Below are 288,358 nucleotides of genomic sequence, written 5' to 3'. Positions count from 1 at the left end.
CCCAGAGTGGACAAAAGCTCCAAATCAGTCAGTTCCTGGACACTGGCTGGGGGCAGTTCCCTAAATACGGGCAACTCATTGAGGAAGGGGCTGAGCAAGGCAAAGGAGGCAGATAAGGCCTCTGGGTCCTGGGCTCCCAAATGAGCTCTCTCTGGCCACTTCTTCATTTGGGGGGAACTCAGCAAAAGCATGTGGAGCAGAAACAATAAGAGACTGAGAAAGCACTGTTAGCACACAGGAGGAAACCAGACCTCTGGCTTTTCTTTCTTCGTTTATTGTTTTGGAGCATTTGAGAAGCAGAGCCAGATCCAGGAGTTCAAGGCTAGCCTTAGAATATAGGGAATTGCAAGCAAGTCTGGGCTACACAAAACATTGTTTAGAGAGACAGACCGATGGATAGATACATAGACAGGCAGACAGACAGATGATAGACAGATAGATGATAGATAGATAGATAGATAGATAGATAGATAGATAGATGACAGATGATAGATAGATAAGTAGAAGATAGAAGATGGATGATAGCTAGCTAGCTAGATATGTACAGATAGAAGATAGATAGATGGTAGCTAGAGAGATAGAAGATAGATAGATAGATAGATAGATAGATAGATGATAGACAAACAGATGATAGATAGATAGATAGAAGATAGACAGATGATAGATAGATAGATGATAGATAGATAGATAGATAGATAGATAGATAGATAGAAGATAGATGATAGATAGATGATAGACAAACAGATGATAGATAGATAGATAGATAGATAGAAGATAGACAGATGATAGATAGATGATAGATAGATAGATAGATAGATAGATAGATAGATAGATAGAAGATAGATGATAGATAGATAGATGATAGATAGATAGATAGATAGATAGATAGATAGAAGATAGACAGATGATAGATAGATGATAGATGGATAGATACATAGATAGATAGATAGATAGATAGATAGATAGATAGATAGATAGATAGATAGATAGATAGAGATAAGTAGTCAGTCATCCTTTTGATAAGCCAGGAAGGAAGCTGGATCCTGAATTGCAGGGGGAGTAGGAAAGGCCTGGCCTTGCCTTCCATGGGTTCCCAGATAAACAAAGTGACAAGTGTGGTCTGGTGACAGAGTTTTAAATTCTCAGAGCCTTATAGTAAGTGGTAAATGTGGCAGGTGACGTCCTCCCAGCAGAGGATGCAAAACATGGATGGAAATATACACTGGGGTCTCAGTGTCCTCATCAGTAAATTTCAGGGTCTGTGTGGCCAGATCTGCAGTCTCGAAGCCATGACAGTCCTGATGTATGACTGGTGGGTTGATAAAGGAACACGTTGTGGACATGGTGGCCCTGCTCCACAGTCACAGCGTGGCCTGGGACATTCGTCTGCAAGTCCATTGCATCAGCAACAGGAAGGACTGGCTTTTCCCAGAACCAGGGCTGGGGTGGGATGGGGGAAGTTGGGAATGGGGCAAGACAGGAAGACCTGCCAGTTTCCTGGGTCGGCTCTGGGTCAGGTCTTCATACCGAACCTGTAGCAGCCATACGGTTCTCTGAGCAACAGAGACTCCTATCGCAGCCGGCATAAATGGAAAGAGCCCAGGCCTCTTGGTGTGACTGAGGCCTCTGGGTAAGAGTCCGTCACCTCATCAATGAGCAGTTCTTAGACTCTTGATGTCTCCATATCCAGATTTTCTTTCAGTTTGAAATTTTTCTCCTGTCAGCCCAGTTTCCAGATAGGAGACTGAGGCCTACAGAGGTGTCATGTGTGGAGGTAGAGGTCCCTTTAAGGACTTCTTGGGTGGTTGGCAGCACTTGATCCTTCTTAGAGGATACACCACAGAAGCTGAGTGCATCCGCTGTCTTCATGACGGTAACACCCGTTTGGAGTCAGGCTAGGTAGGGCCTGTGAAGCTGCCAGGGTTGGTGTTCTAAAACCTCGGATGCTGCTGGTCTGCAGCCCACACTAGTGACGCTAGCTTATCACCTCATTTTATTTTCTCCCTAATGTACATCACAACGTGGACAGTGGGATAGTGCAGCCAGATTTCATGTGTTCATCATGACCTCTTCCCCGCCCCTACCCCATGCCAGATCTCAACTGCCTAGCATGCTCTTAGGACACAATGCCGACACACAGGAGGCTCTCTGTGCATGAACTTCTCTTGGGCTGAGAGCTAAGGGACTGAAAGCAGAAACAGGACAAACCGTGGACACAGGGCCCCTGGCCTTGGGATGTGTAAGTGGAGGTCAAACTCAGGGCTTTGTACCATGCTAGGCAACCCCTCTGCTACAGCCTCAGCTTGGCTGCTTCAGACCCTGGACCTCACCAGTCAGAACTGAAGCAAAACTGTCAAGGAAAATAGCACAGGAGATGGGGGTGTACGGTTCAGTGGTGGGGTGCATGTCCTTACAAGGCTCTGAGTTTGGCTCAGCCCTGACGTAGGGGAGGATAGAAGATGGGGGGAGAGAGGGAGGGTGGGAACAAGGGGGAAGGAGAGATTCCTAGCAGCCTGTCAGAGACACCTCAGGCCCCTAGACACTAAGTGACATATGTACATATAGATAGTGTTTTTAAACTGGAAAGGCTGTCCCTACCTTGGTTTGTAGCCACCTGGGCTGGGGGCCAGCTGAGGTTACTTGGGGCCTGGCAGCCTGGGTACCACTTGCTCATCTTACCCTTGGATCACATTCACATGATGTTCTGGCCAGGCCCTTGACCCCAGTTCCTCTGGGGCCAATTCAATTTGTCCAGCCTGGGGCATTCTGGGTGAGGTTATTCCAAAAGATGTGTCAGCCACCCTCAGTTTCTTCATAGAGTTGTAGTGATGGAAAGACTAGAGAAAGTGTGTGTGTGTGTGTGTGTGTGTGTGTGTGTGTGTTAGTGTGTGTATATGTGAGAGTATGTGCGTATGTGTGAGTGTGTTAGCGTGTGTGTATATGTGTTAGTGTGTGTATGTGTATGTTAGTGTGTGTGTGTATGTGTGTGTCAGTGTGTGTGTGTGTTAGTGTGTGTGTATATATGTGAGTATGTGTATACATGCGTATCAGTGTGTAGGTATGTGAGTGTGTTAGTGTGTGTATGAGTGTGTGTATGTGTGTATGTGTATCAGTGTGTGTATGTGTATGCATGTGTGTAAGTGTGTATGTGTGTGTTAGTGTGTATGTGTGTGTTAGTGTGTGTGTGTATGCATGTGTGTAAGTGTGTATGTGTGTGTTAGTGTGTATGTATATGTGTGTTAGTGTGTGTGCGTGTGTGTGTGTGTGTGTGTGTGTGTGTGTAGGGCCCCATCATTACCATGTAGTACTTGTCCTAGCTGAAGAGCTGTCTCTTCAGCCCATGACTGGTGACGTTAACTGAAGCTTGAGGACTAGAGCAGCGTCTGACACTTCCCTCCTCTCTGAGGTTTTCTTGCCATTTGACCCAGATATGGCATTTGTAAGAGCAGAAAAAATAGGGGCTGGGGATTTAGCTCAGTGGTAGAGCGCTTACCTAGGGAAGCGCAAGGCCCTGGGTTCGGTCCCCAGCTCAAAAAAAAGAACCAAAAAAAAAAAAAAAAAAAAAAGAGCAGAAAAAAATAAACCTGTGCCTCTAAAAAAGCTCCGTTTCCCTCTCCTGTCTCTCTTCTTTCTCTGATACTAGAGTTTTTCTGAGTCCAAACTTAGGACTCGTATCTGTTTGTCTGTGCCTGTGTGCGTACGTGTGTGTGTGTGTGTGTGTGTGTGTGTGCGCATGCATACAAAGGTCAAAGGTCAGCCTCTCATGTCATTCCTCAGGAGTCATCCCCTCCCCCTGTTTGAGATAGAGACTCTCTCTCTGAGACCTGGGGATCATTGATTAACTAAGCTGGCCAACTGGACAGCTCCAGGGACCCTCCTGTCTCTGGGTTCTCAGTGCTAGGATCACAAGCTGAGACCACCACACCCAGCTTTTATGTGGACTCTGGGGAACAAACACAGGTCCACATGCAGCATGTAGCAACACCGTTACCAATGAGCTATCCCCCCAGCTGAATCCACCTTCCGATGTGACATAAATGCTGGTCCCAGTCTATCAGGGTTCTCTGTCTGCCATGGAGACCTGGAGGGCGTCCTGGTCAGGAGTCTGCTGGCTGGGACCTGTCCGTGCAAACACCTCTCAGTTCAAACACCTATGGCTCCCATATGGTCGGCACACTGGGCAGTGTGCTCACCTTTAATCCTACCACTCAGGAGGCAGAGGCAAGTAGATCTCTGCGTTCAAGACCAGCCTGGTCTCCAGAGCAATTACAGGACAGCCAGAGCTATACTCGGTTCAAAAACCCAAACCAAACAAAAACTCCAACAACAGCAACAGCAACAACAACAACAGCAATAACAACAGCAACAACAACAACAACAGCAACAACAACAACAACAGCAACAACAACAACAACAGCAACAACAACAACAACAGCAACAACAACAACAACAACAACAACAACAACAAGCCTGTAAGCCAGGAGGGCCAGGTACTTGAGGAGCCCCAGCCCTTGGATCTAAGGTGCAGAGGCCTTAACAAAAGGTAGCCCTCGGGGTTGGGGATTTAGCTCAGTGGTAGAGCGCTTGCCTAGGAAGCACAAGGCCCTGGGTTCGGTCCCCAGCTCCGAAAAAAAGAAGCAAAAAAACAAAACAAAAAAAAAAAACAAAAGGTAGCCCTCGAGTTTTCTAACTGCAGCAGAAGAGGCCCAGGAAGGGCCTGGCCACTGGGTCAGAGGCAGCTGTTGCAGGGCTCCAGGGGCCCGTCTGGCTCTTTTCCATGCCACACTGGAGTCAGCTCTCCCAGCCCTGACCGCAAGGGAACACTTTGTTTGCCAGTTCTCACTTGGTGGCCCTGGGCTTGGGCACGAAGGCACAGAGTAAGGCCCTGAGGGGCCCGAGTGTGGGCTCAAAGGGAGTTACACAACCAGGGCCGGAGAGGACTCCTTTGGAGATTTCCAAACCTTGCCGTTTGTGAGTGGCACCCGTGTCCTGCCGCATGGCCTTCGACTGGACACACAGCTCAGCAGGAACACTGGAAGAATTCCTCTCCAGAAGATGTAAAAGTCATGATATAGGCTAGAAGTGAATCAACAGAACATTTATTTAAAGGGGCACTTTCTGCTCTCACAGAGGACCTGGGCTCTGTTATCCGCACCCCACATGGTGTCTTGACATCTGTAAATTCCCTTTCCCGTTCCCGACCTCTGCAGGCACCAGGCACACAACAGGTGGAGCACAGACATATACAAAGGCAAAACACTCACACATATAAATAAAATATTTAAAAACCAATCAACCAGAAACCTCGTTTACTTAATTCTATTTGTTTATTGTGACAAGATCAAATACAGAGCCCCCTACATGCTGTGAATCCCACCACTGAGCTACATCTTCCAACCCCTTAATTGATTTTGGTTTTGGTTTTCTCTGAGACAAGATTTTTCCTTTGTAACCTAGGCTGGCCTGGAACTCATTATGAAGGCCAGACGGGCCTCCAATGATGGTAATCCCACTGCCTCAGCCTCCTGAGGGTGTTGGCATCACGGGTGAGCCCTCACAGCGAGGAGATTCTTTAATTTAACATATCAATTTTGAAGAGTCGATTTTGAATGTTCTTTTCCAAATCAATCTAGGGAACCATCTGATGCCAGGTCTTTGCTGGCTGCTACAGGTTATCCTGGGCTAATGTGTCCTGCCAACTGTTCTGTTCACAGACCGTGCTTGATGGAAAAGTACTCCCATAAAGAGAACTGCTGGGACTTGAACATGACAATGCCCATTGTGACTGGACTTCTGGCCCTGGCTTTGAGACGCTTTGTCCTGGACAGAGCTGTTCCAGTTCAGGTTACTGTTCCTCTGTTCATTTCACAGCTAGGTACCCAGGCCGAAGGAGTGAGCTGTGTGGGTTAGGAGGCAAGGAAGCAGGCAGCAAAAGGGTAACTTGACTTCAGGTAACCTAAAAGAGCTATTGATTGCCTGCAGTCAAGTGTACTGGGTGCCAAGGGGACACAGCTTCCTTCTAACTGGTTGAGCAAGCTGCTAAAGAAAGAGTTGGCCGCCCACTGAGGCAGTCATGCAGACCTGAAGTGACAAGCAGAAGCCTGGCAGGTTTGTCCCTGGGTAGATGGATCGCCTGATACGGACACTGGCGACCAAACGCTGGGATTGGCTCAAAACAAGGCCGTGTTGATCCAGAGACTGGGTTTTGGCATCCTGTCAATCTGCTGTCTGCTCAAAAGCCTAGAAATAGTGCGGGGGCAGTCTGCTGGTCTCTGAGGAAGGAAGCAGCCATGCAAGTGCTAACGAAACGCTACCCCAAGAATTGCCTGCTGAAGGTCATGGATCGGTACTCGGCTGTGGTGCGGAACATGGAGCAAGTGGTGATGATCCCCAGCCTTCTGAGGGATGTGGAGCTGAGTGGGTACGGGGGCTCGGTCCAGGACGGAGCCCCCGATCTCTATACCTACTTCACCATGCTCAAGAGCATCTGTGTAGAAGTGGACCACGGGCTGCTGCCGCGGGAGGAATGGCAGGCCAAGGTGGCAGGCAATGAAGGCAGTGAGGCTGAGAACGAGGCTGCTGAAACGGAGGAGGCTGAGGAAGACAGGCTTTCGGAGGAGCTGGACCTGGAAGCCCAGTTCCACCTGCACTTCTCTAGCCTCCATCACATCCTTACCCACCTGACCCGGAAAGCACAGGAGGTGACGCAGAAATACCAGGAAATGACGGGGCAGGTCCTGTAGGTCTTCGACTCTATGGAAGGTAATGGTGGTCGTGCTAGTGGGTTATATTCCGAGAGAGGAGATGAATGGTGGTTTAGCTTAGTAGAAGGAGACCAAGTGAGCTCTCACATGAGGGTATGGGGACTATCACTTGGGAAGGCCCAGAACTGGGTCCGCCTTCCCAGCCTTACCCAGTATTGAGAAGCAATGACTGTGAACTCCTACAGGAAACAAAATTTGCCTCTGAACACATCCCTCCTGAGTGTGTGTGTGCACGAGGAGCATGTTAGTGCATATGTGACTGTACATTTACTACAATGAGTCTATTCTCAAGGGCAACTTTTTAAAAATTTTAATTTTGTGTGTGTGTGTGTGTGTGTGTGTGTGTGTGTGTGTGTTGGGGGCGCATGTATGTGCCATGGCATGCATGCGGAGGTCAGAGGACAGACAACATGTGGGTCTGAGGGGTTGAACTCTGATCATCAGACTTGGCGGCAGGCATCTTCATCCGGCTGGCCCTTTTCTGAAGTTATCGTTAGTGGGCGTGTGTACATGGCCCGTGCTCTGGTGTGCACAGAAGTCAGAGGACCACTCTGTGGAGCCGTTTCTCTCCTTCCACCTCTAACTTGGGTTCCAGGGGTGAAGCTCAGATCACCAGGCCTGGGAAGGTAAACTCCACCTGCTGAGCCATCCTGCCATCCCAGAGTCAGCCACAGCTACTCCTCACCCTCCTTTTTCCATTTTTTGAAGACAGGGTTTCTCTATAAAACCAGGGCTGACCTGGAGACTCGGAGATTCTCCTGCCTCAGGTCCCGGAGTACCAGGATTAAAGGCATGCACCACCATGCTCAGTTTTGAAGTTAACTTCTTTTAAAAAATCTGAGTACCGCTATGGACTGTCCCCAGATTGAGACACAACTCGCTCTAACTCCAGGGCATGCGCCATGCCCAAACCCTAGGGCCTCCGCGGCCATCCAGCTCCTTTGTGTACTAAGTGCCAGCGTGGCCCCAATTGCTGGAAAAGTTTTGTGTGAACACCCAGAGATGAACGTTTTTAGATTTCGATTATTTATGCTTTGGAGAAGAGGGTTCACTAAATGTCCAGGTCGCTCTCAAACTCGGGAGACTCCTGCATGCCTCCCACATTCTGAGGTTGCAGGTGTCACTCTGCCTGACTGCCAAAGATGAGGTTCGCTGCTTTTGTTTTGCAAGTGAAGATCTTTGCCAAGGGAGATATATCTGTGCAGATGTGCACTGTGAATTCTGTGTAGCTGCCTGTGCTGTCTCATAACACAGCGTATGTTAACACATCTATCACATGCTATCACATAGGGGCTATAACACAGTGAGGCCGCTCCCAGTGCTCCTGAAACTCACAGGGATGCTCCTCCCTCCCCCGGTTGCAACCGGACAAACAGCAGCTATTTTGATATTTGAATTATCCCAGTCACATGAGGGAGTGAAATCGTGCCTGTTGGGAATTCCTGAGCCCATGTGTCTGTGCACAGAGGCTGCGGTTATGAAATGAGACTAACAGCAAGCAAGCAGGTCACTGTATAGGGTAGCATGCGGGAGAAGGGCCGGGGCCATGGGTCCCTCCTAGGGGAAACCAGATGGCAGCATCTGCTGGTCTTGACAATGGGCCACCTGCCAGCCCCATTCTATATAATCTGGCATCAGTTATAGACCCCCTTGCATAGGACTGAGAGACTAGAATGTACCTCCAGGGTGCGTGAGATGGCTCAGCTGGTAAAGGCACCTGCCACCAAGTCTGTCGACCTGATATTGATCCCTGGGACTCACACAGGAGAGAGAGAACTGACTTCTGCAAGCTGCCCTCAGTCCTCCACATGTGCACTGCGGGCTGTGCATTGCCTCCCACCCCACCAGTGTAAAAGGGTGTACCTTCATCCACTAGCACGGAAATTAGAGTTAATTGAGTGGCTCATCTGAAGTCACATAGTAAAGGGACAAAAGCCAGGCAAGTACATGGTGTACTCCCAGCTCTCCCAGGCAGAGAGAGGAGAATTGGTAGTTCCGGGCCAGCAAACCTAAGCAAGCAAGCAGCAAGAAGCAAGCCTGGCCCCAGCTTTGAGCTGAGGGTTCTTTCCACCACAGTCATTCTTTACCATATTGGAAAGACTGGGAATCAACACGCTCCCTTCCCTCACAGAGACTAGACAGTCTTTTGCGCCAAGTACTTTCCTCTGTTTTCTCTTCTCCACCTCAAACCTGAACTGTCAACCTCAGCCCTATTTCCCTCTCCCCTTGAGGGTTCCTGGGCTACCTTCCAAACGATCTCCTAGAATTCAACCAGGCTGGGTCAACAGGCTTGGGTCTCAGGGGAGCCGAGCCTCAGTGCCTGCGTTGATCACTAAACACTGAGGAGCTGTGAGGCTGAGGAGGGACCACTGGCTTGAACCTCATTCGTCCCTTCTGAACTGGTTGGTTTCGTGCTCCTTAGAGCAATAAAGCCTGCAGCCTATGGTGGACACAGCAAGTGGGTGGAGCAGATGGGGTAGAAACCATTCTCTGATTACCACATAGCTTTAAAGGCCAGACCAGCCCTTCTTGACCAGAGTGGTCCAGCAGCTCTGACCTTGTTTTTATTCATGGGGGCAGTATGGCATAGCAGGAGCTCGGAAACCTGGACTCTTCCCTTAGCTCTGCTGTTACTCTGCCATCGTAGGCCTCTTGTCCCTCAGCTGCTTAGCATCTGTTAACAAGCTGCAGAGAAGGAAGGACAAAAGCCTCAGCTCTTACACCTTGGATGCAGTGGTTCTCAACCTGGGGGTCAATTGACCCTTTCTCAAGGGTCACCTAAGACCCCTACAAAACACAGATATTTACATTACGATTCATAACAGTAGCAAAACTACAGCTATGAAGTAGCAACAAATAATTTTATGGTTGGGGTCACCACACCATGAAGAGCTTTGTTAAAGGGTGGCATCTTCCGGAAAGTTGAGAACCACTGTTGCCAGTTTTCAAACAATATCGGTTTCCCCCCATCTTACCCTATATATCAGTAGGCATGGGATAGTGGTTGTTTGACATTACAGATGTCAAACTTGGCTTTTTAAATGTTTCCATATTCTACAGATCACTTTACACGAGAGGGAAGACGATGAGGACCCAGCGGTGCATCAGCCCTGAGACCAGGAAGGAAGACCTGGACCCAGGTGGATGCGAAGGCGGCTCCTGTCCCTGGGTGTCCCCCACCTCCCTCTGAGCGCATCTGTGGACTTGGCTGCAGGCTCACCTTTAAGATGTCTGTTGTGATTCCCAACTTCTCTTCCATGTCTTAGCAGTTTGAGGTTCACAGGCAGCAAGGATCAGTAGAAGGCAGAGGTAATAGCAAGCGGCCAGAGTTCACATCCCATCCCTGGGATGTCCTTTAGTGCCTGGGGTCACAGTTACTCGATCATGTATAAAGCGGGGACGCTGTACCTACCTCACAAGGTTACTAAACGGACACGGAATCCAAGGCACCTGTCACGTGCGGACGTCTGAACAGCTGGTGTTTCTCTTACCTTCCTCAGAGAGCATGCTCTGTGTAGCTCTTGCTTTTGACCCCCCACCCCGGGAAAAGGTGAGGTAGTTGAGTGTGTGGGATGAGCTACTCACCCTGTTGGATCTGATGAGGCTGAGCACAAGTGAACTATGAAACTATTATAGTAGCAATTAAAAAACACATGCTGGTCTTTTTTTTTTTTTCTTCTTATTGATTCTTCATGAATTTCGCATCATGGCCTCCAATCCCATTCATCTTCGTCCCTCCATATCTGCCCTCCACCCTTGCAACTTCCTCCACAAAAGAAAACAAACAAATAAACAAAACTTCGCTGTGGAAGCTACGGTGTGTCACACAGTCTACCCTTTTGCCCAAACAGCTTTTCCTGCAGATGTTCACGGCAGTGAGTCATTGGTCTGGTTTGAGGCCTCTGGCTTCTGCTACACTATCGATACTGGGTCTTCCCTGAGACTCCTCTCAGATATCCTGTGCATGCCCTGTGTTGTGGAGATCTTGGAGCTTTAGCTCTTCAGGACCAGCCCTTCACCCACTCCAGCAGTTCAAAGACGAGGAGACCCTGTGGTGGGTCTGGGTAGTAGCTGAGTTGATCAGCTTGACAGCTCTCCCACGATGTCCCCATCGGGGCCAGTTCTCCCACACCTGTGCCACCAGGCCCAGCTCCACTGTGCTGTCCATGCTCCACAGTACTGCAGCTGGCAAGGGGCCGAGATGGCTCTCCTGCCATGGGGGCCGGCTCTCTCACGCTGCCGGCTCTGCACAGCCCTCAGATATCAGTGTGGTCCCGGGTGGCAACCCAGACACGGGACATCCTAATGGCCTTAGTGATAACATGCCCCTGCAGCTGTAGGGCCACAGACCCAGACGTGGGATGGCGTGGGCCAGAACGTCACCACGGCCTCAAGGGGCATCACAGGCTGCTCAGATCAGGCGGTTGTTCCTCACTACCCTTGAGTCTCCAGGTCTGTCTGTCTTCATCGTGCACACATCATGTGTCTCCTTCCCTTCCATCTCTCTACCACTTACTTGTTCATCTCAGTGGTACCCAGGACCTCTAGGTGTCTTCTAGCCACCCCCACAAAGAACTTTCTCTAATATAATTTCTGCAAGTACACGCATGGACTCCGTATACTGTATTCATCCAATTTTTCCTAGAAACAGTTTGCTATATTCATGCTGTCATCCGATTTGAAATTAAGTACCTACCACTTTTATTCACCTCGAAAACCTAATCTGATTGCATCTGAGCCTGTAAAGAAAAATGGGTTTGGATAGCATTTGGACTTGATAACCTGTAAAGGTCCCTGCAGGTAGACAGGTGGATCTCTGTGATCTCCTAGCTTATAATGATGAGGACTGTTTCACCAAACACCCCCTGCCTGCTAGGTGTGGTCTTCTGGGGGTGATGTTTCACAGACTATGGCAGCAGCTGAGACATCTATTCCAGCACAATCCACCCAGGTACATCCACTCTGCTGAATCTTCCCAAACCCCACTCTGTACTGTTACAGAAGAGCTCAGAAATACAAACGTGTTCTCATTAAAAACATCTAAGGGGCTGGGCAGGCTGGTAGTGAGGGTGCTTACCACTGAGTCTGAGGGCTAAGGTTGATCCCTAGAACTCACCTAACCAACCTCCACAAGTTGTCCTCCACTTATATGTCATGGAGTGTGCACACGCCCTACATGTAAAATGAAATAAAAACCTCTGGTGAGCTAAGAGTACATCCTAATCCCAGTGCTTGCACAAACTGAGGCAGCAGACCAAAGACAAGGTCAGCAGGGCTACATGGGAATGGGGTCTCATAAAAACTCAAACCAAATAAGATACTCCTCTAGTAACTCCCAGGACTCATTGGGACCAAGTTGAAATTTCTTTGCATGGCACAAGCCCTTCATAACCTGGCTTGTTTTGTGGCTTCCTTGCCTAGAGTAGAAGCAGGGGAGTGTTGGTGAAGGGTCAGATATGACCTCAGTCTTCCTAAGGCAAAACTGTCACAACTGTTAAGTCTGTGGTTGTAACATTAAAGCAGCCACAAACAACATCAGCGAATAAACACGGTTGCCTTCTAACAAAGCTTATCAACACTGGGCTCCAGAACTGTATAAAATGGGCCCTGTATGGCTATCTTAGTTAGTGTTTCCATTGCTGTAAGGAGACACCATACCAAGGCAACTCTCATAAAGGGCAGTGTTTAATTGTGGCTTGCTAATGCTTCTGAGGGTCAGCCATTAACATCATGGCAGAAAGCATGACAGAGTCCAGGCAGGCACGGCACTGGAGGAGCTGAGAGTTCTAGCTCTACTGAGGCAACAGGAGTCGAACAGGAGAAGACAGTCATCCAAGCCGCTGGGAGGAAGACCTCATTGCCCTGTCTCTCGATGACACTTTCTACAAGGCCACACCTACTAAATGTGCCATTCCCGGGGCCAAACATATGCAAATCACCACCACTGCACACTCAGCCCTGGGAAGGTAGAGACAAGAGGGGCAGAAGTTTAAGGTCATCTTTGACTAGGCACCGAGTTCAAAACCATCCAGGACCAGAGACTGCCTCGTGAAAACAATCCTCCCCATAACGATCAGCAGTAAGGCAGAGCTGCACACACTCGTTCTTCTATTTTATTTTTGCTAAGCATGGAACCAAGGCCTTGTGGCTGCTAGAAAACTATTCTACCAAACTACATCCATAGCCTCTAAATTATTTCAAGTGGAGGGAGGGGACTCGAGAGATGGCTTAGCTCTGAAGAGAGAACCTGGGTTCAGTTCCCAGCACCCACATGGCAGCCTTCGGTGACTCTGGGTGCGAGGGATCCAGCACCCTTTCCTGGCTGATGAAGGCAGTTACTCAGTGTACAGACACATGCAGACAAAACAGCCAAATACATAAAGTGAAAAAATAAATGAGTCTTTAAAAAAAAAAAAATCTTCCAAGTGGGCTTATAAGATGGCGGGGTTGAGGAATTTGCTGCCAAGTCTGGAAACCTGGGTTGATCTCTAGAACCCACATGATAGGAGCACGGATCCCTGCAAGTTATTTTCTGACCTTCACATGCACCAGAATACACAGAATAAATGTAAAATACTTTACATCTTTCAAATGCCTTAAAAATGGGTGAATAAGGGGCCAAGGAGGTGGTTCTGTGGGTAAAGGCAACAAGCCGGAGTACCTGAGTCAGTGAAGGAGAAAACTAACTCCCACAACATGTCCTCTGAGGGCCACATGGCATGGTGCCCGCACACGTACGCACACACACACACACACACACACACACACACACACACACACACACACACACACACACAGATGAAAAGGTATATACTACTATATCTGGCTAAATTGATTTTTTTTTTGTAATGAACAAGTTTTTCTTAAAAAAAACAAAGAAAAAAAACAACAAAAAAACAAAAATTCAAAGAGGGGGAAGAGGAATTGTGTGAGGCAGAGGGGTCAAGGACACCAGGAGAACATGGCTGACAGAAGCAACAACACAGGGCGAGTGTAGGGGCTCACAGAGGCTGAATCAGCAATCACAGAGTATGTAAGGGTCTTGCCAGGTCCTAAGCTTATATATTGTGGTTGTTGCTTATTGTTTTTGGGTAACTCCTAGCAGGGGCAGTGAGGGTGTCTCTGACCCCTTTCCTGCTCCCGGGTTGCCTTGTCCAGCCTTGATGTGAGGGCTTGTGCCTGTCTTATCGTATCTTCTAGTGACTTCTCCAGTCGCTGTCCCTAGGAGGACTCCTCTCTGGGAGTAGACAGGGGCGGGGTGGATCTAGGGGAGAGAGGAGTTTGGGGGTAACTAGGAGGAGTAAGAAAGCTGTGGTCAGGAAGTACTGTATGAGAAAAGAAAAATAAAAATTAAAAAACAAATCCCCCAAGGATTCACAAGTCAGGTTAGTGCTGGCATACGCCTATAATCCTAGCACTTGGGAGGCTGACATAGAATTGCTGGTTTGAGGCCAGCCTAAGCTACACAGCAAAATTCTGCCTCAAGATAGGTACGGTAGTATACACCTGAAACCTCCAAACTCAGAAGATGGAGGCCTGAGGATCAGGAGTTCAAGACCACCTAGGTTACAGGAGACCTAGTCCAATGAACTAATTAATCGATCAACCAAATAATCAATTTTGTTTTCTGTCTTTTTGAAGCTGGGCCTCACTATGTAGCCTTGGCTGACCTGGAACTTTCTATGAAAACTCATTGAGATCTACCTGCCTGTGCCTTCCCAGTGCTAGGACTAAAGGTGTGTGCTACCACACCCAGCTAAATACATAAAAAATAAAAATTAAAGGAGCCTTGTTTGAGAGATGGCTCAGTGGTTAGAAGCACTTGCTGCTCTTCCAGAGGACCGGAGGTACAACCACTGTCATGTGATCCAATGTCCTCTTCTGGCGTGCAGGCATACATGAACATGGAGCACTGTCATGTGATCCGATGTCCTCTTCTGGCGTGTAGGCATACATGAACATGGAGCACTTATGTACATAGAATAAAGTTGAGAAAGAGCACATACTGTGGGTCTGAACTTCGGCCTCGCCGCTGGGCTGCTGGTCACCAAGACACTGCTCAGGGGAAGAGAAACAGTCTAAGACAGGTCCCAGTCCACGATTCTCTTGGTGATAAACCGTGGGGACCGGGATGGAGGCTGTGGGTTCTCAAACTCCTGTGTGCACAGACGTCTGGGGACCTCGAGGGGTTTGGGAGGCCCCCCAGCTCCCCACCGCCACATGCTGTCCTTGACTAAGGAGACTGCCCTTGCTTGTCCAAACTGCTTTCCTCACGCTGGATGAAGATGCACGCAGCTTCCTCAGGGTGGACTGGAGATTCATACCTTTGCAGGAAGGGATGGATGCCCAGGAAGGGAAGCCCACTGGCTAAACTCTCGGGGCCTATCTGGATACCTCATTAGCATGGAGAACTCTAGGCTCTATTCTACGGGACCTGCTGTCATGGTCCTCTTAGTGGGGTCTGTGGTCAAGTGCTCCAGGACAGGCACCTAGGTGGGAGTTAGTTTGAACTCCTGCCACTGTCATTTATGAGTATTACCAGGGTCCTGAACTTGCTACAACCTTACCAGTTCTTCTGTCTGGTGGCAAGGTCCACTGACCCACAGTATCCTGCTCTTACAAGGACAAGAATTCAGTTCCAAGCACACACATTGGGCAGCTCATACCCACCTATAAACTCCAGTTCCAGGCATCTGATACTCTTTTCTGGCTTTCTTGGATACTCAAGTGTACAAATCTTCACAAAGCTTCATACATGCACACACCTGCATGCACACACACACACACACACACACACGTACACACACACACAATTAAACAGAAACAGGAAAGGAAAAGAGGACTCATAATAACTATTTTAATTACAGGTGTTAACATATTAACCTAAACTTCACTGTCACAGAAAGACATCCCATAAAATTCAGAAAATATTCAGGTTGTGGTGAGGAAGAACAAGCCTTTTGAAGACTTCAACGCACTGGATGGAATGGCTCAAGAATTTCAGCATAAGTTTTCTTCTCTGTGAAAGAATCAGAAAATATTCATTTTAAAGTTATACTTTAAAAATTCTATTTCTTGGGCTAAGGGTGTGGCTCAGGAGCAGAATATTGCTGAGTGTCTGAGGCCCTAGGCTTATTCCTCAGCATTCAGAAAACAAATAGATTAGGGTCAGGAGTTAGGAGCACAGGCTGCTCTCCCAGTTCGACTTCTGAGTGTCTGTGACTCCAGTTCTAGGGGACACAACATTCTCCTGGTCTCCTCCAGCTTATGCATGGTAAACATCCACACGCACAGTAACAATGACGATGATGATGTACGTAAATGAATGAGGCTCTATTAAAGAACCAAAGAGCAACACAACTCATCTGACTGAGGGGAACCTGCTGAATGCTGGTCTCCCATAATCCATGCTGGAACTCGGTCCCCAGTGCTATGGTATTAACAAATGGGGCCTTGGAACGTGACTGGATGGTGAGGATGGGGCCATTCTGAATGGATATGTTCTTATAAAAGACATGGATTCAAGAGAGTCGCGTCTACAGAAGATGTTCCAGTCCATACAACCTGCCAGTGCCTGAGCCACAACATTAACCAGGGAGAATGGGACAAAGGGAACAAAGGGGTTTTTTGTTTTTCAATTAACATGAGATACCTTTTTCAGGAAAATCTTCTGGATGTAATTTTATATACCCGAACATGTCATGGTCCCTCACAGCATACAGATAGTTTTGACGTTTTAAATAAAAATATCCAGCAAAGAAAAAGGAAGTAACGTACAGAAGCTGGCGATGCAAACCTGTAATTGTAAAACCCAAGGCAAAATAATCAGTCAAAGTGCACAGAGAAGGACATTTTTATGTTATATCCCAGACGCATTGTTATTCTTACCAGTTATCCCAGACGCATTGTTATTCTTACCAGTGTTCCTTACAAAAAAAAAAAAAAAAAAAAAAGACGAACCCCCTCTCCCCACCAAGGTCCCTCCCCTTCCCCCAGGGTCTCACCTCCCCTCCCTCCCGCCAGGGCCTCACAGAGCCTAGGCTGGAACTTGCACTTGAGTTCTTCCCTCTCCACACCCTTCTCCATCTCAGAACAGCAGTGCTGCTCACTGCAGAGCCTTTCCACACTCAGACCCTGAGTCACAGATTCTTCTCCCCTCCCAGGGAGCTGAACCCTTTTAGGCCAGAGCCACCTGCTCTGATCCAGCTTTCAATTCGTCACCCTGTATCCTTCACCCAAGCTTTCTCTGTGAAATACTATGGTTCCTTGAAAACTAGAATATGCTTTGGTTTTAATCCCAGACGTGGGATATGGGACCACTTGAGATTGTGCACAGCCATTAACTCTGCTGGGAGGAGGGGGTGACTTTTGACAGCTACTGATAGTTTTGATCCTGGGGACTCTGGAGAGGGTCTGGCGCAGCTGCTGCTCCCTCCCGTGCTGCATTTGCTACTGACGGACTGCTGGTTTGCTGGACTGCTGGATATCCTGACAACGAAAACTGGACGTGCCCCAAGGAACTGATGTCCCTAATCAGCAGGAAGTAGCCTATAGAGGGTCATACCCTCTTTCTCCTCTAACTGTTGTTTTCTCTCCTACGGAGTATTGGGGGATTGGAAGGGATTAGGGTAGAATAAGAGTTGGAAGAAGGTAGACATATAAAAACCCAGTAAAATAGCTTAAAAAAAAAAAAAAAGCACCAACACGCTGGTTACTGAGGGCCAGCAACTGCGCCATCAGGCTAAAGCAGTGCCTCTACAGTCCTTTCCCAGTTTGTGGAGTTCAAGGGGAACGCATTTCTTTTATAAATTGTACATAATCTGTTCCTGTCTCTACCATCAGGGCAAGCAACATCTAATTCATCTGGCTATACCAATCAGCATATAACACCTAATGTATATTTATTGAATTAATGAATGCCTTTGGACAAATAAATTTACTATCTCTAAAAAGAGAAAATACGTGATGGGCAGTGGTGGCATATGCCAGAACTTGGGAATCAGAGGCAGGTGGGTCTCTGTGAGTTCAAGGCCAGCCTGGTCTACAGAGCAAGTTACAGGATAGCCAAAGCTGTACAGAGAAACCCTGTCTCAGAAATCAACAAATAAGCGACAACACACCGACACACCGACACACCAACACACCGACACACCGACACACGCCTATCCTCTATCCTCCTCACTCTCTAATACACAGGCCAAGATGGGGAGACTGAAAAAGCAGTAAAAATAAGATATTCTTTTTAAAATATTTAATTGTGTGTGTGTGTGTGTGTGTGTGTGTGTGTGTCTAAGTATGTACTTGTGTACACCACATGTATGCAAAAGCCTGTGTGGGTCCGACCTCCTGTTGGACCTTTAGAACTCAAGCTCCAGGCATTCTGAGCCACAATGTGAATACTGGGAATCAAACCACTGAGCCATCTCCCCATCCCTACAAGAGACTCTTCCGTCTGGAACTGCAGAGCGTCCAGGGTCTTTTGCTTCAAACAGCCAGTGATTCCCCAAACTGGTTCTCGGAGCCCTAGTAAGCCAGTGTTCCACGTCCTCCAGTGTGCCACGGAGCTACACAAGACCCAGACTGTACAGTGGCCCATACTTCTCAGCAGAAGATCTTACTCATGTTTTAGATACTGAGGCCAGCACCCAAACTCTAAAAGCATGGCTTGGCCTTTCTCCAGGTTCCCATTTCCTCAGCTCCCTTTCCCTCTGTCGCTTTCCTGCACAACCACGTTCCCTTTCTTTCCTTTAGTTGATGAATCTAAACATGGAAGCCATTATGCTGCTTACTTACAGTACATTACCAATGCCACGCTAAAAAAATCAACAAACATTTAATTTTTAGACTTTATAACCAACTAACTTGAAGTGGTTATTAGCAAGGGTTTTAAAACACAGATGACAGGGAATGGAGTAAGAAATTCTATTTTCTACAAACTTAAAAAAAAAGACTGGTATAAATTTACTTCACTGCCGAAATACTCCATCACTATCTGTAGAATGCTACATATTCTCCAAGGCTACAGTCCAAACAGCCACCGTTCATTTCCTTTCCCACTTCCTCACATCTCCAAGAAGCACCATGCATGGGTCACATTCATTACTGTACATCCTGGTTTAAATGAGAAATGTCTTCCACTCAAGAATTTGGTCCCCACTGGTGGCACTATTTTGGGAGGCTGTGGGGCTTTCGGAGGTTGGTTCTACCTGTGTCACTGGTTTTGAGGGTCAGAGGTCTTATAACCTGACCAAGTCCTGTCCCATCTATGTTTCCTGACTTGTTCAGATGTGAGCAGAGCCTGGCAGGGTGACTACCACTCTCCTCCTCCTCCCCCTTCTCCTCTTTCTCATTTTTTTTCCCCCCTAGACAAGGTACCATCACGTAGTCCTAGTTATCCTGAAACTCACTATGTAGCCCAGGCTGGCCTCAAACTCATAGAAATGCCTGTCTCTGCCTCCAGAGTACAAGGATTAAAGGTGTGAACCACTAAGCCCAACTGCTACATTTTCTTCCAATTCCCTTAAAACCAACCTTTCCTCTCTTTGGTAGAATCTAACTAATGCAGAAAACTGTTGACTGACTGAAACAAGAACTTTTAAAATAAAATCATTTATGATTTATTATCGGTAAATGTTTGATTTTATATACCTTTTTAAAAGATAACCGGGTGAGCAACTTTAATCCCAACACTTGGGAAGCAGAGGCAGGTGGATTCCTCTGAATTCTATAACAGCCTAGTCTACATATTGAGATTTTTGTCTCAAAAACAAACAAAATACAAACAAACAAACAAAACAACAAAAAACTCCTATACACTGGGGCTTACTTAGAAATGCACTGGCAGAAATATGCTGTGAGCGGAGAAGGTTTAAGAAGACGGAGTTAGACCGACGCAGTATGCGCTCAGTAAACGCTGGAGAGGCAACAGTCTCCAGCACAAGCAGACACAGCATCACACCCAAAGCATATGTTCTTCATTTTCTTTTTGGAGAAAGGGTCTCACTCACTGTCTGGCCTGGAACTCACACTGTGGACCAGGCAAAACAAACGAAAAGAGATCTGCCCGTCTCTGCCTCCCTAGTGCTGGGATTAAAGATGTGCACCACCACGCCTGGCACAAAGCATATGCCCTTCTCCAGCTTCTTCAAGAAAAGCTGAACTGGAAGCAATAAGGTATCACTAAATGACACGCAGTCCACATTGCAGCCAGTGTGTACTTCCTGTGGGACAGTCCTCCTCACATGTGCATGTTTTTCATTCTCCCAAGGTATTCTATCATGACATTTCTATCAAAGCATGCGCCTGCTACTCCAAGATCAGTAACACATCTTTATTTGTATTTCTGGCTGACAGGCTCCTCCAGGTCAGTTCTTCCTAGACTCAGTATGTATACCCCAAGGTCTGTCACAGAGAAAAGCTCAGTCAATGCCTTCTCAGCACCTTTTGTGTTGTGTATAGAGCTCACTGGACTGCCATAACAAACACGCAAAGACCTATTATTCTCGATTGATAAGACGAGGAAACTACTAGGTTGACCACATGACTTGCCAAAGTGACACAGGCAGAAAATAAAACCATGTAGCTCCCAAGAGCAAGCTTAGGCATGATCAGACACAGACACACACATGCACACAAACACGCACACACGGGGGTGGGGGAGGCAGTGAGCGCATGTACTCCAGCCAAGACATATTGGCCTCCCATGGTGTTTGACTATGAGTGGGTGGAGGATTCATGGATGCTAAACTTTGGGTCTAACGCAGATGGTTAGCTGGGATGATTCCTAGTGGCTGAAACCATTTCATTAGCTTTCTTGTAACTGTGGTCCTTAGCTCCAACTGATGGTTTAGACTGCTGACAAACCTGACCCTCACCACTGAACTTCATCAGCTCTCAAAAGTTTTAACATCTTCCCCACCCACAGAATAAACTTCCATCATCTTGTAACCTCTGCAGCCTTATCACCCTGATCCTGCAACTAAGTCATCAAATGCACCCACTTTCAGAAGGCCTTGCAACCCCCTCCCCACCAGACCTACAAAGCTCTTTTAACTTTTGCCTGATATTCAAAGTTAAGTTCACATCTAGTGAGATAGTAAAGGCATTTGCCATCAAGTCTGACTTGGGGAGTTCAATCCCCAGGGCTCACGTGGTGTTGGAGAATTAATTCCCTCAGGTTGTCATCTGCCCTACACATACCCATGCACCGTGAAGAGATATAACAAAGTCAGTTAGTTTGTTTCTATCTGTATCTTTCTGCGTTCTTAGCACAGCTACATTGTCAGCTATAATCAATCTTGACGGGAAGCCAATGACAAACTAGAATATACAGCTTGCTAGTTTATTGATTATTCCAGAACAAGAGCAGTAGTAGCGTCTGGAGTTTGTACACATTAGTCCCCTCCCCAGACCTTATGAATCAAACCAGTATTTTATCAGTATACTATTTCTATGCCCTCCAAGCCTGAGAAGCTCTGAACACACACCAACGCAAACTCTGCCCCTAACTAGTCACATGACCGTGGGCAAGCTGCTTTAACCCTGCTTAGGGTCTGTGCCCTCGTTAGTGACAATAGTTCATGTCTTTTTTTTTTTTTTTAATCCTACTGCTATCATGCTCTTAAGGGTGACAGCTGGGCGAGAAATGGAGCGCACAACCGTTTAGCAAGAAGTACTGCGCGAACTGTGAGGAGCCCCTCTTGAGTCCTTCACGGACTAACTGGGAGGTTTAGAATTCCCAGTTGCGGCGCTCTTGGCTTTCTTTAATGTGGCTCGCGCTGAAAACCCTAGACGGGGTGCACGACCTGGGAAAGCCAGGCGCTCCCAGCTAGGCCCGGGGAAAGCACGGATCCGGGAGGCTGACCTTAGTAGACAACCCTGTAGCTCCTCCTCCGGGCAGGACGGCCTCGCAGCCCTCACCTGCTTTTATCACAGGTCTCATTCGCATCATGTTGTCCATCAGGCCGGTGCAGTAGCCCAGGAAGCCGAAGTAGACAAGCCGCGGGTCGTTCAGCTTGGGCGGGGGCAGTCTCCGGGCCTCATCCGGCAAGAATCTTAAGGGCTCATGGCCCGGCCGTCCGTTCATCATATTGATGCGGGTTCCACGTGAGGTCTGACCTCGACTCCAACTATAAGAAAAACCACGACTACAAAACCCCGCGACCTAGCTACCCTCCTCTTCCGAGCTCCGGGCTGAAGGGCAAAGCGTAGGGCGGTGCAGCACCCAAAAGCTTCCCTGCGCGCGCAGCCTTAGGAACCTCTGCATGTAAGGTTCCGGGCTATTAAGTGGCCGACAACGCCTGCTGAATAGGGCTGATGTTGTAATGAGGGTGTTGGGGGCCAGGTACTAAGCCAGTCCAGGGGTAAAAGAAATAACCCACAGTGGGCAAAGACTATGAAACGTTGCTATTTATTTATTTGTTTATTTAGTTCAGTTGTCGCAAACGAAATTTTCTCACTCACTTGCCCCATCCTCATGACTGTTCAGAAAAGATTATTTTAGCATCCAAAAAACCAACACCTACAGGTGGTCGTGATAGGTAGTTCATTTGTTGAAAACGCATAAAAGCTAGCTTTTTGGGGTTCCGACAGTTCATTTGCAGTTACTCCCTTCACGCCCCACCCCCAATGCCTAAAATTAAGGGAAGGTCAGTAGCAGAATATTCAGAGAAGGCCAGGAGCAGATCCTTTAACCTAATCTTGAGATTCAGTTCTGGTGATAGTTTGCTAAAATAGTTCCCTTTGGCCTTCAGGTCTATGTACATTGCTGTTGGAAGTGTTCCCTAAAGGATTAAGGAATGAAAGAAGGAGTTGATAACGTTCCGTTTAAGCAACTGCCCAGTCTCTCTCTGCTCACCCTACCTAAAATAAAGGACGTTTCCATATTTGGGCAGCTCCCCTTTGAAAGCCCTTCCTGATACTGAAAATGTATATGCATCAAAGACACGAGTGCTAAATACCAGCTCAGAGTCGAGTGTGGAGAGAGTCCTCCATATTTGTAAACTATTTGAGAAAAATCCAGTGAGATACACAGACAAAAACATTGGAGCAGGTGAGCGAACCTCTATTAAAATGTGACTCTATTAAAATGTATGTGACTGTAACCCTAGCAGTTGGCAAGCAGTGTGTCACTCTTGGGTACAGGAGTCCCTGCCTGAAATAGATGAAATGAACAGACAGTACATCAGAGCAATACAGTTACATCAGCATGGGCAGACTGTGGTTGAGAGTAAGAAAGGGAGACTCTGTGGTCTGGGAGTCTACCTAACTCTTACTACAGCCATATAATTAGCAAGTTTAAATGGTTTTCTTTTCCCTGAATCTTTGTTCAATACTGGTTTGAACTGGAAGTTATTTATTCCTTCTTGAGATTTGCTCAGGGTTTTTCATTTGGTCCCACAGAACCTGCTAGTTAATTATCCTGTCTTGGTAGGGAGGAAGGGAGCTTAAAAGAACCAGGGCCAAGCTGGGGAGATAGCTCAGTGGTTAAGAGCACTGGCTATTCTACCAGAGGTCCCAGGTTCAATTTCCAGCACCCACGTGATAGCTCACAACTGTCTGTAACTGTAGTTTCAGGGGATCTGACACTCTCACAGAGACAAAACACCAATGTACATAAAATAATTAAAATAAAAAAAACTGGCCAACCCAGGGCCAGAGTCTCCTCACTACTGCCCCCAACCCCCAAGAGTGAGACCCTTTTCACAGCTCCCCTGCTCACCTCTAACTTCTACGTTTTGTGGCAGGGTCGTTCCATATTTCTGTGTAGCACTAACTGGCCTGAAACTTGCTGTTTAGTCCAGGATAGCTTCAAACTAATAACAGGTGTCCAGCACCCCACCCCACCCTGGTGCTGGGGTTATAGTCCTATACCACTCTGGTTACCTCCATCCCACCGAGAGGACTCTTTTCTGCCAATAAAAATTTGAAAGTTCACACCTTATGGCCCAGTAATTATACATCTTATAGTCTGCCCTATAGACCAATACAACACCACAGGATGTGTTGGCTGACACCTGTAATTCCAACACTTAGGGGTAAGAACACAGAGTACCTGACACCAAGGTCAGTTTTGCCTACAGAGTGATACCCCATTTTCAATAAAATAAAACAAAAGCAAGCCAGGGACAGGGGCGTGGCGTAGGTGACAGGGTGCCTCTTGTGCCCTGAGTCCTGTGCTCCATCCTCAACTCAACAAACACAAAGCGAAACGAACAACAGCAATAGAAATATAACATGGAAAAAACCCTTTCTGCATTAAAAAAAAAATAGTATGGGGTTGGGGATTTAGCTCAGTGGTAGAGCGCTTGCCTAGGAAGCGCAAGGCCCTGGGTTCGGTCCCCAGCTCCAAAAAAAAGAACCAAAAAATAAATAAATAAATAAATAAAAAATAAAAAAAATAGTCTTGAGGTCTGGAGAGCTGGCACGTTGGTCAGTTACGAGTGCTTTCTGACCTCCCAGATGACCGGCACCCACTTCGGTTGGTTAATACCTCCTGTAACTCCAGCTCCAGAGGCTCGTATGCATTCTGTGGCCTCTGTGCCATATACACAAAGGGATGAACATAGACACACAATGAAAATGAAGCCAAACTGGCTCAAACACACTGTGTGGCTGAGGCTGGCTAAGAACTCATGACCTCCTGCCTCTACCTCCCACATCCTGGCCCCACAGGTGTGTGATCACACATCCAGCTTGCACCGTGATTTTGTTGTTGTTGTTGTTGTTGTTTTGCTTTTTGTCACAGTGTTTGTTTTAAAATTATATTTAAGAAGTCCACCAAAAATGTTCTCCAGAAAGAATTCTGAAGAGTTAAGCTGCTAGACAACCACATTTACACTGCCACACGCAGTTCTGCACTGAACACGCCGACTCAGTCTCTCACTTGTGTGGGACTCTGTAGGGGCAGCTCACCCACCCAGCCTCAGGACGCCACCCCCACTCTCCGCTAGGCCTCCATCTGGGACCTAAAACAATTTGTCTTTACAGTATGTCCACGTGTACATGTGCCATGGAACTCCTGTGGGGGACAGAGGACAACTGTAGGGAGTCTGGCTCTCCCTCGACCCCGTGGGTCCTGGAGATCGAGTGAAGGAGGTCAAGTGAGGTGACATGCGCCTTCACCTACTGGACCATCTCACCTGCCTGGTTTTCCTTTTTAAGGAAAAAATTGAAAAGGAATCCACGTAGTGGCACGTGTTTGTACTGTCGGCACTTGAGAGGCGGAAGCAGGATGATTAGGATTAGCATTCTCAAGTTCAAGGTCAACCTGGGCAATGTGAGAGCCTGTCTGAGAACAGTAACAAAAAGAGGCTGGCCCCCTTGAACAACATAGGGAGCTCTTGTGTCAGCACACAAACAAATGAGTGCTGGTCTCATCCCAGGCAAGGATAGCAAGGATAGCTAGTTAGATGGGGAAGAAATAAGAAAACCAGGGCCAACTTAATCTCCTGGTTCTGGCTTATGTCTTCCTGGAGGGAAAAAAAAGTATATTTATCTTTTTCTTACAAACAAGATTAAAAATATTTTGTGTGTGTGTGTGTGTGTGTGTGTGTGTGTGAGAGAGAGAGAGAGAGAGAGAGAGAGAGAGAGTTCATGTGCATGTGTGTAAGTGCCCATGGAGATCAGAAGAGGGCACTGAATCACTGGAGCTGGAATATCCAAGTCCCCTGATGCCGGTGGGAATTGAACTGGGATCTTCAACAAGAACAATATGGCCTCTCCACCACCGAGTCATCTCTGTAGGCTCACAAACAATACTGTTAAAATGCTCGATGAGCCACGCCTCATGTTCACCCTCCGTGTATGTACGAACCCCTTATCAATCAGTGTCTCCCAGCATTCCCCTTCCCTCTGTAAGCCTACACAACATACCAGGTAAGTACGATCAGGGACAGTTTTTGGGTAAGACACATGTACCAGGAGGGCTGGAGATGCGGCTCAGTTGGTAGAGTGCTTGCCTAGCGTGTGTAAATAAGGCCCCGGGTTCAACCTGAGGCTCAGTTGGTAGAGTGCTAGCCTAGCGTGTGTAAATAAGGCCCCGGGTTCAACCTGAAGCGCTGCATGAACTGGGTGTGAAATCTGTACAAACTCAGGCCGAGTTTTCTTTGCGTGCTATTTTTATTATTTTTATTGCTGTTCTTCGAAACAGGGCCTGACTTTGGACTCTGGATCTTCCTGACTCTGATGCTCAAGTGCTCGGACTACAGTTATGTGCCACCACACCCAGCTGTAAATCATGTTAAATTACTTTATTTTCACATTGTGTGTGTGTGTGGTGCAGGGATCATGTGCTTGCGAGTGCACATGCACTGAGGCCAGAAGAGGGCATGAGATCCTGTGGAGCAGGAGTTGTGAGCCATTTGACACGGTGCAGAGAGCTGAACTCAGGTCCTCTGGAAGCACAGTACACACTCGGGAGCCGGGTACCTAGTGTTGCCACCTCTCCCAACCCTGCCCTTTTCCTTCACAGGTTCTGAACTCATGGAGACCCACTTGCCTCTGCCACCATGCCAAGGTCTAATATTTTTTAAATTACATTTTATTTTTGTGTCTAGGGAGTTGGTTATCTCTTTCTACCATGTGGTTCCCAGGGATTGAACTCAAGGCGTGGCAGCAAACACTTTTGCCCAGAGCTATCTTGCTAGCTCCTTTCTAGCTCTTGACTATGCTTAGCTCTGTATTTCAAAACCATCTTAAAATAGCATCTCCATTTATTTAGTAACATTTTTATATTCCTTCTGGTGTTACGGATTAAGTCCAAGATCTTGCCCATGCTAGGTAAGCATACGGTCACTAAACTGTAGGCCACCTATACTTTTTAATGATTTATTTATTTATGTATATACACTGTTGTTGTCTTCAGACACACCAGAAGAGGGCATCGGATCCCATTACAGATGGTTGTGAGACACCATGTACTTGCTGGGAATTGAATTCAGGACGTCTGGAAGAGCAGTCAGTGCTCTTAACTGCTGAGCCATCTCTCCAGCCCACATATAATTTTTAAAATTAGGAATTTGTTATAAAAAAGCAAACAAACCAACATAGGCAGAGAATGATGGTCCATGCCTTGACCCTCAGCATTGAGAGGTGGATACAGATCTGTATAGTAGAGGCCAGCCTGATTACACAGGAAGTCCCAGGGCATCCAGGACTATACAGAAACAGCCCGTATCAGAGACAAAACAAAAACAGAGAGAAGAAAGAACACCCACTCTCTGCAAAGTTTAAAAGAACATCCCTGACACTGAAGCCTAGGGACTGGCCTGTGTTGGTGCCAACCGTGTCTTCCTGGTTTTTGAACCATTTCCAGGGGCTGACTTACACTGAATAGGAAAAAGAATATGAAGCCAAATACTGAAACCAGATCAATTTGTGGTGACCAGCCCCAACCAAGGCATCTATGGTTGGACTCCTGTACCTAAGGCTCAGGGAACTTCCAGAAGGGGGAGATGGGAAGATTGTAAGATCCAGAGGACAAGAGGTCTGTGCCACCAGACAGAGGAACTGGTAAGGCTGAGTAAGCCTAAACCCAGGGAAATCTCAGAATCGAGAATGGTAGGTATTGAGGGGAGCTTCCTGCTAAACCACCTGATCTGGAACGCATAACCATGACACCCTACTGAGAGGATCACAACAACTTAGCATAAAAATATGGAGTTCTCCAAGCTAATACTGTATCTAGATAGCCCCCATGTGTTAAATCAATGAGCTTCCCTTCCTAGGCCTTCCCTCCCACAAAAGGTATTTAATCCCTGGTTCACCCTGAGTTCAGTTTATGCATTCACAGTCAAATAAAGCAGTTTGGACAACCAAGGACCATTTCCTTCATCAAGGACTGCTTTGGGGTTCATAAAGAGCTGAGCCTAAATCTACCTGAGAAGCCTTCTCTCTTCCAGCCTCTGTACTCCCACTCACTTGGAATCAAACAAGACTCTGTCCTGCCCTCTGCTCCGCTATCCCCTTCCTCCCTGGCATGTAGGGAAAGCACAGACCTGCCCTGGCTGGCCTGGGATTCACCATGTAGACCAGGCTGGCCCCAAATTCAGAGATCCTCCTGCTTCTGCCTCCCTGCCAGTGCTGGCAGTGCTGGGACTAAAGGTATGCACCACCATTCCTGTTTTTTGTTGTTGTTGTTTTTTTTTTTAACTACATCTGTTTATTGTGTGTGGGTGTGCAAGCACGTGTGCAGGGGGCGGGGTGTGTGGGGAGGGCGTGTTTCACACTGTACATACAGATGCCAGAGGAAACCTTTCAGGAGTCAGTTCTTGACTTCCACCATGAGTTCTGGGGATAGAACTTAGGTGGCAGGGTCTGTGGCAGACACCGTACCATCATCTTGCTGGCCCTATTTAGTCAGGATTTTACATGGTCCAGGCTGGCCTTTACTGTGTGGCTCAGTGCGTAAGTGCACCCCAGAATGACACAGACTTTGGGCTTTCTTAGCTCTGTAGTGGAAAATGCGTAAGCATAATGTATGTAAGTCACCGTGTCAGCCAATGTTGGCTGAATTTGAATGTGCAGTATATAGTAGGAAAACTGAGGACCTAGATAAAATGTATGAAGTAGTCTCAGGAACAGGAAGAGGATTGGCTCACTGATTAAGAACAATGGCTGCTCCCAGCTTCCAGACCGTGTGGCTTATACCACCTCTAACTCCAGTACTAGAGGATCCAACACTCTCTTCTGGTGTTCTGACACCAGACACGTGCGGTGCACACATATACATGCAAGCACACATACATGATATACAAATCAATCTTAAAAAAAAATAAAGGGAGAACTAAGACCATGTCAGAGTGTTCACAAGAGGAAAGGTTCCATGGTAGTCTTATCTAAGTAGCAGGGCTAGCTGTGAGAAGAAACTATTGTAGATGTTCTGAATGTGGTTTGGAGTCTTGGGGCTTTGCTAAATCATACATTAAATATGTCCTGGCTTGTGGAGTGAACCGCTCTCCTGGAACAAAGTGTACAGAACAGAGACAGTACACCATCTGCCCAGGTGTGTGGCAACAGGAAAATAAATGTGAGAGCTGGTAAGGACCCAAAACACCTTGCTATTTTCTGCAAATATAAAATGACATTTTATTTATATTTCCTTAGGAACAGAATCTAATTATGCATTACATCCTAACAATGGTCAGTACCAGCTACAGAACATTATGCTGCTTTCCATCTCCCGGTTCACCTTAGTGGGCACGGCAGGCTCAATGATCACAGACTATTTTTACAGAGGAAGGTGAGAGCTTTCTCAAATGTGTTTTGTTGCTTAGAGAGGGCAAGCAGCTTCTCACCATGGAAACAATCAGGTTGCTAGGCAGGACAAGGCTAAGTGTGGAAGAATGGTCCTTAAACAGATCTACTAAATAAATAGATCCTGCGACTGGCAACTTTCTTCAAGTTCTGATTAATACCCATGAAGTAATTGCTTGGCCTTTATCCACACACTTCTTTCTTCAAAGCTTCTTTGTCTTGCTGACAAGACAGCCAGTCAACACTGAGACATACAGCCTGATCCAGGCGTACGTGATGCCCACTGCACAGTACACCGAGGTCAGCAGCAAAGGGATGAAGGGGTACTTCAGCTTCCAGGAGGTAAAAGGGAATAGAAACTCACAGCAGACTTCCAGAGGCCCCAGGCCAAGGAGGTACAGAGTTTCCATCCAATTAAAAAGAGGTTTTTCTTTTCTGAAGGAGAGAAGTCTGATTTTAGATGAGTCACACCCTGGTTTAGCAGACATTCCCAGCTAGTATTTCCCACCTCTACTCCCGCAGTGGACGGCCATGCTGACTTCAAAATACTGTGTTTAGAAGAGCCACTGATGCTGTGCACTCCGTTATCTCAACAATTTAACCTGCCACATTTACCTATGCTGCCCAGATAAAATTGTTTTGTACTCAGAAGACAGATGGGGCCGCACTGTGACAATACCGTAAAACATACATGGAATCAGGGATTCTAAAAACATGCTTTATTCTAGTAAAGTACAAGTCATACAGAAGTCAATAACTTACTAACTTCTGAATCTTTCAAGTCAGTGGCCTTATGTACAGTGCTCATGTGTGCACATTACTAACCACTTTCAAAACACAATCCCCCACTGAATCCTCCTGTGTACACAGAAACCTTTACCTTCTGAACCATCGCTCCAGCCCCAACTAAAAATACATTTGAAATCCTGACCATTTAAGAGCAATCGTCTCACAGAAGGGACTAAATATGACCCTAAGTGTGTGTCTACAGTTACCTGAACAGCGTCCTCAGCGAGGAGATACTGTACACGGTGAACAGGGACATGAGCAAGATTTTAATGGGGAGTTCTGTTAAAGACAAAAACACGGATGACGGAAGAGCGCACGGACATTGTGAATACCTCCTCCTCCTCCCTCCTCCCCCTCCTCCCTCCCCTCCTCCTCTTCCTCCCCTCCTCCTCTCCCTCCTCCTCTCTTCCTCCCCTCTTCCCTCCTCCCCTCCTCTTCCTCTTCCTCCTCTCCCCCCCTCCTCCTCTCCCTCCCCCCTTCCTCCCCCTCCTTTCCCCCCCTCACCTCCTCTTCCTCCCCCCCTCCCCTCCTCCTCTTCCTCCCCCCTCCTCTTCCCTTTCCCCCTCCCCTCCCCCTCCCCTCCCCTCCTCCCCTCCCCTCCTCTTCCCCTTTCCCCTCCCTCCTCTTCCTCTCCCTCCCCTCCCTCCTCTTCCTTCCCCTCCCCCCCCCCTCCCCCTCCCCCTCCTCCTCCCCCTCCCCTCCTCCCCCCTCCCCCCTCCCCCTCCCTCTCCTCCTCCCTTCCACCTCCCCCCCCCCCTCCTCCCCCTCCTCTTCCCCTTTCCCCCCTCCTCCTCTTCCTCTCCCCCCCCTCCTCCTCCTCTTCCCTCCCCTTCCCCTCCCCCCTCCCCTCCTCCTCCCCCCTCCTCCTCTTCCTCCCCTCCCCTCCCTCCTCTTCCTCCCCCCTCCCTCCCTTCCCTCCTCCCCCTCCTCCTCCCCTCCCCTCCCCTCCCCCTCCTCCTCCCCCTCCTCCTCCTCCTCACTATGGTGACCAGTGCCTCTAGCTCCTCAGTGCTGGGACTGAAGGTGTGCGCCGTGGTACCTGGCTAACCACTTTTGAGGCGTCTAAATATACTCAGTGCTAGGAGGGAACTGGAGGGATTATTCAGAGAAAGAACAGTTTCTCCTTCAACAAGACTCCCAGTCACTTAGGTTAAAGTGCAGTGGCTTTAGGCCAGGATGGAGAGGGCACGGTGTGCAAATGCAGCTGCTTACCTGGTGCAGTGAAGAGCAGAGGGAAGAGGGAATAGTGTCCGGTTGTCGTCAGAATCAGAAAAATTGTCGCATCTCCTGCTTTTTCCACAGCCAGTAGGCTAAAAATAAAAAGTCTTACAATAAATCCTTAACATAAGTGAAATGTGACTGCAAAGCGCTTAAATAAACACGTCTATTATCAGGCCTGGCTAAAATGAACCCTCATAACCCTTTATAAAATGAACACTGATAATTCTCCTGTGAAGTCAATACTGGTTTTGTTGTAAGTCCAGTTCAAATGAGGAACTAGCCGTGTCTGTTTGGAAGAAGGCTTTGTCCAAGATGATTACTTCATGTGTATGTTTGTCTGTGTGTATGTCTGTTGTCTGTGTGCATGCATGCTTGGTGCCCATGTGGGTCAGAAGGCATCAATCAGTCTCCTGGAACCAGAGTTACCACTGCCAAGTGGGTGACTGGAACTGAACTAGGTCCTCTGGAAGGGCAGCTGGCGAGTGTTCTGATGTGCTGAGCCGCCCCTCGAGGCCCTGGGTGTTGTTGTTGTTGTTGTTTTATTCATTTATTATATATAAGTACACTGCAGCTGTCTTCATACACACCAGAAGAGGGCACTGGTTGGAAGCCACCATTTTGTTGCTGGGAATTGAACTCAGGACGTCTGGAAGAGCAGTCAGCGCTCTTAACCACTGAGCCATCCCTCCAGCCCTGTGACTTCCACTTAAGGCAGCCTCTTGGTGTAAGCTCAGGATGGCCTGAAGTCGTGATCCTCAGCCTCCTCAGTACAGGGGTACAGGCATGTGTCACCACAACAGGTCCAACAGTGTAACTTGGTAAATTACAAGCTCCCTGGGCCCTGGTTTCTGCAGATTCTAAGATGGGAATCCACCAATTTATCCTAATTTCCCCAAAGCATGCAACCAATGTGACATGAATGAAACAACCAAACAGCTCTGGAAAAGTCTACAGTGGACATACGTGGAGCCACTTTGTAATACTCAGTCCTCACTTGGACTAACAACATGGACAGGAAATCCTGGGCTATTTTACTGATGCCAAGGAGCCAGCCTTTCCCAGGGATGCTCCCACCCAACATCCAGACCTACTACAGTATTAATCATCAACATATGGGAACAACCCATGGATCGTCACACATTTCCGAATCCTCACAGATCTAAAGATCAAGTCAACTGGCCGTTGTCTTCATGTATCCCACACCACCGGACAAGTGTGGAACAGCAGTCATTAGACGGCAAGACACTGAAACGCGCCAGCTCTCTGAGCCGTCTGCTTACCTCATTGGGAGAATCGCAAGGAGTATGGCTTTTTCATGGACATGCCACCCAAACATGAAGGAACTTAAGGCACAAAGAACCAGGCATCGGAGAAAGCCTCTGGGCCCTTGGGGTTTAAACCAAAGACAGAAAACAGAGGGCTAGAAACAACAGGCAAAGACAAAACGTCAGTGTTATTAAAGTCAGCGTTACAGGAGCAAGGCACAGGTAAGCACAGGCTGTGAGGTCTTTGAGTACTGCCCTGGAATAATCCGTCACTCTGGACAGGCCCCCAAAGGTAGCTTTAGAAAAGAAAAGCCCATAGGAAAATGTATCTACTTCATTAAAATGAACCTTATCCAAATTAATAAATGGTGACATGTCCTGGGATATAAAATTTAACAGTGTATTATCTGTATAATTAGCTAATAGCCATTCATTCAACTGACTAGGTCAGACTATAAAAGTTCACAGATTTTTGGGTATGGCGCATTAGATAGAGTTTGCCAGTTTCGTGAGCAATGTAATTCAGAATACAGCCTTTGCCCTCTATATACACAGCTTCCAAAGCTGAGGATTTAGGATTTTTTTTTAATATTTTGCTTCTTTCTCTCTCTCTGGTATTGTATGCATGTGTAAGCACAGTTGTCGGGGGAAGGGCATAGGCACACAAAGTGGTCAGAGGAGGATTCTGGGTACTGTGCATTCTGTAATTGACAGGGTCTCTTTCTGAACCTAGAGCCAGGCTGGTGTCCTCCTGTCCCCCATGCTGCTTGGTTAAAGGCACGCATACATGTGTACCCATGCCTGGCAGTGCATCATGTTTTCACTCACTGAACCACAGCCCCAGATCCAAGGCTGAGGTTCTAGTACTTCTAAACGTCATCTGAAACCTGTGACTGAGTAGACCAGCGTCACCCCCTTGCCAGCATACAGCACTGCCAACAGTGAAGCGAGGCCAGGTGTCTTGCCAGGAGCTTGTGATCACTTAGAAACCAAAATTAAAGCGAATGTGTAATATCCACAGGGCTGAGCTGTTTATGTTGACTCCCACCAAAACCATCACAAAACTGAAGTCACCAAGCACTGACAGGTGTGAAGGAGGCTCCAACAGCACTCGACTCACAGCAGCTTTTGTTTTTGAGACAAAGTCTTGCTATGTAGCCGGATTGGCCCCCAAGGAGCAACGTTCCTGCCTCCACCTCCCCCGAGCTTAGGCTCAGGCTCGTGCCATCATACCTGGCTTCACGGCAGATTTTCAGCTGATGAGAGCTTCTGTTTCTCATAATTCATTATTACCATCGAGACAAAATATCCTGTTTTCCAGACACATTTTGATCATTTAGCCAAGGACGAGAAACACAAAACAAAGCCTGGATGTTCTGCCACAAAGATTTTCTTTCTCCCCAGCACGCTCCATGCCTCCTCCTCGGGCTTTTCTTTGCCTCCTGCCAGGATGGACAGATGGCTAAACAGCCACTGGCAAGCCTCTCTCACAGAGGCTTTTCTGTAATCCTCCCTCACTGTGTTCAAAGTTACCCTCAGAACTGCTAGGAAGTACTCCAGTCTGCAGGATTTCAGCCATGGAATTTACCCTGCAGTCGGAAGAGCTTGGAAGCTTAAGCCCAGTCAGCGCCGGGACAGGAGGAGCAGAGGAGCCTCAGCAAATGAGCGCCACACGCCAAGTTCTTACCAATACGGCTGTCAGTGTGCAGATGAGGGTTGCCGCGGGGGACACTGAGGGGAGGACCGTGTGCTGGGACTGCTGGACCAAACCACTTGTCATCGAGGCCCTGGGGATCTGGCTGGGGTCAAGAAGCTTCAGTTCCACACCTAGAGAGTAAGCAGGCATTTTACTTAATCAACAGGACTCCATCTTAAGTCAGATCCTGGAGCAACAAGCTTAAGAAGCTACTAAAACGTACAGCTGCTCACAGCCCAGTGTCCTGGGTTTAAATCTGTGCTGTGTTGCCTCCTATGCTGATGCTTCTTTCTGGTTTCGGATGACAATCTACAGCCATAGACTGACACTAGAGCGGGCTAATGTGCTGCGTACAGGAACCTGGTGGGCAGGCAGCGTGTGAGCAGCCATCTTCCCTAGCACTTAAACAAAGCGAGCGATTTAAAATGCAGACCATGGCGCACCACAACTTCGAACCTTTCATTCCTGCAGCACTCGGTTCATAATCCCACACACAGCCCAGTCTTCACTGACGTTGTCACCTCTATCTCTCCAGCCTCATCTGGGCTAACAAGGCTTAGTCTCCGCGGACTCGGAGTCCTCAGCATAGCACCCTCAAAAGCTGTGTCTCTGCTCACGACTCCCTTTGACTCATTCACTCTGCCAAACTAATTCAGTCACACAAACAGAACTAAACGAGAGGCAGAGCTGCTTTGTGAGTTCTCTGGTGCAGCTTATGTGCTGTTTTCTCTGCCATATTATCTATGTCCCTTAAATACAGAAACGATGAGGTCATTATCCCACACACAGCAGTTCAATCATTACTTGTCAGAGAACCACGTCTGGAAGAATGATGCAAACCCCACCCAAAATGAACTCCAGAGTAAAACCAGGGCAGTCAGGCAGCCTGAGCACCTCCATGGGCCTGTCTGTTGCCACTGAGAGCCAGCAATGTGGAGAAGACAGAGCCTACGGATGTATTTTCTAGTTACTCCTTTCCCCTTCAGTTTTTGGTTCTTACTTTCCTCTTTTTGTTTTTTTTTTTTTTTTGTTTGTTTGTTTTTTTTTTTTTTTTTTTTTTTTTTTTGGTTTTTTTCGAGCTGGGGACCGAACCCAGGGCCTTGCGCTTCCTAGGCAAGCGCCTACCACTGAGCTAAATCCCAACCCCACCTCTTTTTGTTTTGAGACCCATCTCATGTAGCTCAGGCTAGCTTTGAACTCCTGTTGCCTCCACTCAAGTGCTGGAATTACAGCTGCGTACCCTCATACCCTGTTCTCTCCGCTCTTTGAGACAGGATCTATGTAGTCAACCCAGCCAAGAATGACCCTGAATTTCTCATCCTCCAGCCTCTACCTTCTGGGAGCTGGACTGCAGGTGCACCCCATCACAGTGGTTTATGCAATGCTGGCAGTGGAACTAGGATTTGCGCTCCATCAGCTCAGTTAAACCCCAGCCCGATTCTGTCTTAAAACTCTGGGCTATTCCCCTGAGCTTCTGAACCCACTGCTAACTTTCCATGTAAGGCACTGGGAGCAGCAGTCTCCCTACTCAGGCGGGGTAATCAGACCTTGTACTGCACACTAGACTAAGCAGTAACTGCTTTTGAAAAACGCTAATGTTTGAAGTTACTTTGTAAGAATGCCACACTGATGATGAGTGAGGGATGAAACCAAATTATAATTTCTAAAAATAAGTGAGTAAACAAAGAATCAATTTCCTGTAAGTACAGAACAGAAACCGTAAAAGCCACAATGGAGTCAGCACCTACTCTCTTGTTCCCAGGGCTATTTGTCCTAACTTTAGGCCCAAGTGCACAGATGGGGTAACCTGCTCAAAGCCACATGACCAGTTGGTACCACAACTTAATCTGGGTCCCTGTGGCTCCAAAGTCTACTACGGATAACACCTTGTGTGCCTGGTCCCAAGGAGGTCAGAAGGGGGCATCAAATGCCTAGGAACTGGAGTGATAGGTGGTTATGAGAGCTGCTGTGTGGGAAGGAGGTGGAGAACCAAGCCCAGCTCCTCCTCTGTGAGAGCCGTAAGTGCTCTTAACTGTGGGGCCAGTTCCCTGCGACTGTTCCAGACCCTAAAGTTATTTCTATGCTGGAAAGGGTGTATGCACAGAGGGCAGTTTGAGGGAATCTGTTTTCTCCTTCTACTGCATGGATTCTGGAACCAAACTCAGGTTGCCAGTCTTAGCAGAAGGCACTTTTACCTGCTGAGCCATCTTCCTGGCTCAACCTAACATATACATTTAATTCTTGCTTTCATTCACAACAACATGCTCTGCAGGAAACTAAAGTCCAAAAAATCCCAAAGTATTGTGATGAAAGCAATACTAGGGTAGTAATCAATTGACCTGACATGGAACCCAGCCAGCAATTTATGTAGGGGTCAAGGTCAGGAGTCAACAAAGAAGCCGAAAGCCAGCCTGTTGACAACCTGCTTTTGCACAGAACTAAAGCTACTAGGAGGGGTTTTTTGTTGTTGTTTTGTTTTGTTTTTTTTTAAGACAGGGTCATTTTTCTTATTGGTCCAATGCCCAGAGTCATACATTGTTTCCCTCTTCTTGAATACTTAAATTTAAAAGCAGGGTCAATTCTGATAAATAATATTTTATTCAAGGTAGAAACTATCGTTAAGAAGTGTCTGGGGCGGGGGGCTGGGCTAGAGAGGTGGCTTGGAGGTTTGAGAGTTCATCAAGAGAACCTGAGTTTGGCTCACAATCACCTGAAACACCAGGTCTAGGGGGATCCAGCCCTGCTAGCCTCTGTGGGTACCAGCACCCAAGTCCCCACCCCCTCCATAATTAAAAATACTTTAAAAAATGTGTCTAAGATTGAATCTACTCACACAAGGAAAGCACTACAGCCCCAATGCCACGAGGAAGACTTGTGAGGGATGCAGTCCCTTCCTTACTGCACAAGACTCGGTCTCCAGCTCTGCTCACCCTGAGCTGAAGTGCAGGGCTGGAGACCAAATGATGCAGAACACAAATCCAAGGCCCGAACACCGGCAGGCGTTTCCACTTCCTGGTGGGACTGGCCCTTCCAGTACTCACAGTCTAAGTGAAAAAGCTGGGTACCATACCAGTTACACACAGTGCTTTGTCCAGAGCATTGTACAAGGCCCAGAAGTTTGGAGCCCAGTAGGCGTGGCAAAGGCCCCTCTTGAAAGGAAAGAGTCGGGAGAAGACTTGTGGCAGCTGGTTCTGTTAAAAAGGAAAAGTGAAACCGATTAAACAGCCATCGTTTTTTCCCAAATTCTAAAACAGAACAGGAAAACTGCCTGCAACATGTGCATAAAAAGTTCAGCAGCCTAGGATCCCATCTTGGTTTCTCTAACTTTCCGACTGGTCAGAGAGAAGACGCATAGAGATCGGTGAATACTCATTCATGCTAGTAGGAAGTACTGTGGAGTTCACACAGTCCGAGAGAGCACAGGATTGACACAGTCCGAGAGAGCCAGGGTTCACACAGTCCAAGAGAGCCAGGGTTCACACAGTCCGAGAGAGCACAGGGTTCACACAGTCCGAGAGAGCGAAGGGTTCACACAGTCCGAGAGAGCACAGGGTTCACACAGTCCGAGAGAGCACGGGGTTCACACAGTCCGAGAGAGCACAGGGTTCACACAGTCCGAGAGAGCACAGGGTTCACACAGTCCGAGAGAGCACAGGATTCACACAGTCCGAGAGAGCACAGGGTTCACACAGTCCGAGAGAGCACAGGGTTCACACAGTCCAAGAGAGCACAGGGTTCACACAGTCCGAGAGAGCACAGGGTTCACACAGTCCGAGAGAGCACAGGGTTCACACAGTCCGAGAGAGCACAGGGTTCACACAGTCCGAGAGAGCACAGGGTTCACACAGTCCGAGAGAGCACAGGGTGTAGTCCATCTGCACTTGCTGAAGTATATGTAGGGGCAGGGAAGACTATATAAGATGTGGTGTTCCCCTATCGGAATAGGAAGTAAAGATAATTTCGAGATGTGGACCAAGAGAGAAAAAATATTTGGACATTTGTCTCAGGCACTTTGCTGTGTACAAAGGACTGATCTGGGAGGCTAGGAATGTTAGTTAAGTTGGTGCATTTTAGAGGAGTCCACAGTGAGAATTAATTCTCTCATGTAAGCACAGTTCACACTACTTGAGCATGCAGGGAAATGTGTGCAGAGCGCTCTACCTTGGCTTTGGTAGGAAAGGAGAAGCTCACAGTTGCTTCCCACCCTCCCTACTCCATTGCTCTTTTTAAATGACAAAACCATGACCGACATTAATTTTTAAAAAGTAAAAAGCAGAAACAAAATAAGATATCTTACCAAGGCTAGGAAAGGACCTAGCGAAAGAGCAGAAACTAGGAAGACGATCAGTGCCAGGGCAGTAACTCGGACAATGCTGAAGCTGTCCCATCGGACAGAGCCATCTACAGAACAGGAAAACCAGCATTACCAGGAGCATGAAGAGGGACCTCCAACAATACCTGGGGTTCCAACACATAGCCCAAATGCGCCCACAGCTACCATCCTCCCGGCCTCAGCCTCCGTAGTTCTGATCGTTGTGGATGATGGAGGGTTTATAGATCAGGACCTGAGAGGCACCCGTCATGCTTCACAACACTGTAAGTCTCATGGATCTTCTACCACCGCTAAGACTTGCCTGGTTTACTTGCAGTGAAACAGTAAGATCGCAGCAGATAGATACCATAGGCTGGGGCTACATAGAGGTAGATGTGCTTGAAATGGAGGAGGACAGCAAAGAGAAATGCCCCTTCAATATGCCTCTTCTAGGAGATAGAAAGGGAATATATCACTTTAAATTCAAGGTAGATGAAATGCAGTATATGTTATCCTGGAATGGATCCTAGAACACAAGGAAGACATTAGTAGAGAAGCTGACGAAATTCTAATAAACCAATGCTGGCTGTTTAGCCTTGGTGATTAGTTGTTTAAGAAGAGAGCATTAGAGGGAAACAGGCGAGGACTCTCAACTATTCATGTAACATTTCTGTGCAGCTAAAAGTATTTTCAAAAAGAAAAAAAACAAAACAAGACAAAACAAACCAAAGCCACCTATTTTAAAAGTAGAAACTTTAAGACAAAATAAATCAGTAACAAAAAACCCTGGAGTTTTGCTGTGCTATTCAGGTTGGTCTTAAACTCCTGAGTTGAAATAATTTTTCTGTCACAGAGCTTCCTGAGTGCTGAGACTACCATGTTTTGTTTTACCGCATCCAGCTAAAGTTATAACTACTAACATCTAAAAAAATGTTATCAGTGTTTTGCTTGTGCAATGTGAGCAATGACTGCAGGAGACAGAGGAGGGCATCGGATCCTCGGAACTGAAGTTGCAGGTGGCTGTGAGCTGCCATGTGGGTGCTGGGAACTGAAATAAGTCCTCTGGGAGAGCAACCAGTGCTCCTAACTGCTGAGACCTCTCTCCAGCCCAATAACTGTACCTTAAGCCCAGTAACTATACCTTAGGGGATATTCTGTAAAAACAGAATGAAGTGTGGCACCTGGAATCCGCTACTTCACCAGCACAAAGAGCTTCAGTGAGGAATGCATTCTGCCTATTGAAGCAAAGCCAGTGGGGACCGCTGCTCTGCTCACCCTGCAGACCAAGCAATGCAGAATACACATGCAAACACAGACTGGGGCAGGGCTCCCACTTCCTCATGGGACTAGTCCCTGGAGTGCTCACAGTCAAAGTGAAAAGACCGCATGCCGTACCAGACCAGACACAGCTCTGACCACATCACTTTACTGGAAAAGAATCCTACATGTGTATCACTGCAGCAGGTTTTCTCTATTTCTGAGAAATTTAAATTTTTTATAATAACATAGAATTTCAAGTAGGAGCTGGAGAGATGGATCAGTAGCTCAGAGTGTTTCCTGCTGTTGTAAAGGCCCAGGCCTCTGTTCCCAGCACCCACATAATGGTTCACCACTGCCTGTAACTCTAGTACCAGGGGGTCTGACGCCCTCTGATGTCTATAGGCAAATATATACACCTGGTGCACATAAACGCATAGGAATAGCACATATACATAAAACAATAAATAAATCATTACTTCAAGATACATAGTGAGCATCAAGCCTGGTGCTAAGATATGGGCCATGTCACCAGTAACCACAAACTAATAATACATATATTTAAAAAAAACAACTCAGTGGTTAGATCACTTGAGTATGTGTGAGACCCTGCGTTCTATCTCCAGGATGTTCTCACTAGGCTCTTGCCGAGACGAGCCCTGAATTCTCAGGTCCAAAGGATCTACCTACCTCAGTCTTCTAAGCAGCATGGACTCTAGCGTACACTGCCATGTCAGGCTAAGGGGACAGAGGTAAAGGGATACAGATCCCCAGACAAACTTTAATAAAAGCAGTCTGAATTCTACCTATTGCATAGAAACTGGAAAAGAACCAACTATGGCCACGGTAAGCCCTTAGATAGAAACATAGATATTTTGACTTCAAATTCAATATTTCCATCGCATTGTTCTAACTAACCTACAAGCTTCTCAGAGAAGACACCACCATCATTTACACAGCAAACGCTACTGGAGATTCCACCCGATGGAAACAGTGCAGCCAAACAGAACTCTACTCACGCCTACCACACTGTAATGAAACTTTAGTATATAATTTATATCCTGCTATATATTTTATATTTAATATAATAAAATATTTTATATTTAGGATATAATTTTCTCATCTTAAAAGTATCATCCAAAGAGCAGGTAGTTTGTGGAAGTACCAATAAAAATGTCTATGTGATGATATTCTGAACATTGGCTGGAATAAATTATCTTTCGCCCTCTACAATACTGTGTGCATAAGCTGATAACTAGAAGCGGGAATGTACTTAGGTTCCTGTGTTTACCTGAAACAGACGGGCAATGGACAGCAGCAGCAAGCCAGAGAGAAAGCCATTGTACTGGAAATGAATGTCTGGGCGATGTCAAGGAAGACGACCCTAGATTCATAACGAAGTGTGGATGCTTTTTAGCTGTTTCTCAAAATTCAATAATCAGGGACCAAATATTTTAATGACCAGACTCCGGTAAACTTGGAGAGAGCACAGGTTTGGGAGTAGAGTAACCCAGACCAAGCTCCCTTTCAAACATAGCTAGCTCACATGCGATGATTATCACTACACAAAGAATTAGCCTGTTAGTATACACCAGAGTAAGCAGACAGGATGTAGAATACCAAGGATACGGTCCACAATTAACAACCCGAAGTTCCACAGCAATAGCACGGACAGAACAAACTTCGGTTTCTCTGTGAGGTCTTTCCCTGTTCTTTTTCCGTCGATGCATTTACAGCACCTGCAAGGACATCCCAGGAGAGAAAGAAACAACTGTTCTCTTCATCACAACAGCACAGCACTTCTGCACAGAGCCACTCCTGACAAACTGTCCATGGTGTCCACAGTCAAAGCCACATCTTTTCCTCAGGTATGCAGATCAGAAACAAGTGCTCACTTAATAAAACTAACCTCCAAGTAAGGATTTTAAAAATAAGAGGGCACTACTAGTTCAGTCCTTAAGAGTGCAAAATGTGGGCCAAGGGTGTAGCTCAGCTGGCAGAGCTCCGGCCTAGCAACTGAGCGCAGTACTCCAAGCCTGTGCTCCAGCTCTGACCGGTAGGGGTAGGAGGACTGGAAGTTCATCCCACTCAGAGTTAAACACACAGTCTCCAGACCAGTCTTGGCCTGTAACTGCAAAGCTGTAGTCCCTCACTACCTAGTTGCTGATGACAATCGTTATGTGAGGACTGGGGACGGTGAGTCAGTCAGACAGTGCTTGCTGTACAAGCAAGAGGACTTGAGTTCACTCTCTAGGACCAATATTTACAAAACCAAAACCCAGACTAACCAACCAACCAACCAACCAACCAACCAGCCAACCAACCAACCAACCAAAAAAAATCCAGAAAGCTAGCAGCAGTACTTGTAGTCCTAGTATTAGGAGGCAGAGTCAGGTGGATCTCTGGGGACGGTCATCCATTTTGTTCTGTGAGATAGGGTTTCTCCCCGGCCTGAACTTGCCAACTGTTCCGGGCTGGTCACAGCACCACAGATCTACATGTATCTCCCTCCTTCGTAATGGGGTCACAGTGCATGCCACCATGCCTGCAGTTTCACAGGTACTTTGCTTGTTTGTGTATCTGTGGACCGTGTGCATGGCTGGTTCCTGCAGGGCAGAAGAGGGCACTGGAGCCCTTGGATCTGAAGTCAAAGGCAGTTGTGAGCTGCCAAGAGGGTGCTGGGAATAAAACCTGTGTCCCCTGCAAGAACCGCACAGCAGATGTTCTGAACTGCTGAGCCATCTCTCCAGCACAGCGTAAGATAACCTGAGTTTATTGGGATGAAACTCCTTAAGGACAGACTTTGGTGGTGCACAGTGGATATATGTGCATAATGTATACATACCGTGTCCCACAAAATAAGGCATATCACAAAAGCCTCTGGGAGTGGCCAAAAGGAAAGGAAGGCAGGAAGACATGTGGAGTTATTCTGCATGAGAAAATTGGTTGTGGGATTCTATTTGGATTAGTTTCTTCATAATACTCACAGTGTCTTCTCATACTACAACCTCAAAACCCCAACTTCTCCCCATTTCTCCACAAAACCTCTAAGAATGATCCAGTCTTTACTCTCGGGCATTTTAAAGCTCAGCTTGGGTTTTTCCTGCTTTAGGACTTGTTACTATATGAACAGGGTCTGTTCCCTATACATCAGCTGTATACATTTTCTAAGTAACTCCCACAAAAACAAATGTCCATGTAGCATAACTTACTCGTGAACAGCATACACAAAGAGCGCATCTGTCAAGATGACAGAAAACCTCTGGAAAAGCAGTGTCCTTGAGCTGTAATAGTTCAGGTTATGGATATCAAGCATCTCTTGATCAAAGTATTTGGCAATATGTGATAAGGCGTACTCGAACCATGCAAAAAAGGGGGGATAATCCAAGGTCCACTCTGAAGTTGCCTGTGATTTAAAAAAAAAAATCAAAATTAGAACATCCTCTAAGTAAATAAGGTATATTTAAAATTGTTCACTCTCTAGTCTTTAGAAAGCATAACCATATGACATTGCACTTAAGATGCCCTATACACAGCAGTTTCTGTGTAAGGAGAATTAAAACACATAGACATGACGCACACACCTATAGTCCCAGCACTGAGGAGGTTAAGGCAGGAGGATTATGGGTCTTGGACCAGCCTGAGATTCCTTGGCCTTGTATCATAGGCTAGGCACTAATTACAATCTTCCTTCTCTGCACTTGTCACTTAAAAAAAAATAAAATGTGAATTACTTTTTTTTTTTTTGGTTCTTTTTTTCGGAGCTGGGGACCGAACCCAGGGCCTTGCGCTTCCTAGGCAAGTGCTCTACCACTGAGCTAAATCCCCAACCCCGTGAATTACTTTTTTAATGCATACGAGTCTCTCCTGCTTGCATATAGAAGTGCCAAGGTGTGCCTGGTGACCCTGAAGGTCTGAGGAGGGTGTTGGATTCCGCTGGGACTGGAGTTTCAGGTGGTTGTGAACTACTATGCAGGGCCTGGGAATTGAACCCTGTACCTCTGTAAGAACAAGCGCTCTTAACCAGAGCCAACTCTCCAGTCCCTGTTAACTCTTTTCACTGAGAATTCCTTGTCTACAGGTCCAAACGGCTCACTGGGCACTAACTGGCTCTTCATGAGGACTGTGGCCCAAGGCATCTCTGTGACTAAAGAGGAATAAAGAGATGAGAGGCAAGGCTCGCTCTCTGCTCGTTTCACTTTTAAGTTTTTTCCTAAAGTCCTGGAACTGGATTTGGGCAAGCATCACGGCCCTCAGCTTCATGCCCAGTCCAGCCCTCTGCCAGACAACTGCTAGGTCTGGAGAAATCGTAACCCGTTCACACCCCTGCAGGTGTAAAACACAGGAGGTTTAGAGGGCTCCGGTTAAGCCCAGAGGCTCTCTGTCTCTAGGCAACCCATGCCTAGAGCATCCCTCTCCAATTCCAAGTCTCCATGGTAGGATGTAAGTAAAATGACCCTGGACTTAGGAAAAGAAAAACTACAAATTCTATTTTCAGTCTCATTCTCTGAAATTACTGTTTTAACAATATATTAACAGAGTAGCAGCTTTGTAATATACATAGACGTGTTCAGCAGGATATATTCAGAAATGATTTCTTGTTAGGATATGAACAATAAAAAGGTTTAGAAAACTGCAAATAATTCTAAAAACTCTGTCAATTTAGATTTTTACATTTATAGCTTCTAGCTATAATTTAAAATGTCAGAGCTTGGCCTCCCCCGAAAGAGCTGCTTACTTTTTTATTGGAAGTTAAAGACTTTCTGACTTTATTCTACTGACACATTTATGGACTTTAAACACTTACAGACACGGCGGCTGCTGCTCAGAGATGACCATTTTCCCAGAACAAAGTGTCCCCAGTTCCCTTTGCCATCCCCTTTCACACTACCTAGAGCCTCTCTGTACAACACCCCTATTCCAGGGAAACCCCCAGACTGGGCAGCACAGAGGACCTCTGCCCCCAGGGGATTTTATCTGTGGCCATCTTTTTACCTAGATAGCTTGTATTAGCTGGCATTCCCTCCCAGCCATTCCACTAAGAGTGCTGGAGATGAGACTCAAAACATACCCACATTTTTTGGTTTTCAAATACCAAAATAAGCAGTGTGTCTGTATGAAGATTCGAACTAATCCGTATCACGCCATAGGGATTAACGGTCTCTCTGGTGCTTTTCCTAACGGTTGACCATTCCACGCTGAGGGGTGACCGCAGTGGGTGCTCCACACTGCACCAGTGCTTCCAGTCGGTTCGTCTTAATTAGCATCGACCTTGCACAGGGGCTGCTAAACCTGGACATCCCGAAACCACAGCCCACGCTCTGGATACTACCCACATAGCACTTTTCCTAGTTGGTGTCCACACATACAAACTGTGATACCTCACGCTAAAACAGTCATGTAAAGTTCCCGGCATGTCTCTGAAATATTTACAGTCCCCGAGGACAGCTGTCTGTAGGTTTTTTCACTTCACTGACTTGAGAAAATAAGGCTGGATGAGGTTGTAGCTCAGTTTATTAACTGAGTGCTTATTGAGCACGTCTGAGGTCTCGGGGTCCAGATCCTCAGCTACGTGATGAATTCAAGGCCAGCCTGGGCTACCTGAAACCATCTTAAAAACAAAAGGAAGAGGCTGGAGAGAGCTCGGGGTGAGTGCATACTGCTCCTGTAGACAGTCTGAGATACTCATGTTGAACAGCTCACAACTGCCCGTAATTCAGCTCCTGCAGAGCTGACGCCTCTTCTGGTCTCTGTGTGTACTTTCTCACATGCATGATTAAAACAACCCCACAACACTCAGACTGCCACCCTGTTTTAGTTGATCCTGGCAGGTACGCCTATTCATGCAATGCGTGTGGAGGTCAGAGGTTGATGTTTTGTGTCTTCCTTAGTCTCTCTCCACCTTAGTTTTTGAGACAGCATCCCTCTGGGGCTCACCAATTTGGTTAGACTGGTTAACTGGAGAACTTGAGATCTGCCCATCTCTGCCTTCCCGGAAGTAGAATTACAGACCCACACCACTACACCCAGCCTCTTCTTAGGTGGGTGCTGACCACCTAAACTCGGGTCCTACGGATTATGCAACAAGCACTTTACCAACTGAATCATATCCTGAGCCCCGGGAAAATACCAGAATACCACTGTAAACTTCCCTTAAGGGCTGAAGGCTCAGCAGTTAAGAACACTTGCTATGGATCCACATGGTGGCTCATGACCCTCTGTAACTACAGCCCCAAGAGATACGGTGCCCTCCTCTGACCACTGCAGGCATCAGGCATCCAGCCATTGCACATATATACACAGAGGCAAACACTCACACATATAATCTTTTAAAGGAATTCTCCTATCAGGACAGGAGAGGTACACCTTAAGAGCTTCCTACTCTACCAGAAGACACCAGCTCAATTCCTGGAACCCACATGAGGTGGCAAACAACTGTCTGTAACTCCAGTTCCAGAGAGGATCTGGAGCAGTAGGTCTCTGCAGTCACTTGAACTCATGCACACACACCCCTCTACATAGAGCACATAGTTAAAAATACATCTTCTTAAGAAGTCTTTTATTGGGGTGTGTGTGTGTGTGTGTGTGTGTGTGTGTGTGTGTGTGTGTGTATGTGTGTGCCAGAGTTCACATGTGGAGGCAAGAGTTTTCTATTTTTTAAAACATTAATAGTGTGTGTGTCCCTTCCATGTCTTAGATGTGGAGGTTAGAGGACAAACTGCAGAGTGGCTCTCTCCTTCCACTATGAGGCAGGCTGTTAGACTTAGCTACAGAGCCATCTTCCTGGCCGAGAGTGTCCCACTTGTGTGTCAGTTAACAGAGATCCACTTAGGGCTTTGTGCACAGCAGGCAGGTGCTCTACACTGGGCCACACTCCCAGTCCTAAAAATCTCATTAAACAGCCATAATCTAAGGCTGACTCTATACAGCATTTCTTCTGTTCTTGCTTCGTTTCTGAGATAGTGTCTGGCTTTATAGTTCAGGCTGGCCTTGAATCTTGATCTCCCCACCTCAATATCCCCAGTGCTGGGATTACAGGCATGTGCAGCCATGCTGGCTTACTTATAATCTTGTAAGGTAATGGTGAAACTTACCTCATAATACCACTGAGATATTGGGAGGCTGTGAGTGATAGCAAGCCAATTTCGGTGCACTTCAAAATCTGTGGAATGGCTACACAAGGCAATTAAAGGAACAGAATTAGATTTTGAAACAGCTGTATTTCATTACCCTATAACCACATGCATGCACACAAGTACAGTATCCTAAAACATCTCACTTATAGTGTTCTAAAGGCCAGTCCTCCCTCTGAAGATTTTGGAGGATCTAAGTGTTTGTGACTGGGTCTCAGGGATATCCGAGGACTGGTAATAAGCTTCAAACTGGCTCTCAGACCACAGCACGAGAGGGACTTTCTCTTTCTCACAAAAAACTCTTAACAAAATCCACAATCTAGAAAATGCCTTACAAAAGAAGGGCTTTAAATTTTAAGAATTACATTTAAATTACTTTGTGTGTAGGTGGAAATCAGGGGACAATATATGGAGAACTGGTTATCTCATTCTGCTATGTTTGTCCTGGGGATGAAACTCAGGTTGTCAAACTGGCTGGCAGGGCCCCTTAAACCACTGAGCATCTCATGAGAACAAGGGTTGTTTTGATGTAGCCCTGGCTGGTACTGAACTTGCTTCATCAACCAGGCTGGTCTTGAATTTATATCAGTCTTCCTGCCTCTGCTTTCAGAGTGCTGAGACTATAGATATGAACAACCACACCCAGCTTCAAAAGGTTTTGTTTCATGGAGACCATGTTCTAACATTGGTTATACTCCCTGCCTTGGAAACTCTCTTTAATTAGTGTCAATGATATATAGGTGGTTTTGTGCAACAACCTCCACCACCCTGGTAGACAAAATCTGGACACACAATCCGGGCTGGCCTTGCATTCTTTTCTATTTTTTACATTTACTGATTTGTGCAGAGAGGAGGAGCAAGCTGCGGTCTGTGTGTCAAAAGGACAGCTTGAGACTTTGTTCTCTCTCTCCCAATGTAGGTCCTGGGTACCGAACTCAGGTTGTTAGGCTTGCCGACAAGTGCCTTTACCCTGGCTTTCTTGATTTTTTTTTTTTTTGACCTCCACATCTCAAGTGCTGGAATTATTAAGCATGCAACCGGCTTAATTGGTAAAGGCTCCTGTTCACTAAATCAATTATCATTCTACCACCTACTTTCTAAGACTGGAATGCTGTTCATTTAATGATATCCTTTATCACACTTATAATTTATATTATTATACCCACTGTCTACACAAAGCGAGGCAGTGGGTGGCTCCTGTGCTTTTAGTTTTGACCGCACACTTATTTTCTTCACATAAATCTACATATGTTTTCCACAACCCTGTGTGATCTGGCCACTGCTTATGTTAACCAGTGACATTTTTCTTTTTCAGCTCTTCCACTACAATGACAACTTTCTCTTCCTAGAATCCTGGGTTCTTTAATATGGGGTTTGTGTACTCACTCTTTCCTATTCCTTAACAGTCTTTTACATCGGTTATTCTTTTTCATATTGAGGATTTGAACTCAAACATCACCTCCTACAAGAAGAGAATCTCCCTGCCAGTCAGTTACTGGCTCCTTTATAATCCCTGTAATAGTATGCAAGTCTGCCGTTCTCAACTCCACGGAAGACGGAAGACGAGGTCCTGAAATGCTCTGTTGACCAATGCCACCGGGTCTTTTAAGCAGCGGGTCATACTGGCTGAAAGACTAGTGAAGGTGTGTGTCATTCACTTGCAAACGGAGGAGGAGGGCCCTGAAGCTCATAAACCTGAAAGTGATTTGCTCAAAATCAGACAGCGTAAAAGGACTCTTCCTGGCCAGACATGGCTGTATTCTAGCTCTCAGGTGAAGCACCAACCCCCGCGGTAGAAGGTTTAGCAAAGGCGGAGAGGACACATGGCCTTTCTTCCTCATACCCAAAACATCCATGCAAGTCTCGCCCACCCTGCCGACCGCGGGGCTTTCCCGCTCAGTCCCCGGCTCTGCAGGTCCTTACTAGGTGGGGATGAGAAGGCACTTAAGGAGTGTCACCCCAAGAGCCAAAGCCGAGAACCAATGGCCACTACCGGCTGCAAGCCCAAACGCCGCCATTCCTGGAGTCCCGTCACTTCCCGGACGCTGCGCATGCGGATAAGGACTGTAGAGGCGGTGCCCGTGAGCTGTGCGCATGCGCCAGCTGCTCGGGGGCGCTGGCTGGAAAGAGCGCCAGCATTTAAACCCCGCGCCCTGTCTCTGTGGTCTCCCAGACAGAGAGGACTTATCTGCGCCTGCGCCAACTCCTGTGGCGCCCTCCATCCATTCACTTTCGGTTTTGTAAATACATCCATTCAAATAGTAGCTGGTGGTCTGCTTTGGGTCTTGATTTTTGGTTGGTGTGGGAAACCTTCGTGAGAAACTCCCCCAGAGATGTTCAAAGTAGTGAAGGAGACAGTTGTTACATAGATGAAAGTCCTTGAGAATAAGTGCACCAGGGCCCTTTGGAATCGGAAGTTAAATCCAGACAGAGTTGAACAAGATACACAGCTGAAACCATTCTGATTCTACTGTCACTGAGCTAAGCTCTCCATGCAGCACTTGTGCCTTGTGGAAGGGAGGCTAAATTTAGCATTTCTCACGGTTGTTGTTCTAATAGTTCAGTCACAATGTAGTTCTGGCTGGCCTCGAACTCACAAAAATCTTCCTGCCTCTTCCACTGGGGTACTCGGATCAAAGACTAAAAGCATGTATTACTATGCCTCATTACTTCTCTCATTTAATTGAAAATAATCTAGGCAGCTTGTTAAAATTGACATCCTGATTCAGTGGGTAAGTCCGAGTACCAGTACTGCTGGTTCACAAGGGCTTAGGCACCTGTAATGAATGTTCTTGTCTCCTTTATACCATGCGTTTTGGTTAGAGTAAATCCTGGTTAGTCCGTCTATCCTCCCTCTCTTCCCTCCCTCCCTCCCTCCCTCCCTCCTCATTCGGAAGGATAAAAAACGTTTTACCTCAAATCATTAAGACTAAGAGAAAGAATACAAGTTACTTGAGATAGTACCAGGAAAGAACAAGTGCCCAGTAATGGATTAGAGAAACTAAATGCCTTACTGAAAGATATACAGCAAGTTATTAATCTGAATTTATGCCTCATCCATAGCTTTATATACCACCTATATGCATATGATGCTCAATTTTATGCCTCAAACCAAGTCCTCTTCTCTCCTAGTTTCTTATTTGTAACTGTGTCCCCATGGGTGGATTCCTTCCCAGCCTCCTTGCCTCTCCCCTCCCCTCCCCTTCTCCTCTCCCCTCTCCTCCCTTTTCCTTTCCCCCTTCTCTCCCTTCCCTCCTCTCTCCTCCCTATCCCTTCCCTCTCCCCTCTCCTCTCCCCACCCCTCTCCTATTCCCCTTCTCTTTTCTCTTCACCCTCTTCATCTCTTTTACATCTCTCCTGGTGTTGGAGATTGAAATCTCAGGGCTTCACACCTGCTAGTTAAATGTTCTACCAATGAGGGACACTCCCGCATTTATATGCACTTGAAATGATTGTTTATCTTATATACTTTGGGGCAGGAGCAGCCTTAAGTCTGCAACTTCCTTTCCTTGTACCCTAGGGATGTTGTACAGCATCCTTTTGACCCACGGCTCTGGCTCGTGTGCCCGAAGGGCATGGAGGTTTTTGTACAGACAGAACTTGCTCTGAGTCTCCAACCTGACAGCCTTCCAAGTCATTCGATGAATTTGTCATCCACTCTGTGCTGTCTTCAGAATCCACTGAGCACTGTTCCCATGGTAGCCGTGCTCAATGCACTGCCTGTCCTTCACCGTAGGTGGGTGCCCTGCTCGTTCTAGATGACTGAACGCCTAGAAACTTATATCACATGGCCGTGGCAAACCCCCTCATCTTCTTTGAAATTTCTCCTACTCTCAGGAATGTTCAGTCATGGTTTGAAGTCAGTCTTTCCTATTTGCCAGGAACACTCCCATAACCCCTATCTTTCTAATAGGCCCATGTCGATATTCTCTGGAGTCTGAAGATGATAAGGGTTCTGTGGGGGGGAGATAGATAGATAGATAGATAGATAGATAGATAGATAGATAGATAGAGCCATTGAACTATTCTTTCTAGAGAGACGTGAACTGCTTTTGTTCAATCCTCTGATGGAAAATGACACAGCATTTGTCAAATCAGTAGCCACAGTTCAGTGTACTTCAAACTGGCCAGAGGCTAGATTAACTCCACTCAGCATGGTAGCTACGGCTATGGTCACCACCGGGTTAGGTGTCTGGTAGTCCACCTTCGTCTCCTTGAGTCTGGTTTCTGCAATGTCTAGATTTGATGGAGATACAGACTTCCACCCTTAAATTGTGTTTGATGGTGGGCGTCCCCTCTGAAAGGGCATCCCCTCAGTACTGCTTCTGACTTACCCGGGCTTGCCTCGGGCTATGGAGCAGCCAGGTTTCCACTTGACCTGTTCTACAATAGAGGCTCGAACTTCTCAGGTCAGAGAGCCAGTGTGAAGGTTTTGACTCTGCTAAGTGGATCTCTGCCAGTTTTCTTCTGAGACATCACAGGGTGGGTGGAGAACATAAGGAACCATTGTGAAAAGGACTTGGCTCCTGTAGTCCAAATTCACCATCTGAAAGTGGGGATGATAGTCCTTGTCTCTTAGAGGGTGTGGACCATCAAATGATAACTTCAGCACTAACTCTTGGCGTGGAGTGGGTATTGAAAAGCAAAGCACGCCAGCCTGCCTCTCGGCAGACATCCTGGTTCACCTTTGGAGCGGTTTCCTTACTTAAGTCTTGAGGGGTTTCTGCTTCTCAAGGCTGCCCTTCAAGGTACTGCATAATTATTAAAAATGAAGACTTGGGGATGAGGTGGAGATGTCTTGGTTGTTGCTCTGCAGAAGACCAAGGTTTGATTCTCACAACCATCATAACTCCAGTTCCAGAGGACCCAACACCTTCTCTTGACCTCCAAGGGCACCAGGCATGCGCACGTGGACATATATATACACACACAGGCAAACACTCATAAAATAAATAAATCAAAATAATATTGAAAGAAAGAAAACTTGCTGCCTGACTCCGTAGTTTGTGATCTTGGCTCATCTAGTAGTCAGGTGTTGGGAAATGGTTTACTTTCTCCACAGTTCTTTTTTTTTTTTTTTTTTCGGAGCTGGGGACCGAACCCAGGGCCTTGGCACTTGCTAGGCAAGCGCTTTACCACTGAGCTAAATCCCCAACCCCTCACAGTTCTATTCTTTATGAAGTGAGGAAAATTCAGCATGTGCCTCAGTATTGTTTTGTGAACTGTGTTACGAGATGGGAACATCCAGGATCTCCTGGCATATAGTAAACACCATGTCATCATTAGCTATTCTCTCTCTCTCTCTCTCTCTCTCTCTCTCTCTCTCTCTCTCTCTCTCTCTCTCTCTCTCTTTTCTCAATTCTTGCTAGCCTAATGTTTCCTCAGAATCTCCTGCTGTTGCTGGGTTACTTCATTTTCTAACCCTTCTTTTCTCCCCTTCATATCCAAATACAATTCTTACTAGATCTCTCTTTAGTTAGACAGCAACATCTTTGGGAAAGAGTCATATCAATGTTTACCTTGCCAGGAATGGTGACTCATGGATGTAATCCTGGCACTTAGGAGGCTGACTCAGGAGGATTGCCACAAGTTCAAGGCACACCTAGGCTACATAGTGAATTCTAAGCCAGCCTGGACTTCAGAATGAAATTCAGTTTGAAAAAAACAAAATAAAAACCCAAACCAAACAAAAATTGTGTATCTTACCTGTACTCTGTGCACCGTGTTGAATGCTTTCTTTGTAAGAATCAACTCAATCTTGAGTTTCAGAATTTCCTGCCTTCACTTCCCAAGTGTCGGATTTTAAGGCATGTGCCACCATGCCCACTTTATTTGGTGGTAGGAGCTGAATCTGGGTCTTCCAGAATATTAGGCAGTCATGCTATTAACTGAGCTATGTCTCCAGTCTTTTCTTTTTAAATAGGATTTTGTTATGTAGTCCAGGCTGGTCTAGGGAAGGCATACAGCCTTTCTGTCCGAGCCGCCTCCCAAGTACTGACGTTGAAGGTGTGCACCCAGTTAATGTGTTAATTAATATAAAATTTTAAATGTTGGAGAGGTGTGTGAATATATTGTAGAATGATGGTGTGACGCTAAAACATATTTCTTGTAGTCAGAATGTTTAAAATTTGATCTAAGTTTTGAAATATAAAGTATGTTCTTTTGTTACCATGATTTTTTTTTTTAACCTGCTGAGCCATCTGCTTGGTCCTTGGATATTTTTAAAAATATTATTTACTTGTTTCATCTTTGTGTGTGTGTGTGTGTGTGTGTGTGTGTGTGTGTGTGTGTGTGTGTGTGTGTGTGCTGGTGTGTGTGTGTTGGTATGTGTGTATGTGTGTGTGTGTGTGTGTGCTGGTGTGTGTGTGTGTGTGTGCTGGTGTGTGTGTGTGTGTGTGTGTGTGTGTGTGTGTGTGTATTCAGAGAACCACCTCAGGGGTCAGTCCTTGCTTTCTTTTCCTGGGAGTGCTGGGATTACAGCTGTGTAGTACTGCATCTGGTCCTTTCATATGGCTTCCAGAGATCAGAGTTCAGGTTGTCAGGCCTATGCAGCAAGCACATTTACCTGCTAAGCCATTTTCCTGCCCCTCCTCCAACGCCTCCCCCTCCAATGTTCTCCCCCCTCCAACCCCCTCTCCAACCTGCACTTGGCTTTGGATGCTCACAGGCACTAAGATAAATACCTTTTAAGATAAAATAATTAATATTTTGGATGTTTATTTTCTATCTCTGCTAGCTATCTATAAGTCTGTACATCTGTCTATTCATGTGTGTGCTCAGGCATGCCAAGCTCAGAGGCCAACCGGTGAGATTCAGTTCTATTTTTATAGCCTATGGGTTCTGAGGATCAAACTCAGGTTACCAAGTTTGTTGGCAAATTCCCTTAGTGGCTAACCCATTTCACCAACCCAAATACAATTAAGCAGATACATACATGTGAAGACACCACCAAGGAAGACACCCAGTGTTGACCTCTGGCCTCCAAACATGCATGTACACAGACACACACACACACACACACACACACACACACAAGTCCATGTGTGCACACACAAGTAATAAAGCTAATAGAGTGGGCTGGAGAGATGGTTCAGCGATTAAAAGCACTGACTGATCTTCCAGGGGTCCTGAGTTCAATTTCTAGCAACCACATGGTGGTGCATAACCATCTATGATGAGATCTGGTACCCTCTTCTGGCCCGCAGACATACATGCAGGCAGAACGCTGCACATATAGTAAAGAAATCTTTAAAAAAGTGAATAGAGCAAATGTATTTGTGCACATAGCACAATATGCAAGGCTATCTGAAAGATGAATTCCTATCAAGTGCAAGTGTTGCATTAAAGGGTCTGCACATCTGGAAAATAAACAGTACCGTTTGTTTTTCTAAGAGGAGACATTACTTTGCTGCCTGTACATATCGATAGTGTGGGTGCCCGCTTCACCCCACCACCCTGCCACTTTGGATCTAAACCTATTTGTTTTCCTTTGAACTACCAAAAGAACGCACGAAACACCCGCATACAACAGCCATTTTCTTTGGAGTAAGAATACAGATTTGCTTAGGTTTTATCTTTCTGATAGTGGGACTGGATCTTCTGTTCTATCCTGTGGGTTGAACTCAGAGGGCTTGAGGCAGGTGACTGCCCACAGGACTCAACCAGAATAGCTTCAGGTCGCCTGAGTAATTGAGACCCAGGCTGGTGCCCTGCCTCATAATGGAAATGCAAACCGGCCAAGTTCTATAATGGAGCACAGAGCCATCTCCCGGAAACCACAAATTGCTGACTTGCTCCTGCAAAGAATACTCAGAAGCCAGGTCCAGAAATTCTAACGATGCATAAAACCTGGGTTGGGGGAGGACTTGCATTCAGAACAGAAGCCAGTAGCAGCAGCTTTGGTGGTACTTCCTAGGGAACCAGTGAGAATCCATGGCCCGTTGCCTCTCCTGATGATCCCAGGACACTAAAGCTAGAGTGGATCCTACACTGACAGTCCCTGCAGGAAGAAGCCTGGCAGTGTCACTTCCCATAGGTAATACAAGGGTTGCACATAGGTGCAAATCCTGATTCAGTCACTCACAGCTCTCTGGCCTTGGCGTGTGATACATTTTAAAGAATCTATGTCTCAAATATCCCATTTCTTTGCTTCAACTTTCCCAGCCATAGATTGCTTGCTATAACACCTGTCTCAGAAGGTCACTGTAAGAGTCGACTGAATAATTATGTTTGTATATAACTTAGCATCGTGCACGGTTCTTTACAATGGCCTAATGAATTCGTTCTTAGTAATAATAAACCAGAGGGACCCAGGAAGGGATGTAGGGGAAGAAGTGTTTGCAGGAGGGGCTGACTGTCTGAGCTAGGTCTTGAGGAATCAATGGCTTGACACATTGGGGTGAATGAAGTCAACGTAGAAAGGACTCACTTTCTTGGCCCAGACCACAGAGAGCACTGGAGCCTTTGCAGCAGGACAATGCAGAAAAGTCAGGGGTGAGAGTAGGCACTGATCCCACTGTGAGCACGGCCAGTAGGACTTAAATGGTCCTGACAATGGCTTGGCATTTACGGTTAAGCTGAAGTGTGGGACTTGGCATGGCAGCAATTCCTGTGCGATAGAAACATTTCCCTTAACCTGAGTCTCTTTTGAGAAGACCCGAGCCTTACAGTCTTCAGTGTATTCTAAAGAGGGGCCATGTATTGGACTTAGTTCTAGATTTCATACTTTTTGACACCAGAGGAACAAGCTCTGGTCATCTCCCACGAGCCTGGTGGTGTTTATTATTTACTTCTCCTCCATCTCCTTCTCTTTTCCCCTTCCTTCTTCTTAGTTGTCTTCTTCTTCTACTTCCTCCTCCTCTCCTTCCTCCTCCTCCTCTCCTTCCTCCTACTCTTCTTCTCTTCTTTTTCTTCTCTTCTTTCTCTTCTTTTTTCTTCTTTTTCCTCATCCTCCTCCCCTCCTCTTCCTCCTCCTCCTCTTTCTTCTCCTTCTGCACCACCACCATCACCACCACCACCACCATCATCATTGACAAGTCTCACTTTGTAGCTCAGGATAGCCTTGGAGTCGTTGTTGAAGACCAGGATGGCCTCCTCCTGCCTCAGACCTTTGAATGCTAGAATTTTAATGTCTCTGTCTCAAATATACCCTCCCCAGCCTTCTATTGTAACATGAGACAGTCTTCCAGGGTCTACCACTAGCCATTTATTACCATGAAGCTATGGACTGAAAGTCTGTATCCTGGACCAATATTCATGTTAAGACCTTAATCTACTTCCATTCTCCTGGTATTTGAAATAAGCCTTTGGGAGGCAGGTAAGTCATGAGAGTGGAACTTGTGTGATGAGATTAGTGGAATGGTGGTGTTTGCAAACCTAGAAGTGGGGTCTCACTAAATACTACGCATGTGTCAGCCACCTGGATCTTAGACTTCTCAAACTCCAGAACTATGAGAAATAGGTGTGTGTTCCTTGAGTTACTTAATCTATGCTATTTTTATTATATAGCAGCTGGAATTTACTAAGACAGTATTTAGTCTCTCCATAGAGGAAAGTGGAGGTGTAGCCCATAGCCCAGGATGCCATGATGTCAAAACCAGGTCCTTCTTCTGTTGTCGTCCATCATCCTGAGTATGCAGTCTTCATAGTGTGGTCCCTGATGACTGCTCCCACATACACCTGACATTTCAGGTAGCAGAATAAAGGGAGGGATAAAAAGAGAGTCATATTCCTTCATAGAAGAGACATTTCTCCAAAAAGTCTGCTGTCTGTCTGTCTGTCTACCTACTTATCTATGACAAATGTGTGGGGATCAAAGGACAATTTGCTAGAGACAGTTCTCTTCTTCAACCCATGTAGGTACCAGGAATAGAACTCAGGTCATCAGGCTTAGCAGCAAATGTCTTTACCTGCTGAGCCATTTTGAAAGCTCTACACCATTCTTCAGTCATGTGGCCACCGTTTGCTGTAAGAATTCAGAGGAATATGAAAATCACAAATGCACATATGTAAGTTTTGGTTAAAACTTGTGCTAATACTGAAAAAGTTAGGTGGGGATAGGCTGTCGTTTTCCTCAGTTGCTTCTGAGGAGTTGCCCATATTTGGGTAAATAAACACCATTTGCGCACATGCGAGGAACCATTTAAGCTTGCTGGGTCCAGAACAACAAAAGCCGCCAAAGAGGAGAGGTGGGGAATGAGAGATGAAAATACTCAGTATATACATGCCTGAAATTGTCAGAGAATAAAGGTTTAAGAGGCAGGGGAAACAGACTGTGGCAGCAGATTGTGTATTACCCCAAAGGACCGCATATATGAGGCCAGAAGTTAAGGTCCCTTCCTTGTGGGCGAATGAGTCTTCTCTTTGATTCTGTGTGATGATTTTGGAGTGCAAGAGGCAACGTCGGTGTGGAACATATGCCTGAGGGAGGCAAGTGTGAGGCTAGCTGTGTTTCTGGGCCCCTTTCTGGAGTTGAACTCTTGAGTAGGACCTTTGGGTGATGGTGGATGATGTTTCTGACGAATGTGTAGCACAGGGTGTTTATTCCTGGCTACAGAACCTCTGTCTGTGAGGATGGTCTAGCCTGTGCTCTTTCTGGTGGTTTCACCCCATCCTCTTTTTTTTTTTTTTTTTTTTTGAAGAAAGGTTCTCACTGTGTGGAGAGTCTGGTCTTGAACCCTCTATGTAGTCCAAGACAGCCTCGAACTTGCCATCCTCCTGCTCCTGCCTCCTCAGGGATGGGATTACGGGTGCATGCCACCATTGCAGGCTTCATGTGGTTCTGTTTCTTTCCATTCGGCCATTCCTGCCCCCTAGGGGAAGCAGTGTGTGGATGACTGAAGTCTGGGGACAGCTGTGTCATGTTGAATTATGAGGAGCTGAGGGCTCAGCTGCTCACATGTGGGTGTAGGCTCCATGGGAGCAAGCCCTCTTTCTGTTGTTAGGTAATAGCTGCAAGAGGAGGAAGGATGGAAACCTGAATGGATTGGTTCCACCTCATCTTTGCTGTCTTTCCTCACTCAACAATGGCTTAGCAGCCAGTTGGAGGCGATCACTTAGAGAGAGACTATGGCTCCAGTTTAGCGATGTGTGCCTGGTGACTAAGTTGAATTAACATAGCACCCAAGACTCTCCAGAATCTGCAATGCTGTGTGAACATTTATGCATGCGTTTGTGCACGTGCGTGTTGAGTTTTATTGAACTTGGGTCTCTTGTATGCTAAGCACACAGTCTACCACTCAGCAGATGAGGAAATCAGACACAGAAGCAAAATAACTTACAAATCCTAGAGCCAAGTCTAGACGCAGGTGGTCTGTCTAGACCTCCTCCGTCTCTGGCACTGCTCTCCTGAAACTGGTGTAAACTTGGCTTTGCTCTTTCCTTAAACTTCAGTTCAGATACTGCCCTCCAGACCAACCTAGCGCTCCAGCCTGGGAAGGAGGCTGCTCTTCTCTCTGCTTTGCTTCCTTACTGGTTGCTGCCAACTTGGTCTAGGATTTTTCTGAAACTATGTACTAGGCTCATGCCCCAGTCTCCCTAACACTCCTTACAGTGCTTGAATGGGGAAGGGCCTGCTTATATCTGGATGAATTACTGACCTCGTTGCTTCCCCCACACAGAAACAAGTCAGAGAGGCAAAAACAAAGGATCTGTGGGACACAGGCTGTCAGAGGAAGAGCCAAGGCCAGGCCACGGGACTCCTGCCTCCTGCCCCTGCTGTCTTTTCTACCAGCTCACGGTCATGGGACATTTGGGAAAGCCTACGAGCATCTTTGAGCATCTACAGAGTCTCTCCATGTAGCTCTGGCCATGCTGGAACTCACTATGTAGACCAGGCTGGCCTCAAACTCAGAGGGATCCACCTGCCTTTGCTCCCAAGTGCTAGGATTCACACCCAGGTAGAAAATCTTTCAAGTCGAGCAAAAGGCACGACAGAATTTATCAGGCTCTGGAGTATAAATGGGAGCTCCAGGCACAGTTCTCTTGCTGTGTCCTGGGACCTGGGCATGGTTTATAGCACAGACAACGGGAGTGCAAGATTCTTCCTTCCTCTCAGCCTCCTCCTCTCACAGGGCTTCTGGGACAAAGTAATTAGGCTGGTGGCTTAAACAAAGGCAGGCAATTTCCTTACTTTTCCGGAGTCTTGGAGCCCTGAACAAGGTATCAGCAGGGTTGATTTTTTGAAGGCCTCTCTGCTCCACTTGTTGGTGGCCAGCTTCATGGCCCACGTGGTGATAAGACAGCAAATTCAGGAAGCAGGGAACCTAAAGCTCGGGGAACTGCACGGACTCGCAGTGTTTTAGCCCACAGCGCACTTTACTTCGTCTCCGATCACTGCAGGACACAAGTTTATTTTATGTTCTGTCACACAGGAATAGATGCTGACAACTAGACACTTAATTGTAAGTTTTCTCCTGATTTTACTGATACTGGAATTTGATATAAATATATGTATTGATTGATGAGAGATAGTATATCCAGTTTTCTGGCTCTTGGCAGCAAGATCTACTGAAGAAGGAGCAGTGTGGGTATTTGGGTGGGGCCTAGGAATTTTGGCCGATACTCAGTTTCTGCAAAGGAGTAGATGGGGAAGGGTCAGGCTTCCTGTGCACAATCACTGGCAGAACTATCCCAATCTGTGGCTGCTAGGGAAACCCAAACACTGCTTATGACCCACTTGAATTTTGCTGGGTCCTAGTAAGTGAACCTACGGCTTTGTTTCAGAGCTACTCACACACTGACCGAGGGGCTGAAAAGAGAAAGGCTTCCAAGTATGAAGAGAAGCTTTTAGGTACAGCACAGTGGATGAGAGAGAGGAGTAGGCATCAGGGGTCCTGGAGCCTGGCCTCAGTCCCACCCTTCCTGGCTGTAGGCTGGGCAAGCGCTCAGGGATCCCAGTGGAATTTCTGAGTTGAGGACCTCCCACAACTGAGGGCAGGGTTGTGGGATGATTTTATTATGCAGGTGAAGGCAGGTACGAGCTAGAACGAGGCCTGTCATTGGACGACAAGGAAGGATGGGCGGGAGAAAAGTTTGAGGGAAGAGGAGGAGACTGGAACAGGGAGGCAGAGGAAGCCGCGGAGAGAACATGGAGGCTGACCTTAAGATTCCACTCTGTGTATTTACAGGTTGTTATGAATGTTCTTAAGGGATGGGTGTGTACAGGGCTTTGTGTGTTTAGGTGGGCAATTATATCTTATCAATTGGATCAGAGGTCATTGTGTTGTGTATTCTGAGATGTAGCAATTTAAGTTTAAGAGAGAGTGTGGCGTCTAGAGACACTGGGTTGCCATGGAGTTGGGATGTGTGTTTCTGGCATGGTGGCAGCCTGCCTTGGGAACTAGGTGTTTAGAGAGATTGCTGTCAGGCTCAGAGAGAAGCCATCGGCAGTGTGAAATGGGATGAAGCAGAGAGGGTGAGTGGCTTTGCTGACTGAGATGAAGATAGCTACCAGATATCTTGAGGCACTACGGTGCTGGATGTAGTGCCGGATAAAAGACAGCATTTTTTTTTAAATATATATATATATATATATATATATATATAATTTTATAGCGACACAGGGTGCTGAGGTAGAGAGATAGAGACCTCCGCCTTAGGAAAGCTCTGTCCACTGGGGAGAGAAAAACAAAGAGAGCTGACAGGAGGCAGTCACATTCTCTGAGGCTGGCCCGAACTCACCCTCTTCCTGCCTCAGCCTCGGGACTGCAGGCATTTTCACGTCCATTTCTACACACCGTCACTGAGACTGAACAGGGCAGTGCGGCTGGTTCAAGGTGCGTGGCAGCGCTGGGATCCAGACTTTCTCCGTTGGACTTACAGCAGCTCTCTCTTGCCTCGCCATCTTAAGTTGCCTGTCCTAGGTTTGCTTTCAACATAGTTTTTTTTTTTTTTTTATTCTGCACCCAAAATAGCCAACAGATGTCACATTCTGGTAATTTCCTGAAGGTTCCCCCTTTCTGTCATTAGCCGATAAAAAAATGAACCCATCTTGCTCAGCAGAGTTGGTCAGGGAGCTTTGCTTGTCTACTCTGGCTTCCTGTCAAAGAGGCAGGGACGCCATGAGCCACACCTTCACAAAAGCTTCACATATTCCTGGGAGGGCTCCTGGTGTGACCTTCCCCGTGAGTGACGTCACTTTGCCTGGCCACTTATCCCTAGCACACTTAATGCAGTTCACACTGGGAAATATGGTGTAAACCACAGCCTGGAGACGCTCCACCAACTCGGCATCTCGGCCGCACGAGGTGCAAGGCTTACTGAAAACACAAGAGTCCAGTCCTCTGCCAGAGAGCTCCATGAAGCCAAACATGGATTTTTCTGAGCTCCTGGGATGTCTCTATGGGTAGGAAGGAGTTCTTTCCATCAAACTCTGGTGAGAAAAGACTTTTAGCTCATAGATCCGGTATCTGCTATGTTGTATTTTGCTGAGGAAGTTTCCAGGCCCAGGACAGTGAAGGGATTCACTCAAAGTCATTGGGAACAGCAAAAGAAAAACCTGGATCTGAGCCTTGGCACTGGGAATCCTGTTCTGTCCTTGGCCTCACAGTTGAATGGACGTAACCTTGAAGGGGGATTCAGTGTGTCTGATCTATTCCCAGGAGGATTTTTACCCCAACTTGGGCACTTAAATTAAATGTAATCTTAGCTGAAAGCATATTATGTGCAAGAACCGCACTTACAGCGTGACCACGGGCGAGTCATTTCACCTGCCTGTACCCCAGTTTCTTCATCTGTGAAATACAGTGTGCTGCCGGTTCTCTTAGGAGAGTAAAGTGCACTGTAAACAGCAAGGTGGTACGTCCACGGGAGCTCTGCCAGGGTGGCCAGCCTGCCTTTGTGGTCCTTGCTACCTGGAGCCTGCCTCTCTCCCACCAGCCTTCCCAAAGGTGGATATGTGGACTTTATCTACGGTCTCACAGCACATCTCTGGGATCGATATGTTGTTAACAGAGTGTGTGAATGTCATGATTTGGGAGGGGGAACATAATAAACAGAATGCTATAAACAACAAGAAAATCCCCCAGTTTTGGTGCTGAGGATGAAATCTATGGCTTTGTGTGTAGTTGGTGAGTGTCCTGCCTCTGAGACGATCCCTAAATGATACAATTTTTTCTCATAGATTTGGAGGCCATTAAGTCGAAGATTAAGGTATATTAAGTACTTGTTGAGAAACTATGCATTAAATCAGCTTTCCATGAGTATAAAAAGAATCGATATAGGTTCTTATGAAGTAAAGGAAGATTTGATTTTTGTAATCAGGGATGTAGCCTAGTGGTAGAGTGTTTACCTAGTATGCACAAAGCCCCGGGTTCAATCCCCAGCAACTATCAAGTTTCTTAAACTGGATATGATGATCCACGTGTGTAGTCCTAGCATTTAGGACACTAAGGCAGGAGGATTGTCACTTGTTGGAGGCAAGTCTAGGCTTACAGTGAATTAGAGGCCAACTTGGGCTACATAGCAAGCTCTTGTCTCAAAAAAAAAAAAAGGTTTCCTTTTGAGTGGGGCCTGTGGTGAGGGTGATAGATCTGGGAGGAGTACATGTTAGAGCAAGAAGGTACATCTCAAGTCAGGAAGAAAGAAAATATAGACAGGGGAACAGGCAGGCAGGCAGATATAGGGACACAGACCCACAATTCCTTCCAGTGAACTGAGGAACTCCACCACTTACTTCTTAAAGGCTCCTGGGAAGCCTCGGAGGCCTTTGTGGGACGTTTATCATCCGAGGCGGAACTGCTCACTTCTTAGCTGATACACGGCCATCTTTTCACTGTGCTCTTGTGTGGTAGAAAGGGCAAGGGAGTCCTCTCCAGCCTCCCTTAGAAGGTCACCCATTCAATCGTGAGTTCCTACCCATGGCCCGACCACCTTTTCAAAGGTCTGATCTTAGAAAGCTGACTCCTGCCTGTAAAGAGCTTGTTTTAGTTAGGGTACCCATTGCTGCAATGAAATACAATGACCAAAACAATCTGGGGAGAAAAGGCTTGCTTGGCTCATACTTCCAAATTGCTGTTCCTCAACAAAGGAAGTGAGGACAGAAACTCAACTGCTAGGAGACCGAAGGCAGGCGCTGATGTTGAGGCCATGGAGGAGAGCTGCTTACTGACTTGCTTATTCTGGCTTGCTCAGCCTGCTTTTTATGGAGCCCAGGGACAGAATCATTCTCGATGGGCTGGGCTCTCTCTACCAATCACTAAGAAAGGCCACGGTGACCTGTGTTGGTGGAGCATGCTTTAATCTCAGCACTTGGGAGGCAGAGGCAGGCAGATCTCTGAGTTCAAGCTAAGTCTGGTTTGCAAAGTTAGTTCCAGGACAGACGAAACTAAACAGAGAAACCCTGCCTCACCTCCCAAGCCTTCCCGCTCTCCCCCAAATGCTATACAGCCTGATTTTCTGGAGGCATTTTCTCAGTTGAGGCTCCCTCCTGATGACTCTGTGTCAAGTTGACATAAGATGAGTCAGCATAGAGCTAGTGACTGGTTTATTTTGCTTGTGCTACAGTTAAAGTTACAGTGGACTTCTGATCTAAAAAGCAAGACATAGCTCCTTTACCCTAGAAAACAGAGTGGCAGAAGTGGGGACTTCTTACTCTGGACTCCAGAACTCTGTGTGCCTCTCTTCCCTGCTTTTCAGCGATACCACATTGGTGGCTTGAAGTTTTATCACCTGAGCACACTTGTGCCACGGCAACTGGTGAAGGCTACAAACCAGAGCCCTGCCCCAGAGATGTGGCTGTTGATGGTTTAGCATTACCACACTGTGGGGGAACAATGTTGATAACCATTCCCGAGGGACAGGGTGGCTCCGGGGGAGGACTCATCTGATGGAGTTGAGCAAATGGACCTCGTGCAGAGTGCTAGGGATGAGACGATGCTTGCTGGGAAGACAAGGAGGTAGAGGGGCAGCCCAGACGGAAGCGTGAGAGAGCACACCACGTCCCACGTTTCTGGAGGAAACTGTATATGCAGGAGCTTGGAGTTAGCGAAGGGCATCTATTACATAAATTCAGCACAGCACCGGGGCTGGGGAGAGAGTGCACCCTTTGTTCTTTAGCTGGGTTTGCTCCCAGACGATTTCAAATGTGGCTTAACTAGGCCTTTATCCAGCTCCTAGTAAAAGGGAACTTAGACCTTGGCAGGCTGAGGGGGCACCTGGCAGAAGGAAGAGAGTGGTTTGGAATACTCTAGGCTGACAGAGAATTGGAAAATGGTTAACAGAAGCTTAGAAGTACTGTGGGAATTGGGAGCAGGGATGAGGGTCAGATACCCATGGTTCGGATTTGTTACCCATGTGATTGGCTGGCAGCACCCCCTCAAAGCCCATCCAGTCCGACTTTGGGTCAGGTGGGACCTGGGAGCTATGGGTGCTCAGTGTTCCTCAAGCGTTGACTGGGCAATCTTTCTCCTCAGTGTCACCAGACTTCTGCTAGGGCTGTACTTCACTGTCCCAAAGGTTCTAAAGGAGAGTGAGGGTACCCAGCTGTCTGGACAGATGGAGTGGTTAAAGCTAGGATCTTCAGGACCTGGAAACCACCCTTTGATAGGCCTCATTTCCCTGCCAATCACTGCACCAGCCCTGAGGCCCTGGAGACCTAGGCTTCACAGATGGTCATCATGAAGAGACTAGCCACAGCTGACCTTGGCTAATCCACCACTCACACAGCCTGCTGGGAATAATTCATAAAAGAAAGCTGAGATTGGGTGAATTCTAATAAATGCTATTGTTCAGCCCATTTAGTGGCTAATAAAAGATGCTGGGGATGGCTGCACCGAGGTGGAACACTGTGGTGCAAGCCAGAGACGTTCTCTCTGCGATTCTAGAGAACCCTTACTAATACAGGACCCAGCGGCGAAACAGGGTCACGAGGCTTGGTCTCCTTAGACTTAGGGTCATTTGGCGGTCCTGAGGGTGTCAGGCCAGAGGATGGTACCTAAGGAGGCGGCCACTGCTGTCTTCAAGCACAAAGGGCCCCTGCTGGGGGCAGGCTTCATGCAGTGGTCATCCAGGTGCTTTGGCGTTCACACTGGCGCCCTTTCTGACCACATGCTGCATGTGTGGGAACAACGGAGGTCAGGGGCAGAGAGCTGACAAGCCTCCGCAAGGGTGAAGCTAGATTGAGTATGGGGAGCTCCCTCAGGAGCCCAGCCCTGCTCCATGCTCACACCCACTGCAACAGCACCACCCACACTTCTCTGTGCTAGGCAGATGGCTGGACTCACTGTCAGGTGTGAGCCTGGAGAGACTGTGTTGACCTCACTGCTGTCCTCATCATTCCCCCAGGCAGTGGCTATGTGGGAGGGCCAGCCATCCTCACATACCTGCCTACCTTCGGTACATTCCTAGCGTATTCCATCAATGGCTAATCCACGCTCTACCACCGCTCAAGCTCTTCTTCCTCACAGCTTGTCCATGAAGCTGACTTCCATGTTTGTTAGCTGTACTCTGCCTGCTCAGTGGTCCACCATGATTACCTACTGGAACAACATCAGTTGAGCTGTGTTCCAGGACCAGCTGGAATTCCTACCAACTCTTTTAAAATGCCTGGTGCAGGGGTGTTAACCCAAGGAAGAAACAAATCAGAGAGGCTCAGTGACATGGCTCAGGATCTGACAGAAAGCGAGAGTCAGTTCAAACCTGGCTCCGTGTGGTTCAAGACTGAAGACTTCCCCTTTTGGAAGCAGACACAAAGTAACTGTCATTTATTGTTTAGTCTCACATACATCATTTTGTTTGATCCTCACAAAAGTCCTGTGAGGTAGGTAGGGTTATGTATTACTATATGCCCATTTCACAGATGAAGAAATGGAGGTGGCTCAGTGAGGCGAGTGACTTGTATAGTCACAATAGCATGTTAGTGGCTTGACAGGTTCTGTACTTGCCCTAAGGTCAAGCTATTGGGTTAGGAAGCACTAAAAAAAAAAAAAAAAAAAAAAAAAAAAAATGGAGAAAGCAATGTTTTATGGGGAGAAGGGAGGGCAGTGCTGATTTCTGAGGTTTCTTCCTTGACTTACTTGAATATGATCACAGATCTGCTTGTCCTGATTGGGTTCTCTGAAGAACTTTCCAGAGCATCACTGGTACAGCAGCTCAAGACAGCCACATAAAGACTCCCGCGTCCCACATTAGGGAGGGAGAGGCTTTTATTGCCTCAGGACCAAGTTTTGCCTCTAACTTTGTAAACTCCCACTCATCCTTTGCTCTGTCTACCCATGGATGCCGGTTCCAGGTTTCCTTAGCTGTGTCTGGAGCACTTCTCTGGCGGGGACACCATAGACTCTCATAGCTATAGTCACTCCAGGAATGAATCCCAACGTGCAGTTTAGAGGTCCATGAGGTTCCTCACCTGCTGGGGGAGTGGTGGCCTGGAGTTTCTTGTCCTTAATATATCCCAGGAAGGCCCATAGGTAGTTAGGACTGGATAGGTCGACAGGGAGGACTGCTGTCTTTGGAGAAGTGTTGGGGGCTGGGCATTTACGCAAGGGCACTGGGATTACAGAGCACTCCTGTACTGCTTGCTGAACTGTTTCCCCAATCCCTAGATCTCCTCAGTCAGTGATCATCTTCTAGCCAGAAATAATTAGGAGCATGCGGAGTCCTGCTGGTGGGGAAGGCTGGTGAACCGGGGGCCGAGAACAAAGCGAAGCCATGTGAAAGATGTTTGACTTACAGGGATGGAGAGGAGCGGGTTCTGCTAAAGACAAGTTGCAAAGGGGAATTCGTTCTGAGTAATATCTTCAAAGTGTCTAGTCAAAGCTGGGACACTTGTCTGTGTTTTAAGGAAGGTCTAACAACAAGACCTAGCACAGTACAGATTTGGGGTCAATACTGAAAGAACTTTCTAATAGCTAGCAGTGCTCAACCACAGCAGGAACTGCCTTGGGAATAGTGAACATTCTGTCACCCATGGATATGCAAGCCAGCAAAAGTGACCCCTTAGAGAGACTCAAGAAGAGGCACTCACCACCATGTACTGGGGTATCCTAGAGGAAGGGGAAGAACTAAGAAACTACCGGATCATTTTCCAACCCTGAGAGTTCACAGTGTGTTATTGGTTTAAACTGACTGGTGTCAGTGATGCCTGCGATCCATGGGGCAAGGACTACAAGAGTCAAGCAACAGCTGGGTCATGAAGTGTCTTCCATCTTCTTGGCTTCAACACTATCACATCTTTGCAGGGACAACAACCAATGTCTGAAGTCAAGAATCCTTCAGTTCAGCCTCTTCAGGAGGGGCACCCCCTCCTGCCTAAGCCTGGACACTTACTCCCCTAGGCCATGCCATGGCTCAACTTTCTCCCTGAGTGGAACCACAAAGGGTTCTGGGAACATATTGCATTCTAAAATACCTAAATATAGTTGCCTTTGGGCAAAGGTGTCCTGGTGCCTGGGCGTATCCTTCAGAGCAAAGAGCAGGAGTGATGGGGTTTGCTGTACATGTTGTGTCCTAGGAAACGAAAAAGGGCTCTTGTTTCCACCCTACCCGTCAGCCGCCAGGGCTCTCTCTGGAGGTGGTTTAGCAGGGCACTGAGTAGTGGTAGGTGATAACCCATAAGAAAACTGCTACTCTTTGTCCTAGCCAGAGGGTCCTCTGTGGGTTCTTCTCGTATGTTTCAGCTGACTTCTAGCTTGTCACCACAAGCTACCCATCACCAGTTCCCCTGGCAAGAAAAGGTGGTTCTGTTCAGAGGACATGTGGATTCCAGAAGGTGGACTTTGTCACGGGGAATCAGGTCCTGCTGTGCAATTAATGCAGATTAGTATAGTTCACCGCCTCCTGCCACTGGCGAGACACTCTCCTCGGAGCCTCAGCTCACAAGAGCTTCCTTGGGAACTCCTTCCCCAGTGTGACTAGGGTCTTTTTACCTGTACCGTATTAACCGGATGATCTTATTGTTCATAAAGTCCAGAGCATGTGGATGGGAAGAGTCAATGCAGAATCCATCACTCAGGGCGATCTTCAGCACCTCCTCCACAAAGGCCTGGAAGCTGTTGATCTGCTTGTTGGCAGGGACCACCCACAGCCTTTTGAGGTTCTGCTTGGTGTATTCTTCCTCTGGAAGGCCTTCCACGTTGGCCACCCAGTCAAGAGTCAGGTGGTTAGGGTCCTGCAAGTGACTGGTGATGGAGGAGAGATTGCCATTGGAGCGGTAGAAGAGCTTAGAGCCAAGCAGTTTGAGGAAGAGGCAGGATGTGCTGAAGATGTTGGCGTTGAACACCTCCATGCTGGAAGACGACAGGCTGTAGATCTGTGGTGCCTCGCGCACGGTGAAGTGGACTGTTTGTACGTGCTGCTTCAGTGTGATGTTGAGCATGGCGTTCTTCTCTGCCTTGGAGAGTTCTATCTCCTTTTCCTGCAGGGCCTCAATCAGGGGCTGTACCTGGTAGAAGTCAGCTTCCCTGCGGAGCAGACCCATCTCCTGGAAGTCCTCTGGCAGATCCAGGTGAGAGGTCCGCAGGAAGTTGAGGATATAGCGGAACACTTTGCCGTCACGGTCGATGAAGCAGTTACCCTGGCTGTCCCTCTTGGTGGGCATCTTCCCACTGAACATGGCACCCAGCATAGAATCAGGGAAGCTGGTCAGGGTTGCCAGTGAGGTTGTGTAGAGCTTGCCCCCAACATTCAGTGTGATGGGGTCAGACATGGTAGGAGGCTGGGTGCCTGGAAACAGTTCTGGATGGGTAAAATGAGAAATGATTATTACCCAACCATATCTGCATAGTCTCAGTCCTACTCCTAACTATAGATCAAGCCTACATAGAGGGTAAAGTGTAACGATGGCTGGAGAATGGCTGATAACCACCGGGCTATGGAAAGCATGTTAAACTCACAAGGGAAGACACGCACAGCCTGTGTCCTAGTACTCAGAGGAATCTTTGAAAAGCTTCCTTGGTGGTTTCAAATGTTCAGTGGGACCAGAGAGCCACTGGTCCGTGGAAGGAAGGAAAATGTGTCTGGGAAAGAAACTCCTTGACTTTTTTAAATGAATATTAATTTGCATACATAACGCTCCTGTCATCTTTGACAGAGACAATGCCGTTATCCATCCCGATTGCAGATGAGGACAGCTGGGCCAGGACTTATTCCTGGCTTACAGAAGTGGGTGTTTTGGCAGGATTCAAACTCAAGTTCCCAGCTGGAGAATGCTACTCTTTGAAGTACTTAACCAATGCCTTGTGATTGGGCTCAGTGCTCTCATTGCACTCTGGAGAGAATTATTTTTCTCTTTCAAATTACAAATGGTTGTAACTTGAGCCATTTCCATCTATCTACCAGAACTATCACGGATCACTTGGTTTTTGGCCTCCAAATGACAGTCTTCTGGACATACACGCACGCACGCACGCACGCACGCACGCGCCGTCCCACCGTACCCGCCCACTCTGTCGTGAAGACCCTCATCTCATTTGGTTCCTCAGCTTCTGAGGCTGAGCGCACAGCGGTGTTGCTTCCTGCAGGTGTCCCCCGGGTGGAGGTGGCTCAGCAGTTAGAGCATTTATTGCTCTTGCAGAGGGCTGGGCTCAGGTCTCATCAATCTTGTTTGAGCTAACTGCCTGTAACTCCAGTCCCAGAAAAATCTAACGCCCTCTTCTGGCCCCTGGGGGGACTACATGCATGTACTGCACGGACATACATGCAGGCAGAATATTCACACATATGCAATACAAATAAACAAAATATTTTTGAAAGACAGTTAAAAAACCTCCCCTCACTGTCTTACAGCCTCTAGAATCTAGGGCATTAGCCTCCTTTAACTGGAAGCTTTGGATCTAAAATCTTTTTAAGGTTCTGGAGAGCATGAGCTATATACACCCTCTCAGCTTCCACAGGGAAGCTGTAGAATGGGCTCAGCAGCACTACCCTGACAGGAGGTAGGGAAACCAGGAGGAAGAGGCCTCAGTTCTGCCCTACAGAACCCATGCTGGGGTGAGTCAGGGGAGGGCAGACAAGAGACGGTGAAAAGCGTACTGACAAGACAGACTGTGAAATGAGTCCCGCACAGCATCCTGCTAAACACACTTACTGCCCAGATGGGGAGCTGGCTCCATGGAGGTGTGGATGGGACAGCAGCGGCAGAGAACACTTCTCTGTATGTCTCTATTTGAAGAGGGTTTCTCCTGACCCCCTTTCTCTCCAGAGATGGAGCCAGGAGGAACAGAGAAGCTCAGCCGCTGTGTGCCTCTGGGTGGGGGAAATGTTCCCTTTCCTTTCAAGCCCTTCTCAGTCTAATGGGGCGCTGGGATGCTGCAGAAAAGCATTAGCCATCTGGAGTGTCTGAGGAGCAGCCAGCCCACGGCGAAGTTACAAAACTCTTGGCAGAAACGTGGAACAGATGGGCTGTGAGACATTGGGAAGGTTCAACAGAGCTGGGCGGCGAGCAGCCGTGGAAGGGGTGGAGGCCAGCGACTGGAAACAGCAGCTGGGCTGGTGCTTGGGCGTACAGTTGAGGCACACACAGGCAGGACCCAGGAGTGGGTAACCGTTACTCTGGATTAGGTGAACTAACCTAGCATCTCCTTTCTCTTCTTTCCCATTCCCAAACTCTTTTTCTTTTTAAGACAATAACTTGCATATTTTAGGGTTTTTTTTTTTTTTTATCCTTGAGAAATGTCACTCTCTCTCCCAACCCTGACTCTCTAAAACACTGAACTTCAAGCCTAGGCTTTAGGAATCGGTAAAGCTCCACAGGCTCAAGGGCCAGAGGGGCTGGGCTCTATTTCCACACAGTTCTGTGCGCTAAAGACTCCGTGTCTCCTCCAGGTGAGTGCAGAAGTGTCAGGGTGGGAGGGTTGGGAGACATGGGCTTTCCTGGAGATCTGGGGGGGACTAAACACTTCCTCCGCTTGCACAAAGTAGAGGAGTGTGGTTTCAGGACTTCCTGTTTTTTGTCTGGGGAAAGCAACAGTTTTAGATGGTAGAGCAGAGGTAGACTAAGGAGACGGGGGCCCTGACCCAGGGAGCCCTCTATGGAGTCTGCTCCAGACCCACTGTGAACTCTTCTTGACCAGGTCAGAACTACGATGTCTTAAAGCCATTTCTGTAAATGTTGCAGGAACTTAGTTACAGGCCTGCTCCCTAGTCTACACCCCACATCTTCCCTTGGCTCTGTCTTTCTTTTATTCTCCTCCGGTCCTGAAGCACTGATCCCTGTCCAAACCATTTCCACCTTATCCTTTCACTCTAGCCCCAACCGCACCTCTCTCTGCATTCCGGGCTCTGGCACTCACCCCCGCCCACCTGTCCCTACACTTTTCTCTCCATCTTTCCTACTGCCAATGTTTATGTCCTGAACTAGAAGCCAGATTATCTGTTAAGGCTCTGCCCAAATTCCTATGTTAAGAACTCTCTTCTCATTGGGCATGGTGGTCCATACTTTGAATTCTAGCACCCAGGGAGGCAGAGACAGGAAGATCTCTGGGAGTTCAAGGGCAGCCTGGTCTACATAGCAAGTTCCAGGTCAGCTAAGCTTACACAGAGAGGTCCTCTCTAAACAAAAACCTCTCTTCTGAGGGCTTCAATCTTGCTCAGTTTGATGGTTCAATCCTGTGATCTTTGCTAGTTGAGAGCTAAAGCAGGAGAATTCTAAGTTCAAGGCTATGGCAGTCAACTTAGTTAAGTCCTTGTCTTACAATAAAAAAAGGGCCAGGATGTAACTCATTAGAAGAATGCTTTCTTAGCATGCAGAAAACCTCAGTTCAATCCCCAGTACTGGAGAAATGGTCCTCCTGCCCCCACCACGCCTAGCCCTTTCTCTAGTGTTGCAGAACATCTGATGGGCTACAGCTTATTAGACTGTGTAAACGCTGTTAATTTTCAGAAAAGCGGTGCATTTGTCTAGGGAATTACAGGCATTATTCCCAGGGGTCTGAAGCTGTCTAGGCTAAAGATGAAAAGACACACCCAGGGTAAAGAGAGGCCCTGTCTTGGCAGGCAGCCTCCCCTCCCACCCGTGTTCCCACGGATCTATTTTCCCGGTCTATAAGAAGTCATTTCATCTACCGAAGCTCCTGGGATGGCCTATCAGGATCTTCTCAGAGTTTCAGCCCTTGAATAAACCCTGACTTCCTTCTCATCATGTCCTTGTCTCACAAGTATTGGCTTTTGAGAGGTGAACACACTCAATCTTGGAATAGAAACAACAGGACAAGCCGCGGATGTGACGGTATGTGCCTGCAGTCCCAGCAGCTGGGAGTGGAAGACGACCGTTCGACACCAGCTGTTCCATGACAATTTCCTCTGACATAAACAATCCACCTGGGAAGGAAGGGCTAGACTCGAGGGAGGCTCACTTAAGAGGCAGGATGTTAAAACTGAGGGGAACAAAAGGATGTTCTAAGGGGGAGGTGAAACATTCTATCCTGTAGAGAAGCTTGCAAAGCCCCCAAAATAAATAATTCCAAAGCTCTCGGAAGTCCCTGAAACCGACTCTGTTCACTAGGCCTCTTCGAGCATATGTTAACTACGAGGACTGCAGAGCAGTCCTCTCCCACAAGCAAAGCTGTCTGGAGGAGGCTCGAATCACATGGTCACCCGAGATAATTTCCAACCTACCAAGCTGCCGACAGGTTGTGCAGTAGTGGGCTTCAGCTTTTTGTGAGCTGTCACGAAGGGTTTTGGGTAACACAGATGTCTTTGAGTCATTTCTGCTCCTGTGAGTTACTCTAATAAAACTCACAGGTTCACCACATCGTTGGACTACAGTGGTTTCTTATCTGAACTGAGAAACCCAGAAAACTACTAAAATATAAACAAATTGTGCTACAGTTATATAATAGAGTATGACTACACATAATGCAACTTTTACACACACACACACACACACACACACACACACACACACACACACACACTCTCAAACATACAGATACAAAGCACTGCCACAAGTTGAAGAGGCCAGTCTCAGAAGTGTGCATGATTCTACTTGTATAATATTCTGACAAAAACTAGAGATAGAGAGGGATCTGCTAGTGGCCAGGCTGGGGAGAAGGCGTGGGCTATGAGGAGGCACAACAGAATACTTTGGAGTGATGAAAATTCTGCACATCTCCATTTCATGGTGGTCAAAAATTAAATATTATAACTCAAGAATGAGTTTCATTGACTATAAACTACCTCTGTAAACTGAGAATGGGATAGCATATTAATGAGCCATGAAATCAATACAGTAACTGGGCTGTGAGCGGCTGCTTCTCTTGTGGTGAGTTTTTGTTTCAGTTTTATGTGTGAACCCCATAAAATGATACCCCAAAGGGAGACACTCGCCTACTGCGTGCTTTAAATTAAAATCAAAATTATAGAACAGGCTGTGAGTGAAGGGAAGAGAAGACAAAGCCCCACCCTTTGAAGGTGGGAATTGAATCTATCTGCTAAACTGACCATAGGCAGGTTCACAAGAGGGAAAACATGTAAATATACAGTTGTCCCACAGATAGACCCCGGAGAAGAGTCAGATTACTGAGGTCTATACAGTGCCCCAAGTGACAAGTGAGAATATGGGCTGGGGGTTTCCACGAGTTTGCGTCAAGGATACTTACAAGGTGATGCTGGTTATCTCAGGTAATACGAGCCTTCAGAGCTCTCCCCGGAGGAACGGGTGACAGCCTGTGATAAAATCTGTTTGGGCACTGAGTGTGGTGTTCCTTGTCTATTCTGTGATTCAGTTCATCTTCTGGGTTGAGGAGCCAATAGCTAGAGAGCAATTAAGACAATTCTTAGTCTTTCCTCGAGTAAAGGATCTTCAGAGAAAGCCCCTTCCTGGACTTGGAAGGAAAGTTAGGAGCTAGAAGGGCAGGAAGTCAGAGAGGCTTTGATTTTCTTTTTTTTAATTCAAAGCACTCAGAGCACTCTATCACACCCTGGGGAATCTTTCTGAGGCCCTAGCCCTTTCATAACAATGACAGGACTCATGTCTGCTGGTGAATGGCTAGCACACAGTAGGTCCAGAGTTCTAACTGTGGAAAGCTCCAGAAGCTCCTTTGGGTGTCTACCGCTCTCAGCCCGCTTCCTGAAATACTTGTGTTGGAGCATCTTCTGTAGTTCTTACCAACAGCTGTCCACAGCAGCAGTAGCTGCTCCTGGGCAGAGACTGGTCGCCAGAGACACCAGCTATCAGAAGATTGAACTTTCACCCCTCATCTTTCAGTAGGGACCAGGGTGACAGTCACCATGGATAAATACTGTAATCAGCCATGTTTGAATATTGGAATTTTCACAAACACCCAAACAGAACTGTGAGTTGGCAAAACCAGGCACTGGGAGGGTGGGGCAGGCAGAGGGAATGAAGGACGCTGCTGTCTTTTCTCTTGCCCAGTAAGATGCACTTCCTACTCTGGTCTTTTCAGACTTATCCTTCTACAAAGAGCGAAAAATCCACTCAGCAGACTGTCTTCATGCATTCTGCAGGACATTCTTACAAATCAGCTGGCCTGGGTAGGAGGTCCTGGGACCTCTGATTAGCAGGTTAGAAGCACACATGACAACTTACAGTTGTAACTGGACTCTGAGGAAGGAAGAGCAGAGCTCTCTGAGCCTGTAGGGTCTGCACTAACTGTAGGCAGACAATGTCAGAGAATGACTGTGTGTGGGGAAATCCAACATGTTTGGTATTGGTGTAAGAGTAAAGGTAGGGTTTTGGGGGAGGGGTGTTGAATGATAATGAGTCGATAGGCTCATATATTTGCATGCTTAGTCACCAGGGAGCAGAACTGTTTGAAAGGATTAGAAGGATGAGGAGGTGTGGCCTTGCTGGAAGACTGTGTCAGTGGGAGTGGCTTTGACATTTTGAGAGCCCAAGCCCTACCTATCTTTCCCTACCTGTTGTATATAAATTAGGATGTAAAGCTCTCAGCTCCAGGGCCAGTCTGCTATATGATAATAGTGAACTAACCCTCTGAAAATGTAAGCCAGCCCCTAATTAAATGTTTTTTTTTCCAGTTGATAAGATAAAATTGTCCACCTAAACATACAAAGCCCTGTACACATTCATCCCTTAAAAACAATCATAACAACCTGTAAAAGTACAGCATGGAATCTTAACATCAGCTTCCATGGTCTCTCCCGCGGCGGCTTCTCTGCCTCTCCCCATCTCTCCTCTAAATGCTTTTTTGAAATAAATGTTGCAGCCAGGTGGTGGTGGTGTACACCTTTAATCCCAGTACTGGGAAGGTAGAGGCAGGGGATCTCTGAGTTCAAGGCCAGCCTGGTCTACAGAGCAAGTTCTTGGATCTCAGCTAGGGCTACACAAAGAAACCTTGTCTCTAAAAACCTGAATGAATGAATGAATGAATAAATAAATAAATAAATAAATGAGTGTTGACTTGGTCATGGTGTCTGTTCATAGCAATGTAACAGTGAGTAAGATGAAAAAAAAAAAAAAAACAGTGAGTAAGATGGGGCTGGGGGGTGTAACTCAGGGGTAGAGTACTTGCCTGGCATCTAAGGCCCTAGGTTCAGAAAGTGGTTTTAAAGGGTTGAAGTGTATCGCTCATGAGTATCTGCCAAATATATTCAATCCTGGTTTCCATTCCTAGCACTGCAGACAGGCAGACAGACAAAACTGGTGATGAAAGCTATAAGCAACAGAAGGTGTAATAGCCTTAATAAGTCTGAAACCTCCTGAAGCAGCTTGTTCAAATACCACCCTGCACCCTGCTTGGCGGCCCAGCCTGCCACCCGTCCCAGGGCCTCACTTACCATCTGGCAACTCTTTACTCATGTTAATTAATTCCTTTCATTCTGGGTGGTGGTGATCAGCTTAGAATCTCACCTATGTCAGGCAGCATTCTATCACTGAGGTGTATCTCCATCATTCATTCAGATGTGTGTGTGTGTAATAGAATCTACGACTTTGGGATGTCAAGACAGTTTCTCTACTACTATGCTTTGTCCTCAGCCCTACTTTTAATAATGTTATGTGGAAAAGAACAAGGAATGATTGATTCTGTTGTGCTAAATGCTCTCCTTTTCGCAGAGGTCCGGGACACACCACTCTCAAGTATGACTGCATGAAGCCAGGATCCGCCATGTCCCTTTGGCTTATTGACTGTTTGGTTATTTTGAGAAAGTGCAGACACAGGAGTAGCTCTGGAGTGATGCACTCTTACGCAGGGAATTTGCAAGTACAGAGGAAACTCATTAGGACCCAGAAGAGAGCAGCACGGAGATGGCCACGGTCACCTGAGACTTTCACCTGTATGAGAAGCCAACCCATATTAACTACACATTTTCCCCCATCCCCCACTCTGCCATAATTCTCCACCACCCCCAGAAGCCTCAAGCATTTTTTCCTTTCTCTACTCCAGGATGTTGTATAAACTTCAACCACAAATTCTTAGAGTCTCTTTTCTGTGGGACTCCCAAATGTGTACACACTAACCAAAACGGGCTTTCTCCTGTTCATCTGCTCTGTATTAAGTTGAAGCCCATTCTGGGCATCTAATAACCCATTTTTTCTACAATATTATTACCCTCTCCAGCTTGTAGATGAGGAAAATTGAGGCTCAGAGAGGGTAAGAAATGGCTCGAGATCACATATCCAGTCAGTGGGGGAACTGCAATCTGGATCCAATGCTGGATCTCATACCTCAGTTCATTTCTGTCTATCACAAGACCCCAATGTGTAATGAAAGCAAGAGATGCCACATCCTCACGTTCTGTGTGGAACTTTGCCCAATCACATCTGAAGCCAGGGAACAAAAAACCCCAGGATGACAAACAGCTCCTGCACAGTGCAGATCTATGCAATCAAAACCTTTCTACTTCAACAGAAACCCAGGATGTCTACTGAAAAATGCAACACTCAAAAAGCAGGTCCTTAAAGGTCAGATTCAAAAGATGGATGAGGGTGCAAACTGAATCAGGAAATACAAGTTCCCAGCAGCAGCCCTGTGTGTGGATTAACAATTCTCTTATGAAGGTTTTCCAAGAGGCAAGTTCCAGTTTGCCTGTCCAGTCAAAATGCAGTAAAAACCCCCACCCTCTCAGCCTCTCTGAGCAAACCACAGGCATCAAACTAGGAGCTGGTAGTGCCTTGATCCTTAAGATCATTGACAGGACAGTGGGGCCAGGGGGCCCTACCTGGTTCTGTGGGGCAATTTCAGTCTAGGGCCTGAAAGCCATGATTTGCAACATTTAATTAAGACCCTTGAAATAGAAATCTTTGAGATGTTCTGTAAGAACTGTACCCTGTAATCCTCAGTCCTTGCAGCCTCCAGGAGGGTAGTCGTGTGCAGTCAACCTGGTTGTGGGTGTGTTAAATATGGTGGCCCCTTTAAGCTCCATGACAGTATGTCACAGAAAATATTACCTCCACTTTACAAAGGGGAAACTGAGGCTCAGGAGGTTAGACAACTGGCCCAAAGCATCAGCAGGCTGTGTGGCCAGGCCACTCTGCCAGCAGGGTGTGCACTCTGCGGCCTTCGGAAGTGAAGATCTTTCTCCTGTAGGTATTTTCTCCTCAGGCAGCCTCAACTTGACTCCAATCAGATGCCAGGGGTCGGAGAGAGAGTGCTTCCTGAGAGAGTCCATGGCAATGCTGAAAGCCCCTGAGGCATTTCCTGAAGGTTAGCTCATTAACATGCTGCAGCACCAGTGTGAGGGACTGGGGCTGTCATCCTGATTCTAGAATTATAAAACCAAAGCCCAGAACAGTGAAGACAGCTACTGAAGACCACATACTGAGGAGAGGAGGCTCGGCTGGATTTCCAAATGAGGGCTCCTGAGCTACGCCCTGTCCAGTACCATAAGCTATAGTGTTTTATTCAGGACCATAAACAGAATTTGAATCAAGGCTTATAATGCTTCTGAGAGGAAAACAAAAGACATTGATTAATTGATTGATTGATTGATTGTGCTGATGAACTATTAAGTTACTGAGCCCAAACCAAAAGATAGGACTTTCGTTCTAAAACAGCGATAAGGAACGGAGACACAGAACCTTTTGGGTGCTATCAGTGAGGACCAACCGTGGTGGCGACTCTAAGCCTGAGTAGAAAGCTCTCTTCCCTCTGGCTCATCTCTCAGAGAGCCTAGCAATGATCTATGAGCACACCTACATGGGTCTTTATGGAGAAACTAGAACTTCCTGGAAAAATAGATGGTTTCTGGACTTTTTAAGGAAAAGTCCCAGGTGGGCCTGGAACTTCTTTTGCCAGATAATAAAGAACAAAGACTAATAAGTTCACGTTAGACGCATAGGGGAGCTGGCCTCAAGATTTAATATAATTTGAGTATCAAAAATAATAACGATAATAGATTTTGGCACATTGGAAACACTTAATGGGTCCATACTATTACTGCAAACAGAGAGGAGGGGGTGAGGAGGGAACAGGGAGAAAGAAGAAAATGCTATTTTATAAAAAGGAATACCAGGCGGTGGGCAGGCCCTGCTGCTGTCTTAGCTTCTTTTCCTGTCGCTGTGATAAAACATCCTAACCAAGAGAACTCAAGAGAGGAGCTTGCTTCTGTTTGAGGTGCAGCCTATCACAGAAGGGGAGTCGAGGGGTTTGTGGCACACCACATGGTCACACTCATCTACAGTCAAGAAGAAGAGGGCAGTAAGCACTCGGTTCCCTTTCTCCATTTGTATAGTCAGGGAATGGTCCCGGCCACTGTTAAGATGGCCTTGTGGCTGAGCGTTAGTGGCACACGCCTTTGATCCTAGCACTGGGAAGGCACGGAGGCAGCTTCGCTTGAGTTTAAGGCGGGTTGAAGTAGTAAGCTCCAGAGTAGCCCAAGCCACAGAGCTACACAGTGAGGCCCTGCCTTGGAAAAAAATGACACCCAAAAAACAAACAAACAAAGTAGAAACACAGGCCTTGTGGATGGGATGGGAATGTCTTCCACAGGCTCAGGTGTTTGCATATTTAGTCTCCAGTTGGTGTTATTGTTTGGAAGGATTTTGGGAAGTGTGGCCTTGCTGGAGGAAGTCTGTCACTTGGGGCAGGCTTTGAGGCTTTTTTTTTTTTTTTAAAGATTTATTTCTTTATTATATATAAGTACACTGTTGCTGTCTTGGGCATCAGATCTCATTACAGATGGTTGTGAGCCACCATATGGTTGCTGGGAATTGAACTCAGGACCTCTGGAAGAGCAGTCAGTGCTCTTAACCACTGAGCCATCTCTCCAGCCCAGGCTTTGAGGTTTTAATGAAAGTTATGCACCATTCTCACTCCGCTCTCTCCGCTCCCTACTTGCAGTTCAGGATGTGAGCGCTCAGCTCTTCTTACTGCCAAGATGGACTCTTATCCCGCTGGATGAGCGCAAACAAACTCCTTTACAAACTGCCTTGGTCAAGGTGATTTATCACAGCAGGAGAAAGTAGTTATCACGGACCCCCCACGCCAATTAAGATGATCAAGACAATCCCAGAGCATGCCCAGAGCCTGGCTCCCAGGTAATTCTCGGTTCTGTCACATGGACAATTCCCGCTAACACCACAGTGTTATAGGCCTGCTTTTCCAGTACTTGGAGGTAGAGGTAGGGAGGCTAGGAGTTCAGGGACAGCCTGGGCTACTGGAGACCCAGTCTTAACATACTCCTCCACTCAAAACGAACACCAACTAATACAGAAGGAATAGTACAATTAGAAGAATACTGTTTGTAGCCTCCAGTGTTATAATTCAGACAAAGATCATCAATGGATATGGCAGAGAAGGAGCACATAGTCTAGAGCAGTGCTTCTCAACCCTCCCAATGCTGTGACCCTTTCATACAGTTCCTCATGCTGTGGTGACCTCCAGTCATAAAATTATTGCATTGCTACTTCATAATTGTAATTTTGCTACTGCCAGAAATCATGATGCACATGATTTTCCAATGGTGACCTGTGAAGGGGTCATGACCTACAGGTTGAGAACCACTGGACACTAGAGAATGTATCAGACATTTTCCTTGTTACCATGGAGACGTATGCTGTCAAGACATTAACCACTAACCAAATGGCTTCATGAAGGCCCGATATCTGCCTTCTAAGAGGATGGAATCAGAAGTCCACAGAAGCAGAAATAGCTAGGATCTAATCATTAAGGAACTAATCAAATATAAACAGGTAAGATGGCTCTTTTCAGATTAAATGATTCACTCAAAGAAATTTTAGCAGGTATAGTACGTGGATCTTGACTAGATGGGATCATTAAAGGTAACAGCTAAAGGTTTTTGGAGAAGAACAATCTGGAAAAAAAATTAACACCAAGTGCTTATTTGTTAACACCAAAGGAAAGATTACAATTATGTAGGAAAACACCACTCTTGTGAGATGGATATATATTGGAGGACATAGGAAAATTTCTAGATAAGGTCTTACTATGTGCCCCAGGCTGGCCAAGAACCAATCTTTCTGCTTAGTGTGCCAAGTGCTGGGAGCATGGACATGTGCCACTATGCCTGGCTGAGATATTCACGGTCTCTTCTCTCCCTTCCTCCCTCAGCCCGCTCCTCCCATTTCTCTCTCCTTTCTTTTGTGTGACAGGTTCTCATGCTACCCTTCCCAGCCAGTCTGGAGCTCTCAGGCTCAAGTGATCCTCCTGCCTCAGCATCCTGACTGCTTGGACTACAGGGACAAGCTCTCAAGCTTGGCTTGTAGGTTAAAGTGGCTGGGAGATGTGTGTTTGTCTATGTAAAGGCAAATGCCTTTAAGCATGGATAGGTGAACGCAGGCCGTACTTGGAATTTGTTATATGTTTGGCATTGAGAGGCTGAGATAGCCAGCTAGGACCAAAGCTGGAGAAGTGTTTTGAATGGGAAGTCCTTCTAGATTGGAGCTGGCCCAGAGGATCAGCCTGCTCATCTTCCTTTCTGGGATCCAGGATTTGAGATATGGCTGTCTGGGCCTTGTTTCTGATGCTTCCTCCTGAGCCTAGAATCTGCTGCTGTTAAGTGGCAGGACGGAGACTCCTGCTGTGTATATCGAGAGACACTTCTGGAGCCAAGGTGTGTTGAGCACGGGCACGGAGAACTAGTGGGCTTTGGGGTAGAGGACAGTATATGGTCTTTGGCCAGAGTCAGTGTTTGTGGTAGGTTCTCGGAGGGAAGATGATGGTAGCCATGAAAACCATGACAGTTCAAACTGTGATCACTACGCAACATGCTAATTTCTACTCTTTTCCCTCCCCCTCTCCGTTTTTCAAGACTGGGGTTCTCTGTGTAGCCCTGGCTGTCCTGGAATTCACTCTGTAGACCAGGCTGGCCTCAAACTCAGAGATCTGCCTGCTTCTGCTGCCCAAGTGCTGGGATTAAAGGTGTGAGCCATCGCTGCCTTGTGAAATAGACACTCATATACTCATATATATATAAACTCATATACTCATATATACATATTCTCATATATATATACACACTCAAATACTCATATACATATACTCATAGACATTCATATACTCATATATACATAAACTCATATACTCATATATACATATACTCATATATATACATACATACTCATATACTCATATACATATACTCATAGACACTCATATACTCAAAGATACTCATATAGACCAGCAAGACGCCCTTTCCTTCCTCTGAAACTTGACTTTGCCAGGCCTTACATGTGGCAGCCACAGAGTACTTTATGCTCAGTACTAAGCACAATTAACCTAAGTAGGTGCCTGGCCTCCCTTCTAGGGTGGGGAAACCCCTCTCCATCCCCAGAAAAGGGCTGGGCAGGGAGCAGGGACAACTTTTTTTTTTTTTTAACTTTGTTTAATTTTCACCTTCTCATACTGACTTGTTCGCCAACAGGAATATTTTTGCCCCTGCCTTGGAGATAAACACTTTAAAACTTTCCATTTTGAACTAGTTCTGTGAACTTTCAATTTGGAATCAAACGTGTAGGACAATGTCTAATTGGGCTGCCTTGCTGAAAAGGCAAAGGAGGCTTCCACTGTGTAGGGGAAGGGACAGAGCAGCAGGTAAATTTCAAAGATGACAATGTTCACGTGAGTGATGTCTGCTGATCAACTAGCAGCTTCCCAGCCTTACCCAGGGTGATCCCCAGGATGAGGACTTTGGCCCAGAGCCCTGCAGACTTCCCCTTCACCCTTTCACACCCAACAGCTGATTGTCATCTTGTCCTGCCCTATCTCTGAGAGGCTTACAGGCTGCTCCACTCAGTCCACACAGGGGGCACTGGAATTTGTGCCCATCAGGGTGGCACTGGGGTGGGCTGGGTTAGAAGAAGAAACCACCCCGCCTGAGGCATTTCCTTGCTTGCACAGAAAGGCTTTGTTGAAGATGGTCCCTGCACCATCCCTCATCGCAGGCAGGACTTTCCTTAGCCACCCTGGCTCACTCTCCTGCTTCATCCTGTGGTTTTCCTCAGGCACCCACACCTCCTTTCAACTTTCTCTTCTTGTGGTCTTCCCACTCCTCCCACCAGTGGTAATTATAAACAAAGAGCTTTCAAACAGCCCGAGCCTGAAGATACCATGGCAGGGTTGCCTTGTAGCTTGGCATTGGATACGCTAGGGCACAGGTCCTGAAGCGCAACTTTGGATGGGTGGGGCCCCCAGACGGGCAGGAAAAGGCAGGGTCTTTGAAGGCTTCTGGGGCAAGTCACTTATCATGTGTGTTCCTCACCTGGAAACAGATATGGTGAGGCCATTGCAGGATGTAAGTAGAATGAGTATGTGTGTGACGCACTGAACTCCAGGGATGTGCTCTTTATTTCTAGTCATATGGAAGGAATGGTGCTGTGTACATCCACACGCCCTGGGTTCACTAGAGCTGGGAGGGGTCTCTGTCATTCCTGTGGTCCGCCTTGCGCTCCTCCACCTAGCCCAGCACCCACTCCTCAGCTCTGGAACTGATCAGACAAGAGGCCCCCCTCTCACCTAGAGGCCCCGCCCTCTCCTTGCCCACCAAAAGCTCCTCCCACAGAGCGTCTCTTTCTCCAGCTCCGCCTCTCAGATGGTTCGGTCCATCCCCCCCCACCTCGAAACGCGCCCCTCCCCCGCGGCCACGGGAGGGGCTACCCCACTTCACAGATGAGAACAGCGAGGCTGAGACAGATGACCTTTCACGGCAGGACAGCTGCCCCGAGAGACCCGTATGCGTCCGCTGGGTCCTGAACCCCCCCACACCTCCACCCCGGCGCACCGCACCCACCTCCTGCCCTCGCTCGGCAGCCTCCCCTCCAGCCAGCGCAGCTTCGCTAGGGGGTGGGCCGGGCGGGGGCAGGGGAGGGACGTTCCAGGCCGCGCGCTGGCCGCCGGGACTTGTAGTCCACTCCGTTCTCCTCCCTGTGCCTCGCGCCCCGCCCGGACTCCACCTCCCAGGAGGCTACGCGGAGAGCCAGCCCACTACTGGCCCGCCCTTGCCGGCACTCCGGTCAGCTGGCCTTAAAGGGGACGCGGCCCGACTGGGAGCTCTCAGGGTAGCCCCCGCTCTGGCTCCGCCCCGTTTCCCCGCACCTCATCCCTCCCCCAGCTCCGTCCCGCAGCCATGAGTCCGCGCAGCAGAGTTGCACTGCCCAGGTCCATCTAGGGTTGTGCGGAGCGGGGTGGGTGGAGTTGGACATCACTGTAGCAGCAGCATCCCTGCGGTCTGGGACCCCCCGGTAGGGGAGCGGAGGATCCGCCCTGACCTAGCCTGGCCCAGCCTAGTCTAGCCTGGCCCAAGCGCCCCGCCCAGGAGTGGGTTCTAAGGTAAGGCCCTTTGAAGTCTAGGAGGTAAGGGGGTTGTGGGTGTGAGCGCTCGTGTCAGGGAGGGGGGCAGTGTCTGCACCCTGACATTTCAGTGCCCCATACTTCTCTTCAGGACTCTTGAGAGCACGAGATTGGGAGGTGGGAGATTAAGTGCTTCTGGGCCTTGCTGTGTGTGACCTTGGGCTACTAACTGCCCCTCTCTGAGCTTTAACCATCTCCTTCATCAACTGAGAGGTGGTCCAGCTCCCGTCCCCCTCAGTCCTGAGCGCATACACACCTAGTACCATGAAACCTGGTAATCTTTTGCAGAGAACCCCTAGTCTGGGCTGAGCAGGGGTGCTGTGACGGGTGTAAGGAAGGGCACACTGAGATTCCAGAGGCAGTCTGGTCATCTAGGCGTCCTGGGGTCTGATGCTTAAGCCCCTGTCCTCCCTCACAGGAAGTCTGGGGCTGGCAGTGGGGGCTGGGTCAGCAGAGGTTAGTGAGCGGTGGTTCTGTAGGCTAGGGGGAGTGTGGCCAATCCCAGAGGGGGAAACAATGTTCCTGTCATCTTCCTTTTTCCTCTTCAGTAACAGGGCTCTTGCCTGTCACTAGCAAAACCCTCACTCTTTTCTTTCCAGGACCCAGTTTGGGGCCAGTCGAGGCCTCCTAGAGGGAAGGGTGCCATCGTAGGGTTACCTTGGTAAGACACCAAGTTAAACCGCATTCTGCTGCTCAGAGACCCGAGGGAACCCTGGCGGGGGCATGAATGTGAGAGCCCGAGAGAAGAGCAGATGAATCCCTTCCCAGGCTGAGGAGGGGCAGGGACTGGACTCAAGGTTAACCCTGCCTCTGGAAACTACTTTTCTGGTCACATCCTTGATTTTATCTCATTTTGCTACCACATGTCTCTCATCAATATCTAGGCACACCTTCACGGCCACCTCTGCCCCCTGGGCACACCACCATCCTGGGCACGGTACAAAACAGGATTGGACCTACTTCCTACAGAGTCAGACCCTAGCCAGGTTGGAGAGAGAGAGAGCTGGAGCAAGTTAGACTGCAGAGGATGAAGGAGCCAAGGTGCTGTGGGAGCCAGAGCTCAGAGACTCGCTCTGTGGAGGTCTGGGCATTGCAGGATGAGTCAGAATTAGCCGGGAGAGAAGAGGCAAGCCCTTTCCCATACAGAGGACAGCAGGAAAATAACACAACAAAACCCAAGCCCTTCTCGAATTCCCATCTACGTCCAATATCAATGTGCCGTCCCATAGACAGCCCCAGTGGCAAGCTTTCGTAGTATGGGCTTTGTCTGAGGGGGTTAGTGGCCTTGAGGATCTGCGTAGCCAGTTTTCATAAATGATGTTAATCTGATGGTGTCGCTGAGGGAGTTGGGGGAGAGGCTGAGGAGGTGGTGGAGGTCAAGCTCATCCCTGCCCCCGCCCTGGGTGGTGAAACTGTCACCACACAGCTGAAATACCAAGGGTTATCCATGAGGGACAGATGAAGGCTCAGGGCCTTCTGGGAGGGGTGTTCCCTCTCCCCGGTTCCCTGGAGCACACATGCAGAGTATGCCTGGACACCCAGGTTGGCAGGCTGAGGGGACAAGCTTAGGGCTTGGGCAAGGGCCTCAGCCATGCTGGGGAAAGGCCAAGAGGTAAGCGACCAGTCATCTTTCATTTGGGTTTCAGAGGCTGAGAGTTGAAGGAGTCTCTTCCTCCGATCACCAAGGCCACCATGGAGGTGGTGTCCAGCTCAATGCACTGGCCTGGACTGCTGTCCTCTAGGCCTTGTGCCCAGGGGATGGATCACATGAGAGAGTGAGGTTTAGGAGACTACTGTCCTTGTCCAAGCAAGAAGGAAGGAGGAGCTGATGTCGGGTGAGGCTGGAGCCGGGCAGTCGAGAGAAAGAGTTGAACTGAAATTCCCAGGGGCAGCTGTCAGCAGTGTGCTTGCCTACTTCCCCTCACAGCACTGGTGTGTTCCCTCCTTGACAGATGACTGAGTCTTAGGAGTGGCAGGCCCAGAACAGCTCCCATTTTCCTGTGGGAAGGCTGAGATGCTAGGAGGCTTTAGCCCCAGGCGAGCTGGTGGTTTCTGAGCGGAAGCTCTGGACGTGGGCTCTGAGGAGGGAGGAGGTCTGCTCCACTTGGTATGGAGCAGCTGGCTGGATTCAAAGCCCGTGTAGACAAGCCATCCCTGCTGGGTAACCCAGCTTCTCCTGCGGAGGGCTGGTGGCCTACAGCTTCTTCTGGGAGGGAAGAGTGCCGGCTGATTCTGCTGTGCCCTGGAAATATGTCTCCCCTCTTCCCTACTCCTGCCCTCCTTCTCTGGCCTGCGATTGGAGTCAGGTGAAGTAGAAACCTCTGAAGAAGCTCTTTTGCATGAATGCATCCAGGATGTCTCGGAGTGGCTTTACTGGTAACCATAGCGACAGCTGACCTGACTGCTTGCGTAGGCGTTCTGGCAGGTAGCAGGGCTTGTGCAAGAGGGCTGAGACTGAGGCAGGCTGGCTTCTGCGACTGGACCTTCGGGTGGTACTGATGGACTGGGCTTCCAGCTGCCAGGTGCAGCCCCCCTGATGTCCTGTCAGGCACAAAGGCAGGGCCTTGCAGGTGTTTGGTCATTCCGTTTCTGTGCTTTGATCAAAACGCCATTTATCCCCATTTTCAGAACGAGAAAAGCAGCCAGTGCATATGCTTCACCCAAGGTCGCACAGTGCAGGTCTCTGTTTCTACTTTGAGTTCTAAAACTGGTCTTCTAGAACCTTCCCTGGCTCCAGAATTCCATTTGTGCTTGTCCTGTGCCCTGGCCCTCCGCATCATGCCAGAATCTCATTGATTAAGGTTTCTTCTTAGTGGCACGAATGCTGGGCTTCCTTGGCAGCCTGGGTTAAAAGGCATGACCCACCCACTAGTCCACCAGGCAGATGAGGTTGATGACAGCAACTGCTTTGTCCTAGGTCCTGCCTAAGAAAGAGGGCCGAGGCTGACATGGGAGGTGGGGCATTTTACTTCTTGCTAATTCTTTTTGTGGTGCATTCTACACACTAGGTTCTATTCCTGAGCCACACCTCCAGCCTTGAGACTAGTCTTTAAATGTCCACAGGGATCACCTTTCGCGCTGCCTGGTGCTCTCTATAAGCACCTCTGTCTCTACCTCCAGGCTGGCACTTCTTTGAGGACCCAGGACTTGGCTTCCAAGGCAATGGGAGTTGGTGTTCCTCACGTCTTAGAACCATGCTAAATGCTTCTTGTTCCTTTCCTAGCTCATTCAAACCAGTGGAGTTTTATGGAGCTGAGATCTTTTAGGTAACCAGAATGCATCCCAGGTAAACCTCTTTACTCTTTCAGAGTAAAAGTGGAGCATTGTCTACCACCCTCCCGTGGCCACTTGAGGGGATTCTGGGCATTTGACTTTTTTTTTTCTAAGATGAAATAATTATCTACAGAGAATGAAGGAAGCCAGCTCTGCTGGGTCACACCTATAATCACAGCACTAAGGAAGCTGAGAGAGGACACAGAGAGACTCAGGCTCACCTGCGTGGCAGAGTAACCCCCAGGTAAAAACAGACAAACAAACAAACAAACAAACAAACAAACAAATCCAGAAGCCAGACATGGTCATTGATGTCTGTAATTTAGGAGCACTTGAGAGGTGGAAGCAGGAGGATCAGGAGTTCAAGACCAAGCAATCACAGGTATTTAGTGAGTTTTAGGCCAACCCAAGTCACAAGAGACCCTATCTCAAAACAGCAAAATATCAAGCAACTCAAACTTAGAGTTCAAACAACAGCAGAAGGTAAAGAGCAGCTAAGCAGCGTTTTAGAGCTAGGCTGGGGTGTGGCTGAGGCCAGGCTTACAGCTTAGAGTGCTCCTGTAGGCTGCCCGAGGCTGTAGGCTCAATGCTAGCCCTACCAAATAAATGAAGCCCCACAGTGAGGTGCTAAGAGTGCTGTGTCAAAGTCTAAGGCAACCAGGCTACCCTTTGGGGGACCTGGTCTGAGCTGTGGTATAGCCTCCAATCACGCCCAAGATTCTAACACGGGTGCGGGGAATGCCAGCCACTGAGAAGTAGCTTGGTCTCCGTCTCCAGGGAGCTTGTACCACGAGATGGATTTTTTTTTTCTTTTTTTGCGGAGCTGGGGACCAAACCCAGGGCCTTGCGCTTGCTAGGCAAGCGCTCTACCACTGAGCTAAATCCCCAACCCCATGAGATGGATTTTTAAACAACGGGGTTCCTGACGGGAATATTTGCAGTAATGGGAGGTCACAGTCCCATTGTGTCCAGAGGTAGGACACAAAAGTATGCATCTCCATAGAGGCTGATGTGTAGTTGGTTCCAGAACAGCTCAGATTCTGAAACGAATTTTTTGGCCTAGTGTCCAGAAATGTCTGGCTGTCTTCTCCCAGCTGTAAGTGTTGACGTGGGCTCTGTAAATGAAGCATTCCTATATGTTGGGTTTTGCCTAGAGTGGGCTTATGCAGAGAAGCCAAGAAATAGCCCTGCCTTCTCTTAGGTGGGAGCTGGATAAAGAAGTGAGCCAACTGTCCCTGTGAAAACCAGCCTGAGACTTGAGTCAGAATGGGTCAGTGTGGAAGTTTCCAGAGAACAACCCATGTGGAGGGTGCTTATACCACAGGACAGTACCGACCTTACCCAACACATGCTTACCGTGTGCCGGGCCAGGGCAGTGATGACCTCACCCAACATAGACCTACTGTGTGCTGGGCCAGGGCAGTGATGACCTCACACAACATAGACCTACTGTGTGCTGGGCCAGGGCAGTGATGACCTCACCCAACATAGGCCTACTGTGTGCTGGGCCATGTGCTAGGTGCTGGGGAGGCCAATGAACAAAACTCAACTTCAGGTACCATACTTAGTGTGGTGGGGAGGCCGACGTGAGCCAAGTAGCAGTAAGTGCAGTAGAGGAGCCGGGCAGGGTGTTCCAGGTGTGTAACTCGGTCTGCAGCAGATAGGGAGGGGAGGTGAGGCATTCTTTAAGTGCCAACCAAGTGTCCTCATTACTTCTCTGTTGCTGTGATAAGACACCATGACTAGGGCCACTCAGGAAAGCAAGCAGTTCATTTAGGCTCCTGGTTTCAGAGGGTTCGAGTCCATGGTGGGTGAGCAAAGGGATTCTGTCGGGAAGAGCCGAGAGCTCACATTCTGTTCAGCAAGCAGGAGGCAGAGAAGGCTAACTTTTGGAACCTCAAAGCCCACCCCCAATGACACCGTCCCCCAATTCTACCTAACTAGGAGACCACACCTCCTAATACTTCCTCAGTTGTTCTTTCCGTGGGGGCCAAGGATTCAAATGTGAGCCTAAGGAGGCCATTCTCATTCAGACCACAGCCAGCAAGGGGGGCGGGCATGCCTGCAGCAGAGGGAACACAGTGGACTGGGAGCAAGAGCCAAGGCTGGAGAAGAAGGCTGGGCGCTGGGGATGAAGGGCTGTGGAGGGAGGCTGGGAGGGAGCGTCTGTGAAGAGCACTGGGGTGACCCTAGCATTAAGTGATGGCAACTTCGACAGGGGAGAAGTCGGATCCTAGTATTTTCCAGTTGCTGCAGTAAAATACAAAAGTGGCCCAAGGGAGAAAGGGTTTGTTGTGGCTCGGGTCTGAGGTCTAACCCGTCAGCGTGGGACAGTCAAGGCAGCAGAACCTTGAAGCAGTTGATTGCGGCACACACAGGATGAGAACATGAATACCTGTGCTTAGGTCACTTGCTCCTTCTACAGCTGACATCCCCACACATAGAATGGTGGGCGGGCCTTCCCGTTTCACACCAATCAAGAAAATCCCCCACAGATGTCCAGAGACAGAAATCCCTCACTGGTGTGCCCAGAATCGTGTCTCGCAGGTGATTCTAGATCCAATCGAATTGATAATATCATCTGTAGTGGTTGGTTTTGTGTGTCAACTTGACACAAGCTGGAGTTATCACAGAGAAAGGAGCCTCCCTTGAGGAAATGCTGCCATGAGATCCAGTTGTAAGGCATTTTCTCAATTGGCGATCAAAGTAGGAGGGTCCATTGCGAGTGGTGCTACCCCTGGGCTGGTGGTCCTGGGTTCTATAAGAAGGCAAGCTGAGCAAGCCAGGGGAAACAAGTCAGTAAGCAACATCCCTGCATGGCCTCTGCATTAGTTCCTGCCTCCAAGTTCCTGCCCTGTGTGAGTTTCTGTCCTGACTTCCTTCGGTGATGAATAGCAATGTGGAAGTGTAAGCTGAATAAACACTTTCCTCCCCAACTTGCTTCTTGGTCATGATGTTTTATGCAGGAATAGAAACCTAAGACACATCCATCACAAAGCTATGTACATTTGTGTGCAAGTTATACTCCCCACCCCTGCTCCCTCTCTTGTCCTAGGAGTGGGCTCACTTAGGACAGGTGTTTTAGGCTTTTAGGAAAAGAAGTTTGCCTGGGACTGGTAGTGGCAGAGGCTTAGAGAAAGGATCAATCAGGTGAATGGCACAGCATTCACCAAAAGGACTTTGCAAAGTGGCCCGAGTGATCTGATGAAAGGGTACTGGGTGTGACTTACCCAGACTACTTACCGTGGCTCATAGAGCTAGCTCTCACCTATTTCAGAGTGTCTGTGGTCATCAGAGAGGTGAGAAGAAGGCGTCCAGCAGCCAGAGCTGGGCAGGTGCCACTCAGTTCTACATCTTTGTGATAAAGATAATGGTGTTCCATTTTACAGGCAAGAAAACTGAGGCTCTTCTACAGTGTCAGCACCCAGGGATCTGGGCCGGGTTGTGGATCAGAGCGTGGCCCTATTCCCTGCCTCTAGCCGCGTGCGGCCATCATGGACAAGATCCTGGAGGCCGTGGTGACTTCGTCCTACCCTGCGAGTGTGAAGCAAGGGCTGGTGCGGCGCGTGCTGGAGGCTGCACGGCAGCCCTTGGAGCGGGAGCAGTGCCTGGCGCTGCTGGCCCTGGGCGCGCGCCTCTACGTGGGTGGCACGGACGAGCTGCCGCGCCGCGTGGGCTGCCAGCTGCTGCACGTGGCGGGCCGCCACCATCCCGACGTCTTCGCCGAGTTCTTCAGCGCGCGCCGCGTTTTGCGCCTGCTGCAGGGTGGTGCGGGGCCCCCAGGTGCGCGCGCGCTGGCCTGCGTGCAGCTAGGACTGCAGCTGCTGCCCGACGGGCCCGCGGCCGACGAGGTGTTCGCGCTGCTGCGGCGCGAGGTGCTGCGCACCGTGTGCGAGCGCCCGGGCCCCGCCGCCTGCGCGCAGGTCGCCCGGCTGCTGGCGCGCCACCCGCGCTGCGTACCCGACGGCGCGCACCGCCTGCTCTTCTGCCAGCAGCTGGTGCGCTGCCTAGGCCGCTTCCGCTGCCCAGCCGAGGGCGAAGAGGGCGCGGTGGAGTTCCTGGAGCAGGCCCAGCAGGTGAGCGGGCTCCTGGCGCAGCTCTGGCGCGCGCAGCCCGCAGCCATCCTGCCCTGCCTCAAGGAGCTGTTCGCGGTCATCTCCTGCACAGGTGGGTGTGCTGCCCGGGTTGGGGCGGGAACTCGGTGCGCACGCGATAGAGTGCGATGCTCATTTTTAGTGATAAAATGTAACTTGGGTGTTTAATGCGGGTGTCATCCTGTGGTGGGGCTGGAAATGCAGGGGGCATTTCACATGGGCTGGAGGATACTATCAGTCTGGGAGAGCAGAATGGTGGGTGGGGCCTTTGGGTCAGGTAGGCTTGATCTGGGGTGATTAGTACCTGGCAGCGGGCGATTCCTAAACTCGGAATCTATCATTAAAAGAAGATTTATCTTTACTTTATGTATGTGAATATTCTGTCTGTGTGTATGTTTGTGCGCTGTGTGTGTGTGTGTGCTTGGTGCCCACCGAGGTCAGAATAAGGCGAGGATCTTTGAACTGTGGAGGTAAGGACAGTTGTGAGCTACCATGCTGTGATGCTGGGAACAGAACTCTGCCCTCTACAAGAACAGCACGTTTTTATTTTTAACCACTGAGCCATTTCTCCAGCTCCCGAACTCTGAATCTTGATATCCAGTTGCCACATCAGTGTGGATGACTGAGCTGAGATCTGATCCTTTCCTGACGGTAGGACTGTACAGGGCAAAGGAGGGAAGAGCCAAGGCCCACCAGTGTACCAGGGCCTGTCTTCTATACTCTTGCATACGGGTTCGGTATTAAATGCACTTTCTTACATCTCAACCTTTGTGCGGCTGCAGCTGGCAGGACCTTTCCTCCCACGGCCAGCTCCAGCATGCACTCTTCCGAAGGGTTTCTGTTTACATGTGCAGTTGGGCCTTAGTGCTTCCTCTTGGTGTCAGAGTTAGCTAGGGAAGGCTTGTTGAATGGATGTGTTACAGTGGAATCAGACTTTGACGCTGTGAGGGGAGAGGATGTGGCCCCACGGGCTATTTACAGAGGCTAGCCTAGCCTACGTAGTAGTACATGAGAGCTCAATCTAGCCCATTCCAGAGGAGGAGCCACCGTCCAGCGCCTTGGCCAGTGTGGTCCAGCACCTCCCATTGGAGCTCATGGATGGTGTGGTCCGGAACCTTAGCAATGACGACAGCGTGACAGACTCCCAGATGCTGACTGCCATTAGCAGGTGGGTGCCGAGGGTCAGCAGGTGGGGATGCGGGCTGTCCGGGCTATCCGTGGTTTTTGCTGTGAGGTCTACAGCCCCACCCTGCTTGACCTTGGGATGGATATAAGTAACACCAGATCCTGTTGCAGTCATACCGTCCGACTAGGTACTAGCTGTGACCCTAGAAACACGAGCGAATTCTCAGTTTCCTCCTCTATAAAAGTGAACGTGGATGGTAGTATGAGAAAGTAAAACTTAGGGGTAGAGGAGAAGGCTCAGTGGCTGTGAGTGCTTGCCCCTGGGAACCTGAGTTCAGACACCCACCATCTGGCATGGCCGTGTGTACAAGTGACTTTAGTGTTGAGGCTGAGATGGGCAAATCCTTGGAGCTCACTAGGTCAGCTCAAGCTCGGTGGGCAGACCCTTACAAAAGGCATCAGGATGCAGAGTAGTAATGGGGTGGACCATTGCCTGTCCAGTGGACGCCATTCTGCAGGTGTGTGAAGACACGTGCACGGGTACGCGCGCACACGCACGCGCACACACACACACACACACACACACACAGGTGCGTGCACAAAGTGACAGTAGTTTTTGGTGTGATTTATGAGTCTGTGAAAGGTCATAAACAAGAGTTTGGGTGCTTTTTAACTCACTGGGTCTGTGTACATTCCCTCATTTGAATGTTGTCACCTGTGAACCAGCTTCGCCTGCCTGCCTGTGACTCCTGACTATGCCACCCACACTCTTCCCCACAGGCCTTTGCCTGTGCAGACCCCATCTATCTGCATGCCTCCCTCCGCCCTTCTTCCTGTACTCATGCATAGAACACCATCTACATAGGGCCTTCTGGGTTCCTTGTCTTAGTGGGTGAGAGTGTAGGCGGGAGAGTTGTGTCTCCCAAGAGCCAATCTGGCCCCATGCTTCTCACCTGTGTGACTTTATTTCAGTTTTCTCAGCTCTAAAGTGGTCATCACTGGGCCCATCAAAGAAAGTGTTGAGGACTAGGTAAGGGTGAGCCGCTGTGAAGCCTGGGGAGCTTTCATTAGTGCCCTTGTTCTTCCCCACTGCAGCCTGGTTTGTCTGGTAGTCTAAGGAGTGGTGCTGTTCTCCTGAGCACTTATTGCATCTCAGCCCCATGCTCATCCCAAGGCAGCCTGGGGTAGGAGGATCCTGTAGGGTTTAGGTGCTGACCTGTCTTAATGCGATAGTTCTCGGGAGAGGGGCATTGTCTCCATTTGCAGATGAAGTCCAGGCTCAGAGAGAAGTGGTTTGCCCTGGTCCTCAGTGGGGCTTGGTGAAGCCCGAGTTCTCAGTCCTCAGGTGCAGCTCCTTGCCTGGAACCCCCTTTCTCCCCTGTAATGAGGAACAGTGGGTGAGAGGGCTGGAGGATGGCGAGCCATTTCTGCTGGGTGTCTGCGGGGCTCTGCTGTATTTCCAGGAATGCTCCCACAGACCCAGGTGTGCCGGTGTGAGCCTTACTGCTGCCCTTACTCCGGTTCTGGGCCTCCCTTGTCCCTGTGTCACTGTCACTCCCCTCACCAGGATGATCAACTGGGTGTCCTGGCCCCTGGGGAAGAACATTGACAAGTGGATCATTGCCCTGCTGAAGGGCCTGGCTGCCGTTAAGAAGTTCAGCATCTTGATCGAGGTTTCGCTCGCCAAAATTGAGAAGGTTTGTGGCCCTTGTCCGAGCCTGGGCATGTGGCCTTTCCTACTGCTCTCTTCTGGGAGCAGTGCAGGTGTGGGATGCAAGGTACTGGGGTCCCAATCAAGCTCACTGTGTGACAGGGTTAATTCACTGCCCCTCTCTGGGCCTCGGATTCCAGCTCCATTACTCTGACCACTCATTCCACTGCCCACCATTGTTCACCAACCTCTGGCTGCCGGTTCCACGTCTATTGCTCCATCCAGCTCCGACACGCACCCGTGTTCTTGCTCCCATTGTTGGCCAGCCGTTTCCACTCTTTCAGGGTCCACCGTGGTCACACTCGGTCCTGGGTCGCTCAGGTCGGGGGACCCCTGACGTGAACTCCTTTTCAGGTCTTCTCTAAGCTGCTGTACCCCATCGTGCGGGGAGGTGCCCTCTGTGTCCTCAAGTACATGCTGCTGACCTTCCAGCATTCCCACGAGGCTTTCCACCTGGTAAGGGCCCTGCTGCTCTCTCTGGCCGGCGACACCTAGTGCGGTTCTTTGGCTGGGCGCTGGGGAGTTGGGGCTGTTGAAGCAAAACTCTGGATCATAGCACAGGAGGACGTGTGACTCCCATGTGCACACTGTAGAGTGACGGAGCCTGGGTAGGTGACAGCTACAGTTCTTCAGGGTCAGGTGTGTGTCAGGTGTTAGGGCTAGTGACTAATGATAAGAACAGTGCAAATACTCGCCCGGCTCCCAGAGTGGCCTGCCTTCTTCAGATAAATGCAGTGGGGAGACTGTGAGCAAGTCTCTGGCCCCAGATACTGGGTGAGCAATCACTGGCCCCAGATACTGGGTGAGCAATCACTGGTCCCAGATACTGGGTGAGCAAGTCACTGGCCCCATATAGGTGGACAGGGAAGGTTCCAGCCATGTTGGTCTGACCACACCACTGACTCTCTCTTTGTTGTCACCAGCACTTATTGGCCTGGCCTCTAGCTCAGGCTCCTCTGTTGTCCTCAAGGAGGACTCCTCTCCCCGGCTGAAACCCACATGTTGGAGCTTTAATTTTCATAGCCCCTGGGCAAGGCAGTAATTTTGTGTTTTCTAGTTTGTTGCAATGAGAAAAGATCAGAAGCCGAGATGGGGACCAAGAGTCACGGTGGTGACCTTACTCTGGAATGGGGTAAACCCCAAGGATGGTCGGAGGGGAACAGATGAGCTGAGACGTGTATAGAGCCTGCCATATATAAACACAGGCTTCTTCCTTCCCTTCTCATGTTCCTGTAGCCCAACTGTCCATTATGATACAATGCCCCAAGGCAGTGGTTCTCAACCTGTGGCTCTCAGCCCCTTTGCCGGGAATTGTACAACCCATTTACAGAGGTCACCCAAGGCCCTTGTGAGAACACGAGATATTTATATTACGCTTTATATAACAGTAGCACAACTAAAGTCGTGACATAGCAAGGAAAGTAATTTAATGGTTGGGGTTGGTGGTCACCACACCATGAGTAACCCTTGTATTAAAGGGTCTCAGCGTTAGGCATGTACAAGGCCCAGTGTTCTGCCTCCAGCATGACCAGCCCCTCCCTGAGCTATGTAACAGAGGGTAGGTGTTCATGGTGCTGGGCTCACCCAGATGACTGGTATAGCCTGAGCATCTGCTACTAGGTAGAGAAGCCCATGGCTGCTCAGGCCTTCAGGTCTGAAGGCAGGGGGTAAAGCTGGACAACTGGCCTTCCCTTAGCCATGAGGGAGGAATTATTTATCTTGCTTTTCAGATAAAGAAACTGAGGCAGAGAGTCATAGATCATACATCTTGTAAGGAAAATCGCTTGTCGTGTGACTCAGCTCCACCCAGGGGAGGGCCACTGGCTCTGGGTACCTTCAGTCGTCAGAGGCCCCCACTCTCAGCTCCAAGCTTCAGTTAGGTAGCCTGACACTCGAGGTAACCACCTCTTTTCTTGCAGCTTCTCCCTCACATTCCTCCCATGGTGGCCGCTCTGGTTAAGGAGGACTCAAACTCTGGGACCAGCTGCCTGGAGCAGCTGGCAGAGCTGGTGCACTGCATGGTGTTTCGGTTCCCAGGCTTCCCAGACCTGTATGAACCTGTCATGGAAGCCATCAAGGTGAGCGCACAGACTCTTTGGCATAGGTGCCAGTTCGTGTCTTCTTTGAGGTCGTACCATGGCTTGGTAGCAGCCTCCATCGTCTGGAGCTGAGCTGTATCCTGTCTCCTCTCTGGGGCCTTTGTGTGCATCAATTACTGGAGGTCGCCATGCCTCCCCCAGGGTCCTCGTTTCTCCAGTGTGCTCTGGGCCTCTGTAAACCCCTTCCTCCACCTGACCCATAGCACCTGCTTTATTTTATTTGAATTTTCTTTTTTTTTAAATTTTAGTTAGCATATGGGGTAATGGGTCACAGGACCTACTCAATGTTCAATAAGGTGTCTAGGCTCTCAAGGATTGCCTTGAGTGAGCCTTCTTCCCTGCTGTGGTGTCCCCTCACTTCCTTCCCCAGCAGGGCCTCTTGGTGGCTCGTGCAGTACCAGCACTCGGTCACGTGTTGCCACCGCGTGTCCTGAACAGCCCCGAGCAGGAGTGGTGCCGGGCTCATAGGACTAGTTTGGTGTCCTGCTCTCAGCCGAGCTGGATGTGGAGACCCAGGCACAAAGGAAGCCAAGCCGCCTTCCTGGAGGAGCCTTTGGGGTGATAGATCTGCTTACAGGAAGTGTGCTCTAAGGACCACTGACACTGAGGAGGATCCATGTAGGAGTGAGGGTACCTTTCACAGTCTTTAACTGATGTTCACTCCCACAGCACAGCAGATCTGATCCTCCAACATGTCTCTACAAAACCTCTGGGCTTGCATGTTGAGACGTAGCAGACATCTTTTTAAAAAGGATTTACTTTTAAGTGTGTGTGTGTGTATGTGTGTGTGTGTGTGTGTGTGTCTGTGTGTGTGTCTGTCTGTCTGTCTGCACGCATGCATGCATGCATGCACGCATGTACGAAGAGGCTAGAAGAGGGCATCAGGTCCTCTGGAACTGGGTGACAGTGGTTGGGACAGTGGTCCTGCTGGGCATGCAGGAACTGAACTCACTTTTGCAAGAGCAGCCAGTGCTCTTACCTGGTGAGTCATCTCTCCAGTCCCACAGCAGACATCTTTTAAAGTACAGAGTTGATTTTGCAAGATTGAGGAGGAATCTCCAGGGGTCCCCAAAGGAAGAAAACCAAGTTCCCAAATGGTGATGGGGGAGGGTCAGGGGATGATGACTTGGGTGCAGGTTACCAGGAGGATCAGTAACATGGCCAGCCTCAAATACAAAGGGGCTTGAACAAGCCATGAGTAATCGTCACTATGGAGTGGAACTATGAAGCCCCCTGAAAGCCAACAAAAAGGTTTCGGTGTTAATAAAAATGTGTCTTAGAAAAAATATACATGGGGGGCCAAAATAGAACTGGGACATTTTTTCTAGCTTGAAGTAGACTTTAGGAAAAAGGACTTTGTAACCACCAGCTGGTTTGGAGGTTGGCATTCAGACCAGTTGGTTGTGGAATGCTGCTCTCAAGCACAGCGTTGATTTTAAAAGTATCTATAAACTCATAATACCCAAGGGTTGTCTGGGAGACACAGAGCAGGCCATAAAGATAAGCGTGTATTGCAGATGAGTTAATCTAGAAACTTCTGCTGTAAAAGTTCCTTCCCAGGAGAGGTGAGGGCTGTATGTACTCCTCCAAAGGTCCCAGTGACCAACTCAGGCTCCAGAGCTCACTCAGGAAATGTGTCTATGCTAACACAGCACAGGGGATCACCTGCTTCCAGGATGTGGGCATGCCTCCCCCCACTAGGCCTCACATGGGAAGCCTTTACCAAGCAAGGATGAGGGCTTCCCTGTGGCCACATAGGTAGAACCCCTCCCCAGTGTATTGTACAGCAGGTGAGGCGTGGTAAGGAGCTTTCTGGAAAGCCTGGTAGAGTAGAGAACAGGAGTTTGACCTTGACCGTTAGTGTCTGGCGGAGGAGGATACTTCAGAAAGCTGAAAGGGTTTGGTGGTAATATCTCTGTGGTGTGCAGGGGACATCAGAAAGACCCAAATGCAGGCAGAGTCACTCTGCTTTGTCCAGTAGGCTGGTCTTGAACTTGCAGTCTTCCTTCAGCAACTACCTGAGTGGCTGGGATGACAGGCAGATTTTATGTTCATCTGTGAGAGATGACTGACATGTGATAAATGATCCTGAGAAAGGAGCCAGCAGGAACGTTAAGGCAGCGTGGTCAAGGCGTCTTCAGTAGCCTGTGTGTGTGTGTGTGTGTGTGTGTGTGTGTGTGTGTGTGTGTGTGTGTGTGTGTGTGTGTGTGTGTGTGTGTGTGTGTGTGTGTGTGTGTGTGTGTGTGTGTGTGTGTGTGTGTGTGTGTGTGTGTGTGTGTGTGTGTGTGTGTGTGTGTGTGTGTGTGTGTTGGAGTCGGGCTCAAAGCACTAAGCCAGTATGAAACTCTGATGCCTTTGAGTGATGTAGGGTTTGTGGTCAGGAGCTGGAAGGACGCTGTCCTGGTAGTTTTATGTCAACTTGACACAAGCTAAAGCCATCGGACAGGAGGGAACCTTAATTGAGAAAATGTCTTCAGAAGATCTGGCTGTAGGCAAAACTGTAGGATAGTACCTTAATTAGGGACTGGTGTGGGGAGAGCCTAGTCTATTGTGGGTAGTGGCTGGTGTCTCTGGGCAGCCATGGGGAGCAGGCCAGTAGGCAGCCCTCCATGGCCTCTGCATCAGCTCCTGCATCAGCACCTGTATCAGGTTCCTGCCCTGACTTCCTTCAGTGATGGACTATGATGTATGAAGTGTAAGCCAAATATGCCTTTTCCTCCCCAACTTGCTTTGGTGTTTCATCACAGCAATGATAACCCTATCTAGGACAGAAATTGGTACCAGGATTGTGGGGCATTGCTGTGACAGAGTTGTTGTTGTTGTTGTTGTTGTTGTTGTGAGGATTGTGAAACTTTGGGCAAGAAAAGCCATTGAGTGTTGAGAGCTCAACGAACTCCTCTGTGAAGACATGGAAGAAAAGAGCATTGAGGGAAATGTGGACAGTGGAGCTTGGCTTGTGGTATTCCAGAGGGAAGGCTGAGTGAGAAGGGAGGTTTAAGGGAGGTTAGTCAGGGCCATTGCATGTTTGCTGTTTTGAATCAAGATTCTATGAAATTATCAGTGACGAGGAAGAGCCTGAGGTGAAATCTCCTGGAAGTGTTTCCTCAGGGTCAACACAGAGAACTCATGTCCCAGAAGTGTCCAAGGTTGTGCCGTGTGCTGGCAGCTGAGCTTGGTAGTGTAGGAGTCACCCAGCTGGACTTGTGACAGCATAAAGGAGTCATGGAGAGCAGCTGAGGCTTGGCACTGTGAGGCCAGGAGAGGCCATTGGTGAAAGTGCAGCCTCAGGAGCAGCTGAAGAACTGAAGGGGCCATGCAGAGAAGGTGAGGCTGGCACCCGGAAGAGAGCCCAGGAGACACCGTGGGTGAGAGCACAGCTCAGTGGAGTGGAGACCCCAGCATTTTAGACATGTCAGCATCGTAGGGTGACCATCAGGAAAAGCTCAATGGAGTGGAACCATCTGGAGCCCAGAAGACAAACTAAGTGTGAGGCAGAGGGCAGAGCCAGAGAGTTGACCTGAGCCCCTTAGCGAGGACCCAGGCGATCAGGAGTGACCGCAGTAGTGGATGTTGAGTTATTTCAGCTTGGAGCTTGGTTGTGATTTGGTTTGATTGTGGCTGTGAACTGACTCTTTCCTCTTGAGGTAAGAAAAGTACTTAACTTGTTTTTGATTTTATAGGAACCCAGAGCCGAGAGACTTTGGATTTTCAAAAGGAAACTGAAGTTTTAAAGTATCTGAATGTGTAAGGCTGTGGAACCTTTAAGTTTGAAAATATATTTGTGATGTCAATATTAATGTGTAATCTTGGGATGCACAAGGAAGGAAAGGTTGTGGCTTAACAGTGCTGTGTTTGTGTGTCAGGCTGACAAGGGGTCAGTTGTGCTGGGTAGTTTTATGTTTGTCTGACTCAAGTTGGAGTCATCAGACAAGGGGAAGCTTGAGTGAGAAAATGCCTCCAGAAGGTCTGGTTGCAAGCAAGCCTATGGGTGCTTCCTTAGTGACTGTGTGTGGGGACACTCTTGGGCTGGAGGTCCTGGGGTCTAGAGAAAGCAGGTAGAACAAGCCATGAGCAGCAACCTTCCATGGCCTCTGCATCAGCTTTTGCCTCCAGATTCCTGTCCTGTCCTGATTTCTTCAATGATGGACTGCAGTGTGGAAATGTAAGCCAAAGAAACCCTTTTCTTCCCCAAGTTGCTTTTGCTCCTGGTGTTCATCACAGCAATGATAGCCTTACCTAGGAAAGATACGCGAGTTAGAGGAACCGTTGGTAATGTCTTGACATCCACTCTGTAGTGGTGTGCTCTGGTTAAGTGTTTGTCTCTGATGTCATTAAAACAGAGGCCACTTCAGTGTGGCAAAGAAAAGCCAGGGGAAGGCATGCTGAGTCGTGAGCCAGTGACAGAGGACTGGCTACACCTCAGACCATCCCACCACTATCTTGGGACTGGTGCCAGGGGATGTCTGATTTACCTGAAAGCTGGCTCTGTAACCTCAAACTGGGAGGGACAGTGGGGTCAGAACTGACAGCGTAGATGCCAGACCAGTGGAAGGAAAGGGTATCTTCTCTTGGCAGCTGAAGAAGCTGAGGCCCAGGGAGGTCACCAGATGGAGACAGACAGGCCTACTAACCACTCACACATGGTGAGAGTTAGGGCTGGAACTGAAGTATCAATACCATCAAATCTGGCTGCTAGGTAACCGTTGTGGTTCTGCCCAGAACAAACATTTGTCACTTACTGTTTATGTGACTACACAGTTCTTTGCTCTGTCTGAATCCTAGTTTTTCCATCTCTGAGATGGGGATTGTGCTACTTCAGACATGGCACCTGAGAGATCGCATAGAAGGACCACATGTGAGAATGAGACCCTGAGTGAGTTGTAAGCAGTGGCTGTGCAAACGCCTTTTCTGGACTCTTCCGGACTCTTCTGAGTGCTTGGGAGGGAGTGGAGGAATGGGTTCTAGTCCAGGAGGGTTTCCTAGAGGAGGAGTTGGCTTTAGGGCTGACACGGGTATCTGCTATCCCTTCAGGACCTCCACATTCCCAATGAGGACCGAATCAAGCAGCTGCTGGGGCAGGATGCCTGGACCTCACAGAAGAGTGAACTGGCTGGCTTCTATCCCCGGCTCATGGCCAAGTCAGACACGGGCAAGATTGGTTTGATCAACTTGGGCAACACATGCTACGTGAACAGTGTCCTTCAGGCCTTATTCATGGCCTCTGAGTAGGTGCTGTTCTGTACTGCCTCCTCTCTGTTTCATCTTTCTACCTGCCTTCCTGCTTTCCTTAGTGTTTGAGTCTGCTTCTTACTGTGTAGCTTATGCAAGCTTTGAACCTAGTGCTGGTGTTGAGGTCTAGCCCCAGACACCTCTTCTTCAGTTAAGCAAGCACAGTGCCTATCACCTGCGGTTCCTGGTGTGCCTTGTGATTTGCTAGTCACTAGAAGCACTAGTTCTGGTTTTCTTTAAGCTGTAGACATGGGCATTGGTGTCTAAGGTGTGTTAGACTGCTACAGTCCTCACTGCCTGCTGAGGGCTAAACTGTGGTGTGGACAATCCCTTGTGCTTGTGTGGCCATATGATATGCCACAGGTCCTCTGTGCAGCTTGTCTTCTCCATTTAAGCTTGCTGGGGACCTGCCGTGGGAGGCAGAGTGCTGCCATTCTGTGCAGCGGCTCTGGAGGGAGCGCTGTGAAACTGAGAAGGGAGTGTGCTTCAGGGACAGCAGGTCTCTGGAGGACATCCTGACCCCACAGGGTCATGCTCGCCTGTGAGGGCCAATCTCCCTGCAGGGTCCTCTAGTGTCAGGGAGGTCCTCATATGGAACCTGCCTGGATTGAGGCAAGTTTCAGGGTGGCTTGGGGCCAGGGTCCTGAGCAGGGGCTACAGGAATGGGTTGGAGGACTGAGGTTGGGAGTGGATGGCCATTCTCGGATGTTATCACACAATGCATGCCAGTGCCTTGGATGATCGCAGAGACTCTGGCACACCAGTGTCCCCACCTTATAAGGCTGATTTGTTTGAGTCCTGGAGCCATGGGGTGTCAGAACTGGAAGAGATGGCATGGGCCATCTTGCTGTCCCATTTGTTGTCATACAAAGTCCATTACAGAGCTCAGGTCCCCAGCCATACCAGGCCAAGTTGTTGACCATCTGCTCCTCAGTCTCTGGCCTCATCTGAGCAAATGCCGTAGGCTTCCATGTGGCCTGGTATAGAGGAATAGCAGCTCCCCGGGGCCTCAGCTCACCCTGGGCTCCTGTTTCATTTGAAGCTTTCGACACTGTGTGCTGCGCTTGACTGAGAACAACTCCCAGCCCTTGATGACCAAGCTGCAATGGCTCTTTGCCTTCCTGGAGCACAGTCAGGTATGTGCTGGGTGCCCTGGGGCAGGGAGAGCAGGTAGTGCCAGGTCCTGCTCTGAGTCCTTTCATGTACAGGACCTGCCTACGCCTGGCTCGGAGCTCCCGAGCTGTGGAGTGAGCTGCTGAGCCCCAGCATGCTAGCACCACTTCACAGCCAAAGCCTCTGTGTGGGTTGTGCTGCCCCAGCCTCCTTTCCGAGTTCAGTCCCGTGCACTAGTGCACCTTCACCTGCTGATAGTGAGCACCTCGGTTACCCAGACCTCTGATGGAAGTGGACAAGCACTGCTTCTGTCTTTCCAGAACCCAAAGCCTGTGTCCAGGAATGTTGGGGGTCCTCTGTAGAGCCTGAGATGGAAAGGCCTCTACCTGGTGCTTGAAAGGGGAAATAGAATGGGCTGGCACTTGGCAGCACATGGGGGAGGGTAGCATGGACAACTGCCGGCGATGGAAGTGGAGGCAACCTTTGGGAAGGTGTCACGGAAGAGGCTCGGTACCTGGGGACTCATTTTGGCAAGGATGAAGGGTTGTCTTAGGCAGGGAGAGAATAATGAACAAAACCCTGGAGAGACTGAATATGGCCTCAGAGGGCAGAGTGGGCTCTCCAGAGAGTTATCACCTGGGTGATGAAGCCCTGCACATGGGCTGCATGCACTTGTGGGGTTGGGTGTGGGTCAGGGCTAGTTTGGAAGGGAAAGGTTATAGGGTAGGAGGCTGCATGTTTGGAAGAGTCTTAGACTCTCAGCATGCTGCTGCTTGTGTGTGTGTGTGTGTGTGTGTGTGTGTGTGTGTGTGTGTGTGAGAGAGAGAGAGAGAGAGAGAGAGAGAGAGAGAGAGAGAGAGAATTTGATGCTCCTGCCCACACCTTTCACTTGCCTTGTCCTAGAGGCCTCCCATCTCTCCTGAGAACTTCCTCTCTGCATCCTGGACACCCTGGTTCAGCCCTGGCACGCAGCAGGACTGTTCAGAATATCTGAAGTACCTGCTGGATCGGTAAGAAGGGCTGGTGGGTTAGGATGATGTGTGGGTTCTGAGAACATTTTCTGGGATGATAGTTTATCCCTCTGGGCTGGGTTTGATCTTTCTGGAAATAGGAACACTTCCTTGCTCTTCTGAGAGGCAGAGAGGAAGGTGTGTGCCATTGATCTCCAAAGATACTGAACTACATGTGCAGCCTGGGGAGGGGCTGTCGGGGTGAGCGTGTGTATCCACTGCTGCCTGAGCATGTTAATCTTCATGACACAGCTGCAGGCCTATCTTTATGTAGGCATGCACTAGGTGCGTGTGTGAACATATGTTAGCGTGCCCCTTTGTACAGGGATGGGAATTCTCACCAGGCTCTTGTATTTAAGTATGGTGGGCCGTGTGCTGGGGGTGGGCCTGCTGGTAGGCGTGTATACTTGGTCTCCCTGCTTGTTTTAGGCTTCATGAAGAAGAGAAAACTGGGACAAGGATCTGCCAGAAGCTCAAGCAGTCCAGCTTGCCATCCCCACAGGAAGAGCTCCCCAGCTCCAATGCAACATCTGTGGAGAGAATGTTTGGAGGCAAGATTGTGACGCGGATATGCTGTCTCCACTGCCTCAATGTTTCCTCAAGGGAGGAGGCCTTCACAGACCTCTCTTTGGCATTCCCTCCTCCCGAGAGAAGTCGCCACCGCCGCCTTGGCTCTGTGATGCTCCCCACGGGGGATGTTCGAGCCCAGGAGTTGACGCTGACTCCCAGAGCCCCAGGGGCGCAGAGGCAGAGGAAGCACTGCGTCACAGGGGACGCTCCTCGCACTGGGCTGGACATTGAAGGTGTGGACACCATAGGCAATGGCGGACAGAGTGGGCAGGAGAAGGTAGAGAGGGAACAGGCTGGGAAGGAGAAGGAGGTGGCAGAGGACAGGGAAGAGGAAGGACCAAGGGAAGAGGAGAAAGAAGAAGGGGAAGAGAAAGACAAAGAGAAAGAGAAGAAGGAAGATGAAAAGGAGAAGGAAGCCGAGGACGGCAAGGAGAAGGAAGGGGACAGCTTGGGACCAGGGACCCGCAAGGATGCTGCCACTCCACCCAGGGAGCAGGCATGTGGCCCTGAGGGCTCCCGCTCTGTACTGGACTTGGTCAACTACTTCCTGTCTCCTGAGAGGCTGACAGCTGAGAACCGCTACTACTGTGAGTCCTGTGCCTCCCTGCAGGATGCGGAGAAGGTGGTGGAGCTGAGTCAGGGTCCATGCTACCTCATCCTTACACTGCTGCGCTTCTCCTTTGACCTGCGTACCATGCGGCGGCGCAAGATCCTGGACGATGTCACCATCCCCCTTCTGCTGCGCCTGCCCCTGGCTGGGGGTCAGGGCCAGGCCTATGACCTCTGTAGTGTGGTCGTACACTCTGGAGTGTCCTCAGAGAGTGGCCACTATTACTGCTATGCTCGTGAGGGTGCTGCTCGGCCAGCTCCTGTCCTGGGATCCACAGAGAGGCCTGAGCCCGAGAACCAGTGGTACCTGTTTAATGATACCCGGGTGTCGTTCTCATCCTTTGAGTCTGTCAGCAATGTCACCTCCTTTTTCCCTAAGGACACTGCCTATGTGCTCTTCTACCGCCAGAGGCCCCAGGAGGCCCCTGAGGCTGAGCCTGGTTCTCCTAGAGTCCGAGCAGAGCCTACCCTCCACAAGGACCTGATGGAGGCCATTTCCAAAGACAATGTCCTCTACCTGCAGGTGAGTTGTCTGCTGAGGGCTAGCAGACCCTCTGGCACCTGATGCCACTCCTGGTGAGGGGTTGGCTTAGCACAGACACCTACATTCTCCGACATCAGTTATCTGTTCTCCTTGAGTCTGCCTCAATTTTAAATCTATCCATGCACTCATCACTTAGTAGGGTATGTTGATGGCCGGTAAGACACACCTCTTAACCTCAGAGAAAGGGACACTGAGTAATCGTACAATTGATGCTGGCGGCGGGGGGGGGGTGGGGTGGGGGGGAGGGAGAGGGAGAGGAAGGGGAGGGGAGGGGAGAGGGAGAGAATGGGCAGGAGATGCTTTTGGGGCTCCCTGAGGGGCCACCTTCTTCAGTGGCCTTCATGTCCTGATGCCTTCCTTCCTTTGACACTGCCTCAGGCTCCCTTATCAGAGTCAAGAAAGGTATTAAGATATTCAGCCATGGGTGGTTACACTGGGGCTTTGAGGGTCCTGCATCTAGAGATGGTGTTCGTGTAAGAAGTGTGAGGCATGGGGCACCAGGCCTGCTTCTACATTTTTCAGGCTTGGTGAAGTCTGAGAGAGGCTGATCAGGGAAGAACTTGCTCATGGTAGAAGATGGGCCTCATGCTTCAAGAAAGGCAGTGCGTGATCTGGATAGTGGAAGCCAGGAAGCCTGGAGAGGTTTTCTTGAAGTCCTAGGAACTAGTCGGCTGGTCACTATCGAGTATGGAAAAGTCCTTCAAAGGAATTGCGTTATCATTGGGAGGAAAGGGTAGAGTTTGAATCTTAGGCCTGAAGTCACCCCGCTTGCTTCTCCGTGGGGCCAAGCCCTTGGGGTTCCAGAGATGTTGGCAGTGTTGTGCTGGGTAAGTAGGAGACCTGAAAGCTAAGCTGCTGTGTGTCCTCTGTTTCCAGGAACAGGAGAAGGAGGCACGGAGCAGGGCAGCTTATATCTCTACACTCCCTGCCCCTCCACACTGGAGTAGAGGCTTCGATGAAGATAAAGATGAGGATGAAGGCTCGCCAGGGGGTTGCAACCCTGCAGGTGGCAATGGTGACTTCCACAGACTGGTCTTCTAATGGGAACTCCCACTTGTGGGGGTATCATAACCAACCTCAGAGTGGGCCGGGTGGGGCTCAGGGCCCAGGTCGAACACTGCCACCTGGGGTCTTAGAGAGCTGTGGAGGCAAACCCGAGGTGAAGCAGGTCTTTCTGAGGGCAAGGAGGATGAAGAGGGACCATTTGGGATGTCAGTCTGTAGCTTGAAGTACACAGAGAAACTGAAACCCAAAGCTATAGGCATTCATCCTATTAAACTATTAGTCAAGTGTCCTGACTAACTGGGAGCATCGTGAATGAGTCTACTCTGGGCTTTGCCTCCCTGCGGGGCCAACCCTGGAAAGGCCGTCGGCTTAGGAGCCAGGGTGGTGTCAGCTTGGTGTCCTGTGTTCAGTAGCACTTCTTTCTAGTTCCTTCACCCAGCACTTCCTCAATAGGAGAAAAAGCACAGTGGAAGCCAAGCCTTTGGAACAAGAAGGAGGCTGTGTCCCCAATGTCCACCCTCTTGTTTCTTTAAGGGGGGTGTCAGCACCTGCTGTGTGTTTTTGAGGCATGTGAATGGAAGGCAGCATAGCACAGGATCAGAGACAAGAGACTTAGCACATGCCCCTCCCCTACCCCAAGCAAGTGACACCGTGGGAGAGCTCCTGCCCTCCCTAGCCTGCCTCAGTGCCTAAGATGCTGCCATTGCACCCCTGTCTAGTTAAGGTACACAGTCCTTATCTTACTGGAGACATGTCTATCAGAAAGCCATGTCATCTGAGGAAGCTAGCTGGCTTGGCTCCTCTGATGAAGTGTGAGGGCTGGGTAGGTATGAACCGTGTAATGCACCCGACCTCATCGTGCCCTGAGACTACTATAGCCCCTTCTCAGTGAAGAGAAGAAACCTGTGTTCTTAAATAGGAATAAAACTTGCTTCTCTGAAGGCCGTGTAGGATGCTCTTCTTCCAGCCTGAGCTGTGCGTCCACTGCTCTTTGGGCTGTGAGCCTAAGCAGTCTTGATAGTAACTTGAGCCTCTCATTGGTACGGTAAGGATGTGTCCCTGACCTGGGGACCTTAGATGTAGTATGGAGGTGCTTGGTACTAGGTCTTGGAGCTGGCAGCCTCCTGGAGCAGCACAGAGAGAGGAGGAGGAGGAGGAGGAGGTGTGTGTGTGTGTGTGTGTGTGTGTGTGTGTGTGTGTGTGTGGTGTGGCTGGGGATGCTTTGGAGCAGTCTGGTTTGCCAAGTGACTGCAGAGACCCAACTATGATTTTTCAGATTCTAAGGATTCTGTTTTTTTTTTTTTTTTTTTCCCCCTTTGGAGCTGGGGACCGAACCCAGGGCCTTGCGCTTGCTATGCAAGCGCTCCACCACTGAGCTAAATCCCCAACCCCGATTCTAAGGATTCTGAACTGCCTTGAAACAGTACCAGCAATTACCTTCCTTTTTTTTTTTTCCCCTCTGAGAAGAGGGACAGAGCCTGTTATTGCCTAGACAAGGTATGGGCTGGGACAGGCTGGGAGGCAGTTCTCCAGCACTCCAGAGTCAACATCTAGGGCTTTAAAATTTTATTTTTATTGTATGAATGTGTATCTCTGTTAGGTGTATGTACCATGTATGTGTGGGGGCCAGTAGAGGGCATCAGATTCCCTGGAACTGGAGTTACAAGCTGTTATGAGTCACCCAATGTAGGTGCTGGGAACCAAATAGCTGAGCCCTCTCTCTAGTCCCAACATCCAGCTCTTTCAGTTCATAATCTTAAAGCTGAAGAGGGACATGGGTGGCTGTATACTGAGGGAGGGTCTGGGACTGGCCTGTACCCAAGATCATCTTCCTAAGAACAGAAGCATCTGGAAGGTCAAAATGGTAGGGGTAGACGATTCCGTCCAAATGCCAGACTCTGGAGCTGTCAAGGAAACCGATTGTCCTGTCCCTGTTTCAGCTTCTGGAGTGCTGGACTACAGGTCTGCTCCACTGCAGATGCCGATGCTGGTCTGAGTGAAGGAGGTTCATTCCTGCCCCTGGCCTGGAAAAGTGTCCAACTGCAGCCCATCGAGATGAGCAGAATTGGGCACACCAGTTCTGGGGTTATTCATGAAATGACTGTGAAATGAGTTTGTCAGAGAAGGTATCTGTAGGACAGCATCAGTTCTAAGACTGCCCAGGATGGGACAAGAGTAAGTTTCCACACCCGTAAAGACAGTCTCCAGTAGCCTACTCTGGGTTGCATTTCTAAAGGACTTTATTGTCCTGCTTCTACACCATAATAAAAAGGGACCTGCAAGCTCCAGGCCTGTACCATTTGTTACCACTGTGAAACATGACTCACTTGAACATATTTCCCACCCCGCCCCCAGACTTCACAAGATAAATATGTTACAATTTTTTGAAAACAGAATAAATTAATAACTTAAGTGATTAGGCACCAACAATGACTTGAAAAATTAAATGTCAATCTTAAATGGTAACAAGACACGATGTAAGACTAGGCTGCTTCTATTTCATTTTTCTTCCCAACAAATAGTAACAATCCTGAATGAAATGATTCTAAATTTCAAGACACAAAAAACCAACAGATTACACAAGAACACACACCACCAGATACCACAACAGCACAAATTACTAGCAGGCGCCCTTGGCAAGTCTGGTTGTTCCTGCCTTGCTAAGACCCCAAATAAGGGAAGTCCCAGTAAAATGGCCCTCTAAGGTCAGCCTGCTTCCCCACTTTACAGCCAAAGGCCCAGATGGAAAGGAAGAGCTACTTCCTCTCATAGTCTGCAAAGCTCTGTTGCAGGGAGGGGAGGAGCCATGGCTGGGACTATAGCCACTGGCAAATAAAGGGCCCAAAGGCAGACAGGACCTGAACCCTCGTTCCAGTAACTTCAGAAGGGTTGTGCTTCTGTTCTGAGAATGTGGCTTCTTTTCACAGAGTCAATATAGTGAAATCGATAGAGAGGGAGGCAGCTAATGAGCTAATACTCTGTGTGCTCTACCCCAGTAACCCAGACCTTCAAGGGATCACCCAGGTTCTTACAGCCACAGAGTATCAGCTGTGATCATCCCATTTTACAGAACGGCAAGTCTCAAGGAGATGCCACCCCCTTTCTTCACTGTCCTACTAAACTTTAATCTTTGCAGGGTGGAGTGGGAAGAGGCCCTCCAGGATAGGTACTTGTGGGAGCTGTGCTAGCTAAGAGATGATAGGTGTTCTTGGCTCTCAGTCCTTGACAGCTCAGCCACTAGGGGAGGTGAACTTTGACTCATGAGTAAGCCATTTTTTTTTTTCCTAAATGGAATTGGCTTTTCTTATTTGGGGGTTGGAGGAAGGGTGGGTGGGTGGGTACATTAGACATGGCTAGCAATCTGGGAATTGTGAGCCAGAGCTCAGCTTTCCACAGGTTGGACCAGAGCAAGACAGAGGCCTTGAGACTAACTAGAATACTTGAGTCTTGGTAAGTGGCAGCCAGCTCCATTCACATGGCACACTCAACTCAGAAAATGCACTGTGTCTATGGGGTGGCTGCTGAGGCCAATGACACATGGACCTGCTATGAGCTCCAGCAGCACCAATCAAGAGCTTAGCCACATGGGAGGCCCACTGAGGCCTTAAAGGACACCGTGAGGATGGGCAGAGCCAGCCAAGTATCTTGTAACCTTGCTCAATGCAACCATCTCCAGCCCCGTTTCACTCAAGGTGACTGCACACTTCTGAGGCTGGCTTCATACCTTCAAAGACCACCCGTTCCCAAAGCTGAGGCTTCCCTCATCCCTCCTGTCTCCTCCACGACCCACCCCTGCCTACTCTTTCTGCACAAAACTCACTCTGATCTCTCCTTGAGGCTCCCCTCCCCATGGCTCAGTCTCCTTGTTGCTCAGGGCTTGGCAACCATCACTACTGTGAGAAGAGGGACCACTACCGAGGACCTCCTCGACAGGGCACTCGAGAGGAGAGAGGTACAGTGTGCCTTTAGTTGCTGAACAGTCCTGGTTTTTAGAGGACAACAATCTGTTTCTCTAGGGCAAAATGAAATGCTGGTTTGCCCTGTTTTTCCTCTGAAATGCTTGAAAATTTGGTCAACAACTTTTAAGACAAACACATTGAAATCTCCCTGCCCTATCTTAAAAGCCTTAGCGACAACAGCTTCCCATCCCATCTGCCCTGGTGACATCTGAAGCCATTGGAGGAGAGGGTTAGTTCCTACCATCCCTGCAGCTGAGGACAGCAGAGAAGAGAAAAGACCTGGCCTGGCACTAGGTCAGAGGTGCTTCTGTCTGGCACAAGCCATCGCCCAGACCCTTATGTGCTCTCTAGATTTCCTTGGTCAAAGTATGACTCCTCATTCTGCTCCCTGCTGTACTCCTGCGTGTGGCCTTGGGCTCCCCACCAGGCCCTTTGGACACACGTCCTCACTTGCTACATGTCTTGCCTGCTTCCTGGTCCCTAAGTCATCTCTGCACCCTCCTACCTACTAGAAACTTTCTTTCCATGGCAGTGTCCCCGCACTGCCCTGTGCCTAGCACACTCCTGTCCCAGGATCCTCCTGCCCTTCTCCCCCCACATAACCTGCTGCTGTCTTCCTCACTCTGTCTCATCTCTTCATCAGGGCCAGGGAAGAGGACTGTCTGTCCCAGAGTGGCAGAGTCCTCTAGCTCCAAGCTTTGTCACCTCAAAGACTTCTGCTCTTTGCTGTCCTGGTTGCTTATCATTATCAGTTTTCCTTCCTGCTGTCTTTCATACTTTGTCTCTCCCAGTCTATAGCAGAGGTACACCATGGCCTGATACTGGGTACCACCCAACAAGTTATCAGCTACACTCCCATGTCTGGGGCCTAATTTCTTCCTCAAGGCAACTTCCGACTTCCACTATCAACTATTTCTTCTTGTGGCACCTTGCCTTTTCCTTGCCAAAATAGCAGGGATATGAAAGCCCATATGTACTTTGGTCTGCTGGTTCTTGGCTCACTGGGTTATCATCCTCTGCTGGGGATGGAGAAGCAGCCCTGAGGTAGAGGGTAGAGAGCGGTGAGCAGACATGAGGCATGAGCCTAGCTCAGAGCTTCAGCCCTCCCTCCAAGAGTCCAAGCAGCAGACAAATGGGTCCAAAGCAGGAAGCATTTTTGGCAACAGCTCCTAACTAAGGTGGTGGAGGCACAGCTACTTTTGACAGAAGTCATAGGTGGAACCCAAGTGGCAGAGGAAGTGTCTCTACCAGGCCCTTGCCTCTGATGGGAAAGGGTCAGGTCCCTGACGTTGAGTGCTTTGAAGGCTGAAAGTGGTACAGGGGAGAGGAGGTGTAGGAAGAAATGGAGAAGAAGGTGACAGAAGAGGCAGTCTGGGCAGCTGCCTCATGGCTCTTGAACTCGGTGGCCCCCTTCATCACAGCTTGGCACCCTTGGAAGGTTCTGAGGACTGCCGTACATCTGTCCACTCCTGCATGGTGTTCTGCAGGGCCTGCGTCTTCTCTTTATCCACTTGGACATAGTCTACCTTCTCATCCGATGTGACAGATGATGTGGATGGCTGAGGGAACAAAAGAAATGACTGAGTTACCTATATACGGCTATCACTTTGCCTGTGTTGCCTGTGGGTTTCAAAGTGAAGTAGTCTTCTGTTGGAAGCCTGCTGACATCTCACTTTAGCTTTTAGGACAACCTGCCAGTTTTGGGCCCTGCTACTGGCTCAGGCTTTTAATAATGCCTCCACCCATTTTCCTTTGGCCACACTTCCAGGGAAAGGGATGTGTTGAATGACAATAAACAGAGGCCTTACAGAGCCCTTACAATATGCTGAGGGAAAATGTGTTGAGGTAGACTTCACCCTTGCTGTCTGGGCTGAAAGTGGTTCTTGGTGAGGCTTTCCCAGGCCCTGAAATCCCTTCCAAGGGATGCTGTGTCTCCATCAGGACCTGGGTCTCATTCAGACAGTTTCTCTCTGTCTCTGTCTCTCAGAGGAAAGGCAGAGAGGATCTCCATGTCTTATACTGTTGACTGACCCCTTGTAATCATGAATAATGCTGTGAGTATATCCCATGGCAAGGACATGAGTGGACTGATGCTCGGCAACGGTCATATAAAATATCTCTGGAAAGGGGCTGGTGGGATGAATCCCCTTGTCCCCAACCTCTAGGTACCTTGCGGTGAGGGCTTGGGGAGCCCGGCTGGAAGTCCAGGGCTAGGTAATCCACACTGCCAGTACTCTTCTTGGGAGCAGGGCTGTTAGTGCCACTGGGAACAGGGGATGCAGATACTGGGTTTTGCTATGACAAAGAATAAAACTGGGTAAGTTTAACAACCTAAACCACCACCTGGAAAACTACCTGTGGTAGCCAGAGCTCCTCTACTGTGTCCTGCACTAAGCCAATGCACTGTGACTTTTTTCTCATCTAAGTCTTCATAGCAGTCCTGAGAGATGGATCTCTGTTCAAATTACTAGAGGCTAAAAAACTGGGTTCAGAAAGTACAGTGAGTTATCAGTGCTTGCATAGCTGGTTCATGATAGGAGCCAGGGATGTTCTCTGACTACCAACCTGTGCTAATCCCATGTACGTGCCTCCCAACCCCTCGGGAGACTTGGGGCAAGTCTTAGGTAGTGTCTCTCCTAAAGACCCAGCCTCAGTTTGCAGGTCCCTGATAAGCAACATTCTTCCTCACTTCGGGTGTAAAGCTTCCTACCACACCTGGCCACAGCACAAGCAGCTCGTGCCTTCTGGCCTCTCCAGATACCTGAACAGTCACCTTGTTTCTGGGTAACAGGCCTCATTTCTTCAACCATTTTCCATGTGAGAGGTTCTACGGCTCTGTTTTCAGCTTTAAGAGAGCAATTTATGTCTGAAACATGCCCGTGGTCTGACTAAGAAGTGACCGTCCCATTGTAATGATTGATCTGTTCCCTGAGCCTGCAGCTTCGGCAGTTGTACTTTTCAATGACCCCAGGGAGGAACTGTATTATGTGTGCTCCGTGTGTGTTCCTGCTACTGCATCACACTGAATGGCATTATATCTGTGTCTCTCCAACACTGCCTCTCCACGGGCACCCATCATGATGTCACCTGAATTAGAGTAGTGAGACAGGCCACCTGGGGTCTTTAAGACACAGATGTCCTTGGGGGACAAAGCTGTGTATTTCTAATGGCTAATAACTCCTGATGTTTGACATTCTGTGTCTAGGAAGGGTCTGCAGCAGGAGGTTGACTTCTTTGGCCTGAGCTGGGAAGAAGAGATGGGAGGCTGTTGGGTGAATGGTGGAGGACTCACCATAGGGACATAGTTCTCCTCACTGTCTCCTGAGTCTGTGCTGGTGATACTCTGTGTGGAGATAGGACGGCAGTACTGGGAGGAACTGGAGTTAAAGGTGTGGCTGTTGGGCAGAAAACAAGACAGTGAACCCCTGAGAAGCTATGGTTCACACCCCAGACTCTGGCCTCACACCTGAGCTTCAGACTTCCATTATACGATGGATTTAGTACAGGGACATTTTAATCATTTCCCCTTCACAGAGGAGGAAAACAATTCCCAAGAGATCAAGAGACAGATGAACAAAGCGTGGAAGATAATTGGCATGTGATACGGCAACAGACGTGGGAAGGCCTACCCTAAATGTGGAGAGTACCAGCCAGATAGGCTGCAGCTGGATGGAGCAGCCAGGACAGGCGTGCATCCTGTTTTCTGGCTGTCATGCTCACCACACTATAATGTTTCTGCCTTGCCACAGGCCTCAAGTGAGTCAAGTGACCACAGACTGAAATCATGAAGCCAAACACATCTATCCTTGTCTTGAAGTGTTTACGCCATATATATTTTGTAGCAAAGACCAGGAACCGAACAAAGCTCCTATAGCATAATCTTCAAGTCCTGGTGTCCTGGACTCCTAGGCCAGCTATCATGCCACCCGATTCTGACCCCAAGCTTTTCCGTCTACAGACACTCACTTGATCCTGGACCAAGACTTGGTGACAGGTGACTTGAAGGGGAGCTCATCGATGACAGTGTTGTTTCTCAGGTCAAGGGGTGTTGGCTTTGCTAAAGCAGGAACAGAATTCAGGAGTCAGTGATTATGCTACACAGACACAGACTATATGTAACACACCAGCACATTTACAAAGGCCATCAGCTTTATATGGGGGATCTGAGGCTCAGGAAGGACATGCAGGTGACTTGGTTTCAGGACTCCCACAGATATCAAACTGCAGATACTTATGTCCATGTCTCCATCATCACATTCTACAATATGTGTCCTTTCCACCGTCTCTGTAGTAATCAAGACTTTCGGAATCCAAATGGGACTCGTGGGTCTAACAGTAGAGATTCTCCCCAGGTTTGTGACTTCTCATGAAAACAGATTGTATTCACTGTAGAGATGGTCACTGTGACAACTGCTGTTGATTTTGGACAGTGGTATACAAATAACAGTGAAGGAAAGCAAATGGGTACAGGACCCTGTAAGGCTTAAGATCACACAGTCAGAGTCCTGTTGGCCACACCTATGACTTCCATCTCTGTCCAAATTCCCTACTCCTCCCTTTCAATACCTACTGCTCAGCCAAGGCCAGCAGAAGTCCAGTTTGGACTCCAGCACTTTTTCCTGATCTTCACACAGGCCCTGGATCTACTACTGCAGACCTGCAGTGGACTATGTGAAGCATTCTGCATGATTTCCCTATAATCAAATCTGAAGTCTGAATTTACATTATCTGCACAGTCACACACCCCAAAGTCCAGTATCCACCCATTCTCTAAGCAAATGCTGTCCAGAGATGAGGTGGGGGAAAGAGTGGACTTACCTTTTCGGTCAGGTTTGAGGTTTCGGTTGACTGGGGGTGGCTGGATCTCACTTCCTCGGCTGGGGCCTCTGTGAATAGGAAGGGCTGTGGATGGGTATCCAAGTGGATCAAAGTGATGAGGCCCTGGGCTCATGGGTATGTAGACACTCTGGGAATTGTCCCCGGCTCGTTCCATAGCCAGCAGGGTAGAAGAACCTGGGTTCATGGGCACGTAGTTGTCATCAGAGCTGGCACTGTTTGATCGACCCACGGCAGTCTTTCCTGGCTAAAAAAAAAGTAAAAGATCTACCTGTAACTAGTGAAAAGAAGTAAGGTGAGATTGTGTACAAGCTGTCCCAGTTGGTTAGCTACACTTTAAAGATACAAGGGAGACCCTGGGAAGACCAAATAGGGATGCGTAGTGGGAATCAAGGAGAAATGAGCTCTGCAGTCACCTGTTTCACGATCTTTTGGGAGCCTTATCTTTGTGGTAAGACTTAAGTACAAAACTCTGTGGATACTCAAATCCATGTTCTGTGCCTAGAGATATTCAGGTTCCAGGTGCCTGGCTAAGGGAGAAGGCACTTCAGGGTAGGAATAGCTCAAGATTGACCACTGATAAGTCAATCTAGACCCTGACCAGGACTCTGGAAGGTGAGGTTTAATAGCTACATTTCCCTATCCAGCATTCAGTGGGCTTGGGCTCATTCCAGGTACCTAAGTCACACAGTAGCAAGTTGTAGGTAAAGCTGTCACAGACTTATATAGTGGTGTAGCAGTCCTAACTACAGCCACTTCCCAACTCTCATCTTATTGTATAGCAGAGCACATCTACCCACATGGCTTCTTCACTTCTCTTTCAAGTAGGCTTGAACCTAAGCCCTGATCAGCTTGTTTGGAACTTGGACAACTGTGGTCAACCCATTCCAGAGACAGCCTGAGAGCCTCATGTAAGCTGTCATCTGTCACCACTTCTGCTACGTTCCTACTCCACCTAGAGAGCAGGGCTGTTGCCGTAAAGAACCCTCTACTTTGGAGTGCTGCTGCATTGTATTCTAGTCTGCCACAGGACCAGATGAGAGGGTACCATTTTCACTTGTCAAAAAACCCTCCCTAGGACGTTGGACTGGGACAGGTAGGCAGTTCCTGAGGGAAATGCCATAATTCTTTGAGTGATACACTTTTAGTTATATGGGGCGGAGCTTCTTCCCTACCCTGACTGACCAAAGGGGCCCTGATCAAGCCTCACGCTTGAATTAACATTCTCACTCACAGATTCAGCAGACCAGCTGGCACTCTCTCCGCTGCCTCGTGTTGGGTATTCATAGGTCTCACAGGAGGAAGCTGTGATGAAGGAAGGAAGAGGGTTTATTCTCATGCTGATGTCATGTTGACGTTCTGTCGATGACCAGTGTGGCAATTCTCCTAATATTCATGTCTGTTCCAGTGTGGGTACCTGCAGAGGACCTCCTCACTTTAGCCCCGGGTTCTTCTATCTCCCACTCAGTTCACTCTCACCTCTCGGAATACTTAGGTGATGGTATTCATACTAATTACGTATGTTGGTTTTCTTTTTCCAGCAACTGAGCTTTGAAGGGCAGGGATGTGTTGTGTATGTATGTGTTATACAGTTTCAAAGCACAGGGTGACTGCTTGGGTAGCCTGACTGACTGCAGAGTTCTAAACTGGGTGCCGGGCCCCATAGGCCTGAGGCTCATCTTTGCTGCTGTCACAGCAGGGGGGTGAGAAAGCTTTGCAAGCTCTAAAGACTCACTGAACAGAGGGGGCATGCAGAGTTGGAATTCATCTGCGATAAGTGAGGATAGAACTTCGTGGCTTCAAGTCCAAGTTCAGACTTCAACTAGAGAGTTTTCTATGACAGGAAAATATCATAAGATCCCACTTTGTATTACTTTCTTTAACTTTGCTGATCTTCTAAATTTGTTTTTACATTTTTGGTTTTAGTTTTAAATAAATAAAATAATATGATTTGAGTCTCCAAACCCAAACATCAACATCTCCAAGGTAGAGCCTGTTATACTTCTGCCATAGTGGGTGTCATGTTGACAGCTAGGCGGAGGGTCAACTGCTATGGAAATTGTACAGGAGATGCTTCAACTTGTATCACTGAACTGAGTAGCCCTTGAGTTTACCTTGGCCTAGGGGTGACCAAGGGCCAGCAATACACTGAGAATGCCTGGACCACCTCCCTGGCCCTCTGGTCACAGCTACAGATCACACTGACCTCGGTGGAGCCGGCTGTTGTCCATTGCAGGGAGGGTATTGCGCCTGGGGATAGTAGCAGCTACAGATCTGCTATTCTCGCCGATCGGAGGTTTTTGCTGAGGGCTGCCCCATCGAGGTGTTTCTGCTTGACTTGGCTTGGGTGGCCGGGGTGGGGGAGCTATGGCTGAGTCTCCAGAAGTGGCCACTGTCATGGCATTGTGATTCTTGTCCAGTGTGAATGTTCTAGGGATCTGGTAGGCTGAGAGAGGGGTGGTTGGAACATCCAAATTGTCCACAAGGAGGTCTCCAAACTCCCGACACAGGGTGTTGCTGGGCATCTTGAAGGTGTACACATCCTCGTTATCAGTCTCAGACCCTGTGAGGCTGCTCTTGGTGTGGCCATGTGACGCCAGGCTCCTCGGGAGATCATAAGTACTGTCTTTGAATTCTGTGTTGTGTCGGCTTGGCTTGGGAAGGCTATAGAAACCATGGACTTGACTGCTGACTCCATTGATACAGTGTCCATTGCTCTGGGCAAGTTTTTGCACGGCTGTATCACTCTTCTGCCGGGTGCCCTGAGAGAAGCTGGCACTCCTAAAAGAGATAAAGAGAAGAGGACAGTGAGAAGAAGACAGAGGATGTTCAAAGCATGCGGCTCATTGGTATAGGAACACTACCGAGGAGTCAGGCAAGCTCCAGGTCTACCTAGTTCCTACCACGAATTAACTGTGTAATCTTGAGACTTCTACTTTAGGCCTCTCCAAAATAGTAATTAAAATCATCATACTCTGAAGATTCTTTAGGAAGTCAACTCTAGTGTATCTAGCCAGGTGTATGTTCTAGCAGTGTCAACCTTTGTGAACCCCTGAACTTCTGTGGCTGTCCCTAGCAGGGAACAAGGTCACTCCTGGGCCCCAGAGGTACAAGTAACCGGTCATTACTGCTCACTGTTTGAATTACCACCAAATACACATGAGTACAAAAGCTCTGAGACAGTGGCAAGTTGTGGGAGAAAACAGGAAGCTATTCTCTCTAAGTTTTAATTTTTTCTCTTTTAAGTCCGCTCATGGACATTGGTGCTTGCATTTTAAAGAACTAATTTAAACTTCACCTATAGGCTTTATCTTTTACCAGGAATCATGGTTTATTGAGAAAAATCTGGTTCTTTCCTGAAGTTTAAAAATATGTAGGTAAAATGACTTCCATTTGGGAACTACACTAGGATAGGAAATGGTATTGCTTTTATTCATTTTGAATAATGGTAGTGGGAGGTAAGGCAGGCTTTAAAGGAACTAACAGGTAAGAGGACAGTTTACATTCAGTCCTAGCATTGCTACCGACATATCTGTGAACATCAGCATGATGTTCTCCCAGGTGTGAGATCTAGGAAGTGTCAATTACATTCAATGGTCTACCTGGATCAGAGGCTCTCTAAGCCTCTCAGTTCACAAGAGTGGTTGTTAAACTGGGTTTTGCACAAGTACAGTGTTCAATTGGAGAATGAGGTTTGAGTAACAGGGAGCCAGGTCTGCTTTCTATCTCTGATGATCCTTCAGAAGGATTTCATCTGAGAGAAAAAAGAATCAATCCCTTCAGAGGGTCTGTAGACCAGAGGTATCCGTGAAAACCTAGTAAGCTTTTGGAGCTCTTATCAGAATAAGGTGCAGGCTCACACTCACGCCTCCGTGTTTTCCTGGGTAGAGTTTGAACTGAGGATCACTGGTGGATCATCATCTGCCTCCCTTAGCTCCTTCGCTGGAACTTGCTACTTACAGATGTGGCCACCAGGTGGTAGTACAGAACAGTGCCTAGAAGTTTAGACAGAGGGACGAACGAGGTGTGCTGGCTGGTTCCCCTTTACATGGGCCATTGATAGCCCCAATATTCAGTCTCCAAATATTTACCAGCTCTTCACCTAGGTTTTTGTTTTCTCTTCCTTCCCAGTCACTTCCATACACATAACCAAGGCAACAGCTATGGCCCAAGAGAAATGAACATCAGAGCTGAGGCAGGAGAATCAATGGCAGGTATAGAGTGTTCATATTTGTCTTTGGTATGTTTTATTTTATTATTGTTTTTGAATCTCCAAACTTCTGTCAGATGTCCTTATTTGACTTTTTTTCATTCCACAAACACTTGATGATGTCCTCCTCCCCATCACAATGGATATAGAGGTGTTACCTGCTGTGTGCTTAGAAATCACAGGAGGTGCCATTCCTGAAAATCACTATAGTCAAGTATGAGTCTGTCAGTGGCCACATTAACCTTGCCTGGTGGGGTGGTGTTAGAAAGGCTTTTTCACAGACATCCCATCTGAGTGAATCTAGAAAAAAGCCAAAGTCCAGAAAAAAGCAAGACAAAATAAAGGCATTTCAGTCTGGGGCTGAAGATGTTTAAAAGAACTCAGCAACTTTAAATATATACATGCTGCTCAGGCTGGAGGAAGCATGTTGGAAGGTAAGACAGACAGAAAGGCAGATACTGCGTAATCTCACTCATATGGAATCCAAATCACTTATCTCAAAGAAACAGAGTGTAATGGTGGTTACCAGCAGCTGATATTATAATCAAATCACACAATGGTATTTGTTAACTTAAAAGGTTAGGTTGTTGGGGCTTAGCGATGTAAAGGAAGCTGGCGGTCCAGGGCAGGGCAGAGCCTCACTGGTGTGCTGCAGTAAAGTGAGCATGTTCCAGAACGGACTGCGGCCCTTTCTTTTCAATCCATTCTGCTTGACTCTGGACTTGGGAAACCAGAAGTGATGAGTCAGTTACCCATACTGGTTTCTCATGACTTATTCAAGTCTTACCCAATCTACTCCAACTCAGTTCCTTCTCATTTTTCTTCTGGATCAATGAGAATGTTAACGACTGATCTGACACTTTCCCAGACTTTTAGAAAGTTTATTATTTTTAGCCACATAATTTCATATTTCTTCTTTATAAAGAAATATATAATTTCCACATAATTTTATGACTCATATTGTAGTACGATTTTGCCTTTTTTCTCTCTACTAGACTCTAAGTATATTAATGATGGAAGGACCACTTTGATTTTTTTTTTTCTTTTCTTTTTTTCGGAGCTGGGGACCGAACCCAGGGCCTTGCGCTTGCTGGGCAAGCGCTCTACCACTGAGCTAAATCCCCAACCCCACTTTGATTTTTTTTTATTGGATATTTTATGTATTTACATTTTCAAATGTTATCCCCTTCTCCGGTTGCCCCCTCTCTAATGTTCCCTCCCTCTGCTTCTAGGAGGATGCTCCCCTTCTAACCCATCCACCTCAACACCCTAGCATTCCCTTAAACATGGAAAATGAACCTTCACATGACCAAAGGCTTCTCCTCCTATATATATATATATAATGCTATTCTCTGCTACATATGTGGCTGAAGCCATGGGCCCTTCCATGTGTATGTACTCTTTGGTGGTTTAGTCCCTGGAGACTCTGGGGGATCTGGCTCGTTGATATTGTTGTTCTTTCTAAGGGGTTGCAAACCCCTTCAGCTCCTTCAGTCCTTTCTTTAACTCCTCCATTGGGGTCCCATGCTTAGTCCAATGGTTAGCTGCAAGCATCCTCATCTGTATCAGTAAGGCTCTGGCAGAGACTCTCAGGAGACATCCATATCAGGCTCTTATCAGCAAGCACTTCTTGGCATCAGCAATAGTGACTGGGATTGGTGGCTGCATATGATATGGATGCCTAGGTGGGGTAGTCTCTAGATGGCCTTTCCTTCAGTCTCTGCTCCACTCATTGTCACTGTATTTCCTCCCACGAGTATTTTGTTCCCCCTTCTAAAAAGGACTGAAGCATCTGCACTTTGGTCTTCCTTCTCCTTGGGCTTCATGTGGTCTGTGGATTGTATCTTGGGTAATCCGAACTTTTGGGCTAATATCCACTATCAATGAGTACATATGTGTGTTATTTTGTGATTGGGTCACCTCACACAGGACAATATTTTCTAGTTCCATCCATTTGCCCAAGACTTTCATGAAGTCATTGTTTTTAATAGCTGAGTAGTAGTACATTGTGTAGATGTACCACATTTTCTGTATCCATTCCTCTGTTGAAGGACATCTGGGTTCTTTCCAGCTTCTGGCTATTATAAATATGACTGCTATGAACACAGTGGAGAATGTGTCCTTGTCATATGTTGAAGCACCTTTGAGTATATGCTCAGGAGTAGTATAGCTGGGTCCTCAGGAAGCACTATGTCTAATTTTCTGAGGAACTGCCAGACTGATTTCCAGAATGGTTGTACCAGCTTGCAATCCTACCAACAATGGAGGAGTGTTTCTCTTTCTCTACATCCTCACCAGCATCTGCTGTCACCTGAGTTTTTGATCTTAGCCATTCTGTCTAGTGTGAGGTGGAATCTCAGGGTTATTTTGATTTGCATTTCCCTGATGACTAAGGATGCTGAACATTTCTTTAGGTGCTTCTCACCCATTTGATATTCCTCAGCTGAGAATCTTTGTTTAGCTCTGTATCTCATTTTTAAAAAATAGGATTATTTGGTTCTTTGGAGTATAACTTCTAGAGTTCTTTGTATATATTGGAATATTAGTCCTCTATTGAATGTAGGATTGATAAAGATCTTTTCCCAATCTGTTGGTTGCCATCTTTTCCTATTGACAGTGTCCTTTGTCTTACAGAAGCTTGGCAATTTTATGAGGTCCCATTTGTAGATTGTTGATCTTAGTGCATAAGCCATTGGTATTCTGTTCAGGAAAATTTCACCTGTGCCTATGTGTTCAAGGCTCTTCCCTACTTTCTCTTCTATTAGCTGACCGCCAGTTGAACCAGCACCATTTGTTGAAAATGATGTCTTTTTTTCCCTGGATGGTTTTGGCTTCTTTGTCAAAGAAGTGACCATAGATGTGTGGGTTCATTTCCAGGTCTTCAATTCTATTCCATTTATCTACCTGCCTGTCTCTGTACCAATACCATACAGTTTTCATTTTTTAAATCACAATTGCTCTGTAATATAGCTTGAGGTCAGGGATGGTGATTTCCCCCAGAAGTTCTTTTATTGTTGAGAATAGTTTTCACTATCCTGGATTTTTTGTTATTCCAAATGAATTTGCAAATTGCTCTAAGTCTATGAAGAATTGAGTTGGTATTCTGATGGGGATTGCACTGAATCTGTAGATCGCTTTTGGCATTTTTACAATATTAATCCTGCCAATCCATGAGCATGGGAGATTTTTCCATCTTTTGAGATCTTCAATTTCTTTCTTCAGAGACTTGAAGTTCTTGTCATACAGATGTTTCACTTGCTTGGTTAGAGTCACATCAAGGTATTTTATATCATTTGTTACTATTATGAAGGGTGCCTTTCTCAGCCTGTTTATCCTTTGAGTAGAGGAAGGCTACTGATTTGTTTGAGTTAATTTTATATCCAGCCACTTTGCTGAAGTTGTTTATCAGGTTTAGAAGTCCTCTGGTGGAATTTTGGGGGTCACTTAAGTATACTATCATATCATCTGCAAATAGTGATATTTTGACTTCTTCCTTTCCAATTTGCATTGACCTCTTTCCAAATTGCATTGCAATTTCCTTTGACCTCTTTTTTTGTTGTCTAACTGCTCTGGCTAGGACTTCAAGTACTATGTTGAATAGGTAGGGAGAGAGTGGGCAACCTTGTCTAGTCTCTGATTTTAGTGGGATTGTTTCAAGTTTCTCTCCATTTAGTTTGATGTTGACTACTGGTTTGCTTTTACTATGTTTAAGTATGGGCCTGGAATTCCTGATCTTTCCAAGACTTGTATCATGAAGGGGTGTTTAATTTTGTCAAATGCTTTCTCAGCATCTAATGAGATGATCATGTGGCTTTTTCTTTGAGTTTATTTATATAGTGAATTACACTGATGGATTTCCATATATTGAACCATCCCTGCATCCCTGGGATGAAGCCTACTTGATCATGGTAAATGATTGTTTTGATATGTTCTTGGATTTGGCTTTTGAAATTTTTATTATTTCTGTATTGATATTCATAAAGGAAATTGGTCTAAAGTTTTCTTTCTTTGTAGAGTCTTTGTGTGGTTTGGATATAAGTGTAATTGTGGCTTCAAAGAATGAATTGGGTAGTGTTTCTTCTGTTTCTGTTTTGTGGAATAGTTTGGAGAGTATTGGTCTTCTTTGCAGGTCTGATAGATTTCTGTACTAAACCCATCTGGTCCTGGGCTTATTTTGGTTGGGAGACTTTTAATGACTGCTTCTATTTCCTTAGGGGTTATGGGACTGTTTAGATGGGTTATCTGCTCCTGATTTAACTTTGCCACCTGCTATCTGTCTAGGAAATTGTTCATTCCATTCAGATTTTCCAGTTTTGTTGAGTACAGGCTTTTGCAGTAGGATATAATTTTTGAATTTCCTCAGTTTCTCTGTTATGTCTCCCTTTTCATCTTTGATTTTGTTAATTTGTATAGTGTTTCTGTGCTCTCTGGTTAGTCTGGCTAAGGGTTTATCTATCTTGTTGATTTTCTCAAAGAACCAGCTCCTGCTTTTGTTGATTCTTTGTACAGTTCTTTTTGTATCTACTTGGTTGATTTCAGCTCTGAGTTTGATTATTCCCTGCCGAAGACTCCTCTTGAGTGTATTTGCTTCTTTTTGTCCTAGAGCTATCAGGTGAGCTGTTAAGCTGTTAGTGTATGTTCTCTCTAGTTTCTTTTTGGAGGCACTCAGAGCTATGAGTTTTCCTCTTAGGACTGCTTTCATTGTGTCCCATTAAGTTTGGGCATATTGTACCTTCATTTTCTTTAGATGCTAAAAAGTCTTTAATTTCTTTATTTCTTCCTTGACCAAGTTATCATTGAATAGATCATTGCTCAGCTTCCATGTGTCCTTTTTGTTGTTATTGAAGACCAGCCTTAGTCCATGGTGATCTGATAGGATGCATGGGATTATTTCAATCTTCTTGTATCTGTTGAGACCTGTTTTGTGACTGATTATATGGTCAATTTTGGAGAAGGTGAGGTGCTGAGAAGAAGGTATATTCTTTTGTTTTAGGATGAAATGTTCTATAGATGTCTTTTAAATCCATTTATCTCATAACTTCTGTTAGTTTCACTGTTTAGTTTCTATTTCCATGGTTTGTCCACTGATGAAACTGGGGTGTTGAAGTCTCACTATTATTGTGTGTGGTGCAATGTATGCTTTGAGCTTTAATGAAGTTTCTTTTATAAATATGGGTGCCCTTGTATTTGGAGCATACATGTTCAGAATTGAAAGTTCACTTTGCTAGATTTTTCCTTTGGCAAGTATAAAGTGTCCTTTCTTGTCTTTTTTGATAATTTATGGTTGAAAGTCAATTTCATCTACTCAGCTATCAAAAATAATGACTTCATGAAATTCATAGGCAAATGGATGGAACTAGAAAAATTTCAACCTGAATAAGGTAGCTCAATCACAGAAAAACACACATGGTATGCACTCATTGATAAGTATAATTATTAGCCCATATGCTCGAATTGCCCAAGATGCACAGACTACATGAAATTCAAGAAGGATGACCAAAATGTGGATGCTTCACTCCTTCTTTAAAAGGGAAACAAAAATATCCATAAGAGGAGAAAGGGAGGCAAAGTTTAGAGCAGAGACTGAAGGAACGGCCATTCAGAGCCTGCCCCACATGTGGCCCATATATATATACAGCCACCAAAACTAGATAAGATGGATGAAGCTAAGAAGTGCAGGCTGACAGGAACCGGATATAGATCTCTCCTGAGAGACACAGCCAGAACATGTCAAATACAGAGGTGAATGCCAGTATCAAACCACTGAACTGAGAATGGGACCCTCGTTGGAGGAATTAGAGAAAGGACTGAAAGAGCTGAAGGGGCTTGCAACCCCATATGAAGAACAATGCCCACCAACCAGAGCTTCCAGGGACTAAGCCACTACCCAAAGACTATACATGACCTGACCCTTGGCTCCAACTACATAGGTAGCAGTGAATAGCCTTGTTGGGGCACCAGTGTAAGGGGAAGCCCTTGGTCCTGCCAAGATTGGACCTCCAGTGTAGGGGATTGTTTGGCGGGGCAGTAATGAAGGGGGGGGTGGATGGGGAGGGGGAACATATAGAAGGGGAGAGGGAGGGGTTAGGGAGCTGATGGACAGGAAACTGGGAAAGAGAATAACATTTGAAATGTAAGTAAGAAATACCCAATTTCATAAAAATGGAAGAAAAAAAAAAAAAAGAAAGTCAATTTCATTCAATATTAGAAGAGTCACTCCAGCTTGTTTCTCAGGACCATTTGCTTGGAAAATTGTTTTCCAGCCTTTTACTCTGAGGTAGTGTCTGTCTTTGTCACTGAGATGTCTTTCCTGTATGCAGCAAAATGCTGGGTTCTGCTTACATATCCATCTGTTAGTCTATGTCTTTTTATTGGAAAATTGAGTCCATTGATGTTAAGAGATATTAAGGAATATTGATTATTGTTTTCTGTTATTTTTGTTCTTAGAGGTAGAATTATGTTTGTGCGTCTGTCTTCTTTTGGGTTTGTTGAAAGAAGATTACTTTCTTGCTTTTTCTAGGGTGTAGTTTTCCTCCTTGTGTTGGAGTTTTCCATCTATTATCCTTTGTAGAGCTGTCACCTTGCACAAAGCTCAAGTCCAAGTGGATCAAGGATCTCAATGTAAAACTAGATACACTGAATCTAATAGAGGGGAAAGTGGGAAAGAGCCTTGGACTCATTGACACAGGGGAAATTTCTTTCTAAACAGAACTCCAATGGCTCACTCTCTAAGGTCAAGAATTGATAAATGGGATTCCGTGAAACTGGAAATCTTCTGTAGAACAAAGGACATAGTCAATAGGACAAACTGGCAACCTACAGACAGGGAAAAAAGCTTCACTAACCCCACATCCAATAGAGGGCTAATATCCAAAATATATGAAGAACTCCGGAAACTAACCACCCCAAACCAAACAACCCAATCAAAGAATGGGGTATAGAACTAAACAGAGAATTCACAACAGAGGAATCTCAAATGGCTGAGAAACACTTAAAGAAATGTTCAAAGTCCTTTGTGATCAGGGAAATGCAAATTAAAACGACTCCAAGATTCCACCTTACACCGATCAGAATGGCTAAGGTCAAAACCTCAGGTAATAGCACATGTTGGCAAGAATGAGGAGAAAGAGGAATACTCCTCTATTGCTGATGGGATTGTAAACTGGTACAACCACTCTGGAAATCAATCTGGAGGTTCCTCAGTAAATTGGAAATAGATCTACCTGAAGACCCAGCTATACCACTCTTGAGCATATACCCAAAAGATGCCCCACCACACCACATGGATATGTGCTCCACTACGGTCATAGTGGCTTTACTTGTGATAGCCAGAAGCTAGAAACAACCCAGATGTCCCACAATAGAAGAATAGATACAGAAAATGTGGTTCATTTACACAATGGAATACTATTCAGCTATTAAGAATGAGGACATCATGAGTTTTGCAGGCAAATGGATAAAACTAGAAAATATTATCTTGAATGAGGTATCTCAGACCCAAAAGGACATTCATGGTATGTACTCATTGATAAGTGGATATTAGCCAAAAAGTACAGCATACCAGGACAAATCCACAGAATTCAAGAAGTTTACCAAGTTGAAAGGCCCATGTGAGTATGCCTTAATCCCACTTGGGAAGGAGAAGAGAGCAGAGTGCAGAGGGTAGATGGAAGGAGGGAACTGGGTGGGAAAGGGGAGTGGGAGGGCCAGGAGAAAAGAGGAACATGAGCAGGTATTGGGGGGAGGGCAGGAATGAAAGCCGGAGTACCAGCACAATGAATGGACATATACAACCTTGGAGGTGGGAGATGGGGGCACCCTGTAGAATGTACCACAGACTTGAGAGGTGAGAGACTATCAAGACTCAAGTGATGGACCTTGGATGAAATGTCCAACACTGGGGAGAGGGAACTTGTAGAGTCCACCTCCAGTATAAAGACAGAGCATCAAGTGAAGTGATGGGGTTGCCATCCCACAGTCAAGAGCTCTGATCCAGAATTGTTCCTGTCTAAAAGAACTTCAGGGACAAAAATGGAGAAGAGCCTGAGGGAAAAGAGATCCAGTAACTGGCCCAAATTGGGACCCATCTCAAGGGGAGGCTCCAAGGCCTGACACTATTACTGATGCTCTGATGTACTTACAGACAAGAGCCTAGTATGGCTGCCTTCTGAGAGGCCCAACAAGCAGCTGATTGAGACAGAAGTAGATACTTACATCCAACCAATGGTCTGAAGTCAGGGACCCCTGTGGTTGAATTAGGGACAGGCTGGAAGAAGTTGAGGAGGAGGGAGACCCCTTAGGAAGACCAGCAGTCTCAACAATTCTGGACCCCTGAGATCTCTCAGACAATGAGTCACCAACCAGGCAGCACACACCAGCTTGTCTGAGGCCCCCAACACATATACAGCAGAAGACTGCCTGGTCTGGCCTCAATGAGAGAAGACACACCTAGCCCTTTAGAAACTTGAGGCCTCAGGTAATAGAGAGACTGTATTGGTGTGTGTGTGTGTGTGTGTGTGTGTGTGTGTGTGTGTGTGTGTGTGTGTGTGTGTGTGTGTGTGTGTGTGTGTGTGTGTGGGGGGTCTGGGGATGTGAGCACATCTTCTTGGAGATGGCATCGGGGGAAGAATGGGATGAGGAACTGTTGGATGGCAGAATGGGAGGAGGATAATGACTAGACTGTAAAAAAATATTAAAGATAAAAAATGAGATGATCTTTGGGGATAGAGATACAGCTCATCTGGTAGAGTGCTGGCCTCCCACACATGCCCGCACTCTTTGCTTTCTGCTGATGGAGGCTGGAGGATTGGGATTTCAAGTTAGTCCTTGGCTACATAGTAAATTCAAGGCCAGCCTGCAGTGTGTGAGATCTTGCTGATGGGTGGGAGGGTGGGGGGGGTGGAGAAAAGAAGGAAGAAATAGAAGGGGGTATCAATTTATCTTTGTATCTGGAACCCTCTGGCTACAATTTTGAGCCTTTCAACAGAAATGGCTTCCTTCAGTATGTGACTCCCCTCAATGTATCACTTCTAACAGGTTTAATAACCTCTTTGAAACAGAAGATAGATACCGGCAGAATCTGTAGTATTGCCCAAAAGACTAGTGGGCAAAACAAATCTGTAGAAACTAATTTGTGTACAAAGACAAACGAGTTCTATCTTAACAAAACAGTTCAAAACTATTTCTTTGGCAGTAGATGCTGTACTGAACAGTTACTTATTTTATCTCAGTGGAAGACCTTGGTTTTGAAAACTTGCCATTTCAGCAGAAATATTCATTACCTAGTAGCTGAAGGAAGAATAGAAGCCCTTACAATAGTTAAGAGTGATAAATAATGTATAATTTTATTTCTAGGAGATGCCAAACTTACTATAGCTTTATGCCAGAGCACCTACAAATTAAAAAAGGAAAGGGCATAGATACAAAGCTGACATTGCTAAATTTAATAATTTATTTATTATTCTCTTTTCATAGCCCTGACTCAAAAGTAACTTTAAGGATAAGAATAAAGTAATCATGTGGGACAGTAATGTCAAAGTGCTTTTTAAATTGCAGCCATCACCCTTTCTTTTGGAGAAATTAGTATGTCTTTCATACTACTATGTAGCAGACTGTGGCAGGATGAAAAGTCTATCCACACCCTGGCCATACTCTACACATCTCGAGATCAAGCAGAATTGATTTTTTCTCTTGGAGACAGAGTTTTGTTATGCAGATGAAGCTGGTCTTGAACTTTCATCTTTATGCCTTGGTCTTCTAAATCCTGGAATCATAGCTATATATCACAATGCTTGATAGCAATAAGTGCTAGAATGTTGATTGGCTTGATCTTGTACAGGTTTTGTGCAGGCAACCTGAACTGCTATAAGTTCAGAAGTGTAGACAGGGCCTCTTTAAGTAGCCCAGGCTGACCCAGGACTTACCATGTAGATCAGCATGACCTGAAATGTGTAGTGGTCCTCTGGCAAGTGCCGAGATTACAGGTGTACATAATTACACCCAGGCCATTTTCTTCCTCATGGATTTGTTGAAGAAGAAAGTTATTTATTTATTTATTGATTGTTTGGTTTTTCAAGAGTGTTTTCTGTGTAGCCCTGGCTATCCTGGCCTCACTTTGTAGACTAAGCTGGCCTTGAACTCACAGAGATCTGCCTGCCTCCTAAGTGCTGGGATTAAAGGCATGAGATCTAAACTTGGCCAAAAGTTTTAATTTTGACAAAGACTACTTCATTGTTTTTTCCCCTTTGTACTTTTTCTCTTCTGCTTTTTGTATTTAATACAAAAAATCTTTTTCAATGCCAATGTCAGAGATGTTTTCTTATTGAACTTTCAGAGGATAGAAACAGCAGTATCTTTCACACTTAGGACTCTTATAAGTTTGAATTAGTTCTTGAATGGTATTATTGCAGTAAGAATTTATGGTATTTAAAAATTATTTCTATGTTTAGCAGCCATGGGGCTTTCTCTAAAATAGATCACTTTTTTTTTTCTTTTTCTTTTTTTTGGAGCTGGGGACCGAACCCAGGGCCTTGCGCTTGCTAAGCAAGCGCTCTACCACTGAGCTAAATCCTCAACCCCAATAGATCACACTTTTTTTTTTCTTTTTTCTTTTTTTCGGGGCTGGGGACCGAACCCAGGACCTTGCACTTCCTAGGCAAGCACTCTACCACTGAGCCAAATCCCCAACCCCAAGATCACTTTTTAATCCATAAAACAAGTCTTAACAACACAAAAGAATCAAAATGATTTCTTTTGTCTTTTCATATAAAGGGGGAATAAAACTAGAAATCCACAGCAAGAGAAAATACAAAAACTATTAAAAGTCATAAAGATGCAAATGCTGGCGAGGATGCGGAGAAAGAGGAACACTCCTCCATTGTTGGTGGCATTGCAGACTGGTACAACCATTCTGGAAATCAGTCTGGAGGTTCCTCAGAAAATTGGACATTGAACTGCCTGAGGATCCAGCTATACCTCTCCTGGGCATATACCCAAAAGATGCCCCAACATATACAAAAAGACACGTGCTCCACTATGTTCATGAAGCCTTATTTATAATAGCCAGAAGCTGGAAAGAACCCAGATGCCCTTCAACAGAGGAATGGATACAGAAAATGTGGTACATCTACACAATGGAATATTACTCAGCTATCAAAAACAATGACTTTATGAAATTCAGTAGGCAAATGGTTGGAACTGGAAAATATCATCCTGGTGAGTTAACCCAATCACAGAAAACACACATGGTATGCACTCATTGATAAGTGGCTATTAGCCCAAATGCTTGAATTACCCTAGATGCCTAGAACAAATGAAACTGAAGACGGATGATCAAAATGTGAATGCTTCACTCCTTCTTTAAAAGGGGAACAAGAATACCCTTGGCAGGGAAGAGAGAGGCAAAGATTAAAACAGACACAGAAGGAACACCCATTCAGAGTCTGCCCCACATGTGGCCCATACATATACAGCCACCCAATTAGACAAGATGGATGAAGCAAAGAAGTGCAGACCGACAGGAGCCGGATGTAGATCGCTCCTGAGAGACACAGCCAGAATACAGCAAATACAGAGACGAATGCCAGCAGCAAACCACTGAACTGAGAATAGGACCCCCGTTGAAGGAATCAGAGAAAGAACTGGAAGAGCTTGAAGGGGCTCGAGACCCCATATGAACAACAATGCCAAGCAACCAGAGCTTCCAGGGACTAAGCCACTACCTAAAGACTATACATGGACTGACCCTGGACTCTGACCTCATAGGTAGCAATGAATATCCTAGTAAGAGCACCAGTGGAAGGGGAAGCCCTGGGTTCTGCTAAGACTGAACCCCCAGTGAACTAGACTGTTGTGGGGAGGGCGGCAATGGGGAGGGTTGGGAGGGGAACACCCATAAGGAAGGGGAGGGGGGGGGGATGGATGTTGCCGGAAACCGGAAAGGAATAACACTTTCAAATGTATATAAGAAATACTCAAGTTAATAAAAAAAAAAAACTCATAAAAGATTCAATAATATACTTGAAAATGAAGTGAGTTGTTGAAAAAATCAGAGAGGACATTTAGAAGTTTCTAGAATCAAATGAAAATGAAAACATAACTTAACAGAGCCTTAAGGTCACAGCAAAAACATTCTAAGAAGGAAGCCTATAGCTATGAGTGTATCATTAGAGAATCTAAAAAGTCTCAAATAAATAATCTAGCATTGTACCTCAGGGTCCTAAAAATATGAACATTCCACACTCAGAAGCAGTAGACATGAAGAGATAGTAAAAACTGTAGGAATTACCAAATGAACAATATAAAGAATTAATGAAACAAAAGTTGGTTCTTTGAAAACAAAAGATTGACACACTTTAGCCATATCAACCAAAAGAAATAGCAAAGTCCCAATTTAGTAAAATCAGAGGCTTCTTGAAAAGAGATGTTTAAATAAAATACTAACTAATTACCATCACTGATAGTTTGAAAATCTATATTCTAGGAGGCAGAGGCAGGCAAATGGATTCTAAGAGTTTGAAGCCAGTCTAGTCTACATAGTAGTTCCATTCCATCCCAGGCTACAGTATGAGACCCTGTCTCAAAACAACAACAACAACAACAACAACAATAACAACACAAAAGCAAAAAAAGCAAAAGAAAGGAAAATTTATATACTAGGCTAGACATGGATGGTTCATTCATCCCAGCATTTCAGAGGTAGAGGCAGAAGAATTGGAGTTTAAGTTTTGTTTTGGCTACATTGCAAGGTTGAGGTCTGCCTGGTCTACATGAGACACTGATCTCTGAAAAACAAAACAAAATCTATACTCCTAAATTGAGAAAATCTGCAATAAATAAATAAATGTATGACTTACCAAAATAAAATAAAGAGAATATAGATACTTTAAACCAATCTGTAACATGTTATCAGATTGGGGCAGTGGTAAGCAGTCTCCTGACAAAAGTAACACGGTTCCACCGGCTCTTTAGAGAAGACCCAACAACAGTGCTCAGCTATTCTATGAAACTGAAGGGGAAGGAGCGCCACCAAGCTCATTCTAGGAAGCCTGTATTAACCTGATGCTAAAACCATAAAAAACTACTGATTGATTTTTCTGTTTTTTTTTTTTTAATTAACTTGAGTATTTCTTATATACATTTCGAGTGTTATTCCCTTTCCTGGTTTCCGGGCAAACATCCCCCTTATCCCTCCCCTCCCCTTCTTTATGGGTGTTCCCCTCCCCCATCCTCCCCCATTGCCGCCCTCCCACGAACAGTATAGTTCACTGGGGGTTCAGTCTTAGGGACCCAGGGCTTCCCCTTCCACTGGTGCTCTTACTAGGATATTCATTGCTACCTATGAGGTCAGAGTCCAGGGTCAGTCCATGTATAGTCTTTAGGTAGTGGCTTAGTCCCTGGAAGCTCTGGTTGCTTGGCATTGTTGTACATATGGGGTCTCGAGCCCCCTTCAAGCTCTTCCAGTTCTTTCTCTGATTCCTTCAACGGGGGTCCTATTCTCAGTTCAGTGGTTTGCTGCTGGCATTCGCCTCTGTATTTGCTGTATTCTGGCTGTGTCTCTCAGGAGCGATCTACATCCGCTCCTGTCGGTCTGCACTTCTTTGCTTCATCCATCTTGTCAATTGGGTGGCTGTATATGTATGGGCCACATGTGGGCAGACTCTGAATGGGTGTTCCTTCTGTGTCTGTTTTAATCTTTGCCTCTCTCTTCCCTGCCAAGGGTATTCTTGTTCCCCTTTTAAAGAAGGAGTGAAGCATTCACATTTTGATCATCCGTCTTCAGTTTCATTTGTTCTAGGCATCTAGGGTAATTCAAGCATTTGGGCTAATAGCCACTTATCAATGAGTGCATACCATGTGTGTTTTTCTGTGATTGGGTTAGCTCACTCAGGATGATATTTTCAGTTCCAACCATTTGCCTAATTTCATAAAGTCATTGTTTTTGATAGCTGAGTAATATTCCATTGTGTAGATGTACCACATTTTCTGTATCCATTCCTCTGTTGAAGGGCATCTGGGTTCTTTCCAGCTTCTGGCTATTATAAATAAGGGCTTGATGAACATAGTGGAGCACGTGTCTTTTGTATATGTTGGGGCATCTTTTGGGTATATGCCCAGGAGAGGTATAGCTGGATCCTCAGGCAGTTCAATGTCCAATTTTCTGAGGAACCTCCAGACTGATTTCCAGAATGGTTGTACCAGTCTGCAATGCCACCAACAATGGAGGAGTGTTCCTCTTTCTCCGCATCCTTGCCAGCATCTGCTGTCACCTGAGTTTTTGATCTTAGTCATTCTCACTGGTGTGAGGTGAAATCTCAGGGTTGTTTTGATTTGCATTTCCCTTATGACTAAAGATGTTGAACATTTCTTTAGGTGTTTCTCAGCCATTCAGCATTCCTCAGCTGTGAATTCTTTGTTTAGCTCTGAACCCCATTTTTTAATAGGGTTATTTGTTTCCCTGCGGTCTAACTTCTTGAATTCATTGTATATTTTGGATATGAGGCCTCTATCTGTTGTAGGATTGGTAAAGATCTTTTCCCAATCTGTTGGTTGCCGTTTTGTCCTAACCACAATGTCCTTTGCCTTACAGAAGCTTTGCAGTTTTATGAGATCCCATTTGTCGATTCTTGATCTTAGAGCATAAGCCATTGGTGTTTTGTTCAGGAAATTTTTTCCCGTGCCCATGTGTTCCAGATGCTTCCCTAGTTTTTCTTCTATTAGTTTGAGTGTATCTGGTTTGATGTGGAGGTCCTTGATCCACTTGGACTTAAGCTTTGTACAGGGTGATAAGCATGGATCGATCTGCATTCTTCTACATGTTGACCTCCAGTTGAACCAGCACCATTTGCTGAAAATGCTATCTTTTTCCATTGGATGGATTTGGCTCCTTTGTCAAAAAATCAAATTGCCCATAGGTGTGTGGGTTCATTTCTGGGTCTTCAATTCTGTTCCATTGGTCTATCTGTCTGTCTCTGTACCAATACCATGCAGTTTTTATCACTATTGCTCTGTAATACTGCTTGAGTTCAGGGATAGTGATTCCCTGAAGTCCTTACTGATTGATTTTTTTTGATGAGCATGGATGCAAACATTGTCAATAAAGTATTTGCACATCAAATTCAATACCACCTTTAAATGATCATGACCAAGTTGGTTTCATTTCAGGGATGGCTCAACATATTCATATCAATAAATTTCATACAGCACATATAAATCACAAGATAATCTCAACAGATGCAGGAAAGACCTTAGATAAATCACAGCATTCCTTCATGATAAAGCCCCGGAAGGGACCAAGAATAAGATGAACATACCAGGGCTGGAGACATGGCCAGTGGTTAAGAGCACTGACTGCTCTTCCAGAGGACCTGAGTTCAATTCCCAGCAATCACATGGTGGCTCACAACCATCTGTAATGGGATCCGATGCCCTCTTCTGGTGTATCTGAAAACAGCTAGTGTGTACTCAAATAAATAAAAATAATAATAATAAAAAACCATTAAAAACTTTGGTTCTTTAAAAAAAAATGAACATACCAACATAATAAAGATGGTGTCTCTGTTTTCCCTGTCACTATGCCCACCAATATCAGCCAGGAGGCCAGGCCACTGAGCCTGCAGTAGTGGACAAATAGCCCCAGCATGTGCTGTGGGTCACCTACACTGGGGTGGATGTGAACAAGCTGGGCAAAGTGCTAATGCCCACCCAGGTTAAAGAATAGGCCCATCAAGGGGTTGGGGATTTAGCTCAGTGGTAGAGGACTTGCCTAGCAAGCGCAAGGCCCTGGGTTCGGTCCCCAGCTCTGAAAAAAAGAAAAAAAAAAAAAGAATAGGCCCACCAACATTTCATTGAGATGGCCTTGACCCAGAGAAACTATGCTCTGATCCATATAAACCCGATGCTCCCAAATGTAAGAACCCCAAATTCAGAGACTGGCACCATTTCTGGTGGTCAACATAAAAGGGCAAGGCATCAGCAATGGAATGGTACTCTCAGACTACATGGGCTCTGGGCCTCTTCGTGGCACTGGTCTCCACAACTAGGTCTGGCTGGTGTATGAGTAGGACAAGCCACTGAACTATGACAAACTATCTTTAGCAAGAAGGGATAACTGGGGGTGGGCACAGTTACCAGGTGAAGCGGGAAGGCTATGTGCCAAGCTGTACAAGCTGTCTGGGAAGTAGGAGAGCCATGGAGGCCTGTGGCCCTGGGGACCCTCCACAGTATTGCTAAGTTGTGCGAAGCATGCCTGCTATCTCTCCCCCTTTCCCTCATTGGGTGTCCTGAGCTGTGCCAGGATAGAGGTTTAGGGTAACTTTTCCCACTGCCCATCCTTATGATTCCAGATAGTCATATCCTGGTCTATGTTTGATTGAATTCAGGCTCCATCTGGGGGATATTTGGTATTCTAAATGGAGTCATTATATTGTTAATGCAAGAAAAGCAATTCTGAGAAACAAGACATTCTGCTAACACCAGGTCCACAGATAAGAGCGTGAGAGCTAGTGTTGTCTGTTAGTACTTTAGCAAGGAGACTCAGTCCAGAACCATGTGCTGTGACATCTTCTGAGATGTGGTTTTAGGGTCCTGTCCTGAGACAAGCCAAGGCTTCCATCTCTGCTAAGCCCTGACAGTTTGGTTCCATCAGATGGCTGCACAGGTGCTGATGCCCCATGGCTCTCTAAAGAACAAGGCTACTGTGCTGAGGCACGGCCGAGGAGAGATACCCTACTAAGTCTGTGCTTGTCAATGGTGTGAGCAGAAGTCATTGGAGTTGCTAGGTGTGTTAATCCTCTGCTCAACATCAAATTAAAAAAAAAAAGCACGGGCTGGGGATTTAGCTCAGCGTAGAGCGCTTACCTAGGAAGCGCAAGGCCCTGGGTTCGGTCCCCAGCTCCGAAAAAAAAAACCAAAAAAAAAAAAAAAAAAAAAAAAAGCACTAGATTCAGAAAAAAAGATTATATATGGCAAGCCTATACTAAATGTGTACAAAACAAACAAACAAAAAACCCTAAAAGTATCCATTTAAAATTAGGAACAAGTTGGAGAGATGGCTCAGCGGTTAAGAGCACTGACTGTTCTTCCAGAGGTCCTGAGTTCAATTCCCAGCAACCACATGGTGGTTCACAACCATCTGTAATGAGATCTGGTGCCCTCTTCTGGTGTGTCTGAGGACAGCATACTCACATAAAATAAATAAAATTAGGAACAAGGCAGTGTATACACTGTCTCAGTTCTTACTTGGAGTCATTCTTGAAGTTTTAGCTACATCAATAAAACCAGAGAAAGAAGCAAAAGGGGTATAAATGGAAAAGAAATAAGAGTCTCTCTATTTGCAGATGGTAGGATCCTATACCTAAAAGACCCTAATGATTCTACCAGCTGATAGAGCTGGTAAACAATTCAGCAAAAAAGCAGGATATAAAAATCAATGTTCAAAATTCAGTACTTTTCCTATTTTCTAAAATGACCTTTAAGAATGTAGTCAAGGAAAAAAAACATTCATACAACTTAACAAAGAAACAAATAAAACCAGAAATGAATGTAACCAAGGGCACAGCAATAGTGCACAGGTTCCTTTGACCAACCCTACAGCTACTCCTTAAGGGCAGAAAAGCATGAGTGTGAAGAGGAGATATCCACCTTGTCTCCTCATAGTCTCAACCCTCAGAAGGATCGTTTGATTTTTAGTCTAAGTACGGCTTTGAAATCCTCATCATACCTGCTTGAAGTCACTAACCAAAGAGTAAGGGGAGTCCTAAATGAAAGGTGGGATGGGGACTGAAGTCTAGCAGAGAGGCTGGACTGAAGTCTAGCAGAGGCTAGACTGTTGCCTGATTGTTCCAGAAGCAAAGGATTTTTGTAACTGCACTGTCTCTTCTGAAATGTCTGCTTCCCATTGTCTCAACTGCTCAACATTTCTGCAGGGATGGAATCTTCTTTCCTCAGAAACCCACACTACAGTAGTTTTATTTATGTAGATGGTCATGGGGATGCACCACTGACAACTCATATTCCAATGGTGACCTGACCTGTTGCAACTAGAAGCAGGAAAGACAACCTAAAGAAGACTGCAAAACCTGCGCCCTTGCCTTCCCAGCTTTGAACACTACTTCAAAACAACTTATAACACAAGCTACACTGGCAAAAAGATTCTTTCAAGTCATAGATTTACACGAGGATCTCACTGGTTCCCTAGACATTATCTTGAGCTAACTCCTCTTCACAGAAGAGCCATAGAAAATCTAACTTATATGGATAGTAAATCAAATCCTCAAATCAGGTATATGATCTAAACCAACTTCAGGGTCCAGGAATCTAAGAATTTCATTTTATTGAACAGAATATGGAAAGAAATACATTCTAAGGAGAACTGAAATTTAGCTCAGTAAAACAGTTTCTTTCTAAATAAGTAAAGCAGAACAGACACATACACAGCAAGATAAAACAAAAATAAACAAATGTAACCGAGGAAGTAAAAGACCGTTACAATAAAAGCTTTAATGGAGAGTGAAGTTGAAGACAACACCTGAAGACGGGAACACATCACCTACTCATAGATTAGCAGAATTAATGAAACGAAAATGGCTGTATCTACAGATTTAATGCAGTCCCCATCAAAACTGAAATGGAATTCTTCACAAACCTAGAAAAAGCAATTCTAAAATTCATATGGAAACCACACTCACACACCCACACACATACCGAAAGCAATCTAAATTAAGAGTAATCCCCTGCATAATTCTTGAACTTAGAGCAATTGTTTCAGCTTTCTTCAAATCAGCATAATGTTGGCTACGAGTCTGTCATAAGTAGCTTTTACTATACTCATATAAGCCTTCTGTTCTTAATTTATTCAGCCTTTTATCATAAAAGGTTTTTGAATTTTACCCAGTACTCTTCTACTGTGATAACATGATTTTTTTCCTTTCATTTTGCTGATGCTGTGTACTATGTCTATCCATCCTTACATCTGCATCCTTGGAATGAAATCATTTTGATCACAGTGAATGATTCACTTACATATTTGGTATGTGATTGTGTGTATCTATGTGGGCTTGGGCATGGGTATGCCACAGCATGTGTGTGGAGGTCGGAGGATAATTTGCAGGAGTTTTTTCTCTCTTCCTACTATGTGGAGTCCAGGGATTAAGCTTGTCAGGTTTGGCAGTAACTACTTTTACCTGCTGAGCTATATTGCTGTCACTTAAAAAACATGCTTTGGGAGAGGGTGTGGGCCTGTGGTGGCAAATGGTCTTTCTGATGTGCTACTGAACCTGATTTACTCATATTTTGTAGGAAAGTGTTACATTTCATTCAAGTTCATGAAAAAGATTCATCCATGGCTTTATTTCTTTTTCTTTCCTGGTAGAGTTTGGTTTTGGTAACAGGGCAACTAGACTCCTAGAATAAATGTGGAAGAATCCTCAACTGGAGACAAATGAGCATTAATTCTTACTTATAGGTTTCATAAAATTCAGCAGTGAGACCACTTAGTTCTAGGTTTTTCTTCTTGGCAACATTGATTCTCTCTATTTGAATTATATTGATTATAATAGCTTGTATTTCAACTCTAATTTTATTTGTATATTTCCCTTTTTCTCCTTGGTTAGCTTACCTAGGACTGTTAATCTTATGTGGCCTTTCAAAACCTGATTTTTTGCTTCATGATTCCCTGGTTGTTTTTTTTTTTTTTTTTTTTTTCTTTTAGTTTTTGTTACAGGAATGGTGTGAATGGCTCTGTAGACTTTTGTTTTTTAACATTTGTTTTTCAAATGGTGTTGCTGTTTTGGAAAAGTATGGGTCCTAACTAGAGGAAGTAAATTAGCAGGGAGAGAGCAGGCCTTCAATGCTCTAAAATCTACTTCTAGCTCCATCTGCTTCCTGATCTGCTGAGATGTCAGGATAAGGCATCACACACACACACACACACACACACACACACACACACACACACACACACACACACCATGACACACACACACACACGCCACACTGACACTCTCACATCACACACACACACATACCCATGACACACACACACACACATGACACACACACACACATGACACACACACACACACCCATGACACATACACACACACATGACACACTGACACACACACTCACATCACACACACACACACCCATGACACACACATACACATGATACACGGACACACACACACACACTCACATCACACACACATGACACACTGACACACACACTCACATCACTGACACACTGACACACTGACACACACACAAACACCCCTGTAGCTGAGAACAGAGCTGCTCATGCCTTCTGCCATCAGGCCATGAATTATATCCTTACAACTTTCAGACATTTGGGGCTTTGCACTTTATATTTGAGACTTTGTTTATAATATGAGTTGTACTAATAGAGGCATAGTTTGATGTAGTTTGTGCTCTTAGTGGAACTGGAATTCCCAAAATGCTTTTCAAAGTTTCTACATTGCTTCTTTTTTTTTTTTTGGAGCTGGGGACCGAACCCAGGGCCTTGCACTTGCTAGGCAAGTGCTCTACCACTGAGCTAAATCCCCAACCCCTCTACATTGCTTCTAAAACTCACCTTTACTTCTTCTAGTATGCATTAAAAAAACATTGATCAAAACATTTGAAGTCTTATTAGGCTGGCTCTCAGATCTATATTTATTTTCATCTGTTCCCATACACTAAATTTTCTTGACTATGGGTCAACATTTTTACAGCTTCCTTCCAAGTCAAACTACATGGTGAATATTTTGGGTTACATGTTATAGCAACTTCATAGGTAAAGTCAGAGACATTGAATCTCTTTTTGCAGTGTACTATTCTTTTAAATTTCTTCTTCTTGTTATTAATAGTAGACAATGTACAACAGGGTTTTGTTATGTAATATAGACCAACCTGAATCTTCGCTGAAGCACAGGCTGGCCTGACCATCCTGTCTCACCCTCCCTCTCGAATGCTGGTAGTACAGGCACTGTTATCATGCCCAGCTGGTTCAAGTGTTTATTTTCCATATATGATTTGCCATATAACTTCAAAAAGCAGCAATATATTAATTTAAAAATGCACAGTACATGGCAAAAAATTGCAAATGCTATGAGGAAAAAAAAAAGGATACAATACTAATTATGGAAGAAATGGATTCTGGCCAGGAAGACTAACAGGCTTCCAGAGAAGACAAAGGGTGGGACAGGAGTACTGTAGCTGCTAGCACCAGCAGAGATCTTTATGCATTTGTTCTCGAATGCTTTAGCAGATCATGGAAGTGGAAGTCTATGGAAATGTTAATATTTTATAAAGTCTTCTACTTAAAGTGTAATCTGTAGACAAGCTGCACTGGACAGCATTTGGTACTTATCAGAAAGGCAGGCTCTCAGGACCCAGCCTAGGCATACTGAGCCAGAAAGATAATTTCAGTAAGATCCATAGGTATTTCAAAATGCTAGTAGTAGGCACTGAAGTCCTCACTGACTCATCAGTCTGTGATCTCTCATTCTGGGCTCCCGAGCAATCACACTTGCCCTAGAAGAGGACACATTCTCCAGACAACTGAGTGTCTGAGTACTAGGTATTTTCTATTTTATGACCATTAGCGAGCTTCTGCATTAGCTATTCTCATACTGCAGATAAGGGAACTGAAGGTGACTGTGGTTAAATAGGTGGTCTAAGATCTCAAGGAAGCAGCACAGCCTGAATTTGAGCTGAATATGGCTGATTTTTAAACCTGTAACATTCTTTTCAGTATAGCACCCTGTCTATCTCTCACCTGTGATTGAGAGAAGCAAGTGATACTCACATGTCCATCAGTCACTAATTCAGTGGCCCGGGGTACTTCAATCTATCTTTTTATCCTTCATCTTTTTTTTTTTTTTTTTTTTGGTTCTTTTTTTCGGATCTGGGGACCGAACCCAGGGCCTTGCGCTTCCTAGGTAAGCGCTCTACCACTGGACCAAATCCCCAGCCCCTATCCTTCATCTTTTAAGTTGGTAGAGGACAAACTAGTGTTGGGAGCCTCTCTTGTGTGGTGGTAACTCAGAACAGCAGCTGAGTGACGTGGTGTAGAGAAGATTACAGAACTGAGACAATCAGAGTCTAGCCCTAACCCTGCTATATATTAATTGTATGCTCCTGTTTTGTCACAATAAGGTAAAGATATCTCACCCACATTAACTGTCTCTCAGTGTGTTTTACTTGTTCAAGTGACATCATGAAAACATTTCCACATATAAGAAGAATTATATTAATACTTTTGTTTGAATGCATGTGCCTTATTGCTGTTCTTTTATCTGTGAAGAGACACCATGACCAGGGCAACTTTTATAAGAGAAATAATTTAATTGGGGGCTTGCTTGCAGTTTTAGAGCGTTAGTGATCAGCATGGCAGAAAGCAAACAGGCACGGTGCTGAAATAGTAGCTGAGAGCTTTACATCCTAACCCATAGGCAGGAGGGAAAGAGGGAGGGATATCTATATATCTATATATCTATATATCTCCATAGAGAGAGGGGGGAGGGGAGAAGGAAGAGGAGGAGGAAGAGGAGGAAGATGAGGAGGAAGATGAGGAGGAGAGGGGAAGGGAGCATAGGAGGGGACAGAAGAGGACAGGAGACTAGACATAGCCTGGGCTTCTGAAAACTCAGAGCCACCCTCAGGGCCACACCTCCTTTAAGAAGGCTATACATACTCCAGCAAGACCTGATCTTTCCCAAACAGTTCCACCAACTGGGAACCAAACATTTAAACATATGAGCCTGTCATTCAACCACCACTCTGCGTGTGTGTGTGTGTGTGTGTGTGTGTGTGTGTGTGTGTGTGTGTGTGTGTGTGTATGCGCGTGCGTGGTGCACCACAGCACATGTATAGAGGTCAGAGAACAACTCTTGGAAGTTGGTTTTCTCCTGTCACTGTGTGAGATCTGGGGATTGAAATCAAGGCATTAGACCTGTATATAAGTGACTCTACCTACTGAAACACCTTGTTGGTCTTTTGCCTTAGTTTTATAAACTAAGAATTATACATTACTAAAGCAGTTTAGAAACATGATTTGTAATCTGGCTATGGAATCAACTGAAAACTTATTCTGGCAAAACTGTGTGCTCATTTCTTCTAACAATGAGAACAAAGCTAATAAATTTAGGTATAGGTTTTGCACCCAGAATGTTCTCTAGAATGCCCTAAGATAATAGATACAATTTCTACCTTTGTTGTCTAGTCATAGCCACATGACATACAAGAGTAATGGGCACTTGAAATAAGTTGTGATGGTTAATCTTGATTGTCAACTGACTACATCTATAATCACTATGGCAATATATTTCTTTTTTTTTTTTCTTTTTTTCGGAGCTGGGGACTGAACCCAGGGCCTTGCGCTTGCTAGGCAAGCGCTCTACCACTGAGCTAAATCCCCAACCCCGGCAATATATTTCTTATGGTGTCAATGAGGGTATTTCTAGAAAGGTTAAATTGAAGAGAGAAGATCCAATCTGTGTGTAACAGGATCCATTCCATAGGATGGGGTCCTGGAGTGATTTAAAAGGAGAAAGCAGGTGTATTTATGTCTGCATCCTGATTTGTATGCAGTAAAACGAGGTGCCATGAGCTCCTGTCTTTTTTGCTGATACCATATTCCCCTTTAAACTGTGAGGCAGAATAGATCCCTCCTCTGTCAGCTGCTTCTCATTAGGAAGGAGAAAGTAATTAATACACTGACAGAATGTGACTGAATTTAAATTTTCTTTTAGCTACTGTAAGGCTACACAGGCACATTTAAGGGCACATACATTCATGCATACATACACACATATGAATGGTAATTGAGGAACAGCACAACACTAGAGCTGAGATACAAGGAATTTCAACAGTGTTAAGGGTTTCTAGCTGGACTCCTGAAGCCAGCAAGAAAGTGACTGTTATGGTGTAGTTCTGAAACTTTATACCCTAATGCTTCTTAACCCCAAATCAAACAAGTATTTTATAACATGATTGCTGAGTAATGAGATAATAATTTCTCTGGAATTCAATGATGATTTTGTAGCATATCAGATCAAACCAAAAATTATGAAGGTTATATAAACAATAAAATGTTTTGTTATCTTTGTGTTTCTTTGCCTAAAAAAGTAAAATTTTTTACTCCCTTGTCTTTAAAACCGAAATTCAGGGACTAGAAAGTAATAGGTCCCAAGTGATCACTTTCCCACATGGTGGCCATGGCAGTCTCCTACCTTGAGTTTTCTGTCCTTCTGCTTATGCACTGGTGCAAGTAGAGATACTCCTGAGGTGCACTGGTGGACAAGGCAGGCTGCATGTGGCTTGACATAGGGGGCTCGAATGTGAATAAAGTGGGCTGGCTAGAGTGTGAAGGGGCTGAGGACTTCCGTTCTCGGAGCAGGTGCTGACTGGAGCTGAACTCAGCTGGAGAAGAGCGGGGACCGTGACTGGCTGAAGAAAGGTTTCTCAGGGAGTCTGTGAAAAGAAGAAAGGATTCTGTGAGTGAAATAAAGTAGGGAAAATGTCCTTATCCTAAAGACAGTTGTCAGAAGGAGAGAAAGTCTTCCAATAAGACACAGTAATATGGCTGCCACATTTTCTCCTTCTTACATTCATTACCTCTGTCTTCCCAGGGAGGCAGGTTAGGCCTTGTGGCCATCTTGGCTGAATGGGAGATGGGGTACACCTCTGAAAAGCTTAGGAGTGGTCTGAAGGCCAGGTTATCATAACCTAGACCTCATCTGTTCTACCCCAGTGGGTTTGCCTGTCCAATCCCAGAGTGACCTTGCCATTGATAAGACTGGACTCTGGATGGGTGAGCACCATGCTTCCTTCCTGTAGGGGGCTTATGTGGAGGGCAGTTGAAGTCTGGAGTGAATGTCTACTGTTGACATACCCATGGCCTTGTCAAGGACCTCAGTGACTCTGACCCATGAGCCTTCCTCAGGTGAGGCTCAGAGGCATGGCAAAACCTTCCTCTGGTCTAGGTAACAGTGTTTATGAATAAGTGGCCACTGTGTGTGCAAAACTGGCCAGTGTGTGCAAAAACTAGAAACCTTAACTTCCCCCTCCTGGAGGACTACAACCTAAGACTTTCCCCTACACAGACCTCCTACCCAGACTAGTCAACTTCTCCTCCTTGTGTTATACATAACAAACAGGACTAGGGTTCTGGTTTGTAGGTGTTCAACAGAAAGCCCCGTCCAAAACTTTTCTATATGTCTGTATGTTGTTTCTTGTGGCCTGGAACTCGTATGTAGACAAATTAGTCTCTAACTCAGAGATCTGCTTGCCTCTGCCTCCTGAATGCTAAGATTCGAGTTGTGCACCAACATGCTTGGCTGGCTGTCCTTTCTTTATTCTTCTGTCACCCCAGTCAAGGTTTCCAGGACTAAGTCATTTAGGGTATAGCAGGTCCCTGCTGTTATTACCTCCCTCAAAGCTTCTGGCTTTGCTACATGAAACACTGCTTACTAAAGACTCATTGATTAATATCCAGAATGATATCTTCATGCAATAATGACAAAAACACAAATAAAAGCAGAGGAATTCCTTCAGATGAGACTCTTGCAAGTCCTGGTGTTCTTCCATATCTTCAAAGGGCATTTGTTCTCTGTTTCCCACTTTTCTCTTTCTACTAGTCTTTCTTTTTTTCTCTCTCCTTATCTCAAACTCTCCTCTGTTGTATTAGAAAGGAAGTGAGGTATTTAAGGACAGATAAAGCTTTAAAGTACTACACCCCAAGTCCAAAGCATTATTCATTTGGCTGGCTCTCTAAGCTCAGTCCACATTTCCTTAGTCTGACCTATTTCCTGCTTTCTCTCCACACATAAGCAAAGCAGATGGAAGCATCATCAGCCCTTGAACATAGCAGACTTTTGGGGGGTGGGGGTGGGGGTGGGGAGTGATTCTTTGATTCTCCTTATGCTGTTCCTTCATCCTGGATTCCTTCTCTATACTTCTAGCAAGCTCATATGAATACTTCAAGATCCTACGCAAATATTACATTCCTATAAACACCTTGCAGAATGCTTTTTTTCCTTTCTGTGAGCTGACAGGTTTCAGATCATGCCTCGTTAAGGCCTATGGTCATTCTGCTTCCTTGCTCTTGGTTTCTGAGAACTGTGTCAGTGAGGTTATTGCTATACAGTCCTAGCATTTACCTAATAAAGTCCTATATAGGAGGTTCTTAGTCCATGATTACATAAAATAAAACACTTGGTATTTAAAATTCCAACAGTGAAACATATTCTCAAGAAATACAGGTATAAAAATATAGGTTGAGATAATGTGCTAGGTAGGGAAGAATATTTTGGGAGATGATGGATTTCTAGAGCATTCAAATCCTATCAGAAGCGACAAGGTTCTTTAGCTACTCTGTTTTCTGACCTATTTTAGGCTGTCCTGTGCCATGGCCCAAGGCAGGATCAGCAGCTTATTGGTGCTCTACAGTACTAATTACGCTCTAGTCACTCCTAGGACTGAAAAGTCAATGGGCCTCTAGGGAGAAAGTGTTTCATGATAGCTGCATTGATCTCCCAAATGAATTCCAATAACAGGTCTCATAGTGACCTGGATGTTTGTTAACAGAATCAATGCATTTATTATTCCATTAGATTTGCAAAATGAACTCTCTAATGGTGGATGATAGAGGGTTTATACTAGGGACAGAGTAGTCATGGCACCAGGGGAGGAACATAAGCTCTGTCTGAGAAGACACAGGGGAGCTGTAAAAAGAAACCCTTTGGTGAGGTTCTATACCCTCAGTTGACTCAGTTGACTTTCTGGCTTCCTCTTGCTTTGTCTATCTCTTAATTCCTCAGACTCTAGCTACAGACTTTCCCATAACTCCCCTCTGACCCTAAAGCCTTTCTCTGGAGGAATATTGCCTATTATCAAGCTTTTAATGCCACTCAAATGATGACAACTCTCAAACTTCAATCTCTAGCTCAGTCCTTCCAAAGCTTCCTACTGTACATCACCCTCTACCTGCTGGCCGATCAGCTAGTGAAGCTCAGAAACCTAAGCCAAACTCCTTAGTCCAACACTTTCTGTATTGGACTGCTTCAGGGAAGCGCATCAATACCTTTTCTCATCAGTCACAGAGAATGACTCTCCCTGGCTTCTCAACATCCATGACAGTCTGCCATTGCCACACGTACAATGGCTTCCTGTCTCCTTCAGATGACTTACAGAGATGTGTCTCTTTTGAAAACTATCCTCTTGTTTATTTCTTCCACAGTATTTCTTACCAATTCTCTTTGCACTTCAGAGGATTTCCAGAAACTTATCAGTCTCTCCCTCATCATTCGGCTCCTCAGGCATTAGATTACAAACTCAGTGAATGGAGAAAGTCCAACACTTTCATAATAGTTGTGACCTTGTGTCATACCTACTGCATTATACAATTTAATATTTGTATTAAACAAATAAAACAAATAAAAAAGTACTACTTCTTCAGTAACAGTTAATGATTTCTTATTGCTTTCAAAATAAAGGTTCCTTGGTTTGACAATAAACCTTTTTTTATCTTATCCTTTTATCATGACCTTTATTTTGTCTGATCAATCAGTGCTTCCCTCCCATCCTGCAATAAATGACTAATATGGTAGCTAAAAGGTATGATTATCTGTACCTCTGCAGCCTCACCTTAGGCATAGACTGGAGTCAGTTGTGTGACCCAGTATATTTACTCGTAGTGTGATTTTGCCTCTCAGAATCTCAGTGTCTTTGTTCATAACTCAACACAGGGAACTGAAAGACACATATAATCTTTATTACCTTTATTACTTATTTATTTAACTATGTTTGATTTGGGGACTGGATATGTATACCACAGTGCACATGAGGAAAGTAGAGGTACCTACATATAGAAGATCGCTACATAATGATAGCCTACATAATGAGATTTTAAAGAAATCCATCAACAAAATATCTCTGTCTGAATTTATGTGATTATCGCCTGGTGCCTGACTTCTGGGAGTTGTCTCTCTTTCTACTATGTGGATCTGGGGTGGGTGTGAAATCAGGCTGTCAAACTTGGCATCAAGTGCTTTTACCTGCTGAATCTTCTTACAGGCCCGAGACAGACAATCTTGGCAAGCATGGTATAATACAAATCTTACATGTTGCTGGTAATGACATATGATCCGATTGTCTCTGTATCTCTAATACACATAACTATTGCAGCATACTCAAAACATATTTGTTTAACAAGCATACTGAATAAATAAAATGATCTTCACTAACTCTACATCTGACAGAGGGCTAATACTCAAAATATACAAAGAATTCAAGAAGTTAAACATGAGCAAACCGAATAACTCCATTAAAAGTGGAATACAGAGCTAAACAGAGAATGCTCAATAGAGGAATCTGAAATGTCCAACGTCCTTAGTCGTCAGGGAAATACAGATTAAAATGACTCTGAGAGGCCATCTTACACCTATCAGGACGGCTAAGATACAGCCTCAAGGGACAGCACATGCTGGCGAGGATGTGGAGCAAAGCAAATACTCTCCACTGTTGGTGGGGGCGCAAACTTGTACAACCACTCTAGAAACCAACGTGCCAGTTTCTCATAAAATTGGCAATAGTTCTACCCCGAGATTTAGTTTTATCACTCCTGGGCATATACCCAAAAGACACTCCATCATACTACAAGGACACTTGCTCCACTATGTTCATAGCAACTTTATTTGTAATAGCCAGGATCTGGAAACAACCCAAGTGTCTTGCAACTGAAGAATGGATAAAGATAATGTGGTTCATTAACAAAATGAAATACTATTCAGCTATTAAAAACAAGGACAGTGTGAAATCTGTAGGCAAATGGATGGAACTAGAAAAAAAAATCATCCTGAGTGAGGTAACACAGACCTAAAAAGACATGCATGGAAGTACTCACTTGTAAGTGGACATTAGCCATAAAGTACAGGATACCCACGCTACAATCCATAGGCCCAAAGAAGCTAAATAACAAGGAGCGCCAAGGGAGGATACTTGAACCTTACTCAGAAGAGGAAATAAAATAGTCATTAGATATGGGTGGATGGAGGCAACTGTGTGGGAGAGGGGAGGGGGAGGGGAGCAGGGTTTGGGGATCACATGTAAGGAGATCAGGGGGAAAAAGAATGGAAATCAGCAGGCAGGGTGGGGGCATCTCTGGGATGTGCCAGAGTCTGGGGATGGGGGAGGCTCCAGAACGTCTATGGCAATGCCTCTAGCCAAGAACCCTAGAGTAGGAGAGAGAGAGCCTAGAGTGGCCACCTCCTCTAGCCAGGCAGGACTCCCAGTGGAGGGATAAAGACAGCAACCCATCCATAAGACCTTCAACCTAATATGTGTCCTGCCTACAAGATGTGCAGGGACAAGGATGCAGCACAGCCCTAGGGAATGGCCAACCAACGACTGCCCCAAATTGAAACCTATCCCATGGGCAAGAACCAAGCCCTGACAAATATTAATGATACCCTGCTATGCTTGCAGACAGGTGTGGAACAACAATTTATGAAAAAAGACCACAAAGAGGATATGGGAGGATTTGAAGGAGGGAAAGAGAAGAGAGAGATGAGAGAATTATGTTAAAAATCTCAAAAAATAAAAGGCAATTAATGACAAGTGTGCATGTGTGTGAACACACAACAACAACAAGTCCCTAAAAATCCCCCCAATCAATCAATGAATTCCAAGCTTGCTTATTTACAGGGTGGTGATGATGGTAATAGAAAATCAAATTCGGTTTACTGGGTAAGGTTTTCTCATTCTGGACACAGAGGGCACAGTATCCCTGTAGTCCTGTGCCTCATCAAGCACAGCCTGTGCACTATAAGAGGGAGCTCTGGGGGTGCTGCCTTCACTCTCCCTGTCAGCTGCAGGCAGGATATCAGCCAGCTTGGGTTTTGTGCTTTTCTGTTTTACTCACTATAGCTATTTCTGTCAGCTAGCTTGCCTTTGCTAAATGGAGTATGTTTTACATGTATGTAAATGTTGTGCACTGTGTAAAGTTTACCCTTGTGTTATTAAAATGTTGATTTTTCTGCCCCTCAATCTTGTTTCAATCTGGACATGGCATTATAATGCTTATACCAAGAATCTCCTGCTTCAAATTTGTGTAAATCATTCATACCATTTTTTCTTTGCCTTGTCAATAAATGATGATCACCCAATGTTTGGGCAGAAGAGAGAATAGGGTAGAAGCTTCCACAAGCCAGGAAGAAGAGAGAGGGGGGGCAGTTTCAGATCTGAGATGAGAATGAAGAGATGAGCCATGAGGAAAGGGTCTGAGAAGACACCATGAGAAAAAATGTCTGAAGCCCAAAGAGCTAGAAAATTACAATATGTGGTATTTGGGATCATGGCTGGGAGCTAGCCAGATTAATTTAGAGGTCAATATAATTATTTAACTATATAGCTATTGAGGTGCAGCTTGAAATGCACATTGGTTTCTCTGTGTGGTTATTGGGGACTAGCAATAATAAAGAAATACAGCCACCATATTAATCCATTACTTGCATTTATATAAAAATAATTCATTTTATATGTCAAGTCTAGATAGAGCTGATTCCTTGGCTTAGTTATGACTTAAGACCAGCAACACTCCATGTCCCAGACTATAATGAAAAATTTCAAAATTATATCTAAATATTTCATAGAACAAAATCTCCAAGGTATGATATGTGTGTGTGTGTGTGTGTGTGTGTGTGTGTGTGTGTGTATATATATGTAAAAAGACTGTATCAAGTGAACAACTGAGAGATGATTCCTTTTGTAACTCTACCTCTTGCTAGCTATATGTCACTTGCCTTTGTTGGAGCTTACCCACCTCAATTGTGAACAATTACTAGTGCCACATACCGTACTACTGTTAATTATAGTGGTCTTCTGAGAGTGTAGAACTCAAACATATATACCAAAAACCTCACACATAAATGTTTCTAACAGCACTGATCATGAAAGCCATAAAGTAGAAATCACCCAAAGTGGAGCTTGAGAGATGACCAAGTGGTTAAGAGCACTTGCTGCTCTTGAAGAAGATACTAGCACCAGCATGGTAATTCATAACTACCCTTAACTCTAGTTCCAGGAGATAAGCTGTCATGTGGCCTGCAAAGGTACCTGGTACACATACACTGCATATATATACATGTAATTACTCACATAAATACATAAAAATAAGTAAAATTTAAGAAGAAAGAGTCCAAATTGCCCACTAAGTAATGAGTGGCTAAATAAAATGTGACAGTCTACAAACTGGAATATTAGACATACAAATGAACAAAACACTATTTTGATGAACCTCCAAAACAATGTACTATGTAAAGGAAGCCAGTTATAAAAGATAAAGACCATACAGTATAACTTATATAAAATGTGTGGAACAGATAAATCCACAGATGGAGAAGGCAGATCCAGTGAACGTTCGAGACTGAGCATGGTGGTGGGTGACTGCTAATGACTGTGAGGCTGCTATCGGAACAGTGAAATAGATACCTATGTGAATGTATGAGTATACCAAACAACACACTGAACTGTATACCCAAGTGAATCTGATGGTATGTGAATTACATCTCATTAAAGCTTTAAACATACAGTTTGATAATTTCTCAATAAGCTAAATATACCCATCCCATACAAAAAAGGTTAAATTTATATGACCCAATCGTCCCATGTGAAGGTATATGTCCTAAAGAAATGTAAAATTATGTCTATAAAATTAACTTGTACAGAAATGTTCAGGGCCAGTGATAAAGCTTAGTATGTAAAGGTGCCTATTGCCAATCTTGACAACCTGAGTTTCATCCCTAGGATCAAACTTTATCTTCTGAGCAATCAAACTAGCCCAAAATATCTGACACTAGATTTTCATAATGACTGCATAACTTGTACTCTAAATGATTTATAAAAGACCATGAAGGTTTGGTATGGTAACAAATGTCCTGGAATCCCAGGAGTTCAAGGTCAAGTCATAAAGTTTGAGACCAGTCTGGGCTATATAGTGATAGTATTTCTCAAACTTCAGAACAAAAAAATAGAAAAGAAATCAAGGCCACACACACATACAATTCCCTAGTAAAGTATTTAGTGTGGTCAAAAGATTAAGAACAGTATACCAACATATACCTGCCAGGCATAGTAGCTCAGGTCTGTAATCCTGGCTCTTGGGAGACTGAGGCAGGAGAGTAACTGTAAGTTCAAAGCTAGTCTGGCCTTTGTAGTGAGTTCTAGGTTGGCCAAAGATACATAATGAGACCCTGTCTCAAAAAGAAAAAAGAAAAAAAGAGGGGCCAGTCATGGTGGCACACCCCTTTAACCCAGGCTTAATCAAGGAGTTGGAAGGAAAAAGATCACTCACAGTGTTTAACGTTGGCCTGGTCTACACAGCAAGGTCTGCCAGGATTACAGAGTAAAAACCTGCCTCATAAAAAAAAAAAAATAGAAAGCTCACTTGACCTTTACTTTTTCCTTCTTTCTTCAGTGAAACTGAACACTTGGCAAACACGTAGTCCTCACTAAAGTGGTATCTTCATCTCCCCATAATCACAACAGGGCACGATGCCTTCAGAGACCCAAGAGGGCTGGAAAATCCTTTCCAGACAGTGACCTTCATGTCTGAATCGGAGTCAGTGTTCCCAGATCCAAGTCTGGTTCTGCTATCATCTGACTGAGATCACGTTTAGTTCAGAGCTTTAGTTCCTACCTTCAGAGTTGGAGGATAAGACCTGGCCTATACCCCTATCTTATGTCTTCTGTAGCTGTTGTCAGAGTTGAGACCAGAATGTGAAAGCAGACCATGCATGCATGCATATATAGGGTGTGTATATGAAAATAAAATGTTACTAAGATTTGTTTTAATTGCCTGTAATCTTTCAAGAGAAGTAAGTATGATACAAATAAAGGAAAAACATTAGACAATGTATGGCTGGGATGTTTTTGTTTTTGGTATGAGATGAACATGCTGTTGCCATGATGTGTCTTGGGTCATTAGGAACACAGTGATACAGCAAGAAGAAAAGGGAGGTTTCCAGACTCCTGGCCTGGCTTCTATCTCTAAGTCTAGACTAAAGATAATGGCTGCAAATGTCTGAGTCAATTTGTTTTCTTTTAAGCAGGGTTTTACTTTTTCCCTTTTCTTCCTGGCTTCTTTTTAGGGATTTACAAAATCACCCCCTTCCTTTCAGCCACCCCTGGGAAGCTTGCCCAGCATGCAAGTACTCCTCCCACCTCCTTCTAAACTATAGTGTAGGGCAGCTCAGAAGGTTTCAGTAGAGGAGCTCTGCCCAGGTCAATTCAGCCATCAACAAGCTGGCGATAACAGGGTCAGGAAAGGAGAGCTGGCAGGGGTTTCTGGAAAAGATATTGGCCAAATTATGACTAGCTCCCTTATCTGAATACCCTTTTTATCTTCATTCCTCATCTCCAAATTATCCTTACCCCAAAAGTCTCAGTGGGTCTCAGAATCCAGACACAGAGAGACCAAAACCTGGAGCCTAGGCTGGAGCCAAAGCTTGTGTCTTCTAACTCTGAGCTCCATTGCTTAGACATAGAAGAATTAGAGATCACTCTATAGAAAACATTTTAACATATGACTCAGTCCTTCTTATTGTAAGGCCTTGAGATGGCCAAGGAGGATGAGTTGGATGCATGGACAGCAAGACAGTAACTGTCACTGTTCTAGTCAACTGCCTTTCATGCTGCATGGGGGACTAATAAGAACAGTAAGCACATTGGTGACCATAAGTTACAGCTATTATTTCTTAGGCACTTACAAAGTATTTTTAGTTACCTGTGAGGATAGAAGTTTGATTTCCAGTACCACATTGGGCAGCTTACAATCACACATAATTCTAGTTCCAGGGTGATTTGACATCTCTGGCCTCTGTAAACACCTGTAGTCATATACCCATACACTTATATCCAAAGAGCTCAGAGTTAGAAGAAGCAGGCTTTGGGTCCACCCTAAGCTCCAGTTTTGGTCTCCCTATGTCTAGATTCTGAGACCCACTGAGACTTTTTGGGGTGAGGATTATTTGAAGAGAAGGGGTAAAATTAAAAGGGCATTCAGATAAGGTAACTAGTCATTATTTGACCAATTCATGTACAGTCTATACACCTATATACACACATATGTGTGTAGGTATATATTATTATATGTACATATATTATTAAAAATAATAAAACATGAATCTTAGCAAACAAAACATTCAGAAAAGTTGCAATAAAAAATTTAGAGTCATAGATCACACGGCAAACCCCGAAATTGGATTGTTTACTGGAAAAAGATGTTTCTAGTTGTGATGTGGCTCAGCCTAAGCACACACCTTTATTCCTTCTGGCTGGAATAGAGACGTGCCCTTAGTACACACCTTTAATCCCAATCACTGAAGGTGAAGTTAGTTTGTAGAAGGAAGCATTTATGTTTGAAAGTGATGTCTAATTGAGTGGCAGACAAAGTGATGATCAGAGAAAGATTTGACAGAATAGGATATGCCCAACTCTCATGAGAACACAGAAAAGAGGCTATTTGAGAGAGCAGGCTGAGAGAGAGAAGGGAAGGAGGGCAGTTTTATTGGGACAGTTGTACAGAGACAGTTGCACAGAGAGAGGGGGAGGGGAGGGGAGAAGAGTGTGTGCGTTAGATACAGGTGAGGACATAAGAAGCCAGAGGACGAGAAGGAGCCAGAAGATAAGAACATATAGCCGAAGTCAGTATGAGGCCAAGCAGAACAATTCAGGAGAAGCCAAGAGAAAGAAGCCAGATTGAATCAGTCAATTTGGAGAGAAGTCTTGGGCCAGAACCGGTGAGTTGACTAGCCAGCCAGAGATCAGAAAGATCAGAAAGGGTGAATTTATTCAGCAGTAAGTTTCAGGGGATGAATACATTCTAGGCCTAGATTAGACGGTACAAAGGCTAGAAGCTTTCAGAACTAGGTCTAGGTTAGCAGAAGAAGGCAATAAGCCCCTAAAACAACAATTATAGTAAGTGCATGAAAGTTACTTTTACAGTCATATAGCTAGAAAAGCCATAGATGAGATATGAAAAAAGCTCTATTTTAAATCTCATTCTTACTTGCATAGGTGAGTGAGTTTCATGAGACCACAGTAGATGAATAGTATTAGCTTTGTGGGAAGCAGAGTCAAGGAATAGAATGAGAGTCTAGTCCTAGGCCTGCTAATTCATCTACCTGAGCTTTATCTTTCTATTTATAAAAGGAAAGGTTGGATTAGAATAAGGGTTTACATTGACTACAGAAAACTGATCCCAGTGAAGACCCAATATACCACATACTCACGGAGATGTAGGTTATCATTCTCTGATTTCCTTTAGAAATCAAGGGTTGGGACTCACTGAACTCTGCAGTGTAAAGCACCTCCTAGAGTTAAATGAAGGAACACATACTCCCGACCCTTTCTTTGTATCACTAAAACTATAAGCTGACAGTCATCTATGTTCTGACTACCTGTTCACAACAACTACTCACAGCTAACTCCCAAGCCAACAGCGTGTAAATAGAAACAACACTGAAATAGTCTCTCTAGAAACATGGATCCAGGTTCTAAAGTCACGTTAGCACTTTGGTAAAGCCTTTGACGTCGTTGTGTGCCTTATTCCCCTTGATATCATACCAAATGCCAGGGAGAACACTGAGTCTGCAGAGTTCTTTGAAGGATTCAGTGAGAGGAAATATAGGCAAACAGCTCTTTTGATTTTGCAGAGCTTAACATCAAACCCAGTGCCTCATAGATGCTAGTGAGTGCTCTGCCATCCAGCCACACACCCAGTCAATAACCAGCAATTTTTAGTTCTCAATAAACTGGCTTTCTTCTAAGAAGGGAGATAGAAGGTCGAATGAGAGAAAATATGGTTGATGAATTTAAAAAACAGAATGGAACAACAATGCCAAGCAACCAGAGTTTCCAGGGACTAAGCCACTACCCAAAGACTATACATGGACTGACCCTGGGCTCCAACCTCATAGGTAGCAATGAATAGCCTAGTAAGAGCACGAGTGGAAGGGAAGCCCTTGGTCCCTGAAGACTGAACCCCAGTGAACGGATTGTTGGGGGGGGGGTAATGGGGGAGGATGGGGAGGGAACACCCATATAGAAGGGGAAGGAGGGGGCTAGGGGGATGTTGGAAAGGAATAACAATCGAAATGTAAATAAGAAATACTCAAGTTATTAAAGATTAAAAAAAAAGATCAATTCATGCTGTATTATTTGAACTTGCAATAAATAGATGTATTTTCTTGGAAAAATATCTATTGTTATAGTAAAACTTGAGTTTCCTTTCTAAAAAAAAAAAAAGACTGGTATAGAATCTTAAGTGGTCAGTATTCCTAGCATAAAGTTAACTAGAAAACCAGATGGATCGAGAAAAAGATGCAAGTGTGTAGGGCAAGACTGGTTTGAATTCATAATTACAAGCTTTAAATTACTTACAAAGACATAATTCTCTAGTCTTTCAAAAAATATCATAATCAAGAGAAGTAAATTCTAACAACAAGGGCAAACAAATATAAGGGATCCACTGTAGCAAGTGGCAAACAGAAGAACCTCTGGGGCCCACTTCCTCATTTACCACTGCCAATCCTCTCCAAATCTTTCATCTATAATTCAAGAAATGGTGGCCCAGAAAAGGGAGACTACTTGTCTAAGGCTATATATGGAGGTCAGAAATGAACCGTGGCATCAGAATTCTAATCTCTTGGTCCCAGAGAACACGGTATCACTAGGCATGAAGAAGTATGCTTTACAGTATGTGTGTATCCATAAAAGTCATACAATCTGGTCACCACAACACTGGCTGCCTGGAGCTTGTTGTTTTTTCTAAGTTTACATTCCTCATATTTTCATAGTAAGTAAACATATGTTAGATCAAACTTAAAAGCTACTATAAATATTTCTCCAAGTTTAAAACATGTTTTCTAGTGTTTATAATCACCATAAAGCAGAGGAAGCTGAAAGAGGTGGCAGAGACAGGCAGCAACATGAGATCCCAGGAGACCTTTCTGTGACCACAATTCTCCGACTGCCTCTATGAAAGAATCTGAGAAAGAATATCTTAGTGCTCAGGACAGCCAACTTCCAACATCCTGACCTTGGCACAGATGACCCTGAAGTATATATTAGCTGAATTGATTCTGTAAAATGCACAGGAGAAACACAGGGACAGCTGAGAGTGGCTGTAGCTTAGTGCTGTGGCACTTGGTTACATATCCTTGGGGAATTCTCTTTGCCCCAGAGCCCCATTTAGAGACATGAATGTCTTACATCAGGCCTCTAGTAGGAATTAATCATGCTGTTCTTTCCATCTTCCACAGTAATTAGTTTCCCTCTGTGTTTTAGTTGGGAATTCACAAATATGTCTAAAACAAGTCTATGTGCTTCAGAAGTCAGGATCTAGATTCACTTTTCCTCTGACAGTGCTTAGCACAGTGTTCCAGGCATAGCAGAAATCTGGATTTGGATAAGAAGTCAGTCAAGTCAGAAATTTTTCTCCCTACATCAGTAGAATGAATAACCAGTTCCAGGTTCTAAATTCTCTTTGGCTGGAAGAAACTGTTCTCACTTTGTGAAGTTTCATACACAAGTTATGTATGTTTCTGGATTCTGAGAAGGTCTGTATTTAATCAGGAACTGTCCTGCTCATTTGAGAGGGATCAGGTCAACAAGCTTTGTTCTTATCTTACCTGGCATACCTACCTTTCTACTGTTCTTCTGTGTAGGCCTTGGATTGGTTAGGGGGTCCCATTGAAAGGTAGTCCCCTCAAAGAGTTTATCCATATTTTAAATAAAGCTTTTTTTGAGGGGGGGAGCATATAGTGCTGGACACGGAACCCAAGGTCACATATGTTTGTAGCCACTAGAATGAAACACTCTTTCTTGTCATTTTCTGAGTCATGAGCATTTACTGTAGGGACTCTGCTAGAAATCTCAGACCAATTTGAAAGAGTGGATCTTGTCCTTGATTTATGAGCTCATACCGCAGAAGCAAAGAGCTAATTTTTATTCATGGGAATACTTCCATCTTCCCCTAAGGAACTCTGGGAACCCATTAGTATTCCCAGGGAAATTAATCCATCTAGTGGGTACCATAAATTCAGATTTTTAGCGATGCATTTTGAACCTAAAACCTCTCTACAAAAATAAAAAAAAAATAACAATACTTAAAGCTAATCAGCTTTATGAGGGAGTTTTTGCTCTTTCACAGTGACTCTCAATGAGACAGTTGACAACTGGTGTAAACCCATGTCAGGCATAATTATGGGAGCTTACTGAGAATCATTAGCAGTGGAATAATTGAACAATATGTTTAAACTGATCAGTTTGGATGTGAGGCTGGGAGTTCAAGACCTTTAGCTTCCCCTGTGGAACTAGGAGGCAAGTAAAAGCATCTGAAGGAAACACTGGCTTAAGGAGAGACATTGTGATGTTGGGGAAGGAACTTGCGGTTTGGAACCTAAATCCTGGTGTACTTGCTATGAAACCCAATGAGTCTAAAAGCTTTTAGTTTGTAAAGTTTGTAAAGACTACCAAATTTTTCTAGGAAGAAATATCTGTGGTCCCTGCACATAGGTGCTCTAAAATCTCCCTCAGTACCTCACTGCAGGAGGAATCTGGAATGAGGGGATCTTTCTAGACAGGGTGTAAATGCAGTCAACTGGCCTTTTTGTAGGAAGTCAAGGACTGCAGGCACCTAGTGGTAGAACCTAGCTTGCAGTTCAAAGCTCTTCCTCAGCCATGGTGTCTAGATTTGCATGCATAGTAATCTTCTGCGGTCACTGCTCTAATTTCTATTCGCCCCTCAAGTCTATTCTTGATGCTCTAGCATCTTTATTTTATTTTATTTGCAGTAGTGTCCAAAAAAAAAGGAAAGCTACCTTTTAAATATGACTGAGAAGGCAAACACATTAAAATCATATATACTATACGGGCCAACCATGGCTTGTGGAGAGCTAGTTCCATAACACAGCTACACATGAAGCAGGGAGGAGAGTTGAGAAGCATACACTATATAAATCACAAAGGACTGATAAACAGATATACAGTAGAATTAAAAACACAATTATTATCTTCTGATAATCAACAAAAGCCTTTTCTCCTATCCAGACTTAACCAGCTTTCCACTCACTCCTTACTTATCACATTGCCAGGTCTCATTCACCAAAGTATTTATCACTCTCATTACTCTTTGTTTTTCCTTTGTCTCTTTCTACCTGACTAAAAGCTCTTTTAGAGGTTTGAACCTACATGTCCTGTTAATCTCTGATGTCTCAATGTAGCTGCAAAAACAGATCTCTGACCTGGCTTAGTGGCACATGCCTTTAATCCCAGAAGGCAGTTGGAGTTGGAGAATAGTCTGGTATATATCATGAGTCCCAGACTGGCCAGGGCTATACTACGAGACCCTGTCCTTAAAAAACAAAACAAGAAAAGGAACACAAACAACCCCCTCAAGCTAAACAAACCAATCATACCTCCGAGATCTAATATGGGCAGCATAGCTGACTGACAATCTGGGCAGCCGTCTTCTACATCCCTGCATCCCTTCCTCCCTTCATTCACATGGAGGCTGAACTTGTGAACTGTTTTTATCCGTGCCAGAAGTACCAGCACAGGCTTGCTTACATGAAATATGAAACTTCATTAACAGTTGCCTTCGCTTGAAGAACCTGCACTGACTGGCTGAGCCTATCTTATCCCTATGTTGCAGCCTGGTCCTTTTTCTTCCCTTCTCTCCCATACAGGTGTCAGGCCAGCATCCTCTTGGGCTTTACCTGCTTCCTCTTGCTCTCTTCCTGAAGCCCTCACATTAATTCATCCAATAATCTCTCAGAATATCTAACCTTTTCTAAAACTGGGTGGACAAAATAGTGCTTCATGAGCAAATGATCACCTCTTGGTGAACAAATGATTGCTTCTTATCTACCCTTGTCTAGGTTTCCCAGATAGACACTCATCTGTGTTGATAACAATATGGATTCTGGTAGGAGTGAAGACATCTGTCCTGAGTATGAAGAACCTGAAGATACTGTTATGGTCAAATGCAAAAGCTGGCTCAGGGTGAAATCACAGGCAACAAGCATTCTCCGGGATGTCTTGAAAGATTAAAAGTAGATCAGCCCCCACTAAGGAATGGAGACAGTAATAACTTGGCCAGGTCTCTGCCTGTCTGCTAATTCCTCCAGACAGGCACTGTGACACTTGAGTCAAGGCCCTGTATCTAGAATTTAGGAATATGGCTTAATATTTAAAAGCACAGGTTCTAGGGCCAAATAGTTTAGGTGTGAGTTTCAGCTCTTTTGTTTTCTAGTTATGTGAACTAGAGAAAATTATTTAACATTGCTATGCCACTGTTTCCTTATTTATAAAATGGGAGTTTATAATAATAGTAATAAAAATATTTAATTCGAGTATTGTAAGAATTACAATTTGGAAGATGCTTAGGCACTGTCTTTTTATATCGTAAGCTCTAGGAACTGGTTGTTTCACTATTAGTAGTAACTCATTTAAAAGAGATGCTTGTATAGCATGGGAGGGTCCTGGGTTTGATCCTAAGGACTGCTAAAACACAGTAACAGACACCTTGATTTTTGAATACTTTAATAACACAAAAGTATAATGCACTTCAGACCAAGAATGTTAGTAGTCTTTATTTGATAAACTAACTAATTATATGCGACAAAAATTATTTCAAGTTTGAACAAAAGAGAGAGACAAGAGTTATTTAGGGTACTACAGATTTCAAAAGTGGCAGGGTATTCAAAGGGCTGTGGTGAGCCAGGCAGTTGGTGGGCACCTGTAGTCCTAACTCCTTGGAATACTCTCAAGTGTGAGGACTGCTTAAACCCAGAAGTTTGGAGACCAGCCTGAGCAACATAGTAAGACTCTGTCTCAAAAACAAATGGACAAAACAACTACAAAACCAACAAAGAAACCAGAATAAAATAAAATGAACTGCAGTAGCAAAAAAACCCCATGAAGGCTGTATGAAGATAATAGAGAAGGCAGCAGAAATTTATTACCCATACATATAACAGATATTTAATACATTCTTACTGTGTATTTGTAGTATCTGTCCTTGGGGGCTGGAGAGATGACGCAGAGGTTAAGAGCACTGACTGCTTTTCCAGAGGTTCTCAGTTCAATTCCCAGCAACCAAATGGTAGCTTACAACCATCTGATCTGACACTCTTCTGTTGTGTCTGAAGACAGCTACAATGTACTCACAAACATAATATAGATAAATAAATCTTAAAAAAACTTACTATCTATACTCTAGATTTAAGGGGGGTTCTTAGTCTTCATAATAATACTACAAAGATTTTAAAATTTTACTGATGAAGACTGGACCAACCAACATATCATGATTCTACAGTACTGTGTATGAAATTGGCTTTGTAATGGCTGGGGATGTAGCTCAGAGATAAAGTCTTTGGCTAGTATATAACAGTATCACAGGTTATATCCAGAACCATAAGAAATCAATTGGCCTTCTACACTAATGTATGTATGTTTGTACATATGCAGTGCCTTTTATTTTGGGGACAGGGTTCTCCTATGTAGCTCAGGCTGGCCTAAAACTGGGATCCTCTGTGCCACCATGTCTAGTTTATATAAGAATCTTAAAAATGCAAAATGCTGTCACTCTCAGCATTACTTGAATTGTTGACTAAATGTGTTTTCATTTTAGCTTTGCTAGCCAGCAGTATGATCTTGAACAGAATTGTTCCTCTGTCTTGACCTCTGGATGTGCTGTTATTTGAAGAGTTCAGAACTAAGTACTCTCTAAGGACCTTTCAGGATCTCATATTCCAGAAGTCTTTTATCTTATCCTATTTGTTCCCTTTTGTCTTGGCTGGTTGTTGTAAATAATGAGATTTACAGCCATGCAGAATTATGGTCATTGTCTGCATCCAGAAAAGGGTGAGGAGATGGTATACATATTAAATATAATAAGGTTTTTCTTTCTTTTTAAATTAAACTTTTGTAGCATTGTATCAATATTTAGAGTTTCAGTTATTTTGATCTAACTTGTATGAATAAAGTTAGAATTTCTTTTTAAAAATATGTATAGGAATAGTTTGCCTGAAGTTTTGTATATGGATCACATACATGACTGGTACCTGTGGAGGTCCAAAGAGGGAGTCAGATCCCCTGGAACTTGAGTGACAGAGCTTTGAGCTATTGGATATTGGAAATTGAGCCCAGGTCCTCTGGAAGAACACCAGTGTTCTTGATTGCTGAGCCATCTCTCCAGTCCTAAAGTAGAATTTTTTTGATGTTCCTCTCCTATTCCAACAGTGCATTTCTCAGTACAACATTTGGAAATGAGTTAGAATTTTAAAACAAAATAGATTAAAACAACTTTCAAAGTTAAACTGTATCAAAATATCTTATCTCAATTAGTGGTCAGATAGGGTTTGATATTGAAGTTAATTCAGACATATAGTTAAAAAAATTTAAATTTCACATTTGATATAATTAAACAAAACCACCAATGGGCAGACATAATTTGGCACAGGGTTAGCCATTGTTCAATTAATATGTAATCTTGCTAACGAGGAGGAGGAGCCACCAAGAGAGTGCAAGCCAAGTGTGGCCTACAACCCCAGCACTTGAAAGGCTGAGGCAGACCAGCTTCAGGGATATGTGTGTCAAACCCAAAGATAAGGGTTACAGAGGAAGTCTGGCTGAGAGAGCAAAACAGCAGGTACTCCATGGTATAGGCTGACCGAGTAAACAGAACAGAAACTGAGGCCTCCTTAAAACTGTGGCTACAGAGTCCAAGAGGAAGAGGAAACATGTTCAGGGGAAGCAGAAGCAGATTTTCTTCAGAAATTCAGGTGGATAGACCACTGGAAACGCAGACATCTTCCAGTGGGCAGTGAGGCCTTGGGCAATGACTTAATGTCTGAAAAGACTCTGATCTATGAGAAGAACCAAATTAAAACCTGGACAGGTCCACTCTAGGTGAGATTAAAGACTGAAAAAAGGTTAACAGGGAAAGGAAATGAGGCAAAAATCTCAGGATTGACCCTAACTAGAACAGAGGAACAGGGCCAGAGCTCATCCAAGGGGATGGAGGATCCCTCAGAGCATGGATATCATGCTAGAGTGCTGTGTGCATATGCTGAATTTGATGGTGGAGTTCAGAGGTCTGAGGCATGTCTGTAGCAACAGAGTGGAGATCAGGAGATCCTGACAATTAACAGCACCTCTAAGTCACTGTTCCCAAACGCTTCCACTCTACTGTTGTGTTAAACCATAGCTTCTGTTTTTCATCTGTGTACTTTTAGAAATGGTCATTTAAAAATGAGGCTGCCAGTTTTTAATGGTGTTAATGGAGAAAAGTATCATTAGTAGGATTGTCATTTTACATATACAGAGAAGCTCTATTGAATAAAGTGAATTTCTAAAATCTGGTCACAGTTTTATAAAATTAACTCTATTTTCTTCATTTTTTTATTTTGTTGTTGACTGATCAATTTTTTTCCTAACCTAGTATTGGCCTAGAGGCCCATGTTTTGGCATATCTACTACAGCCAGTATTATCACACTGTGTTTGAGCCTCTACAGAAAAGCATGGGAGAAAAGCATTTAGGTCTTCCTCAACTTGTAACTTTAACCCTCTCTCCCCTGCAATATTCAAATTATTCCTATTTTCCCCTTTCAGGTATTGTGTTGCATTTAAGATTTGGTTAAAAAGCCAATGCTTAAAATTACTTCAAGTTTAATGTTGAAGATCTACACATCCAATCAGTAACAAAGTTGAAATTTAAAATTGAGACTTTGACTCCCAATTTAGATCCTGGAGAAATGACCATATCTACAGGCTTTGTAGCATTCAGCATCCTAAGAATAATTGTTTATGACTGGATATTTAATCAGATTTTCAGGGATCCAAGACGACCATTTAATACAAATGCCTCTTACCACTAAACACAAAATTCTAGTTCTACCTATAGTCCAAAATTAAAGTTAGACAGAACTTTGGAATGTACTCTAGTAATTTCAACAAATCATTATTGCCTTCCTTCACAATGGATAATCAGAATCCATCTGTGAATAGCAACAAAAAAGGAGGGGTAGAAGCAGGGAATCTCAAGTCACAGCTGGGAGCTTTCCAAGGCTGAGAATTTAGGACCAGACTGCTCCTACTTCCCAGTCTATGGGTTTTGGCAGGTAACACTAGACTTAATCTATGTTGGCTGGCTAGGGAGGTGAGGAGGAGTGTCTCTTATAAATAGACAGAGCAGGAAGAAGGATCAGGGCTTAGAATGGAGAAAGGGGTCATGTTTTTCCCAGTCACCTTTTCCTCCTCCAGACTCAGGACTTTCCTGAAGGTCAGGGCTGGGGCCCGTTCCAAGACAATGCAGAGAGTTCTAGCAAGATTTATGGGGTTCATTTTCAATTTAAGACCTGTTCTTTGGGTGACTAGACCAAGTTGTAAACAACACAACAACAAAAGATAATAATGACGGAGATCTAATCCTTCAGAACTGCTTATTATGATACTTTTTAAGAAGAGGCACAGAAATTTCAGATCGTCTGGAAACTGGTCTGGATGTTTATTTTCCTCATTGTCTCAGTGGAAAAAAGGGTGGGTGATTCAGACAGCAGCCTCCACCTCTGGGCTGGGACTTAAGTCAGTCTCCACCCTGTTCTTTTCTTTGCTCTTCAACAGCTGGGCTGTAGTCTGGGGAGATTCTGCTTCTTGCCTCCCACACTGGCTCTCAGCTTCCAAGAAGGGTCCCAAGAGAAGCTGGGAGTCTGAGTTCAGAGACTGAACAGAAAAAGGTGGGAGAGGGAACAGGGGAGAGAAGGCCTCTCAGGGATAAGAGAAGGGAAATATTTCTCCCCCCTACCTTGTTCTATCCCAATTTTCCACTCTCCCCTTCCACTTTCAGAATGGTGTGGCAGGGGAGGACAAACAAGGTTATAAGAAGGCTATCTGTGTGGATAGCAGCTCTCCCACCACTCTCTGTGCTGTCTAGAAGGAATAGGGGTCTAGAGAAGGTTGAGCTGTTTGAAGACCCCTCAGTGGCATTCTTCCATAGGATGCTGAATATTTTCCCAAAGCATTCCTATGAGTGTTGTCTGACCTCAGATGGAATCCAAGACTTGAAATATTCTGCTAGAGAGATAGTTGGGAAACTTAAGGATTACTTGAAGTTTAAATATTTATAAAACATTTTGGGGAGCAGTCTCATCAATTTTTTTTAGTAGAGAAAAGGTGGGAGAAGAAAACATCTAGAACTCTGGGAATTTTGTTCCACAGAATTAGGCTAACTACTTCCACAGAACTCCTGCCAAGGAGAAAAGGATGAGGAAAAAGATAATTCCATGGAGAGGACATGGAGGAGGCTTTGGCCTGACTTCAAAATCTTTACCAGGTACAAAATGGGGCTTTGGTGAACTAAACTCCCTGAGCTCCAATTCATTCATAGTGGCTTGCTGGCTAGTTGGAGACAGACCATGTTTGCTAATTTAACTGTCAGAGGCCACTGTTAACTTATAATAGCACTGCACTTACAAGATAATCAGTTCTCAGTGATTTATAAATGTCCTGCTGCTCTTCCTTCTGGCTGGCTATTTTGTGACTTAGAAGGAGCTATGCCAGACTTGTCTGTGAAGAGTTTAGAACAAATGAGAAGGAGCTAGCAGACATAGCCTGAGGATGCACAAAAGCCCTGGAGCACCTCTGCTTTCAGGCCAGCCCACTCAATGCTCCAAAAACTCCCTGTTCTTCCTTGTGCAACAGAAATAATGTCAGTTGCCCTTTGTCACTTCGTTTTTGTTTCAAATGATACTAGAAGGGTTTGATGATAGGAAAGCTCTCTAAAAATGGTAGATATTTAAATCACATCCTGTTTATCTTGTTCTATAGATACAAAGAACATATTTATTTTATCATCATGGTCCTCACTATATGGAAAGCAGCACTTGGCAGCTACTGTTCCTACATTTTCCTGATGTTTCCTGTGTGATCTGCTGTAACCTCCGCAACTACCCTGTGATGCATCATTTCCATTTTCCAGATGATAAAACCATAAGGGTAAAAAGTTACTTATTTGGTGTCAAACTGCAAATAAGCAGAAACCCTGGGTTTCAGCACAGATGACCTGCCAGAGTCCATAGTGGCTCTGTGGGTCCTGGACAGCAACTGAAAAGTGAAGGGGGAGGAGACATAGGAAAGCAGTTCTTAGCTTTCAGGATTCAAAGGGGTGAGAGCTTTCCTAACACTGGCTGATTCCTCAGCACATGAATAATTCATCAAAGCCTTTTCAGCTGAAAGCTGATTCTTTTTGTACATGGTACATCTGGCCGGGGACAGCTGCCTGTGCCTGGCCACCAATGTGAGGACACAGACATGTCTATTGGTAAACACAGCTCAGAGTCGTTATCTGCTTCTTTATGTTAAGTTTCAAAAGTCATTTTGATTCCTAGAGGGAGGGAGAGTCTTGATTTTGTATATAAACGCAGAACAAAAATGGATCCTATATACATGAGATAGAATCTTTTTGGCATTTGTTCTTTTCTTTCTGGAGCATTAGCCTGGGTTTCCTTTTAGAAGTAGCTCTTTGTCAGGAGGCTGATGACTTCTCTAACCTATGTGAATATTCAGACTGTTTCACTCCTGGTGTGGCTTGATCCCTCAGGTTTTACAGTTTGGCTGGAATATGTGAGGAACTGCAGGGTAGCAGTAGAAATAAGAATCTGGAGGTGGCAAAAAAGTTGAAGAGATTAAAAAAAAAAAAAGACTCCATCTGCTATAGAAACTCTTCCAGCTGAAGGTAAAAAAAAACCAGAAGCATTCAATGGATCCCATCATAACCCTTCAGGGGAAAAGAGGCAGATAAAGGGGAAGGAGTATCTGCTTGAATGTGGCTTCCTATATGGAGGAATCTCCACAAAGTCAGGTAACAATCAGGTGGTGCAAGCAGGGAAACCAGTGTGCACAGTCCTGGGGAACATGCAGATGGAGTGCTGCCCAGTGAACCCGTAGAGAAGCAGAAGCACTGCAAGAACAGAGCACAGTCTACCGAGGAGACTACAACTCGGGCTCACTAAACTGTAGAGCAGAGGTCGGAAGCAGACACTCTCTCTCCAGCTACAGCCACACCAGTACAATCTGCTCACTGGACTGCAGGCCCTAGAAGTCATTGGATGAAGAGTATTCTAGACCCCAGACTGCAACAATCTGAGGGGGTAAGGAGGGACCCCATGCAGAGGGGTCTCTTATTCAATGCCAAATAGGGAAAACTGTGTTTACTCTTGCCAGATATTTCTATTCCAGTTCAACTAAGCTGAGCCCATATGAGCCCACAGAGACTGAGCCACCAAACAGAGCATACATGGTATAGACCTATGCCCTTTGCACATATGTAACCATTGTGCATCTAGGTCTTCCTGTGGGACTCCTAACAGCAGGAGCAGGGGCTGCCGTTGACTCTGTTACCTGCCTTTGGATCCCTTTCCTCTAAGTGGGCTGCATTGTCTAGCTACAATAGGAGAAGATGTGCCTCGTCCTACTACTACTTGGTTTGCCAAGGCAGAAGGATATCTGAGGAGAAACAGGACTAGAGGATGAGGCAGGGGGTGAGTTGAGAGGGAGGAACTGGGATGAGAAGAGGGAGAGGAAGCTGCTGTTGGGATGCAAAGTAAATAAATACATTTTTAAAAAGTCAGACAAAGTTGTTGACAAAATAGTCACTTACCTGTTATCATCTAAACACTGCCCATGCTCATCACTTACTAATCAAGCTGGAGTGCTTAATATTTCCATCTGCTTACCATTCCTGCATGTTCGGAGCCCTTAAATAGCCATCCTTCTAGCTATTTGTGTGTGTGTGTGTGTGTGTGTGTGTGTGTGTGTGTGTGTGTGTGTGTGTGTGTGTAATGTTATTATGAGTTAAGGTCACTCCAAAGTGCTATCAAAAACAAACCAAAAATTTATTATTTCCACCTGAGTGTTTCAGATATTTTCTACCTTTTGTCTAACACAGGGACTCTCACTGGCCTAGAACTTTGCCAAGTAGGCCAGAATACCTGGACAACAAGATCCAGTGATCCTATGTCCCCAACTCTTAACTAGGCATTGATGGAATTATAGTCATATGCTCCATCAAACATGACTGTTTTATGTGGGTTCTGGGGAATCTAAACTTGGCTTTTACACTTGTAAAATAATCATTTTACCACCTGAGATATCTTCTAAGCACAGAAATCCATAACATTTTCACACATTAGTAACAAACCAATAATAGACCACTATAATAATCTCATTGAGAAAGAAACTATACAATCTCGCTCATGAACACTATAAATTCAACAAAAACAGCACCACTCACATTTGAGCATTATTACAACCAGGAGGTTCAACTATATCAGGCTAACTCTGTTATACTTTCCCCATTTGCTGTTCACATTTACCAAAAGGAAGTCTTAAGCAGAGGCAGTTTTTGTGACTAGAGGAACCAAGGTCTCTTCAGATCCCTGGGAAAGAGCCTCTCACCCTCTCTTACCTGTGCTCTCCTCGGCCTGATTGAAACCGCAGATCTGGCAGATGCTCTGGACCCACTTGTTCATGTCAGCCTCTGTCTCAGCCACCAGGTAAAACGTGCGCTCGCTGGTCTTGATATCAAACACAAAGCTATCCTGCAGCTCTTTCTTGTTGAAGGTCAGGCCTGCATCCACCTGCTCACAGAAGTTCAGGTTGATGATCCGCAGGGGTTTCTTGGAGTGCTCGTTCTTGTAGTATTCCAGAACATCTGGGTCTCCACTCATCCGGCCACTCCGCAGTATAAACCAGCGTTTCTTCCAGGCCTAAGTCACCAGAGAGGCATCAGGAAGAAGGAGAGAAGGCCATTAGTTACTTTAGCCTTTATCAGGTCCTCACATAACACAGATTGAAGATGGGTATGGCAGGAAGGTAGGGCCTGGAGAGAAAGGCTCCATAGCATGAGGGACCAAGCAGATTGCTCATTGGATAAAGGTGCTTGCCACCAAGCCTAATGATCTGAGATCAATCCCTGAAACCCACAAAGTATGGGAGTTAGCATCATGACATTTCTGCTCCACCAAATAAACATGTAATCAAATAATTAAGATTACCATATAAAAGAAGCCAGTTAGCAGAGGAAGGCAGGGAGCTTCTGGCCATTAACTACAGGTAACAAACAAGAGCATTCCTCAACAAGAACACACACACACACACACACACACACACACACACACACACACACACACACACACACACACACACACACACCATGCCCTTTGAATGAGGGAGGAGAGTGTTACATAAATTTTTTTATAAAGGATCCAAAATGTCAAGTCCAAAGGACTGGAACCTGTGCCAGCTCTAATAAACTGTCTCTATTTCTGTCACTATCCTGTGTCCCTAGACAAGTTCTTTATTTTGGGACACAAGAACCTGGACTTTCTCAGCAAGCACCCCTCGGATTCATGCCTATTAACACAGGGACTGCTGGACCCTTTAGGCACCCATGGCTTACACTTCTCTTTTAGATTTCTCAGTTCAAAAATGGAGGGCAGTTTTTAGAACCTGTTAGTACAGGAGTAGTGCAACTATTTCTTTAGACTAGATACATACTCAAAAAATGTCAGGCTAGAAAGCACTTGCCAAGCCATAAAAATTTCAGCTTATAGGTGTGAACCTGTTAGAGCACTGTGAGTTAAAAACAACAATGTCACACCAAGTTGCAGAAAAATTAATTTCCTAACTTCCTACAGTATGCCTTTCACCAAATCATGATGTCTTTGAAGAAACTGCTGAGAAATTCTTGTGGGAATTCTCTGAGCATCTACCTTTAAGTCCCTCTTTTCTTCAGCCTGTATTGACACATGCTTCCCTAGGGCTGGTAGTAGTTCCTTGCTCGTGCCAAGTATTCCATCTGTATTACTGAATGGATAAACGTCTTATATTATCCCGTATTATAAAATTTAAAACTTAGGTGCATACGTTCTTATGCTGTTTTCTACACTGTCTTCAACAAGCCTGAGCAGAATTGATACACAATAATCAAAAAGACAAAACCCTAAATAGCCAAAAAACTACATACAATTGCAGAGCTTTGGAGAGCCTTCCTTTACTACCACAGACTCGCCGCATGATTTTCAACTAAGTCATCTACTTCTTTGAATCTTTCCTTACCTCTGTAATGAGAATTGCAACCACCACTGCCATTATCTACACTATTTAAGACATAGTCTTTAATGCAAATAAGCTCAAAGTACTATAGTAATTGATTATTACTATTTTATTATCATTATAATTTTTTCAACCTCTAGGGAACTATATTAATTCTATGAACACTTCACATTTACCCTTTATCCCTGTCCTCAATTTCTCCTGTAACCAACTCTCTTTACCCCTTTCCTTGCTTCTGTCTCCATTTCTCCTGTTTACCTGTCAAAACCACACCTATAGCTAAGTTTAATGTTCTGCCACTCTACCTGTTCTCACTTGATAGTTATAAACTTGATAGTTATGAAAGTTTGGGGGAAAGTAAAATACCTCATTGCATATTGGCTTCCTTGGGCCTTCACAGGGGTTAAAATAAAATAGATGGAATCAGGGTACCATATATATACTTTAAAATTTCATTTATGTGTGTGTGTGACTTTAGAGGTCAGAAAAGGGCAATGGGCATTGGATGCCCTAGGTCTGATGTTTGGCAACTACCATGTGGATGCTAGGAATTGAACCTAGGTCCTCGAGAAAAGCAGCCTGTGCTCTGAACCAGTGAGTCATCTCTCCAGCACCAGTGTATATATTTTAAATGTTCTGTAGCTCTGGCAATCAAGATGACATATACTGGAGGAGAGCTACATACAGAACAAGGTAACAGAATAGAAAAACCAGAACTATATCCACATGATATAACCACTGATTTTTATTTATTTATTTTTATTATTGCATTTATTTATTTGGGGGAGGTGGGCATGTGTGACATAGTTCAAGTATAGAGGTCAGAGAACAATTTGCAAGAGTTAGTTCTTTCCTTTCACCATATAGGGCCTGGAGATGAAATTTGAGTTGTCAGGTTTGTCAACAAACATCTTTACCCACTGAAATATCTTGCTGGCCTCAACTGATTTTTGATAAAGGTGTAAAGGAAATTCAATGGAAGACAGACAGACTTTCCAAGGAATGGTGCTAGGGAAAAAAGGCCCAGGGAAGGAGTGGTGGCACATGTCTGTAATACCATTTATTCAGGTCCATACAGAGTCCCTCTGAAAATCAAATCAGCTAACGAAACAGTAACAAAAGATGAACCATAGATTTGAAGGTAAAAATGTCAAAGCTGTAAAATATTTAAATAAAGATATGAGATAAATAAAGAATGAGACGGCTCAGCAGTTAAGAGTGCTTGCGGCTCTGCCAGAGGACAGGAGTTAGGTTCTTAGGTACATCAGGAGGCACACCACCTCCAGGGGATCTGACGCCTTCTTCTGGCCCCTTTGGGCACTTCTTCGTATATGTGCATTCACGCATACACAGACTTCCCCTCCAAATAAAAAATCTTTTTTTAAAAAAAGGTAAATAGGTGGAAATTTTTGTCTTATAAAAAATTAAGTTTTAAAAATGTATTTAGTGAAAACAGCAATGAACCATGCTCTATGCTGTGTGGGTTAAAGAAGAGAGGCATGACGCAAACATTCCTTTTAAACAACTTAAAATATTTATAATGTTACAGGAAGATAAGACATTAATATATAACCCTAAAAGATGAAGCAAAGTTTTAGAAGTCTCATAAAAAGAGTCACAGTATCCTAGCATACCACTGAAACTGGAACTCTGACTTTTAGGGACAAGGCAGAGAGGGAGGAGAAGGGAAAGGTGGAAACTGGGGAGAGAAAAAAAAAGAGAGAAATGAGTAAAATGACTATAGCAGGAAAGTTATAAAGAAAGGTTTTTCTTTAAAAAGGTCATACGGTATGAACCAGGCCTAGGCATAGGAAAAAGGACAAGACAGGCTTGGAAAATTTTGTAGGTCTCTTGAATGTGGAAAGGAGGAAAGAAAGAACCTAGGGGTCCGGTGAAGCCTTCAGAACCACTCTTAGAAGCTGTATCTTTATTGGTAATGGGAGTTGCTGCAGAGTGCACAGCAGCAAAGAAATATTAAATAAATAGTGCTCTGTGCCTGTTTGTTAAGTGTTAAATAGTGCTCATCTAGCAATGAGGAAGGTGAACTAGAGGATAACAACAATTAAAAAACCCTGTTTAGGAAGCTGTTGCTGTAGCTTTCTATAGTCAGAGAAAATGGCAATCTAAAGGAGAACAGTTGACAGCACAACCATTAGCTTGGGCCACAGTGAGACTTGGCCTCAACAACAAAATAAGACACCAAAGTCAAAACTCATCAAAATAAATACATAAAATAAATAAATAGAATAGTAATAATCAAGACAGAGAGGAAGAGACAGAACATCTCACTTACTTATAATGGGACATAAAGAAGTTCATAAGAGTATACTGTCAAGAAAGTCAAAACAAAGTTGAAATTTGTATCTAGAATCAAGTAGTTATCACTATTTGCTCTGATGAAACAGAAGTGACTGTTTTCCTTTTGTACCCAAATCTAGTCAGAAAACAAACCATTTCACAATTACTCAGACCACAGAGACACGAATGTGGGAACACATGACCTGGAAGTTGCATCACTCCTGCCGTTGAGCAGAGTACATCTCATGTGATCCTGTCTGTCCTTTAGGTTAGGTCTGTAAGTGCGCACAAAACAAGGTCATGACTTTCTTCTATTGCTCTTTGGCAACCAGAAAAATAAAATAAGCCTCAATTGAGGCTTAGGATGACTAGATCACAGTGTAAGCATTCTGTTGGTGGTGAATAGCTTACATAACAGGCTTGTTCCTATAGGGGAGTTGTCTTTTAAGGAAGAAGGAACTTTCTGAAGATCCTTTTAGCTTCACCCCTGAAAACTGAAAGTACTTCTAAAGTTCTAGACTCTTCTGTTCTGCCTTAAATATTATACTAAATAAAACAACTCTTCTTGAATTACTAAGAATTTTCTTAGATCCTCTATAAAAACTAGAGAATCTTCAATACTAAAAATTCTGAAAAAGAGACAGCCTAGGGTATTGATCATTAAAATTTCCTGTAAAAGGTGGACAGTAAACGTTTTTAGGGCATATAGTTTTTCTTGCAACTATGAAATCTATAGTAGCATGAGCATCCAATTTATAAGCAAACAGATTTAGCTTGTATTCACAAAACGGTTCCCAAAGTGTGTGGTGCAGGGCTGTTTGCTAAGTCTCGGATTAGGATAAGGTAGGAAGGGACATGAAGAAAGGCTGTAGGATGAGTGTGTAATAAATGGGTGAGAGACCAAAGTCTGTTCCAACCTAGGCAGCCTCACATGGTGTTCACTAAGGCAACCTGATACCATGATATCTTATTTAACTAGATTACTTAGATTCTTAGAAGTGAGAGATATGTTCTTCTAAATAACCAAGCTAGGTAGAACCTTCTATTGCTTTCTTCTCTGGCAGTTGAAAGTATTTCTAAAACTCCACAATCTTCTGCCATGCCTTAGGTACAACAGATAACAGAATTCTTCTTTGATGACTAAAATTTTCTCAGTGCCTCCAATCATCTTTCTCCAGATCCTGTGGCTAAAGTTGTAGAAGGGGCAAGGCATTTCTTGGAAAAGAGTTTTGCATAACTTCTAGAAATGGGTGTGTCCTCTTAACTTCCCTCTTTCTGATGAAGGTAAAACCAAAAACTACCAGTAAGCCAGGAGATGCCTGTCAAGGGAGAATTATTAAAACCTAACTGAGTCTACTACATATCAATACAACCAACATTATTATGTATAACAGGAACAAAATACTTTATTTTTGAAACTCCCCTTGCTTTCTTTAAAAAAAAAAAAAAAAGTCACCATAATCAACTCTAAATCTACTCTCAGCCCCAAGACTCCCAACTAACTACAGGGTTGGAATTCTACTTTAAGCAATCATAGACATAGCAGATTTAATCTGACTTCTTAATACAATTATATCCTAATTTATTTCAGTGAAGTCCATTAGGCCAAACTTCTGTCCATTATACCCAGTACAAGCATGGAGAGAGTACACTCCTGGAGGAGGAAGGACTCTGTAGCTGTGTTTCTCCTAGGAATCTATGGACTGCTCTGGACCCCAAGGACTTCAGACTCTGAGGAAATCAGAGTAAATATTTCCTGAGCTCCTGCAACATGCCATGACAGACATGGCTCTTATATTTAAGTCTTAAACCCGTGAGTCAAGGCAAATGCACCCCCTTGACAGATAAAAGAAAGCTCAGAGAGTATGCAACTAGCATGTATTATAGCCTCAGATCTTCTTGTCCCAAAGGTCTAGTGAGAACCCAAAAAAGAGCTTGAGGAGGTAGAGATGTTGCCTAAACTTTGAGAAACACTGGCCAGAGAGTTTATAGAAAATATTCAGGTTTGTAGTTAATTGATGGCAGAAGACACTAGAATTCAGGCTTTAGCTCTTAGCACAAAGTCTAAAGACACATGAAATGTGAGTCCTCCAAGAGAAGGCAGTGTAGTTACTGAGTCCTGACTTATTTATTAGGAAGATTCTTTCAGCTCTAGATGAACACAGGGTGAGCTTTATCTAATCACGAGACTGTTACTTTGAGGTCAGGGCTCTTTTTATCTCAGCATTTAGCACAGGACTTAGAACTCATAATGTACTAGATAACTCTTCAGTGATAGTCAATCTAAAGGAACAAAAGGAGAGAATATCTGTTTGCTTTTCTGTTGGTAAAAACAGGAAAAGTGAATAAAGCCAAAGCTCTCAGACAGATGAGGGTGAGGTAGTCTGCACAGACAGCAGAAACACAATGGACATCCAGGAAAAGCTCAGCTTCTATATTTAGCACACTAATTACAGGTTGTAGTGGGTAGAGCATAAGGCACAGGAAGAACTCCCAGTGAGCCACAGTGGCTGGCTCAGTAGTGAACACACAACCAAACCTGATCAGAGGTGTAAAGTTCCAGCTCTAGCACTGTCTTACATGGTAACTGGCGCTCTGTCGGGGAACAGAGGCTCTGTTGATTTGGGCCTGGAATTCAGGGATTGCTGTTTGGAACCTAGGAATATTCAATCAAGGTAGAGCAAAATTCGAAGATGACTCTTGTGCCAGGTGTGATGAAGTGCTAGGAAAGAGGATAATCTGAAGTTTAGTTAGACTAAGCTACATAGGGGATGAGAGTGGAGATGGGGTGGGCCAGTAGGCAGAGGGAGTAAGGGACCAGGGAGGAAGAGGGAGGGGGAAAGGGGTGCAGGATCAGGTATTGGAGAGAACAGGAGAAAAACAGGAGAGAAGTCCAGAGGACCAAGAGAATGAATGGAAATAAGCAGCTTCTGGGGGTGGGGGATGAACCTCTAGAAAGTCCAAGAGACCTGGGATGTAAAAGGCTCCCAGGACTCACTGGCAGTGACCTTAGTTGAAATGCCTAACAGTGGTGAGATGGAACCTGAAGAGACCATGTCCAGTAGATAGACAGGGCTCCCAGTGGAGGGATGGGGTCACCAATCCACCTTCAAAAATTCTGACCCAGAATTCTTCCTGCCTAAAAGAAATGCGGGGACAAGAATGGAGCAGAGACTGTAGGAAAGGCTGTTCAGTGACCAGCCTGACTTGGAATCCATCCCATGGGTGGGCACCAAACCCTGATACTGATGCTGTGTTGTTCTTGAGGACAGGAGCCTACCATGGCTGTCTTCTGAGTGGCTCTACCAGCAGATAGCTGAGACAGATACAGATTTTTAGAGTCAACCATTAGGCTGAGAGGTTGGAGACTCTATGGAAGAGTTAGGGGAAGGATTGAAGGAACTGAAGGGGATGGCAACCTCATAGGAAAAACAACAGGGTCAACTAACCCAGACCCCTGGAGGCTCCCAGAGGCTAAGCCACCAACCAAAGAGCATACATGGGCAAGTCTGAGGTCCCCGGCACATATGTAGCAGAGGACTGCCTTGTCTGATCTCAGTGGGACAGGATGTACCTAATCCTGTAGAGACTTGATGCTCCAGTGAAGGAGGATGCTGGGGGAGGGGACACTCTCTCAGAGGCAAAGAGGAGAGGGAATGGAGTGAAGAACTCTGGGAGGGGGAAAGGGGGAGGGCAACATTTGGAATGTAAATAAATAAAATTATTAATTAAAAAATAAATAAAAAGGAGCATTATAGAGATGAAAGAGAACTTTGTCTTATCAATATGTAAAATAATAGCAATAACATAATAATAAATGTATTAGAATAAAATGACAATTGATTAAAAAAACGAAATGACTCCTGATGAAATATAAATCCTAACTCAATTTTACTCTTAAGCTAAGTCTGTTCTTAGGCTTGTTGATTTAGGTAGCTATGTTCTCATTTAAACTTTTTCTCATTGGTATCTTCTCACCTATAAAAATCTTCCTTTTCATTTCTTCTAACAGTTTACCATATCTATTAAAACCAATTAGTGGCAGGCTCTCTAAGATCTTATGGTCTTCAGAAAGAACAGGCAGGTGGGTATGTGATGTAACTCACATACAGGCTGATACTGAATCAGTGACATGAACTTGCCTGGAAAGAGTTAGGGAAACTTACAGCAGAGATGATATTTGGAATGTATTTTAAAAGACACAACATTTTACCAGTTGAGAAAATTACAGGTAGAAATTTTCAAGCAAAGATAATGAATCAAACTGACTCTTAATACTCTAAGAAGTTATGGTTAATAAAGTCAGTGAAACCAACTAGCGGCTACTGAATTATTCTTTTAGGGGGACTATGGGATTATGCTTCTGTTAGCCTGTAGATTTTTTTGTTTTGTTTTTTTTTAGACAGGGTTTCACTAAGAAGCCCTGATTGTCCTGGGATATCCTGTGTAGACCAGGCTGGCCTGGCATCCAGAGATTGGCCTGCTTTTGCCTCCCAAGTTCTAGAATTAAAGCATTTACGACCATACCTCTAGTTACCTTCTTTTTAAAAAAAAAAAAAAAAACTCTTGTTTTCAATGCTTCTGTTCATAGACATCTTCTTTAATATATACATTGTTAATTTCTTAGCACAAAGCTCAGGGTCAACAGCATAAACAAAGTCTATCTGACATACTTCTTTCTTCAGTAACAAACAGCCAATCTCCTTTTGCTTAGACATAAGACGGAACACCTCAGCATTGGAAGCACTTAGTGGAACCATGAACAAAAAACATTTGTGAAAATAAAACCCACTGTACTAAAGACACCATGAAAGAAACATGCATTTGAAGAATGAGAGTTAAATAAGGAAAGAGGGTACTGTCATGCTCCATATCAGCAGAGAAAATACATATGAGTTAGCTCCACTTTCCCACTGCTTTATACATGTGCCTGTAGTCTAAGGTTGGCTGTGAATGCAGTGTCCTAGTCCAGTTAGACTGATATAACATAATACTTGTGACTGGATAATTTACCGACAACATAAATTCCTTGCCTGTAGTTCTGTGGGTGTGGTAGTCCAAGATCAAGGCATCAGTTGACTGGGTACTGAGGAACTTGTTTATAGTAGAAAGCACTTTCAAGGTAAAAGGGGCCCAATCCCTTCTTCCAAGACTCTTTATAGTGGTATGGCTATCATTCATGACTGCTCTGCCTTCCTGACCTACTCAATCACTGTCTGAAGGTCCATCTCTGAATACTAACATATTGAGGATGAGATGTCAATACATAAACTTTCGAGAGACACAAACAGTCAGGAACATGGTACAGATTAGAGAGATTAAAAAATTAGTGAGTAGGCCAATTAGTAAAGATCTAAAATATCTGATTATGAGAATGCATGTATATTTAAAAAGTCTGGTCTGTATAAAGCATAAAGTCAGGTTTGGTGAAATTGGTGGAGAAAAGGAAATCACTGAAAGTAAGGCTGGAAAATTTTTTTGAGGCAATTTTAAGACGGGACTTATGTTGTGGTTTGCCCTGGAGTTATCTGTATTTTGATGCTAATTCCACTGCCCCAAGGACAGCTGCCTAATCCTGTACTCAGGACTCAGGTGACTTCACCAGAACCTTCTCCACATTTAAATTGTAAAATACAGGTGAGGGCAGGAACTGTATAGGAGGAGGCCTGTCATTGGATGAGAAGGAAGGATGGGTAGGAGAAGAATTTGAAGGAAGAGGGGGAGACTGGAACAGAAAGGAGGAAGAAAGAGGAGGGGGAGGGAGAGAAGTTATGGCAGGTGACGTAAGATTCCGTTCTGTGTATTTACAGGTTGTTATTAATGTTCTTAAGGGATGGATGGTACTGGGCTTTGTATGTTTAGGTGGGCAATTATATCTTATCAATTAGATCAAAGGTTATTGTGTTGTGTGTTCTTTTATGTGACTGAGTGTAGGAAAGTGTGCGTCGGCAGGAGACACTGGGCCACCGTGGAGTTGGGATGTGTTTCCACCAAGATATCTTGGGGCACTGTGGTGCCGGACCTAGTGGGGATAAAAGACAACCTACATTTTTTAATTTTTTATATTTTTACTACAACAGTCTTACATGCTAGTTTAATTGTTCTCAGTGTCAAATATTACTGTGCAGTAAAATATGAGATTTCTTCTACAAAATAATATACTTTTAGTGTTCACTAATAATTTAAGAAAAGCTATTATAAGCTGATCAACCCAATTCTTTTATTAATCATGATAACCACATATTTTGTGGGTAAAGGGAGTACATATTCATGAAAAACAGTCCATAAAATGCTAGGCATGACAGAGTAGATGTGTTTGTAGGACCCAGGTCATGCCAGTCCACTGTATGGGGATTACTGCCATGTACCCTGGGGAAAACACAGGAAGAAGAGAACACCATGTGCAAAGGCACTGAAGAGAAAGCAAGCCTGGCTCATGGAGAAACCAACAGAAGGTCATGGCTGGAGTGCAAGTAAGCACTGGGAGAAGCTACATGAGGCAAAGAAGAGGACGGTGCAGAGGCTTTCTATGCCATTTATGAAACTTAGACCTTCATCTTAAATAGAACACAGTAGAAATGCATGCGTTTATAACACACACACACACACACACACACACACACACACACACACACTTTACGAATGCTTAGAAAAGCACTCCAAACTATTACTAATAGTTTCTGTTGAGGGGAATGGATATATAAGACAAAAGATATGTGGGAACTTTCACATTTTAATACACATACTTAAAAATTCATACAATATGAGGCCAGAATGATTTTCAATATTTTCCTATCTATAGTTGTAAAAGGTCACTGTAGCCTGTAGCAACTAAGGTAGGGACAGAATATAAATATGCTAAGGTAAACTATTACTGGGGATATAATAGCAGTTTGGATCAGGACAGTGACAAAATATACATAAAATACAGGATAGATTTCAGAGACTGCAATGCCTAATCCAGGTAGTTAGTGAATACAGGGGATACAGAAATATCCTGAGTGAGGTAACCCACAAAAGAACACACATGGTATATACTACTGATAAGTGGATATTAGCCCAAAGGCTCAGAATAGCCATGATAACTCACAGACCATATGAAGTTCAACAAGAAGGAAGACCAAAGTGTGGATGTTTCAGTCCTACTTAAAAGGGGGAACAAAATAATCATGGAAGGGAGGGAACTGGGAGGGAGAGAGGAGAGTAAGAGAAAAGGAGGTGGGGATCAGGATCAGGTGTAGGAGGAGACAGGGAAAAGTTTAGAGGATCAGGAAATTGAAAAGAGGTGTACAGCAGTTGGGGAGGGGGAACTGGGGGTAGCCAAAGAAAGACCCAGATATTAGAGAAGCTAGAGGTTCCCAGGACCCAACAGGAATGACATTAGTTGAAATGCCCAACAAAGGAGAGGGAGAACCTGTAGAGATGTATCCAGTGGATAGGCATGGCCCTTGGTTGAGGGATGGGGCCACCTACCCAACTCAAAAAATGTTAACCCAGAATGGTTCCTGTCTAAAGGAAACTTAGGGACAAAGAGTGGAGCAGAGATGGAAGGAAAAGCCATCCAGAGACTGCCCCACCTAGGGATCCATCCCATCTTCAGACACCAAACCCAGACACTATTGCTGACAGGAGCCTGGTATAGCTATCCCCTGAGAGGCTCTGTCAGAGCCTGACCAATACAGATGCAGATGCTTGCAGTCAACAATTGGACTGAGCACAGGGACCCTAATGGAAGAGTTAGGAGAAGGAATGAAGGAGCTGAAGGAGATTTTAACCCCATAGGAAGAACAATAGTATCAACTAACTGGACCCCCTAACTCCCCCTCCCCCCAGAGCTCCTAGGGACTAAACCACCATCCAAAGAGTACACATGGAGGGACCCATGGCTCCAGTTGCATATGTAGCAGAGGAGGCCTTAGTTGGTGTCCCTTAGTCCTATGGAGGCTCGATGCCTCAGCATAGGGTGATGCTAGAGTGATGAGGCGAGAATGGATGGGGGAGCACCTTTATAGAGGCAGAGGTCAAGGGAGATGGGATAGGAGGTTTGTTGAGGGGGACCAGGAAGGGGGACATTTGAAATGTAAATAAATAAAATAACCAATAAAAACAAAAAATATAGAAAACTCCAGTTTCCAATTTGAACAACTTGGTGGACTACATTATGACTTTCACATGGGAAGAGAATCTTAGCTATCTTTCAGAGACAACACTATCATGATGCATTCTATCCATTTTTTTGTCCCTACTATATGAAAGAGTCAAGATGAATGTGACATGTGTGAGGGAGAGCAGATCACTTCTGAGAAAACAAAGAGTCTTATATCAGTAATTACACTGAATTCTAGGAGATTGATTCCTGAAAGACCAGGTCAACCTTCCTGCAGAGGCCTCAAAATCCATTATTGCAATTACCTGTCCCACTGACACGAGCTGCTGCCATTCATTTGAGGTCATTCCATCCAGTGACACAATTTTCATGTCTTTGAATAATTGATTAAAGTCATATTTTAAAAACTGAATTAACCTGGGCAAAGTTAAATGAAAGGCAGACAAATCATGTCCATAAATACAGCTAAAGAGTACCCTTGGGAACAGAGACTTCCTGCATCAAAGCCTGCCCCCAAATCAGGTTCCATGTTTTCAGTATTATCTGATTATGTTCCAGCCTTTGCCATACTCCTTTCATTAGTGCACTGTCTTCAATAGTGGTACTTAAAATTTGGTGCAAATCAGGATAAATAAGAGACCTATTCAAAATGCAACCAGTATGCTAGATGCTTAGTCCCAGTAGAAATTCAGACTGGGTAGTTTTAGAATCTATAGATACAAAACTAAGGAGTTTAGTAACATCTTAGCTCTGTCTCCAGATGTGAACCTGGGAAGAAAAACAGTTTTATGCTCTGGCTTTTGTTTGCTCATCTATGTAAAACCCATGTTTGGCCTGTTTATCTCCTGACACTGTAATACTACAATTAAACATGATGGATGCATTATGCAAAAGAAACAGACTCTTAAGATGTCTAAATTGCATAAACATGACCATCGCACAATCCAATGCTTTCTGGATGCCCTTGTACTGCCCACCTGGATTCAGCACACAATGGAATATGCTGGTCATGAGCAGGTAAGAGAAAAAAAAGTGCTGTTAAGGTACAGATGAACTGGACATGGGGCTCTTCAATAGTCTGTCTTTCTTCATGGCCACACTGGTGAAAATGCAGGTAGTAATTTAAATGATGGCAGGAGAAAAATGAACCTAATTCCAAAGATTAAGTCAAGTGATTAAGTAAATGACCTAACTCCGTGAAATTCCAATTTACTGTGATGCTGAAATGTATATATAGGTAAAAACAATTCTCATACAGGCTATTCTATGGGCCTTCTGGGAGCAGTTGAAAACACTTTTGTTTAGTGTAAGGGGAGGTCAGTACACATAATTAGAACAGCCCCAATCTTACTCTAGTCTTATCCTGCCTGTCCTGCTTTCATTTTTCTTTTTTTTTTTTTTTTTTTTTGGTTCTTTTTTTCCGGAGCTGGGGACCGAACCCCGGGCCTTTGCGCTTCCTAGGTAAGGGCTTTACCACTGAGCTAAATCCCCAGCCCCTTCATTTTTCTTAATAGATATAAAACTTGTATTCAAAAACATTCAGTAATTTGAAGAGTTTAGATTCTTTTTTAAGCTAAAATGTTTTGTCATATTACTGAATTATATAAGGTTTTTTTGTAGGATATGGCTAAGAGCTAAAGAGATGGAATAGTGGTTAATTTGTAGCTCTTACAGAAGACTTGGGTTTGATTTTCAGCATCTACATAATGACTCACAATCATCTGTAACTACCATGGAATCTGATATCCTCTTCTGACCTCTATATGACATACACGCGTACATGCAGGCAAAACGTGCATGGGGAAAAACTCATTCATATTAAAATCAGCCTTAAGTGTGGATACTTCAGACCTTCTTAGAAGAACAAAAATACTTACAGGAGGAAATATGGAGACAAAGTGTGGAGCAGAGACTGAAGGAAAGGCCACCCAGAGTCTGACCCACCTGGATATGGATCCATCCCATATACAGATACCAAACCCAGACAATAATGCAGATGCCAAGAAGTGCATGCTGACAGGAGCCTGATATAGCTGCCTCCTGAGAGGCTCTGCCATAGCCTGACAAATACAGAGGAGGATGCTTGCAGCCAACCATTGAACTGAGAATGGGGTCCCCAGTGGAGCAGTTAAAGAAAGGACTGAAGGAGCTGAAAGGGTTTGCAATTCTATAAAAATAGCAACAATATCAACCAACCAGACCCCTCAGAGCTCCCAGGGACTAAACCACCAACTGAAGAATACACATGGGCAGACCCATGGCTCCAGCCACATGTGTAGCAGAGGATGGCCTTGTTGGGCATCAATGGGAAGAGAGGCCCTTGGTCCTGTGAAGGCTTGATGCCCCAGTGTAGGAGACTGTCAGGGCAGGGAGGTGGGAGGGAGTGTGTGGGTTAGGGAACACACTCATAGAAATAGGTGGAGGGGGAATAGGATAGCGGGTTTCTGGAGGGGAAACAGGGAAAGGGGATAACATTTAAAATGTAAATTAAAAAACATCCAATAAAAGAAAAAGATGTAAAACAAAAGATTTTTAAAAAAAATATTCTGGGTAGAGTTTGGGTGAAGGTGAATTTATACATTTAAAAAAGACTTCAAATTCATGTGTCTTACTTGTCATATCTAAGAATCTTGCTCTCCTCAAAGTCAAGACGTTCTGCTTTATTTTTTATATGTCTTAAAATTTTTCCTTGTATGTTTATCTGATGTATGTCTGAGGAGAATATAAAGGATTGTGCTTTGGCCTTCCTTTAGCTATTACAGTAGCATTTGTTGAAAGGAAATATACCTTCTTTATCAAATCACCTTTGCATTTTTGCTAAAAAAGAATTAATCAAATGTATGCACATCGATTTCTATATTCCACTGTTCAATTAACCTTTCTCTTTATGTATACTTAAGTCAGTACCATAGTATCTTGCTTACTGAAGTTTTATAAAAGTCTTACAATCAGGTAGTGTTGGGTCTTCCAGTTTGTTTCTCTTCCTCTTTCTCCTCTTTCTCCTCTTTCTCCTCCTCCTCCTCCTCACCCTCCTATAAAGCTGCATAGTTATTCTATATCCTTTGCATTTATTTCCATGATTTTTTTTATATTTCCATGATTTTGAGAATGATTTCTTTCTTTTTTTTTTTCTTTTTTTCGGAGCTGAGGACCGAACCCAGGGCCTTGTGTTTGCTAGGCAAGCGCTCTACCACTGAGCTAAATCCCCAACCCATGATTTCTTTCTTACATGCTGGGTGGAATTCAAAAAAGCTATACACGCTTTGAGTTTTCTTTATGGAAATTTTAAAACTGGTATTAAGTTCTTTAAAAGAGTGCTATTGGGGTTGGGGATTTAGCTCAGTGGTAGAGCGCTTGCCTAGCAAACGCAAGGCCCTGGGTTCGGTCCCCAGCTCCAAAAAAAAGAAAACGACAAAAAAAAAAGAGTGCTATTTAGATTTTCTTAATAAGGCTATTCAGAGTTTTACTCTCTTTAGGTATTTTTATTGTTTAACATTAAATATAATCTACAGGGTCCCCCCTGCCCCACCTCCCGAGGCTGTCTTCCATTCTTTCTACTGGCCCTCAGTGCTTCAGTCCTACCCCCTCCCCCCAATATTGGATCACATTCCCCTCTTCCCTTCCCTCCCCTTTCCCACCCAGGTCCCTTCCATAATTTCTTTCTTCTCACTCCCAAGTGGGATTGAGGCAGCCTCACTTGGCCCTTCAGCTTGTTAACTTTCTTGAGTTCTGTGGACTGTATCCTGGTATTCTGTACTTTTTTTTGTAGCTAATATCCACTTATTAGTGAGTACATATCATGCACATCCTTTTGGGTTTGAATTATCTCACTCAGGATGATATTTTCTAGTTCCATCCATTTGCCTGCAAAACTCATGATGTCCTTGTTCTGAAAACCTGAGTAGTATTCCACTGTGTAAATGAACCACATTTTCTGTATCCATTCTTCTGTTGTGGGCATCTGGGTTGTTTCCAGCTTCTGGATATCACAGATAAGGCCACTATGAACATAGTGGAACACATGCCCCTGTGGCATGGTGGGGCATCTTTTGGGTATATGCCCAAGAGTGGTATAGCCAGGTCTTCAGGTAGATCTATTTTCAATTTTCTGAGGAACCTCAAGATGAGAGACTCTCAGCTTACTGTGAGGAGAGCGAACTTGTAGAGTCCACCTCCAGCAGAAAGACAAGGGATCAAGTGGAGGGATGGGGTTGCCATCTCACAGTCACTCTGACCCAGAGTTGTTCCTATCTGAAAGAACTGCAGGGACAAAAATGGAGAAGAGCCTGAGGGAAAGGAAGTCCAGTGACTGGCCCAAATTGGGATCCAGCTCAAAGGGGAGGCCCCAAGACTTGACACTATTACTGATGCTATGGTGTGCTCAAAGACTGGTGGCTAGCATGGCTGCCCTCCAAGAGGCCCAATAAGCAGCTGAAAGAGTCAGATGCAGATTTTACGCCCAACCAATGACAAAAGCTGATGACCCCTGTAGTTGAATTATCAAAAAGCTGAAAGAAGCTGAGGAGGAGGTTGACCCTGTAGGAGGGCCAGCAGTTTCAACTAACCTGGACACCCACCCACACACACACATACACACTGATATCTCTCAGACACTGAGCCACCAACCAGGCAGCATACACCAGCTGATATGAGACCCCCAGCACATATACAGCAGAGGACTGCCCGGTCTGGACTTGGTCAGAGAAGATGCACCTAACTTTGGAAAGACTTGAGGCCCCAGGGAGTGGGGAGGTCTAGTGGAGAAGGGGTGGGGGGGTGGGGACATCCTCTTGCAGAAGGGGTAGGGCTGGGGAGAGGAGGTATGGGATGTGGAACATTCAGAGGGTGGACCAGGACGGGGGTAAAGACTGGACTATAAAAAAGTATTTAAAGAATAAAAAAGAAAGAGAGAGAGAGAGAGAGAGAGAGAGAGAGAGAGAGAGAGAGAGAGAGAAGAAAGAAAGAAAGAAAGAAAAGTTATGAAATGAATTTGCAGGTTCTTTTTTGGGTATTTGTTGTTGTTGTTGTTGTTGAAAGTAAAGGAGTTGTTTTCTAACAATTGTTGGTATGTTCAGCTTTATTCCAGTCAGTGGAGTCTGACTTCTCTTCATGAATAGTCATTATCACATGAAGAAATTAGGCTCTAATACTCAATACATTTTTCTTAAGATAAAGAATACATTTTTGCGTTTATGTGACCATGATGAGGGAGGCCACATGTGTGCCACAGTGCATATGCTGGTGTCACAGGACACAGTCATAGGACAAGAGTCAGTTCTCTCCCACCACAGTGGTCCCAGGGATAGAACTACACTCATCAGTCTTGGTGGCAGGTGTTTTACCCTGTTAGTCCATCTTGCTCGTCTTTTGTATCCCGAGATATTTTCTCTATATATACCCCAAACTGGACTTAAACTTCAATCCTCCTAATTAGAGATGTGTTCCCATAACTGGTTAAATATATCCTTCAAAGAATTTATTCATCTTATATGTTACCAAACTTATTTAGGTAACATTATACACAACATTTTCCCATTATTTATAAAATGAAATTCATATACTATAAAATGTATTTCATTTGCCATATAATTAAAGTATGTAAGTCACAATTTTGTTGATCATCCATAATGTTACACAGTATTTCTATTTAATCCAGAACATTTTATCACCATTCCTGTACAAAGAACACCCCCCCCCCAATGAAAATCACTCCCCAGTCCCCCTTCTCCTACTCACTGGAAACTACTTATCCATTGTCTTTTTAGTATCTACATGATATGCAGTGCTGGGTTGACACATTCTCCAACCAACTCTCAGAGCAAATACCCCAAGGCTCTGGAGAGAGGAAAGGAGTTTGTTATCCCTGTTGCCTCACAGCACTTTTTACTGACAATGTGCCAAGCTACTAAATGCTTTTTATTCCTTTAGCCCTGTAGAGTGTCACAGTGGCCACTTGGCACCTCTGGCTGACAGTGCAGTATTATCTTCCTGGTGTGGTATGATGCAAAGTTAGGGAAGCAATAACCTACAGCACACGCCAGCCTCAGCTGCTGAGAATAGCACTCCAGGGCCTCCTTTCACTTAGCTCCAAAATGCTTCCTGGGGTTCCTTTCTTTCTCTTCACATTCTGTTTTTAAACATTCTAGACTACAGGCAAAACAAATAGCTTTGTGAAAACAAGCCCTGCAATTTTGTGCCATTGTGAGGATCTCAGTTGGAACCCTACTAACCCTCCAAGAGTCTATTCAGATGTCTTGCAGCTTTCCTTGTTCTCAGAGAAAAAGTGGGGACTGAGCCGTTCCCTCCCCAAGCTAAAAAGGAGCTACTCTAATACAAATGCAATGCTCAGCTCATTTGTCCTCTCAGAATCTCAGTTCTTGATTATATTTTCAAAATTGCCTTATGTCAGAGACAAGAAGGCGGTTAGCTTCCCCTCCTGTAGATCATAGACCAGAAGATAGTATGGAAGTGCATGGCAGAGCTGAGACAAGAACTCAAGTCTTCTCTTACCAGACCGAGAGAGAGAGAGAGAGAGAGAGAGAGAGAGAGAGAGAGAGAGAGAGAGAGAGAGAGAGAGAGAGAGAACTGCCCATGTTCTCAAGACCTCTATGTCACTTTTGAGAAAAGCTCTAAGTTTGTAACCTAGGTTGGCTTTCAACTCACAACAATCCTATCTCAACCTCCTACATGCTGAGATTACAGATGTAAACTATCACGTACAGTCAAACATCCCATTTAAATTGCAAAAATGTCTAGCAGTATTCTAAATGATATATATGGACTTCAAGTTATAAGATTGATAAAAGATAAGGATTTTAGACTAGGAGTGAATTCTGGGTTTTTAGGCAGAGAAAGAGAGAGATTCACTGAGGAGGGGAAAATTCTGGTTGCCCTGACGCTTTTGTTGATGTCTCTTTAAAATCTGCATATGTGTACGGGTGTTTGGCCTGTCTGTAGTCTATGTATCATGTGCATGCGGTGCTTGCAGAGGGCCTGGATACCTTGTAACTGAACTTACAGACAGTTGCTAGCTACCATGTGGGTGCTGGGAATCTAACCTAGGTCTTCTGGAAGAGCAGTCACTGCCCTTAACTGCTAAGCTATTTGTCCAACCCTACTGAAGCAATCTTTATAAGTTTGCTTTTCACTGTTGGCAATCTCACTGGTTCAGAGTTGTCTGTACACAAAGGAAGATGCTAATAACTTCAGAAAATACAGTACTAGGACATTTTTATCTCAAGAATCTTTTCAAGCTTTCTTTGGTTATACATGACTGCATACTGTGGCCAAACAAGTATCAGAGTCTAAATCCGGGTTTCAGACAATATTTCATTTCTAGGCATTCTGATTCTGAGACATAGGGTTCCCTCTATGTCCTTGGACACTGTAACTATGACTGAACTACCTATTGTTTTCCTAGTTTCCCATATTATAGATGACATATCATAGGACTTATTATTATTGATTTTATGAGTCAATTCCTATAGTTAGTTCTGTTTTACCTATCCACCTCATCTAATCATCCATCCCATTAATTCATTTCTTTCAAGAACCCATACTAATGCAAATAATAGTTTTGTGATATTTTCAATTGATTTTTATGAGAAAATGAGTCAATATGCTTGCTACTTTCTCCTATTAAGCAACATAGCTGATAAGGAATATGGGTAAGCACCTATTTATTTCTGTATACGCAGAGACAGAATCAATAAAGGGGTTGCCACACATAAGGACAAAAATAGTTGCCAGTACCTAAGATCATATATAATAACCAATAAAAGAGTATGCCAATAGTTAAAAAGCACTGCTATTCAGGTATATTATCAAGTAGACTGAATTCAGGGTAACACTTTAGTTTGTAAGATAGGCTAAATTAATGAAGCATTCTCTCATTTTCCAGATGTATTTATCAAATTTAGCAGGCATCAGAATTATCTACAGCGCTTTTTACAACACAAATTTCTAGGCCTTATTTCCAGTACTTCTGATATTTAGAAGAATCTAATAATTTATGCTCTTCTTTTTAAATTAATTTTTAACATTTTAATTATTTGTGTAAATGTATAAAAATGTGTATGTTTATATACTTATGTGCCACATCATGTTTATAGAAGTCAGAAGATAACTTTCAGGAGTCAATTCTCTTTTCCCACTTGTGGGTTGAATTTATGTCATTAGGCTTGGTGGCATGATATTTTACAGTGAGATTAAGCATAAGACACAAATAGATTTTTTCAATCACTGTATTTGCATTATTGTTATTTTAAGATCTGTGAATTATTCAAGGGAATTAGCCAAACCACAATTATGCTGCTTAACAAAATTTAAACAAATGTATCATAACACTTGATTATACAATAAAAATTATTTTTAAAGTTTTGAAATAAAACATGAAACAAAGTATAAGCAGACAATATTCTTCTACTAGTATAGAAGCCTTTTGGAAACACCAAATACCTGATAGACTGCTCATGTCTGCCAGAAATGTGATCTCCAAGACAGCTTTCCGAAAGACTGTGTAGGCTAACAAAGTAGTCTGTATTCTTTACGTTGATGCTTTAAAGGTAATATGTCACTATTAAAGACTTCACCAATAGAACTGAATATCTGTTATGCTAGGTTGGTGAAAACAAAAATCAAACAAACAAACAAAAACCAAACATGTATTCAATTTCTACTTAGTATTTATTTAATCTCAAATCTGGTTTGCCAAACTCAAGAAACAATTTATTATTCTAATATGAAACATCTTATGAAGGTTAAGAAGGAACGAATAGAAAAAAAATTTAAAATATAGAAATAATTTTTAAAAGAATCAAACCAAAAACAAAGGGGCAGATGAGGTGGCTCAGTAAAGGAGCTTACTACTAACATGGAATGAATTTGATGTAGGGACCCACATGGCAGACAGAACCAAGTTCCTGTAAGTTGTCCTAAGACCTTTGCATGCATATGTGTCAAATAAATGAAATGCAAAATAAAATAACTAAGGAAAGAATGAGTTCAAAGAATACTGAAGACAGAACAGAAACTCAACTATTCTACCTTGAGGAGAGTCAAGAAAATGCTAAAACGAAAGAATGAAAGGAAGTCTAGAATTTAAACACCCGAAGCAATAGAAACATGTGGCTTCTTTGGAAGTGGCAAGTTTTTGATGTATTCCAGGAACGAATGTGACAGAAATGCCATAGCAATTAAGTAACCTTAAATAAGGTCACGGAATGCCTTCAATAGTGCCACATCAAGGAATTTTGATCTTAACATTTTCATGACTAGAAGAAACAGCTAAGAACTTGGTTTTAAAAAGTGAACAAAGTTACAAAAAAGATAGGGAATATAAAAAAATATGAAATAGAGAATAGAAATCAAGAATGAAAATATTTTTAAACACAGTTCAAAAACAAAATAGTATTGCTCACAGTTATGGTAAAACTTAAATAAAACCAAGAAAGTGGCCATAAAAATCATAATAACTGAATAAAGAAGGATGGGGTACAGTAAGAATTAACTGAGAAGGTGTATTCAGAGTTTTTTGGCTGCTGGTGACAGTTATGGATCTTTCCTTTATGGCACAGCTTTTTTTTTTTAATTTTATACAATCTTTTTTATTCTTTAGTTTTTGGTTTTTCAAGATAGGGTTTCTTTGTATTATAGCCCTGGCTCCCCTGTATTCACCCTATAGACCAGGCTGGCCGTGAACTCACAGAGATCCACCTAGCCCTGGGTGCTGGGGTTAAAGTTGTGTGCCACCATGCCCAGACTTTTATATAATCTTTGTATGTATACTGTATTTCACGATTAAAATGTTGTGGACATAATTGAAAATATCATGGGGGTTGGGGACCACTGGGAATAGAAAAATTAAGAGCTGGTCATAACAGTATCAGGCAAGGGAATGTCAGTCACTTCAGTAAAGTAACGTGGTCATAGGGCAAAGAGGGGGAGAAGCATATTTGAAAATTACTTAGGAATTAGGTCTTACATTTGATATGGAATTTGAGGGAAAGAGGAACCTGCAAGTGACTGAGCTCTTTTAAGTTTCAAGCTTGGAAAACTGAAAATGATAAATGGGAAAAATACTAGAGGTAGCAGATTTATAATTTAGAAGAAATTAAGAACTGATCCACATGACATAGAAATCTACCCCTTTGAAGTATACAACTGTGTGGCAGTGAAATGGCTTAGCTGGTAAGGACATTTGCCATCAAGACTGAACTCGATCTCCAGAAACCACATGGTAGAAGAGGTCTACAAACTCCTACAAGTTTTCTTCTGACTCTGTGCACAAACCCAACATATACATACATGCGTGATAAGGTAATAATAAAACAAGTTAAAAACTACAGCATATATCTGTGGCTTTTGGCATACTTATAAGGGTGTGTAACCATCACCACTATCTAATTCTACAATATATTTTATTATAACCAAAGAAACCTTATTCTCTTACAATTACTCAATCTCATTCCTCATGTAAGTTTAAGAGAATAAAATCTTACGATTAAAACCTGTCTTGACAGAGATTTTCAGTTGGTGTCACCAGCCCAATCCTCAAGGAGATATTATTTTAGAGCCTTAATTGCTTCTTGGTTTTACAAAGGTAGCAGCTCTATAGCAGCTTAAAAGCATCTTTTCTCACTATGTACCTAGTTCTAACCTACAGTCAAGCTACCAGGTTATCGTAGTTTTCAACCAGCAGCTGTACCACCCAGGGTGGCTGGAGATATGCACTTTGTTTGGAGGTCCCACAAAAGGCACCAGTGGTCAGGGGACAGGTATACTGACAAATCCTGTATGGAAAAAATAGTCTCTCATAACAAAGAATTGTCACTTGGCTCCCTCAAATACCAGTGGAGCCCACCCCTCCTCAGAGAAATAAAAAAGGCTGAGATCCCATTATTCCTGCAAGTGTAAAAAACAAAATGGAAGTTATGATCTCTTAACTATAACCAGGCCTGAGTCCAAGAATGTATGGTTAAAAATAGCTTAGAGAACAGCAGATTTAAATTAGTTCACAGTGAAAAGGGAGTATTAATAGAAACTTAATATATTTATAGCAATGACTCTCAGCTAGCTATAGAGGTCTGATGTCTGCAGTGCTCTGCCTTCACTACTGCAGGGTCTATTCTGTGTGTTGGAGTTGCAGCTTCAAAGATGTAGGAAGGGCAAAGGCTGAACCTGGGCCTTACATAAGCCTGCAGAAAGAGGATCCACAGGGCTATGTCTTATAATACAGCTTAGGAACAAGTGTTAGGGAGCTCTCTGCATAAGACTTGTGTACAATCTAAAGTGCGCTCTCTCTCTCTCTCTCTCTCTCTCTCTCTCTCTCTCTCTCTCTCTCTCTCTCTCTCTCTCAACACTTGTTTGGAACTCTACCACTGACCATTTTTTTAATTCTAGCATGGAATACAGAAATGGTAATTTACTTTCAATATTTATTAAAAGTGATACTCTAGAAAGAGTGTGCAATAATAGGAGGTCATTCTCAGATAAAAAGGACTTCATACTTGTTGGGAGAAACAAAATCTGGATACAACTGAAGAAAATAAGTATACTAACACAGAAAAAGTTGAACAGCTGTCTTAGGGTTTTACTGCTGTGAAGAGACACCATGACCATAGCAACTCTTATAAAGGACAACATCTAATTGGGGCTGGCTCGCAGTCTTAGAGGTTCAGTCCATCATCATTATGGCAGGAAGCATGGCAGCAGGCAGGCAGACACAGTGCTGGAGAAGGAGCCGAGAGTTCTACATCTGGATCCTCAGGCAGCAGAAGGAGACTGTGCCACATTGGGCATAGCTTGAGCACAGGAGACCTAGAAGCCCACCCCACAGTAACATACTTCCTCCAAAAAGGGCAGACTTCCCTATGGGCCAAGTTTCAAACACATGAGTCTATGGGACCACAGCTGTTCAAACTATCACAAAAACCAAAAGAAAGGTTTGAAGCCAATTTGGTGCTTAAAAATTGTCTAAACTTGGGCTTTTTCATATACCTAAGCCTCAGTTTCTCCATTATAATATGAAGATGATAATCTTGACAGGGCATTTGTGAGACTCATGTAATGGAAACGAAAGGTTGTTTTTATTTCTTTGCCTGTTCAAGAGCTTGGCAGAGCTGGTCCCAACGGTATGAGAGCCAGAGAGTTGGTCCTGTCTTTGCCAGCTGTGGCACTGAAGCAAGCTAGCAGGGGCAGTGTTGGAGAGCTGACTCTGGTGGTAGGGGAGTAGGAGAGCTGGAAGGCCGACTAACTCAGCTACTACCTAGGCCCAGATCCAGGGCTTTGAGTTGACCCACCCCAACATCTACCCCATCTATGAACTGTTGGAACACCTGAAGGGTCTGGTCCTGTAAATCCAAAGTCGTGGAGTCTCCATGACATGGGGAAACAAAAGAATATCCGAGAGGAGTCCCAGTGAGGATCCAGAATTGATAACATATCAGAAGTCAGATATCTTGAAACAGAGTCATTGCAATAAACATTTGCAACTAAAGATGTTTGGACAAAAAGGTATAAATGTGTGACAAACTGTGACACATTTCACTGCAGCTTCCCTGGTTAGATGTTTTGGATTTTTAATTTGTTTGCTTTTTTGTATGTTGCATTTATTTTCTTTTGGGAAAGAGGTTGCAAGGGCAGAGGGCAGATACTAAAGGACAGGGAGATGAATGGGGTTGGGTGCGGACTATGAAATCCACAAAGAATCAATAAAAAGTTTTGAAAATGTAAATGTATTACATCTAAAATGATAATTTATTCAACAAATTATCACCGAGCTACTGCATTGTGATGTCCTGCATGGGCATCAGTATTGCTCAATGAGCTGCTTTCACATTAGTTCCATATGTTTGTTGATTCTTTCTATAAATACCTAAGATATACTATATTTACCAGAAGAGTTAGACACTTTAGCTGTGGCCAAGGGACTCAGGGAGGGGAGCACTTAAGAGGCAGAAGTCCCCTAAAAAGGAATCAACTATAGGCCAATCAGGTTGGGTCAAGCTGAAGACCCAAGCTCTATAATGGCTGGGACATAGCAGAAAGGAGACATGAGAGAGCTCTCCTGACAATTTCACAAAACAATGCTGTCCAATACTGGGTTTTATTGATAGAAAATCAACTGCATGTCTTACTGCGATGAGAGTACCAACCTCCGCCTGTCAGCTTTCGACTTGAAAACACTTTGAGGAGGGAAGAATTATATCAAAGCACATCATACAAGATGCTCTGAGCCGAGGCCAAAGCAAACCAGATGCCTGCTGGTGTTTACAGAGAACTCTAAGTCAGGCTGACCTGAGAGAAAACATCATCACAATCAACTGCTAAACCCAATATGATATGCTACTTCCCTTTGTTCTTCATTAAGAAAGCACTGATGGGGAAGCAGGGGGGAGATTTTGGCGATTCTTAAACTGTGGAGTCTTTGCCTTGCAATATCAATGGACATACATTTACTCTGCACTAGGAACTATAGTAACCATTCTATGATATCTTTTCATTTGTTCATTATAATCACACTATGAGTAGTTACTATTTTTCTATTTGTACAGTAGATAAATTGTGAGGTATCACAATATTGACTTCTTTCTCCTCACAAGTTCTTTTTGCTAAGACCCAGGTCTGACTGAGTCCTGCCTCAACCAGTCATACATTTGTCTCTCAAAGATTTTTGCAACTTCCCAAGTCTGAAGTCCCTAGTCTCCTCCCAGATAGGAGGAGCTAAAAATAATGAATTGTTACACTGATAGTTTCATGTTAAATATTTTGATCCAAGCACTGTTTTGGGTTCAGTCTATAATCTATGATTTAGTAGATGATCCCTTATACCTTGTAAAATCTCTGACCCAAAGATCATGAAAATTTTAGCTCTGTTTATTTTAAAAGGTTGTCCTAAGAATGAAATCTATATACCTAGATTTAGCGATTTTAGGATCCCTGTGAAACTTGCATTTCCCATTATCCCCTTCTAAATCCCTTATATAGTCTGGATAATATAAATATGAGATAGAGAGTACACCCTTTTCAAAATAAAGAACAAAATTCACTGAATTGGAGTCCTGGGATGTTTAAATACTAATGTCCAGATCAGCTTTATATTTTTGTCTCATGTTAAGTGTCTCATGTGATCCTAGCTTGCCTTAGACTCTGTAAATGGTTCCTTTACTCCCCACTCCTCTCATAGTTTGTTGCTTTTGTGAGTGAGTGACAGAGATAGGATTTGGTACTCCTGTCAGAAGGCAAAGGAATAATCGTACTAGAGACAGACACAAAATTCTCTGGTATTCCCCTATCTTAGAGCCACTGAGATCATGAGATCTATAGCCTTCCATTGATTCAGTTTCCTCATACCCCAAATAGGCTGATTCATTTACTCAGGGTATACCATGGAGCCCTGCCAAATGCAAATGTGGAGCATGTGCCAGGCTCTTCTGGGAGCCAGATCATTACTGCCATAGTCACTACAACAAATAACAACAAAAGCCTCTAGGTGCAAATTATCACACATCATAAACTTAATTTAAGAAACACTGAAGAGATCTTTAGTTGCATTTTAATTTGCACAACACCATTTATCACACAAGTGCCCTGGGGCCACTACAAAGTGAAAACAAGACATCTGTATAGAAGAGTTTTGCATGTCCTGCTGATCCCAATCTAAATCCAACTACCAAAGAACACAGGAAAGAGTGTAAAGAATCATGGTCCAATGATATGGTAAAGTTCTGAATTCTAGTCCTGGCTAGATCAGTGGTTACCGTTGGGATTTGAAATGTCCCCGAAAAGTTCATGTGTTGAAGGCTGGTTCACAATGTAGCAGTGTTAAACACAGTGAAGTGCCTTTCTTCTCTCCCTTTAGCTTCCTGGTCACCAGAATATGAACAGCTCTGCTCTACTACAAATGGCATGCTTTTGTTCTGTCACTACAAAGGCCCAGAGTAAACAGTCAGTAAGCACGGAGTGAAATCCCTGAAACTGAGCCAAAACCAGGTTTTTGTTTTTTTCCCCCTTGACTTTTATTTCAGGCATTTTCTGACTCATTTGGCTTCAAGATTTAAGTATATCAAGTTTACTGTAATTCATCCACACATGTATAAAGCTTGAAGAGGGGGCAGTATTAAAACCAAACATTCAGAATCAGGCTGGTATCACATAAGGCACTTGACACAGGACTTCCAAGCAAAGCAGGCCGATCACTAATATCGCAGCAATCCAGGGAAGAAACACAATGATGGCACTTGCTAGACTTTCCCCAAAGTAAAAATACCCAGAAAGTATGTTACTACAGTGACAAAAACATGACATGTAAAGATAGCCATTGGCATCTGAGAACTTCTGTGATGTGTCAAAACTACCACACTTCCCAGTATTGGTTTTCCATACTCATGGCCCTTAGGAAGCATGTACTGTTACCTTTATTTTATAGATGAACTAATTCAGTTGATGAAGTGGTTAAACATCTTGCCTGAAGTTAGTTACCTAGGTATATAAATGCCACTTTGATCTCAGGTTAGCTATGTGACCTTAGGCAAATCCCTCAACTTTTCTGGATGCTAATCCTAAAATGGAGATAATGTTTCTCTTGTCACTCACCAAATGTTGCCAGGGATTTCATGATATACAGAAACTAAAATATAAAGAACCTATAAAAATTTTGTATCTTGTTTCAACTACACTGCAGTTGCTGGTGAGTGAAGACCATGCCATATATTTTTTTTAAATTTCTGAAAGTAAGACTATATTGTATGCTGATAAAATGGTTTAGCCATCTTTGACCCATTTACAGAGCCCCCATGTCTCTATCAAATGGTCTGTGTGAATTTATATTCCAACCATGAAGTCTTAGAAAGGAAGTAGTTCCTGAAAGGCATGGTGGTTAAATGAGCACTTATGAAGCTTATGGTCACAGGAGTGGGAACTAACACAGCAGCAGCAGCAGCAGCAGCAGCAGCAGCAGCAGCAGCAGCAGCAGCAGCAGCAGGAGAGGAGTGGCAGCAGATAAGCCTAGGACAACAAGCTTCAGACAGACAGCAGAATGACAAGATGAATGGTAGAAAGACCAGGTTGGCAAGAGTGCAGACGAGGATAAATTAAGGGATGCAGATGTCTGGTACCATAGCTCAGAAACAACAGAAAGAAGACCAAATGAAGGTAGTAATGAAGGGAGATTAGGAAGAAAGCTCTTTGTGCTTCAGCAGCTTGGACAAAGGCAGGAGTGGGGTGCAAACTCCAGAAGGTTGGCTCCCACACACTGTGCACCTCGAGCCATGCTCTTATTTCTAAAGTTTTTTTTTTTTGACTAATTCTGAATGCTTCAGATCTAGGGCTTTCACTCAAAGGAAGGAAACTGGCATAGCAGTTAATCTATCTCAGCTGCTGTGCTGTCCTCCACTCCATTTTCAGAAACAATGGGAGGCAGCACTGGAAAAGAAGCATCTGGCTGCAGTGAAGATCTATCCTCCCTGGGCTGGAGCTGTTGGCCCATTCTTAGAAATCACAACAACCAAGAATGGAGAATCATTCTTTTCATCCCTGCTCACAGTGTTATCCCAGCGACCCCATCCCCTAACAATGGCATGGTTTGTGTTGTGCCTCGTCTCCATCCCTCCCCTCTCCACTCCTACACAACAGAGATGCTATGCCCCAGGGGCCACAGAAGTTCACATCTGACAGTCTACAAGGGTCAGGATGCTGTAGGCAGATAAGATGGAAAAAGACCTAGTATTAACTAAGAGGAATAGGAAGGATTTTTTCTTTTATAACCAGCAAAAGATTTTAATGACTTCCGGAGTGGAAAGTGAGATTTAAACAGATATTCATGTTGTTCAAGGCTATTTGTTGGCACACAGTGCTTGGAAAACAATCTAGAGTTATTTCAAGATTCTTAAAGATGCTCATTTCTCCTTTTACTCAACAATTATTATTTCCAATGACTGGTTTTAAGAATATAATTTAAAGGAAAGAAAAGAGACATATACATGCAAATCTTTATTGTAACACATTTAGGGAGAAAGTGTGGAAGCTTCTGTCCTTTATTTCCCTCCCTCATGGCCATCCCTCTCTAACTTACCCTCAGGCTTTCGATGTTTGCAGGGAGGAGTTGACTGGATCAGTAAAGTGCTTGTGCTATAAGCATGAAAATCTGAGTTCAGACTCCTGGCACCCATATAAAAGCTGGGTATGGTGGCACAAGTCTCTAACCCATGAAAGGAAGATCACTTGAGGTCACTGGTCAACTAGACTAGCTGAACTGCTGAACCTCCAGGTTCAGTAAGAGACCATCTTTAAAAAAATGTTGGAAAGTAATCAAACAATATACCTAATATTGACTTCTGGCCTCCACATGCACCTAAACAAATACACTATACCCACACACCACACACACAGACACACAGACACACAGACACACAGACACACACACACACACACACACACACACACACACACACACACACACACCCCAGACCCCCCACACAGAATAAAGTAAAGAATATAATATTGATGTCTATGGCTCTTGACAGAACTGAGTATGATAAAAATTGGAAACTTTCCTCCAATGTAAAGAAGATGTACTATAAATATAATTTGCTTATATGATTAGTTGCACTTAGGAAAGACTGACTTTAGAAAATTTATATTAATTCTTCAAGAGGTATTATTAAAACGCATTTGAAATGAACTCACACATTCAGTACTCTATTGAGTTCTAAGCAGTATGGTAAGGATAAAACACTACCAAACAAACAAGGTCTGGGACCTCACAGGCTAATATCTAGCAGAGTTATCAAGTAGAAACGCATAATCATGACAAAGCATGATCCTTACTGTAATGAAGAGGAAAACAGTATGCTCTGAAGGAGTTAGAAAAGGCCAGAACACGTTAAGAAGTTTGGTCTCTATTCTAAGGATAACATAGTAGAAGAATGCTGTCCCTGGGCTTGTGTTCTGGGAAGATCACTTCTGTATGGAGAGCTCAAGAGCAAGACTAGGACTAGGTAAATCAAGTTTGAGGTGACTATGACCTCAGTGGAAACCCCTGGTGACTCCTAGAGGAGAGAGAAGATAACGAATAAGAGAGAACAGACTATCCATTCCTCAGCAATTACTGGAATGTGGAGGATGACACTAGCAAAGAATAACCTTAAGGCCTTGGGCTGAAATAAGCTGTGGTTAGCATACTGGAGAGAAGATACAATCAGCATCTAGGGAGGGAGTCCAGAGAATGAGTGACTGACTGCCTCTGTACAGGGACTCACTTGAGTACTAAGCTAATGATAGAGGGAGTAAGGGAAGAGTTTCCTTTACCACCTTGCACAGAATGCTTCTCATGAACCAACCTCCTTCACCCCTAGCTGATGGAGACAACTCTCATCCATGGTCCATTCAGCCTTCTGCCTTCCTGTTTCTGCTCGCTGTTATCACCCTATACTAAAATCCGAAGTAATTTAAACCTTTTGCTTCTTAGATTGAAAACCTACAGGTAGGAACAATGTCCAATATCTTTCTATTGCTAATGTACAGTCGTGTATCGTGTGTTTACTAAGCATCTGGAGAGTAGTTATCTGTGCTTAGGAGGCTCAACATAGAATATACAGAATATTTTAAAAATAGTTCTCATTTTGCAAACATTATTTTGGGAGAGGGAGAGGTTATGTGTATGTTTCAACCAAAATTCAGACTTTAGATAACTTTTGAGACTTTATTTGCACAAGAAAAAAGTTGTAATTTAAAAATAATTTAATTTAATTTATTATTTGGATGTTCTTATGTGTGTGTACGTAACATACAAGCATATCATGGAACACATGTGGAAGACAAAAGGACAACGGTGGGGGGGTCATTCTTCTTCTTCTATCATGGGTTCAAGGGCTTGTATGGTAAGTGCCCTTATAGCTAAGTCATCTGCCAGCCTAAAAGCTATATTCTTAAAAATGTGACATTATTTCTACATGCTGCCAGGTCTTTTGTCATGAGCATATACTTGTAGACATGATACTCTCAGTAGCTACTCTGCTCACACAGGAGATGTTCCCTTTGGCAATAGCCTTCACATACATTTTATTCTAATAGCCTTCACATACATTTTATTCTAAGAGTGAGGAGTAATTAGTGTTTGTTCATGGGGAGAATTCAACAAACAGGCCTGGTCTCTACTTACAAGTGAGATGATAATTTTAGATAGCACTAAGCCAGGATTGGATTGATGATAAATTTAAATCAGAAAACCATAAGATTAAATATTTGTATTTCACTGAGACAGAAGATTAAGTACATTAGAGTAGAGGAGAGAAGCAGATGAAAAGGGAATGTCAGAGCAGTGTAAGGAAAATGAAGGGAGTTGGAGAGAAAACAATGCCTAGTCTTTCATGCGTATGGGAAAGAGAAAAGACACAACCCAACACAAATCTCCCAACTTGGTACCAGAAAAGGAATGGCAGAGAGGCAAAATGACATACTTGGATAAGTGCTAACACAGTCACTCATTATTCATTATAATGAGATCTCTTATTCCCATTTCCCAGACAATATCACCAAGATCCATGGAAGTAGCATAATTTTACCAAGGTCTCATAACAAACAAGTATTTCCATAGTTGAAAGATTATACAAGATTAAATTACAGTCCTGGATATAATTACTAGAAGCAATGGTCTTTTTCATTTTAACCTCTGGATGTGGCCAGTTTAATCCAAACTCATAAATTTTATGATGATGGGTCAGATTATATTCTCTTGCCTTATGAAAACTGTTTGCTAAATTTTCAAGACTTTTGCCACCCAGAGGACTTCCTAATGATAGTATGAAATGAGCTACAGTAGGAACATTGACACTATGGAAGTTAGTAAATGCTGTAAATTAGAGCTGCTGCTGCTGCTGCTGCTGCTGTTGCTGCTGTTGCTGCTGCTGCATTCCCTCTGAGTATCTCCTGCTAAATATACACAAGCACAGCACTGTCTGAGAACCTCAGAGGTGCAGAGGAATGACCCCCAGCTTATTAGTCAGGTTGCACCTACTGGCTCTAACTGTGAGGAAGACTGTTGAGAAGGACTCTGGGACTTCATTTGTTGTTATCTTTCATAAAGAATCCATCAAACGGTTGTTTATGATATGTGCACATAATTCCAGTACTTAGAAGCTGAGATGAAAGAGTCAAGAGTTCAAGGCCAAAATGGGAAACTGAGACTCAAAAAGACAAACAACAACAACAAACAAACAAACAACAAAAACCCCAACCCTTTCAAAATTAAGAAGTGATGAGGAGGGAAATGTTATCAGTTTTATATATCCTTATATTCTTTAACATATCCTAATTTTAGAGGTGAAGAAATGGCCCACAAGAGGAAGGGTAATTTCTCTGAAGCCTCAGAGTTAATTAGTGTTAGGACTTAGGCTGAAGTAGTTTAACTCCTAGTCTAGTGACCTTTCCAGGAGAGCAGAGACGATGGAGTTGAATCTCTCCTTGGTGTGGCTAGCATCCTTATCAGCAACATTACCAACATCAAGCAGCACTGGAGTGATGATGACCACTAAGCAGGAGCGCTGCAGAGAGAACACAAATGCAATACAGGGCCCAGAGTGCAATAACTTCTGGCTGCTGGCCCAGAGTGTTGCTATCTAAGTTCCAAAATGCCTTCCTTCTGACTACAGAAACCACTACCTAAAGTATGAAATTTCTAAGAATCTTACACAACTTAGCAACATTTTGACAACTATTATATTATAAATTATTAAATTACAAGATATATAGATTATACTATAAAGGTAATTTCATAAAAAAACCCCAAGATATCATGAATAACAATTCAAACAGAACAAAAATTTGAGACTATTTCTTAAAAATAAACTACCCTCAAACCATGTTTTGTTTACTTGAAACATTTCTTTCTTTAAAAAATTTTATTACATTAAAAAATGTCAGGTTATTGGGGGCTGTGCACACTGTATGAAGGTCAGAAGAGAACTTATAGAAATTAGTTCTCTCCTATTCTACATAAGTCCCAGGAATCAAATTCAGATTGTCAGGTTTGGTGACAAATGTCTTTCCCCACTGATCCAGGCTGCCAGTGTGATCTCTTTTTCTTTTAAAATTTATTATTATTTGTACTTATGTGTGTGTGCTTACATTTGTATGCACAGGCATGCTTGCAGAAAGAGCTAGAAGAGGGTCCTGGACTTGGAGCTTCAGCTGTCTGTGAGTCGCCCTGTGTGACTGCTGGGAACTGAACGAGGGTCCCCTGGAAGAACAGTTATTTTTTTTTTCTTTTTTTCGGAGCTGGGGACCGAACCCAGGGCCTTGTGTTTGCTAGGCGAGTGCTCTACCACTGAGCTAAATCCCCAACCCCAAGAACAGTTATTTTTATATAGGGTCTCACTATGTTATCTAAGCTAACCTCAAACTGCTGGACTAAGGTAGTAAGTATTTCTACCTTAACCTCCTGAATGACTGAGACTACTGGTCTAGGCTACCATATCTAGCCTAAACCTTTTTTAAATAAAGAAACAACTTCATATTGCAGAGGATGACTCTGAATTTCAGATCTTCCTGCCTTTACCTTCAGAGTGCTAACATTATAGGTATGTGTCACAATATCCAATATATGTGGTATTGAGGGTTTCACCTTGCAGGGTAGGCAAATATACAAGATATATAGACTGCACAGGACTCCTAAATACTGTTTTATAAGGAAATATTTTAAGAATCAATAGTGGGGAGTGGTAAAGGAGAGATGGCTTAGCAGTTAAAAGTGTATACTGCTTCTTTGAAGAGACCCTGGGTTTAGTTCCTAGCATCCATGTTGGAAAGCTCACAGTTGTCTGTAATTTTCACTCCAGAGGCATCAATGCCTGTCTCTGTCTGTCTGTCTCTCTCTCTCTCAAAATAAAAACAAATCTTTTTTAAAAGATTTAATAGAAATAGACAACAACATTGGGTGCATTTTTGCAATCCTGGAACCACGGAGGATGAGACAAGAGGATTTTGGATTCAAGGCTAGACTAGGTAACATAGTCAGAACTTGTCTCAAAATCAACAAGGACAAGAACAAGAGCAACAACAACAACAATGAGTTGTATAGAATGGCAAATATTAACAAGTTTCCCTGACCTAAACCCCAGCATTCTTTTGTTTTATAGAGATAATCACTGCCATCAGTTTCCTGAGTTTCATTGTGAGATATTTTATGTGTATGATGATAAATATACCTCATGTTTCCCATTGTATGTTAGATACATCTGGCCTTTTTCATTTAAATAAGTCTTGGAGGTTATTCCATATCAGAATCCAAATAACTTATTTGTTACTTTTATGGAAGATAAGAGTATTATAGCCTCATTGCCACATAAATGTCTTATTTAGAATTGTATCACAACCTGATACCAGAAGTAAATATCACTCAAATAAGAAGCTAAAATAATCTCATAATGACAAATTGGTATGTAGGATAATCTTGAACTTCTGATATTTCTTCACTACTCTAGTGAAGTATACCACCACCCCTCATCTATGAGGATTTATTTTAATATTTATATGGATTTTCTTAAAAAAAGGAAACAATATATAGAGATCAGGTCAATAAGAGGAATAAACAAGTATATCAAGCATGCCATAAAAGAGCTAATAATTCAAACTATGGTCATGAAAGCATCTAGAAGAACTTTTCTACAGAAATAACCAAATTCAAATTATTTCTAGCTTATGATGTGGTTTTATGTACACGAAGATATGCTTTAAGGTACAGTACTGGCACTCATATCTTGGTAGTATCTTACAGCTGTCTAATTTGGCCTATTCAATTACAGGGAAATCATGACTGGTACTGGAAAGCTAACTACCGGGAGCTAGTGAGACCACGAAGAACCTACCACCCCAACTTTACGAGACCAGTATAATTCCTAACTACATTCTGAAACAGTATCAATAGACAGGCTAACAGGCAAGGAGGAGATTTCAATGATTCCATTCATAAACAAAGAACTGCAGGCAACTAAAGACAGCTGAGAAAGGGAGAATCAGTCTCTCCCAGGATAAGCCTCTTAATTTATATCTAATATAAAGTGATCAGCTCTGAAATCATTTATACACAAGCCACCCTAATGGACTCAGTGATGTGTGTGTGTCATAATAAAAATCAAAGAAAAAAAGCCATCACTTTTGAGATGTAGTGGAGGATGGGAAGGGTTGGAGGGAGAAAAGAGATTATAAAGAAAAATAAAGCATAAATAAAGAATATATTTTAAATAAAAATTAAAAGCAACAATATGTAACAACACCCCACACCAACTAAACAGGACAGAGATAAATTAATTCTTGAAAAGTAAGATTCAACTTGCTAAATTTAACTTTGGTCAATGTGCCACTTATACCCATTCTATAAAACTTGTAAGATAGAAGTGAGATGGGGACCATTTCCTTCTTTTGTTTGGCTATTTCTTGTTTCTGCTGGAAAACAAGGACCCAGGTGTACAAAGGGTTTTCTGAAGCTGAAGCTTTCTCCATGTCCTGAGTGTCAGCCTCACTGGTAGCTTCCAGTCCTAAGAACACACATATGAAGTTGGCGGGATGTTGAACTGATCCTTCCAGTGGTGTCCTGGGAGGTCCTTCTTGGGATTCTAACCTAGAGAACAAAGCTTTAGCTTGACTGACCATCTGGTAAGTGTTAAATCCTGACCTGTTAAAATCTATCTGCAGTGGTTTTCATTTCCTACACTGATCCGAAAGTGTGAAAATAAAAAAGTAAATTTGAGTGATGGAAAAGAAGAAGACACAAAGGTTTACAGTTTGGGGGTTTTCACTCCAAATACACAGTAAGTACCAAGTAAGTGCCTAACCCTTCTACTTTACTAAGTCCTGGGGTAAGGTCTGATCTTAAGATACAGTGGTTTGGGGTTGGGGATTTAGCTCAGCGGTAGAGCGCTTGTCTAGCAAGCGCAAGGCCCTGGGTTTGGTCCCCAACTCCGAAAAAAAAGAAAAAAGAAAAAAAAAAAAACAGATACAGTGGTTTGCTGTGAGATAGGACAGACAGTTATGTCAGCAAAAGCAGGAATGATGAAAATGAGAAGCCACCTGAAAGGGTAGCTTTGGAGAGAGGAAGAGTCTGCCTTTCGATATCAAGTTACACAGTCACTAGTAGCATGCTTGGCATTTATGTCATATCATCTCCCACCCCTTTCCCCCATCCCTTTTTGGTTAACACGTTAGTGCTTTCCATTTGGCAGGCACTTTGCATGTATTTTCTTTTTAAAATTTGGAAAATCCATGAAGTGAGAACTGTTATTAGACCCATATCTTTCCTGATCTGAGGTCTCACAGTGGTTAAAAAGCAGCCCAGTACTCAAATACTTTTCATCTAAACCATCCATTCTTAAAGGATAATAAAGTCAGCATTTCAGTTCCTCAAGAGAGTGCATATTTTTATAAATCATCTCCTTTTTAAGTTTTTGTACATGTACATATTGTATGTTAAGCATATTTACCCTCAAACTCTTATCCTCCCTTTTTTCACCCCTCTTCCCACTAGTCCTCTTTATTCATTCCCAAAAGATTAATTTCATGTCATATTAATATACATAATTTTATCTACATAAAATCCAGAAGCCACAAATGAGAGAAAGCATGTGTATTTGTCTTTCTGATATGGATTTAATTCACTGAATATGATTACCTTCAGATGCAACCATTTTCCTGAAAGTTACGTGAATTAGTTGTTTTCTATGGCTGAAAAATTCTATTATGTGTATATACCACATTTTCACTATCCATTCATTGCTATGTTGCTAGGTTTCATAGTTTAGCTATTGTGAATAATGTTGCAATAAACAATGTGTTAAGTATCTCTGTGATATGCTGACATTGTATAGATATGGATAGCTGGGTCCTGTGGTAGATCTAGCTTCTGCTGCTGCCACTGTTGCTACTGCCACCACCTCCTCCTTCTCTTCCTCTTCTTTTTTCTTTTTTTGAGGAATATCCATTCTGGTTTGTATAGTGGCTGGCCTAGGTTATATCCTCTCAAGTAATATATAAAGGTTCCCTTTGAGTCAATACATGTTTGAACACATGAGGAGTTGTTGTGCTTGTCATAAAAAAATTCTTTCTTCTATGTGTAAAGTCCTCAAGGTAAGAATGAAGTATCTGTGCAGTTGGAAAGGGACTATGGAGGACCTATGCTACTTTTAAGCAGATTAGACTCACAATGGACAAAGGAGGCAAAAAGGCAGAGGCAAAAAGGGAAATCTAGTGGCTGCCATCATAGCCTCACTGAGACAGCTCTGTATCTCTCCACCATGGTTTATAATGCTGAAGACACCATCCGGACCTAATAAATGCAAGTGTCCATTGGGAAGGGGAAAACACATACACATGCCCCCTCCACACACAAAAGCACATTTGTGTCAGGGAGCCTCAGAGGCTGACACATCTCCCCTAGAAAGACAGCTTTACTAGTATTCCACAAAAAAAGAGAGGCTGTGGCAGAGAAGAGAACAAGCCTTCTCTAAAGCTGCTGACTTGATTCATCCCCAAACTGACACAATGTGGAAAGGAAAACTTCAGGAAATGGGTAGAGTATGTCCAAGAAAAGATTTCCTGCAAGCAGTTAACAGGAAGCTAACATGAAAAGAAGTACTAAAAATACACAGGCTATTTGAAACAAGCGTCAAGGGCCTGACATTTCAAGAAGTGGCTCAGGAAGTTACCAGGCCTCCCTGCACTTTCATCTCGTGAGGTCAACTTAACATGGGTTACTTACCTAGATAAGCTTATTGGGGGCCCCTAGTGTGATTTAAACTTCACTTGAGGTTTTATCAGTTTCAATGTGTTTTAGTCTATTCATAGTGATCATTATAGCCCAGAGAGGAGTCTCAGTGCTTCACACACAGTTCAACTCACATAATGAGAAACACGAACCGGTAGAACAATCCCTATGTTCACCTGGATGTAGGTTCTAAAGGAATGAGCCTCACTTTTTTTTTTTTTTTTTTTTTTTTTTTTTTCCGGAGCTGGGGACCCCATCCCAGGACCTTGTGCTTCTAGGCAAGCGGCTCTCACTGAGCCAAATCCCCAACCCCTTTTTTTTTTTTATTAACTTGAGTATTTTTATTTACATTTCGAGTGTTATTCCCTTTCCAGGTTTCCCGGCAAACATCCCCCTCCCCCCTCCCCTTCTTTATGGGTGTTCCCCTCCCCATCCTGCCCCCCTTGCCGCCCTCCCCCAAACAATCTAGTTCACTGGGGGTTCAGTCTTAGCAGGACCCAGGACTTCCCCTTCCACTGGTGCTCTTACTAGGATATTCATTGCTACCCCACGAGGTCAGAGTCCAGGGTCAGTCCATGTATAGTCTTTGGGTAGTGGCTTAGTCCCTGGAAGCTCTGGTTGCTTGGCATTGTTGTTCATATGGGGTCTTTGAGCCCCTTCAAGCTCTTCCAGTTCTTTCTCTGATTCCTTCAACGGGGTCCTGTTCTCAGTTCAGTGGTTTGCTGCTGGCATACGCCTCTGTGTTTGCTGTATTCTGGCTGTGTCTCTCGGGAGAGATCTACATCCTGAGCCTCACTTTTAATGCAGCTAGGAAAATCTGCATAGAAGGGACAGTGAAGTGCAGGATGTCTATCTACACTTATGTAAATAGGGAAACTAAAGTATGACATTAGGAGCTGTTAGGAAGTGACTATTTGTGAATTTTGAGGAAGAACCTCTTTGTGGGTGGTTAGAGGCAGATGCTTCATGTGTAGCTCTTTCATGCGCTACGGTTAGAGCAGAAACTGTAAGACAGAGTTGGTTTTCAGAGCCATCTCTTTTGCTTATACCTACAAAATCCAAAAAGTCTGCTAAACGTTCATTGAGGTCCAACCTCTGTACTCTCCCCCGAGTACTGAACACACTTTAAAAGGAAGGCAAAAGGGTCACTGTTGAACTTTATTTCAGAGTTGTCCTGGGACTGTGGAGCCCTCAAATGTCCTCAGCACCCACCTTCGCATTAACCTGCCCCAAAGGTACATTCCTGACCGTGTACTTGCCGTTTGTGTACTCGGAAGTTCTGGTTCCCAGGTACAAAGGGAGAACTTACTGCTAAGCACCCTGCAAACATACAGACATTATGGCAAGTCCTTCTTCCCAGATTAAAATGAATAATTTGAGAACAAAGATTTTTTCAGTGGTATAATTTTTATACCCAATAGGAGCCAGATGTGAAAGCAAAGTGGCAAACAAAATGTGGGTGGTCCTGTGTGATTAGAGTCTAGGGAGCCTGGGCAGGGAAAACAGCTTTTCCCAGTGGTAATCTTTCTTCTGCTCTAAGTCCATGGACACTTTGTTGTTGCTGCTCTTATCTTGGTCATTTCTTGGCAGCACTTGAGGCAGCAGAGCACTCCTTCTTTCCTGAATGTTTCTTCGAAATCCTCTACTCGAATGACATCACCTTGGCTATGTCTTCCTGCTCAGTCTTCACAGCGTCCTTCTAAGGTCTGCAGTCTCTGCAATTTCATCCCAGCTTCCCTTGTTTTACTCTTCACATTCGTGGTAGTGCAGAATGCTCTCTTTGTACAGAGCACTGCTGAGCCTCAACTCCACGCTGCCCACCATACTTTAGTACTCGGTGGGCAATCACGAGTAGAGCTAATGTCCTCACCTTTATTTGTCAGATGATAGTTTAAATACCCAAAGCCCTGAAATACTGCTTTATTATACTAATAAATCATAGGATCTTTACACTTTGTTTATGGATATTTGTCTTAATTAGGGTTTCTATTCCTGTGATTAAACACCACAACCAAAAGCAACTTAGAGAAGAAAGGGTTTAATTCATCTAAAGCTTATAATTCATCATTCATAGAAGTCATGGCAGGAACTTAAGGCAGTAACCTGGAGGTGTAAACTGATGCAAAGGCTATGGATGAGTGCTACTTACAGTCTTGATCACCATGCTTTACTTGGCCTGCTTTCCTTATAGCCCCCGGGACCACTAGCCCAAGGGTAGCACTGCCCACAGTGAACTGGGCCCTTTCACATCAATTGTCAATCAAGAAGATGCACCACAGGCCCATCTAGTGGGAGTATTTTCTCAGTGGAGGCTTTCTCTTCCAAAATGACTCTAATTTATACCCAGTTGACATAAAACTGGCCAGTACAATGTCTATGTATTATTTATTTTAAATCTTGGAAATATGAACACCACAATTGGCATTTCATTTGTTACATTAAAACAGCAAACATCATCAAACAATGAAAAATTGATGAGTTAAAAGTAAGAGAAAACAAAATGGCCAAATATATGATGGCAGGAGTCTTAGTGTATAAGCAAACATGAAATAAAAACAAATTAATTGGATTAATGATTTATATATTAGCAACTATTCCATTTTTAATATTTATTTATTTATTTATAGATAGGGTTTCTCTGTGTAGCCCTGGCTGTCCTAGAACTCATTATATAAACCAGGCTGGCCTCAAACTCAAGAGATCTGCCTGCTTCTGTTTCCTCAGTGCTAAGATTAAAGGTGTGTACTACTGTGCCCCTTGCCTCTTCTATTTTTAAAAACTCAAGGTCATGGAAAAAAGAAAATCACTGGATTCAACTGCTCAGAAATATGGTCATGATTCCTATGGTGTCTATATGTCACAGTGGAATTCTAATGACTAGACCTAGAAAGGAACAATGTGAAGAAAATTTGGACTGACCCAGTAGTTTTTGTACTTAATGATTCTTGATCTAATACCTATGGGTTCTGAAATTCCTAAAAGTCTACTCTTGGCATCTGGTCTGATTTTAATGAAAGATTATATAATCATTTATAACTTATTGTAGACTTACTCAATGGGTTTAATTTTCTATGATTTGACATTTGATTCTCCAGAAAGAAACAGAACAGTGTCAGAGTTTGCAAAAGGTAGAGGAGAAAATACTTTTTAAGGCTTTCCTTTCTGCTGCAGGCCAGAGATGGCAGTGAAGAGTCAGGAGTTGGGTAAACTTCCCACAGCTAAGTCAGTCAGTTAAGATCTAGTTCAGAAGAAGCTTAAATACCATAAAAATGAGAAAATGAACTTCATCACTCATCTTCTCCCTTAGGGAGAAAAGATCAAGGCAGAAGTTGGAAATATAATGGTAGAGTAATGAGAAAAAGAAATTCCTCACCAATAACAGAAGAAGCATCATTGTAATTACACCCTACCTTTATGCATTATGTCCCACTAACAGTCAGTAGATACGATCTGAGTTCCTACATTCTATACGGCACAACCTATTACAGATCCTACAATTAAGGTTCTTTAAGAAGGCATGTATATTTTTAAAATATAAAGCAGGAGATAAATAATATGTCAGAAGTTCAGTGGAAAGAGCAATGCTATGGTTCTGGGTGGTCTGGGAAAGTTGAAAAAGCAACAGACCTGGGGCTGGGCCAGTCAACATGAAGGCCTGGGCTTTGCTATTCTTTGTGGGTGACCTTTCTTCTTTAGAGCCATCATCAAAGAATTTTTAAACATAAAATAACAACAATAACTACCAACAAAATACTTGCCTGGGTAAACCAAATAACTTGATAACATACAAAATATTAATGTGGCATCACTTCAATTTTCTAGGAGAACACAATGAGAGGTGCTGTTTCCCTCACCATCATAAAAGCACAACATTAATTGAATGTTGCAGCAGATTCTAAGCTGCTGGCTGGATAACAACGCCAATACACAATTCTACTTTACTTTCGTCAGAGAGTCTAGAAAGGCAGACTATTTACTTTCCCATTCTTTCATGTCACAGTTATGGTTAATAAGTTACCAGCTGAAATCTCCTAGGGGAAATTTTGGTTTTCTTTGTACCACGAGGCTGAAAACTAGCATACTGGTTGGGATGAGAATCTTTGATTATAATTCTGGTAAACCTAAGATAGCAACTGTCACAGAAAATTTATAATGTCAGAAGAATCTGTTTCAACCACTGTCAGTGAAAGCTTTTCTGTTACGTACACTGAAAACAATCTTAAATAAATGCTAATCATGTGTTTACTCAGGGTTATAAAGTAAGGATATGGCAGAAACAGATTTTAAGCCCATATCTGACTGATCCAAAGCCCTGACTTTTAACTATTGCACTAACAAGTATACACACTGTCATAGTTGTCTCTTAATGACCAGGGTATGGTTATGTTTTGATTAGGTAGACTAGTCACATTGAGACACATCATTCTGGGTACATTTTAATAACATCAACAACAATAATAACACTAAATCCAGTTTTACTGGCTCTCAGACTAGAGCAAAGGGAGTCGATTTATCATTTATAGCTATCTCCTGACTATTGACCTTTTTTCAGTCGCAATTTCTTTTATATTTGAAATTTTACTATTTACCTACATGAAGTTTTTGTACAAAGTTGGATATTCAATATGGTTACAAATGAATCCAACTCCTGCTCTTATTTTCTATTAACTAGACACGGGCCATCTGGTAAGCACTTAGAAGATAAATAGCAGACTATTTTTGGGGGGTCACTTATGCCCCTACAACAGAGCAAACTGGAAGGATGCTTGGGAATATTATAAAGCAGAAACAACACCAATATGATGGTGGCAGTGATCGGCTGTGGAGTTGCTGGGGTGTTTAGGACTCAGTCTCTTAGGTATTCTTCTTCCACTATGACAGGTCATTGCAAAGGAGACTCAAAAGCCAGCATGCTTCCGATTGCCATGGAAAACTTAGCATTGACTCTTTACGTGAGTTCCTAAGAGCAGACGGCCCTTATGCGATGCTGATAGGTCACCTCCCTCAATCAATTAACTAACTGCATGAAATCACCCCTCATAAATCAAGAAAAACTGTCATTCTAAATGAATGTGGTTCATTCAGAAAGCAAAAGCCTTTGTTTCCTTTTGACAACCTCATTCAATTCTAAAGCTCCTCCATCTACACAAAATTCTACAAATGTTAACAATCAGCTACAATAAACAATCCTACTGGCTTTATAGTGAATAGGTGCACTTTTAAAAGAGGAAGTCCTATTTTAAATGTAGTTTCTTGGTCATATGGGATGTGAAATGGTAAATAAAGGAGCAAGCAGTTATGATAACCATCTTTGGCCATTTCCTCTGAAGCTCACCACACTGATGTCATTGTTGGTGTTTTTCTATTTTGCTGACTTAAGTAGGTCTTGGTAGACACATATAGAATGACTGTCCAATTCTAATCAAACACAGCACTGGTCTTAATAACACATGTTCTTTAAGAGACTGGTGGCTAGTCCCACCTAATATAAGCAGTGAATGCCATATTTCTGTAGCTAACACTAAATACTGGGAACAACTGAATACTTTGTCTCTGGCCTATTGAGATGAAGTGAGTGACCAAGTTGAAAATCAGTCACCTTATACTGAGTGACAGGGCACCTTTATTCATACTACTTGCTGGCTGCTGCTTGCTAGCCTTTAGTTTCCTGCTTCCAAATACAGGGCTATTTTGTTTAGGTTTCTATACTTTCTGTGCCACTTACTACTACTACTACTTAGAACTCTTTAAAGATCTCAAATTGGGGTTGGGGGATTTAGCTCAGTGGTAGAGCGCTTGCCTAGGAAGCGCAAGGCCCTGGGTTCGGTCCCCAGCTCCGAAAAAAAACCAAAAAAAAAAAAAAAAAAAAAAAAAAAAAAAAGATCTCAAATTCCACAATCAACGAGCATGTGAAGGAAAGCTGTATCTTATCATCTGGAGACACTGAAAATGCTTTATTGAAGGGTGATGTAAGAGCTAAATAAAGGCAGATAGGATTTTAATTAATAGACATGGGGAAAGAGTACAAGGAAGTTTCCAGGAAGGAGAAAAGGGGTTTTGGCATGTGACAGATAACCCTCTAAGTACTTCCTATGTAAATTCACATCTATACCTTAACATAAATGACTCTAGAAAAGACAGGTATTGTTATTGTTTTCTCAACGCCTTTAACCAGTGAACAAAATTTACCCAGGGTCACAGAGTGAATGACAGGTGGAGCTAGGCTTTAAGTTAAAATCTAAATTCTAATTATCTCTTTTCCTGTCACTCTGGTGAGCACAAGCATGGAAGCAGGACAGGACAAAGCTTGTTTAAGACCTGGGAACCGAGCCTATATGTAGGAATTTATGTGGTACATGTGTATATGGTGTATGTGAATATGTTTTATGGAGTCAGCATTTAAAAAAGGAAAAATGGAGATGACATTGGCTGAAATGCCCAATGTGGGTAGATGGAGCCTGAAGGGACCACCTCCAGTAGATTTTTACATGGCCACCAGTTGAGGCAGGGGGCTACCCATCCATCTTCAACATTTTTAACCCAGAGTTGTTCCTGTCTAAAGGAAATGCAGGAACAAAAATGGAGCAGAGACTGAAAGAAAGGCCACCCTTAGTGATGGGCCCAATGGGATCCATCTTATGTGTACACCAACACTGACTGTTGCTGAGGCCATGTTCTTCTTACAGATGGGAGCCTGGCATGGCTGTCCTCTGGGAGGCTCTACCAGAAGCTGTCTGAGACCAATGCAGACAGTTACAGTCAACCATTGGACTGAGGTTGGGGACCCATAGGGAAGAGGAGAAAGGACTGAAGGAGCTGTGGGGAACTGCACCCCACAGGAACAACAACAGTATCCACTGACCCAGACCCCTCAGAGCTTCCAGAGACTCGGCCAAAAAACGAGGAGCATATATGGGTTGATCTGTGGCCCTGAGGAACATGTGTAGCAGAGGACTATCTTGTCTGGTCTCAGTTGGAGGATACATTTAATCCTGTGGAAGCTTGATGTCCCAGGGAGGAGGGATGCTTGTGGAGGTGAGGAGGGGGTGGACAGGTGGGGGAGCACCCTCTAAGAGGATGGGGTGTGGATGTGAAGAACTTGGGGGTAACTAGGAAGGGGAGCAACTTTGGGGATTTAAATAAAATACTTTATAAAAAAGAAAAAAGTTCTGTGAAACATATCAATAGTGACATTAGAAACTGGGGTTCATTTTGACCACATGAATCAATTGGCATAAAGTTATACCTTTTAAGATGCAATCATCAATCCTGGAGCTGATGACCCTAGTTGGGAACCTGTCTTAGGGTTTTATTATTGTGAAAAGATATCATGAGCAAGGCAACTCTTATAAAGGAAAACATTTAGGTGGGGCTGGCTTACATGTTCAGAGGTTTAGTCTATTATCATCATGGCAGGGAGCATGGCAGCACCCAGGCAGACATGGTGCTGGAGAAAGAGCCGAGAGTTCTACTTCTTGATCTAAAGGAGCCACGAGGAAAGTGGCTTTCACACTGGGCTTAGCTTGAACATATATGTAAGATCTCAAAGCCCACCCCCACAGTGACATACTTCTTCTAACAAGGCCACACTTCCTAATAATGTCACTCCTTGTGGGTCAAGCATTCAAATACACCAGTCTATGGAGATCATACCTATTCAAACCACCATGGGATTACTACAGTTGTTTATGTTATCGCCTCTACTTGCCAACATGTATGAATGGAGTCTCAGCACTTAGACCTGGTATGTCCTAGTCACCTCATCTCAGTGTTTCCCAAGGTTATTCCGGGAGACTACACGAAAGCTTCTGGTCATACTTCTATCTAATGCTATGCCGATTCCTCAACTAAATTTCATGGTCATTCTCCATTTATTAACTCTATTCCCTTTCTTCTCTTTCTGCATAGTTTTTAAATTAAGGCCCAGAATACAATACCAAGAAGTTATTGGGGAAAAAAGGATATATAATAGGCATTCTGTAAGTATTTGTTGCATAAACAAATGAAATGGGTACTTTGTGTTAGAAGTAGGTGTGAAGTAACGCGGTGTAATGTAAGTAAGATGGTAAATGCACATTGACGCCTCCAGTTAGACTGAATCCATCTTAGATATACACATGGGAACATGGGAATCTAACTTCACTTTATAGGCAATGAGACTGAGAATTTCTGAATGCTGCTAAGAAGAAAAAAATCTTGGGCACTGAGGAAGAAAAGGTGAGTGTTAACAAGCTACTATTACGAGAGAACAAGAAACTTCCCCAAAGAAAAACAACAGAAAGATGGATATAAACAGAATTCTCAGGTTCTTTTCACAAAACTCTTAAGCTTTGTATGACAAGAGCAAAGGTCTACCTCTCTACCTTTTTTTGCCAACCTATCCTTAGTGCTATCATTCTCTTTATTGACTGTCCACCTATGAGCACTGCTTAAAGCTGCTGGTTCAAGTGTCATCTGACTGATAAGCACAATGTCAATTCTCCTGCCTTAGAACCACTTCCAGCACCATTCCCACTCCTAACCTTGGTGAAGGGAGGAGGAGGCCAGGCATAACTTGTTCTTGTGAGTAGAGAATTTGCCTAACAAATTCTGGCTAGACTGAAAATGAAGACAATTTTTTTTTCACTTTCTCTCTTGAAGTACTGCAAAAATTGAGATTTCTATCCTCATGTGGCAAATGCAAATAATTCAGGGAGAAAAGTTCTATCTTCCTTGACTTGCTTATTACTATAGTGAATACTCTCAGTCGAACTGCACTGACACCATTCCGGGAGCTGCTTAGGCTCACTGTCATACCTCACACCCCTCAGCTCCCCAACTATGTGATAACTATACTGTTCCTTCAAGACATACCTTAAATGCCATCTCCTCAATGACACAAGTTCTTGATCTTTTAAGTGGAATGCAAATCTTTCTTTATCTAACCCTTTCAATGTTTTACTTATATCTCTGCACATATTACAAAGATTTTATAGCAGGTTCTCATCTCCTATTCTATTCCATTCAGAAAAAAATCAGTTTGAGGCCAGGGTTTGTCTCATTTCCCATAGTTTCTACAGTAGCCCACACACTGTATTCAACTAGGGAACTCTCAAACCCTCACTGATGTAATGTGAACAGTGACAATGCTACCTTGGTGAAGTGCTTTAGAAAAAAGGTCTTGCTTTCCAGAAGTTGTGCTTTAAGGTGTCCATTAATGAGTTCAGGGGTGACGTGTTGTGGTGATTTGAATAGGTATGGCCCGGAAAGACTCATATGTTTGAATGCTTGGCCCATAGGGAGTGAACGTATTAGGAGGTGGTCTTGTTGGAGTGGGTGTGGCCTTGTTGGAGGAAGTGTGTCACTGTGGGGGTGGGCTTTGAGGTCTTACATATATGCTCAAGTATGCCCAGTGTGGAAGCCAGTTTCCTTCTGGCTCCTTTGGATCAAGATGTAGAATTTTCAGCTCCTTCTTTAGTATGCTGCCATGCTCCCTGCCATGATGATAATGGACTAAGCCTCTGAAACTGTAAGCCAGCCCCACTTAAATGTTGCCTTAGTCATGGTGTCTCTTCACAGCAATAAAACCCTAAGACAAATGTGTTCTTGGGTAACTGTTCCTATGTTTTATTGAACAGCTCACTGAAAACAGACCATTCTCTGGGGGGAAGGGGTATAGGGGAGTAGCCTGTCAATATTTATATCATGAGCCTTAAGGAGTTAATCTAGAGTTGGTGAGATGGCTCAGTAGGTAAATTCTTACTGCCAAGCCTAATGACCAGAGTTCAATCCTCAAAAACCATATCATGGTGATAACTAGCTCTTGAATGTTGTTCTGTGGCCTGTGTATACTTACATGTACACACAGAAAGGAAGAAAGAAAGAAAGAAAGAAAGAAAGAAAGAAAGATTGATTAATCCAAAGTAATATATCTATTTCTAGAAATACATTTTAGGGAACTTTTAAAAAAGATATAGTTAGGGGTTGGGGATTTGGCTCAGTGGTAGAGTGCTTGCCTAGCAAGCGCAAGGCCCTGGGTTCGGTCCCCAGCTCTGAAAAAAAAAAAAAAGATATAGTTAGATTTATATATGTGAGGATAACCATCATACTACTGTGCAAAATAGTGAAAAAATAATAAAATAACCCACTTCCCAGTACAGAAATTAAAAATATATTTGCCTCTAAAATTTCAAAGATATAGCAAATCAATAAAAGAAGAAATAAAGCAATTACTGTGTTTAGTATAGAAAGAATAATAAGACTAGAGATTCTTAATATTTTATGATTGAAAATAGATGGTATTACTACGACATCCATATATCAACCCATGTGAGGGAAACAAGGTTGAGGAAAATGAAGAAAGGCTGCCTGTGTCTGGAGCCTGGAAAGGTATCAGGCTAGGGAACAGGATGCCTATAGAACATGTAAAAAATTAAGAAATTATAAGGGCCAACAGGATAACAACATACGTTTGAGCTTCAGAACCTTTTTATCTGTGAAGATAAAAAGAGAGAGTCAACTCCTGAGAGTTGTCCTCTGACCTCCATATACACACACGAATGTATACACACACACAGACACAGACATATACACACAGACAAAATACACACACACACACACACACACACACACACACACAATGTACAAGAGGAGGGAGATAGCATGGGTTGGAACTAATGTAATCTAACTTAAAACCTGAAATAAATGGTTGAAGGTCTTGAAATTTGAAGAGAAACTATAAGGAGTTAACAAATGTATCAAGAGAAGACTCATTTTGATATACAAATGGTATGATTATGACACCAAGTGTCATAGTCATAGGAAAAGTCATACGTAGGCAATTAGATGTTCCAAGAAAAACAAAAAGTGAACACAAGGTATACGAATGCAAAACTCAAGACCTACTTAGTCTATAAATGAGAATGTAAATGTTATTGACCCTCATGATCTATGACTTAAAATAGGAACTGACTTCCTCATTTTACTTGTTGGAGTCACAATTCTCTATACACCGTTATGGGTTGAACTGAATTTTAGGAATAAGTGGAAATCTGCATAAGACAAATCTGACTAATGATTCTACAACATTCATCTCATTCAGGAACACCAAAGTTCCAATGTCTTGGTGGCATGATGAAATTCACACTGCAGCCAGTAAATTACCCCCAACATTTATAAGCATTTCTCAGTTTATAATGTTAAAAGAAATAAACTGTACCCACAGATGTTACAGTAGTAGGAAAGTAGCTGTGAGGGAGTTGAACAGTACTGTGGAACACTTTCTCCTCACTGAGTATCAGTCAGGTGTTTGGTACTATGCCAGGCCATTTTAGTCTAACAAATTTGATTAAGTAGTACCATTATGCCTGGTATAAATGGAGAAATAGGCTTAGAAGGCTTAAGGATCCATAAAACTTTACCCAGAAGAAAGTGGCAGATTCGGATTTAGTGATGGATCTGGAGTTAGATCAGATAGCTTCAAAGATAGTGCTAATATTTCTCCCACTGCCTAGACCTTCTCATTGCTGAGAGCCAGGACACGAGCAAGGTCATCTCCAGAAGGAATGAGTTATCTTCTCATTTGTACGGTTTCTGTAGTCTTTTCCAAAGGAGTCTTGAGGAGTAGCAAGCAGGGTACACCTCAGTCTGTGGGACTAAGGAGAAGTCTCTTGTTTGGCTCTAGCATCTGCTGGTATTTGGCTAACTCTCAGCTTCTCCAAAATTACCCACCCACTGGTTTCCCAGAGTCAAAAAGCCAAAATATCTTGGCTAAATGGGTGATGGATCACAGATGACAGAGGTTAGAAAAAAGTCTGTAATGTTTCTTTTGTAAAGGCCAAAACATATCACACACTTCTCATTCTTATTCTCTTTGCGTTCTGTCTTGTGAAACATTCCGTTGTCTGTATTTCCATTCATTGCAGTGGAAAAAGGCAAATAGGTCATGCTGAAAGCTTAAATAAATTCACTGTCTTCCAATTTTAGACCAGCTGTAGTCCATCTCCCCTGAAGTTGAGCCAAAAATCAAGGAGAATATGGATGGAGCTGCAGACACTATATCCCTCAAAGGAGAATTCTGGGAAAGGGGGCTCTAAGAGAGACCAACACTGAAGACCAGAAGGAGACTGGTCTCTGGGATATCCTTTCTACTTATCCTTGTCTCCTTTAACCATAGAATTTACAAATACTGATTTTCAGTGAAACATGTTTTTCAACTTTTTAAAAAGGCCCTCCATTTTTAACCAAATACAGTTTTCCTAAGCCTTCACGTTTTCTTACACTTCCTCCGGGAGAGCTGCTCTGCTGCCTGTTTATTCCTCAGCAGCCAAGCTTCACTTTCTGAAATCTGAAATAAAAAGAGGCAGCTTTTCGTTGTCTCATTATAAATTATAATACCAAACAAAAATAATTTTAAAGTACATACAAGCATCCACTGAATTCTGACATAATCTGGGTGTTACTGAGAGTCAGGAGTAAAGCCCTTTAAAGCAAATTTTGGGTTGTTTTTCATTTCCATTCTTGATTTAGCCTAAGCTACAATTTTACTAAAGCTCCATTGCTCCCCTCTCCCCTTTCCCATGCACAAAGAATTCAACATGGGGTTCTATGCTTTTGTGCTCATTTGACTAAAGCTTCCTCTCCAGAGTGTACTCTGCCAAACTGTTCTGGTAAGCAACTTTGGAAAATGAAAATTCCCTAGACATTTTGAACAAGTCTGTGAGAGGAAGACACACAGGGGCCAGGGAACTGAAACAGACCCTTTCAAGTCCACTTCTGTCCTAAGGAGGTGGGGGAGGGGAGCTGCACAGTAGTGGTTAGAGGAAGCAGACTTGCAGGACCTTGGCTGCAGACAATCGAGTCCTGTATCCAGTGGTTGGCTGGACAGCTGTCAGCTCAAGAACAGGTCAAAATGTCATCTAAAGTAGGAGGGTACCAAACTCTGTCTCACTAGCTTCTGCCCTCTTCTATTTAACCTCAGTACTTGCAGATCATTTTGCCAATTTAGGTCTTTCCCTGCTTCCCTGTTCTCTGTCTCACACTCCCCTTTTCTGTATACTAAAGTTTGCATAGACCCGCAAACCAAGTTAAAACTGACCTACTCTGGCCAGAAGGGGACAGACAAAAAGGTTTTTGCCTGCCAAGCTGCCTTCTTCCTTTAATCCTACCATTTGGGAGGCAGAAGCAGGTGGACCTCTAAGTTAGAGGCCAGCCTGATCTACAAAACAAACTGCAGGTCAGCCGGGTTCCAGAGTGATACACTGTCTCAAAATAGAACAACAAAGGCTGGAGTTTTGGTCCTGATTGTGTTGATTCCCAGCCTTAGTTCACAGTACCATGGAGTCTCTGGCTAAAACCTAGATGGCCAGGTCTTAAGTGTTCCATAGACTCACATAGATGTAATCAACTTTTTTATATATTCTCTTCTGATATAGTAACTCCCAATGTTTCATTTGCCATTCTACCTAAAAGAGTCTTCACATTAAACCTTTAAAAAACTTATCTCTCTACTTAGCAAAGAAATGATCTAAAGTATAAGCAGCAGGAGGAAATGAAAAGGGAGGCTGACAAGTACACAGGGATCTAGAAGTCCAGCATCAGAATGCAAGTGCTTGGTCTGAAGATTCAGGATCTGATCTCTAACTCTCAGAGGACTGATTAGAGAAAGAAAAAAAAAAAAACCCAGACCACAGCAGAAAATGAACATGGAATCAAAATATAAAGACTTGTACTTCATCAGGGACTTGGCCAAAAGAAAGCAAGTAAGAATATTGCACTGGCTGGTTTTGTGTGTCAACTTGACACAAGCTGGAGTTATCACAGAGAAAGGAGCCTCAGTTGAGGAAATGCCTTCATGAGACCCAGCTGTAAGGCATTTTCTCAATTAGTGATCAAGGGGGGAGGACCCAGCCCATTGTGGGTGATGCTGTCCCTGGGCTGGTGTTCTTGGGTTCTATAAGAGAGCAAGCTGAGCAAGCCAGGGGAAGCAAGCCAGTAAGAAACATCTCTCCATGGCCTTTGCATCAGCTCCTGCTTCCTGACCTGCTTGAGTTCCAGTCCTGACTTCCTTTGGTGATGAACAGCAACGTGGAAGTGTAAACTGAATAAACACTTTCCTCTCCAACTTGCTTCTCGGTCATGATGTTTGTGCAGGAATAGAAACCCTGACTAAGACAAATATGTTTTAGAATTGGGGGATTCCAACACAATGGGATCAGCCTTAAGATTCACTTGATACTTCTTCCTAGAGGCCTAGATCAGGTTCTTAAATTCCATCGTCACTCACCCTAGCTTTATAAAATTCACTGTAAGGTAGAAAGGTAAAGCCCTGCAGGGGGTCACAGCACACTATGTCTATGCTCTACTTGTCTAGCAGGACGAATGCTGCAAACAAATGCTCCTGTTTTGGGCTCATTCACCGAGAAACCCAAAGCCATTTTCTTTCCTGTTGTAGAATATAGATTTAAGCAAGGCATGGTGACATACATCTATAAACTCATCACCTTGGAGGTAGCAGGAGGACCAGGAGATCAAGGGAAACCTTGGTTATATAGCAAGCTAAAGCCAAAACCAAGAAAGGTTACAGATTTGTTCTCCTCGCACCCCCAAGGGAAGGTAGCTTCTTTTTCTAGTTACAGGGGTCGAAACACAAGTGGCTAAAGCAATTACGTAAATTCTATTCCCCCTAGCTAGGACTGATCTACAGAGGGACATGTCACCTAGTTATAGACAAAAAGAAGGAAAGAATCCTCAAAACTAAACAAGAGTTTTTCTGGAGGCCAGAAAGTACCAAGTTTTCCTAGCAAAATGCTTGAGCCACAAAACAACAAACACACACCTTGATACCTGTTACTTTTTAGTACATTAAACACACATCAAAGTCCTTATGATTTAAGTCCCTACTGTCAGATTTTGTTAACAGAAGCTGAGTTTTTCTGACCTGTTGAAGTGCTTAATGAATAAACTAAAACTGTAAGTATTATATCCTGTAACCCATAGAGGTAGGTATTATTTGATATTCAAGTTTGAGAGACCCACACACTTCAGATCAGGAGCTTTGCTTCAAGCTGGGCATGTAGGTACACACCTTTAATGCTGGTACTTGGGAGGCAGAAGCAGGCAGTTCTCTAAGTTTGAAGCCAACCTGGTCTACATAGTGAGTTCTAGGACAACCAGGGCTATATAGTGAGAACTATATGGTCTCAAAAACAGCAACAACAAAAAGATTCTTTACTTCAGACCAATGGTTCTCAGTACATGGTTCCTGGAACACCATTATGAATATCACTTAAAGGCTAGGTCTCTAGCCCTACAATGTACCAACTGAATCAGAAACATCAGGAATGAGGTCCACATTTTTTAAAAAAAAATCAAGTTGTCTAGCTGAAACAATTCGTGCTAAAGTATAAGGACTATTGATTTGAACTCAGCTTTATCCAACTAAACTTTCTGCAGTGATGAAAATACTTTTAGGTGAGATATCTAGTATAGTTGCCACTAGGCATATACATGTACATAGCACTTGCAGTGCAGCCAGGGCAACTGAGAAAGGAAAATTTTAACTTTATTGTTTTCATTTATTAAAATTTAAGTAAGTATTCATGGTCTATGTATTAGAGAGTCTAGGTCTGAATTAAAATAAGGAATCTTGCAAACCCAAACAGCTCCTGGTACTAACGTAGAGAAACACTGATATGCAACTCAGTCTCTAGAGAGACAGGTAAAACACACTAAGGCCCTCATCCTGAAATGTTATGACCCAGCAGCAGGCTTAGCCTGAGCCTCTGCATTTCTAATATGTTCATATGTCACCTGCATGCTTCTAACCTCAAGCTGGCACTATGTGAAGAACTGAAATACGTGAAATTTGCTTGTGTTCTCCTACATCCTGTGCCTTGATATTGCTAAAAGAATGACAGCTACTCTCTAAAGGGGGAAACAATTTAGAAGGTCTGTTGTGTTCCAGAGACCATTAATAACTCTTCATAATCATCAGGTAGCAGGACCCATGCTTTCAAAGATGTTTACAGGAAGATTAAGTGATTTGCACAAGGTGCCCCATCTTTTTTATTTCATGATTCTAACTATGTCTGTGGAGGTAGAGGGGTGTGTGTGTGTGTGTGTGTGTGTGTGTGTGTGTGTGTGTGTGTGTGTGTGTGTGTGTGTGTGCTGAAAACTAAAATACCCAAGAGTGTGAAGGAGACACTAGAAGAGAGTCAGGAAAGATAGCTGAACTGGTGATCTGGATGAGGGCTATGTCTTCTTGAATAAAAACACTACAAAGGAAACTACCTATGCCAAAGACTGCATCTGGCCAGCAATACAGCTTTCAAGTATTAATGGAGAAGGTAAAAATCAAGGACAAACACACAAGAGACTTTTCTGAAGGTCAAAAAGGCAATAATAAATGCCAAGCCCAGAAAAGCTTTTAAATCTGACCTTTTCCTCTGCTGAAGCCATTCGCCTTCCAGCATCTTCAATCTAATAGACTGGAGTGGGCTCTTAGGAGAGAACTGGGCTAGTCTTTTCCTTAATGCTGCCTCTCCACCACTACTCAAGCAGAAGCAGTATTACTGGTAATTACATCATTATACTGTAATGGAACACATGTGGTGCAAGTGAAACAGTCCAGCAGCTCTTTGGTTGAGGAGAAGAGAAAAGGACTCCCCATTCACTGTTTCATTTTTTGTTAACCCTTCAGAATCTAGTTCATTTTCAAAGACGAAATGCCCTTAGGATATTTCACAACCACAAAATAAGAGACTACAGATTTTATTGAAGAGCAGGAATGAATGTAATATTTTAGTGTAAGGGCAATTCTCCCCTGGAATAGGTAAAGCATACATCTAGCGTGTGCTGTGAATATGTGACAGTGTGGGAATAATTTGCAGCTCACAAGTTTCAGTTTCTTTATCCGTAAAGGACAGCAATGCTCCAGCACAGCAGATTCTAAAATGTCACTGGAAACAACTGAGATTGGACCAAATGACCTCTCCTTCTACTCTCAGCCCTATCCTTCCATTATGTAAAGAGACTCCAATAGGAAGGAGAGAGTAGAAGAAAATATGGAAGGCTAACTCCAATTGGATTCTTGTCACTGCTCCACCCATACATTAGTATCAGATCATTATCCACAACATCCTCAACATTTTTTCTTTTTTCCTAGGTACTGCATTTTATTTTTGATTTTTTAATTTTATTTAATTTTTTTTTTTACATTTCAGATTTTATCCCCCTCCAAGTCCACCCTCTGACTGTTCCACATCCCATACCTCCTGCCCCTGTCTCCAAGAGGATGTCCCCAACCCCCAACCCCCTTCCCAACAGACCTCCCCACTCCCTGGGGCTTCCAGCCTCTTGAGCGCTAGGTGCATCTTCTCTGGGTCCAGACCCGACAGTCCTCTGCTGTATATGTGTTGGGGGCCACATATCAGCTGGTGTATGCTGCTTGGTTGGTGGCCCAGTCTAAAAGATCTTGGGGGATCAGATTATTTGAGACTGCTGGCCCTCCTACAGGGTCACCCTCTTCCTAAGCTTTGTCCAGCTTTTCCATAAATCAACCAGAGTCAGCAGCTTCTGTCCATTGGTTGGGTGCACATATCTGCATCTGACTCTTTCAGCTGCTTGTTGGGTCTTTGGGAGGGTAGTCATGATAGTCCCTTTTTGTGAGCACTCCATAGCCTCAGTAATAGTGTCAGGCCTTGGAGCCTCCCCTTGAGATGGATCCCAATTTGGGCCTGTGACTAGACCTCCTTTTCCTCAGGCTCTTCTCCATTTTTCTCCCTGTAATTCTTTTAGTCAGGAACAATTCTGGGTCAGAGTTTTTGACTATGGGATGGCAACCCCATTCCTCCACTTGATGCCCTGTCTTTCTGCTGGAGGTGGACTCTACAAATTCCCTCTCTCCACTGTAGGGCATTTCATCTAAGGTCCCTCTCTTTGAGTCCTGAGAGTCTCTCACCTCTCAGGTCTCTGGTGAATTCTGGAGCCCCCCCCCCACCTTTCCAAGTATGCCTGTTTCCTTTCTTTCTGCTGGCCCTCAGGGCTTTAGTCCTGTTCCCCTCACCCAATACCTGATCATGTTCCCCTCTTCCCCTCCCTGTCCCCCTTTCCACCCATATGCCTCCCTCCATCCCCCCTCCTGTGATTGCTTTCTTCTCTCTCTCAAGTGGGATTGAGTCGTCCTCACTTGGGCCCTTTGGTTTGTTAACCTTTTTGAGATCTCTGGATTCTATCCTGGGTATTCTGGTTTGTGTGTGTGTGTGTGTGTGTGTGTGTGTGTGTGTGTGTGTGTGTGTGTGTGTGTTTGTGTGGATAATATCTACTTATTAGTGAGTACATACCATGCATGTCCTTTTGGTCTGAGTTACCTCACTCAAAATAATATTTTCTAGTTCCATCCATTTGCCTGCAAGATTCAGGATGTTCTCGTTCTTAACAGCTGAGTAGTATTCTACTGTGTAAATGTTCTTAATAGCTGAGTAGTATTCTACTGTTCATATTTTTTGTATCCATTCTTCTGTTGTGAGACATCTGGGTTGTTTCTAGCTTCTGGCTATCACAAACAAGGCTACTATGAACGTAGTGGAATGAGCACCCCTGTGGCATGGTAGGATACCTTTTGGGTATATGCCCAGGAGTTACGGTATAGCTGGGTCTATTTAGGTAGATCTATTTCCAATTTTCTGAGGAACCTCCAGATTGATTTTCAGAGTGGTTTTACATTTGCAATGTAATGGAGGATTATTCCTCTTTCTCCACATCCTTGCTAGCATTGCTGTCACCTGAGATTTTGATCTTAGCCGTTCTGACTGGTGTAAGGTAGAATCTCAGGGTCATTTTGATTCGCATTTCCCTGATCACAAAGAACTTGGAACACTTCTTTAAGTGTTTCTCAGCCATTTGAGGTTCCTCTGCTGTGAACTCTCTGTTTAGTTCTATGCCCCATTTTTTTCTTTATTAACTTGAGTATTTCTTATTTACATTTTTTTTTCTTTTCTTTTTTTCGGAGCTGGGGACCGAACCCAGGGCCTTGCGCTTGCTAGGCAAGCGCTCTACCACTGAGCTAAATCCCCAACCCCTCTTATTTACATTTCGAATGTTATTCCCTTTCCCAGTTTCCAGGCCAACATCCCCCTAACCCCTACCCCTCTCCTTCTATATGAGTGTTCCCCTCCCCCTCCTTCCCCCATTACCACCCTCCCCACAACAATCATGTTCACTGGGGGTCCAGTCTTAGCAGGACCAAGGACTTCCCCTTCCACTGGTGATCTTATTAGGATATTCATTGCTACCTATGAGGTTAGAGTCCAGGGTTAGTCCATGTATAGTCTTTGGGTAGTGGCTTAGTCCCTGGAAGCTCTGGTTGCTTGGCATTGTTGTTCATACGGGGTCTCAAGCCCCTTCAAGCTCTTCCAGTCCTTTCTCTGATTCCTTCAATGGGGGTCCTGTTCTCAGTTCAGTGGTTTGCTGCTGGCATTCGCCTCTGTATTTGCTGTATTCTGGCTGTGTCTCTCAGGAGAGGTCTACATCCGGTTCCTGTCGGCCTGCACTTCTTTGCTTCATCCATCTTATCTAGTTTGGTGGCTGTGTATGTATGGGCCACATTTGGGGCAGGCTCTGAATGGGTGTTCCTTCTGCCTCTGTTTTAATCTTTGCCTCCCTATTCCCTGCCAAGGGTATTCTTATAAACTGTGCTTTTAAAAATCACACAATATGCCCCGTTGGGAAGAGAGGGGACCATCCAGGAGTGCAGACATCCCGAGGCTGCAGGACAGACTGCCACCTCTGCACACCTCGGCCCACATCCCTGGGCCAAGGGGAAACTGCACAGTGCCTCTGGACAGATACAGGAACAGACAGCCGCTGGTACCCGAGGTTCTGGTCTGCACCCAGGACCCAACTGATCCGGCCAAACAGCTCCCTGCACCCAAATCCTCTGGGGAGAGAGCTGGAACCTCAGAAGTGTGGATATTCCTGAGAAGTCAGAGGAGAATATCCTCTGCCCACAGTCCAAACCCAAGAGGGAATTGCATAGTGCCAACTGTGCCCGCTGGGTGCAAGGATCTACAAGAGCAATCAGGGACAGGACTCTTTGATTCCTGCCTGAGCCTAGAGCTGGAAGACAGTCTCCAGGAGTGCTGCCAGAGCTGAGAGCAGAGCACCTGTTCTCAGGAAAGGCTGAAAGAAAACAGGAAAACAGTTCTACAGGAGTGCTGACACAGAGGCACTCCCAGAAACAGCAAGACAAGCAAACACCAGAGACAACCCAATGGCTAGAGGCAAGCGCAGGAGCCTAAGCAACAGAAACCAAGACTACTTGGCATCATCAGAGCCCAGTTCTCCCACCAAAGAAAATACTGGATATCCAAACACACCAGAAAAGCAAGATTTAGATTTGAAATCATATTTTTTGATAATGATGGAGGACTTTAAGAAGACATAAAGAATTCCCTTAGAGAAATGCAGGAAAGGACAAGTAAACAAGTAGAAGCCCTTAGAGAGGAAACACAAAAATCAATGTGAAAGAATTACAGGAAAACACAACCAAACAGTTGAAGAAATTGAAAATGGAAATAGAAACAATAAAGAAAGAACAAAGGGACACAACCCTAGATATAGAAAACCAAAGGAAAAAACAAGGAGCCATAGACACAAACATCACCAACAGAATACAAGAGATAGAAGAGAGAATCTCAGGGGCAGAAGATAACACAGAAAATATCGACACAACTGTCAAAGATAATGTAAAACACAAAAAGCTCCTAGCCAAAAACATACAGAAAATCCAGGACACAATGAGAAGATCAAACCTAAGGATAATAGGTACAGAAGAGAGTGAAGACTCCCAGCTCAAAGGACCAGTAAATATCTTCAACAAAATCATAGAAGAAAACTTTCCTAACCTAAAGAAAGAGATGCCCATAAACATACAAGAAGCCTATAGAACTCCAAATAGATTGGACCAGAAGAGAAATTCCTCCCATCACATAATAGTTAAAACAGCAAATGCACAAAACAAAAAGAAGAATATTAAAAGCAGTAAGGGAAAAAGGTCAAGTGACATATAAAGGCAGACCTATAAGAATTACACCAGACTTCTCACCAGAGACTATGAAAGCCAGAAGATCCTGGACAGATGTCATACAGACCCTAAGAGAACACAAATGCCAGCCCAAGTTAATGTATCCAGCAAAACTTTCAATTAACATAGATGGAGAAGCCAAAATATTCCATGACAAAACCAAATTTATGCAGTATCTTTCTACCAATCCAGCCCTACAAAGGATAATAGATGGAAAACTCCAACACAAAGAGAGAAAGTACACCGAACAGAAAGCAAGAATATAATTTCCTTGCATTGAAACCAAAAGAGAGACAAACAAACATAATTCCACCTCTAACAATGAAAATAACAGAAAGCGACAATCACTATTCCTTAATATCTCTCAACATCAACGGACTCGATTCCCCAATAAAAAGACATAGACTAACAGACTGGATACGTAAAGAGGACCCAGCATTTTGCTGCATGCAGGAAACACACCTCAGAGACAAAGACAGACACTACCTCAGAGTAAATGGCTGGAAAACAATTTTCCAAGCAAATGGCCTGAAGAAACAAGCTGGAGTAGCCATTCTAATATCAAATAAAATTGACTTTCAACCAAGAGTCATTAAAAAAGATAAGGAAGGACACATTATATTCATCAAAGAAAAAATCCACCAAGATGAACTCTCAATCCTAAATATCTATGTTCCAAATGCAAGGGCACCTACATTCATAAAAAAAAACCTTACTAAAGCTCAAAGCACACATTGCACCTCACACAATAACAGTAGGAGATTTCAACACCCCACTCTCATCAATGGACAGATCATGGAAACAGAAATTAAACAGAGACGTAGAGAAACTAACAGAAGTTATGAACCAATTAGATTTAACAGATATTAATAGAACATTCCATCCTAAAACAAAAGGATATACCTTCTTCTCAGCACCTCATGGAACCTTCTCCAAAATTGACCATATAATTGGTCACAAAACAGGCCTCAACAGATACAGGAAGACAGAAATAATCCCATGCATCCTATCAGATCGCCATGCACTAAGACTGGTCTTCAATAACAACAATGATGACAGAAAGCCCACATATTCATGGAAGTTGAACAATGCTCTACTCAATGACAACTTGGTCACGGAAGAAATAAGAAAGAAATTAAAGACTTAGAATTTTTTTTTTCTTTTTCCGGAGCTGGGGACTGAACCCAGGGCCTTGCGCTTGCTAGGCAAGCGCTCTACCACTGAGCTAAATCCCCAACCCCTTGACTTCTTAGAATTTAATGAAAATGAAGATACAACATTTCCAAACTTATGGGACACAATGAAAGTGGTACTACCAGGAAAACTCATAGCTCTGAGTGCCTGCAAAAAGAAACAGGAGAGAGCATACGTCAGCAGCTTGACAGCACACCTTAAAGCTCTAGGACAAAAAGAAATAAATAAACCCAAGAGGATTAGAAGGCAGGAAATAATCAAACTCAGAGCTGAAATCAACCAAGTAGAAACGAAAAGGATTATACAAAGAATCAACAAAACCAGGAGCTGGTTTTTTTGAGAAAATCAACAAGATAGATAAACCCTTAGCCAGTCACAGATAGTATATCCAAGTTAAGAAAATCAGAAATAAAAAGGGAGACATAACAACAGAATCTGAAGAAATTTAAAAAATCATCAGATCCTACTATAAAAGCCTGTATTCAACAAAACTGGAAAATCTGGAGGAAATGGACAATTTTCTAGACAGATACAAGGTACCAAAGTTAAATCAGGAACAAATAAATCATCTAAACAACCCCTAAAGAAATAGAAGCAGTTATTAAAAGTCCCCCAACCAAAAAGAGCCCAGGTCCAGATGGGTTCAGTGCAGAATTCTATCAGACCTTCATAGAAGACCTCATACCAATACTATTCCACAAAATTGAAAAAGATGGAGCATTACCAAATTCCTTCTATGAAGCCACAATTACTCTTATATCAAAACCACACAAAGACCCAACAGAGGAAGAGAACTTCACACCAATTTCCCGTATGAATATTGACGCAAAGATACTCAACAAAATTCTGGCAAACCAAATCCAAGAACACATCAAAACAATCATCCATAATGATCAAGTAGGCTTCATAGCAGGGATGCAGGGATGGTTTAATATACGAAAATCCATCAATGTAATCCACTATATAAACAAATTCAAAGATAAGAACCACATGGTCATTTCATTAGATACTGAGAAAGTATTTGACAAAATTCAACACCCCTTCATGATAAAAGTCCTGGAAAGATCAGGAATTCAAGGCCCATATCTAAACATACTAAAAGCCATATACAGCAAACCAGTAGCTAATATCAAACTAAATGGAGAGAAACTTGAAGCAATCCCACTAAAATCAGGGACTAGACAAGGTTGCCCACTCTCTCCCTACTTATTCAATATAATACTGGAAGTCCTAGCCAGAGCAATCAGACAGTGAAAGGTCAAAGGGATACAAATTGGAAAGGAAGAAATCAAAATATCACTATTTGCAGATGATGCAATAGTATACTTAAGTGACTCCAAAAGTTCTACCAGAGTACTACTCAACCTGATAAACAACTTCAGCAAAGTGTAGGGGTATAAAATTAACTCAAAAAAAAAAATCAGTAGCTTTCCTCTACTCAAAGGATAAACAGGCTGAGAAAGAAATTAAGGAAATGACACCCTTCACAATAGTCCCAAATAACATAAAATATCTTGGTGTGACTTTAACCAAGCAAGTGAAAGATCTGTATGACAAGAACTTCAAATCTCTGAAGAAAGAAATTGAGGAAGATCTCAGAAGAAGGAAAGATCTTCCATGCTCATGGCTTGGCAGGATTAATATAGTAAAGATGGCCGTTTTGTCAAAAGCGATCTACAGATTCAATACAATCCCCATCAAAATTCCAACTCGATTCTTCATAGAGTTAGAAAGAGCAATTTGTAAATTCATTTGGAATAACAAAAAACCCAGGATAGGGAAAACTAACCTCAACAATAAAAGAACTTCTGGGGGAATCACCATCCCTGACTTCAAGCAGTATTACAGAGCAATAGTGATAAAAACTGCATGGTATTGGTACAGAGACAGACAGATAGACCAATGGAACAGAATTGAAGACCCAGAAATGAACCCACACACCTATAGCCACTTGATCTTTGACAAAGGAGCTAAAACCATCTAATGGAAGAAAGAGCATTTTCAGTAAATGGTGCTGGTTCAACTGGAGGTCAGCATGTAGAAAATGCAGATCGATCCATGCTTATCACCCTGTACAAAGCTTAAGTCCAAGTGGATCAAGGACCTCCCCATCAAACCAGATACACTCAAACTAATAGAAGAAAAAGTGGAGAAGAGTCTCGAACACATGGGAACACAGGGGAAAATTTCCTGAACAAAACGCCAATGGCTTATGCTCTAAGATCAAGAATGGACAAATGGTACCTCATAAAACTGCAAAGCTTTTGTAAAGCAAAAGACGCTGTCATTAGGACAAAACGGCAACCAACAGATTGGGAAACGATCTTTACCAATCCTATATCTGATAGAGGGCTAATATCCAATATATACAAAGAACTCAAGAAGGTAGACTCCAGAGAGCCAAATCACCCTATTAAAATATGGGGTACAGTGCTAAACAAAACATTCTCAGCTGACGATTATTGACTGGCCAAAAAAGCACCTAAAGAAATATTCACCATCCTTAGTCATCAGGGAAATGCAAATCAAAACAACCCTGAGATTCTACCTCACACCAGTCACAATGACTAAGATAAAAAACTCAGGCAACAGCAGATGCTGGTGAGGCTGTGGAAAAAGAGGAACACTTCTCCACTGTTGGTGGGATTTCAAAGTGGTGCAACCACTCAGGAAATCAGTCTGGAGGTTCCTCAGAAAATTGGACATTACACTACCTCAGGACCCAGCTATACCTCTCTTGGGCACATACCCAAAAGATGCTCCAACATACAACAAAGACACATGCTCCACTATGTTCATAGCAGCCTTATTTTTAATAGCCAGAAGCTGGAAAGAACCCAGATGTCCTTCAACAGAGGAATGGATTCAAAAAATGTGGTACATCTACACAATGGAGTACTACTCAGCTATCAAAAACAATGACTTCATGAAATTCATAAGCAAATGGAATGAACTAGAAAATATCATCCTGAATGAGATTACTCAATCACAGAAAAACACACTTGGTATGCACTCATTGATAAGTGGATATTAGCCAAAAAGCTTAAATTACCCAAGATGCAATCTACAGAGCACAGGAAGCTCAAGAAGAAAGATGACCAAAATGCAGATGCTCCCACTCCTTCTTAAATGGGGGGAAATATTCATAGGAGGGGATATGGAAGCAAAGTTTAGAGCAGCGACTCAAGGAATGGCCATTCAGAGCCTGACACACATGTGGCCCATATATACACAGCTACCAAAACTAGATAAGATTGATGAAGCTAAAAAATGCATGCTGAAAGGGACTGGATATAGATCTCTCCTGAGAGACACATCCAGAGCATGTCCAATACAGAGGTCAATGCTAGCAGCAAAATACCAAACTGAGAACAGGACCCCCTTGTGGGGAATTAGAGGAAGTATTGAAAGAGTTGAAGGAGCTTGCAACCCCATAAGAACAGCAATGCCAACCAACCTGAGCTTCCAGGGACTAAACCACTACTGAAAGACTATACATGGACTGACCCAGGGCTCCAACTGCATATGTAGCAGAGAATAGCTTTATTGGGGCACCAGTGGAAGGGAAAGCCCTTGGTCTTGCCAAGGTTGGACCCCCCAGTGCAGGGGAATATGAGGGAGGGTAATAAGGGGGATGTATAGGGGGAATACCCATATGGGGGAGCGGGAGGGGAGGGAATGGGGGCTTTTGTATAGGAAACTGGGAAGGGGAATAACCTTTGAAATGTAAGTAAAGAAATATATAATAAAAAGTTTTTAAAAATCACACAATATTTCATAATTCCTGTTATAAAATATTTATCTTACATAAAAAATACCTATTATCAATGAGACCAGGAAACCCATAAATTTGAATTTCAGAAATTCAGTTATATTGGCAAGACTACGGGAAAACAGGTATTCTTTTTTTTTTTTTTTTTTTTATTAACTTGAATATTTCTTATATACATTTCGAGTGTTATTCCCTTTCCCCATTTCGAGCAAACATCCCCTCCCCTCCCCTTCCTTATGGTGTTCCCCCCCCCCCCCATTGCCGCCCTCCCAACAGTCTAGTTCACTGGGGTTCAGTATTAGCAGGACCCAGGGCTTCCCCTTCCACTGGTGCTCTTTACTAGGATATTCATTGCTGCCTGTGAGGTCAGAGTCCAGGGTCAGTCCATGTATAGTCTTTAGGTAGTGGCTTAGTCCCTGGAAGCTGGTGGCTTAACAGGCATTGTTGTACATATAGGGTCTCGAGCCCCTTCAAGCTCTTCCAGTTCTTTCTCTGATTCCTTCAACGGGGGTCCTATTCTCAGTTCAGAGAGGTTTGCTGCTGACATTACGCCTCTGTATTTGCTATATTCTGGCTGTGTCTCTCAGGAGCGATCTACACTTCTGCACTTCTTTGCTTCATCCATCTTGTCTAATTGGGTGGCTGTATATATATGGGCCACATGTGGGGCAGGCTCTGAATGGATGTTCCTTCAGTCTCTGGAAAACAGGTATTCTTTACCAGGAGTGTTATTATCTCTTTTGAGGGCAAGATAACAAAATAACATAAATTAGAATTATAATAGTATGTATATTCTGTAACCAGGCAAATACATATATTTTAACCAGCCAATTCTTTTCTGGAAAATTGTCTTAGAGAAAGCACATATATATAATGACATACACTTTACAGTCTATTTTTTAAGTCACTGGAGTATATCACTAGATGGTTTTGATAATCATAACAAATATAAATCATTAGGTTCATCAGTTAAGAATCACTTATTTTACTGTTTTAACCACAAAAGTATGAATTAGGTGATCCACAAATTCAAAGAGAAACTCAGACTAAATAAAAACACTACTTTGTGCTTTTGGTTCAAGACATTAGCTCTCAGCACCTTCTTTAGCAGCCATGCCTGCAGCCTGCAAACTGTTTCCAAAAGGTAAACTTAACAATCCAGGAATGTTGAAAGCCAAGAAATGAAAAACTTAAATGTGATATATTTCTCTACAGAAATGCTGTTATATCTATGTGAATAGTCAGCAAAAAAAGATGTTAATGCTAAAAGTAACGAGAATTACTTTCATAGATAGAAGGTTCAAAGTGCAGGCAGATATATTATTCTAAGAGAATGTGTACTTAAAAACATACCACAGATTATATTATACTAGTAACTGCTATCTCTGTAAGTAGAAACCAAGAACCACATTACTGCTATGGGAGAAACTAAGAAACCTCTTACTTATTATAAAAAGGGTGAAACCTCTGTCTCCCAATTAACCTTTTTGAGAACTGCTTGGTCATTTTATGGGTGCCTATATTCCTGAGAAAATTAATTGAGATGGACAGACATGCTTCCTGTTTGGTTTTGATGACTAATATTCAAAAACAGAAAAGAGAACTTATATATTAGCTGTATAAACAACCAGGCAGTTACAGGTGAACATGAACATGATGTCTGTGTCAGCAATCTGTGAGCTTATGGTTCCACTTCTTAATGTTCTCAGATGACTGTGCTTTCCTAAACATATTAGTACCCATCCCCACACCAGCCACAATCCTGACATAGAGTATGTGTTCATCACGTGTTTTACTGAGTAATCAGCTATGTATTTTTCTTAAAGATATTCATGCCAAATTCTGAGGCGCCTATCTAGTACTAGATATAAAGTACTAAGATATATAGATGAATAAAGGTTCTTGCTTTCCAGAAACTTACAATCTAGAAGTAAAACAGAAATTTTTTAAGTAGAAAAAAATAATCAACACCCCCCCCCAAAAGCCAAAAACCAAATAACACAACCTATTAACAGAGGAGAAGGTAAAGATGCCCAAAGAATGAACCTGAATGGTTGAAAAAAAGTTCTAAAGTATATGGTGTACTTAAAAAACACCATTGATGCCAGAATCAGGGAGGTGGTAAGGAAATTGCCTTTAAATCAGCCTTGAGAAGCAAATGGGTGAAGTCCACACAGGCGATGAGAACGAAGAATGTAAGGTAGAAAAGAAAATGTAATTGCTCAGTCACAGGGTTTGGAAGACAACCTATATGCTAGTATTTTTCTACATTGCCCATTAACACTGTTTAATCCTAGAACTCTTTTATTCTAATATCATCCTTGTGTAGCTCAAAGGCTTTTGACTACAAACTAGTCAAATGCTATTTAAATTGTAGCACAGTATTTAGAAATGCACTGTACCTTAAAGTTTATGTTTTCTTATTTATTTGTTTGTTTTGTTTTTGTTTTTTGAGACATGGCCTCTTTATGTAGCCCTTGGTATCCTGGAACTCACTATGTTGATCAAGCTGGCTTTGAATTCACAGAGATCCACCAGCCTCTGCCTCCCAAGTGCTGGGATTAAAGACATGTATCACTAAGCCCAGCTTTCACTTCAAATATTTATGAATAGCCTTATTGGATACAATGCATGTCACTTAAAATATTTATTTCATATGCATTGGTGTTTTACACGTATATGTGTTTGTGTGAGGGTATTGGATCTCCCTGGAACTGATATTACAGTTGTGAGATGCCATGTGGGTGCTAGGAATTGAACCCAGGTCCCTTGAGGAGCAGCCAGTGTTCTTAACCACTGAGTCATCTCTCTGGTACCCTGCATGCTACTTTTTCAATCTACTTCATGTTTTAAAAATTGGCATAGCAAACCAGGGTGGTGGTGCAAGTCTTTAATTCCAGAACTTCGGACACAGAGGCAGGTGAATCTCTATGAGCTTGAGGCCAGCCTGGTCTACAGACCAGCCAAGGACAGCCAAGGCTACACAGAGAAACCCTATCTTGAAAAAACAAAACAACAACTCCCCCCCTCCAACAGTAAAGTGCCAGAAAGGGAAAACTAATTACTTTTAGTCAAGTGGATGAATATAACCTGAGTGAAGACCTAATACTTCAAGCTACCCAAAACATAAATGAATAATTAATCTAGTTGGACTGGTTAATTACCTGGCCAAGGGACTACTCCTCTGGAAGATGAGACCACTCATAGAAACGCCAGTTCACTTAACCCATGCTGAAGAGATAGGCAGAATATTTATTTCTTGAATAAGATACTGTACTTTTCCTTCCCAGGATTTTGGCTGCCTAGTGCAGTTTCTTGAAGAAAGCAAACATGCAGGTTTATGAGTGATAACTTTCTTTCTCTCTTTTCTAAACAAGCTTTTCCTAACATTTTGGGCTCTATTCTTTCTCGAAAGCCCCACCACGTGGCTGTCTAGTGCCACAGGAATGAAGTCCATGAGGATTAACAACAGCAGGACGGGGTTTTTCCTTCTCTCCTCCAGACAGCTGCTAGTTACTGGCTTACAGTTTACCTGTACTGGGCCTTTTTTTTTTTTTTTAACTCTAATAAAATTGACTTCTTTGAATAAACATTGGCTTTGCTTGACTCCCAAGCTGTTCCTGCCTTCTAATTCTTTAATCAACAGAGAAAAGAAAGACATTCCTGCATTCCTAGATGGCACCAAAAGGAGCAACTTATCACAATTAACTTCACTTCATTAATAGCTTTCAAGTACCATTGTGTAAAATGTTATTGTGTAATCATTATAATCAGCTAGAATCTCCTGCCTAGGTCTTTCAGTGATTTACTTATTTTGTGTGTGTGAATGCCTAAATGTGTATCTAACCCTCATGTGTATGTCTGATGCCCAGGAAGATCAGGAGACGACATCCGATCTCTGGGACTGGAGTAACAGACGTTGTGAGCTGATATATGGGTCCTGGGAATCAAGCCTAAGTCCTCTGCAAGAGCGGCCAGTGCTTTTAACCACTGAGCCATCTCTCTAACCACTCTAGGTCCTTTCTTAATTCACAAAAAGACCACACACATACACTGGATAAACATAATAGTTTGAACAAACATTATGTTGAGTTTTATTGAGCTCTCTATAATTAAGCTTTTAAAAGCATAAACAGATTTTCATCAAAAGTTCCCAGAAAATCTTTCCCTAAAAGCATTTTATAACCAAGCTAATTTGCAAATCTTATGATTTAGCAGGTACAAAGTATGATTTGTACACAGGAATGTTGGGGAGAGCTTAACAAGTGATAGTGCCTGGATGATTTGAGGCTCCTTCCCCTCTTAACAAAGTAAATATTTATTTAGGAAGAGGGACCTAGGAAAGGCCTAGAAACAGACAAGAAAGGACCAAAATCTGAATTGTACAGATGGCCTTTACTTGTAGCCAGTGAGTCAGAGCCAGAGCAGGGCAGAGATTAGAAGCCAGTTCATCTGATTCTCAAACCATTTCAGGAAGTCCCCACTATGAATAAAAAAAAAAAAGAAAAGAAGTCTTTCTATCAGTGTTCCTTCTTTTGCACTGACCTTTATTTTAAAACAGAAATTCCCCCAAGGGACCTTGGCATACTGAATGCCAATTAGATATTGTCCACCTGCTCTGGGATTTAGAGGGCAGTGCTAATTCAGTGCCCTCCTAGCTAACAAAGCCACTGGCATTCCTGGTATGCAGAGGCTGGTCCCTGATTTTCTTTTCTTTTCTTTTCTTTTTTTTTTTTTTTAAGTCTAGAGCAATTAAAGGGCTCCTGTCTAAGGCCCTAAGGAGGAAGTGGAGAGAGGAGGGGTATTAGTTGGGCCAAAAGAAATGGAAGTTTAGCCACAGATTGATTGTTGTTGCAGAGCTGGGTGGGAACAAGGAAATTCTGGGAGGTAGGAATGGAATCAGAGTAAGGCAAACAAACTAAAGATTATTCACAATCCTTACTCCTCTAAGGAATGCTATTGTCCTCCTGATTGAAGGGATGAGGACTTGGACAGCACAAGAGAAAAACCCCACCCAAAAATAATTCAAAAATATTTCCCTTTCTCTTCTTGCTTTCATATATAGTTCAAATTGCCCAGCCAAAATAACAAGCCTCTGAAATCCAACTGCTTTCTACATAGGTAGGATTATTCTGTAGAATTCAGTCTGGGAATCCATCATTTGCACTTTCTTTTCTTTGACTTCATTATTGCAGCTTTCAGAGTTGACTTCAAGATCAAATGAGCAATAACTGTACAAATGTTGTTTAAGTAACAACATGGTGTAGAGCCTTATTTAACACAACTCCAAACAGAAGCTCAATTAAATCCATTTGCTGAATCTCCAGAAGAGTGCTTATATAAAGTTGGCATAGAAATATAAATATTAGTTTTTAGACACACAAAAAAGCAGACCCTATACAATTCTATCTAATGTGGCAATCATATCCTAGTTTGGGAGATAAGATTGTAAAATAACATAATGAGCACTGGGGTGTGCACAAAATTTGGAAGGAGTTGCTAATCTACTCTGCTACTGAAGAGCTAGGGTAGGGTTGCTAATAACCTATAGCCCTGATGGAGAATAAATATGAATAGTGTGTGTACACAAGGAAAATACACTAGAGGAAACAACTAAATGAGCATCTCGTGATCTTCCACCACAACTTCTACATTTTTATTTCCCTGCCTTCACTAACAAGTTTTCCTAAGGTTTATTTTATGTATATGAGTATTTTGCCGACATGCCTGATGCCATGGAAGTCAAAAGAGTGTATCCATGGAGGCCAGAAGAGGGAGATTGGATCCCATGAAACTGGAATTACAGATGGTAGTGAGCTGCCATGTGGGTGCTGGGAACAGAACCCATGTCCTCTGGAAGAGTAGCAAGTGTTCTTAATTCTCAAGCCTTCTCTACAGCACTGACTTTTAAGTTTCTCTGGTGAAAAATCATTTAAAAACGATTTCAGCATCTCTTATCAAGGTATTCTTAGGCATACAAAACATTACAAAGCAGACCCCTGAGGGTTGGATGTTTGCTCTTGCGTAAAGTGTTTGCTGTGCAGACATAAGGACCTGAGTTTGGACCCTTAGCATACACAAAAATGCTGGGTACATTTCTGTTACCTCAGCATTAGGAGGCACAGACAAGTGGATCCCAATCTGGTGGTATTCATGGGGTGTCTGATGGTCAGCCAGTCTAGTGAAAAGAGCAAGCTACAGGTGCAGTGAGAGACTCTGGCCCAAAATATGTGAGGAATGCCATCCCTGCCAATGACCATTGCCTCTTTATATACACAGAGGAACAAACATACATATAGACCAAAACCAACAAACAGCAAACAGGCAGATCCTTGAACCCAGTCACTTTACCATCTAGTAATTGATAAAGTCATATATGAAAAGTAATCTGGTGGACATTTGTAAGGTCTAGATACCTGTGGCACATGTGTTGCCTGTTTGGGTCTCTCAGAGAAGCAAACATTTCCTTTTTTCTTTCTATCCCTTTTCTCCCCTAATAATGACCAAAGCCCAAATATTCTTTCCACGGCACTCTGAGCTTTCTTATTGGTTCCCTAACACCCCTTTACCCCCATTCTGCCATGATGCTGTTTACTGACCTCCATTATTAAATTCCAACCTAATTCAAAAGGTATGACATTTTTTCCTTTCCTTTTCCCCCATCCCAGTGAATGCCATAATTCACAGCTTGAATGCCCTATTGTTTTTCTCTCAGACTTAACTTATCCACAAGCTCAAGAAAGAGAGACAGAGATATAGAGGCAGATTCAGAGATACAGACAAAGACAGATAGACAGACAGAGGATCCTAAGTCATACTAGCCTCTTAAGGGTAAAGGAGAATCCAATACCCATCTCTAAAAGGATTCAAAATTGAAAGGTTCTATCCCCCTCCCACATAAACTTAAACCAAGAGTTTCAAATTCATTCTTTTCACATCATTCTTTTCACAACCAATATTGCCTACCACTAACCTAATATACTATGTGTCTGAACTTATTCTGGTCATGAGAAAAAACAATGAACAAAACAGATTTCAGGGACACACATACACACACACACACACAAACACACACACAAGAGACAGATGCGAGGGATGGAGGGAGGGGGTTAAAGTCAAGCAAACAGGAAAAGTTATAGACAAAATAGATAGCTGCCACCCAATTTCAGCTAACTGTTCCTATGTGAAAATTTGTTTCCAGTGTTCTCAAATCTGGAAGCAAGAAAGTTTATGCGAATTGATTAATTTTTAATATTTGACAATTAATTAAAACTTTAAAAAACTCTTCAGGCCAAGGAAAAATACTTCTTGGAATTCCGGCTAATTCCTAATAGTAACTACATCATCTTTATAACTGTACAGTATAACCCAAAGTTTAAGAACAGGGTATAAAAATAAATTGTATAGGTTTTAATCTCCAAACTTGGATGCTGAGCAAACATCTTTTAATTCAGCTAAATCACAATGTCAGGAAAATGCCTCATCCCTTGAGGTCTCTAGATGAGTCTGTTAAGTCACCAGAATGGGATGAATTAGAAACTCAGCCAGGCTCTTCCCAAACTAAGGTTGTGAGGCCTTTCAACTGGGTTAGCTCGTTGTTTATGAACTGAATGATAAACCAGTGCTTCTACTACATTTGAGCCATGACTCAGGGTAACAAAGCCTAAATTTATAATGTAATAGGTGATGATGTATGCCTGTAATCCCAGAATTTGGGAGGTGGAGGCAGAGAAGATCAGGAGTTCAAGGTTATCTTCAGTCCATTAATGAGTTCAAGACCAACCTAGACTACATGATAGATTATGCATTAAAAAAAAACCCAAGTAAAAGAATCCAGTTAAAAATCATTCTCAAATAAATATCAAGTTCTAAGCCATGTTGGATTATATAAGACTGTGTTTTGAAAACAAAATGATACTCAAAACATAATGGAATAGCTCAAAATGTACCTCTGACCAGCTCTGGTTTCTTTTGGTTACTAAACTGTAGGATGTGAAACTTGCATCTCTGTTGTATTTTCTGTTTCTATTCTACTCTGATATAGGAGTCATGTCAGGGAAGATCATTTTGTTTGAGTTTTGCCTTGGTCAAGAGCTTTCATCTGCCAAATACAGTTGTATTTGATACATGCTAATACCTATATAAAAACTTTCAAAGCAAGATACATACCATATTTTTAGCTAATTACAGAAACACAAAGGCATTTATAAGGACTCATTTAAGTATTAAAAAATAATACAAAAAGAGTATGTAAATGCTTATTGTTATGATTCAAACACAGTTCAAAGTTTACACGTTGGGAAACTTAATCCCCAAATTTGTATGTTCATAGTATTTGAAAATAAGATTTTTAAATTATTTTTGGAGGCAATTACGATTAAGTAATAAGAGTGGGACTCCCACAATGATATTAGTGGTTTTATAAGAGACACTTTCCCACCACTGTACTGATATAATAAGGCTTTCATCAGATGAAGCTACCTTGGGTGTCCTAGTCTTCAAAACTATAAGAAATAAACTTATTTTCTTCAAGAGTCACAGAGTTTATGGTGTTATGTTATAGAACATTAAAATTACACCAAAACATTTATCAACTGAATACAGATTAAATCAAATTACTCACACATTACTAAAGAGTTATTAAAAAAAACTTAAAAGTCCCATGAAATCTGGTGGTTATGTTGTTTGTGAATGGTTATTTTTAGATGATAAAATATATAACAAGGGGCGAGAGAGATGTCTCATTGATTAAGAATTTTTGTTTTGGGGCTGGAGAAGTGGCTCAGCAATTAAGAGTACAGACTGTTCTTCCAGAGATCCTGAGTTCAATTCCCAGCAACCACATGGTGGCTCACAACTGGATGGCCTCTTCTGGTGTGCCTGAAGACAGAGGCAGTATACTCACAAAATTAAAATAATAAATCTTTTAAAAATTGTTTTCTTCACCAAGTTAGAAAACCTAAAAGATATGGATAATTTTGAAAAAGAGCTCTGTTTTTGCAGAGGACCTGAATTCAGTTCTTGGCATCAGTGCTAGAAGACTCACAACCACTTTGTAATTCCAGCTCCCTAGGATCAAACACATTCTTCTCTATATGTACCTGTGCTTGTACACACACACACACACACACACACACACACACACACACACACACACACACACACACACACACACAGAGGGGGGGAGATGGGGTGAGTTTTCAATTTCTTTGAATTTTTCGCTATGTGTTGATTTATAGTGAACATATGTCATTTTAGTAAGAATGAGAATCACTCCTCTAAAATGATAAAATTTTTCTATGTCTACTACTGTGTAATGATTACCACAATTTATCTTATCTCACAAGGATTTGGTACACATTGGTTAGCAGGACAGCTAGGCAAGGGAACATCAACTCTAGGGAGGCTGACGCTGAAAGCCTATCTGGGCTAACAGTGAGAATCTGCCAAAACCAACCCTCTCCAGCAACCAACAGACAAAAAACCATCAACAAAATAACTGTACAGACATTGAGCAGTGACATATAAACACTCAAAATTAACTATTAACACGCTGTCAGAGAAAAAAACGTACATTAGGGTAGGCTTGTAGTTCAAAGCAGATTATTTTTCACTGAATATTACCTGTCTAGGTCCCCTAAAAAGGCAACCTAGGGCAAAGTTTACTTGCTTTATCAGCTATTGCAATCTCAACGGGGCAGAGGAAAAGATCAGTGAGGTAGAGTATGAGCAAAAGAGTAGACTCTTAACTACCTACAGTAATGTTAAATGAAAATTAAAAAACCCACAGAGTGTTTTAAAATAGGCAGTATCTAAATGGGAGACATAGATGGGAGAGGAAGAGAGGACGGTATAGATGGATAGAGAGAGTTTATGAATGAGCAGGAAGATGAAGGCAGAGAGCAGCTTTCCTGTTAGCTCCTTCACTCTTTTGGTTTCCTACTGCACTACTCACAGTAGTGATTCCCTTTAGGCTGTCAGCTGAATCTGGAAGCGGTGGGCAAAACTATGATTTGGCTAGTTGAGACAGACATTGGAGACACTATTGCTGTCCACAATGGGTACAGAGATCACATAAGAGCTCAGCCTTCGGCCAAAGAGAGGATGAGAGCTAGCAATACTAAGAACAAAAGAAGCAGCAATTCAAGACGCATCTTTTAGTAAGCAGACTAAGGGTCTGGAAGGCAGAGGAAACACAGGGATATGGGTAGATACATCAAATCCCACTCCACAGATATACTTAATATTACAATGGAATTTTATTGTAATGCACGTACTATTTCTTAAAATATGAGGGGAAAAAAAGGAAACCTTAATATCTAGTCTTTAGCTTGTAGTTCAATTAAACAGTTACTTGTAGCCAGAAGGTTCTGACTCTGAAAATTTCTATCTACGTGTCACTTGTGAAATGTTGGGTACATTGCTCATCTCCATAATCAAAATGCACGTGACTACTGTGAAGCCTAAATGAGCTACGGTGGCTGAAGAGATGTGAAGCTCTGTCTCTTCCATGAAAAAAAAATCTCTTCCATCATTCAATCTTTCATCTCTGCTCTTTCAGAACAACTTCTAGCCTTATTCTGCCCAGGATTATTTATGAGTATTCTCTACACAGGGAGGTATATATGTAGAGGATTATTACTTTATTTTTTGGTGCCTAGCACAGTTCACACATACGGCTGAGTATGTTTGCTGAATGCAATAAGAAATTCGAACAGTACTCCAGAGACAAATTGTCATATGATCATTAGTAGTCACTCAAGGGATGCAGGAGACTTCGAATTAAGACAGGGTTTCACTCAGTAATGCTGGCTGGCCTGGAACTCATTATGTAGAACAGATTGGCCTCAATTTTATGGCAACACTCCAGCCTAAAGGTCTCCTGAGTGCTAGGATTAAAGGTTTGAGCCACTGCCTGCCCTTCAGGAGATGTTTTAAAAATGATCTGGCAAGTATTTTTCCAGAAAGGTGTGTATGTCTTTGGGGTGGGGGTGGAGTAATTAAAGGTTTTGAGGCTAGACAGATTTGTGTGCCAATCTTAGTAGCAACTGGTTAAGTGACATAAACTCTAACGATTAATAAAGAACTTTAAATATAGATAGGAATAATACTGTATTTGATAACACTGCTTTAGGGACCGGAATTAAATAATAAAAACTATAAACTGACAATAATAATCTTAGCACTTAGGAAGCAGAGGAAGAGAACCACTATGAGTTAAAGGCCAGTCTGGGCCACATAACAATATTCTGTCCCAAAAACAAACAATAAAATTAACTCAAACAAATCAGTAGCCTTCCTCTACTCAAAGGATAAACAGGCTGAGAAAATACCTTGGTGTGACTCTAACCAAGCAAGTGAAAGGTCTGTATGACAAGAACTTCAGGTCTCTGAAGAAAGAAATTGAAGATCTCAGAAGATGGAAAGACCTCCCATGCTCATGGATTGGCAGGATTAATATTGTTAAAAATGGACATTTTGCCAAAAGCAATCAACAGATTCAATGCAATCCCCATCAAAACTCCAACTCGATTCTTCATAAAGTTAGAAAGAGCAATTTGCAAATTCATTTGGAATAACAAAAAACCCAGGATAGGGAAAACTATCCTCAACAATAAAAGAAATTCCGGGGGAATCACCATCCCTAACCTCAAGCTGTATTACCTAGCAATAGTGATAAAAACTGTATGGTATTGGTACAGAGACAGGCAGGTAGATCAATAGAATAGAACTGAAGACCCAGAAATGAACCCACACAGCTATGGTCACTTGATCTTTGACAAAGGAGTTAAAACCATCCAGTGGAAAAAAGATAGCATTTTCAACAAATGGTGGTGGTTCAACTAGAGGTCAGCATGTAGAAGAATGCAAATCAATCCATTCTTACTGTCCTATACAAAGCTTAAGTCCAATCCAAGTGGATCAAAGACCTCCACATAAAACTGGATACACTCCACCCCACATGTTGTCCTCTGAGTATCTCCACCCAGCAGCTAACTCAGAAAGATACAGATACCCACAGCCAAACAGTGGGTGGAGCTTGGGAACTCTCATGGAAGACTAGGAAGAAGGATTGAGCACTGCAAAGGAGATAAGGACTTCACAGGAAGACCGAAAAAAAAAAAACAAAAAAAAACTGGATACACTCAAACTAATAGAAAGTGGGGAAGAGCCTCGAACACATAGACACTGGGGGAAATTTCCTGAATAAAACACTAATGGCTTATACTCTAAGATCAAGAATCAAAGCTTCTTTAAGACAAAGGACACTGTCATTAGGACAAAACGGCAATCAACTGATTAGGAAAAGATCTTTACCAATCCTACATCTGATAGAGGGCTAATATCCAATATATACAAAGAACTCAAGAAGTTAGACTCCAGAGAGCCAAATAACCCTATTAAAAATGGGGTACAGAGCTAAACAAAGAATTCTCAGCAGAGGAATAGTGAATTGTTGAGAAGAACCTAAAGAAATGTTCAGCATCCTTAGTCATCAGGGAAATGCAAATCAAAACAACCCTGAGATTCTACCTCATGCCAATCACAATGGCTATGATCAAAAACTCAGGTGACAGCAGATGCTGGTGAGGATATGGAGAAAGAGGAACACTCCTCCATTGTTTGTGGGATTGCAAGCTGGTACAACCACACTGGAAATCAGTCTGGAGTTCCTCAGAAAATTGTAATACCGGAGGACCAAGCTAAACCACTCCTGGGCATATACCCAAAAGATGTTCCAACATACAACAAAGACACATGCTCCACTATGTTCATAGCAGCCTTATTTATAATAGCCAGAAGCTGGAAAGAACCCAGATGTCCTTCAACAGAGGAATGGATACAAAAATGTGGTACATCTACACAGTGGAATACTACTCAGCTATCAAAAACAATGACTTCATGAAATTTACAGGCAAATGGATGGAACTAGAAAAAATCATCCTGAGTGAGTTAACTCAGTCACAGAAAAACACACATGGTATGTACACAAGTAGATATTAGCCCAGAAGCTCACAATGCCCATAATACAACCCACAGACCACATGGAGTATAGAAGAAAGGAAGACCAGAGTGTGGATGCTTCAGTCCTGCATTGAGGAAGGAACAGAATGATTGTGGCAGGTGGAGGGAAAGGGGAGCCAGGGAGCAATAAAGGAGGGGAAGGATATAAGGGTGGCAGTATCAGGAACTGGAGATGTGAGAGAGGTACAGAGGGTCAGGAAATTGAATAAAAATATGTAGCAGGATGGATGAGGAGCTGGGGATAGCCATCGCACAGTCCCAGATACCAGGGAAATGTGAGGCTCCCAGGACCCAATGGGAATGACTTTAGCTGAAATGCCCTGAGAAGAGGGCGAGAGAACCTGCTGAGACCACCTCCAGTAGATAGGCAAGGCCCCTGGTCAAGGGATAGGGTCACCCACCCATCTCAAAGTTTTTAACTCAGAAATGTTCCTGTCCAAAGGAAGAACAGGGACAAAAAATGGAACAGAGACTGAAGGAAGGGTCAACTAGGGACTGCCCAATCTGGGGATCCATCATGTCTATAGACACCAAACTCAACAATGTTGCCGTGGTCAGGAGGTACTTGCTGACAGGAACCTAGTGTGGCAGTTCCTGAGGAAGTCCAGCCAGCAACTGACCAATGCAGATGTGGATGCTTGGAGCCAACCACCAGACTGAGCTCAGGGAACATGGTAGGGGAGCTGGCAGAAGGACTGGAAGAGCAGAGGAGGATTGCAACCCCACTGGAAGAACAACATAGGCTGGCCTGACCACCGAGTTCTCCCAGAGTCTAGATCACCAACCAAGGAGTGTACCTGGAGGGATCCATGGCTCCAGACATATGTAGCAGAGGATGGCCTTGCCTAACAGTAATGGGAGGGGAGGTTGTTGGTCCTAGGGAGGCTTGATGCCCCAGCATAAAGGGATGCTGGAGTGGTGGGGTGGGTTGGGGAGCATTCTCATACAGGGAACAGGGAGGAGGAGAGGGGAGGGAGCATGTGGGATGGGGCGTTGGTGCAGGGGTAATCCAGAACTGGGATATCATGGGATGGGGGTTTGGTGGAGGGGGTAACCAGGAAGTAGGGTATCATTTGACATGTAAACAAATGGAATGATTAATAAAAAAAATTTTTTAAAAGGGCAGCAAGAACTCTTAACCACAGCCATCTCTCCAGCTCCACTGTCTTTGTTTTTTTTTTTTTTTTTTAATATATATATCCATCCAGCTCTAAAGCCAGGTGATTACAATGACTCTTAGTAATTAAACAGGAGAGAAGCCACAAAAGATCAAGGTTCTAAATGTAAAGCTAACAATTCTTGACTATATTAAAGGGACTTAGGATAAGAGAAAGTTCCTAAAATGCTGCTAGAAGTCCCTAGCAGCAAATGCTGTCTTCCAAATACTTAATGTACTGTCTGGCCCTGGTACTGAGTTGATATAGCAAATGTTATTATTGACTGTTCTCTTTTTGTTCTTAGCTTTGGGTGTGGTTAGACATCATGTATTTGGCAGAATTCACTTAAATTTGAAAAAAAGTTTACCTAGTAATTTCTCTAAAGCAGAACACTTTTATATTTTACTTATTTCTTATTTTTTAATTCTTGTTTGCTCTAGCCTGCCCTGGGAAGTGCTACATGACTAAGATGGACAAGAGTTTGTTGAAGAAACAAACTAGTTCCTGCATATCTATTCCAAAGGCCTGAGACTTCTGCATTTAAAAGAATTCAAGTCCCGGAATTTAACCTTCTGTGACATTCACTTTTAGGAATAGGATAAACAGAAGATTTTCCTGAACCTACATCTTATTATTACACACGAAAAACCGGTTAATTAGTCACATCTTCCAAAAAGTAACAAAAAAATCAAGTTGATACCAGTTTATTTTTGTACTCAAAATACCACTTCCTCAATAAACATTTCCCATACAGTTGGCTATTTACATGTGTCTCTCCAGTCTTGTGACCTCCTCATCAACTCAAAGAAAAAGCAGAACTTTCAAACACCCAGACTGGAGAGAGGGCTCCACGATAAAAGTGCTTGTTACACAGGCAAGTGTAGGTCCCTAGCAGCCATGTAAAAAGCTGAGCACAGTGGGGCACACCTATATTGACAGGAATAGGAAGGTAGAGACAGAAATATCCAGGTCCCATGAACAACTCTATCTCAAAGTATAAGGTAGAGAGAAATTTAGGACACCTGGTGTCAGCCACAAACTTGTATGAACTCACTCAGCCATCCCAAGTTGCTATGCATTACCTGGCATCATTATAAATTTAAAGTTAGCGCTGTAATAGATGTATAGGGATATTTCTAGACCTAGGCTCTAGTCTTAATTCTGCTATTGCCTAGACACAGTTAGGCAAGTTGCTGTACCTCATTGATCATTTGCTGTGTATACAGGTATCTGTGTGTACAAGTATGAATGTGAATGTATATGCTAGGGTATATAGATACACGTATAAAGACAACAACTTTAGGTGATGCTCAGGCACTGTCTGCTTTTATTTTTTGAGACAGGATCTCTTACTGGCCTTGAATGAGCATTAAGAAGGCTAATTGGCTGGCTATTGAATCCCAGGACTCCCCTGTCTCTGCTTCCTCAGTGCTAGGATTATAGGTACATATATCTGGTTTTTATATTTTTAATAAATCTTTGGGATTGAGCTCAGGTCTTCACATTTGTGTGACAAGTATTTACTATTTCCTCAGCACTAATCATCAATTTCTTAATGTATTGATGATCCACTCAAATGATTATTGAATGCTTACTGTATAAGAGGCTTTACACTGAATGCTAGAAATACTTCAAATATAGAAGTCAGTAAGATTACCCCTATCTTGCCAGCTATTGATGGCAGCAGTATCTTTGATCTCAGCACATGGGAGGCAGAGGTAGGCAGATTTCTGTGAGTTTGAGGTCAGACTGGTCTACAGAGTGAATTCCAGGGCAGCCAGGGCTATACAGAAACACCCTATCTTGAAACAAACAATCAAACAAACAACAATGTCTCCAAAACAAAAGGCAAAACCCCAAAATGAATGAATAGACAGACAGACTACCCCATCCTAAATATTCTAACATTCCACTAGATTTGGAGTATATAAAGTGTGGGGAAAAAGACAACGAAAGCGGTTCTAAAAATTATAAAGATCCATTAGTCTTCCTAGAAAGTAGGTAGACATACAATTAAGAGAGAGCCTGCTAGGAATTTATTAATTCTAAGCATAAAATAAGGCAGAGGCTGCAGAGTGAAAGAAATATCAGAACTATTCTAATATAAGAGTTTTGGTGTGGGCAGGGAGTAAGACAGGGCTTCATACAGTCCAGACCTGCCTCAAATCTGTTATGTAGGAGGGCTTTAAGCTCCTGATATTTTTGCCTCCATCTTCTAAGTGTTGTTCAAACACATCTATTATAACATCTAGCTTAAATATGATTTTAACTGTATCGTGTAATAAAAACTTGCAACAGAAGACTACAAACTGTATATTTACAATATTTAGGTAACTGAATTAAATAAGCTACTATTGTTAGAAACTATTCCTAATCCATTTTATGAGAATTTCGAAAGCAAAGACTGAAACTATTTATTTTCATCTTGAAATAGTTTTCTTCAAGGAAGGATTAGTTGTAAACTATGTATTATGAAAATTATTTAACAGTATAACAAGTATATAGTTAAACTACCAAGAGATCCATTGTCAGACCAATAATTACTAAAGAGCTTAACCTTTAGAGATATAGTGTCCAATATGCCCAGAGACAAAAGCAAAAATCTTGAGTTTTGTCAACTACAATTGAGGCTCAATTCTAACATCAGGTCCTAATTTGGACAGTGTCCCATCTTGGTTGTCAACTTGATTATGGAGTTGGCTGGGTATGCCCATAGGTATTTTTATTGACTGATTATTCAAGACGGGAAGACCCACCTTAAACTAGGCTACACTTTCTCAAAGAGGCCTATATATAGAACATACAAGAGGGAAGCTCTAGTGCTTTGAATGTTTGTCCTCAGTTGTTGGCAAGTTCATTCCTTCATTGGCAATACAGACACACCTTCTGTTGTCACCTGAGACATCCAGCCTCATAGACCAAACAGCTATTGAATTCTTGGACTTTCTGTCAGTAGACAGCTGTTGTTGGAATAGTACACCATTCTAATAAATTCTCTGTCTCTGTCTCTCTGTCTCTGTCTATCTCTCTGTCTCTGTCTATCTCTGTCTCTGTCTGTCTCTGTTTCTCTCTCTGTCTCTCTGTTTCTGTGTGTGTTCATTCTGTTGGTTCTGTTTCTCTTAGAGAACTCTGAGTAGAATGCTTACCATAGGGACAAATCTCTTATTTATCTCTGAACTTCACCAGCTAGTGTATCAAGTGGTATGCTCAGGTTCTCTGCAATGGCTCTGCAACCCCAAAATTCAGCCACAATGTCTCAGTTTCTTACCAAGGAAACCATAGTCCAAGATGCTCAGAAGCTACACACATGGAGTCTCCATGCCTTCTGGCCTTTGTCTCAGAAGATCAGACTATCCTATTCCTTATACCACCCTTTCCTCAAATTACTCTTAGTACCTGCAAGACACTAATTCTGCATGTGAAATTCACCAATGTTTCATAGGCTGACAGAGGGACTTAATATCTAAACTTTTGTGTTTAAAGATCAGTATGTAGATATAATAAGGTAATACAGATGGGAATTATACATGTGTATACAGGATAAGGAAGCATGGAAAATGCTTCTCCATTTGTACTGTTCATCCCAGATCACAAATAGTAGTTTATTTTTGCCTTGATTATGGTGAGATAGATTATTCCTTTGTGAGCTAAGCACATATATCCTTTAAGCAAAAGTTTGTCTGTTTTATATCAAGAAGAGAAGGGTAGTGTGGTGAATAACAGTGATACTCCCAATAAAGACAGCTGATAGACACTTGTGCAGACACTGTTCTCAGCATTTGATATATTGACTCATCAGATCTCACAATAAGTCTAATGAGCTAAGATCTATCACAAGCTTCACTTGAAAGATGTATAAACCAAGACGTAGAATACATTGCCTAGTAAGCAGTATGCTCAAATACAGAAATTCTGCTCATGCTACAATTTTAAAACATCATTTAAAATAAAAGACCATGTTCAGAAATGTGTTTTCAAAGTTTAGGTCAATCACTGTGGTACTGCTTTTTAAATTTTTTTATTTTTGAAATTATAATTACATTCATTTCTTCCTTTCCTTTCCTCTCTCCAAACCCTCTCATCTCTCCCTTCTTGCTCTCTTTCAAATTCATGGCCTTTAAAAAAATATGTTTTCACTTTTATTTTTTATAAAGTAATCCTGCTTTCTATTTTTGTTTGTTTTGTTTTAATTTTATTTTATTTCTGTGCTGGGGAGTGAACCACAGGCCTTGTGTATGCTAAGCAAGCACTCTAGCTTTGAGCTATATCCCAATTCTAGCGCTCTTGTTTAGAAGAATACTTTCTTTGTATACTGTAGAATGGGACAAAAATGACCTTATAAGTCTGGAAAAGCCTAGTATTCAACTTATTTCTATTAATTAATGTGTGTTGTTTATGCATGTGTACATGTTCACATGACTTATTTTTATGTTATGTGTGCCCAAAGAGGCCAGAAGAGTATGTTAGATCCTCGGAAACAAAAGTTACAGGCAGCTGTGAAAGAGTAGCAAGTGCTCTTAACTGCTAAACCATCTCTCCAGCCTTCTATATCTTATTTGCCTTGGATAGCTGATCAATGAACTTCAGAATCTGCCTGTCCCTGCCTTGCTAGCACTCATATTATAAATGCATGCCAATGTTCCTAGTTTTTTGTGTTGGTATTGGGAATACAAACTCAAGATTGTGTGGCAGGCACTTTCTACTGATTCATCTCCACAGCCTTCATTTCAAGTTCTTTAAAAAAATTGAAATTCCATTTTTATGTGTAGGTGTTTTGCTTACATGTATGTCTTTGCAAACATTAATGCAAGCCAAATCCTCATAGGCCAGAAGAGATGTCAGATCCCTTGGACCTGGAGTTAGAGTCGATTGTGAGTTGACATGTGAGACCTGGGAATTGAACCCAGGGCCTCCAAGAGCAGAGCCAGTGCTCTTAACTGATGAGCCATCTCTTCAATCCCCTCATTTCAAATTCTAATCAGAGTTTGAGATTAGGGAGAAATAGCAGGGCATGTTAAGCTGAGTTTATTTGGAAGAACATGGTACAAGAATGTCCAATCAGCTTTGGAGAAGAATGGATCCAGTGTTTTAGGCTTTATAAGTTTCTTAGTTTGAGCTTGTTTCTGGATGAAGTGAGTATATTATCTCCCTCACTGAATTATAATAAATATTAAATGAGATATAATTAAAAATGCATGGAATTTACTTACTACACATAAACACACAATCATATACTTTATTCTCCCCTACTTTTTAATTTTAGTTCCCCAAGTCTATTAGAAAGATAAAAAGGAATGAACATATTTAGGACAAAAAGCAAAACTGTAGACACATGCTGTGTCATTAGCAATAATTCCATTTTCCTTGTGGCAATCACTTAGTATGCCACCATCATGACAATCAGGTGGAATACATGCAGCCCTGGGCTGACTAACACAGTTCTCCACCCCTGGCTGTCCTGGCCATAGTTATTATTAGTTAAGCAGTAGAAGTATGACCTAGGCTATTTCCAGGCTTTTCAATCTAGAGTTCTAAGAACAAAGACCTTGTCATGTGAGTTGCAGACATAGGACAACTGGGGGTTGTGGAGTGTGTGTGTGTGGGGGGGCGGTTATAGTACAAGCTGATCGCAAACTTCTTTCCTATCACCTGGAGTAGGCTTGTCTACAGGGAAAAGCAAACCAACCATAGCCAAACAGAAAGAAAGGTAGTATGGTATTTGAAACATTTCTTTCAGTTTTATGAGCTTTCTTACTATCATTCCAACACATTTCTATTTTTGTCCTTAGGTTTATCTGAGTTGAGTTTTATCATTATGTAATTAAAAATCATTTAAAGCCCAAATTTATATTTTTTTGCTAGGCTTTCTGAAAGGTACTTTGTAATCAAGATCCCATTCAGTCATCACAGCAGGCCTAATGGGAAAAGCACTGCTGCTTATTGTAATAATGTGTACTCCTCTGTAAGCCCAAAGTCAGGATTGTCACTTCTTAGATCAACCAAATTGGTAGCAGAATGAATGGTGAACACTCACGTTTCCCACCAACTAAAATACATCCAGACTGTACCTGCTTAGGGAACAATTAGTTAAATAATCAAGGGGGTCAGGAGATGGAATGTACTGTCTAGCCACACTGAAACACAGGGTAGATGAAGCCAGTTGCTCAAGAAGTACAGAGAAATGAACAGAAATTAGGTGCTACCAAGGAGAACGCAAGAGATGACTTTAGGGGAAGCAATCAGTAAGCATTCACTGCATATTCAACAAGGAGAATTAGAATGAACAGTTTTTTAGACTGTCTAGTTTTCAGAATCATCTGATCAATGACTCCTGTTTGCATCACTTCCTGCTGTAAGCTAGTATGTCTTTAATCTAATTTGAGACCACTGTTCTCCAGGGATTAAGTATCTCCACAGAGAAGTCAGCTAGTACATCACTGACTTTCTAAGCACTCATTCTGAGTACCAAATTGAAGTGCTGATGTGGCAAAAAGCAAGAGATTTAAAAATACTTTCTAGAAACAGCAACTACCAAGATCTGATTAAAAGCAAGTCCCTCTTGACTTAATTAAAATATCCCTGGTTGTCTCTTTGCCTTGGCTTCCTCCTTACTAAGTGTAAGCACAAGATCACAAGAAAATAATGCAAAGCTCATTAGGAAAGAGTTTTGACCAGCAACACAACAGATTTCTCTCTGGTTGGGCTGCTAACCCAACCAGAGCAAGTAAGTTTTCTTTTTAAAAAAGTAGGAATTCTGCTAATGCAATGAGTAGATGATATCATCATCTAGCACTGTCCTGGGACACAGGAGACCTTGGTTTGTAAGTTATCAGCTGCTTAGTGTTTACCTTCAGAGTGAGTGACGGATGACCTCTCATCTTGAATAGTAAGAGCATAAGCACCATTTCCTGATTATAAAAATAATGGTGCTATAACTCTACATCGTTTAACTTATAAGATTGAACAAGACTAGCAAGGTTTCTCAGTGGCTAAAGTCACTTGTCACCAAATCTGATGACCTGAGTTCAAACTCTAACATCTACATGGGAAGGAGAGAACTGACTCCTGCAAATTGTCCTCTGATTGCCACATGCACGCACTATGGCATGAATGTATTCCTAACACACACACACACACACACACACACACACACACACACACACACACACACACACACGTTCAGACACAGAAAGAGGGATGGGGAAAAGGAGAGGGAAAGAGGGAAAGAAAATATAAAACAAACTTTAAAAAAGGCTGAATACAGCAGAGTGGCTGTGATTCACACATATTACTTAAACACCTAAAATGATTATGAATTGTACAATTGTGGAATGCAGCACATTTAGTGGTTTCCAGGCTTGGTTATTACAAATAACAGTGGTATAAACATTATTATACAAGTTTTCTTAAAATGTTAAGGTACACTTACTGTATGATAAAAGGCTTTAGGTCAAGTGTCTAGTCAGAAGGGTTCTAAGAACAATTTATATATATGTAACCACTCTTTACAAAAAAAAAGTACTATTCTTATGGCCTTCCTCACTTCTTGTCCTCCATCCTTCACCTTTACTTCTTTTTAATACAATTTTACTCTGGTTAAGATCTCCAGTGATTCCAATATTATATAGGAGTACAGAGACTGGGGAAGTACAGACAAGGGAAGTTGGCCACTGCTGACTTCATGCCCACAAGCTGAGACCTTTGAGTAATACCTACCCTGTCTCCATAAAAAGCAGAAGAGTCTGGTTCTCCAGAGGGCTGGACCCCACCAACATTCCAGTGGGAGAGGGATGACACAAGAGTGAGATGCAGACACCATTCCAGATGAAATCCAACTTCTTTATACCTGACCATGACAATTTGGGCAAGCTTTCTTAGTTCGGGTTCCCATTGCTGTAAAGAGACACCTTGACCACGGCAGCACCTCTTATTAAGGACAACATTTAATTGGGGCTGGTTTACTGGTTCTGAGGTTTAGTCCATTATCATCAGGGTGGGAAGCATGGCAATGTCCAGGCAGGCATGGCCTAGAGGAGATAGAGTTCTGTATCTTGTAGTGAAGGCAAACAGGAGACTATTCTCTTCCAGGCAGCTAGGAAGAGGGGCTCAAAGCCTACCACCACAGTGACACACTTCCTCCCACAAGGCCACACCTACTCCAACAAAGTCACACCTCCTAATAGTGCCGCTCCCTGGGCCAAGCATATTCAAACCACCAAAAAGCTTATCAAGATGATTAGAAGAGATTGTACACAGCTCAATACTAATCATCCTTTCTTCTGGTGAAGGAGCACCATGTCCATGCCCACCTCTAAGGTATACCAGAGTAAGACGAAGATACATTACTGGACATACACCTCCCAGGCTCAGAATGAAACTGTGTAAGATTAGACTAAGGTTTTTAAAGACCTTATGAAGGGTGGAAATGAACATTACTAACTGAGATGGATAGCAATTCATTAACTTACAAATCAGCAGAACGGCAATCTTTCGAACTAGGAATTTTAGGGTTGATTTTGTATTTTAGACAGATAATCGGAGTTCTAATGAGTATAATCAGACTTGAAAAATGATATCATTTAACATAAGCTATGTTGCTTTTACACTTTAGAATGTTAAAAATAAAGTATTTTTAATCCTTTAAAAACTACAGATTTTTCCTCACTTGATCTTAGAGCAACACATCGCTGGCTTCAAATTTGCTATGTAGCTGAGCATGACCTTAAACTTCTTTTTTTTTTTAATTGCCGTATTATTCAATGAATATAACCACCTATATCTTTACAAATTTAATTTTGGAGTAAACTTTTTTTTATCTTTATTAACTTGAGTATTTCTTATTCACATTTCGATTGTCATTCCCTTACCTGGTTTCTGGGCCAACATCCCCCTAACCCCTCCCCATCCCCCTCCTCCTCTATATGGGTGTTCCCCTCCCCATCCTTCCCCCATTGCCGCCCGCCCCCCAACAATCACGTTTACTGGGGGTTCAGTCTTGGCAGGACCAAGGGCTTCCCCTTCCACTGGTGCTCTTACTAGGCTATTCATTGCTACCTATGAGGTTGGAACCCAGGGTCAGTCTATGTATAGTCTTTGGGAAGTGGCTTAGTCCCTGGAAGCTCTGGTTGGTTGGTATTGTTGTTCATATGGGGTCTTGAGCCGCTTCAAGCTCTTCCAGTCCTTTCTCTGATTCCTTCAACGGGGGTTCTGTTCTCAGTTCAGTGGTTTGCTGCTGACATTCACCTATGTATTTGCTGTGTTCTGGCTGTGTCTCTCAGGACAGATGTACATCGGGTTCCTGTCAGCCTGCACTTCTTTGCTTCATCCATCTTATCTAATTGGGTGGCTGCATATGTACGGGCCACATGTGGGGCAGGCTCTGAATGGGTGTTCCTTCTGCCTCTGTTCTAAAGTCTGCCTCCCTATTCCCTGCAAAGGGTATTCTTGTTCCCCTTTAAAAGGAGTGAAGCATTCGCATTTTGGTCATCCTTCTTGAGTTTCATGTGTTCTGTGCATCTAGGGTAATTCAAGCATTTGGGCTAATAGCCACTTATCAATGAGTGCATACCATGTGTGTTTTTCTGTGATTGGGTTACCTCACTCAGGATATTTTCTAGTTCCATCCATTTGCCTATGAATTTCATAAAGCCATTGTTTTTGATAGCTGAGTAATATTCCATTGTGAAGATATACCACATATTCTGTATCCATTCCTCTGTTGAAGGGCATCTGGGTTTGTTCCAGCTTCTGGCTATTATAAATAAGGCTGCTATGAACATAGTGGAGCATATGTCTTTGTTATATGTTGAGTCATCTTTTGGGTATATGCCCAAGAGAGGTATAGCTGGGTCCTCAGGTAGTTCAATGTCCAATTTTCTGAGGAACCTCCAGACTGATTTCCAGAATGGTTGTACTAGTCTCCAATCCCACCAACAATGGAGGAGCGTTCCTCTTTCTCCACATCCTCGCCAGCATTTGCTGTCACCTGAGTTTTTGATCTTAGCCATTCTCACTGGTGTGAGGTGAAATCTCAGGGTTGTTTTGATTGCATTTCCCTTATGACTAAAGATGTTGAACATTTCTTTAGGTGTTTCTCAGCCATTAGGCATTCCTCAGCTGTGAATTCTTTGTTTAGCTCTGAACCCCATTTTTTAATAGGGTTATTTGTCTCCCCGTGGTCTAACTTCTTGAGTTCTTTGTATATTTTGGATATAAGGCCTCTATCTGTTGTAGGATTGGTAAAGATCTTTTCCCAATCTGTTGGTTGCTGTTTTCTCCCAACAACAGTGTCCTTTGCCTTACAGAAGCTTTGCAGTTTTATGAGATCCCATTTGTCGATTCTTGATCATAAGCCATTGGTGTTTTGTTCAGGAAATTTTCTCCAGTGCCCATGTGCTTGAGATGCTTCCCCACTTTTTCTTTTATTAGTTTGAGTGTATCTGGTTTGATGGGGAGGTCCTTGATCCACTTGGACTTAAGTTTTGTACAGGGTGATAAGCATGGATCGATCTGCATTCTTCTACATGTTGACCTCCAGTTGAACCAGCACCATTTGCTGAAAATGCTATCTTTTTTCCATTGGATGGTTTTGGCTCCTTTGTCAAAAATCAAGTGACCATAGGTGTGTGGGTTCATTTCTGGGTCTTCAATTCTATTCCATTGGTCTATCTGTCTGTCTCTGTACCAATACCATGCAGTTTTTTTTATCACTATTGCTCTGTAATACTGCTTGAGTTCAGTGATTCTGCCAGAAGTCCTTTTATTGTTGAGGATAGTTTTAGCTATCCTGGGTTTTTTGTTATTCCAGATGAATTTGCAAATTGTTCTGTCTAACTCTTTGAAGAATTGGATTGGTATTTTGATGGGGATTGCATTGAATCTGTAGATTGCTTTTGGTAAAATGGCCATTTTTACTATATTAATCCTGCCAATCCATGAGCATGGGAGATCTTTCCATCTTCTGAGGTCTTCTTCAATTTCTTTCTTAAGAGGCTTGAAGTTCTTATTGTACAGATCTTTTACTTGCTTGGTTAAAGTCACACCAAGCTACTTTATATTATTTGGGACTATTATGAAGGGGTGTCGTTTCCCTAATTTCTTTTCTCGGCTTGTTTCTCTTTTGTGTAGAGGAAGGCTACTGATTTATTTGAGTTAATTTTATACCCAGCCACTTTGCTGAAGTTGTTTATCAGCTTTAGTAGTTCTGGTGGAACTTTTGGGATCACTTAAATATACTATCATATCATCTGCAAATAGTGATATTTTTGACTTCTTCTTTTCCAATATGTATCCCCCTGATCTCCTTTTGTTGTCTGATTGCTCTGGCTAGAACTTCAAGAACTATATTGAATAAGTAAGGAGAGAGTGGGCAGCCTTGTATAGTCCCTGATTTTAGTGGGATTAATTCAAGTTTCTCTCCATTTAGTTTAATGTTAGCGACTGGTTTGCTATGTATGGCTTTTACTATGTTTAGGTATGGGCCTTGAATTCCTATTCTTTCCAGGACTTTTATCATGAAGGGGTGTTGAATATTGTAAAATGCTTTCTCAGCATCTAATGAAATGATCCTGTGGTTTTGTTCTTTCAGTTTGTTTATATAATGGATCACGCTGATGGTTTTCCATATATTAAACCATCCCTGCATGCCTGGGATGAAGCCTACTTGATCATGGTGGATAATTGTTTTGATGTGCTCTTGGATTTGGTTTGCCAGAATTTTATTGAGTATTTTTGCGTCGATATTCATAAGGGAAATTGGTCTGAAGTTCTCTTTCTTTGTTGGGTCTTTGTGTGTTTTAGGTATAAGAGTAATTGTGGCTTCATAGAAGGAATTCGGTAGTGCTCCATCTGTTTCAATTTTGTGGAATAGTTTGGATAGTATTGGTATGAGGTCTTCTATGAAAGTCTGATAGAATTCTGCACTAAACCCATCTGGACCTGGGCTCTTTTGGTTGGGAGACCTTTAATGAATATTTCTATTTCGTTAGGAGTTATGAGGTTGTTTAAATGGTTTATCTGTTCCTGATTTAACTTCGGTACCTGGTATCTGTCTAGGAAATTGTCCATTTCCTGAAGATTTTCCAGTTTTGTTCAATATAGGCTTTTGTAGTAGGATCTGATGATTTTTTTAATTTCCTCTGATTCTGTAGTTATGTCTCTCTTTTCATTTCTGATTTTGTTAATTTGTACACCCTCTCTGTGTCCTCTCGTTAGTCTGGCTAAGGGTTTATCTATCTTGTTGATTTTCTCAAAGAACCAACTTTTGGTTCTGTTGATTCTTTCTATGGTCCTTTTTGTTTCTACTTGGTTGATTTCAGCTCTGATTTTGATTATTTCCTGCCTTCTACTCTTCCTGGGTGTATTTGCTTCTTTTTGTTCTAGAGCTTTTAGGTGTGCTGTCAAGCTGCTGACATATGCTCTGTCCTGTTTCTTTCTGCAGGCACTCAGAGCTATGAGTTTTCCTCTTAGCACAGCTTTCATTGTGTCCCATAAGTTTGGGTATGTTGTACCTTCATTTTTATTAAATTATAAGAAGTCTTTAATTACTTTCTTTATTTCTTCCTTGACCAGGTTATCATTGAGTAGAGTATTGTTCAACTTCCATGTATATGTGGGCATTCTTCCCTTATTGTTATTGAAGACCAGCTTTAGCCCATGGTGGTCTGATAGGAAGCATGGGATTATTTCTATCTTTCTGTATCTGTTGAGGCCTGTTTTATGACCAATTATATGGTCAATTTTGAAGAAAGTACCATGAGGTGGTGAGAAGAATGTATATCCTTTTGCTTTAGGATAGAATGTTCTATAAATATCTGTTAAGTCCATTTGGCTCATGACTTCTCTTTGTCTGTCTACGTCTCTGTTTAATTTCTGTTTCCATGACCTGTCCATTGATGAGAGTGGGGTGTTGAAATCTCCTACTATTATTGTGTGAGGTGCAGTGTGTGTTTTGAGCTTTAGTAAGGTTTCTTTTACGTATGTGGTGCCCTTGTATTTGGAGCATAGATATTTAGGATTGAGAGTTCATCTTGGTGGATTTTTCCTTTGATGAATATGAAGTGTCCTTCCTTATCTTTTTTGATGACTTTTAGTTGAAAATCGATTTTATTCGACTTTAGAATGGCTACTCCAGCTTGCTTCTTGTGACCATTTGCTTGGAAAGTTGTTTTCCAGCCTTTCACTCTGAGGTAGTGTCTGTCTTTGTCTCTGAGGTGTGTTTCCTGTAGGCAGCAGAATGCAGGGTCCTCATTGCATATCTAGTTTGTTAATCTATGTTTTTTTATTGGGGAGTTGAGGCCATTGATGTTGAGAGATATTAAGGAATAGTGATTATTGCTTCCTGTTATATTCATATTTGGATGTGAGGTTATGTTTGTGTGCTTTTCTTCTCTTTGTTTTGTTGCCAAGATGATTAGTTTCTTGCTTCTTCTAGGGTGTAGCTTGCCTCCTTATGTTGGGCTTTACCATTTATTATCCTTTGTAGCGCTGGATTTGTAGAAAGATATTGTGTAAATTTGGTTTTGTCATGGAATATCTTGGTTTCTCCATCTATGTTAATTGAGAGTTTTGCAGGACACAGTAACCTGGACTGGCATTTGTGTTCTCTTAGGGTCTGTATCACATCTGTCCAGGATCTTCTGGCTTTCATAGTCTCTGAAGAGAAGTCTGGTGTGATTCTGATAGGTCTGCCTTTATATGTTACTTGATCTTTTTTCCTTACTGCTTTTAATATTCTTTCTTTGTTTTGTGCATTTGGTGTTTTGACTATTATGTGACGGGAGGTGTTTCTTTTCTGGTCCAATCTATTTGGAGTTCTGTAGGCTTTTGTATGTTTATGGACATCTCTTTTTTTAGGTTAGGGAAGTTTTCTTCTATGATTTTGTTGAAGATATTTACTGGTCCTTTGAGCTGGGAGTCTTCACTCTCTTCTATACCTATTATCCTTAGGTTTGATCTTCTCATTGATTTCCTGTATGTTTTGGAATAGTAGCTTTTTCCGTTTTACATTATCTTTGACAGTTGTGTCGATGATTTATATGGAATCTTCTGCTCCTGAGATTCTCTCTTCTATCTCTTGTATTCTGTTGGTGATGCTTGTATCTACGGCTCCTTGTCTCTTCCTTTGGTTTTCTATATCCAGGGTTGTTTCCCTGTGTTCTTTCTTTATTGCTTCTATTTCCATTTTTAATTCCTTCAACTGTTTGATTGTGTTTTTCTGGAATTCTTTCAGGGATTTTTGTGATTCCTCTCTGTAGGCTTCTGTGTTTCTCTAAGGGAGTTCTTCATGTCTTTCTTGAAGTCCTCCAGCATCATGATCAAATATGATTTTAAATCTGGATCTTGCTTTTCTGGTGTGTTTGGATATTCAGCGTTTGCTTTGGTGGGAGAATTGGGCTCCGATGATGCCATGTAGTCTTGTTTTCTGTTGCTTGGGTTCCTGTGCTTGCCTCTCGACATCAGATTGTCTCTGGTGTTATTTTGTTCTGCTATTTCTGACAGTGACTAGACTGTCCTATAGGCCTGTGTGTCAGGAGTGCTGTAGACCTGTTTTCCTGTTTTCTTTCAGCCAGTTATGGGGACAGAGTGTTCTCCTTTCAGGTGTGTAGTCTTTCCTGTCTACTGGTCTTCAGCTGTTCCTGTGGGCCTGTGTACTGAGTCCACCAGGCAGGTCACTTGAGCAGAAAAGTTGGTCTTACCTGTGGTCCTGCTGCTCAAGTTGCTCATGGGGATTGCTTTTGAGCTCTCTGAGGGCGGCAACCAGGAGGCCCTCATGCCACCTTTTTTCCTGGAGCCCCGGTGCACCGGGGTCCCAGATGGCTAGGTGTTTTCCTCTGAGTCAGAAATGGGGCAGAGTGTAGTCTCTTCTGGCTTTCCAGGGGTGTCTGCCCTCTGAAGGTTTTAGCTCTCCCTCCCATGGGATTTGGGTGCAGAGAACTGTTGATCTGGTCCTTTCAGGTCCGGGCGGTGTCTAGAGCTCCGGGGACCTGTAAGTGCTGACCTTAAACTTCTTATCCTCTTTGCCTTTACCTCTCCAGTACAGAATTAAAATTCAAAGATTTTTTTAAAAGATTTCAAATGCTTTATTGTATCTATTCAGATGATTAAGTAATTTGTCTTCATTATTCTCTTAATTTGATGAATTTCTCTGACCTGTTTGTAAATGTTAATCCAATCTTGTGTTCCTTATACAAATGCCTTACTCACAGTGAGGTAGAGCCAAACTCTGACCCCAGAGAGCCTGATTTTAGAGTGTCCCCTCCCAATAATGCCACATATTAGACTACATGAATGATGAATAGGTTTGACAGTGAATGAGAGGGGACTGTACTGGGGGTGACCCTAGGATGACAGAGTCGTGTAGAAAACAGAATTTTGTAATCTGCTACAGTCTTCATCCTCCAAACTACTCTCTTAAATTAATGAATCTTTTCTTGAAACAACTGTTTTTGTTGATACAAGGTCTTACTCTGTAGACTAGATTGGCTTCAAACACAGAGATTCACCTGGTTTTATTTCTTGAGTACTGGAATTAAAGGTGTGCATCACCACATCTGACTGAGGGAGCTCTGTATCCATACAACTACAGGTATACCCTGCTTTAATATTTACTTCAGCATTTCTTATATTGTGGATTTTCTGTAATAACTTTCTCAGCTTTAACATATATAACAATGTATTTTCTTTGCTTTTATTATCTTAAAAAAGAAATTTTCACTGGATACAGTCTAGACTGATGGCACTACTTACTATTATCACAGTCTATGCACACTATGCTTTTATTTCCTCAACTGAACAATAAGAACAGTAACATGCCTATGCTATTAAGATGTCCTGAGGACATAAAGTAACTCAAGCAGAAGCTTCAGCACTGTGTCTTACATCTAGCAAGTATGCAAGGAACATTTGGAAGAGAAACAAATACAAGTGTACAAGATATTGTACACAGATTCCAGACTCAAGGACCCAAAGTAGTTCTTATATACTGAGGTATCTGAAAGTATATTTTTCTCCTGGTAGGATTACATTGTTCTAAGGTGGTGGGGGAAATAAGGGAGATTGAAGGAAGAAAGTGGGGAACAGAAGGGAAGAGGAAAAGAGAAACATATTAAATATGTATTTGCCTAAAATACACTGGTAGAAGAACCAAATTCAAGGCAGGTGGGTCCAACTCCAGAAGCTTTGGCTATAACCACAGAAGATGTCCAGTCAAATATAATCAGTTGTCCAAGAAGAGTCTCCATCAGCATCTCAGCATCTAACTATAAACAGAAAATCCACCAATGAAGCTAAGAGATTTTGCTGAGGAAAGCAGCTTGGAGAGAAATGTTTCATGGTATGGGATCTCAAACTAGGACTGCCTTGTCTCTGTAATTCTTACAGCAAAGTCAGAGTTTCTGGTTTATTTCTTATCTTTGTTTAGCCCTTTAACTCTGCAACTGTATCTTTATTTTAGAACCATGTCTATGTGTCCTATGTATTCACAATGGAAATTTCTTTCAGGGCCTCTTGCGCCCAGGCACCACTGTTGGCAGTATGGATCTCTTTATCAAGGATCCTAATAAAGAGACAACGACGAGTGGAATATAGCAAATAAAGGAAGATATGGCCAAGATTATTAGTTATAACCTGAATTCCAAGGGTAGAGAGGGAAAGTAAGATGGCCATAAAAACTAACTTATTCCGAAAAGCATGCAAGACCTAAGCCTGGGGCTAAGAATGAGACAAAGTCTCTTCTGTGTATCTTGCTTCTCCAGGGAAGTTTGTTTTGACTCTTCCATCTTCTCCTCTCTGCTTTCAGGGAGAGACAAGCAGAAAAATTAATAGTGAACCAGAGTGAATCTGGAGAAAGGTAATAGAGGAGCTTTGATATGTTTGAGAAGGAGAAAGCTGCAGTAGCTTTATCAGAGAGGGTATGGGCCCTATAATTCCTCAAACTTCAGTTCACAGGGTCCATGCAAGTCTGATATAGAATATCAGATACAACTTCCATAGTATATTTTCAAATGAGTGAGTAAAACCCCGATCAGGCGAATAATGCCTGTGTATTAAGTTTAGTTTAGAAAACTAGTGATTGCCAAAAAACATAAATCAGGTCCAATCTCTAGTAGACAGTATTCTAGCCAGAACAATTCCAGCACCCTCCAACATGAAGACATACCAAAGTGAGAAGATCAGTATTCATTCGAACTGGAGGTTAGCACTAGGAAACAGCAGTGACAATCCTCTGTCCATGTTCCTTATGTAACCATAGAAATGAGGGACAACATTAAACAATGGCAAGAACCAGAGGCTCCAAGTTCCAGGTCTGCTTTGGAGTAGCTATGAGGCTGTGAGGAATGATCTCTTTGTGTTCCAAGTTACTATCTACTAAATAGGTCTGAAGATGTACTGAAATGCTCTACAGATGGTAATTCTATGTAGATAGATATAGACACATACAAATAAGATAAGGGAGAAAGCATTAATAGGTACCAGACACTATTTTAAGTTCTTTGTAGATATTCTTCTCAACAACTCTGCAATACAAGTGTCATAATCCAAATCTTCCAGATGAGGAACTAGAGGTGAAGGGACTTTCCAAAGTCACAAAACTTATAAATGAAAGGGCTGGGCATGCAAAGTATGTAGTGTGATTCCAGAATCTACATTCCTTACTCTGGATTCTGGTCCTGAGAATCCTACCATTGTGGGTCTCCAATGGAACCTCACAATGGACATTAATTAAAAAAAAACTTTAATATCAAAAATAGAATGTTTTTTCCTGCCAGTGTTATCTTATAAGCTGCAGTCAGGGCAAACTGTCACTGTCTGTATATAGGTATAATTGGCTGCAATCTCTGGTAAAGCAGCTACCCAAATACAACCCTGAACAAATAACCTAAGGGCATTTCAGGGAAGCAGATAAATCTCTATAGATGTCAAGATCTTCTGTGAAGATCAAGAAAGCACAATTAAAAGTATAGAGTATGTGACTAGCTTAGAACAAACCTCTGAAGACTACAATGAGCCACCTTGCCTGGTGAGACAACTCAGTGATAAGGGCAATCTCTGCCAGGCCTGAAAACCCGAGTTTGATACCTAGAGCCCACATAATAGTCAGAGATGACTCCTGCAAGTTGTTCTCTGACTTCCACATCCATGATGCATGCTCCTCCACTTTAAAATAAATATACAACATGTTTTAAAGGAATGTTATGTCAGCAATACTCCTCATAGCATAGAAGATACTTTATACAGATGAATATGAGCAATAAGTCAAAAGATGATTTAAAGATGGAATTGAATCGTGTTGGCTATTCACCCTGATTCAAGTGGCAGAGACTCCCTTTGTAAACTTTGTATACTATGTAAACTTTGTAAACTGTAAGTCAGGAAAGTGGCCAGACCCTAGCCTGAGGAGCTCCAGCAGCCCAAGCATCTGTAACAATTAACAGTGTTTCCATTCTTTGTAACTGTCACAAAAGTCATCTCCAGCCCCTCAACTGGACTCTTCCTTCGATTATGCTAATTTTAGGTAAAAAGTCTGAATAAAATCCCACCAATCCCTGAACAGGAAAATCCACCAATTCTTGAGTTTACTCAGAAACCCACCAATTCCTGAGCTCCCCCAAATTCACTTGAAGTCCTATCAATCCTCACTCTGGAAATCTCTGCCCTGGAAAGCTCCACTCAGAAGAAATCCTGTATAAGTTGTGTCTGCTCAGTTCCCTGCTGTCCTGCTGTTCCCAAGAGCAGAGGTGACCACCTCTAGATATGGCCTTCCCAATAAATTCCTTTTATGAGATTTGCTGTCTGGTGTGACTCTCTTATTAGAAGAAGCCAAGAAGCAATGAAGCAAAGAAGGGAAGAAGCAAAGAAGTGGAGCTGGGATAAGGCTCCTGAGCTTTTGTCCTGGGATACTCTCCCCTGGGAGCTGCAAAGCTGGAGCAGTTACACTGTAGCACTCCAGCTCAGCCAGTAATACCCTCCCTCAGGGCTGCAATGCCTCTGCTCCCCAAAAGAGGAAGCTTCCTTTCCAGAGCTGAGCCATTCCTGAGCTACTGAGTCCCAGGATACTCTTCCATTGGGACATTGTACCACCTCAGAGTTATGTGGTTCCTGGGCCCAAGACCCAGGATACCTTTCCATTGTAGGAAGGCAAACAAATATGAAGACATTTTAGGAATATATTTCCACTTTGTTTTGAAACAGGGTTTATTCTGTGACCTAAGCTGATTTTCAACTCAAGGTGTCTTGTCACTGACTGCTGGATTATATAGGAGCCGCCACTTATAGTAGCCAATTTTTGCTTGTATTTTTCCTTATCGTGAATGTGTATATGACAAACTACAAATCTATGCCAAGTAAAGTAAAAGAATGTTCTTTCAAAAATGGACATGATGGTAAATTCCTATAATCCCCAAACCTGGGAAAGGCAGAAGGTTCCACAGTTCTGTCAAGGCTATATTGTCATTTTCAGGCCAATTTGGGATACATTATGAAACCATGGCTTTTCTTTTAGGTTTATTTTTATTACTTTACGTGTGTGTGTGTGTGTGTGTGTGTGTGTGTAGAGTTGGAGTAATAGGCAGTTGTGAGTTACCTAATGAAGCTGAGAACCAAAGTTGGGTCCTCTGCAAGACCAATAAGTGATCTTAGCCACTGAGACATCTTTCCAGTCCCAAAAGAACTTTTTTATTGTTTTTCTTTTAGTAGTAGTAGTATATATTTTGTTTATTTTATATATTTATTGTAGTAGTATAGTATATTGGTGTTTGCTTAAATATATTTCATTCTATACACTTTATGAACATTGAATAAGAACATTTGTAAGGTTTTATTTGAAAATTGGATAATGATTTCCTAATAGCTACAGAGCACAATATAAATAAAACATGGCATTCTAAATTCTTCTACAATCTGATTTAAAAATCTACCCTTTTCTTTTGTGTTCCAAATACTAGATTTCTGTGCTTTTCAATCATTTCTTCCAAACATGTTCCATTTAAAACATCTCATTACTAGAATGTAACCCTCAATATTTTACTTAGTTTTTCTATTTCTCAATTTTCTTATCTCTGAAATGTATTTACTGAGCAAATGGATGCTTTTCTTAGCATAGAATCCAACTACCTTGTGGTCAATCAGTATTGTCTGTTTCTTGAGGATGAGTCTTAAGTGATGAACTGGTCAAAGCCACAAAGTTCAGTTAGTATCAGACATAGGATAAAATCCTCAACTTTCTTACCTGGAGTACAGGAGCTGCCTATGGGATTAAGAAATATTCCCCCATCCTGACTAATACTGACAGATTGGTGAGCAAGCTTCTTGTCTAATATACCTATAAACTTATTTCTCACTCCTCTTTCTTTCCCTGTTTTGAGACTCTCACTATGTAGTTCAGGTATCATACATATCACATAGATGCTTTCTTCTCTCACTCAGTAAGAAATCTCTTCCAGAGGTCAGGGTTAGATACTAAGCAGGAATGCTTTGCCAGACATTGTCCTTGGCAATGAGATCTGGACACAGAGACTAGAAAGTGCTGCCCTAGCCAAGGACAAGTAGAGATGGAGAGAAGGGATCAGCCCTAACTCTGAAAGATGGAGTTTTTACTAAAAGAATACGTAATTCTAAGATTTAACTTTGAAAATCGTCGAAGGACACTATACTTAACAATAATTATCACTGTGAGAGGTTCTTCTTTTCTTTACAGGCCACAGATTGTGGGACTAGAGAAATGGCTTAGCAGTTAAAAGCATGTGCTGCTTTCCCAGAGAACCCAAGTTTTATTCCCATGTCAGGCGTACAGACGCCACATGTAACTCCAGCTCCATGAGATCTAATGCCCTCCCTCTTCTGGCCTCTGTAAGTACTCACGTGTTTTGAGGGATGTGTGTGCATGCACACCCATAATGGAGGTCACAAAGTAGGCCAGCAAAATGATTCAAGAAGTAAGTGGCATTTGCTACCAAGTCAGATAATGAATTTGATTCTTAGAACCCACATGATGAAGAGAGAGAGATCTGACTCCTGAAAGCTGTCCTTAGACATTCACATAAACACCATGGCATATACATGGTCTAGCACCAACATACAATAAATAAAATTTTAACAAAATCTAATAAGTAGGTAAATATCATAAATTCATTCCATTTTGTCTATGATGAAATTCAAAGTCTGTGTTCCTTCAAATTAAAAGGGATTTGGAAGTCCTTCAACCAACAAATGGTGACAAAAGTAACACACAACTTCTAAGGCTAGATCATCTTAAAATGAAGTCCTGACATAAAGACACTTGCTCTTGAGGCTCTGAGCCACCATGTAAGGACGTCCATCTACTTTGAGTGTTTTGAGGAAGCCTAGGCTGCAAGTATGAGTCAACAGTCCCTGCTTAGCAGCACTTTGGGGTGGCAGGTAAGTGCATGAAGACACTTTAAGATGATTCTATCACCTATCTGCTAAGTCTTCTCAAGCCTCTCACTTTCCTAGCTTAGGTCCTAGATGCTAGTAAGCACAAGTAAGTTCTTGCTGTGCTATCTGAATTCCTAACCAGAGAATCTGTGTACAAAATAAAAATGTTTTATGCCACCGAGTTTCAAATATGCTTTTTGTATGACTAGAGATTTATTATAAAGTAGTTAGGATAATTGATACAACAAAAAGATGGTTGATAGAAGGAGGATCAGAAGTTCAAAGCCATCCTCACACACTCATCAAGTTAAAAGTTATCTGGAATATATGTGACCCTGATTCAAAAAGAGAAAAAAAATTACTTGAGCAGAGACTCTCCTGCAGCTCAGTAAGAATAAGTGAGTAAACTGACTAATGTGCCTATTAATTTAGTGGTTCTATTTTGAGGGCTTTTCAATTGAAATTCTGTAGATTTCTCTCATGTGACATTTTGGTTGTGATCCATTTGAGGCCTACCTCAAATGTCACCCACTTCTGATTTTTCCCTTGGAGGAGATGCCTTCCCACCAGACTGGGCATCCCTGTGTGCAGTTCTTATTTTACTATAATGTGATTGTGGTTTTAGGTGTTTCTCCCTTTACAGACTCCCCAAGGTCAGGAAATTAAAGATCAGAAAGGCAAAAATATTTACTCAATCCCACACAACAATAGGAGGTTTGGATTCCAATCCAGGAGTAACTTCAGAAACCATGCTTCTTACAGTTATTTGAGGATTTCCCCAAACAGCATGTGAAGACATGTATCTTCAGCATTTGAAAGTTCACTTGGGGCCCATATATATACAGCCACCCAATTAGACAAGATGGATGAAGCAAAGAAGTGCAGAAGTGTAGATCGCTCCTGAGAGACACAGCCAGAATACAGCAAATACAGAGGCGAATGTCAGCAGCAAACCTCTGAACTGAGAATAGGACCCCCGTTGAAGGAATCAGAGAAAGAACTGGAAGAGCTTGAAGGGGCTCGAGACCCTATATGTACAACAATGCCAAGCCACCAGAGCTTCCAGGACTAAGCCACTACCTAAAGACTATACATGGACTGACCCTGGACTCTGACCTCATAGGTAGCAATGAATATCCTAGTAAGAGCACCAGTGGAAGGGGAAGCCCTGGGTCCTGCTAATACTGAACCCCAGTGAACTAGACTGTTGGGGGAGGGCGGCAATGGGGGAGGTGGGGAGGGAACACCCATAAGGAAGGGGAGGGGGGGGATGTTTGCCCGAAACCGGAAAGGAATAACACTCAAATGTATATAAGAAATATTCAAGTTAATAAAAAAAAAAAAAAAAAGTTCACTTGGATTTTCAATGAAATCATATTTACTGAAAATTGATGAAGCTGGAGATCATCTTACTAAGTGAAAAAGCCAGATGCAAAAAAACAAATGCCATATTTTCTTTAAGGGTCCTAGAAATGTTTAGACACATAAAGCCATATATATATATATAATATATATAATATATATTATATATATGTGTGTGTGTGTGTGTGTGTGTGTGTGTGATGGAAGCATAAGGGAGATTACAGGAGTGAGGAGACAAGTTGAAGAACAGAAAAAGTAGTGGACTAAATCGACAGAATAGGAGGAAGTGAATAATGTCAAGATCAATGGCATACTTAAAAGAAATTGTCTGTATGAGACCCAATACTGTATGAAGAATATACACAAATAAATACTTTTTGATCTTGAAGTTGTCATCTCAAGAGTGATTTTAAAAATATATAAGCATAGGCTTTAGTGTCTGAACAAACATCTTAGCAATGAATGCTGCCTCATACCAGCTAACACTGTATTTTAAAACTTACTCATATAAAGTGCTAAGTTCTTCACTTTCCATATAGTAATAACCTAATAAGAAATATGACAATATACAATATGACCATAGCAATTAAAAGCCAATGTGTTTGTTTCCGAAATCAACATTTTCCTGCACTTTAAATATAAGATCATGTGGAGGGTTGGGGATTTAGCTCAGTGGTAGAGTGCTTGCCTAGCAAGCACAAGGCCCTGGGTTCATCCCCAGCTCCGAAAAAAAAAAAAAAGAAAAAAAAAGAAAAAAAAATAAGATCATGTGGAGAAGAAACAATAGCTGCAGAGGGCAATCAGACTCTACAGGAAGAAGTATCAGAGTAATCAGTCTAGACACAGTTATTATAGTTTACAATAAAATCATTAAACACAAAGAACATGAAATGCTACTGCATGCATGAGCTCATAGTAGCTGTGGATGCCCATACAAGATCAATCCAGTCCACAGTATAGAATGGAGGAGGAAGGCTCACAAGCCCTGACCCTTAACCAAAGAAATATGGAAAGGAGATAGCTTTCTGGGGAAAGGAGAGTCAGTTTATTTTAAAGGTGCTGTCCCTGTCAGGTCAACTGCACTCTAGTTGATGGCCCCAAACCGGGGAGTATATTGAAAAACACATCAGAAATCTATGGCTTTTTTTTTTTAAGACAAAAGAAGAGAAGAAGTTGAAGGAGTTAGGAAGGTAGGAATGAATCTAGGAGGAATTAGGAAGAGGTAAATATGAAAATGTATTAGATGAATTTGTCAAGGGATTAATGAAAAAGCACATTTTTAAAAGGAGCATGAAATGGATAAAGTAATCTTTCATTGAATATATTTGAGAAGCTTACATCTTACTTGGAATGGTGGTTAACAATATTTAATCCCATAATTCAATATCACAAATATTATAAAATATAAAAAATACTATACTGTACTCAGGAGACAGTGGCAAGTGGATCTCTATAAAATTGAGGCCAGCCTAATCTACATACTGAGTTCTAGGCTAGCAAAGACTATATAGACCTGTCTCAAACAAACAAATAAATAAACAAAAAGCCATGTTTTAGGAGATTATTGAAAATATTTTTAATACACTAACCTGTAGGGTAAACACTCTTTCACATTTTGTAAATTATACAAACATATAAATACAGAAAAATAGACAAAAGGAGTACATTTAAAATTGTGTATCCCTTTATTGCGAGTACTGTAAATATTGTTACTTTTCTATCATCTATGTTTACAATAACTTCTTTATAGGAGTAAAATGTAAGTGTCACTAAAAAATTCTATTTTTGTTTTTATGTGTTGCTAAGCACATATTAATTACACATACAATGTATGTTATCACATTTTCATATGGGTATACTGTGCATATATAATGTCCTTTGTTCATATTCACTCCCAGTTTTATCCTCTTATGTCTGTCTCCCACTCCTGTTGCTCTCCTTCCTTTTCCCAAATAGACTCCTCTCTCTCTCTCTCTTTCTCTCTCTGTGTGTGTGTGTGTGTGTGTGTGTGTGTGTGTTTGTGTGTGTGCGCACATGGGTGTGTCCCAGTGAATGTCATTAGAGTTGGTTGCAAGAGCATGGTGACAATAGGAGCCTGGGATCTTACCAATAGCTACATCACTGAAGAAAATGTTTCTTCTTCCTCTACTGCTTATAGATCCGCCTGTTTGATTTTGAGATTGTATCTCACTATGTTGTCTGGGCTCTACCTCAGTCTGCCAATAACTACCATGTGTATCATAAAACCAAACCAAACCAAAATAAAAACAAAAACTAATTTTTAATAGCTCATCCTGTGAAAGTTTCCAGAACCTGTAGCTAAAACAATTTTGCTTACAAGTCAGTTCCTGTTCTAGTTGTTTATTTGGTTAATTAATCAATTGTCTGTATGAAAGAGGACAAGGATATGTGCATGTTACAGCACTTGTGTGACAGACAACGTGGGGAATCAGTTCTTTCCTTCTACCATGTGGGTTCTGGAGATCAAACCTGAGTCATCAGCCTTGGTAGTAAGCTTTTACCCATTGAGTCATCTCACCAGCCCCCTCCAGTTCTTTCTTATTGAAGGAAATGTTATTAATCCTAATGTAATGTTCATTCAAAACTTTAAAGAATAAAGATCTGTGCTGTGGAAACCATCATAGCTCCAACTCTCACAGTTGGAAAAATGCTGATTTCTTTCCAAGAAATTTCCCTTGTGAATTGTAGTTATAGCATGCTACATATATAAAACTGGTTCATCAGCTCGTTGAAATTCTTAGTATAGTGTCACCTTTATGACACACACATTGCACATGATGTTAAGTAACGTAAAACAACATAATTGTCTCACTGGGGAGATCTGTACATAATATATGGTATCTTTACTAAAATGATCATTTTTAATATATATATATATTTCTAGGATTTGTTTTATAATATTTAAGCAATAAAATGCTAAAAGGAGACCATACCCAATTTCATTTGATCTCAGAAGCTAAGCAGGGTTGGGCTGGGAAGTCCCTTGGGAATACCAGGTGCTATAAGCTTTAAAACAAAAAAGAAAGGAAGGAAGGAAGGAAGGAAGGGAAGAAGGAAGGGTAAAGGAACAGCTAAAGCAAAAGTGATGTCTTGATAATATGTGATACCATATGAATCTTTAATCATTTCACAATTTTCTTTTTCTATATAATAAAAATTTTAATAATTCAAATTGGGCAAAATTATGCAGAAGTAAATGCAGTTTACTGGGGGAAGTTTGTGGGGAAGGAACAGAATAAAATGCTAGCTCCTTGATAGCTGATTAACATGTAAAAACCAACTGTGCATCAACATAATAACAATTATGTTGATTTCCATTGTGGGTTTTTTTTTTTTATTAACTTGAATATTTCTTATATACATTTCGAGTGTTATTCCCTTTCCCGGTTTCCGGGCAAACATCCCCCTCCCCCCTCCCCTTCCTTATGGGTGTTCCCCTCCCGACCCTCCCCCCATTGCCGCCCTCCCCACAACAGTCTAGTTCACTGGGGGTTCAGTATTAGCAGGACCCAGGGCTTCCCCTTCCACTGGTGCTCTTACTAGGATATTCATTGCTACCTATGAGGTCAGAGTCCAGGGTCAGTCCATGTATAGTCTTTAGGTAGTGGCTTAGTCCCTGGAAGCTCTGGTGGCTTGGCATTGTTGTACATATAGGGTCTCGAGCCCCTTCAAGCTCTTCCAGTTCTTTCTCTGATTCCTTCAACGGGGGTCCTATTCTCAGTTCAGAGGTTTGCTGCTGACATTCGCCTCTGTATTTGCTGTATTCTGGCTGTGTCTCTCAGGAGCGATCTACACTTCTGCACTTCTTTGCTTCATCCATCTTGTCTAATTGGGTGGCTGTATATATATGGGCCACATGTGGGGCAGGCTCTGAATGGATGTTCCTTCAGTCTCTGTTTTAATCTTTGCCTCTCTCTTCCCTGCCAAGGGTATTCTTGTTCCCCTTTTAAAGAAGAAGTGAAGCATTCACATTTTGATCATCCGTCTTGAGTTTCATTTGTTCTAGGCATCTACCATTGTGGGTTTTTATATAGCACTTTTCATAAAAGACGTCACGATCCTTTAAGGAATTGGTTAATTCCATATCTGGATCAAGATATGTATAAAACCTGGAAAACCTTGTCATATCATATAGCAAAGAAACCATTATACTAGGAGAAACCAACTTGAACAGGGTGCCACAGCCTAAGAACAGTAAAATCTGAGCTTCAAAAAGAAAAACAAACACCATAGGTTCAAATGTGCTGAATACATTTAATCCTGTGTGCTCACAATTATTAATAAAAACCCACTAAGAGCCAGATTGTAATACATGCCTGTAGTTCTATTTGCTCAGGAGGCTAGGGTGGGAAGCAGTTTTTATATGAAGTTCAAGACCAGCCTGGGTAACACATATATACATTAACTCAAAAAATATCATAACTGATTTGTTTGAAGGGTAATATGGAATCAATCCACTTTTTTATGTGTTATGTGCATGAATGTACAAGAGCGCATGGGGATCAAGGACAATATCAGATGTCATTTCTCAGGAGCCATCTATCTGTGATGTATTACCTGAAACCTGGGGCTCACATATTAGGCTAGGCTGCTGGCCAGTGATTCCCATAGATCTTCCTGTTTCTCTCTCTCCTGCGCCGGGAATACAAGCATGTGCCACCACACCTGGTTTCTGTGGGTTCTGGGATGGAACTCGGATCTTTAAGCTTTAATGGGAAAACGCTCTATTAACTAAGATATCTCCCTGGCTCCTCACCCTCACCATCCCAACAACCTGTAAAAGCAGCATGCATAAAATTGAGAGTTCAGTAGTTATAATAAACTAATGACAATGATGGATGGCTCCTGGCCTTGAGCTGTTGTCCAACAAATGGCACCTTACCTAATACCTATGCTAAACAAGACATTACATTGTCTGTAAAGTGCCAATAGAAACTGACTGCCCAGTGTCAGAAAGCTAGAGGTAAAAATGTATTTTAGAAGTAAGTCCCGCAAAAGACTCACTTTGGGGAAACTTGAAGAGGATCTCTAAGTTGAGTTTGAAGCATTACTAGTACTTCTAGTAGCACCACTACTAGTGGCTTGAATGAGAAATGTTCTTCATAGGCTCAGGTATTTGAACACTGGGTTCCCAGTTGGTGGTGCTGTTTGTGGAGGGCACGGAGCCTTTAGAAGGTACATATGAACTGCACTTTGTGGGACACTGGGCTTCCAGGCCACTCTCTTTTTTCTGGTGGGTAGATGAAATGTGATTAGCTAGCTTTCTGCTCCAGCATCCAGCCATTATGGACTCAAACACTCTACAACTATAAGCCAAAATAAATTTTCTTTCCTACGTTGCTTTTAGTTATGATATTTTATGAAAACAACTAAAACTAATACACCACTGCCTAAAAGGTTTTTGAATTTTTGACCAATGTCAAATGTGGGTTCTTACATGCATTTCCACACTCCCATCACACATATATTTCTCAAAGTCATAGCTTCAGGTAAACCACTGAAATTTAATTTTCATTCCCTGAAACTGAAAGACCCTTGAGGGGTTCCTTCCAGGAAAATCTAACACACAATTCTAGCTTCAGAATTATACTTAGTAGTATAATACAATTGTAGTTGGCTTCAGAGTAAAATGGATTTGAAAACACACATGCTCAAGTTCAGATTACCTATGAAAGGTTAAATAAGAATAAATTTGCATCATCCTGTTCTGCCACCTCCTCCAACACTAAATACTTTAATACTCTGTGCTGACATAGTGCTCATATTTCTTTTCCACATTACCCTAGTAAATGCAAAACCTCAGTGGAGTAGGAGGCATCATTCCAGCTTTATAAGCAATGAAGTAGGAAGTAGAGAAGGACAACATCCAATCAAGGACCCAATGACTTCAAACACCGAGGCAGGTCTTTTAAAGATAAACCCTGTCAGCATGCACTGATATTCATACTGAAAAAGTGGCAATCTGTGAGGTCACTGAGTAAGAGGGATGCTTTCAATCAGTAAATGTAATCCTACAATCCAGGGCCTCCTGTAGAACATCCATCCTCAGCTCTACATCTACTTTTCTGCTTTCTTCTATGGACTTGACTCCTCCTTTCTACATGGATTTACTGTTTCTAATTTCATATCCACAGTCTGTGTCATCCTACACATATTTCTTTTTAGTCCATAAACTTCTGAGTCCAACTCAGGTCCTCTTGTGTCTGAAAACTCTTGTCATCTTCTATACCTTGAGCTGTTTGTCTCTATACAGTTTGTTTCCTGAGTCACAGAACTCCACATACGGGCAGCATCCTGCTTCTCATGTGAATTTCTTGTCTCCCTAGTTGGCAAATTCGTTGAAGGCTGAGTTAGGTACTGATTTATTTCTTCAGGAAGGGAAAGGATGTAATATATTCTCTATTTACAGTTGTCAAAATTAATTTGGGTCCTGGCAGAGGCCTGACTTACACTTCTGCACATTTTGCTGTAGCACCAAGTTATCATATTCTATTTTCCCTGCGATATAGAGAAAGACCAGTCAGACACAGAAAGCAATGCCAAAAACATTTTATTCGTTAAAGGAACAGATGTGATTTCTAGATCTGTGTAAATTCACTGCCTCTGGTTCTCAGATGTTGATGAGTTAAGGGTTTGGAGATTCCATTCTGTGTTTTTCTCTTGAATTAGAAATATCAGCAATAGGGTGAGGTAATACTAGCAATATCCCTAACTCCCACCAAATGAAAAACTTTAAAAATCATTTTGTTATTATTTTATGTGTATAGGTACTTTGTCTGCAAATATGTTTCTGTACCATGTATATGCCTGGTGTACACAGAGTCCAGAAGAGGATATCAGATCCGTTGGAAATGGAATTACAGATCGTTGTGAGTCACCAACTGGGTGTTGGAAATTGAACTCTGAAGCTATCTTTTCAGCATCAAAGATGTTGTGTTTTTTTTAATTATGCTAAAGCACAAGAATATTAAATCTGCCATCTCGACCATTTTAAGTGGTTAGGTAGTAAATGAAATATCCCGAGCTAGTATTAAGGACATTCACAGTGTTGTATCACCATTACTACCATTCATATTCAGAACACTTTCAGCTATTATCAGTGAGCTTTGAACCCACTCTACAATAGTTCTTTACAGTCTCTATCCTCAGACATTTCTAATCACCATTCTCTCCATCACTAATCTAGATAAGTTATGAAAATAGTCATATAATTATCATTTGTGAGATTATTCATAATACCCTCAAAGTTCATGCATTTTGGGCTGGAGAGATGATGGCTCAGTGGTTAAGAGCGCTGACTGTTCTTCCAGAGGTCCTGAGTTCAAATCCCAGCAACCACATGGTGGCTCACAACCATCTGTAATGGGATCTGATACCCTCTTCTGGTGTGCCTGAAGGCAGCTACAGTGTATTCGTATATAATAAATAAATCTTTTTAAAAAAAGTTCATGCATTTTATAGTATATCCATGTGTCAATATTTTAAGACTACTACTTTTTGTATGAAAAAGCCACATTTTTCTTATCTATTCGTTCATTCACTGCTGAACAACTGGATTACTTCTACATGAGAACATATGATATAATGTTGGTGACAACAAGTTTAGGAGATTCAAGGGCAACATGGACTACACAGTACATTCAAGACTATCTTGGGCAGCTGAGCTCCTAATCTGTAAAATAAAATATGATAAAGTTCAGGGGGCCAGAGTTATGGTTTGATAGTCAAGAGCCTGCTACTCTTCTAGGGGACCTAAGTTCAGTTACAGTTCTCATGGTGATCTATAACCATCTAGAACTCCAGTTCTAAGGGCTCCAATGCTCACTTATGGTATCCACAAGCACTAGACCACACATGCATGCAAAACAATTATACATGTGACGCTCAGGAGAATGTCCTAAGCCAAAGTAAGGTTTTTTTTGTTTTGTTTTGTCTTTGGAGACAGTGTCTTGCTGTATAGTCCAAGGCTGGCCTCAAACTCAAAATGCTCCCACTTTACCAACTCAGAGTGCTAGGATTATACACATGACCCACCATGCCTTGTCTAATTAGCATCTGTAGACTGCTTTACTTCATGATAACAGAATAAACATCATTTCAAGTACCCAAAGAACATGAAGGAAGAAAATCATATTTTAGGTCATAAAATAAATCTCAACAAACTTAAAATAATTTTTATTATACAGAATTTATTTTATTCCCACAATGGAGCCAACCAAAAAATTGGGAAAAGAGAAATAACAAGAAAATCTTTAAACATTTAGAAACTAAATGACATACATCTAAATAATCAAAGAAAGTCTCAAGAGAAGTTAAAAAAATACATTGAACTAAATGAAAATACAACTTATTGAATTTTTAGAATAAATACAATCCCCAAAGGGGATTTATAGCACTAAATGATATATTAATATTAGACGGAAAGTCTCAAATTAGTAATTTAAGCTCCCACATTAAAAAAGAAACTTAGAAAAATAATATAAATCAAATGCTACTAGAAAAGTGTACAATAAAGAACAGAAAGTCAATTAAACTGTAAACAGATAAGCAATAGATAAAAATCAGTGAAATAAACATCTGGTCCTTTAAAAACATCAATAAGGTAGGCACTGTGGCACCCTTTAATCCTGGCCCTTGGTGGGTTGATCATGCTGCAGTGCCAGGTCACACATCCAAGATTAAATGGGTAACATAAATTAATTTGATGGATGTGTTTAGGGGAGATTAGGACAGAAAGTTGGGTGGGTAGGGAAAGGGCTGGATCCTGGGAAGAGATTGGGAAAGAGCGAATATGATCAAAATACATTGTACAAAATTCTCAAAGAACTAATTGAAAAATACCAAAATGGAAAGAATTGTCTGAACAGGCAGGAGAGAATAGGAACCAAAGTACAGGTAGTAGAATTAGCTCTGACAGTGGGGCACCTTATACACTCAGAGAAGAGGGAAAAAGAAAGAGAATCATAAACACTGAGTAAATTTGGAAAATTGACTGGTATTTGTGCAGATGGCCATACCCTGATTGATTTTCTTTATCACAGCAGGGAAGGTCATCAGCAAACAGTGAAGGGATGAGTTAGTTAACTAATACAAACCCTGGAATACACATATTTAACAATGATAATAATAATAATAATAATAATAATAATAATAATAATAATAATAATAATAAAAACAGTTAACTGCTTTCTGCAGCTATTCATTAGAACTGATACAACTTTCTTCAACAAACCACCAGGGGGCAGTGCTGTAACCAACCTTCTTTCCCCTCAAATCGTTAACACTGAAATTATAACAAATTAAAATGCATCATATGTTGTAAATGTTCCCTCCACAAAAATCCTGCTTGATATTTAAATACATGTATCCGTGTGATCTCATGCATGTATAGACTCACATATATACATGAGAATAAGGCTGCTCCTTTTGTCAACCTCTCAGTGCAACCACCAGATACACCAAGGGTAATAATATATTCCTTCTTTCCACCCAATGTCTTTAGGACACACAACAAATGCTCCCTAGATCATTTGTTATTTAGTATGTCTAAGCAGTTAGAAAATCCAATGAGGAAAAATCCCTAAAAACAAAACCCAACTGCTGGATGTGGCGGCACAGGCCTTCAATACCAGCACTTAGGAGGCAGAATCAGGGGATTACCTCAAACTAAAGACTAGTTTGGGCTACACATTGAGTTCCAGGCCAGCTGGACTACTGAGTAAAACTCTATTACAAAACAGAACAACATTTCCCTGACAACATAGCTTCTTCCAAGTTGTATTTTTCCCTATTTCCTACCTAACTTTCCCCACAAATTAAAGAGTTATGTTTTCAAAACAGCCTTTAACTGTCTTGTATTTAATAAGCTATTTTTCTTCTTATCTCTGATGCCTGATGCATCCTTAAAATAAAGAAAGGTCACTCTACAGTACCATGTGACTATTGTGTACACTAGTTAGAACATCAATTTAGGGGTTATGCATGTAGCAATAAGGCTGGGAAATACCTCTAAGCTTGAGTCTAATTTGGGCTTCTAAGAAACCAAGGCAGGGATCTAACTTAAAATAGTTAGTAGAGATTTTTCAAAGGAAAAAAGTAAATATAAGGGTTTGAAATTTAGACCTTTTGCCCATAACCTGTCAATCCCTGGTTGTGTGTGTGTGTGTGTGTGTGTGTGTGTGTGTGTGTGTGTGTGTGTGTAAAGCCAACTCTTTCCTCCAGAAATGTAGTGGATCAAGGAGGCTGTACTGGAAGCACAAGTTATTTCAATTGGCTGTTTCAAGTAGGAGGGCTGAACTTCTTTCTACAGTGGGAGGTGCCTTCCAGGCTGGAGCCAAAGGGAATGTGTGAGAGGGAGGCTGAGGTCACCAGAGGACCCAAGACTGCTAAAGGAGTTTAAATGGGTAAAATCTGTGTTTGACACAGGCCTCCAAACTTGGCTATTTTTGAGCTAAAGTTGTTCTAAAAAAATACTCAAGCACTAGGTCATAAAGAGAATCTTCATGGTAAGGGTTGATGCAGTCATGAGTCAAAGTAGCAACAGTATCAACTTTTTTACAAGATATTTCAAAAACAAAGTTCCAATGATCTTTAAAGTAGTATTATTTTTGTTTGTTTTCTCAAATTCAAGGATGAGCTGAACTTCTAATTCTCCTCTCTCCTCCTTGGAATGCTGGGATTACAGGCTTGTGCCACCCAGCAATGTTTATGATGTTCTTGGATAAAACCCAGAACATCTTGTCCGCTAAGAAAACATTCTACCAACTATGCTACATTCCTTTCTAATCTGAAAGTTTTATTTTACTTTTTAAAACTGGACACTATTTCAGTGGCTGGTCATGTAGTCTGGGTTGGCCTTGAGCTCACTAAGCAGTCAAGGATGATCTTGAACTCTTGATACTCCTGCCTCCATCTTCCAGATGCTGGACACATCTACAGGCATGAACGACTGCCCCCATCCCCGACAAAGCCCCCCCCCATTTTCTTAACTATTACTGTGTATGTGAGAGAGATTGTGTGAGTGCACACAACATGAGTGTGTAGGTCAGAACTCTCCTTCCATCTTTATGAGGGTTCCAGGGAATCAAATTTAAGTTGACAGGTTTGAGGGCACTGCTTTTACCCATTAAGCCATCTTGGAGTTGTGCACATGCATGATTTGTGAGAGAGAGAGAGAGAGAGAGAGAGAGAGAGAGAGAGAGAGAGAGAGAGACAGAGAGAGACAGAGAGAGAGACAGAGAGAGAGACAGAGAGAGAGACAGAGAGAGAGTGAGTATTGTTTGGTATGCAAATGAGAGACAGGGTCTCATTGGCCTAGACCAACAGAAATAGGCTGGCTTTGAACCTCTGATCCTCCTGTCTCTTGCTTCCCAAATGTAAGTGCTGGCAGTACAAGCCTAGGCTACAGCAACAGGCAACAGAACAAAACAAAACAAAAAGCTCTTAGTAATTAAAATATTTTACTCACATAAAAAAAAAAAACCCAAATGAGCTTTAAAGCTTAAACACACCTACTATATTACTGTATGCCAAATCTCTGTTCACTTTCAAAAACCATGCACTAAATCCTAAGATTCCCCGTCTGCCCCCCCCCTCCCCTCAAGCAAGTGACCTAAGTCAAAGCCCGGTTTCATTGACACACTTGCACTCCCCAACAACAACACTTCCTTTGAAAAACAGAATGTCACTTCCTCAGTCCAGAGGCCAGAAGTCCCTTGATTCTGATCTGGGGAGCAGAGACAGGAAACTCTGGTAAGCTTCTGTCCCCCATGGCCAGCCACTAGTGCAGCTGACAGAGGGCAGGGTCTGTTGGGAGCTCCCTTGATGCACTGCAGCTGGAAGCAACCGCTCACTTCCAGGCTGTGGGGGTGATTTCTGAGTCCAGCACTCCCAGTCAGCATAACAAGGACGTTTCTTGGCAAGTGAGGAGTGAGAAGATGGGAGAACCTGCACTCCTTTAACCGACTTGCCATTTCTAAACTCATCGGACTACTCCAATCTCCGATCCTGGCACCATTTTGTTCTCTGACCTCGCTAAACAAGAAGGGGGTGCCCCGACCTCAGTTGCCAGTTTCTCACGTAGAGGGGACAGCCCGTCCCACCAATTTCAGTAAACACAGTCAGCTAGCACCACCTAGCAATTCAGAACCATGTCTTCAGACCCCAGACACCAAGGGCTGCATGACACAAAACTCTGGCCAGTTATAGAGGACCAAACTGCAGTGTCACCCGGTGGGGCGGAGGACCGCGGTGTGTGTGGGGTGGGGGTGGGTGTATGTGAGAGACATTCGAAATAATGGGAAAGAAGGGGGACAAACAAATGAGTCACTTAATACAAGCGCTGCACATGCCGCTGACGCTGCCCGTGATGCAGTGGCCGCGGACTGGAAGGAAGCCGGCAGCCACCGGGGAGGGGCGGACAGAGAAAGGGACCCGGAAAGGGGCGCGGCGCCTCGCCCTTTGTGGGCCCGGGGCCGCGCGGCCCCTCAGCCTACCCTTCCGCTCGGGGTGACTCTGCCCCTTCAGCCCCGGGCGTTTACTCTCCGGATCGCCGGAACAATCGTTACAAACTTCGGCACCGCGAGGAGTTCCCGGGGAGGCGGGCGGCGAGCCGCGGCCCCGACCTGCGCCCCGCCCCTCGGCGGCGCACCTGTGACAGGTGTGAGGCGCCCCACTCGCGCCCCGCCGCTCTCGCCCTCTGAGGCCGCGGGGCCTGGGCTCGCCGCGTACGGCCTCTCTCAGCGCCCCCATCTCAGAGGCCGCGGGACAGCCCCCGGCCGTCCGCCCGCCCGCCCGGCCGCGCCCGCTCGCCTCACTCACATAGCGCCTCAACTTCTTTTCCGGAGGCGATTTCCTCAGCCAGCCGGTACACACCACGTCGTCGCCGCCGCCGCTCATGTCGCCCGCTGACTGGAGCCCGCCGCCGGCTCGCGCGGACAAGGGCGCGGGCGCGGGCTGCTGGGTCAGCCGGCTGCCGGTGCGCAGCTCGCGGGGGGAGGGAGGGGCCGGGCAGCCCCGGCGAGGACGAGGCGGCGAGGCGCGCGGCTCGGCTGCCTGCGCGCGCTGAGCCCCCCCCCCCTCCGGCCGCGCGCGCGTTCTCACAGCCAGCCCCACCAGGGCGCCTCAGCAGGCGGGCGCTCGCCACGCCCACAGCCCCGCGCGGTCCCTGAGGGCGGTCGGCGTAGAGGCTAACTACCCAGGCTCTGGACACCACAGGCAAGGAGGCCTTGAGGCGAGGAGAGCTGCCGCCACCCAGTGCGCCCTCAGGATCTTGGCGGTGGTTGTTTTTTTTTCCCCCCCCTCCTCTAAGCCTGGAGCTGCAGGAGGGGTCGTGAAGACCTCTAGGTGGGGCTGGTGCTAGGGCGAGGGAAGGCTAGAGGCTGCCCACCCTAGATCGAACAGCGAGCCCATTCTCACCCCCTCCCCACCCCACCCCTCCTCAGGGTCGTGTAAGAGTAGGAAAGAGATCCAAGGGCTGCTCCAGTTTCCTGTCCATTCCCACAGTTTCAGGTTTCAGTAAGTCCGATTCTGGCAGAAATGGGTGTCCTGCTTCACTGTAAGCTAACTCTCACATCTCTAGGCCAGAGTAGAAGTAAACAGACCTACTGTGCACGGGGAGTCTTTCACAGCGATTATCTTCACAACTCTACAAATTGGATAGGCAGTAATTGTACCCATTTTACAGATAGCCTGAAGTCCCACAGCTCATACAATGTAGTCGTTTCTAATCCAGGTGTTTGGGGAGGAGGGGAAAGGATCCTCTCCCCGGTTTTTTTTTCTTTTTTCTTTTTCAGAATGATGGATTGCTGTAATGTCTGTAGATCAAAGGGGGTGGGGGTGGGGAACTGAATCTTATTGCTGAGAAACAAAGTCCAGCTGGCGCTCTCCCATGTTGCCTCTGGAAAAAACGAATCCTGTAAAAGGAAATTTTAAGTTTTGCAGAATTGGAAAACAAGGAGGTGAATTGGAAAACAAGGAGGTATAGAAGAATAAGAAATTGTGATAAAAAAATTTCCAGAGTTTGCACCCATTCACTTGCAGTGAGATCTCTTCTATATAAATATGAATATAGAGAGCTCTTTCTCACTGCCTTGTGCTGAGAGGGTTGAGATAAAGGACCAGGAAGCATTCACTTAGCACCAGTGCTCCAGGGGGGAGGTGGAGGAAAAAAGAAAACCAAAACCAAAACCAAAACCTTTGGTAAGAGTTCTTTTTTTTTTTTTTTTTAAACTCACAAAGCACCTTCCCAAACAGCATTAAAAGGTAGGTTCCCCTCCAGTTTCTCTGGGAGGTTGCAAGTAATCCACTTTAACAAGGGTAGCTGTGTGGTTGATGCATGGACTGGAGAGGCAGCATCTTGCAATGCCTCACCATAACCTTTGTTTCCGGATAGTTTGGTCTTTTCTCTGGGTGCAGCAAAGCTAGTTATTTTAGATAGTTGGGCATCCTTTAGCTCAACAGATTTTGATTGGATTGGGGAATCTTTAACCATTTCAATTGTAAAAGCTGATTCTGACTCTGTGCTTAGCTTATCTAGGCACCCTGAGAGATGGAGACCTCCTACTTCACTGACCTTCAAGTAGCCAGAGTAGTTCAATGGAACACGAAGATAGAATGCTTAGGCTGTATCTGGGACCATAATCACCCTTGACTTTTTAATTTAGGGATTCTTAAGCCACCACTAGAATTATGGCCATTTTAAACCCCGGGCTCCCAGGACCTTAAACCTTTTGTGAACATAAATATCAAAATACTTAGTCTGCCAAGTCAACCAGGAGGCAGTGACTCCCAGTCAAAATAAAACAACCCGGATTCCATTCACATTTGAGTCCTGGTGCCAAGTATCCAGGATTGCAGCCTGAGAAATCTGCAAAGATTGGCTGCCACTAGGGTTTGTGATGGAAGTCAAACAGAAATATGTCCTACCCTTTCCTAGGAGGGTGGGAATACTAATCTGAGAATTATGAGACTTAAGACACAGGATGAGAGACTCATCAACTATTAGTCTGGATTGGTTTTGTTTAGCAGAGATCCATATGAAATTGTCAGTCTGGTGTTTTGTGATCAAAGAAAGGGTCTTGAAATATTATGGTTACAGAGCACAGGTTTTGGGAATCTTCTGAACTTTCCGATCCTTCTCCAAAACTAAGTGGCAGGGGGTTGCACTTAAAGCCCTTGCTCTCCTACCCTGACTTTCACTGTCCTTATCAACGGTTGCCCGGGTGAGCTAGCTGCACACAGGAAGCATGATTGTTGTTGGGCTCCCTGGCTCTGTCTTCAGAATCTCAGAAGTGGGTTAGACCTGGAAACAGCCCTTGGACAGAATGTTCCTGTCTGAACCTTTATTATGCCCTCTCCACTCGCTATTGTGCACCCCCCATATCTCTCTGGAAAAAAATAGAAAACCAATTATGTGAATGATTTATTTACACGATGATGGGCGCCACCTATTGGAAATAGTTGGAGTGACACCGACCCCTAAGCCCTGCAAGGGCCTGCTTCACTAGATTGTAATTTAGGCAATTTTGATTAAAGACCACTGGTATTTCCTAAGGGGAATTCTTTGGGACATTAATCCCATATTCCTGTTAAGTTCCCAGGAAATGAACATTTTAGGGGAGGTTGCCATGCAGAGATAAAGACATGCGCAGTGTGTGTACGTGTGTGTGTGTGTGTGTGTGTGTGTGTGTTGGGGGGACAGGCAGACACCACCTATGCCTTGTTGCCACAGAGCCTGGCTCTAAAGGGTGCAGCGTGGCTTTAAATGTTATGGGTGGCAGCCTGCATTCGTGCCTGTCCCAAAGCTGAGGGTTTGTGGCCAGCAGCAGGTGCAGGGTTGGTGGACGGACCCCAGGAATGGGTTGAGAGAGCTGGAAAGAGCTGTCCTCAACTGCACACCAGGCTGGAGCCATTAGTAACCATTCTCACAAGGCTTGAAGCCAGTGATTCGCCTGCTGGTGGGGTTGGATGTTGGTCCTTGCCCTTCTGCCTTTTCTCCCTTTCAATTTAGATGACAGGTTAATTTCAGAACTGAGTGCTGCTTGTGAGAAAGTCAGTGTGAGCAGATGAGCTATCTCAGATGGTGGCTTTCAGGACACTCGCCTCTAGGGGATGTTGTGTGCCTCCTGGTTGCTTTGAACCGACTTTATTACCCTCATCAAATTACTATCTGACTTACCCAAGGCTGAGGATGGTGGGTTTGGGGTTCAATTAAGACTTAATTTGGTTTCTTCTCTATGAATTGTTAAATAAACTTCTTTGAAAAGCTTAAGCTAGTCCAATTTTCCAACTTCACCTTTGTCAATATCTAGAACCAGTCAGGCATGGTGGTGCATGACTTTAATCCCAGCACTCTGGGAGGTAGAAGCAGGTGGGTCTCATGAGTTCAAAGCCAGCCTGGTCTATACAGTGAATTCTAGGACAGCTAGTGAGCCCCTGTCTCAAAAAAAAAAAGGAAAACAAAACAATAATGGACCATTGCTACTTGTTCTGTGGTAGTTAGCCTCCTAGGACATGGCTTCATCAGTGCTGGGGATGACAATGTTACTGGAATCACTGTCCTCCTTTGCCAATAAGGAGGTCATTAATAGTAAAAAGCAGAGAAAGGAAATGTATCCAGTATGGCCATATTGAGAAATAAAAAGTTTCAGTGACCTGACTCCTGACCCCAAATTCATACCATGGAGATTGCTGACTTGAGGCTTGGGTTTAAATAGAGGGCAAGAGACATAAGTAATTCTGGTCCAGGTGTGGTCCTGTCAACCACTGACCAATCATTTTCTTAGCTCCAGTTTATCTTGGAAGTTGCCTCCCTAACTGTCAGAACTGTATGGACTCTCTTCCTAGGAAGCAAGTCCCTTCTTTGGCTAGCACAGGGCTAAAGGAACATTAGCATTTTCTTCCAGCATGAAAACTGGAGAAATTGTGTGTGTGTATGTGTGTGTGTGTGTGTATTCTTTTAATGGTCTGATCGCTGAAAGGGGAGGCATATTAGTGTTTCTTTAGAATATCTTTTGCTGTGTGTGTGTGTGTATTCTTTTAATAGTCTGATCTCTGAAAGGGGAGGCATATTAGTGTTTCTTTAGAATATCTTTTGCTATGGTGGCCAAAGCAGCATCACTGTTGAACAGATCCTGCTGCAAACCCTTGTCACATTCTCCTAAAAAAATACTGAGCGCTACAAACAAGGACCAGCTCCTTACCCGATCCACAGAGATGCAGCTCAAATTGGATACACATCAAGAACCATTTCCCTAGCACTTACCACACTTTCTTTATTGCAAATACTTAATCAGTTATGTGTTCCTTGAGGGCAGGAGTATATCTTCATTTTTGAGCTCAGATTCACAGTGCATGGTCACTCCTTAAAAGAGATGAGTAGTAGGACCATGGACTACTGGGAACACCCAGAATCCCAGAGAAGTCCTACCACAGCCACAGTCCTAGATGGACTGGCTGAACAGATGCAGGGAATCCTCACCCATGAAGATGGCTGTATAGCTTGGAGTGTAGTTTAGGGCTATAGAGCTGGCCTAATTAACAGAAGTAACACTTGGGGAGTTTCAAAATCCATGGTTCCTCTGACCTTTTGATTTATACCCTCAGGCTCCAGAGTGTGAACTGTTAACCTTTGGTTTCCAAATCCAGTTTTCTTCCTCTTGGGGAGTAAGCATTGAATCTTTCTGGTTATCCTGGTACTAACAACACTTCAGTTCTAGTACTAAACGTCTTTACCCACATAGAACTAGGAAAGTAGGAGAAATCACACCCCCTGATCAAAGTAGTTTCACTAAGCGCAAGCAGAGATTATTCTTTTGGGCATGATGGTTCATGATGCTTATAATCCAGCACTCAAGACATAAAGAGAGGAAGATCACAATGGGCTAGAGGCCTAAGCTGTGAAGAAATGCTAGGCTTGCCTGGCCAATGGCAAGCCCACCCCTCAAAGGAAACACCACTTCCCTGCACAAGTTGCATTACATACTATGTGAGTCTGCAGGCTGTGGATCTGTACTTTTTATTTTGTAGGGGGATCAAAAAGGCCTCAGGGATCACCTGACCTCACTTTGTATTTTTTCCCAAGCCCCCAAGATGACTGGTCCAAAGCTTGTGAGATATTGAATGTTCTAAAAACTGTTCTCTGGGAAGGAGGAGGCTGCTTTAGAGTATTTGCCAGTAAATACTCATCCATCCTCCACCCCCGAACCATTTCAGGCTATCAATTAATTTAATATCCTTGAATAGAGTCACAAGATGCACACAAACACACCATATTATTTACAGCCTAAAGATGAAGACATAAAACACAGACATATTATATAAACAAATGGTTTCAAGTCTCTGATCAACAGTTTATTTTAGATAGGACCTCACTAAGTAGCTGTATTATTAGCTGTTTGCATCATGGTGACACAATACCTGATAGACACAACTTCAGAGAAGAAAGATTTAATTTGGTTACTGGTTTAAGGCCATTGTAGTGGAGAATACAGAGATTAGGCCAGTTGGTGGCAGAAACTCTTCCCTGATTCTGAACCAGGAAGAGAGCTTGGAGCTGGAATGGGGTGGGGTGGGGATTCAGAGCAGGTGTAGTCTTCAAAATCCTGGCCCTGGCACCTACTTTGGTCAGTTAGGCCCCACCTCTTAAAGGTTCCACAGCCTTGCAAAGCAATACCTGGGGAATAAGCATCCAGAACTGGAAACTCTAAGGCACATTTAGTAGCACAGGTGGGTTTGGTCTGTTCAACTTTAAAAAATATATTTATTTTTTTATTTTATATGTGCAATCATTTACTTGAACATTATTTAACAACTAACTTATAAGTTACATTCCAACTGAACAATCGGATTTCACTAGCCGGCGCGAGCCAGCTCTAGCACACCTAGACACACAGCCGAATAACCTCTGTCCACCTCTTCTTTAGTCAGTTATGTTGACTTTACTTCTTACACTTTTTCCCCTTATGGAAAATTGTACAAAAGGTTCTGGGTCCGTTTTCTTTGGTAATGGAGGTGATTTTTGACTGCTGCTGGGGTAGTCACTAAGTTTTCAGCTCCTACCAAGCAGCGGAAGGAGAAGAGATCGTTTCCCCCGTACATTAGTATTGTGGGACAAAAATAAACCCCAAACATCTTCCTGACACCCAGATGTATCTTCTGGATGAGGCCTCAGGCAGTTGCTGCAACAGGGCAAACAGCTGTGGTCTGTTTCAACATAATTTGATGTAATCAGGGTTAATTCTGATGATGTAATAACTCTGGAGACTTTTTTTTTTTTTAAACTGGATTACTGTTGGCTCAACAATCATGTGGCATTACATTTAGAGGCTGAAACAAAAGCCAGAATTAAAACAGCTTCCGGCTCAGCCCCTTTCTAAATGACAGCTCCACTGGGGTTAGGAGTTATTAACCATATTAAACACAATTAAGTAAAAAAGGAAAGCAGTTGGAAGTCAAATGACATGCAAGCATATCCAGGGTCCAGTGTCTCTCAAAAGAGTTGGAAATTCACTTACTGTTTTCTTTTCCTAGAGTGGTTAGAAATATGTTGGCAGCAATTGTAATTGAATTTTTTTTTTTTCTTTTTTCTTTTTTTCGGAGCTGGGGACCGAACCCAGGGCCTTGCGCTTGCTAGGCAAGCGCTCTACCACTGAGCTAAATCCCCAACCCCGTAATTGAATATTTTTATAAAGTTCTTGGGAAAAAAAACCTCAAAGATTCTCCTCTGAAATTCCTCTGATCCAATTAATGAACTTAGCAATAAACAATTATGAGGTCCTGGGGACTCAAACAAGAGCTTAGTGAATGCGAGGCAAGTGCTCTATAACTGAGTCACATCCCTATTCCTGCTCCTCTCCCCTTCTCTCCCTTCCCCCTCCTCCTCTGAGACAGTCTTGGTATATAGGTGGTTCTCAAACTTGCAGCTAATCCTTCTAGCTAGGTTCTGAATATTGGGATTACAAGACTGTACTGCCATTTCAGGTCTGAAGAACATTAGGTATAAAAGGCAACTCCGCTTTTTTCAGTGTGTACCTAGTTATCACTTGGCCTTCAAAACCACTTAGAAAGGCATGTCTTTCTTTCAAATACAAAATCTATGCTTATATCCAGGTACACGTTACTTAGTTATGTGTCTAGAACTCGATGCTCAGGAAGGATTTGCTGAGAATCTACCATCCCAAGTGCAGCAGCACAATGCCAAGATGAAGACTGGTTTCTTAGGAAGCTCCAGATCCTTCTGAGCAGAGGTGTGCAGGCCTCTGCAGCAGTGTCTGAGCAGGGTTTTCAGGGGTATGTTTA

The 288,358-nt window shown here is 43.6% G+C and overlaps 6 protein-coding genes across 6 annotated transcripts; 2 read left to right on the top strand and 4 right to left on the bottom strand.

Moving 5' to 3' along the window:
• Positions 1-6,122: 6,122 nt before the first annotated feature.
• Positions 6,123-10,575, top strand: Thrsp (thyroid hormone responsive). Its single transcript, XM_032892963.1, has 2 exons — positions 6,123-6,762; positions 9,825-10,575. Exon 1 carries the CDS (start codon positions 6,291-6,293, stop codon positions 6,741-6,743), a length of 453 nt encoding a protein of 150 aa, XP_032748854.1. The 5' UTR covers positions 6,123-6,290; the 3' UTR covers positions 6,744-6,762; positions 9,825-10,575.
• A 5,026-nt stretch (positions 10,576-15,601) lies between these two features.
• Ndufc2 (NADH:ubiquinone oxidoreductase subunit C2) lies at positions 15,602-21,988 on the bottom strand. Its single transcript, XM_032892962.1, has 3 exons — positions 21,684-21,988; positions 16,417-16,560; positions 15,602-15,783 (listed from the first exon to the last, which is right to left on the bottom strand). Exons 1-3 carry the CDS (start codon positions 21,850-21,852, stop codon positions 15,734-15,736), a joined length of 363 nt encoding a protein of 120 aa, XP_032748853.1. The 5' UTR covers positions 21,853-21,988; the 3' UTR covers positions 15,602-15,733.
• A 6,835-nt stretch (positions 21,989-28,823) lies between these two features.
• On the bottom strand, positions 28,824-48,726 carry Alg8 (ALG8 alpha-1,3-glucosyltransferase). The gene is made up of 13 exons (XM_032892960.1): positions 48,615-48,726; positions 46,653-46,731; positions 42,771-42,964; positions 41,188-41,297; positions 40,850-40,917; positions 38,624-38,750; positions 38,287-38,390; positions 37,060-37,180; positions 33,981-34,120; positions 32,309-32,448; positions 31,020-31,117; positions 30,014-30,086; positions 28,824-29,453 (listed from the first exon to the last, which is right to left on the bottom strand). The coding sequence occupies exons 1-13, from the start codon at positions 48,707-48,709 to the stop codon at positions 29,222-29,224; spliced, it is 1,581 nt and encodes a 526-aa protein (XP_032748851.1). The 5' UTR covers positions 48,710-48,726; the 3' UTR covers positions 28,824-29,221.
• Positions 48,727-66,707: 17,981 nt separating this feature from the next.
• On the bottom strand, positions 66,708-82,835 carry Kctd21 (potassium channel tetramerization domain containing 21). Its single transcript, XM_032892959.1, has 2 exons — positions 82,794-82,835; positions 66,708-68,363 (listed from the first exon to the last, which is right to left on the bottom strand). Exon 2 carries the CDS (start codon positions 68,332-68,334, stop codon positions 67,552-67,554), a length of 783 nt encoding a protein of 260 aa, XP_032748850.1. The 5' UTR covers positions 68,335-68,363; positions 82,794-82,835; the 3' UTR covers positions 66,708-67,551.
• A 191-nt stretch (positions 82,836-83,026) lies between these two features.
• Usp35 (ubiquitin specific peptidase 35) lies at positions 83,027-106,680 on the top strand. Its single transcript, XM_032892958.1, has 11 exons — positions 83,027-83,332; positions 90,016-90,793; positions 91,756-91,888; positions 93,413-93,542; positions 93,911-94,012; positions 95,476-95,634; positions 100,687-100,880; positions 101,927-102,020; positions 102,901-103,007; positions 103,437-104,709; positions 105,607-106,680. Exons 2-11 carry the CDS (start codon positions 90,121-90,123, stop codon positions 105,769-105,771), a joined length of 3,030 nt encoding a protein of 1,009 aa, XP_032748849.1. The 5' UTR covers positions 83,027-83,332; positions 90,016-90,120; the 3' UTR covers positions 105,772-106,680.
• A 3,298-nt stretch (positions 106,681-109,978) lies between these two features.
• Gab2 (GRB2 associated binding protein 2) lies at positions 109,979-281,118 on the bottom strand. The gene is made up of 10 exons (XM_032892957.1): positions 280,880-281,118; positions 167,268-167,568; positions 142,971-143,211; positions 116,737-117,311; positions 115,765-115,835; positions 114,513-114,777; positions 113,661-113,751; positions 112,987-113,089; positions 111,864-111,989; positions 109,979-111,253 (listed from the first exon to the last, which is right to left on the bottom strand). The coding sequence occupies exons 1-10, from the start codon at positions 280,955-280,957 to the stop codon at positions 111,110-111,112; spliced, it is 1,995 nt and encodes a 664-aa protein (XP_032748848.1). The 5' UTR covers positions 280,958-281,118; the 3' UTR covers positions 109,979-111,109.
• Between the last annotated feature and the right edge of the window lie 7,240 nt (positions 281,119-288,358).

The sequence above is a fragment of the Rattus rattus genome, chromosome 2, assembly GCF_011064425.1.
Source record: "Rattus rattus isolate New Zealand chromosome 2, Rrattus_CSIRO_v1, whole genome shotgun sequence".
In the NCBI taxonomy this organism is placed as follows: domain Eukaryota; kingdom Metazoa; phylum Chordata; class Mammalia; order Rodentia; family Muridae; genus Rattus; species Rattus rattus.
This window is presented reverse-complemented; position numbering and strand designations above follow the sequence as displayed.

Coding starts and splice junctions, on each gene's coding strand:
- Thrsp (XM_032892963.1), top strand. CDS start 6,291: ATGCAAGTGCTAACGAAACGCTACCCCAAGAATTGCCTGCTGAAGGTC.
- Ndufc2 (XM_032892962.1), bottom strand. CDS start 21,852: ATGATGAACGGACGGCCGGGCCATGAGCCCTTAAGATTCTTGCCGGAT. Junction 16,561..21,683: donor GAGACCTGTGATAAAAGCAG/GTGAGGGCTGCG, acceptor TTACAATTACAG/GTTTGCATCGCCAGCTTCTG. Junction 15,784..16,416: donor AGAAGATTTTCCTGAAAAAG/GTATCTCATGTT, acceptor ATTCTTTCACAG/AGAAGAAAACTTATGCTGAA.
- Alg8 (XM_032892960.1), bottom strand. CDS start 48,709: ATGGCGGCGTTTGGGCTTGCAGCCGGTAGTGGCCATTGGTTCTCGGCT. Junction 38,391..38,623: donor TTTCACTGCAAGTAAACCAG/GCAAGTCTTAGC, acceptor CCTGTTCTGTAG/ATGGCTCTGTCCGATGGGAC. Junction 30,087..31,019: donor TCTGCTCTTCACTGCACCAG/GTAAGCAGCTGC, acceptor TGTCTTTAACAG/AACTCCCCATTAAAATCTTG.
- Kctd21 (XM_032892959.1), bottom strand. CDS start 68,334: ATGTCTGACCCCATCACACTGAATGTTGGGGGCAAGCTCTACACAACC.
- Usp35 (XM_032892958.1), top strand. CDS start 90,121: ATGGACAAGATCCTGGAGGCCGTGGTGACTTCGTCCTACCCTGCGAGT. Junction 90,794..91,755: donor CGCGGTCATCTCCTGCACAG/GTGGGTGTGCTG, acceptor AGCCCATTCCAG/AGGAGGAGCCACCGTCCAGC. Junction 102,021..102,900: donor CCTTCCTGGAGCACAGTCAG/GTATGTGCTGGG, acceptor GCCTTGTCCTAG/AGGCCTCCCATCTCTCCTGA.
- Gab2 (XM_032892957.1), bottom strand. CDS start 280,957: ATGAGCGGCGGCGGCGACGACGTGGTGTGTACCGGCTGGCTGAGGAAA. Junction 143,212..167,267: donor TCAGGCCGAGGAGAGCACAG/GTAAGAGAGGGT, acceptor TTCTTTTCACAG/ACTCCCTGAGAAACCTTTCT. Junction 117,312..142,970: donor AGAAGGACAGAAAACTCAAG/GTAGGAGACTGC, acceptor TATCTCTTTTAG/GAGTGCCAGCTTCTCTCAGG.